The sequence below is a fragment of the Parasteatoda tepidariorum genome, chromosome 4 (genome assembly GCF_982258835.1).
Source record: "Parasteatoda tepidariorum strain Cologne lab strain chromosome 4, Ptep-v5.0, whole genome shotgun sequence".
In the NCBI taxonomy this organism is placed as follows: Eukaryota; Metazoa; Arthropoda; class Arachnida; order Araneae; family Theridiidae; genus Parasteatoda; species Parasteatoda tepidariorum.
In genome coordinates, this window is record NC_141758.1 from 25,383,430 (window position 1) to 25,628,459 (window position 245,030).

The 245,030-nt window shown below is 28.0% G+C and overlaps 1 protein-coding gene and 1 non-coding gene across 2 annotated transcripts; one reads left to right on the top strand and one right to left on the bottom strand.

Annotated features, from left to right (window-relative positions):
- The first annotated feature begins 15,036 nt into the window (after positions 1 to 15,036).
- On the top strand, positions 15,037 to 241,554 carry LOC107449653 (uncharacterized). Its single transcript, XM_043047945.2, has 4 exons — positions 15,037 to 15,228; positions 171,992 to 172,105; positions 176,586 to 176,795; positions 241,270 to 241,554. The coding sequence occupies exons 1-4, from the start codon at positions 15,161 to 15,163 to the stop codon at positions 241,271 to 241,273; spliced, it is 396 nt and encodes a 131-aa protein (XP_042903879.1). The 5' UTR covers positions 15,037 to 15,160; the 3' UTR covers positions 241,274 to 241,554.
- TRNASTOP-UCA (transfer RNA opal suppressor (anticodon UCA)) lies at positions 155,526 to 155,612 on the bottom strand. The gene has a single exon. It is a non-coding gene; the product is annotated as a tRNA-Sec (tRNA).
- Positions 241,555 to 245,030: the final 3,476 nt, after the last annotated feature.

The window sequence follows — 245,030 nt, forward strand, 5'->3', positions numbered from 1 at the left end:
ATGATAATTATCAATGAGTTTGACTACCACTACATATAAATAATTAGAATAGATATATAAAAGCATAATAATCCGTGCGCAAGCGATTAACCAACTCGTGATATTAATAGCTCAAGATTTCAACTCATATGGTAAGGTAAAAGGCCCCTTCGGGGCCCAAACGCCTTGACAAAATAGAGACGACGACGTGCGCAAGCGAATTTCAACGGGATCAAAATATAAATACAGTTTTGAGTCAGATTGTTTTTCGCTTATTGTTTTACAACCACTCTGAAAATCCATTCTCGGAAAGAGTGAAAGTCGGCAAGTATGCTTATAGCATACGGATAATTACACCCACTCTTTCAAAATTGTGTAACCATGAGAAAACTGCCTTAAAGTTACAATTCATACGATACTTTGAATTTTTCATATGTAGAGGTTGAAAAATAACTTTAAACGTAAAATATTAAACTAAAAATGACTCAAATTGCGCTTCCACTCGAAAATATTTCGTTACAAAGAAGAGTAAGTTGGCATGTCTGCTTCTGTTATCGATTACATCGCTTCTTACACAAATAAAATCACGATTTACCTTTATTTTCAAAAATCTGTGGATCATGTAAAAAAGACAAAAACACATAGTTCGGCTTGTTGCCAACTATAAATGTAATAAATGCATCTAATTGGGTGAAACTTTTATCTATTATTGGCTTTTAGATTTAACAACCCGCTTTAAAGTTTATATGAACTTAAAAGGTCATTTATTTCTAGCGCGGGAGAAATGAAATAACTTTGGAATATTAAATATGCGAGAAAAATTCAGTTAACTTCTTAGATACATTTAATTTCAAGTTTTAACCCTTACAAATCAAATTAGATGTCTTCGAGATTGACAGATGTAAAAAATACACCAGAGGTAGAAAACGAGATTATGTTCTTCACCAAAGATAACCACATAAATCTCAATTTCAGCCTCATTTACACCTCACAAACCAAACTCATATATAACTCAAAAAATAATTCTAGTTCAGATCGGGTGAAATTATTCACACCACAAATATACGTATTTGCAATTGTAGAAAAATAATCCGTACACCTCTAATACTGCCTCTCCAAGCTCTGCAGTAGATTTCTATCAACCTCAAGTGTTAATAAAAGAGCTTCACCTAGATTTTACACCTTGAAATCAACTTCAAATAAATCTCATATCAACCTTAACACTTCAAAACAATCACAAATAAAGCTCAAAAATACCGTAAATTTCTGCAAGGGAACACATATTTTTTGGTGGTAGGTATATTTGCTATCCCTCATCAAGTCTTTTAAAAAAATAAAGAACTGAAGGACATTTATTTCTTTTTATTTATAAAATAAATTTTATAAATGCTTCAAAATGATTAAGTAGGGTAAACAAACCAGTGAAGGAACACTACCCAGTGAAGGAACATTTCATATATATTGATTAAAAATAAGAATTTGAAAGTTTTTCTTTAGATTGATAGGTAACAATAGCTTACAGCCAAACAATAGGAAGTCATCTAGCAATGTTTTGGATCACCTGGTCAAATAGACTTCTCTGGAAAAATTTTTGAATTTGTTATTATCTCCTCAACACCTTGTTTCTTTGAAAAAATTATAACGTGAGTGTTTATATTTATATGTTTGAAGTGGAATTAATCGCATGTAATAGTTTTATTTTTCTCACTGTGAAAAGGAGAATTCAAAATATAGTTATTGAAGTTACGCTTTATTTTTTTTAAGCATCATAGCATAATAAAGTATTGAGATAAGGGGGTGTTTATTCGCTGGATCACCAATCGATGAAAAACCAGTGAAGGAACAAGTGTTCCTTTACTGGGTTTTTTTCTAAGTTAATGAGAATAATAGATAAACTTTAATTTTCTTGTACCTTTAGTGATGTTCCGTATCAAAAGTATGTTAAAAATACGAAAAACAACTTCTAACCAGTGACGGAACAGGCATGTTCCTTTACTGGGCATAGATTTCCCAGTGAATGAACAGTATGTGTTAATATGTTGACACTTTAATTTTCAATTCATGATTACAAAAAAAAGTTAACATTTTTCAAGTATTTATATGTAATAATTTCAAGAATAGGCTTGTTTTTAAATATTTGTATGGCTTATAAATTCATAAAGAGCATTAAAAAATAACCAAAATTAAGTGCTCCTTTACTGGGTGTTCATTCACTGGTAAGACCTGTTCCTTCACTTGGTCTTCTTACTACTTGTTATGTGAACCTCCAAAACTTTAAAACAATATTATGTAAGTTGTGTACAATTTTTTTACATAATTTGCAATTAGTAACAAATATGTTGGCACTGTCATTCAACTAAAATTACGAATTTTGAAATTAATATGATTTTTTAAAAGGCAAGCGAAACTTAAGTGTTCCTTTACTGGTTAGTTTACCCTATCAAGGAATTATGCATTTTAACATTTTATGCAATTTCTAAAACTCATATGGTCACCAAATTTATTCAAACGTACTTTGAAGTGATAAAAAAGTTTACCAATCAGAGATGCCAACTTGCTCCGGACTGAAAATATATATTTTAAAGTGGTAGTTTATCAATTGTGATTCTTGGTTTAATAAATTCAATTTAGCAGATTTTTATCCACCACTATTTCTAAATAATTCGTAGGCTTATATAATTCACCACTTTATAGTACTTATGTCATGCTATACCTTTTAAAAAGCAAACAACAATAATGAAATATGTTCAAAATTTACTTTGTAGTTATTTACCGTTTTCTTAATTATTTTGGCGTGTCCGGAGCAGTTGACATCTCTGTACCATGGATTTTTAAAATTGGTGTTAAGTATACTAACTATTTTATATATTAAATATTTTTGTCCAAAATGAGTGGTTTCAAAAAGTTAAATCGGAGAATTTCTTCGAGAAAATTTTTGATACGCAAATGCTAAATTATATTCACAAAATACAAAAAAAAAAAGAAATGAAATAAAAAAAGAGCAACATACACGATAATTTTTGTATTTGAATAAATATTTTCTTGGATGCAAAACTTGAAAAATAAATTTCTTTGCACCGTTGGTATGTTAAATTTCACAGAAACGAAGAAATTAGGTTTTTATTAACGAGAAAAGTATTTTAAACCCATATAGAATTTTTACGAAAATTGTCCGCAAAAGAATGACAACTAATATATTTTAGTTCGCGGGCCACAAGAAAAGGCTTCGCGGGCCGGATGCGGCCCCCGGGCCGCCAGTTGGAAACCCCTGATCTATACCAACACGGAAAAGATCAAAACTGGTATAAAAGGCATCTCATTCTAGCTTTTTTTCGAGAAACATTAAATTTCTGCAACTTCCGAGATTTTTTTACAGTTATAGCATAGATATAAAGTTGAATATTATAGATGAATAATTTGAAAAAGAGAATAGATTTACTCCTCCCGAAAACAAGTTAAAACTGAAATGTATTTACTACCAGCTTTTCCGTCTCGCTTTCACCCATGTACGGTAATAGGTCAATAACTATGCAAGTAGTGCCGGGCGGATATGTTTCAAGAATAATTGAATCAGGAGATAGTTGCTATCACTGAACCAGCTTTCATATTTGGAGACTTCCATTATTTTGTAGTTATTGACATTACATTAAGTAAACTTCATGAAGTTTGGACATCGCTATTACAACCGTGAATTAATTTTCATTTAAATAAAGTTCACGAAGAAGAAGTTAATATTCTGTGCTTATCTTCTAATTTTCTTCAATTTAAAATAAATTTTGTACATTAGTGTGGTATAAACTGTGTAAAATTAGTCTTATTTAGCTATTTCTAGCAATATTTATATACTTTGTTATAACTGAATCTATTAACAAATCGACTACTGGTTGCTTTTGAAAAGCTAAACTGAGTTTCTGTAAATAGATTTCTCACCCATCCATAACGATAACATTGAAGCAAAGCAATTATTTTCGAGCGCAAAACAATAACAGACCACATTGAATAACTTTTGATCTAATGATCCGATTTTCGCAATTTGCAATTCAATCGTAATGGTTTGTGGGGGTGACCTCAAAATGCTAATTAATTAGTAGAGACAATTTTTTTAATTACGGAATCAAGCAAATAAACGTATTTTCCCTGATTAAACTTACCTTTCTGACCCTCAAAATATAGGGAGCAGCCGCAATCTGGGATGTATGGTCCCAATAGTTAAGTCAGGAGAGCGGTTATAAGTTTGGATCCCTTACTGTTAATTTTACTTTTTGCGTATTTTGCCATATGTTGATAAAGTTTTAAGAGAACTGAAAATTTTTTGCACACAATAATAAAATTTGTTTAGTCAAAGATAATTCCATGCAAAAAATAAATTATAGTAAGTATTTATTATTTTTCATTATTTGTACGAGTATAAAAATTTTGAATTGTAAGGTATACAGTTTCTTACATAATTTTCAAGAATGTATTTTTACATGGCAAAGTACAAAATTTGAGTGAAATCGGTCAATTTGTTACTGAGAAATCAAATTTTGAAAAAGCCGTTTTTTTTAAATTTGATTCGGTCGATTTCGCTCAAATTTTATATTTCACTATGTAAAATTAAATACTTTAAAATGATTTAAACAATTCAATTTTTTTGTCTATTTTTAAATAAAGCAATAAAAATAATAAATACTTACTAAAATTTATTTTTATAAACAATTTTTGGCTAAATGAATTTTATAAATGTTAGCAATAATTTTTTCTAACTTAAAAGTGGAACTTACATTAAGGGCTCCAAACTTTGGAGCCCTCTCTTGACCAAACTATTGGGGCCATATTTCCTTGCTGCTACCCCCTTTATTTTGGGGCTCAGAAATCCGAATCTGTTGAAAGAAAGGTACGTTTAATAAGAAAGTTCTTTTATTTGGCTGCTTTCGTATTTTAAAATATCGTCTGCATCCGATCATTAGATCAAAAGTTATTTAGGGTGGTTTGTTTTTTTCTATTTTGCTCACTGTACATATAACTAAATGTCAATATATCTTATTTATTGAAAGCAATTTGAGGGAGATAAAATAATAAATTTGAAAAACATTTTATTTTAAATTTCATATTTCACTTATTGGGTAAATATTTCAATGGACAGGTTTCCTTCATTATGAAATAGATATTTATGTTTGCTTCGTCAATTTTCATAACTGTTACGTTATTGTATAGATTTATGTAGTATTAATGGCAATAATTACATTAAGATGTACAAATCAACTATAAAACGATCGAATTTTAAGCTCAAATTAATATTTCTACCAATAGGAAGCTTCCACCAATAGATTGATTACATTTAATGCATAATTTTACCAGAATTTGTTTCTCTGTGTTTTAAATAGTTTTAAGAAGACAAAACTGTTTAACAATTTATTATAACACATTTTCTAACCATTCGATTAAATCGAAATGTTTCCTTAAATCCGTTAGTGATTTTAAAACACTGTATAAATAAATGAAAACTTTAACACGCCGTTTTCTAAAAATGGCAGTTTGAAAATGGCAACACAATCAAAAATTGTGCTTAACAACGACTTCAAATCAAATCTCACTATTTATCATAGACAAACATTTAAAACTTAATTAAATTTTTTGTTTCAAAATGATCAATAAAAAAGACTTAATATAAAGTAATCAAGCAATCAAAGTTATTTTTGTAATTTAAAAAGTATGAAAAATACTAATTAAACTTTAGTTTCCTGTTTTTAAAGACACTTTAAAAAGGGATTTTTTTTAAATAATTTTAAAATTAAATATTCTATCTTTAAAGAACTTTCTTGTGCATTTTCAATATATATCACTTCAAAAAGTTACTTTCGCCTTTAAGCACTTTGATCTCCAATAAATATTTAATTCTTTCAGACATTTCATCCAAATACCTTTTAAATTAATAAATAATATTAAATATTTGTTCTTAAATACGTATTTTACCGCAAAATTTAATAATAGTTTTAAATGGTGATTTTTATAAGTATCATTGAGGGATTTAATTATTTTATATTTGCTACTAATTTATCAGCTTACATTCAATTATATGAAAAGTAATTATGACAAAGAAAAACATTCTTTTTATCTAGTGTAAAATAAACTTAATTAACATTAGTGTCAGACATTTTAAGTTGAGTGCATTACCTATATTTATTCTTTTCTTGCCTCTTAATTTAGTTACTATTAATAGAGCTATAATAAACACTCATTTGGTCAAGTTGAATTATTATGAAAACTTTTATAGTTCTATTGCTCTAATTGATTAATAACCAAAGGAATAGTTTTGATAATTACATTTTAATCAACTTTATCCTTATCCATTTGAGTAACAATGGTTTCAAAACACTGGTCTAAACTTCTAATTTATCAAAAATCAAATTATCAATATTTTTTTAGCCAAAAATTAAATTAGTGGATCCAGCAATTCTTTTAATGAAAAAAAGGCACTATTGGTTAATATATTATGGTGGAAATAAAATTCCTTTCAGACATAAAATCTTAGTATTGTCTTAATGGTTTTTATTACCTGCAACAATTAAATTAAATAAATTACAACTGTTTTTAATTAGATAAAATTCTGACTCATGGTCCAAGTATTTTTAAATACATTGGTAAAAGTTTACGTTTTAAGAGAAAAAGATTGATTATTTATGAAAAATTTAAATTGCAAAATTAGCAACTAATAATTTGATTTCCATTAAAGGGTGATCCATACTTTTAAAATACATTTAATAAAAACTAATGCATCAATAATGTTTGGTTTTTATCATTTTGTACCCTGTAAAGTAGTTTTATTTGAACAAAACTGATCTGTTAAAGAAATGGTAAAAAAAAAACTAAAACTGGTAAAATAATCAGCAACTTCCTAATTTAACTGTTATTAATTAAGGATCTAATGTATTAAATATATAAAAAGGTACCTATTTTATTTTCTACTATTTTAGTTACCAATTATTAATATACTTATAAGTTTAGTTACAATAAACGGTTACGAACTTTAAATATAAAGTTTCACTGTTATTTTTTTTATGTTTTAACAACTTATTTATTTCGTTACTGTTATGTATTTTATGGTAGATTTATCTAATTTTATAAACCCTGGTTGTTATAAACAGTGCTAATGGTGTGTGCAATTTCTATTAATATAAGGCTTTTAATTTCACATCAGACATTTTGGGCTTCATTGAATAAATATTCAACATTGAAAATTCGTATGAAAATGTAATAAGTTTTTAGATTTTAAGCAATAATTGCGTCTTAATTAATTTAAAGATTCAAATATTTTAAAGATTCCCTTTTTTAGGCACAAGATCCAAAAATCCCATGTGTCTTAACGAAAAGTAACCTAATATCATCACAAATTAGATTAAATTAGATTTCAAGCCGAAAATTTGATATGATTAACTTTTTTTTCACTTTGGATTACACCATTATAAATTTTAATAGCACCGTTAGAATATATTGAGAGTTCCATAAAATTTGTCTTAAAGAATTTTTTTTAGAGTTCTTTGCAAAAAGGAATTTGAAATAATGCATGTGATTAGAATTGCTAATTAATATTTAACAAAGAGTAAATGAGAAATCTAATAAATCATTAACGACAAAGATAGTATTAAAATAATCTAAACCAGTTCTATTGTCTGAGGAAACAAGAGAGGAAATGCAATGCATATCTTAGAAAATCTTTTAAATTTGACCTTATGATCAAACTGGATTTGATGTCTTTAACATTGCTTCGAACTCACATTGGTTTGAATAATTTAGAGGAGAAAAAGTGACACGCTTTATACTCAGCCTTCTTCGTAATTAATTCGTCAGATTTTGATAGCGTTTTTGATTTGTTTGAATAATAAGAATTCGCCTAACAAGAAAATTAACGAAAAAAAATCTCTCTCTCTTTCTATATGTATTTCACTCCATCTTTTATAGGAACCTGAACGAAAATATCTTTGAATCTTCGAATTATCTACCCCTTTCTGATTTATACATAGCATGCAATTGCTTGGTGTTTTTAAGAAATTAATAAGTCTGCTATTATACAGAAATAATAAGCTTGCCGATACACGCGTGCAAGATTTTCTTTTTGGAAATCTAGCTCCCACGCCTCATTTCTCCTTAAAAGAACTTATAAACGAAATTTTACATGGAAGTTGTGTTTATTTTCATTTTGTACACGTGTACTGCAGAAAATATATAAAATAACATTTCTTCTTCATTCTCTATTATCTTATAAAAAGTAGAGAAACGGAAAATTCATTCTCCGCTATTATAAGCAGGAAAAACAAATCGATCCCTTTTGCAACGCATTCTAATTTTCTCCGCCACAATCCTGTATTTGTAAGAAAAACACTTTTACAGAATTTTCCTCCTCAATAAACTATTGTGTTTTCGACTCCAACAAGCGAAATGAATTAAATTGTCAACCAATTGTTATTCATTCAATTTCTTTACTCTTTGTTTTATTTTGAAATTTATAGACATGTAACTGAAGAATAAACTTTACATAAGAATGCAATTAATTTCAATAAAATAGAAGCTTATTCTTAAACAGATAAATAATTAAGATATTAGAAATACAACAAACACGTTGCATTCAAACGTTCATTTATTGACATATTTGGAACTTGGAACTTATTTAAATGTTCTTTGATTTTTTCCCCAGCTAAACAAAACCTGTTTTTTGTTTGTTTATACTATCTAGTAAAGTATTATTTCGAATGTAACTAAGTTGTCTGAAATATACTCGGTACAAATACTAAAAATAAGCAAAGATGACAGCAAAACAATTGGGTACTTGAACTTTAAGAAGAAGATCACAGATACCCTCACATGTAAGTACCAGCTGATCATTTATATGCAAAATGGCGTGTTAAAGTTGTGCTTATTTTCCCCACTTAAGTTAAAATGTCCTCGTCGGACATCGGATTTGTTGAAATATAATTCTTTTTCATCAACGTCTTTTACTTAACTTATTTATTATTTGTTTATGTATTTTATCGTAACCTTTATATATATTTGCTTTATGAACCTGGCAATTTTGATGCATAATTGGTTTATATATGTTCTACGTGGCTTCATGCCTGTCTTTGTGTTAAGTCTCTGCGTAAATACGTAGATGAAGAATTTAAACCTTTGAGAAAGAATATATGCGAAAGTGCTTCGCTTAAGAGAATTCATACTTGATGGGCTTGACTTACTCGAAATAGAATGGAGAGAACAGTTTCTAACGTAAACAAATGCCATGTTTCAACAACCAATAAGAATCAAGGTACCACTCTATTTGCAGCTAAAAACGTCCTACTCTGCCAATGATTCTGATAGAACCAAATGAAAACTTAATAAATAAAAAGCCTGAAACTACTTAAGTTAAAATTTCTTGATTTTTAAAGAATACTAATTGTTTTTTTTTTCAAGATAAATGTCACTTTTTTTCCTTAATTAAAATCAATTATCTTGTACTAGTAATAATATTCTGCACCTGTAATTATTAATAAATATTATCTTTCTCTATATTTTTGACGAAGATGTTTTAAATTAATTAACGAATATTATAGTAATAAATATAAAGGACAGTAAACTACTGTAGCTGCAGTAAATGTTGGTAAACTACTGAGCTACAGTAGTTTATATAACAGGTATAACGACTATAACAGGTAAGAACAACTATATTTTAATCGTGAAAATTTCGAAAACTTGTTCGTAACGTTTCCTTATTGAAAAAAAAATTCCTAATGTAGAAACAAGTCTTTAAACAGTTACTATAACATTAATTTTTAAAAAAAAGCATTTTTAACATAGCGCAGGAAAAAGTTTTGTATTTGCATTTATAATAAATGCTAACATACCAGATCTGTTCTTGAAAGAAGCGCAAATGTTTATGTATGCAAATTTTTCTAAGCAACCTTCAAGATGCTGAGAGCCATTTCTTATATTCTTTGAACAGTTCAAGTTGTCAGATAATCCATTGTTCAGAAATTATCTTTAAGAAACTTTGTCTTTCAAGGAACCTCTTAAAGCGAAGAAGAGAATTTGTTTCCTCCGTGCTAACCTATACTGAACTTTATATAATAATTTAATTTTCTTATACATTAATTATCTATATTCTTTTATTTATTTTTGTCTCTCTTTATTTGTTGAAATGTGATCAACTGAGCTTATCAACCAAAATGATTGTTTCCTTTCTACTAACCAACAGAGAACTAACTGTAATAGTTTAATTTTCTTATGCATTAAATATCTAGGCTCTTCTATTTCACTTTTGTCTCTTTTTATTTATTGAAATGTGTTCTACTGAGCTTAGCAACTAAATAAATTGTTTTCTCCATGTTAATCTACAGCGAACTAACTATAACAATTTAATTTTCTTATACATTGAATATCTAGGCTCTTTTGTTTCACTTCTGTCTTTTTTTATTTATTGAAATGTGTTCTACTGAGCTTAGCAACTAAATAAATTGTTTTCTCCATGTTAATCTACAGCAAACTAACTATAACAATTTAATTTTCTTATACATTGAATATCTAGGCTCTTTTGTTTCACTTCTGTCTCTTTTTATTTATTAAAATGTGTTCTACTGAGCTTAGCAACTAAATAAATTGTTTTCTCCATGTTAATCTACAGCGAACTAACTATAACAATTTAATTTTCTCATACATTGAATATCTAGGCTCTTTTGTTTCACTTTTGTCTCTTTTTATTTATTGAAATGTGTTCTACTGAGCTTAGCAACTAAATAAATTGTTTTCTCCATGTTAATCTACAGCGAACTAACTATAACAATTTAATTTTCTCATACATTGAATATCTAGGCTCTTTTGTTTCACTTCTGTCTTTTTTTATTTATTGAAATGTGTTCTACTGAGCTTAGCAACTAAATAAATTGTTTTCTCCATGTTAATCTACAGCAAACTAACTATAACAATTTAATTTTCTTATACATTGAATATCTAGGCTCTTTTGTTTCACTTCTGTCTCTTTTTATTTATTAAAATGTGTTCTACTGAGCTTAGCAACTAAATAAATTGTTTTCTCCATGTTAATCTACAGCGAACTAACTATAACAATTTAATTTTCTCATACATTGAATATCTAGGCTCTTTTGTTTCACTTTTGTCTCTTTTTATTTATTGAAATGTGTTCTACTGAGCTTAGCAACTAAATAAATTGTTTTCTCCATGTTAATCTACAGCGAACTAACTATAACAATTTAATTTTCTTATACATTGAATATCTAGGCTCTTTTGTTTCACTTCTGTCTTTTTTTATTTATTGAAATGTGTTCTACTGAGCTTAGCAACTAAATAAATTGTTTTCTCCATGTTAATCTACAGCAAACTAACTATAACAATTTAATTTTCTTATACATTGAATATCTAGGCTCTTTTGTTTCACTTCTGTCTCTTTTTATTTATTAAAATGTGTTCTACTGAGCTTAGCAACTAAATAAATTGTTTTCTCCATGTTAATCTACAGCGAACTAACTATAACAATTTAATTTTCTTATACATTGAATATCTAGGCTCTTTTGTTTCACTTCTGTCTTTTTTTATTTATTGAAATGTGTTCTACTGAGCTTAGCAACTAAATAAATTGTTTTCTCCATGTTAATCTACAGCAAACTAACTATAACAATTTAATTTTCTTATACATTGAATATCTAGGCTCTTTTGTTTCACTTCTGTCTCTTTTTATTTATTAAAATGTGTTCTACTGAGCTTAGCAACTAAATAAATTGTTTTCTCCATGTTAATCTACAGCGAACTAACTATAACAATTTAATTTTCTCATACATTGAATATCTAGGCTCTTTTGTTTCACTTTTGTCTCTTTTTATTTATTGAAATGTGTTCTACTGAGCTTAGCAACTAAATAAATTGTTTTCTCCATGTTAATCTACAGCGAACTAACTATAACAATTTAATTTTCTCATACATTGAATATCTAGGCTCTTTTGTTTCACTTCTGTCTCTTTTTATTTATTGAAATGTGTTCTACTGAGCTTAGCAACTAAATAAATTGTTTTCTCCATGTTAATCTACAGCAAACTAACTATAACAATTTAATTACCTTATCATTTTATCTACCCAGAATCTTTCTTATCATTTTATATGACCATATAACCAGAATTTTCAGTAAATCTTGACCATGTACTTGGGAAAATTATCAAATGAATAGCTTAAACACCGTGTATTTTGATATATTACCAGAATAATTGTGTTCTTTACCAGAAATGCCTTTACAGTTACGGTAATTTTATTAGAATTTTTTCTCCGTAGAACAAGAAATTATAATAAGTATCTTTGGAGTGACTAGGTAAGTACGATATACAAAGTTATTAATAAATGTTTGTTAAATTTTTCGCAGTTACTATAATAATTAGGAAATAGTTTCAGAAATATTTACGCGATCTTCATCGAAAGATTTGTTATGTTTTAAGCACATTTTTAAACTTCTTTGGCTAAAATATTTCTCGAAATTCGGTAACTACATTCAATAAAACATGTTTAAATGAACAAAATAATACAAACTTTTTTTTAAATATTCCTGAAATTATTCTTTTAAAAATAATATTGGATTCCCGATAGTGTTTGTAGGTTAACAGGGATCTTTATTGCCCGAAGAGAACCTTTAAGAAGCAGTTTCACTTTCAATCTTTAGGTTAATTTTTAACTTATTAGATTCAATTTTTTAGTTGTGTTTTCTCAGTGTTTGTATTTAACAAATTTTTGATGATAAAGTGTCATTTCGTAGTACTATACCTTTAAAAAAAAGAATAAGAATTTTATTAGATTAAGGAAAAAGGAGCATAATCATGATAATTTTTAAATTTTCCATAAAATAATAAAATTATTGGATTTGCAGTTTTGAGCAAGTAACTTCACAAAGGAGAAAAACTCTTATAAAATTACCACACTGTGTGGCAAAGGCATTTTTTGGGAATAAACCATAATTCCTGTTATAAAACAAAAATATAAAGTATTTAAACCAATCATTTGGTATTTTCTTTCGTTTATCAGAAATTCTGGATTTTAAAATTATCTATCTTATTACTACACAAATGGTAAAAATACCAAACTTAAAAGTCAATTGAACAAAGTACATAGTTTCTTATGCCACGTTTTAAGGCATCATGATAAATCCAAAATTACCCAATGTTTTCCGATTTAATAAATTTTAACGCACATTATAAAATAATATTTTACTGTTAATTTTACCATAATCATTACAAAATCTCTTCAGTAAAAATTACTAAGCCTTTTGGTATTCCCACAGAGTCAGATGCACGAAAAATTTTATCATATCATATTTTTGGTATTCTCATCAACCTAGAAACATGGTAAATATGGCCATATTCTGGTAGTTAAATCTCAAACAACCATTTTTGCAAAAAAAGAAACTTATAATTTTAATGAAACGATTTTAAGAAATACAACAATTCAAGAAACGTTTGCTATTTCAAATGAAATGCTTCTCTTAACTTCCAGATCAAATCGTTTCCTATCTATCTGATATCTATGATATTAGGGGTGGTAATTTGTACTTACAGTTTAGATTGCTGCATACATTTAAAGGGCTTTGGAAATATAGTGACTGTCCCACATTTTCCCACTTTTTTTAATCAAGCAGTCTTTTAATATTGTTTTCAAATATACAGTTCAGAGATTTCCAGAATTTCCTATAGTTAAGTTAATGCAATTCACTAAAATATTTTATTACTTTTGGGAAAAACTAGGTGTTTTTCTTTAAAAATGCTTTACTGAACAATTTTATTATTATACTTATCATTATTATAGTTAATACAGTTATAGTTAATACAATTCACAGAATTTTATTGATTATGAGTGAAACTGGGTGTTTTTCATTAAAAATGCTTTACTGAATAATTTTGTTAATATACTCATTATTATTATTTTCTAATTTACACAGTAATAGTTAGTACAACTCAAGGAAGTATTTTATTTCTTATGTGTAAAACTCGTTGTTTTTCATTAAAAATGCTTTAGTGAACAATTTTATTATTACACTTATTATTATCATGCATAGTTCATACAGTTATAGTTAATACAATTCACGGAAGTATTTTATTACTTTTATGTGAAACAGGGTCTTTTTCATTAAAAATAAATGCTTTACTGATTAATTTTATATTCATACTTATTATTATTATTATACTTATTATTATTATGCATAGTTAATACAGTTATAGTTAATACAATTCACGGAAGTATTTTATTACTTATGTGTAAAATTGTTCGTTTTTCTTTAAAAATGCTTTGCTGAACAATTTTATTCTTGTACTTATTATTACACTGTCTAAATATAGAGCTTAAAACAGTAGTCTTTAGCTCTATATTTTTCACTCTTATTTTAATATTTTTAAATTAATAAAAAATGTAAAACAAGTAAATATAAAGTTTGTCTGTATTTAACATATGGGAATTATGCATTTATAAAATAATTAAGCCTTTTAATTGTAAAGAAATTATTTATAATCTTAACTATTACCACAGAATAGTTTTAAGCAAGGCATAAACATCACAACAGGAATTTCTATTCATAAACTTTGTTTATGAGTACAAAAAATTAAAAATTAAAAACAAAACGGTGCAGATTTGTTTTCGTTTTAAAGCCAAAAACAAATTTTAAGAAATAAACAGAAAGCTTATCTATATTACATACAGCCAATTTTGTATTTATAAATTCATACTAATACACTCACAGGAAAATTGTAAACTTTCAAAAATTAAGTATTCATTTTTTTCCGAAACTCGATATTAGGCGTAGTTTTTACTTTATTTTGAAAAAAAGCTGATAAATTATTAATACTCTACTATGAACTTAAACAAGATCTAAACATTATAAATCTCTACTCCCACGCTTTATGCATGAAAAAGAAGAGAACTGCCCTCAAACTCCGCAAGCTAAAACACTTTTATTACTAAAACCAAATATACTCTGAGCGAGCGGGAATAGTTCATCACGCATCGGGGGCGGTGCACGAGAAGCTTTCTGAAACATTTGATTGGATGGTAGATGATGTGACGTCAGAATATCCCAAGAAAACTCCACTTAAATGAAGGATCTGCCTGTTTTAATCCTTCTACACTGAGAACCAAGAGCAGAAGTTCGGAAACAAGGCTGTGTTTTAAACTAAAATTATTTGCAACAATGTGGAAGACTTCACTTGCAATTGCAACTTTTTGCTTCCTTACCACACTTGCATCCTGCCATTATAGGTAAGGTATTTCTTTTTTTTTTCAACTGAAAACACTATGAAAATTTGCTTATTACTCTTAGAATTTGATTTTGTTCATATATTGGTGTTATTTTCTGTTCAATTTATGTTTTTCATAATAATTCATATTTTGATGCAGTTATAAGATAAGTAGGAAAGCTTATAACATTGTTATTTTCTTCTTTTTCTTTTCAATGAAATGAAGAGTCGAAAAGTCTTTCGATATTTGTAAAAAATTAATATTTTTGTGAATAATAAAATAGAATGAAGTGAAAATCCGTTGATTTGCTAGTGGAAAAAGTAGAATAAAAAAACATAAAAACCAGTTTGATTGTCTGATAAAATTCAGAGATGTATCTAATAATCGCTTTTTAACTCCTCTCTGTGGTCAAAACAGGCTTCGATGTTTCAAGTCTCACTTTCCTCAGTAAGTGATTCCATCGATATTCATGGGTTTTTTTGTTAGACTTGTTTTTAGACTTTTTTTAGACTAATTTAAAAGCAGTGATTAATTACTGTGTGCTCTTCGTACAAAAATCGAAAAATGGTTAAAAAAAATTTATTATAGATTTTGCAGCAAAATAATATCGGTATATAAATTTCGGTATATATAAATATTTTCATGCTAATAAGCATAAAAAATCAACTTTTTACAAAATTTCACTAAAAATGTTTTTGCTCTAAGTTCGAGAACTTAAAGCATCAACATTTCAGAAAAAAAGTAATTCCTACTAATATAAAATAAATAAAGTATTAAAATCGATTCAATAATATAATTTTTCTTTTTAAAGTAAACATTGTATAATGTTCATTCTACATTTTTAATAAATAAATATTATTTATAAACGTAAATTTGCAATCGTAATAAATTTTTATCTACTTATGAGAATAAATAATACTTTAATCAACATTATGTAGAATGTTTAAAAACGTAATGTATAATGTAAAAAAACCGTAATGAAATTGTTTGAAAGCGCAATGTATAATGATTAAAAACATAACGTATAACGTTAAAAAACGTAGTGTATAATGATTCAAAACGTAATGTATAATGCTTAAAAACGTAACGTATAATGTTGAAAAATTGAATGTATAATGTTTAAAAACGTAATATCTACTTCGTCTATCAGGGTATACGTACTTTGTCTACTAGAGGTGAAATCAACCCCACTTAGACGCTAACACAATTCCTAGCGAGTAAGAATTTAATTTGAAAGACTGACTAGTAATATAAAGAGCCTTTACCTAAACTAAAATTAATACATTGTAATATATTCCATATATGGCGAAATTTTTGATTTTTTTAATAAACTATTTGGATAGTTCCAACAATTTTTTTAATATCTTCTTTATACTTATAAAAATAAAACACTGTTAGGATGTATGTTCACTAATAACTAGAGAGCGGGAGCACATATTTAGAACTGATTTTTTTACCGCAGTTTGCGAATTTTTAAGGGGGGGGGGGATGTTTTGTAAACAATCACCTCTTTCATTTTGTGGTTCGGACACAATATTGAAAACAGTATCTCTGTCACCGAATTAGCATTTTTAAAAATTATTTAAGAACAAGAAGTTGGCAAATCTAATGAATATTAGATTTGTTTTCTAATGAATATTAGAAAAATTTAAAAATCCTTAAAGCTCGTTAAATTCATAGAAAAAGGTGCTTGAAACAAATATGCAAGATAAAATAATTTATCGAAAATTTAAGAAATATTTCAACGGTCAAAATAAACATATATTTGATTATTTTTATTCGTCCAAATTTCATTTCAATTTCAAGGCTTTTAAGTTTATTAAATTATAATATTAAACCATTTTTTTCAGGAAACTATTGATAATTATAATTAATTGCTCACATGTTTTTTGATCATGAATTTTAAATTCTTAAACTTTATAGTTATTTTTAAAATGAAAACATCATAAACTTTATTAAAAAAATTCACTGCTTATTGGCTGTTGGTATCAAGACAAGCTAATAGAACAAAGCTAGAGTCTGATTTACATAGACTACCGGTCAATTGATACCGATAATACAGATATGTGCATCCAAAAAGACGATATCGTGAATATTTTACAAAGCGATAATTATAGAATACGATATTTTGTGAATATTGCTGAATTTATTTCATAACAAAAATAATGAAACAAAACTATTGATACCAATATGGAAATTAGATTAATTGGAAAAATATCGCGATACATTTTTGACTAAGCATCGCGATATTAAAATGTATACTTATTGATCATGGGGGTAAATGTTTCTTTGTGTGACAATTCGAAAAGCAGTCGTCAACGCATGGTCTTTATAGCCGAGAAGGAGATGAAAGGTAACTTATCAACAGCGGATAGATGTTAAAAACATACGTAAGCTACATATTTAAGTATACACATTTAAAACCTAGATCTGTTAATGCTCAACTCACTGGTTCTATTATTAAGAAAAATATAGCTTTCAGTAGAAAAAAAATCTTTCTTCTAGGCTTGAAAAAGTTAAATAAATCTGGTTAGCAAGGTAAAGTTCATTTTAATTAACAATTAGATCTATCAAATAAATGTAAAGACTGATCTGCACTTTTTAACGTTGTGGTTATGCTGGCTTTTAGTTCTAGAACAGGATCGGAAAGCTAAATTATTTTCTTTAAATTTATGTTTTTCCTTAAAATGTATTATTTACTGCTTGTGATCAGCGAAATTTTTTAACTTGAAGAAATTTGTAACAGTTAAAGTTCGTGTCGTTTTGGCGAGAATAACCTTACAAATTAAATTTATCAGCTCACATGCTTAATAGTAGCAAAGACTAAATTGATAATTTAAATTTATTTGACTGAATTAAATTATTTGACTAAATTGCTAATTTATCCACCATTATCCACCATAGAGATAATTAGCATATTTTTTATATTTATTTTATATTCATTTTATATTGTATTTATTTTATATTATTATTTATTTTATATTCATTTTATATCATATTTATTTTATATCATATTCATTTTATATTATTATTTATTTTATATTCATTTTTTATTTATTATTAATTTTATTAGAAAATTTTAACTAATTGCTATTTTGAACCACCAAATCACCATTGAGATAATTAGCATATTTGTTTTTTTTTATATATTTATTTTGCATTCATTTCATATTATATTTATGTTATATTCATTTTTTATTTATTATTTATTTTTTTTTTAAATTTTAACTAAATTACTAATTTGAATTATTATCCAACAAATCACCATTGAAATATATAGCATATTTGTCTTTTTGTATTTATTTTATATTCATTTTACATTATATTTATTTTATATTCATTTTACATTATATTTATTTTATATTCATTTTACATTATATTTATTTTATATTCATTTTACATTATATTTATTTTATATTCATTTTACATTATATTTATTTTATATTATTGTTTATTTTACATTCTTTTTTTTATTTATTGTTATGTTAGAATATATTTTACTAATCATTTTAGCAACACATTTGCCACAGCACCCATACAGCGCGAACATGGTTGACTTGGATTGACATGGTTGAACATGGATGAGACAATAATTAAATCTTCCCTCGCTTAAGCAGTATGAGTTTATTATAGTTAGATATTGTCTTGAATTTTGACTGTGCGATTTTAAATCTCGAAATGTTTGAAATTCTACTAATTTAAAAAGGAAGACCAGTTGGTTGTCGGAGGCGCATTGCAATTTATAAAGATATTTCAGCCAAAAAATGGATTTTAACAAAAATTGTGTAAAACCTATATACGGTGGTCGTAGTAAAAAATAACTAATTAATATAAAATTTTCTGATACCTAAATTCAAGCCTTTAAACTTAAAATAAATGCATTTAAAAATTTTCACGATTGACAAAAAGTTTAACGTCTTCAATAGAGTATCCGGATATTTGTTTTAAAGAAGACCTTAAGAGTATAATTTTTAAAAATAACAAGCTAAATATTACGAACAGAAACAACAGTTGAATAAAATACGAAACGAATTGACGATGTAGTAAAACAATTTATCTAAAAAAAGAAACCAATCAACATAAAGTGCCTTGTATCCAGAATTCAGAACGTTCTATCGAAATTATCTGTAATTGGTAAAAAAAGGTTTGTTTTATTGTTTGAAGTAACCTGATTTGTTCACTAGAATGATTGAATATTTTTTAAAGATAATAACAAAGTTCTATTATACTAAAATACTTAGCTTAAAATTATGAATATGAAGAAAAATAATAGAGCTTGGTATAATAACTATTTGGTAGTGCAGCCCCCCTGAGTTTTTCAATTTCAGTTAAGAGCATAGAAGTGACATTGTGCATGCTTCGACGAAAATTGATGGTTGCATTGGGGATAAACAGAGGTCGCATTATCAGGAATAATGTGCTACAAATGAGCTTCACCGTTTTTCGGATTAGAATTTTTCTTTTCTTATTCGCTAATGACACTTGCCATAGTTGGTTATCCTTTGCAAATGTATGTTCGACAACGAAATAACGTTACATCTGATTTTTGTGAGATGAAATAATTTTCTAATTACAATGCATGGAGTTAATATATTTGAGTGTGACTCTCTGATCCTGCTTTTACATTAAAAGTTGCTTTATTTCACTGTCAGAATTCTCCCTCTAGAATTATGGTAAAATTATGGTAATTATGGCAGCAGTCTGTCCATTCAATTAACCGTAAACTTTACGGTAAAGAACATTTTTTATCCTTGCGGTCTTAAAACCGTTTACAACTTGTATGGTTAAAAAACAATAAATACAAAATTATATGGTTTCTTAACCATTTGCAACTTGTATGGTTTCAAACGTGTAAAAAGGGCTGGACATGGCTGCATATAGTTTAGCAACTTTATGGTGCTGCATCTTTCCGTAAATGAGAGTATCGTATTTTAATATCCCAAAGTCACAAATTAGGGAGCGCAGGATACTGATGACTTTTTATGTGTTTAAGGGATTGGATGGAATTTTGTGGTGTCAGCGCTGTGACTCTGTTGTGTGTCAGACAAGAGATTGACAGATTAGTCCTCTCAGCTATAATGTACAGCCAACTGGAAGGAACTAAGTGACTTCATTAGGTGGGAACTAGTTGGTGCGACAAAATTCTGGTTGTTTTACTGTATGGATGGTGTTTTCAGTAGAAATGTAAACAATAGCAATCTCGAGCTGTATGCCTGCTCTAGTTCCGGTTAAAAAGTTTGCAGCTGCTTACTACATGTTATTCTGCGAGGCGATATTTTCAAACGGATAATTTTGTTTTAAATAAAAGAAATAAATTAGATAATTTCTGAGCTCAAATCTGAAGTATTTCATAAGATATTAATGTTATTATGTAATTCTAATGAATTTGAAGTAAAAATTTGTTTTAGTTATTTAGAGATATATTGTTAAAAAAGGTGACATGGTTCCTAGATTTTGAATAACTTGCTTTTTTGGCAGTCTTGATTTAACCTCTTTCCATTAGTTTATTACTGTTTGTTCGTGTTGCAAGCTGTGCACCATCTTACGTTGGAGTTAGCATACTGTTCGAGGAGCAAGATTAAGTTTAGTAATAAGTAATCAAATACCACGTTTGCAAGAATCTCAAAACACAATGATCACGTTGTGAGCCAAATGGTTTTAAAATACGCCGGAAACAGCAACTCGGATGTATAAGCGGCATACAGCTTGCAGTACTCCCTAGTGTCGAAAACACCATTCATTAGGTGAAAGTAGTAAATAACCGGTTTTTCTCACAATTTACAGTCAAATAACCATATTCTTTACTGTTATTTGACTGTTTTGTTTGAATATGGTAAAATAACTAATATATAAATTGTTATTTAACCATTTTTTCCAATAAATTTCTAACAGTGCTTAGGAGTAGGAAAATTACTTTATAATTCCTAAAATGCTTCTTACATGGTTCTTATGGTTTATTCTGGTTCTCATGAAGAAAAAAACCCAGCCAGTCGGCTGTTTTTTTTACCCAACTAAATCTAATACGCTTTGACGATATCTGTTGTATTTCGTTTCATGAGTACTTTTGTGCTTTATCGAGTATTGCTGCTTTTGATTCACGATAGATTAAATTCCATATTCGACCAAGATTCGAATCAGTTCTCGATTCGTGAATCTTAAAGTTTTTTGACTATTTAGTATTTCAATTGTTTGTTATTCAAGGTTCAAGTGTGCCTTAAACTAGACTAACGGATATATGGAATAAGGTAAAAAAAGAAAAAAGAAACAACTCTTGCCGCTGATTTATTGGTTATATTTCATCCTCTTAAGATCGGTCAAAAACTTTCCGTCTCAGAGTTAGCGGATTTAATAACAACTATTTTGACATGTTTTTTTGTCTGCTTTGCTTCGTATGTTGAAACTGTAAATCATAGAAAAAATAGTGGAAAAATCTCAGCAAAAGCTTAAAAAATCTCTTAAAGAAGAAAAATTACAATATTTATTGAAAGTCAACTATTAGTCGCTATCACATTTCAGAATTATTACGTTGAAAACTAGGAGGGCGTTACAGTGCCAGCTATTTCAAAAAATTTGATTAAAACCGAGAACTGAAGGAGAAAAAAAGTATGTTTTATCGCATAAATTTGTGTCAAGAATTGCTTTCTTTTTTCCTTTTCCAAACTTTACCGTTTTTCTGTAACAAATGTTTAAAAATAATAAATATAGCTTAAAACGCACTGTAATTTAATATAGTAAACACTCCACGAGAATTTTTCTTTGATATTATTTCTTGTTATAACTTTGAAGAGTTTCTGAACTTAAAACATTAATATAAAGTAACCAATCAATTGCACAAGGGGGATGAAAAATCTGAAATTAGATTTACTCCTAAAGCTTTATTTTCTTAAATGAATTTTTTAATCTATTTTTGTCGGTATGTGTATATCTAACAGGGATTGCGTTATATGTAACGCATTACGTTATATTTATATGTTGCGCTATGTGTTATGTAACAGGGGATTGCGGTAACGTTGCGACTAACTTCAAGGGAGTTAGGGCACATCATCAGAATTAAATCTGCATCAGAACCCATCTTCGAAAACGTCGTCTTGCTCGACCAAGGTCACTTCCCTATTATGATCTATACTCACAAAGAAGCAATTCGCAATACAAAAGCGACCCTAGCTGCGTATGACGACATTTCAGAACAAGGTTTCCTATGCAACTTTAATTCTGATGATGTGCCTCAACTTCCCTAAAAGTTTGTCGCAACATTAACGCGACCCTCTCTTATGTATGACGTTCATAAACTTTCACATTTTTACAAAATTAGACAAAAAATGTCGTTTAAAAAACTGTAGCTTGTAGAGAGAAGGCGATTGCATAGTTCAAATCAGGTATGTGAAAGTATTTAAAATATGTGGAAAAAAAATCTCATCCGAAAGAAAATAACTAAAAAACTATTAATTTTATCATTTGATGATTGCAAATGCAAATATGGTTATGCTATTGTATAATAAGATAAGATTAGTATAATAACAAGAATTTACAATGATGAAAATTATAGGATTGAAACAAGACACTTCTAGAGCCCCTGAATTAGACAGGCCGACTTATCATTTATTGTTGGAGCAAAGAGCTAACATAAGCACATCGAAGAAATATTTTCAAGTGGTAGTTTATTAATTGTAATTCTTGGTTTCTTAAGTTCGGTTTAGTAAATTTTAATCCACCACTATTTCTAAACAATGCGTAGGCTTATATAATTCACCACTTTAAAGTACTTATAACATGCTTTACATTTTTAAAAGCAATCAAATATTGTCAAATATTTGCAAAATTTACTTTGTAGTTATTTACCGTTTTTTAAATTAATTTGGCGAGTCCGCAGCAGTTGGCATCTCTGTAATAACATAACGAATACTAAAATAACGTTAACTTGCGAACTTGTTTGCTCCAATATTGCTTGATAGGTCAGCTCTGATATTATAGGAGCCTTAGACACTTCCAAAACAAAATAATACGTATAGAGTACAATTATTTAAAAAAATAACTAAAATTTAACGTAATATTGAATTAGGCATATACTGTAAAATTTCCGGATCAAATTACGATATAAAATACCGGCACTTTTTGTGCATCATCCGTAAAATGAATATTAAGGTAAAATCCGATATTACTGTAAATTATTGTACCGTAATTTTTACTACAGTAATATTTATTTAATTAGAGTTATTCCACTATTTTACGATAATTAGTGCTGTAAAAATTACCTATATCAGACTTTTAGTACTTTGACATGTTTCTTCAAAAATGAATTTTACGGTAAAAAGTATCGACACCTTTAGTGCTAATACTTTATACCGTAATTTGATCCGAAATTTCTTACAGTGTAGATAAATGTCAATATTAAAGCAGCTAGGAGACACTTTTTTTATCTTAACTTATCCTAATTTAAATTAAATTTCTTTGCTGTTATTTAGAATGGTTGTTATTCCAAAAACAGTCTCAATAAAAACGCAATTTTTCGTTTATTCTTTTACCTGTAAAAAAAATTGTAAATGGTATCAATAGTAAAACAATTTTTAGGTAAGAAGAATTCTGTAACAAAACAAAGGCAAAAAAATGTAAATTTTGCGAAATTTTAAAGTGTTTATATATTTTGCTACATAAATGCATACAATACAAATCGGCATTATGCAGACTTATGAGTGAAATATATATATCCTGAAAATGACTTAATTTGATTTGCTTCCAAGAATTTCTTTATTCTAATATGTTAGACGATACTTTATGACATTATACCAAAATCATCCATACAATTGTAAATAATAAATGAAATTCGCAAATAATATATAAAAATTTATAACTACTATGCAATGCTATGGGGTTTGAAGCTGAAGTGAAACTTTTGAATTATTTTTACTCTTTTACTTTGTGAAATAATTTAAAAAGATCTTTTTCACAAGTTTATTGAGATTAAGCGACTATATGTTTAATAAAATATGATCGAAAATGTTCTTTGTTTATATTTTTTCAAAACTAAAGACATTGAAAGTGGTACTTTAAAATGAAAAACAGCTCCGAAACTAAAATGTTTCGTATAAACACGATGGAAAATATATGAATGTCAACAAAAATTGTGGATAATTTAAGCCTCATTTCCATATAATTACGAAAGTTATGAAGTAAACACTTTATTTTATTATAGCTGAGCTTTTCTTTAAAATATTTGAAATTGCATAATAAAACGGGCAGATTTATTACTAATTTATGAAAATTTCAAAATAAATTTCAAAAATTGAATCTGTAAGTTATTTATCAAAGACTTTTTGAGCGGTTATTAAAGTTTAATTCATGAAATTATAATATTTCAAGTCAAAAGTGTTAAAGTAGTGACGAATATCCTTTCCATATTTATTTATTTGCAATTTGGATAAGCAAATTGATAAAATATAATTTTTTTTACTTGGCGAGGATTTGTGAATTTGTAAAGTTTAAATAAAATATGCATTCCTCAAAAATTTTATATAACGACACTTTTGAGATAAATAAAATTCTATTAAAAATGGAAGGAGTTATAACGTTTATTTTAAACCCTAAGTTTGATTTATTTATGTATTTGATTGTTCCTTGATATCCAAATTTAAATTTTCTTTGTTAAAAAATACGAAAAGATTATGAGAAAAATACGAAAATATGCTTTTATTTACTGTTGTTCAACTTCTCTTTGATATAATATTGACTTCTCTTTGAAATAACTTGCAAAATTGAACAATATCACGTTTTATTACTAAAACTATGTAGATATCAATATAAATGTAAGAAATTGAATACATATCGCACAAGAATTTATCACACAAGGTAAAAAGCGTTTAGTGTATAGTTGTCACCACTTTTAACATTACTTAAATTAGATACATTAAGGAGTACGGAATTTGTAGTTATTGTGCAAAAGATTATATAAAATAGAGAAAAAAAATTCCTTGAAAAATTAGTGGAAATATATTACTGAAAATATGCTGGAATTTTTAAGCCATTTGTTTTTGTAATTAAGCCATTCAATTCACTATGGTATTTAAGTAATTGTGTGATATTTTCTAAAACTTTATTTATAATTTTAAATTTCCATAACATTGGTAAAATGCTAGATTTTCCACCTTTCAGAGAAGGATGTGTGAATATAAAATTTTTAACTGTTATTTGTCGAAGGCTTCTTTTTGAGTTGTTGTGTTTTTTTTTATAAAAACAAAATCTAAATACTTTATTGTCACAAATAAAAGCAATTAAGTAATTATATAACATTTTCTAACTTTATTTGCAATGTTTCAAAAAGGATTTGTGAATATAAAAATTTAACTATTATTTGTCGTATATTGATTTATTTTACAAAAAATAAATATGTAAAATTCTATTCTCCCTAACAAAAAGGATCTAAACAGTGATCAAATTTGAAGTTTGAATAAGCTTTGTGATAAAATATTTATTCTACTTTTCAGGGAAAGAACTTTTAATATAAGAACTTAACTATTATTTGTGTAAAAGGTTTTTAATAATGTTTGTTTTTATAATATCTAAATTTATTAAAAATTATTTTTGCGTACAAAAAGCATTGAAGCAAATATTTAATATTTTCTAACCTTATTTACAATTTTTTGTGAAAAAATATATTTTTTACTTTTCAAAGAGTGATCTGAGAGTATAAATATATATATATATATATATATATATATATATATATATATATATATATATATATATATATATATATATATATATATATATATATATATATATATATATATATATATATATATATATATATATATATATATATATATATATATATATATATATATATATATATATATATATATATATATATATATATATATATATATATATATATATATATATATATATATATATTTATATATATATATATATATTATATATATATACTGAAAGAAAACACAAATAATTAAGATCAAAAGGAAAAAACTTCTTTGAAAAAAACGCGCTAAAAAGCAGCAGAAATTTCAGAAAAAAGTATCAATACAAAACAAATGAAATAAAACAAAAATACGACCACCGAAGCCGACGTCTTCAGGGGGTACCGGCCCCGGTAGCCATTAAAAACAAAACCATTTCTATTTGAGGGAGAAGCAAAAGCTTAAAATATCTCCCTCAGTACCCCGATGGTTTTGTATAGAGGTCCAGGAAAAACAAGATACATTCAAAAGAATAAACAAATTACAAAAAGAAAATCAATAAAAATCATCAGAAAATTAAAAACTCACAGTCACAGGTCAAGAATCAACTTCAAAAGCGGAGTCATATATATATATATATATTGAAAACATCAATATATATATATATATATGCACGGTGCGCCTTAACCAAAGTTAAATAAAAGGCTCTTACACCTAGAAAATTAGAAGAGATTCTGAATTTACAATGTTCTTAGATAATAAAAATCGAAAAATTAAAATAATCTGTGGAGAGATTTTAAAAAAAATCCACTTTGAACATTTTTGCTCACGAAGTACGATATTTCAAAAATGTTAGCATCATTTTTTACTTATAAATAGAAGAAAAAAATAATACATTTGTATTAAATATTTATAATAACAGTTCATAATAAATTTTATAATTATTAGAAGTTTTTTAATTGTTAATTATAGTCGATGAAGCACTATTTAAAAAACAAAAATAATAAAAACTTAAATCGACTTCAGTGACACAAGCACTGTATATTTAAAAATGGCAGCTTCCATTCGTGTGTGTACACGAAGTGGAAAAGCAATTGAACCTGGATAAAAAACAAAAATTGATATCACAGCTCATTCTGTCGACGATTATTTTGATTTTAAGGAATTTCCTTTCGTTTGTATAAAAGGCGATGAAGTCTCGGATGCTCCTGCGCTTGGAGTTAACTGCAAAGATGTTCCTGCTTTTGTTCAGTATGTAAAAAATAAACGAGATGTACTGGATGTTCACTTAAAAATGGGTATTGCCAGAGGAGGTGGATTTTTAAAAATATGTCTTTCTGTACAATCAAATGAGTTGGATTTCGAGGGCAGCGGTAAGCGTGCTAAGTATGATGAGGGGATAGCTGCAAGAAAATTTAAGGATTCTGGAGTTAAACGACTATTCAATCTAGCAGCCGTTCCGAATGCACAAGAAAATTATAAGAATGTAGATCAACTCATTTCAACGTTGAATATAAGTCCTTTCTACGGCACAATTGCAACCGGTTTGAAGTAAGCGAATATCTTAGCAGGTATAATGTCGCACAGCAGCGCATACCCATGCACTTATTGTTATGCCAAGAAAGATGAGCTAAGCAGCTGTGGCGAATTGAGATCTCCCGAAAATGTTTCATCGTATTATACAAGTTGGCTGACTGAAGGAAAAGGATCAAAAATCAAAGTGAAAGATTATTTCAATTGCATTCATCCACCGCTAATTGCAACTGTTGGAGGCAAAACATTCCTAGACATTATTCCACCTCCAGAATTAGTGGTTTTCACGCATATGTTGAAAGAGTGTGAAAATGAATCTCTGACATGGACAAAAGCTTGTCACGTTCAGCGTGAAATCAGACGAGCATGTTCTGGGTTTAAGGGAAATGCATGCAAAACACTTTTGGATAAAGAAGAACTTCTGCGCCAGTTTAAAAATCTAGAAATACTGAAGTATGTTAAAGTATTTGACGACTTCAAAAAAGTGGTCTCTGCATGCTTCGGAAATAATCTTGACCAAAATTACAAAGCATGTACAGAAGCTTTCAAAAAGAGCTACATGGACTTAGGTGTCAGCGTTACACCGAAGGTTCATGCAGTTTTTTTTCTCACATTGAACAGTTCTATGACAAAAACGGTGAAGGATTAGCATCTTTTAGGGAGCAGGCGATGGAGTCCGTACATTTTGATTTCTTGCAGCAACCTTATTCATTTCCCAGGAAGTCTTCCTGGGAAATGAATAAGGTTGCTGCAAATCACCCGGATTATCCTAAACACCTTTCGAGCGCTGTTTGTAGATATAATGCTTCCTATGTTAAAATTGATGTAATTATAATTAAATTATGTTACATTTTCATATTTTATCAGCAGTAAAATGTTTAAATAATAAAAGTTTAATAGAATTACAACTGAAAAATCATTATTATATCATTTTTTCCTTTCTATTGATATAAAACAACGCCAGATTTTCCAAAACTTGGTACGCAAAAATGCTCAAAGTGGATTTTTTTTAAAAAATCTCTCCACAGATTATTTTGATCTTTTGATTTTTATTATCTGTTAACAATGTAAATTCAAAATCTCTTCTAATTTTCTAGGTGTAAGAGCATCTTATTTAACTTTGGTTAAGGCGCACCGTGTATGTTAAGTCTTAACAAAATGCAATTTTTGCAAAATTATATAGGAAGAAAGTTTCTAAAAATCAATTTCTAGTGAAAACTGAAGGAAGTTAAGAGTTTTTACTTTGTCACCTACATTTTATGCTTTTTGATGTCCAAATTGTAGCTTTACTTTATCAGATAGAAACTGCGCTGAAAAGAAATTCAGAGAAGAACAAAACTTTTGAAGCATCAAGTATATTATTTTCATGAACTACAAACTGCATTAAAAGAAACATTTCGAGTACCTCTTACTTGACGAGAAATTTCCTTTTTACTATAAAACAAAATAACACTGGAAAATATGAATGTTTTTCTTTAATCGAATTATGCCCTTCACGAATTTCACCTCTTAAAGAAAGTTTGAAATATTTTCCCAACTGTTAAGAAAAACCTATATTTTAACTTTATTTTTTTATTATTGTTAAAATTTTAATTATCTATATTTTTGTTTCGTTACTTTATTGTTAAATATTATTAAAATGCAACCAGAAAAGTTCGATTTCCTTTTAGTTATGCCAACAAAATTATTTAAAAACATTACATATTATTGGGTGTACAAATCAGTTCGGTCCGTTTTTTTTGTGGTCAAAAATACATTTATTTCAGAACAAAATGAATGAACAGATTAATCAAAGTATTGTCCATCACTGGCTACTACTTTTTCCCACCTCTCAGGCAATTTTTGAATTCCATCTCGAAAAAATGTCTCATCTTTTGAGGCGATCCAAGTTGGGAGCCAATTTTCGATTTCTGCGAAAGAAATTAACCAGTGACCGGCTAAATAGAGCTGCATCCATCAGAGCAACCAGTAATCAAAAGGAGCAATGTCCGGTGAATGCGGCGGGTGCGGTAAAATATCCCACTTGAGCTTTTCCAAATACTTTTTCACGACTTTTGCGATAAGAGGCCGACCGTTATCATGCAGAAGAATAACTTTGTCATGTCTTTGCTCGAATTCCGGCTGTTATTTTTTCACAAAGCAAGGCTCAAACAAATCAATTGTAGCATGTACCGATCGCCAGTAATGGAATCGCCAGGTAGTAGCAGCTCGTAGTATACAACATCATTCACCATTCCTAAAACGTCGGAACTATTCCCTACACGATTTATCAGTTGGAGCATTGTCACCAATAACTTTTACGAGCATTCGATGCTTTTCAGCTGCACTTTTCTTCCAATTAAAGCAGAAACATAAAACCTAACTCAAATGCTGCTTGATTACCACAAAATATTCAACAAAGTAAAAAAGAGGGTTTTTGTATGAAACTCAAAGTGGTATAAACTGAATATTATAGACAGATGTCTAACCTGTTTGAAACCACCGAAACCAGATGTCATTATGAAACATTTATAACAGCCAGAGTCATCTTTTGAAAACAGACCGAACTAATTTGCATTCCCAATATATATCATCATTATTGGCGTGACTGCCCATCTCCCATGGTTGACCCTGGCTTTCTCGAAGGCCTTTTCTCAACAACGATTTTCCATTTTCACTGTTCAGTACGAGTTCAGTTCATTTTTGCAGTTTAGTACGAGTTCAGTTCAATTTTACAGTTTAGTTCATTTTTGAGGTCCTTATCTACAGAATCGCACCGTCTGAGTTTAGGTCTTCCAATTGGTCTATTCCCAAATGGCCTAGTCAGGAAAATATTTTCAAAATGAAATTTTATTTAATAATTTAAAAAAGGGTATATATATATATATATATATATATATATATATATATATATATATATATATATATATATATATATATATATATATATATATATATATATATATATATAAGCATTGCAAGTAATTTTGTTTATTAAATACTCCTAGCTAGATTTAAATTTTCTAAAAACAATCACGTTAGGGATAAGCTTAAAAAAAACTTCGAAATCACGCCCTGTGATTTGTTTTTTAAACAAAATTAGAAAAATAATTTAATTCTCTAAGATTAATTTATATTTATTAAAAAAACAAAAAATCTGAACTTTTTTTTAATGAAAAACACTTTTTTGAAAAAGAAAACTATTATGATTCCGATACGAAATATTTAATATGATTAACAAACTATGTAATTATCTGGCTTTTTTTTATCAATATAGTCCTACGTAAACTATCATATTATCGCTTACAGTTATTTTTGTTAGTAATAAATTAACTTATAAAAAATTTTTATAAAATAATTTACTTAATTGCATATAAATAAAATGTATACAAAAGTTTTAAAGTAATTTTTTTGAAAGAAAAATCACTTCTTTTTTTATTTGTATATTTTCCTTACAAAATCAATTTAGAAAACAATTCAAATTAAAAAAAAGAAGATATTTAAATTCTCTTCATATACTTGAATACAAATTTATTTTATCAACGTTTTTTATCTATATTGCAGTGATAAAAAAATAATATAGAAAGCAAATAATTTTTATTATTATTTAATAGTTTTTTCTAACACTATCTTAATCTGCATCATTATATTTTGAGTAGAAATAAAAAAAATTCTAAGTAGACTACACTAGCTTTTAAATGCTTTTTAATGTTGTTTCTGAAGAGCTTACCGATATTTTGTGTATCTGTATTAAAAAAAATATATATATATTCTTATATTGGTTTTATGAAAAAAGGAGGTTTTTCACATTTAAGAAATATTTAAAATATTTTTATCATTTACGTCTTTGATTCAGTTAATGGAGAGATTCTATGGAAAATGTTAGAGTTATATAGCATTCTCAAGAAATTTAGAAATATCATTAATGAACCCTACAGAAATTCAGTGTCGTGTTGAGATGATTGAAAGCATGGCGGAGTCCTATACTATTGAGACTGGGTTTTTGTTCATAATTATAAATTGATTAGATAATGAAAAGTACTATCCAAGATAATATAAAAGAGGTTGTTGTTCATTTACGTCACACTAGAGCTGCACAATGGGCCATTGGCGACGGTCAGGGAAACATCTCTGAGGATAAACCTAAGACATGCCATCAACATGCCAAGCACGGAAAGTAACAATACTTAAGAGTACAAAGCTAAATAGTTGGCAAAATCGATCTTTGAGATATATTCTAAAAATATTCTGGCCTCTGACCATATCCAATTCAGAACTCTACGGTAAAACGAGGCAAGAACCAAACACCATCAGTATAAAAAGAAAAGATGGAATGGATAGTACACATATTGAGAATGCCTCCTACAAGAATACCAACAGTAGCCTTAACGTTGGCACCAGAAGGCAGATGAAAAAGAGGCAGACCGGTGCTAACATGGATAAAAAAGTTGTGAAGAGGAAAGAAAACAAGTAAGATGGATGAGCTGCGCTGAGGCGAGATCTTGTGCAGAAGACTGAGTGAGCTGGAGCTAGAAAATGAGGACCTTATGACCCACTGGATGCGAAGTAGGATAAGTAAGTAAATAAGAATCGTTTGAAAAGGTCAAGCTATTAATTTTCCTTTAAATTGTGTAAAAGTTATGGTTTTATTTTAATTATGCATAAAATTTAAATTCAATTATGCATAAATTCAATTATGCATAAAATTTAAAAAATATTATAAGAACAGACTAATTTTAATTTTTTTAATACATCAACAGTGAAGAAAACAAGGCAAATTAAAGTATTATTATTTTTACCAAAAATTAATAAGAAAATTAATAATATTGAAACATAATATTTTAGCTACATTAAACATATAAAAACAGCATTTCAAACATTCCATTTTTTAACTGTTAACCGTGTTGAAGTCAAACAATTTACATTAACGGTTCATTCAATTAGTTTATTTAATTGGATTCGTGAATTATAAGGTAAATTAGGTCCCCGACCCCCCCAAATGTGGGTATGCGGGAAAAATTTTCATCTTGTCGCCGTGACAGTTTCCCGCACAGCCGGAGGTGGACAAAGAATTATAAAATAATTATTTGCTGCTACTTTAATCAATATTTTCGTACACTTTTAAATGAGCTTTTAAGTGTATCTCTTACTTATTCACTTGTTGTAATTGAAATTAAATCAAATGTTTGAGGTTGTGGCATTCTCGCCTTCGTAATCGTGATGTTTGTTCATTATTACTAGTAATTCTTATTAGCCTAAGACTTTTATCTTTGGAATTTATCTTGGTCCTAATATGAATGTTAATATGGAACTTAAATTGTGTACTCGAATAACGTAATAGGGGTAAATATCGTAGATAATTTCCTTTTTTGCATTACTCAAATCATTTACTTAAATTCCTCGAATTAAACTTTTAAAACTTGTTCATGCATATCTATCACCCTCAGATTAAAAACAGAAAAAAAGTGGATGATAATTAAATCTAAATAAATACGACTTATCTATATCGATGATACGACGATATCTTACAAATATAAATGAATTAGATTTTAAAAAAATGAATAAAAATTTTGCATGCGTTAAATGAATTACGGAATTTTCTACATTTTCTAAACTAATGAGGAATTATGTTGCATAATTGAACTTTTAATCACTTTCGAACTTAGTTACGACACTAAAGTATTTACTTGAGTTCCACATCTTATGACAATTTAAGTTTCAAACGTTTCTAGACCACTAAAATCCGTCATTCTTGTCACCAATACGTATTTATCATCAATCAAACTTTTGACCATTTTTTCAACTGAATAGTGTTCTTAAATCTCTCATGAATCTCTGCGTATTATGACAATCCAAGTATCATGATAATCCATAGCTAGATGCTACAAGCAGCATTTGTAGCCAAAATATATATTTAAAAAATTATCCACGTTTCAACTAGTGTGTTTAAATTGAATCTGAGCTCTGTGTTAGATGGCAATACAATTTTTAAGCTTCCACTATATGCAGAACTTATATCACACAATAGAATATTTAACATTCGAAGTTTAATCCACTTTCTGACCAGCAAGAGTACTCAAAATTCATATAGAGCGGTGTTTCTAAATCCAATATGAGTTAAAACAGTTTTTTAATAGTTCAAGTAAATCTTGTTCTTCAATTTTATCAACAATCAAAGTTTCACGACGTCAGTAAACTGGTAGATACAAAACTAAAATGAAGTAAATTATAAAGCTAAATAACTTTAAAAAAGTTTGTTTGCCAAACTGAGTAATTTATAATTAGAAATGGGAGATTCAGAGAAAATCAAATAGAAATTCTTTTAAAAAATTTATTTTCAGTCAAAAAAAAGTAATATTTTTTTATCTCCTAAAAAAAAAACCCCTCCCCCATATTTTTTGAAAATAAGGTCTCGTTTATTTTTCTTTTATTTCTGACGAATTAAAAGAAATTCGCCCCTTTCACCTGCTTAAAAATAGCTTTCAAATTTTTTAGTTTTGTATTACATATATTTTTATAGCATTTTCGAACGCAAATAAAATAGTCAGTTTCAATTATAACACTCTTTCATATATTTATTTTCATTTTTAGAATTAATCAAAAATCAAACTAGATCATAAAAATATAGCTTATGTTTTGTCAATTAAATTTTAAAGCACTCCTCTTGATATCTCGGCTACGAGCATTACATTTATTTAAACTTCATAACTAAACAAAATCATGAAATATTTTTGTAATGGATTTACTCCAAGTAAATAAATGTAAACACCATATTCATGATCCAAAGTCTCATATGCCATCTCCTGTTTATCTTGCGTTATTTTCCTTCAAGGAAATTGACATATAGTGGATATTTATTTCAAATCCCGATTCAATGGAGTTGAAATAGTATGTAAATGAGGACATAGAATCTGAAGAATAATTTCAGCTATTTTATGCCTTTCAAGGACTCAGATTTAAATGGCAAAATAAAAGTTCGGTTTATGTGAAATGATCAAATGTAATTCATGTCAGTAGTTTAGTTTATTGTACTGACATTTCCGGTTTTATTCCTTATTGAAATATTTATTTCGAAACGTAAATAATTTTTAGTCTTATGTTAGATTTATCAGTCAAATATATCCCATGTATTTTCTAAACAAAACGTGCAACATTTTTCTTCTAACAGCCCTTCGTAAACTAGGGGGAACATGCACTGTAAAAAATTACGGCAACCTGAGAGAGAAGCATCCATAAAATTCAATTTACCATAAAGTTCAAATTTCCTACCATAATTTTTATAGTAGTTATTTACTTAATTACTGCGATTCAGTGTTTTTACAGTAAATACTGATCTAAAAGTACGGTGCATCAGATTGTTGGTTCAGTAAAATTATGCATTTAAAATGAATATTACGGTAAAAAGTACTAGCACTCAGGATGCCAGTACTACATATCGTAAAGTTAACGCATTTCACGATGTGGAGATGAAAATGCTATCAACATCGCACTGTTTCCCAGAAAAGCTAGTACCCATATAACTGAAGCCTGGTAAGCTTCAAACCGTCACTGAGAATCGAACCACAATTCTTCAGTAACAGTCCAGTGCCTTTAATCATCTACCCATCACTACTTGGATTTTATAAATATGTTTCTGTAAACTGTAATTTTATGAAGAAAAAAATTAAGTTATCTTTTAATGAGTTAAGTTAATCTCATTATTGAGTTCTTTTTATCACTAATGTATACACAAATTTACAATTGCTTTTTTTATTTAACATCTTAATCTTTGTATTATTTGTTGTATTTTATTCATAATTTAATTTCAGCTCACACATTTTTATATTGTCTGAAATCGGTCTGAATTCATTTTAAAATTTTGAGTTGGCTTTATTTAAAAGGAAAGAAAATACTATAATTTAAACCAGGTGCTAATATTTCTTTCATGGCAGCTATATCAGCGCTAAAGGTGAACAAATACGTTTAAAAGCTAATAGAACATACGTCTGACAACGAAACAATGCATCCATCAAGGCATCGCTCAAAAATTTATTTGACTCTAATAGTCTTTTTTATTTTCATTTCATTTAACTCACACAAATAATATGCGGTATGTAAGATAAAATACGATAATAAAAAATCAATTTACACAGAGGCATGAAATAGTTAAAAAAATTAATTAAGTTTGGGAATTTAGATGCAACTAACTCTACACTGAAAGAATTGTGGTCTAAACTGACAGTATACCGTAAAATGTATTGCATTTCTGGCTCTATGGGAACATCAAAAAGTTCGATATAAAATATGGTTTCATAACATGTGATAAAATTTGGTAATTTTATCATGATTTTATCATTCCTTGATACCTTATACCTCAGAGATACCATGGCATAAAAATCATTTATTAGTTTGAATTTACTTTTACGTTTGGTATTTGTTTTATTAAATTTTTGATAATAAGAATAAGAAAATTTTGAAAACCGGAATTTCTAGTAAACCGTTACCATATCAATACCAAATGAATAGTTTAAACATCATGTATTTTTGGTTTATTAACCAGAATTATGTATTTTTTAATTAGAAATGCCTTTATCATACAATAAAGAGATTTTATAAATTTTCTTTCTTCGTGTGGACACTAAAAATTCCTATAATCGGCTAACGGATAAGTACCCACATGTAGTGTGCAGTATATGCATGTATATGTATGTACAATATGTGTATGCACCATTTTGAGCTATGTAATTTTGAATGACAAAAAAAGTTGAACGAAATACGTCTCATAATTACTGATTAACAACATTCAAAAGAAGGTAGTATTTCTAAACTTTAATTTCTCAAGAGTTACTCTACTCAAATAAGTCTCATCGTCAAGAGCAATGGTCGGAAAAGCACTACAAGTAGTGAAACTACTGTAAACACTACATTTTTGTAGTTTGTAGTGCAGTGTGCTAATTTTTTAAAAATAAAAAGTGTAGTGAATAGCGCGACACAAAAAATCAGTAGTTTGTAGCGATTCCAAGCAATTACTTTTAACGTTTAACTTTTACTCTAGGAAAGAAACGCGGTTCTAACGCAACTAATATTTTGAGGGGTATAAATCTTCACGGGTCTGTCAACGGATGCAATGAAAATGACCCTGAGGCTGCAGCTGAGCGTTAACAGAAATAACGTATTTAAAATCATGCATAACTAATATTTAAGGCGACTGCCTGGGTTCGATGAAATTTTTTTTAAAATTAAATTGTTTTTAAACATATGTGTTATTGGTTCAAGCGTGATATAAAATTATATAAACAAGAAGAAATATTTTTGAATATCTCATAGTTTTTAAAATATTTGAAAAATTAATCCAAAAATGAGCGAAATTTAGGGCTTACGCCAGACACCATACACTTAATTTAAATGAATAAAATACAATTTCTTTTTCTGTACAGATTTTGACCCTTATCTGTTTTCTGAACTAAAGGTTTATGAAAATTTTAAAAATTACCCAAGTTAAGTGCTAAAATATAGAAAAGCAGCAATTTTTTAATTTTTTTATAGTTTTTTATGTTTATATACAAGTAACATGACCAAATATTTAAATTGAAGCCTAGTTTTAGTTCAAAACACAGTATATATAGTTTATAACATTGTTACTAAATTTCATAAGAAAACTCCCATTAGTTTAGGTATATGAGTGTCTGGCGTGAATCAACATATTGAAAAATACAGTTTTTCAGAAAACGCTTTTGAAGATTTACTTAAACAAAAATAGTTACTTAGACTTATTCAACAAGCTTAAATTTAATAATATTTGTAGTGCAGCCCTTTATGTAGCTCTTGCTTTTTACAGTTTGCATTTTAGTTCATTATCTTTTTTTTATGACCAATTTTCTATTAAGCGACAAACAGCAACTCAAGCACGCGATTTTCTTTTTTTCAAAATGTTAGTTATGTATGCAGTAATTCACAGCAAATTACCACCAAACTCCTTTTGAAACAGTTTTAAGTTGTTAGAATCAATTGGTAAACAATACCTAAGTCATTTTAGAATGTAGTATAGTTAAATATTTATATTTTTTCATAAAACAGGCAAAAATGACGCGTTAATTTTCACTGTATTTTGTATACACAACTACATGCTTAAAAATACTAACTTCATACTACACACTATTATTATTTTTAACTTCATTTAAAAAAAGCTGTATTATTTTAAAATAAAGATTATAAGATATGCCTTTCTTATGAAAACACAAAATTTTACAGTACATAATTTTGTAAAAAGATTTACTATGCTAGCATATTTGTTTACTATAACTAAACAATGAAATAAAAGAACTTAAATAACAATAAAAAGTACTTAAATAACAACTAAAACTACCATCAATTTAATATTAAACTAGCTATTAAGAAAAATAAATAATTAATCACTTTGGTTATACTTTCACATAAAAATGCAAATACTCGTAAAATATGGATATTATTTCAAAAGAAGTTAACGTATTTTAGATGTACTTAATTTCTTATACGATATAAAAGCACATTAAACAATTAAAAAATTGAAAGTATTTGATAATTTAACATTTCTTATATTAAATATTCGCTTTAGAAAAAGGCATAGGAAGTTGTAGGTAAAATAAGAAAATTCCAAAAAAGTGTTAACTAGTCAAAAAAGTGTTAAAAAGTCTAAAAAAAAAGTGCAAAAAAATTCATAAAAGTCGGATAACAAAATGGCTTGTGCAAACATGAATAAATATTTCTTTATTATACCCTTATATTTAACGTAAGTGAATTTCTTATTCAAAACCATTTTGAATATAGGTGTAAAATAAGTTCTCCAGCAAAGTTCGTTTCCATAAAGTAGTTACTAAATTCCAAAGTAGTTTGTAGTCACTAAATTTTTTTAAAATAAATATAGTTAACTACATTTGTATCAAAGTAGTTGTAGTAAACTACAAAAATAATGTAGTTTTTCCGAACCCTGGTCAAGAGTTATCGAAAAATGTATGCTTTATAGATTCAAGGCATGCAAATAATTTATGGTTTTCTTTTAAATTTTTAAAAATATCTGCATTTCCATGTTAATAATTAACTAATTTCTACTTAAAACAATTTTATGATCATTTTTTTCCATGATTTGCACAATGAACATAATTTATTTGTTGTTTAATTGGCCATTTGTAAATCCAATGTTTAAAGAAAAGTAGTCTTGTAACGCTAAATTTTTCTTACAAGTAATCAATTTCTTTTTTGACAAAAAAAAATTCCACTTAAGTATCATATTTACTTCGATAAAAGTTATGCTTTGCTAGAGTTTTTCCGAAGCGTGACCTGAATAAATATATAGGTTGAAGAAAAAATACTTTTTTTTTTCTTACTCGTACTAAGAAGTTCTTCGCTTTAAACATTTTCCTTAAACGGCTGAATAATTGTTTACTAGTACAATTTTTGAAATGTCTTTAAAAGCTAAATTAGTTGACTCTGTGTGTGTATTACGGCGTAAATAATGAAAAGTTTTAATTACAAAATTATCTCGATGAAGTCGATTCTAATAAATTAGTTAATGCGCTTCATTATATCGAATGTTTTATATTAAATGTAAAGTTTTTTTTATTGATTAATATTATATAGCCGACAGGAACGAGTAAGGGTTAGGGAACTGATCTTGCATCATAAAGGTTCTGAGTTTGAATTCCGGACAAGGCATGGATTTTCTTTCATTCTCTATACTGCCTGTCTTTACTGAGTGAGCAACATTGGCCCACCTAATATGGCACCCCTGAAAGAGTTGCCAAGAAATCTGCCCTATTACGCCTGAATTGTTGAAATGTCAACCCAAGTGGGTATTAGAAAAAATAATTAGATATCCACTTTTTAAAAAAAGGTAATTTTAAATAGCTTGTTTTGAATTCCTATTAAATACATTACCATTTACAATACATAAAAGAAAGAAATGACATATTTCATTGTTAGGTTTCAAATAATAACATACACAAATGACATTATGAATAAAACAAAAAATTCCTTATTAGTTTTACTGACTTTTATACTAATATTGTTCTATTTACAATAACACATTCTGCAAGTATAAATAAATTCTGGTAAAAATACCGTAATGTGTGGAAATAACATTTTTAGTAAAACAACTGTAATTCTGGTTAAAAAAATTCAAACTATACGGTATTTAAACCACTCATTTGGAAATTTTTTCGATTCATATAGTAACAGTTTATCAGAAATTTTAGATTTCAATTTCATCTAAAAAATGGTTTTTATACCATGCTATAAAGTAACATGATAAAGTTACCAAATTTTATCACATTTACCCAATTTTATTCGGTAAAAATTATTCATATATTATTCACTATATTATTTTATTTCGGTAAAGCTTACCGAGATTTTTTGGTGATCCCATGGAGCTAGATATACTGTAAATTTTACCAAATTCTGATAGTTTTGACCATACTTTTTTCTCATCAGTGCGTAAATATAACAAAATAGGGATATAGGTTGATATTATAGAAATTGAAATCATAAAATTGATTAATATCACAGAATAAAATATGTTAATAGTTTAATACAACGCACTGTAACACATTGCCCAGAAGTTGCCAAAACTTGGCTGTCATTCTGGCACAAATCACGATACGGAAATCTATTATTTTTATTTCTCTCTCTGGCCAAAGGAAGCGGTTATTATTAATTTTAACTGGTTAGTATTAATAATAACCACTTCTTTCGGTCAAAGTAAGAAATAAACACGCGAAAGAATGGCATTGACCTAACTTTATATTGATCAAAACCGGTTAATATGATAAATTTGCTTTAATTATTTACTTTAACCGGTTTATATGGTTATTACTAATATTAACCGGTTAGTATTAATAATAATCGACTATTCACATTAACCGTAACATATGTATGCAACCTAAATTATTACTTCTTACTTTTTATTGTCTCGTACTGATTCGTATGTACTGTAATTATTGTATACTGTAATTATAAATTTTAGTGTTACAAAATAACAAGCATGGTGGTTGGTGACACCACTAAGCAACGTAAAAAATCCTTCCAGGTATTTCATAGCGCCAGGACCTATTCTTGGATTTTGGTGCAGGAGAATTAAAATTTAGTGAAGTACCATTTTTGGAGTTCAGAAAAATTTCTAACAAATAGTAAACACGATGTTAAAAACATACACTGTCAAAAAATTCCGGATCAAATTACGATATAAAGCACCGTCACTTTAGATGCATTATCCGTAAAATCCGCATTACCGTAAAACACGGTACCGTGAGTTTTGCTGTAATATCTACTTAATCGAGTGATTCAGTGGTTTCGTGGTAAATATTACTGTTTAAATTACGGTGTATCAGATTTTTGTCCCGTCCAAAAAAATGAATTTTACGGTAAAAAGCACAGACACCTTGAGTGCTTGTAATTTTTACCATATTTATGTCCGGATTTTTTTGCAGGGTAAATAGCAACACATAAATTAATTCGATAATTGGAATATCTGAATTTTGTTTGGTTACGTCAACGATTTATTTGATATGTATTAATAAAAATTCTACAGGAAATCTTTCGTCATACATTTGTTTCAGAGTCAATTAAGTATTCAGGAATTAAATTCAAAAGTAATGACGAATTCGAGTGCAACTTTTGCATTTGACATCTTTTCATAAAAATGCATTGACTAATTGTTAGAAAAAATCTTCTATTTAAATCAGACACTACTTAATAAACGTAAAAACTATTTTTATTTCTATTAGAGTAAAACTTCGATAATTGGTCCCAGGTTGTTTCTCCCAATAAAATTTCTAAAAGAATAAAATATGTGGAAGAAAAATAAGCTTAACAAAAGTTCCCACGGGTTTTGGAAATTTTTTATAAATGTAGAAAACTAATACGAGTATTACCAAAAGCTTACGCTATTGCTTGTAAAAAATTTACTTTTCAAAGATAGCACTTCGATGTGTAAAAATCTACCAGTTTAAAATTCTCTTAAAGATTTATTGTCTTTTAAATAGTATAATATTTTCACAAACTTATTAAAATATCGATATCTGCTCTTTTTTCCACATTTTAAAATTTTTGTGACTTGTAGGAACTTAATTGAATTTGTTTATATTTTCTGCGGTTGATAATTTTTTTGGACTATCTGATACATAATTAAAAGACATTGTAACATCGAAATAAGACTAGCTGGAATACCCCAAAAATATTCATTTTTAAACTGTCGGTGTTATTAAAGCTAATTATTACAGTTACATTGCACACGGAGAAAAAAAAATTCTGGTAAAATTTCCTACAGTACTACATGGTAATGACATTTCTGGTAAAAAGAAGCCCTAATTATGGTAAAAAAGTAACATTAAAAACATTCATTTAGTAGTTTTTCATATGGTAACCCTAAATTTAGTTTTCAAAATTATAGTTCTTATTACCAAACATTTAGTAAAAAATACAATACTGAAAAGTAAATTTAATCGAATAATTGGTTTTTATGCCATATTCTAAGATATCATGATAAAATTACCAAGTTTTGTCATATTTACTACATTTTTTCACATTCTAACTCTATTTTTTTAATTAAATTAAACCAAAATCATTACTAAAGCACTTCGGTTAAATAACCGTGGAAACAGAATAACGGTAAATTTAGTCATAGTCTCATAGTTTTTAGCCATACTTTTTTTTCTCAATATAGGACAAAAATTATTGATTATGCTGTACTGACTAATATGAAACTAGGAAAAATTTGTTTTCTTCTAAAAGAAAAAGAAAGAGAAAACTTTTTTAAATTAATTTTTCTCGATAGTTGAATATTTAACTCAAATTTCGTCTCGTCCAAACTGTCTAGCCCTTAAGGAACGTGTTAAATACTTTTACTGAATTTATTATATTTTCATTATTTTCTTAGAGCCTCAAACGCCATTTGCCAATATATTTATTCTAAATTGAAATTAGATGTCATTTGAAATTGGATGTCATTTCCGTAGGTGAAAAAGGTGATTGGCTATTCAGAAAAAGTTCTCAACTAAACAAAATAAAGATACGAATAAAAAAAAAACATTTAATTACGTTTCTATAGATTTAATAATTGCATCTGATCTTTTATATTTTAAAAAAAATAGTTATAGTTTATTAATAGCTTTATATTTAGACTGTAAATTAAAGATAAAGTGCTATTTAATTTGCTATAAATGTTAAATAGTTATATAGCATGAAATAGTGTGCTTGTTAAATTACAACAAATTGTATTAAATGTAATGTTTAGCATCCTTTATTTCAGTCTATATTTGATGCAATAATGCGAAACTGTACTACATTTAAGCAGTTTTTAACATGTTTTCCAGTTTTTTCCTTCCTTTTTTTTATACAAAATTTAGACTTTTTGTGAATTTTGATTACTGACTCTAAGATCAATAAAGCGAAAAATCTTGCTTAACCTGGTTTTAACCTATTCTAATATAGCTAACTTTTATGTTAACATTTTTCTAATAGATAATACTAGTGACTATTTTTTATTTTAATGCAACAAGACATGTGAGTTCACAAATTTTTGATCTGAAATATTTTAATCTGAGTCTGTATTTATATTTTCATCTGAAATTAAGTAAATAAGATTTTTTTCTATCTCAAATGGAAGTTAGCAATTAAAATTATTAAATTTGTCAAAGCGTTACTGCTCTACCACTTTTTCTTGAAGGTATATTTTCTACATCCTTGCAAAATATTTTGTTTTCACAACACTCTGAAATAGGTTGTAATAAAAAGATCTATAATTTTTTTTAAAAAATATATACATTAACCTTCTAGTATAATGTGTATTTCCACACAGCTTAAGACCAAAGTTCATTAATTTCTACTGTCAACCATTGCATCAATAAGGTTCAATTTCATTCTAAGTTGAAAATGTCAATTGATTTCACTAGAGAACAAATTCTCTTTGATTTTTGTTGCATGGTATTTCTTTTTACATATTTTATATACTTTTTTCATCGCTGATTTCAAATCTGTAAGTGGTTTCTCGTCATAAGTTACATTTTGTATACAATTTCATATTAAATTCCTAACCGGGATATTTTAAAATTCACTCGAGTGATTACTAAGTGTCCCCAATTTTTCTTGTACGTCGGGCGGGGTAAGAAGAAGGTGGTGAAACAATTTTATTTATAATGCAAAACTAAGACTTTTTTTTTTTTTTTTTTTTTTTTTTTTTATTTTTTTTTTTTTAAAGATCTAAAGGAGTAGAGAAGTGTAGATATTTATGTACTTTACTTAAAAATAGACGTTCGTTGTAAACTTGTAAATTTAGACCAAAAAATTAAACTAATTTAAAAACGTCATTTCGAAATATATCTTCGGAATAAAACTAATTTCAATTTCTCACATCCGAATTAGATAAGATCAAGTACATATACGATATGCAACAAATGTTTGATCCCCAATCCAATCAATGATCATGAATCAAAAATTTTATGACACCCTATGTGATTGTATGCGTTGTTTTTCTACATATGTTTCTCATTCTAAATTCTCCTTTATGCGAATTCTTTTTCTGTTCTTTGGGCAACTGTAATTTAAATATCTTTTAAAAATGGAAAATGTGATGCCTCAAGGCGAAAGTATTTCTTCTTTGCTTGATTTCTCGCATATAAATATAAAGTAATAACTACAAATATTTAGTATATTTTCTTGACTTCTCCAAAATAAATTTATGCGAATGGTTAGACATTAAATTAAAAAAAATTATTTTCATATATAATGCAAAGTACATAATGGTATTTTTCGGACATGTTTTTATAAAAACTAAAACCTGTTACAAAATTAATGCATTCAGAAAAAGTATCAAATCGTAAATTTATTTTTCTTTTCATCTTTGTTTCGTTTTCGCATCTAGTTAGACTTAATTCTCAATTTTTAGCAAACTTGTGAAACTATTTATTCATGCCCTAAATTGTGCACAGGAAAATGAGTTTCAGAATAGCATTTTATAGGCTTATATTTATATAAGCTAGTTTTTTAACAATAAAATATAAAAATTTGTTGTCTTGATGATGGAACAAACCAAGTTAGATGCCGTAAGCATAACAGATTTACATAGGTAATGATCGCCGTGGTATTTATTTCCAAAATAATAATAATAATAATAATGCAAAAGTTTGAAATTAGTTGCTGGCTGTACCGTGAGTAAGAATGAAACGAAACTATTTATAATGACGATAAATTACAAAAGGAAGAAAATTGCGATCGTATTATTATGTACATTGGTTACCTATTGGTTCAATGTTTTTTCTTCTGTATAAACTTTTATAAACTTCACGACATTACTCGTCATGAAATGCAGAAATTGCATCAATTGGATATTTGTACTTCAAGAAGAAGATAAAAGACACCCACACACGTCACCTGTGATGTCAGTACCAGCTGATCGTTTGTAAGCAAATTGGCGGGTTAAAGTTGAAAAAAGTTTCTCCACATAGGTTAGAACAATAATTAACGTGAAGCATCGCGTATCGTAATTTTTGAAACATAATTCTTTCTCTTCTACGTCTTTTACTTAACATAGATTTGTTAATACATTCTATATTATTTGTTTATTTATTTTATATTATTACATATCCTATTATTTGTTTATATATTTTACTGTGACAGTGATACATTTTTGTTTTGTGTACCTGGCAACTTCGATGCATAATTAGTTTGTTTAAGTTCTACATGGCTTTGTGCCTGTCTTTGTGTTAAGTAAGAAATATATAGTGAAAGAATTGAAATATTTGAGAAAGATTCAATGCGAAAGAATATAGAATGTGTCACTTAAGAGAATTGTTAATTAAAGACCTTGGTTTACTCGAAATGGAAAAGAAAAACAGTTGCTAACATAAAAAAACGCAACGCTTTAACAAAAAATTAGGATCAAGATGCCCACAATGAGTCACTTGCAGGTATTCCATTGATATTTGTTCATTTGTCGTCCAAATGAAGCGAATTGGTTTTCAATTCCACCCAATAAATGCTAAGATGTCATAAAATACATTCCTTCTTCACCAATAATAATTATACTATAATCACAGCAAAGACAATAATCATGAATAACTTAATCATATATAAAGAACATAAATGTACTTTTGATTAATATTATGGAAAAGTATTAAAAATGCACATTGGTGAAAATAAAAATAGCCTCAGACTAGAAAACAATTAAATCTAATAAGCTCCAAAATTATCATCTACTTTTGTTTTATTTGATCTTGTTGTGCTTTTTCTTAATGCTTATGTTAGCCTAAAATTTTAAGACTCTCTCAACCTTTTATTTGTAATTATGGTGTTGAAATTGATCTAGCTGAAAAGTGTGAGAGCATGAAAAATCTAGAACATCATCCATTTCCTCGATGAGTAATAAAATAAACAAAATTATGTATCTCATTTTACACTGATTTTTTTCTTGGGTTTTTATATGAATTGGTGCTCCTAAAATTTTAATGCATTTAAGCAAAAATGACCATTAAAATTTTGCATTTAGCTGCATAGAAACAAGTCTATTAATTCCACTTTCCCACCTTTTATCTAAATTTCTTTATTGAGTATCATCTGTTTCTCTTGTTTTGTTTTTTTTAATCTAGAATATACTTTTACTGTATTATTTTGTTATGTAACCAAATTTAATTCAAATTACTTGCAAAAATTTTTGAATTTATAAATGAAAACAATTAATATATAATAATCATAAACAATATATACTTATGCTAAAAACAGTTTGCACTGTAAAAATAATAATTTCCTACGTAATTAATCTCTTTAAAAGTACTGAGACGGCATTCTGTCTCTAAGTAAAACGGAAGCAAAAATAGGAAAATTGATTTTTCCCGAACCAAATATCAAAAAATCATCTCAACCAACAAAATCTGGTTTAAACAGATAAATTTTCTAATATTTTAAGATTAAAAAACATCTAAAATATTCCTCAAATATCTTCAAATGTATGAAAAAATAAAAAAATAATATCACTCTTATGTATTAATCATATCTTATTATTATATCAATCTTTAAATACTATTCCTTAAACTAAAAAGAAAAAAATTATTTTCCTAACGAAAAGAAAATTGTTAAAAACGGATTTTATACTTCTTAAATCAAATTGTTTTTCAATAGAATGATATGAATAAATAAACAAAAAAATTATGAAAAAAGGTGCATTTATGAAATTCTGAACACATATCCATAAACAATAAAAACTTTCCTCTTACTGATGAAATACAAGCCTCTAAAGCTGCGCTGCCATTTCATAAAAATATAAAATTGTAAAGCACCCTTAATCGATACACGCACGCAAAATAACTTAAATGTAAAGTTACTTAAAGCAACATAATTTGAGATATACTTGTTGACAGTCAATATTGGCTTTACGGGAGAGTTTATCCACTATTTATGATGAGTTTTGGAAACGATGAAAGCATATTGGGCTTTTGACACTCTTCCTTTTAGTTCGTTTCTGAATATAAAGAAGCTAAATGACAGCGAATAAAACTCTCAGATAATAGGAGCTCGAGAAGGAGGATTACACACTAAATGTTTCTATAATGAGATGGTAGAACAACTACGCATTGCGGGAAACTTGACTATGTATTCTGTTCTTTTAACCGCAGAAATGCTGAATGAAAAAGAATGCTTTGGTATATGATTATAACGCGTTGTTTTAGTTAGTGTCAGACGTGCACTGTAAGAAATTCGGGATCAAGTTAAGGTGAAAAGTATTGACACTACTTATTACCTTAAAATAGTTTTCCTTAAAGTAAAATTCGACAGTACAAAAAATCTGTAATTTTTTTTAAAAAAATCACTGATTCACTGTAATAAAATATAATTGTAAAAATTGAGTATAAATTTTCATGTTGAAATTCGATTTTATGGCAAAATTGATTTCATGGATGATGCTGCAGTCAAGATGTCAATACTTCCAATTTACCATGAAATTCACTATTACAGTAAAATTCTACGTCACAAAAAATCTGATTTACCGTAATTTTTGCACAAAAAAATGACTGAATCACTACAATAAAATATTGCTGCAAAAATTACGGTATAAAATTTTACATTAAAAAGGAATTTTACGGTTGAAAATGAAGGAGTTATGACCACAATTTTTAATTTTAACAATTACAACTATCAGCAATTTAACAATTTTTTATTGAGTGATAGCCATTTTTTACTCAAAGAAAACGAAACAAATTTTCCCTTTAGAGATAACACGAAGTGCATTTGCATGTCTATTCAAGAAAACTCAAAATTATTACAGGTATATATCCTCTCTGCTTGTTTTTAAAAATAATCTCAAGCAATCAGCAAAATGTATAATTAGCTCAAAACTAGTGTTGAATCTATAAATAGTTTGTTAAATGATTAGCTGTTAAAAACCATGATAAACTTACACTTATTTTCAAGTATTTATGTTGATATATGTCGAATAAAAACCAGTTCTTCTTTCATTCGTTTTCTTACTAAGAAGTTATTTACCGAAGAAAATTTAGGAAAAATAAAAAGAATTATGTTTCCATATTAAAAAAAAATAAGATTTCATATTAAAAAGTATAAATTTAAAATTAAAAAAGCTAATTTAGTTCATCAATAAGTAAAGTAGTTTTTGCCTGTACCCTGGCTATTAAAAAAATTTCAGCTTACATAATTTTGGCTCAAAATAAGAAAGCGAAGCATGTGATAAACTTTGCGAAAGAAGTGATATCTGATATTGCTATTATCCTCTTTCACAACTTTAAATTACCTTCAATTATATGAAGTCTATATCATCAAGATCAATTATAGAGTTTCAATTATAGAGTTCAAGATCAATTATAGAGTTTTATTTTCCCCTGTTTTATTTTCTATAAGGAATGGGTAAAACTAGCTCTCGCGAATTTTACGAAACAAGCAATCTGTCTTTGCTTCGCTTAGAATTAATTTGAACAGCTTTATTTTATTATTATTATTTTATTATTATTATTATTTTATTATTATTATTGTAAATTAAAAACTAGAAAGTGTTTGCTTAACTTTTAGTTGCATTTTGAGTCACTCTTAAGCCGCCACTTTAAAAAAGGGAAAGAAAAACAAAAAGTAAATACATATTTTATTCACTTCAGAGTCTAATAAATTAATCTATATTTAAGAGGAAATATTAAGTACGGTATTAAACTTTATTTAAACTTTATTTAAACTATATTTAAACTACATTTAAACTACTTTATACTATATTGCACTATATTTAAAAGCAAATATATCATAAAAAGAACTATAAATGCATTTTTTTTTTGCATTTTAAACCATAGAAAAAACTATAATTTTCTACTTTAAATAATTACAATTAAGTTAAATTTAATAATTTTGAATAAGTGTGAAATTACAAAAAAAATGCCAGCACTAAATTATCATAAATGTACTGATTTTGAAAACAAATAAAGCTCTCGTTTTCAAAAGGATTAAACTGCATAATTGCTTAATTAAAATAATTAGGAATGCGATGAAGTTAAAAAACTGTATAAATCTATTCACCATTTAAATCGTTTTAAGTCATTTTAGCTGATTGCTTTGGCAACATTGATAAGGTTTTCTTTTTCAGTGCTTAAATAAAAGCGCCTGATAAGAACAAACTCTCCGAAGTGCTTAAAAGATTATCTTCCGTCAACATAACCATATCAATTGAAGTGATCCTTTATAATACAAATTGAATTGGAACTTACAAGAGATTGTTTGACAAGTTAAATCGCTAAAAGCGTAATAAGAATTCGAAAAATGGAGACCCTTACAAAACTTTTCTATTTAGTTTTTAATAAAATCAAATTATGGTTAATGCTTAGTTAATATTCCATTTCAATTTTCTTTTAGAATTCACAATAAATTATTAAGAATGACTTTAAATAATTAAAGAAAATATAAGCAATCTAGTACAAATATTTATTTAACAAGAGGTAAAATATGTAATTTAATATGAATCTATATATTAAAGATACTATAAATAATTTAGCACGAAAGTTAATAAGTATATTGTAAGTATATTGTATACAGAAGTACAATATACAATTGAATGAAAGTGTTTTTATGAATAGAGTAGTGATAGGTAATTAAAAAAGTAATTAAATAAGTGAAATAAAAATTTAGTATGGGTGTATGTATGATTTAGTAAAATTGTTAATGTAATTAAAGATAAACGGAGAAAAACATTCTGGTTAAATTACCGTTATGTATGGGGATGAAATTTCTGGTAAAAACATTCATAATTCTGGTTAAATAACTAAACTGCATGGTATTTAAACAATTCATTTGATAATTTTTCCATTCATGTGTACAGTTTACTATAAATTATGCTTTTCAAAAGTATAGTTCTTATTATTACACATTCGGTGAAAAATGCAAAACTGAAAAGTACGGTGCAGAAGCTTTATGTACGTCACACTAGAGCTGCATATTAGGCTATTAGTGATTACCTGGGAAACATTCCTGATGATTATCCGGAGAAAACATACATACGTCACATCCCGTTTTACAGGGAGAACGCATTCACACACCATCCATCCATCCACAGACCGTAATTTTTATCTGAACCAGAGCACAATCGATTTCCAATCCAGTACCCCCAGAGATATTTATTTCATATGGGAACTTAGAGGACTTTGTGACCCCGAGAGACTTACCATACACCGGTCCTCATTTTATTCATGGGGTCTTTGACCTGCGGGGATCGAACTTACGACCCCTCGGACGTGAGTCCAACTCCTTACCAGCCAGGTTACCCCAGCCATAACTGTCAAGTCATAACTGAAAAGTATCTTAACTCAATAAATCGTTTTTATGCACTGCTCAAAACCATCATAAAACAATAACCAGATTTTGCCATATTTATCAAATTTTATCCCATATTATAAAGCAATATTTCATTTTTAATTTTACCAAAATCAATGCTAAAGCCTTTCGATAAAAGTTACCGAGGTATTCGGTGTTCTTATATGCTTTTTGGTTATTTATAAACACGGTAAATTTTACTATATTCTGGTAGTTTTGACCATATTTTTTTTCCTCAGAGCAAATTATATCATGCATATCATTGTATGACTTAAACATTTTATTCAATCTCTAATCGTTCAACAAGAAAATGTTCTAATAAATGATACAGAAAATTTTTTGTTCTTTCTCAATTAAGAATCAATTTAGCCTTAAGTGCAATTTTTGTTTTAAAAAGAAAATGCAACTAACGACGAGATTTTTCTTTGTCAATTTTAACAATGGCTTCAAGCAATACTGAATCTTTAATAGCTACACTTGTTCCCAAAATCTATTGAACTTAAGAAATTAAAAATATAGAATTCAAGTTAAAATACGTTATTATCTAAGCATTTAAAGCAATTGAGGATTATAACTGAAGATTTTTGCACAAATATTGTAATTATGTTGTTTTACACAAATTAATTACTTTCCATTTGCACACGTAAATTAATTAATGCCAACTAATTTTTTAATAAAACTTGAAATTACAAAATATCAAACTCAGCCTTATCAATATACTGAATAAGAGAATTGAACAATTTAATGCAATTAAATCACCTTTTAATAGTTTAAAAACAAAAATCGAAGTTATATTGATTGAAAGTAGTGATTTATCTATTAATTATATTGAATTACGTTGTAGATTTTGAAACTGCTCTAGATTACTTTATTGCCTTTCATTAATTAATCTTAATTTAATTAGATGAATAATGAAGCCATTTTATATTCATTAAGGAGAAACTATCCAAACTATTCACAAGTAGATAAAGAAACATTAAAATTTAAATTATGTTGCTTAAAGTGGACGAATATTTTAATTATTGAATATATACTTTTGAGTTTATGTTGAGTTATGTGAGTTGGATGTAGATAAAAATTGGGTGATATGACAAACTTAGAATTCAAATATCTTCCCTGAATTCAGTAGTAAATAGTTTGAAAAATTAAGATTTACAATAGTTACCTTTAAGTTCATTTCGCATTTCTTTTAATTGAAACGATTTTATTTCCCTTTAGAAGATGACAAAATCTTCCCAATTCTTAAGAAAGTATTCTTTATTTTACCCTTTAACAGTAAGTAAGATGACTAAACATGATGAGTAAAATAACGAATAGAAAATTATATAAGGTTATTATCTTCTATTCACTTTTTTACTCAAGATATGAAATTAAAAATGGTACACATAACACTGAAAATTCAAAGATTCATTACCCATAAGAAAGTAATAATCATGCAAATTAGATACAAAAACTAAGAAAAACAATATGTATAATTTACACACAAATCTCATTTCCAACATTTGCCTGTTATATCATTACAATTCTAGCTGGAAAATGAAGTACGATCAAGATTCTCGCTTGAAGCACTGATATCGAATTACAAAGGTTTTTTTACCAATTCCAGGAACTTTTAGTCAGCTGACATAAGATTTTCACTTTGAATTTAAGCTTATTTATCAGTATTTAAGCCTATCGTAATCTATGACACACATGACTTTTAATGTAATGAACTGTATTTTGAAACTATGTGTTATGAAGAAAAAGAAAACTTATCGTAGATCTTCATTTTGGATTTAAGCTTTTTTATCAGTATTCAAGCCTATCGTAAGCTATGACACACATGACTTTTAATGTAATGAACTGTATTTTGAGACTATGTGTTATGAAGAAAAAGAAAACTCATCGTAGATCTTAATTTTGGATTTAAGCTTTTTTATCAGTATTCAAGTTTATCGTAAGCTATGACACACATGACTTTTATTGTAATGAACTGTATTTTGAGACTATGTGTTATGGAGAAAAAGAAAACTTATCGTAGATCTTCATTTCGAATTTAAGCTTATTTATCAGTATTCAAACTTATCGTAAGCTGTGACAAACATGACTTTTAATGTTATGAATTGTATTTTGAGACTATGTTTAGAAGAAAAGGAAAACCTACCGTAGATTTTCATTTTGGATTCAAACTTATTTATCAACTTTGAAGATTATCGTAAGCTATGGCACACATGACTTTCAATATTATGAACTGTATTTTGAGACTAAGTTATGGAGAAAAAGAAAACTTACCGTAGTCGGGTAATTCCTTCATATTTAGCTCATATTTTACAAACGCAAATAAAGTAAAACATTTAAGTCACCACTACTTGCAAAATTACCTCATTTAATACTACCGTCTTCATAACCCAAAACTTGAGCATTAAGATTTGCTGAGGAGATGCTGCTGACTATGATTGTGTCGGAGAAATACCGTGTTCGATATTAAAAAAATAATCCCAAGAAACTGAAGCGGTAAGATATTACCTGATTAAAAACTTCATTCGCTTCAAAAATATGTGAATCAGAAATAGCAGTCGATATGTTTCAAGCACTCGAAAACAGGCACCCTTCTTCAAGACTTGGCAGACTTGAATGAGAAGAAACAAAAGTGACTTGCAATATTAAAAAAAATTGCCATCGAAAAATGGAAAAATAAAGGGGAGAAACAAAACTAGAAAAAACTCCATAGCCGAGAGAGTAAACAAATGAAAAACAAAACAAGTAAAACCTCAATGGCTATATCGCTACTCTCCATAGCTCTTGGATATGCATTTTACCCTAATTTGCCCTTCTCGGCCAATGTGGTTTCTCTTATTCTTTTCCCATATTTTTCTTTATCGGCTACTGTGGTTTATTTAGTTTCATTTCTGACCTTTGCTTTTCCATTTTCCGTTGTCAACTTCTTGTTTTATATTTCAAATCACTTTTGTTTCTTCTCATTAGCGTCTGGCAAGTCTTGAAAATGGTTGCCTGTTTAACAGGGTTTGAAACATGTTCAGTGTTATTTCCCATTTATATATTTTTTAAGCAAATGAAGTTTTTAATAAGGTAATGATAAAAGGCCGAGTTCGGTAATTTGTTTTTGACCAGTAAACTTTAATATGAATACAAAATGCGTAATAAAACAGAATTCTGCCAAAAACAAAAACATACTTTCAGTGTTATAAGTAACTTTCATGCAATTTGTATAGAAATCTACCTAACGCTGAAATAGAAAACCAAGCAATATAATTAAGAAAATTTAAAAAGCGTCTAAGGTGGAAAAATTCCCCTGATTTGTGCAATCATGAAAATAAATTCAGACCATTGTATTTCTTTTGAAATAAATTTTGCAATAATATTTTGAAATTATACTTTTCTTTGTTAAATGCTAAAATAAATTTGATTAATTTAAGTATGTAAACCTAATAACGGAAATAATTTAAAGTCAAAGTTAATGAGTTGAGTTCAAAGTAAAATCAAATAAAAAAAAAGCAACATTTTAGATAATGAGATAAATGACAGCTTTTATCAATGTCGAAACAAATTTTATGCCTTCAACTTTAATGTTCTTATACCTATATGATGTGTATTATTCTATTTTGTTTCAGCACCTAGCTTCTATACATTTCACTTTTGATAATAAGCTAAAATTAAATTTTAAAAAATTAATTTGCTTTCTTTCCGACCACGCTTTTAATATCCACGGAGAAGAATCCAATTAAAATAAACAATTTAACTCGTTTAAAAGTAATATAGTGTAAGCTTTCTCCGTCTGGGGGATTGAAATTAATTTTTAATTCATTAGATTTAATTATTTTTCATTCAAATTTGGTTTCTAATTATTTTAGTTATTTAAAAATTTTATTAAGCAACATACCTTACACTGGGGTCGCTCAGGCGCTATTTGTTTCGTTTTATTTTGCAGATTATATTTGTAAATTACAAATCGATTATGAATAACTTTGCTCCATCTGGAGAGTATACCGTTTGTTTAAAAGGACTTAAATTTGTACATAATTATTATGATACATGATATATAAAAAATATTCACTTTAATTAAAACGATATTTTAATAAAATAAATTTTAATTAAAAAAACTTTTATATAAAAACAAATCGCATCTAAAATTTAAAACAAAAAACTTTGCTCCTAGAAAGATAATAATGATATTTTGATCCAATAATTACTATTTGCCTCTAAAAATTTATTTTTTCTATTAAATTCTACATTTATGGAAGTATATTGCCCCATGATATCTGTAGATTTTAAGATAGGAATTTAATGGAATTATAAATCCTATAATTCCATATGGAATTTGGAATTTTAGAGAAATATTATTTGGAACGGTAAAACGTGATCAATTGATTATTTGATTTTTTTTATATCTATCTGAACTATTTATTTGTAGAAGTGGTCAAATTGTTTTCAGTGTTAACGTATAAATATCTTAATTCATTAGCTTTTCAAGATTTAAGATAATGTTTTCTAAGCCCAGGTAATTCGATATTTGTTAGAGGGTATGATTTTTCCCTTTAAGACTTTTTTTAGTGGTTAGATAAGTTGTTTGAAGGTATGATTTTTACCTTTAAGACTTTTTTTAGTGGTTAGATAAATTGTTTGAAGATATTTTCCCCTTTAAGACTTCTTTTAGTGGTTAGATAAGTTGTTTGAAAGTACGATTTTTCCCTTTAAGATTTCTTTTAGTAGTTAGATAAGTTATTAGAGGGTATGATTTTTCCCTTTAAGACTTTTTTTTAGTGGTTAGATAAGTTGTTAGAGGGTATGATTTTTCCCTTTAAGATTTTTTTTAGTGGTTAGATAAGTTATTTGAAGGTATGAGTTTTCCCTTTGAAAACAAATTGCACACTCTTTTTGATGAAATACGTTAGCCATAAAACTAATGCTGGAGGAAAAAATCCAAAAAAATTTCTGATGTTTCATTAATACGTAGGTTATCTTAAATTATTTTTAATAATTCTTTTATAAATTTTGTGTTGCTGAACATACGTTGCCAGAAAAATATTTTATTTAGCATAAAAACATCATTTAAAACCGTTTTGTATCTTAGTTGAATCATTTTAAATAGACAAAAAAAATCATATGTTTTACTTCTAACTTATTCATGAAAAATTATATGATTCTGTATAAAATGTATAAAATTTATAGCGATATTTGCCTGCAAATTGTTTGTTTATATCTATATTTAATGTTTTAATTACAAAGATATTTCAAATACTAGTTAAATAAATTTAAATAGTATTTCAAATTGTTAAATATTATTTAAAATATTACTAACTATTTCTTTAATTAAATAAGCAATTTTAACTAAATCAATTTTTTAAAAAATCTCACAAATTATATTTAATTTATTTTGTCGTTTTAACTATTGTTATGTTTTTATTAAAATAGAAATTTGAAATCATAGTAATCGTATCTAAAATTAAAGGCTTTAAACTAAAATTATGTTCCTTCATTATATTAGAAGATCATTTAATACTGCCTTAAGCAACATTTTATGATAACATAATGACTTATTGTTTTGAAATGATTAAAGTTTCATTTACTCTTTATAATCATTGTTATTTACATTTGCGTTTTGCAATCATCGTTAATTGCATTTTATGATAATTTATATTTATTTTCATAATGTACATGTATATATGTCAGACTATGTACATCCAAAGGAAGCAATTAATTAAAAATATTATAAAATAATTTTTAAATTCGCAAAGGCATAGGAAAAGTAAACATTCTTCTCGAATACTATATAATCTAATACTATACTATATAATAGGAAATAGAAGACTTGTATTGTTAAAAGAACTCATTGAAAGTACAATGCAAAGAGTACTCATGAAATTATTCTTTTAGCTTTCACTTAGTCTTCGGAAATTTGTCTATTTTAAGAATCTTGATAATTTTCAATAAAGATCAAGAGCTGATCAAATCATTATTTTTTTTCTTTTAAAAATTAAGTAATAACAAAAAATTCCAGTTTTTTCAAAAATCTTACTAAGCATCTATTTGAAAATTTAGTTTTTACATCTTGTAATATTGAGTACAGTCATTTCATGTTTTATTCACGCATAAAGTAAATTAAAATATCATAAAATATTATATTTTTGTGTTGTTTTATACAAAATTTACAAACTAAATTCCATAAAAATTAGCTCGTTCTTAACCTTTTACATCAGAAAGCCTCCACACTGTTTTTTATGAATAGTCAGTGCAGACAACATAAAAAGTGAACCTGTTGTGCGCTTAAACCTAAATTCTATTTTAAAAGTAATTGAGAGAAATTTATCATAAATATTTAAGAATTGAATCTGTAGTGGTTAATAAGTAACCAATCATATTCCTAAATTTAAAAAAAAAAATTAGATGTATATTTGCTACCACTTTCTTATATTTACTAGATTTTGTATTAAATGGCTCTTTCGTAAACTTGTTTACCTTCACGATGGTTTGATTGGACTACCTATGCGAAACCGTGTAACTAATGCCTTAATTTAATTTTGGTGCATTTTGAGAGCATTATGAGATGTTTGAATCTTCCGTAGATAGAAATCTATAATAATATTAAAATAAATGAAATGAAGAAAAATGTAGGAAAGCCACGCATAAAAGCTTAACTTACATAAAAAGAAACTATTTGAGGAAATTCTTTCGTGAAAAATGAGGTAAGTCATTTACCGTATTTTTTTAGACAAATTATCTCACTGAACTTTTTTTAGGGTCAACCACCCATTTTTAAAATTCTATGGTAAACTAAATTCAATAGGGGTCTGATAAGCCTTGAGTTCCATTCAAAAAAATACTTATTCTGTTTGATTTAATTTTACTCAATTACAAAAAATCAATTTTGACAAATTCTATAATATTTCTGTAAATTTAAACTCAATTACATTTATTTTCTTCTATCTTATCTATATAAGAAGAAAGTAATTTTAAAAAAAAACATTTATTAGAACAAATAACTTGTTCATCGACTCAATGAGTTTACTTCTAAGAATATTTCAAAATTTGATATTATTTATACATTTGCTTATAAAAATACATTTTTTTTTGCTTTTAAAATAATGACTGCTTTGAAAAATTTTATTTTTCAAATTTTCTGAAATTTAAGAAAGTTTCAAACTGAAGCATGTTCCTATTAAGTTTTAGTTCTTAGTATCTTGCAACCATGTTTAAGATGCACAAACCCTGAACAAATTATTAGACTTACTATAAGATTTTATGTAAAATCTTAATTATCAGTCGATACTATATAGCTTTATTGTTTTTACGATCCTGAAACCGGTTTGGACTTGTTTATTTTCGAGCATCAGTTGGTTACATTATAATGCAATACGTTAAAAATAAATACAAATAAGAAGTACATAAAAAATCTCCTGCATAAAAACCAATTACATGCATGCTTAAACATAAAAGTATTGCATATAAACTCGTGCAAAACATGTAATTATTAAAAAGCTCAATACGCCCAATAATTTAATCTAATTATTACAATATAATAATATAAAACCTGATATAATAAATATTCTATATTTATATAATATATCGTCTAATTTATCCAATCGTCGAATTTATATTATATATCGTCTGATTTAACCAAATGATGCACGAACGTAAACAAGTGCAAACCGGTTTCAGTCGCGTAGAAACAATAAAGCTGTATAGTATCAACTGAGTAATTAAGATTTTGCACAGAATCTTAGAGTGCTTCGAATAATTTGGCCAAGTACTGTATTAGCTTGTATAATAATTAGTAATGATGATAATTCGTTTCATATTAATGTTAACGCTAAGGCTCTAAGACCTCAAGCTGGTTTCTCGCTTAACCAACGCCTCCTATAACTGAAAGCCTCCACACGCTTTTTTGTAGGTAGTCCGATCAGACCACTATGAAGGTAAACCAATTATTGAAAGAACCGTTTAATATGAAATCTATTAAAAATTGGAAAGTGGTTGCAAATATATGTCTAACAATTTGTTTAATTTATGAATATAAGTGGGTTGTTTTATTTACTTGTCAACCACTACAGATTCAATTCTCAAATATATATGATAATTTTCTCTCAAGTACTTTTAAAATAGAATTTGGGTTCATGCGCACAAGTGATTCGCTTTTTAAATAATCTGCGCAGACTACTTACAAGAAACCGCGTGGAGGCTTAACTGTTAACATAAACTCAACCAGAGGGATGTGAAAAAATATTGAATTTGCACTCAACTTCTGTGAAAGAAATTCGTCTGCTTACTCTATTTCAGTACTTCTTCTATTTTCTGTACTTCTTCTGTGAATTCTTATAAGTATGTACGCGAGATAATCAGATCGATGAATATCTCCGTGTTTTGTTTTTGCAGTGACTTTAATAAAAATACCTCGTAGACTGAGTAGCTATTTTAAAGGAAGTTATTGTAAGGTCCTTTTTAACAAAATTTATCCTATACCTTGCTTTACTGGTAGACAGTGTCGATTTCTTAGTTCTTCCCTTTAGTTTTCTCTGGACTATGGCATGCAATTTTAAAATCGTTTTATTTTGTGGGTCTTCTTCATCCTCCTATCACTTCTTTGAAGATACGTCTTCGATACCTTTCTTTGAAGATACATAACTGCAGAAAATGTTTTTGATTGTTTTTTCTGTTTCTGACAGCTGCTTTTAAAGTTCATGGACAAGTTACTTTTTAAAAGTGTTGCTCAGTTTTTTCTTAGTTTTGCATAGTTTTTTCTTTCAAAAAAATATTAAAGAGCGATAGAGCAAGTGCTTCATTTAAATATTGCTTTCAAAAAACAAAATAGGTTTCTACACTATATTTATAATAAAGAGATTTATATTTATGTCTGAATTTTCAACATTGTGCGGGGGACCTTCATGCTATTTGTTCTTTTATGTGCAGTGGGCTTAAAGGGTGTCATATTGTTCAGTCAACACCAGTGTTTCCCAAAGTGTGGTACGCGTACCCCCAGGAGTACGGGAACAGTTTAGCGGGGGTACGCGTTCTTATGAGAATTTTCTTGCAACAAACAAAAATTTCAAAAAATTTTACTTAAAAACAAAGTTAGTCATGAGAATTTACGATTAAGTATTTTTCTATTGGCTATTTTTTTGCAGAGTTAACAGTTAATAATTAGTGATGTCAACAGGCAGTTGCGTTGTTTAACTTTTGTGCAATTTTTTATAGTGAGAAATACATTCATTTTTTTATTATTAGTGGTACACAGAGTTACAAAAAATTTAGAAAGGGTACACGAAAGTCATAAGTTTGGGAAACACTGGTATACACTAACCATCTGTGCATGCATATTAATAAGTAAAACAATTGAGTGCTTTATTTTAAAATTTAAATATTAAGCAATGGATAAAAAATCGATTGTTCCAATTATGTATGTGGGCCGTGGTGGCTCAGGGGATAGTGTGCTCACCTCCCAATAGGGTGATCAAAATTCGAATCCCAACTATAACTGGTCGAAATGAATTCTGCAATCAAATCGCACAGACCACAATGCTGACTTAAAAATATTCTCAGTGGTGAATGAATCGTGAGATAGACTCTACTTACTACAGTACGGGGATTATATGCCATGCAAACCGTTGTAGGATTTCGTGGTTTTCTACCCCACATAACTCAAATGCGCTGTAGTTTCATCAAAAAGTACTTCCTCAAAAGGCTAGTTTGTTCCAATGCTTAATCCAGAAAATCTATAGTCACCTGTGTTAGACTCAAATTCACAAGGCTACGGAGTTGAACATTGATAGTTGCAAATTCGGAATTGGGTCTGCTGTTCAACACCAATTAGGGGAAAAATTATGAATGTGCAACCACTTTTTTCACAAAGGCCTTTTTTGTAATTGTATAAATTAAGGTTGGACAATAAAGGTTAAAGTAAATATTTAAATGGCCATTATCTTCTACACGAGGCCTTCTCTTTTGGGTCTTTATATTTAGTGTAATTAATATTGCTTTTCCAAAAAGATAAATTTTTTTATTTTATACAAATTAATGAATTTTAAAAGATTTTTTTTATATTTTAAATGTTCTAGATAAAGCATTCTTCTTTCTGTTTTTTTTAAATAGTTAGCAAAAATCAAATCTTACAGTACACAAAATTTTATTATAATTTATTAATTTTATAATTTTACTTAGCAGGTTATATTTTATTTTCTTATTATTTATAGAACTAATTTTTATATTTCGTTGAATACCCTTTTATTAATCCTTTTATCATGAAAATAGTATCAAAAAATAAGTTTTAAACAATTATTAAACAAATTATATTAATGAATTCTCTTTCAAGAACAATGCTTTAAACAACTTAATTTACCATTTGGTATTAAAGCTATTTCTGTTCACAAATATTTTTAAAGAGTCAAACTACAAGATGTTGCCTTCTCATAATTGTTCCGATTAATTAGTGAAATTCCTTTCAGTTGTATTCCTTTTTAGGCTTTAATCCCTTCTCAAATAATTGTAAATGATTGTTTTCGAATAATTCGAATGAAAGCCATGTTATTCAGTGAAAGTAATGAAGTAAATTCATTTATATTTATTTAGAAACGTTTCAGGGAAAGCAATTAATCATTTCAAAACTATTTCATTTTGCTTTTTTAAAGGAATTGACTATGAGGACTATTGAAAGCCAGTATATGTTATAAAATAGCAAAACGTGTATCTATGAATTTGAAGGGGAACTATTATGAAATAAAAATGATTAAACTTTTATATCCCATATAAAGTCACTTAATCAGTATTTTGGTCACTAACCAATGGTCAAGTGACCTTCAATCAAGTAACTTTATAACATTTATTAGTGTTATAATGTTCATTCAGTAATTTTGCACTTCTGGTTACCATGGAGACTCTAAATTGAAATTTTCTACAATTTAACTCTGTATGTACCCTTAAGCAAATGCCTTTAGGCGATTTGTTTAATAATGCATAAATATTAATTGAAGATATAAAATTGAAGCTTTTTTATTTTTTAGCGTAATTAAATTTCTTGAAATATGATTGCATCGAATAAAGATGTAAGAAATTTTAAAAAAAATTATAAAATTTTGCTTATAAAATTTTTATTTTTTAAAATTCTATTTACTCTAATTCCACTTTTTCACAAAATATACTGTACTTATAAATTACTTGAGAACCAGACCGAAAGCCTTTGCGCTAACATGATCGCAAAGATTTAAAATATTAAGGCCAATTATAGTTACGATTACAGTTTGTTAATCACGTAGAAAATAATTAAACTCACTTTAATGAGAATTAAGTCGAATTATAATAAAAATAAATCCATCAAAGTTAATTATATAGTTGGTTGATGTATTAACAACATATTTCTGATGTATTGCTGGAAGACGATTGGCTATCATCGCCAAGCTTCGTTTGGTTCATAAAGCATAAAATTATAACCTTTGAACTTTTTAACTAAATAAATCCATCAAAGTTAATTATATAGTTGGTTGATGTACTGACAACATATTTCTGATGTATTGCTGGAAGACGATCATCGCCAAGCCTCGTCTGGTTCATAAAGTACAAAATTATAACCTATGAACTTTTTAACTACGCAGTATCACAAGATAAAAATAAATAGAAACTTAAAATATATTAAACTTATTTCTTTTATCATGCCAACTTTCAAAAATTTATATTAGCTCGCTGTGTAAATATTTAGCATTCAAAGTTGCATAAGAACTTTGCTAACTAATGAAGTTTCACATATATAACAAATTTTACAAAAAGTAGCATGCTCAATACCCGTTTTGATTATCTTTAGTGATTTAATACTAATTCACACAAAAAAAGAGAAGTTGAGTCTACATAATAACATCAACAGTGAGAAAAAAAGTACGATCAAAGCTACCAGAATAGGTTAAAATTCACCGTGCTTCTGGCTCTATGGGAACACCAAAAAGTTTGTTAATTCTTACCGAAATGCTTTGGTAAGGATTTTGAAAAAACTAACAATAAAATATAGTTTTATAATATTTAATAAAGTTTGGAAAATGTGGTGAAATTTGATGATTCTATCACGATAAGGTTAAGGCATAAAAACCACTATTCAGCTAAATTTATTTTGCTGTTTAGTATTTTTTACTAAATGAGGGTAATGAGGACTATAATTTTTGAAACCCGAATTTCTGATCAACCGTTACCTTATGAACAAAAGACTTACCAAAATAGTTAAAATACCATCTTTTTCATTTTATTACTCAGAATTATAGAGAATCATAATTTTTACTATACAGTATTTCATTAGAATGCAGTATGGTCATTTTACTAGAATTTATTTCTCCGTGAAGGGATAGTTACAATAAGCTACAATTAGATGCATTTTTTCGCTAAAAATAATTTTGTAACATACAGAAACTTACGTTTCGTTTTTTGGGAGAAAAATGTAAAATTCTTAGTTATCGTATCGTATTTCTGAAAAATAAAGATGACGAAAAATAATGCGCCGCAAAATTAGTTTCTTCTTGAAGTGAACGCGAAATCGATGATGTTATTTTCGTTAAAGCATTTGTAATATTTATTTTATACATTATTTCTCAGTTTAAAGCTTAACATTAAAACTAGCAACTGAGCATTATAATGTTGTTTTAAACAGCTAGTTAGTTTTAATTATTATAATTTTTTTCAGTCTAACATGCGAAATAATAGAAATGCAATTAATGAAAATAACTTTTAACTAATAACTTTTAATGATAAAAGAAAAATAGCATCTATTTAGAACAGTTTTAGAGAAATTTGCAAAAACTTTATTCCTTCATCAAGTATCCTTATTAAAAATAATGAAAACTTATACTATTATCAATAAATTTGCAAAGAATTTTAAATGTTAAATTGAAAAGGAAAATTCCAACTCCTGTTGCGTTTATTCCTTTAATGTTAGCAAGAATGGTTTACCTTTTTACCTCATAATTATCTAATAATTTTATTATAATTAATTTTAATATAATTTTAATATATAATTTTATTGTAATTAATTATTAATTTAAATATAGTTTTATTATAATTAATATTATAATAAATGTCATTATTAATATTAATTATGTAATATTAAATAAATTTATAGGCTAGTGGTTTTATGAGGACAACAGTGGCTTTCTAGTATCTAAAAAATGAAATCTAAGTAACAATATTTGAAATTCGATTACGTTAAAACTTAACTATTACTGCTGATGTTACTGAATAAGAGCTCATGAGGTAATCAGCATAGCAACGTTCTTTAATCACATGTCTAATCTTTTATACTAGACTCATTGGTAGAACTGAATCATTTTGCTTAAAAAGGTCTTTTTAATGAAATGAAAAGTTCATATTTTTCAGAAATTTTTATTACATTAAATTTAGTAAATGCATATCATATATTCTTTGCCGTTGAAAGTTGATTAAAATAGCTAGTAAGAACTAATAATACAAATAAGAAGGACATTGTGATGATCAGCACTATGTTTTCCAACGTTGAAATTTTTACAAACTGTTCCTCAGTATTTTTTCCAGATATGTAATTTACGTATTTGCGGAATCTCTGCAAGATCACAACATAATACATGGTAATATCTTATCGCCTATTGCTTAAAAATAACTTCTAAATAACTTCTAATAACCAACAAATAACTTACAAATAACTTCTAATTATAATTTCTAAATTTTTCAAAATTATGATTGAATCATTATTGCATTTCCCTCAAACCTTGGAATATAAAAAATAAAGTTTATAACTCTGTTTGCTGTAAAATATAATTTTCAAATCAATGTGCAATTACATAGAATTTATAAGTTAAGTTTTATTAAAATATAATTAAAGAATCTATATATTTATAATTGAAGTCAGCGATGTTTCTTTGTGCTCATAAAATATCTGCTGCTGTTTTCATGAATAAGAAAACAAAATTACTCAGATATTGAATTATATTTATCTGACACTTTTTCAAAAATCCATTTTGTTTGAAATATTTATTTTAATTGTGCTTTGTGAGCTCTGAGCATTAAAATTGTGCTCATAAATCATTCGCAATTGATGCATTAAATGGTTTTTATGAAATGAGAACTTGAATATTTAATTAGATAATTATCTATTATCTAAGCTTTTGATGATTATCTAATAACCCATGAATTATAAAAACCAAAAATAAATTAAGAGTTGACCCACTTCATTTTAGATACCTAATTTGCATCTTAAAATCATACTTTCTCCTATTATAAATTTGGGTAATTTATTTCAAATAATTAAAAAAATACATTTTATTCGAATATGGGACGTTAAAGGAGTTGTTTGTGAAGAAAAATTTAAAAATAAATCTTTCGAAACCAAATTAAACCTAAGGAAAAGTATAAATTTGATTACGTTGTATATATTTTAAGTATAATTTAACGTCCTTTTGTTTCATTAGAGTTCTTATCTATTGGCTATATCAATTTTACTCGAAATATTTCAGATCCTGCTTTTTGTTCCGTACTTTATTATTATGACAGTAAATGCTTTAATTCGACCTGAAAGCTTTCGTTTTAATGATTGCGTTGATCATAAAATTTATTTTTTTTTTGTTTCCCCTAAACTTTAAGAACATAAATAATTGAAATCGATGTATCTTATTTTCGAAAAAAAATTTAAATCAGTCTAGTATGTATTTTAAAACGTTTTGACTCAATAAATATAGCATTGAGCAAATTATTATTACGTTCATTGTATGTAATATCTGATTTTAATGCTTGAATAAGATTAAATCAAAATTTTAAAAATTACCTCTTATAAAATTAAAACTTTCATTTTTTTTGTTGTTCAACAATTTTTGAGATGTTTTTCATTATTTTTTATAATTATTTTATCACGAATTCACTTACTTTTCACAATTCACATAAACTCTCGACTATTCGAAAACATTCTTTCCTTATTTGTTTGTCCTTTTAATGCACTTTAAGCTATTTGTTTGATTTTAAATTTGTTTGCATTGTATGACAGGATGGTACAGAGGTTAGTTGCTCTCCCTTAGAAAGCTGGTTTCTCGGGTTCTGTATGACAGGATGGTACAGAGGTTAGTTGCTCTCTCTTAGAAAGCTGGTTTCTCGGGTTCTGTCTAGGTTTTAAATTTGTTTTTGGAAACTTAAATTTAAAAATCCCTCCAAAATTATCAGAATGTTTGTTTTTACTTTTTGTTCTTAAATGTTTTATTCACATGTTCGAAATTTTAATTTAGCCACCCATTTATTAGCAAAATGAGAAGCATAAAATTTGAATCATTAAATAGCAAAAATTTAAAAAAATTTAAAAAAAAAAAAAAAAAAAAAAAAAAAAAAAAAAAAAAAACATTTTTTAATGAAAATATTATTCTTTTTTTAAACAAAAATCTAAATGAAGTTTATTTGTAAAACAGTGTAATATATTTTAAGATTATTGTTTTAAGAATATCTAAACAGTTGCGCTTAAAATGGGTTAGAATATTTAAATGACACAAAAATTTTGTGATTATTCTTAAAATGATATGAAATGCTTTGGGGGGGGGGGAGAATGAGAATTAAATTGGATTTTTTGAGAGATTATTTGAAAAGGTTTTGCTTCGTAAATAATAGACAGATTTTTAGCTATTATTTTAGGGTATTTAATAGCGTGATTTGTTAAAAAAAAGAGGTAGTAAAATGCAAATATTACTTAATGAAAATAGTTCCAAAACTCATTATCATATCAGCAAGTTTTGTTATAATAACCTTCTCTCCAATTTTATCACCACAAATGAAATTTCTAGCTTAAGTATGCTTAGAAAATATTGATAATTCTTTAACCTATATAAATTGGTATATTTTTAAAAAAAATATTGCTTCCATCACATACAAGCTTTATCTATAATTAAATGGAAATGTGTCATTTTTTCATAATGTCTTACGCAACACATAGAAGGGCAATAATTACAAAAATTTCAATATTCTATAAGATTTCCTTTTTAATAAAACAAAATTGAAAACTATTTAACTTAACATTCTTAACCATGACTGAGCATAATTGCTTATTTTCTTTAATTGGAATAAGTTGAGATTTCGTTATTATTACTGAATGCAAAATTTTACACTTCAATTTGACATTCGTTTGAAATAAAGTTTCCTTTTTAATTCAAATTTTAAACACGTCTAAGTGAGTTTTGTATTAAAATGATAAAAAAAATTGTGTTGTAAAACGGTGATATTACTTTATATTTTAAATTAAGTTACATGTTGTGATACAATAAAATATACATTATTAAATTGTTTACATTTTAAAATATCTGTAAATTTAGATACATTTATAAATTTACCTAACTTGTTTCAAAAACTTACAAGAGCAGTATAATACAAAACGATAAGTTTACTGGATTCAACAAAGCGGATAGAGCAAAATGCGCAATGTGATTAAAAACAGGTGATGCTTTTCATAATTTAAATAAAGCTATTCCTTCGAATACAATAGAAATCTGAAATACAGTGATACCAACTGCTTCGCTTTCTGAAAAAGTTTTAATAAATTAGTGGCGAATTAAGTAGTAAAACTTTCAGAATAAGGATAACCACGCCCACTCTTCAAAAATGTAACCACGAGGTACCTGCAATAAAGTTACATTTCATATCATACTTTGAACTTTTGATATGTTGTCCTGGAAAAATGATTTAAAATGAAAAATACTAAACTAAAAGTTAGCTAAAATTTAGTTACCACTAGAAAATATTTTTTAGCAAAGCAGAGAAATTTGGTGATAAAAAGTACTTAAAAGGACAAATGTTACACTAGCAGTAACTTAAATTTTGTTACCACTAGAAAATAATTTTCTACGATGCGGAGCAAGTTGACGCCTCTGTATATACTTGAGGAGTCTCACTCATGAAATGATGCCATAGGATTAAGGTATTTTTTACTTGGACATTTAACTGGGTACCACCCTCTGCCAATTCATTACGAATGTAAGCAGTGGTAATTGTGACATTGATAAATATGCTATATAGCAAATGGTGTCAGTAACAAAATATCCTATAGACAAAACAACAACAAAAGCTATCTTGAGCAAAATATCAAATATTTCTCAAATTTGCATAAATGAGAGGTAACGTTTGAAGTAGTCAGGGCCCACGCTAAGTACTTCAGCTTATTAGACAGTAAATTAACAAAATATCAAAAGTATTCGCCAAATTTTGAAAATCTTAACCAAAAGCAAATCTTAACAATCTCTTACGATTGTTTTTTTAAACGCAGCAAGCTTTACAAATTTATTATAAATTTATTTATTTAATGAAATGAAAATTCAAAAAAGGGTTATTTTACAGTTGGGGAGGAATAAGTGAGCAATGAACGGGAGAAGAGAAAAATGTTGGTGTTGTTTCATCGTCTTTGAGGGAAAGAAATAGGAATAGGTGGAGTTTATTTTTGATAACTTCTTAGACTAGAGCAATAATATAAGGATAAACCTTAAGCAACATTATGTTATCGTCATGAGGAAACATATTATCTGCAAAAATAGTTGGATAATAATACGTATCTGACTACCACGTAATTTGTTTTAATGACACAAACTGTAAGAAAAATTTGTCACATGAAATTGCGTGATCTGGCAACGAACGGAATGGTCTGTACTTTACGGTAGTTCGTCTCATGCTTACATAATCTCCTTTGTTACTTATGTTATTTGTACTTAATATAATTCTAATTGGTTTTGTGACGTATCTAACGGAAATTGCTTAAAACGAATAAAAAATACAGAATTTGTTTTTAAAGAAATACCCTTTGAGCATTTTTATTTAGGATATTAAAGGAATTATATATTTTTCTTTTCGGTAGAAAAAAATCAATCTCCACTACTTTAGCTTAAACAGAATTATTTTCGCTGAATTTATGATTTTAAAGAATTTGGCGAGGTAGAGAATGCTTATCGCTGGCCCTGGGTAGTAATAATAAAAAAGTTGGAAAAAAACTTATGCAAATTTACAGTGAGTGAAAATATAGTCGTATTCATTAATTATAAATTATCTGGAATAGGAATGCTTTTTTATTTCAAGAATTAAATATTTGAGTTACCAGTATTTAATATTTAAAATAGCAGACGAGAGAATTGTGTATTTAAAAGGTATTTTTCTCTAAGCAACATTATTGATTGAAAATTCTTTTTGCTGTAAATTGTGTGGCAGACTATGCATTAATAGATAGGTTAATTTCGAAACTTTTGGACATGTTTCCCTTCAGCTGCAATGAGTAATTCGTGTATGAGTACCTTATTTGTGGTAACTGATGCACGTTGAATCCGTCGGGTTACAAAGTCCTCCATGTTCCCATAAAAATCAATACTTCTGGGGGTACTAAATTGGTGATTGATTGTGCTCTGGTTCAGGTCAAAATTACCATTCATTCTGTGCATGAGTAAATGGGACCGCCCTATAAACGGGCTATGACGTATGCATATATGGCAGTACTTTTACTTTCGTTACTTGTACCGCCGGTACAAGTAAAAAGTACGTACTTTTACTTGTACTTCGTTACTTTTTAAATTTAGTACTTTTACTTGCACTTTCGTTACTTTTTTAGGGAAAAAGTACAAGTATTTGTAACGGAAATATCGAATAAAACCGTTACTTTTTTCTAAAACTCGGTAGGCTTTCAAAAAAAAATTAAATAAAAAAAAATGCTTATGTTTTTTAATTTATAAAATTAATGTGCAATATATATGCATTCACAGCCAACTTCGTGTTTAAATACCTTCTGCTTCAACTTATACTGCACATTCAATTATTTTTTACTAGCTCAAAGATCACAAAGCTATCTGAAACCCCGTGTTTGCTTTGTTTATGTTTGTGTTTTTAAAACGCGTTTTTAAAGAGTAAAACAATTTTAAATCAATGGTAATTTAAATAAATAAAAATAATAAATTAAAAAATAAAATTAATAGATAAAATTTCTTTTTCGTGCAAATCCATAAAAAATTTTTTATTAAAATTATATTTGATTTTAAAATTATATTATACGATTATATTATAAAATTATATTATAATATTCCTCCGAATTTAAAAATAAATTAATATCCATAACTTTCAAAATTAAAAATGATTAAATAAATAACAACAATTTTGAAAAAACATTAAAGAACATAAGAATATTATTCAATAAAATTTTAGGTTACTTTGAATTTTCGATTTCCTAGAAATGTACTTTTAAATCGTTACTTTTTTTGTTCAGTACTTGTACTTTTACTTGTACTTTTTACTCGTTACTTTTTAAAATAAGAACTTTTTACTTTTTACTCGTTACCTTTTTTAAAAATACTTGTACTTTTACTCGTTACTTTTAAAAAGTAACGTTGCCATATATGGACGTATGTAAGACTGAAATCGTATTCCCATAGATGGTGCCACTGAAAAACAAGAAAATGATCCTCTGCCTTAAATTCGCTTTGTCTTACCAAGCATTGGCAAGTGGCATGAGAAAAAACAAGAACATTCCTTATTTTTATAGCGGACTAAGTTCCTCTCTTAAACATTTTGAAATGCAAAATGAGTGTGTTAAAGAGTGTATGAATGTTTCCTACCTTGGCAGATTTGTATTGCTCTGTGTTTGCCAGCATGAAATAGCTGGATGTGCATTAATTTTAAAATATGATAGTAATAACTTTGTGTTTATAAAAGTGAGACTAATCTTCTTAATCATGGAGAAATTTGATTATTCCATAAATCAGCTGGTGTCATACCAGTTTTAAAATACGATAAGAATATTTTTATTGAATATGAAATTGACGCTAACTTAGTTCTTCAGCAGAAATTTTCAGGCATACTAATTTTAAAATACGATAGGAATATCTTTTATAAACATAAAAGCAACGTTAACCTAATTTTTTTTATGAAAAATAGCGGTGCTTTCTGACTATAAAGCTTTAATGGGATTGCAATGATTTATAAAGAAGTACATTTCCGAATTTCTAAAAATTTTCCTTATACATTTTTATTTTGGAACAAAAGAAACTACTTTTGTATTCATTTTAACCTATTTAAATAACGTTCATTCCAGAAGGAATTTATAAGATTTTGAAATAGGATTGAGTGCAGACATTTGAAAACATAATCCCTATCGATATCAACAAAGCTTTTAAGTATTGTTCTAAATGTTATATGTTCTTTGAAATTTAAAAGTTGCAGACATATGTCATAATGGAAGAATTATTTTTCAATCAGAGAAAAATCAAACTTGAAAGTCATGTATACGAGAAATATTCGCAAGTATTTCAAACTTCATTTAATACACTTTAATTTCCTATATTTTTTTCTTATGCTATAAGTATGAAGATAATAGAGATAATAAATATTGTTTTACCAAGATAATTGTTTTCTATACAATTGTATAAATAAAGTTAAGAAACAAAAGTTTGATATTGGAGCTCAAAACATTATCTCTATACTTTTAACTCTAAATTATTATTTTAAATATAATTATTTTTTTAAACAGCCAAACTATATTTAGAATCTGGATAATATTTTGCGATATTCGTATTCCTATCAACATGACTGACAATTGATAGTTTTTCGAATGTTTATCAATAATTTTTTTTTTAAAAATTTTTAAAGTATTTGGTAGAATACAATTGGGTAATAGTTGCATCATAATGTAATTATAAATGTAAGTATTAACTTAGTCGACTAAGAAAATGAGTTTTCTAAAATTTCCTATAAATAAAATTGAAGATCAAAGTTATGATATTCATGCTCAAAACCTGTCCTTTATACTTCATTAACATTAAATTATTTGTTTAAATATAGTTATTTTTCATAAAGTGCCACATTAATTTTAACATTTAGACAATATTTTGCTATATTTAACGTAACTGCTAGTTGATATTTTTTTCCGAATGTTAATCAATTTTAAAAAAAAATATTTCAAAGTATTTATTAGAATTTTATTTTTGTCATAGTGTGCACATAAATTTATGCCTTTGCTTTTTTTTCTTCTTTCGTTAATACTCAAAAAACCACTGATGCGCATTGCAAATTTTTTCAACGACAAAATTTTTTTTAAAAGCGTCGGTATAGTTATAAGCATTCGATAGTTAAATGCATCATAGTTTTTTTAGTTGCTTTAATGTTTTGACGAATACAATTTTTTTATCAGAGAAAAATGTCTCTAAATCTCCCATTCTCTTTTTCCCTTTTCGTGAGAATGCATTGCCTCCACAATTTCTTTTTTCTCTTAGTTTCTTCTAACTTTAAATGTATCTATCGAAAGCAACGCATATTTTCTTATTATTTTCTATATTTTTATGTTCAATCTTTATGCTATTTCATTGAGAGTTATAAACAAACATTAGTCAAATTATTTACACATAAGTCATATTATTTAATTAACTTAAAAGCTATAAAATAATAAATGAAAAAGCATGAAATGTGATTTAAAAAAATTCAAGTAATTTTCGAGATACCTAAAGCTTTAAAATACTTAACCTCAACTAATATGATCTATCCTAGAAACATCTAGCGGAATCTATACTGACATATTTTCAAGACGGATATCATTTTTCACTAAATTCTAGTTTTGTGATTCGTCATTTTTTTTTTTTCCATTTTATAATTTTTTCCCACAATAATGTTTTAACAACACTGTTAGTTATTTATGGGGAAAAATGGTTGACTAACAATTTATATCATTGTTATTTTACCATATTCAACCGAAACAGTTAAATAACCATAAAAGATGTCATTCAAACTGTCAACTGTGAGAAAGTAGGATATTGATCGTTTTCACCAATTACGGTTGAACAACCAGAATATTATTAGCACCAACTAGACCCACCTTATTACGCCCCTTCCACTCTACTTAGTTACGTAGTTTCTTAGCTCCTAACTCTAATGTCCAGTATCTAATAAAAGGTCTAAAATAACATAACGCCAATGTCCAATAAATTTCATGGTTCCGTAAAGGCAAAGAAATGTTTCTAACCGTTATTTTACGGGCAATCTAATGGGCAGACTGATGCCTGTTTTTTCACTGAATAAAAAATTTAACATTAAAAAATGAAAATCCTTCACTTTTATTCGAATTTCTTCATTTATTTTTTGTATGAAAATTCTAATATTGAAGTAAGAAATTTTTAATTAATTTTATTGTTCTTTTAAAACTCTTTTTCTATGTAAGTAATGGTATTTGCTACAAAAAAGTTGATTTTCTAATATTTCCATCATCTGGAAATGATTTTAGTGCTTTCCCTTTCAAGCACGGATGACGGAATGGAAGGCAACGGGAGATCAGAGTGACTTCCAAAAATTTCACTTTTTAACAAACTTTATCTGTTCCTTCTGCATACTTGCAAAAATTCATTCTCTATCTCTCTTCTTTTTGAAAATACAAACAGAATTAGTCAATATTACAACTTTAATTAACTATTTTTAAATACAAATGAAAAACATATGCACAAGTATTATTTCCGGGATCCATTTCACAATTTCTATACCTTACTCAGCAAATCTAATCCTTACCTTTCCATTTTTCAATCACTAAACATGGAGAACTTATTTCATCAAAAATTGAGAGATAAGATGTGACAATTAGCTCATCTGCAAAAACACGCCTTTTTTATCAACAAGAAAAATGTAAAAAGTATACCTCTGAATAGGTAACTACAGTTTTGCTAGTAAATTAAGCGAATGTTCCACGAAGTTAAAATTATTAATTATTATCAATTTAATTACAAACTTCAGAAATTACTCTTGATTTTTAAATGCATAAAAATTTCTGATTTAAAAGGCTGTGAAACAGCGCAAAGTTGAATGCTTAACTTGCAGAAATATTTAATGATGTACGTCACCACTGTTTCATATAAAATTATGATTTTCATTGCTTTTAATTTGAAAACTAATAGATTATGCGATATGAGATTTTGCGCATTTAAAACTAATGAATCTTAAGTGAGTGTAATTGAAGCACTCATTTTACATCCAAGTTAAAATTTTCTTTTCTGCGCAGCGTTATTCTGTTTACTGAAAACTGTTAGTAAGAAAATTATGTTTTTTTTGTGTAGCTACATATTCTTATGCATGTAAATATGTTGTTGTTGCTGTTACTTATGCCCCGCGAAAATTAACAAACCTGCCATAGGAACCCTAGGGAATTTTTAAGGCAGAGAGTGCATTTCATTTCTTTTCAGTGGCGCCATCTATGGCCAAGAATACGACTTCAGCCACACTCACGTCACAGCCTGTTTTACAGAGAGGACCTATTCATACTTCATTCATTCTTCCATCGATCGTTATTTCGATCTAAACCAAGGAATGATAAATATACAATTCAATATCCCTAGAGGAATTGATTTGTTATACAAACTTGGAGGACTTTGTGACCCCTTCTGATTTAACGCGCACCGGTCACCATTTAATACATGGGAATTTTGCAGCCGGTCGGATTCGAAATCAGAATTCGACTACCACAAGCTCAAGATAATTTCCAAAGAGGTTATCCCTGCTCTACGTAAATGGGTAACTCATCTTACTTTGATTAAATTTCGAAATAGCTTTGAAATAATTAAATATTTTATGTTGACAGTCATTCTTAATTTTAGTTAAATTATATTTTTTTTGAAGTTTTGTATGACTAAAGAAAAAAAAAAGTGTTGACCCACTTTTGAAATTTCTAATTAGTTTTGGAGCAATTAAATAAAGGAAATTCTGTTTTATACATTTCTGAAAAATTAGCAAAAAATTCGTAATTGTTTGACATTGCTGGAATGTAGCGAATGTCAAATGGTTTCCTTTTATTTGAAAAAAAATGGGAGTATTTTATTGAAAGGGCTCGATTTCCAGAAAATTCTATTTCTGCGTGGTATTCGAAAATATTTGTCTATCTTCAAATAATTTGTTATTCCCTTCGCAGGATTATGAAAAATTATATCTTCAACTTATCATGTTCGAATTAACTTACTTTTGTTTATAAATATTCATTTATTAAATAGTTTAATTATTTTATTTATTGACTTAAATAATATATTATTGAAACGCTAAATCAGTAACTTATTGGTGGAAAAATTACGATGTTGAGAGAATTTTAAGTACAAAATGTTTTACTTTTTTTCATTGAAGAAAATGAATTATATCCGTGTGCATACTTTATTCTGCGAAGATTACGACATTTTCCCCAACTTAATAATGTATTTTAAACGATCTCAATAATCTTATATATATTCAATATTTGATTATGTTTGCAGAAGTAAAGATCACATTGTTTGTTTTTTGAATATTAAATAAATGATATATCGTTAAAAGTTCGATGATTTTTCTATATAAATATTATTTCTCTTTGGATAAAGCAAATCTATTTCTTCAGCTGTTAAACAACTTGGTTTCATTGTAGATTAGACTTTTAAAAATATGCTTATTTGTCGATATTATATTACACAAACCATACTTATTTCTCAGCTGCTAACACTTACGCTTAAGAAGTTTTTTTCTTCCAGTGCACGTGAAAAAAATAATAACAATAAGTATAAGCAAAAATTTCTAAACTTCATCAAAACCTAAAACCACATCAATGATTAGCAGATAGTTCATATAAGTTTAAATTAATTAGGTATGATTATGAACAAAAACATTTTAAATCAAATTTACCATATCAAAAATAATATATCAAAGAATAAATATTACTACAATTTTAAATATAAAATTGAAATCTTCTGGGTGAAATAGGAAAAATTGGCTGCTATGATATTTATTACTCATACTTCTTTAGAGCTGCTCTTGGCGCTTTCTTATTATATTTGTAAGAATAATTGCTGATGCTTTTTTATAATTTGTTCTATTTAAGAATTTGGTTCAGCAAAATAGAAGTAGAAGTATATCCCCTTATAAGTCCAATCAAAGTCCGATAAGCCCTCATCTTCAAGTAGCGCAAATCCGGGTTAGGTCCACTAAAAATTTCTCCCGCGTGGACACGTTTGCCTGAGTTTTTGAACCAAGAATTCTTTTGTCCTTAAAATTAAGGGAAAACTGGGCATTAAAATAACCATAAATGTAATATGGATCAGCTTCGCAACGCTAGTTATTTACTAATAAAATTTACGATTACTTCAGATCAAGGTAATGGAATTTGGGGTCGATGAAAATTTCACAGGAATCTGAGCTAAATAACTTTGCTCGTGTTTAGTTCGTTTGAAGCAATTTCGTCTCTGCTTAAAATAAGAAAGAGGTTTTTGATCTTGCGAAAATTATGCAAACAAATATTTATAAAAATGTGAACAAAAATATTATCTAAAGGACTTTAATAGCGTTATTAGTATAACAACAGTAATAGTATTATGGCATTAGTATTATTCACAATTTAAGACAATAATTTAAATTAAAACTTTTTATCTTAAAAAACTTCCCTTTTTCTATTTGAATGTTTTTAAGCTTATTATGGATTATGATTAGATTTGATTAATATATTAATAAATAAATTATATTAGTAAGTATTTTTTATTTATGAGTTCCAAAACCAAATATGCTTAGCTGTGACAAAACAATTAATTAAATGTATGAATAAATTAATACAATGTATCATTTGTAATAGTTTTCCAATTCATGAATATTCATTAAACAATCTTGTGTGTGTGTGTTGTAATAAAATGTTTCCATATGTACGATTTTGTGTGTGAGACCTTGATATCCAATTCTAACTTCAATATGGTTTTGCACTTCATCAATATTTTGTACAAAAAAATTTTTTTTAATTTAATTCGCTCTTTATAAAAAATTTTAAACGAACAAAAGTTGAAATTGTAGTCGGGACGCGTTCTCAGGAAAGTCTAGATTTGGGAGTCGAGTTCTCAGAGAAGACTAGAGCTGGAGTCGAGTTCTCAGAAAATTCTTAGTTGAACATTTCAACTCCACAGCTCTTCTTCATATATTGTTGTACCATAATAAAACTCTGGAAAAACTTTCTTCAGAGTATAAATCTTCCATGTAGATAAGTAAACAAATAAAAAAAGGTTTGGAGAAAATGTCACAAAACAGATTAGTTAAGGCCCAGCCAATAAGTATCGTTTACAATGAATTACTATTTGATACCCTTCTCAAGAGGGATTAATCAATCAACTCGTAAATACTAGATCTTGATATTATCTAAGACATTGATTTATTTCTAAATCTGTTTCCAAAAATTTCCTTATTTCGTTTTCTTATGTTATATAAAACATACGTGCAAAGGTTTTTAAATTTAATTTTAAAGATTTAACAATTTTAACATCATTATAATAAGCAAACTGTTATTAATTTTATTTATAAATCATTGATTCATCAGGCATATGTAACCATGAACAAATATTTCAAACTGAAGAAAAATAAAGTGTCGTTACAGAAATATATTATTATATTTTTTTGGTTACAAGAAAGAAAAGGAAAAGAATTAAAGAATTAATGAATCGGTGAATCTCCGTGCCGCAAAAATAGTAAATTGACAAATTATTAATTAAAAAATTATAATTGATATATTGAGTAAATTGATATATTATTAACCGAATAATTATAATTGATATATTTAGTAAATTTAGAAATTATTAACCGACTAATTATAATTGGTATATTGAATAAATTCACAAACTATTAACCGAATGATTATAATTGATGTATTGAATAAATTAACGAATTATTAACCGAATAATTATAATTGATATATTGAGTAAATTGACACATTATTAACCGACGAATTACAATTGATATATTGAGTAAATTCACAAATTATTAACCGAATAATTATAATTGATATAGTGAGTAAATTGACAAATTATTAATCGACTAATTATAATTGATATATTGAGTAAATTCACAAATTATACTGAATAATCATAAGCATATAATTGAATCGGCTAATTAATGTATCAGTAAATCATTAATAGACGAATTCATGAATCGATAAATTAATAAGCCGACAATTAATGCATTCGTGATTCAGTAAACCGAATATTTAGTCGTTTTATTGAATCACGGGCCTATAGATATCAGTTTTCGACTTGACTGTCGGAATTAAATTGATTAATAAATTTAACTGAATAGTACTTGGGCAAATAGTCTTTTAGGCAAATAAATAAATGAAATATTTATGAAAACCTACAATTTAAGGTACAACAGTAGATAAACACATTTTATCATTAACTTTTTATTGGTATTTTTACATTTATTATACATTTTTTCTCTTACTATTCTTTTATCTGAAATAAAGTAAATTCAACCATTTATTTTACTTATTTTAATTTATTTAATTATTTTTACAAATAAACAAAAAGAAAAGCTATTATCTAAAAAACTGTAATTTAAAAAATATATATTTTAAAAATAAAATTTAAAAAGATAGTAAAATTTATTTGCGACCAGCTAATATAAAGAATCTTTCTTTCTTTCCTTTTATTTTAAATTTTGAATATTCAATGCTCAATATAAGGAACACAATATAAAGTATGCAAAAACTGATTTTCAATACACAACTTTCTAATAACTAGACTTGAAAGAAAAATCCAATATATTTGATTTTTAAATTCTTCTCTGAATATTAATTTCTCAATATTTGTATTGCATATGAGGGCAAACCAGTTCCTGTTATTTTAAAGAAAGATGATTCCATTTAAATTATTTTCCTGGAATAAAAAAGTTCACATTTTCTTCTTAATTTCTGATCTGAAATAATTTTGGGACAAATTTTCCGTCTATCTCTGCTTACAAAGAAATTTAAAATTAGCATTTATTCATATATCCTTGTTAGCATCAAAAGAATAAACTTAAATGTTTGAATATCTCAAACATTTTAAATTTTTCCGATACAGATAAAAACGACAACATGTTTTCTTCTTTGCTTAAATTATAATATTTTACAAACACTATACATACTTAAAAGTTTTCTTTAAAATTCTAAACATATTTATGTACATGTAATAAAATGTAAATATTTAAATATGATTATACGAAATTCTTTTATCCTTTGAAGTTATTTGAATAATAAAGAAAACTTTTTCGGAGTACATTTTTTAAGTACTTTAAATAATCTCCAAAAATAATATCATTAGAATGCTCATTGGGAACAAATAATTATTATTTGTTTAAAACTAATCTTATCGTGAAATAATTGGTGAGCTTTCTTTTTTTAACGAAAATGACACAAATTGGACACTGCAAAAAATTTACCATTTTTACTGTAAAATATTACATCATAATTTTTGAAGTAATGTTTGTTTAATTAGAGAGATTCAATGATTTTAACTGTAATTATTACTGTAAAAATTACGGTGCATGGGGTTTTTTGTTCCGGAAAAAATGGATTTTACAGTAAAACGTACCCTCACCCTCAATGCTGGTACTTTTTACCGTAATTTAATTCAGAATTTTTTAAAGTGCTCATAATTACATAATTCTCTGAACCCAGCGCTAGTTTGAATGATATCTTAAAATCTAAGCTAAACGTATCTTTAGATTGACATTTACCGTTTAAAGATATACCTTACAAACTATGCTACTCTTAAACTATGCATTCTTGGCTCAAAAAATTATGATATCGAAATATTAAATATAATTTTGAACTTAAAAAAAATTTTGTTCTGCACAGTAAAATACTTGCGTTTTGTTCTGCACAGTCTGCACAGTAAACTTTGGATCGAATTCCGACATAAAGTACCGGCAATTTGGATGCATCATCCGAAAAATCTATTTTACAGTAAAATATTTTACTGTAAATTTTACAACGATATTTATTTCGTTAGAGTGATTCGGAGATTTTACAGTAATTATCATTTCAAAATTTACAGTATATCAGATCTTTTTGTTCCATAACATGTTCCAGAAAAAATAGATTTCTCGGTAAAAAGTACCAATACATTTTGCTGTAATTTGAGACGGGTTTTTTTTTTTACTTTGATCAAACTTACATAATTTTCACAACTAATATTTATCGAATTATAATGACATCTTAAAATCTAAGCCAGATTTATATTTAGCTTGATATTTACCCTTTAAAGATAAAGAAAACCAAACCTAATTGGCTTGAAAAATTATGAAATCGAAACTTATGAAAAATAATATTTTACGAAAAATAAAGAAATTTCTGTATCATTTGCTTAGAAATACTTAATATATTTTATGCTATTGCAGTAAACTCTTTTCACATGTTAACGAACAGTTATATAGCCACAATTTATAAAGTTTATTTTTAAATATAAATTCTTCTACACTGTGATTTGATTTTAAATATTTTATTTAAAAGCTATATGTTTAATATTTGACTTTGCATTTAAGGAAAAAGTTGCCTTTAATGTAAGTCTTAAAAATGTATAAGAAAACTTCTATAATTCTTTAAATAAACATTTCTCCCGTAGGGAATATTTTAAAAGCTTAAACTACACTGACTTTTCTTGGTTCATGCTTGATACATCCTTGAGATAGTTTACAAAATTCTTATTTTTGAACATGTTATAAATCATTATAATTCGTTTGTCTGAATATCTTAAACATGTTATTTCCACCAATTTTTAAAAATTACGAAATAAATTAGATGCTTTGCAAAGAATTGAGTATTTAAATATTTGAACAGAATCAATATATATGAACCTGATTTCAAGTTTTATATAAGTAGACTCAGCGTGGAATTTTAATATTTTCTAAGAACATTTATTTGCATACTATTTTTAATCAAAGAAGTACTTTATAATTAGAAATATTTTATTAATTTTTATCTACCTATTTGACTGAGCAAAAACTTATAACGAAAGAAATTTTTAAAAATAAATGTTTTGTGGTGAAAGGAAATTAAGAAACAATTATTTTTTAACTATAAATGAATTTCTCAAATTTATCTGTTTAAATGTACTCAAAGTAAATTAATTTAACAAATACATCACCAATCAAAATTATGAGCATCAAAAATATTATTAAAAAAACATTTTTATGCAGAATTTTGTTGAGCAAGCAAAACGATTCTTATCTTGCAAACCTGTTTATGATCAAATAAAGGAAGGCAAAAGCGTCTTCAACAGCTCATTCAAACTTAATAAATTCATTTTGTGAAGCTGCGCAAAGTGTAGCATAATTGGATAATTACATTCTCTAATGTGTTCCGCTCTTTTCCTACACACTTTATCTGCACTAGGGAGCTAACTGATTCATTTTCTTAACGCTAACTCTGATCTCATTTCTTTAATTTAAACGAAGTTATATCTTCGTGCGTCGTTATATTAACTTCTTATTCAATTTCATCCTATCTTCTCTCTATATAGTAATTAGGTTTTAAATAGAATAGGGTATAACTCCAACTTTTGTCTGAGATAAGACAAATATTCATCTTTATGATGATTGTGTTCCATCATATAATATTAACAAGTATATATGCATAATATAGACAAGTTTATTTTACAGTAAACTCTCTATTAAAGTCAATGTCGAACGAAATGTCTGTTTAAAAGAGTTACGCAGATGCCTATTTTTATTAAATGAAAAGTTTAAGTTTCAATTTTCAATTGATGCAAAACAATTGAATTACCTTACCAAACTTTAAGTCCTCTATGAAAATTAACCTTTTTATTACTAAAAGGAATGTTAAATTAAGATTTATATTATATGAATTACACTTTTATAGTGTGTCTGTTAACTTCTGGTTTGCAGTAAATAGTATTTTTAGTAATCCTCAATAGATGTTTGCTTTTATATATTGTTTCAACATTTCCTTAATGAAGACACTACATTTCATCAATAGATGCTTGCTTTTATATACTGTTCATACATTTTCTTAATCTAGAAACTACATTTCCTCAATAGATGCTTTTATTTATATTTTTTGTATTTCTTTTATGTAGAAACTATATTTCCTCAATAGATGTTTGGTTTTATATAATGTTTCTACATTTCCTTAATGAGAACACTGCATTTCATCAATGATAATTTCCTTTTTATATTGTTGCTGCATTTTTTCAATGTAGAAGCTCCATTTCTTAAATAGATGTTTTCTTTTATATACGGTTTCTACATTTACTTGATGTAGAAACTACATTTGCTCAATAGATATTTGGTTTTATATATAGTTTCTATATTTCCATATAGTAGAAACTACATTCCTCAGTAGATATTTGCTTTATTTATTTTTGTAAAGGAAATGTTTGCATTTTCCTTTGACAATATTTCAAGCCACTCAATATCTTTTAAAGTTTCCGTCACCCGTCATCCGTAAAATTACTTTTAATGTAAACTTTATTTTTACTATAAAATATTAAACCGTAATTTTTACAGTAATATATATTACCTACAAGCTTACATATATTTTTGTAAGTAACATTAAACAAATTTAAATGACATCTTAAAATCTTAGTAGAAAGATTTATATTTAGCTTGGCTTTTCCCATTTAAAAATATACCTTATATTTTTAAACTATGCCGTATCAGTTCGAAAAATAACATCAAAACATAACATTCTACTAAAATATTTTTTGCTCTGCACTGTAAAAAATTCCCAATAAAATTACGGTACTAAGTACAATCACATCGGCTGTACAGTATCCTTCTTGGCCAGAGTTTACAGTATTTTTTCATCAAGTAAGCAACCTACATCCTAAATATTCATGAAATGGCAAGATGAAGGAATGACGTGCACTGTTAGAAATTTTTCGGAAAAAATGGTTAAATAACATTTTATTGAATGGTTATTTTACCATATTTAATCGAAAAAGTCAAATGGCCATAAATAAAATGGTAATCAAACTGTTGAGTTTGAGAAAAACTTTAGTAACTGCTTTCACCTAATACGGTTAAGCAATCAGAATTTTATCGTACCTACTAGAACCACCAAATGAAGCTACTTAGTTCTTTGCAACTGCGTACATATTAAAGCCTAGCCGGCTTATCAGTCAATCTTGTAGCGTATCTACCACTACAAAATTACAACTACAATTCACTAGTATATAAGACATGTTAACTCGACTCTATGTCGGGGTACCTTTTCATAGATGAAGGTTGGCATGGTCGAATACTCCTCTCCCCACATTGGTGACCCGGACGTGATGTGAACACGCCTACCTTGGCAGCAACGCCCACTTCGATATGAACACGCCCACCTAGACAGTAACGCCTACTTCGATGGATGGTTCACATGTAACAGTTGACTTGCTACTTGTGACTGCGATATTATCCACCCCCTCGCACTGTTGCTACTCAGTCTCGTCTCGATCACGCACAACGTCAACCTGCATTCACCCAAATGCTAAGGGCAACACAGGATCGACTACGACCATGACCTTAATCCAGCTCTCCCGGTCTGTCACAAATACAGCAACTAGTGGTATCCAGAGTTGGCCGTTGATTACAGTAATCGATTACAACTGTAATTGATTACAGATAATTACAGCTATGTAATCAATTACTTGTAATCACGATTACAAGTAATCAATTACTTGTAATCATGATTACAACTTTCAAAAAATTTTGATTACATCTGTAATCATGATTACAATTTTGATTACAGTAATCAATTACTTGTAATCACGATTACAAGTAATCAATTACTTGTAATCGTGATTACATCTTTCAAAAAATTTTGATTACAGCTGTAATCATGATTACAATTTTGATTACAGTAATCAATTACTTGTAATCATGATTACAAGTAATTGCGATTACAAGTAATCACAACAAAAACGATTACAAGTAATTATGATTACAAGTAATCAAAATATATGATTACATGTAATCATGATTACATGTAATTTGATTACATGTAATTGTGATTACTTGTAATCAAATTATACGATTACAAGTTATTACGATTGTATACTATAGTCAAATTTTTTATGTAAGTATTCATGTGTTTACATATTTTTATGTACATAGAATGTACGCACGCATGAACGCACAATTTGCGATTCCTATACATACAATGTATGCACAAACGTTGTTTGTACGTACAATATTCATAATTATATTGTAATATACTTAATGCAATGCGCATATGCTTAGTACATATAATTATGCATTTATGATACATGTACGCATGCATGTTAGTTTGTACAAAAAGGCAATGTTTTGTATCTTTGTATACATAGACAATGTATGTATGAACGTATATGAAAATAATGTTTATGCGTTTGCATGCTTTTATGCACTTAAGTGCATATATTGTATAAATTTACAATAATAGCACGTATATACAATGTACGTTTGTATATAAAATTGTACGTATTTGCATACAATATGTAAAAATGTTATTTAAAGGTACAATATATGCACATAGTTGCGTAAATAAAATGCGTACATGTATACATGCATATTTATATGTACATCGATATATGTGCACGCAAAGTATGTACTTATGTACAACTTACGTATGTACTTGTATAACTACATACTTTGTTAATACTTATGCGCATGTAATGCATGGATGTACAAAAAAATAGTTATATGCACAATGTATGCATGTGCATACAACGTATACATGTACATAATTACAAGTTATGTACAAATACGTGCGTACATTTAAATATATGTAATTACAATATGCACATACATTGTGCATACATTAAAAAAATTTATATGAGTAAAGTTATTAAAATTTTTTTTAAAATTATTCTAAGGTATATGAAACTCGACCTCATATTTTTTAGAAAGCAAACGATAATTTTATTTGGAATTTCTAAATATTAATTCCACACATAAAATTTACCGTTTTTCTTACCATTTAAAAAATTTCTATGAATCATGCATTATGTTATAAAAAAATAAATCTGTATTGTCAAACATTTCATGAAAATACCTGAAAATAATTTTTTATTTAGAGAATTTCAAAATGATATAGAACAATTAAAGCTGAAAACTAAATTTAAATATCGTTTGATTTTGTCATTTAACTTGCTTGAGTCATTAAAAGTTAACTTACATGCATTTTATTTATTGCATTGTACACATATTTAGACATAAATGTAATGTACATATGTATACGTGTAATGTATGTACGCATGTACAATGTATGTACATACATTCATGTATTGTACGTGCATATATAGTACATATGGATATGCATACATGGAACATACGTGTATTGTACATGTGTGGATACATTCATTGTACATATATACATTGCACCATATGCATAGATAGGGATAGCATGCATGTACAGTCCGCAAAAAAAAAAACGAATCACCCTGAATAACTTTCGTTCTAATGATCGGATTTTCACGAACTAAGTGTCAATCTTAATGGTTCCTGGGGGTGATCTCAAATATGCTAATTAATTAGTGCTAACTATTAATTAAGTTACGAAATCAGACACAAAAACGTACTTTCTCTGAATAAACATGCATTTTTTTTTACATATTTGGATTTCTTATCTTCAAAATATAGGGGGTAGCCGCAAACTGGGAAATGTGGTCCCCATAGTTTGGTCAGGAGAGCGATTCAAAGTTCGTACCCCTTAATGTTAATTTCGCTTTTTGCGTTTTCAGTCATATTTTCAAAACTAATGAAGCAATTCAAAAAAAATTTCACCCACTCATAAAACTCATTTACCCAAAGATAATTTCATGCAAAAAATAATTTTTAATAATTATTTATTATTTTTTATTATTTAATTAAAGTGATGATGAAAAAATATTGAATTATAAGGTATGAATTTTTTTATACCATATTAATCTACATATTTTTCAATTGAAAAATCTAAAGTTTCAACTGTTTTTATTTATTAGAAGCTGAGAAAAATTCAAATTAATTATTTTTAAAAAAATAATTTGGCGACAATAAAGAAATAACCAATTGGGGCGATTAATATTAAAATGTGATAAACTTGGGAGGAACTTGACTTCGCGCGCGTAGCGTAAAATTTCATTCATATTTTTTTTGCTAATAATCGTTTGCTAATCTTTTTATTTTTATTTCTTTCACACTATAAAATACGATGTTTCTTTTTTAGTCATTTAATAATTTATTTGAAATTTAGTAAAGAATTTTGAATAAAAAAACACTTTTCAACAAATGTCTAGTTTTAAAAAAGCGTGCTTCTGATAGAATACACCAGATTGTGCTTATTTAATGTGATTATTTTTTATTTTTTTTATTTTGTTTTTCAATAACTGATACAATTTCAATAATATACATACGTATGCATAGATTTGGAATAATATATTTATCAATTTCTTGAATATATATTTTATAAATATTAATAAAAATACGTAGTCAACATTTTTAAACATCTCTCACAACATCGCAAATTTCTCAACATCTTATAGGGTAAACTAAACAATGAAGGAACACTTAAGCTTAGCTTGCCTTTAAAAAAAATTCATAAAAATTTCAAAATTTGTAATTTTAGCTAAATGATGGTTTCGACATATTTGTTATTAAATGCAAATTATGTAAAAAAAAGTTAGATAACTTACATAATATTGTTTTAAGCTTTTGGTGGTTTAAATAATAAGTAGTAAGATGACCAAGTGAAGGAACAGTTCTTACCAATGAATAAACACTAAATTTTCCAGAGAATGAACACTTAATTTTGATAATGTTTGATGCTCGTTAGGAATCCATAGGCCACACAAATGTCTAAAAACAAGATTTTTCTTGGAATTACGACATATAACCATAGTTAATGTGGAAAATTGTACTTTTTTTTCAGTCATGGAATGGAAAGTAAAATATGTTTGAATACATAATTTTAAAAAAATGTTTTTAATTTTTTTTCTCACAGTTTAATAGTCCGTTCTAAATTATGAATGTTTATCATTGTGTAATCTGATGATGTTTTTATTATTATTATAATTCGATCATTTTTTTGTTTAATCTTTTCCTCATATTTTTTAAGCTTTTTTTTAAATCTTTTTAAGTATTTTTTTTCTCTTCGTCATGAGTAATTTATATCTTTTTCTTTTGATTTAACCTTCCTCTTTTTTCCAAATTTTTGGCCAATGTAAATGTATCTTCGAAATTTCTTTTGATTTTCCAGTTCCATTTCCAGAATTCCTCACTGGATAATAAATGAGAAAAAGGAGTTTCGAAGTTTGAGTAAAACCCATCTCTCATTGACTTATATCTAGTAGTTACTTATGAAACCAATCGTTTTTGCAACTAACAATGCCTCAAGAGGACTTATCTCAAAATCGGTTTTCAAGATACTTTCATTATTAATGTTAGTTGTCTCAGCTTCAGAGCCAAAATTTGATTATACAATTGTTCTTTTTGAAATAAATTCCTCAATATTGAGAAAAGCGCAGGCTATTGGATATTTGGGAGATTAAACTTTTCTGTCAATGTTCCTTCAAAAATTTGCAACATAACTTGTGAGATTTCTTTCTCAAGCTTCTGAAAAAATAGCGCATCGTTATTCTCGAAGCATGTGTTTTGTTGATAAGTTGTCTTGCTCATTAACTCTTGGTGTCTGTTTTGCATGCATTTGTTACAGTCAACGTTTTCTACATCGAATGAAAAAATATCGCATTTCATAAAAGCATTTTAACTTCATCAGTTGATGCCTCAAATCTTATTTAAAAATGGATGTAAAATTTTCTAGACATATTGTTTTACAATTCTTTTGTTTTCAAGATCTAACGAGATTTCCAAGAACTACGTAGAAACTAAACCAGAAAATTTGTTTTGAGGAACAAAACTTGCTCAGTTTCAAATTGATATGAGATTTATACCTATCCAGAAGAAGCAAAATTAGGAATTTGATTGCATTTTTAATTAGCCATGGGTAGAAACATTTGCAATATATTTGTAAAATGTTGCTGCGGTCATCGTTTCATTTCATGAATAGCTTTTTCCAATGAAATATGTAGCAGGGACTGATTCTGTAATATCTCTACGAATTCTTCTGTAAGGAAAAACTACCAATGGAGGTACTTTTTCTTTCCTAGGTACTTTAGAATATAAATCCTTATAATTTTTAAGGCCGCAGATTTTTCCCGTTTAAGGGCAGTATTCAACTCTTGTTTCATTCGCATTGTAAATGCAATCACTTTATAAAAGGATGCCAGGGCTACTTCCCTCCTAAATATTCTCTGAAGTTCTTAAAACCAGTATTTCGAATATTATTCTCTAAGGGAAGTTTTGCCTTTTGAAATTATCTTCGCATTGCACTGAGTTATCGGTGGATGTCACCTTAAAAAAACTTCACCCATTTTTCACCTAGATAATTGTCTTTAAATGGATTTTTCCTACCAGTTCCCGTTAGGACATTAAAGACGACAATAGGATAATAATTTAGCTAATTATTGGCACAAAATCCTGCAAAGATTCCATTCAAGCTTTTATTATTATATTTAGTTGTTATATTTAGTTAATAAACATAGTTTATTAAGGAGTCTAAGGTATGATGTAATAACTAATCACTACATTTATAAAGATAAATAATAAATTAATTATTATTATAATTCTTTAAATAAATTTAGCAATTAAATTTGCATATTTAAATGAAATAGTTATAGGAACTATTCATACAACATTTAACTGAATTTTAGGAGTCCTCTATGTCGCTGAACTACTAATTATCCAAGTAAAATCATATTTCACACATACTATTCATTCACTGGGAAATCTATTCTCAGTGAAGGAACATGCCTGTTCCTTCATTGGTTAGAAGTTGTTTTTTTTTTATTTTTAACATAATTTTGATTTATAATATGACAAAAGGTACAAGAAAATTAAAATTTTTCTTTTATTTTCATTAACTTGAAAAAATCCCAGTAAAGGAACACTAGTTTATACATTGGTTTTTCATTGTTCTGTAATCCAGTTAATAAACACCCCCTAATCTCAGTACTTGCTTATGTTATGATGCTTAAAATAAATAAAACGTAACTTCAATTACCATATTTTGAATTCTTTTTTTCACAATGAAAAGAAAAAGCATTATTATATGCAATTAATTGTAGTTTAAACGGATAACAACAAACACTGACCTTATAATTTTGTCAAAGAAACAAGGCGTTGAACAGATACTAACAAATTTAAAACTTTTTCCAGAGAAGACTCAAAGACCAGATAACTAAATGCATTGTTAAAGGACTCCCTATTGTTAGGTAGTAAGCTACTCTTGCCAATCAATCTAAATTAAAACGTTTAAAATCTTATTTCTAAGAAATATCTATGAAATGCTCCTTCATTTGTTGGTTTACCCTATATCATCCTAATCTTCAAAGAAATTTCCGGAAGTGTATCGCAGAACTATTTTACCAACTATTTAATAAAATTTTAACATTTTAAAATTCTTATTCTTTTCCATTTTACGTTTATTATTTCTTCATTAATATACTAATAATTTTTTTAGAACTTTAATTTAGATTTTCTTTAATTTAGGTTTCCTTTTCAAATTATAGTCAAGTTTTTTTTAAAGAATTATTGTCTGCTAGCTAAGAATAAAACCTTGTTAAGAAATTAAAAACATTCAGCTGTTTAAAATTATTTAATGCAAAACAGCTGATTATTTACTTAGCATACTATTTTTTTGAAAAAAGAATATAAATTATTGATTGTCTTCTTTTTTTTGTTTCTTGTGACTTCAACTTAGATTATCTAAAATAGTGTTGATGTTTTATAAGTCACTACAAAGTGGATAAAGATACCGAACAAAAAAAGCTGTGGAATACGTAACCAATTTTTTTAGTGTCTTAAAATATCTCAGTATCTTAAATGTCGTCCTACTATCTTAGTTGTGAAATTAAATTTTTAATTATCTGACCACGTGTGATTCGCTAATTATTTCATTATATCTTTTACTCTTTATGATACCAAGTAGATTTTTTTTCTGATAATATACTAAACTATTTTGTTTAATTTTTTACTTTAGCATGATTTCCAAGATATTATTGTAGTATAATTTGTTATCAGGAAAATGCCTTATTTTGTTAATCAGGAAATACTAAAAATTGAAATTTGTAAGGATTCCGAAGCTGTGCACACAATACACAATTTCCGACCTTATTTTAATAAAAAAAAATTTTAAAAAAAACGTGGCAAGTAGGCTAACATACTTTTTACAGAAACTGTGAAAACTAATTTTTCCTATATTTCGTCAAAAGAGGATAAGAATGATATTGCTCCAAGGGACCTACTCAATAATTTCGCTATTTCCAGAATGAAATCTGATCGAAACATATTATTCCTTGAAAATTACACGAGGGAAAAATTAACTTTTATTATTTATCTAAGCTTATTCCATTTATTTAATGATAGCGGTATTAAGGTTAAGGATATGCGTCGGAAGCTCCGTTTATTATTATACTATAAATGCATTAAATCATGTAGCTTGAATAATTTATTTTAAGTAAATTATTTAATAATTTTAAGCAAATAAGGGTGTAGAAATAAACTCGATCGAAATACTCCGAAAGTATACCCTGAAATATATGTAGAATAAACTTTGGAATCAATATATAAAAAATACCTTTTCAAACAACCTCGAGTAGGACGGAAACGCTAACTTGTTTAAAAAAGTTGTCCTTGTTACTATTTAATTTCGATTCCTGGTACTAGGGGACATTCCATTTTCACATTCGACTTTTGGAATTTCAATTGTAAACGGAATTTTTTTATGACCTTAAACTAAAATGTTAAGGCTTGCAGCAAAAAAAAAAAAATTTTTTTTTTGCTGCAAGTAATTTTTTTACAAAGTAGTGAATTATTATTTTTTCAATCTAAGAGCCTGTGCCTATAACATATGTAAAACTTATTTTAATATCGAGTGAAATAATTTAATATGTTGTGTAACTAAATGGATAATCCCAAGAAACTGAATCGAAAATATAAAAACTTCATTGATTTAAAAAAATAATAGATGATAATAAAAATAGACATGTTTTGAGCGTCCAATAATAAAAGTCACAAGTTATCCAAGCCTGACAAGTCTTGAGAATGGGCGATTATATTTGAAAACTCGAAACATGTCGACTTTTACCTCCCTCTTCATATGTTTTGAAGCCAGTTGAGTTTTTATCGTCAATTATACTGTTTTACATTTGGGTCTTGATCATTATTTTGATAAGGATTTTACACTCGTTAAAGTAAACATATTCATTTTAATATTTTATCAGGATTCATATGGTCTTTAAAAACGTAAGAACATCAATATTGAAAAAGTTATATTTAACTTAAAAATTAACATTTTGACACCAAATATTTTGAGTTAATGAATTTAAATATTTTATCTCTTAAGTTTTTGTGCCCCCATTTCAGTATCTTAAGCATCTTTCAAGCTCTGTTTAAAAAGAGAGCATCAGATATATATAAGAAAGCAAAAATAACCATAGTAGCAGTATTTGGTGGTAAATGTAGCTTATCGTAATTGAAGAATATGCTGTGCGACATTTTATGGTGAATTTGCGAACGTATAAGTTTCAGAATGTATCGAAACATGAGGATGCTATTTGCTAATCATCTTTTTCCGAAGGAAACGATGTAACCTAAATATCTAGTAGAATGAAGCGATTTTTTAAACAATGAATCCTGCAATATGCAACGTATTATTTCAATATCTTATTCTTAAACATAACATATTTCAATCTTTTTAAAATGCCACTAAACTTTCAGCAATTCCTTGAGTTATAGAAAAAAGAAATATCGTAAATCATAGAAAACCTTGTGAATGTGCATTAGAATTATTATACAATCTACATTTTATTTTTCAAGCACTTTTTTTTTCTTCAAATTTTCTTGCCTAGAAGACTCGATTAAAACTGTAAAAATGATTATCCCTAAAATTTTGTATATAGCTATAATAAGTTATGCTCATTTTATTTTAGTATAAAATCCTCGAATAAATATAGTAAAAACAGTGTAATCTAAACAATATCAGATAAAAAGTTCATGTATTTAAATTCTAAAAACTATCATTTATAAATAATTATAAAATAATTATAAATAATTATTTATAAAAACGATAATTTATAAATCGATTCAAATTTACTTTTCAAAGGAGATTAAAATAATATTTTTTTTTCTTTTTGGACAGAAATCCCCTAAAAAAATTGTTTATGGCCTGAAAACTTCGAGATATTTTCTATTAACAATAAATTAAGCCCCTCCGAGCAATCACTGAACATTATTTCAATTTTTTTACTATCAGAGTTTGGTTGCGTAGCAACCTAGTAAAATTAAGCACTCCTTTTTTGAATTAGTCAATGGGTTATCTTAAAATATTTATTTGCGCAGGCGACTTTTTTTGGCGGTTTTCTGGACTATCGCCAAATATATAAACATTTATTGCGGCCCAATTTACCACCCAATTTTTTTAAAATTTTGTCTACCCCCACTAATTCAAGGGTCTAGATTCCAAATATGTAAAAAAAATTATATGTTTATTCAGAGAAAGTACGTTTTTGTGTCTGATTTCGTAACTTAATTAATAGTTAGCACTAATTAATTAACATATTTGAGGTCACCCCCAGGAACCATTAAGATTGACACTTAGTTCGTGAAAATCCGATCATTAGAACGAAAGTTATTCAGGGTGATTCGTTTTTTTTTTTGCGGACTGTACACATGTAAAATTTGTACGAAAGAATTATGCCCAATATATTTATGCACATACGCACTGTATATGTACACACATATGTACATTATATGAACATTATATGTTCATTTCATCATATGTACATTATATGAATATACATCTGTACGCTATATGTATGTACATCTGTACGCTATATGTATATACATCTGTACAATATATGCTTCTCAAATGTGTGTACGTACGTTATGCATGTCGAATGCATGTATGAATATATGTGAAATATAAATACGCCCAATGTACGTACAATAGTTCACAAATGTATTATGCATATTTGGATACTTACATTGAGCATGAACATATTATGTACATGTACATAAATACACTGGACATGCATATCATGTACATGTATACATACATATATTGTACATCCTACAGATATACCTATATTGTACATGCATACATATATTGTACTGTTCATAAATAAATTGCACATACATGCATGGGACATGCATTGTACAGACAATGTATGTATGTTCGTACAAACACAAGTACTTGTATATACATGCGTACATGAACATAGATATACATTTTACATACACAAATATTTGCATAAAATGCATATATTCATTGTGTATAAATGTACATGTATACATGTACAGTGTATGTACATGTGTGTGATACTAAAATGTCTGAACATATGCACTAGATAAAATCATATGTCATACATTTCAGTTACATTCATTTGTACGTATACAAATACGCACAAAATGCAGTACATATTAATACGTGCAAAATGTATCTTTATAAAATACATTCTACTATCTACTGTAAAATATAATCATTTATAAGAATACAATAGTCTTGTAATCGTGTAATTAGAATACATGTAATCATGATTACATGTAATCAAATTACATGTAATCATATATTTTGATTACTTGTAATCATAATTACTTGTAATCATTTTTGTTGTGATTACTTGTAATCGCAATTACTTGGAATCATGATTACAAGTAATTGATTACTGTAATCAAAACTGTAATCATGATTACAGCTGTAATCAAAATTTTTTGAAAATTGTAATCATGATTACAAGTAATTGATTACTGTAATCGACTATGTAATCATGATTACAGCTGTAATCAAACTTTGTAATCACGATTACAAGTAATTGATTACTGTAATCAATATTGTAATCATGATTACAGCTGTAATCAAAATTTTTGAAAATTGTAATCATGATTACAAGTAATTGATTACTGTAATCAAAAAATGTAATCGATTACATTTTTGGCCAACTCTGGTGGTATCCATGCATCGAATTCTATCACAGAAATAATTCTAGTGGGGGAGTACTGTAGCGTATCTGCCACTACAAAATTACAACTACAATTCACTAGTATGTAAGACATGTTAACTCGACTCTATGTCGGGGTACCTTTTCATAGATGAAGGTTGACATGGTCGAATACTCCTCTCCCCACAATCTCATGACCGGCAGAACTGGAGCTAGAGTCCTACTGTTGACACCAGAATATTTCCTCCATCACATGAAGAATTTCCAGTGTCCGGCACTCTCCAATGCCCATTACCGGCGTGCGTAAATTCGAGCTCTTATGTCTAGTAAAATAAAAATAAAAAATTTCGTTTTTGAAGAATGCTTGTTGCAAATGGTTAAAAAACCGTAAGTTTTGTACTTATGGTGTTTATAACCATACTTTTTGTAAATGGTTTCAAAACCATAAAGGAAAAAAAAATGTTCTTTACTGTAAACTCTGCAGTTTATCGGATGAACAGACAGCTGCCAGTTATTTTACCATAATTTCAGAGTGAAACTTTTAACAGTGTGTGTTACATTTATATATTACCTTGAATGATCGAAATCAAGAGAATGTCGACTTTCACCGTTGAAAGTCAACATTCACATACTCGCTTTGGTGAATGTCCAAAATATTTGTTATATCCAATTTGATGTTAATTCACTCGTTTTTATTATTATATTTATTCGATATTTTAATATCTGCTGAGGATAGATTAGGAGAAACATCAGTGATCGGAATACCGGGCAGTGGAACTTAACTTTACAAAAATATCAGTGTAGGGTATACCGGGCAGTGGCACTTAACTAGATGGAGTATAGATTTTGGACATTTATCAAAGCTACTATGTGATTTTCAGCATTCAGCGATGGAAGTCAACAATCACCAATTTCGGTCATGTACAGTAACATAAACACTATCTTTATTATTAAACTCCTATACATTTTCCTCAGAAACCAAATCTGAACAAAACGGCAATTTGTACAGAATTTTATCATCTCTAAAAGTATAAATGCTAGAACAAATTCTCAAATTGATCGTCTGTGAATAAAGTAAAACAATCTTCATATTCTAAAAACTTGTTGTTAAAAAAATAATCAATTTGAAAAAATGAAATAAATTACCCTTAGGAAAATTTGCCATAGGTTTGCCATAAAAAATTCCATAGGATATTTCTATGGGGTTTTGCCTATGGCAAAATTTTGCCATGCATGTATGGCAAAATTTTGCCATAGGCAAAACTCCATAGGAATATCCTATGGCCTTTTTTTATATGGCAAAATTTTGCCATAGACAAAACCCCATAGGAATATCCTATGGCATTTTCTTATATGGCAAATTTTTGCCATAAAACTAAGATGTGCTACAGCTTATGACGAAATATTTTTCCATAGGCTATGGTACACCTTTGCCATACAGCTATTGCAACATTTCTCGTTGATATTTAACCATACATCAAAAAATAGTTTCTTACAGGAATCTTTCGCAATGGATAATAAAAATGCAAAACTTAATAATTGTAGAATAAATAGAAATAGTTTTATAATATTCTCGTTAAATTATTTTATTAAGAAGAATAACCTTTGTATTAAGAAGGGAAATTCTCATTATGTTCAGAGGAAAAATATTATTGAATAAAATGCTTATATAGTTAAGTTAAATTTTGTATAATCATTTATTTATGAATTAAAACTTTATGTTCTGTTATGAAATGTAAAATATAAAAGAAATAATTATAAAAGCATTTGTCTTCATTATATGATAAGATTTTCCCTTTATTATGTAGTAAAACTTTTTTAATGCAGAGGTAAGGCTCTTTTGTAGTGGAGTAATTTTGAATTCAGAATTTCTTTTATACTTCTATTGTAAAAAATGCTAAAATATTTTTAAATTTTTGAAAATCAAAATCTATTGGTTTTTTAAGGAATGAGTTTTAAAAAATATGAATATTTTTTCATAAAAAAAGTTTAGTGTTTTTGAACTTTTTTTAACAGTGAAGAAAATTTTAGATCATAATGACAATTATATTGACATCGCAAAGTTGTATGCAGCTGAAAATAATAGTACGGATAAGTTTCGAATAAAAAAAAATAATAAAAAGGTCCAATAAAAATGAAATTCGCATTTTTTTAACCATTTGAAAAAATAAGTGCACTCTAAAAAACAATAAAAAATATATATATTTATACTGTCAAAAAAATATACCTTTATATTTTATCTACTGATTTGAATGCAAGATAATCTTTTCTTCCAAAATCTAAGAATTTCTTTTTTAAGCAAATTAGAGGGACTAAATTTTCTTTAATTAGTATTTTTTTATTTTAACTCTAATATTTAATTTATGTTTCGTTATTATTTTAAAGAATGGATTTTAAACTATAGTTTTTCCCATTTACGGTAGCAAAATCAATTAATTTTAAAAAATCTGAAATTAGTTCACTTTTTAAAGGTATTATTTTAAATATATTAATTCAAATCTTTCAAGTTATTTAATTCAAACGCATAATTAAACCTTTCAATTTATTTCTTCCCAGCTAATTTTTTTTTAACATTTTTTAAAGCTGAAAAGAAAGACAGAATATTTTTTGATCTCCTTATTTTCTCAAAGAATATTTTTTTGAAAAATATTCATTGATTATTTCTTTTGTTCTCTTATTTTTTTTTATCAAAAGGAAATTCAAAAAAATACTTATGAAATTTAATGAATATGTTTTATCATAATTGTTTGCTGAATGTTTCTTTTTTCATGTACGATAAAGCATTTGAAGTATAATAAAAAGCATACGATTCATTTAAAGTCATTTTATATTTTTAATGGGAATTATTTTCTTGAAAGGAGTTATTCCTAATATTCAATTTTTAAAAATATTTAGTCTCTAAATCTACATTACATGAAGTAATATTGTCTTCTGTTACAGCTGCCTTTGTAAAGACTATATACAAAACCATATACTATTGTAAAGAATTCATAAAACCATATCCTTACCATATAGTATTTTGACATAGAGTTTTATTACAGCATAAAACTCATACAAGACATTGTAAAAAAATGATATACAAAACATATATAATCGTCAGCATAACTTCTTACCAAATGCCAAAGTGAAAATTGATATTGAACATAAAGAATAAAAATTACGTACATTCTGGTAATTTTTTTTTATTGCTCACGTTTATAAAATGTTTATTAATTATCTTTAAAAACATATGCAGTCATTGTAAAACAAAACACAAAAATTGAGTAGCAAAAATACACCTACAAATGATATAATTAAATTAAAATATGGCATAATTATTATATTCTTATGCATAATTTCCAGTTAAAACAAGTAAACCTTTTTTAAGAAAATTGATACAAAAAAATCTTTAATAGAAATAGTTATATTATGTTTTAAGTTATGTTATTCATTAAGAATAAAAATTGCGCACATTCCGGTAATTTTTTTTATTGTTCATGTTTCTAAAATGTTTGTTGATTATCTTTAAAAACATATGCAGTCATTGTAAAATAAAACACAAAAAGTGAGTAGCAAAAATACACCTACAAATGATATAATTAAATTAAGAAATAACTTATAATTATTATTTTCTTATACATAATTTCCAGTTTAAACAAGTAAAATTATTTTAAGAAAATTGATGCAAAAAATTCTTTAATTCTTTAATTATTCTCAAATAGTTATATTATGTTTTATTCGAAAGAATTACTTAGTTAAAAACGAAACATGATTGAAAAATTTCAATGAAATAAAATTACCAGAAAAAGAAAGTATTACCTTAAAGCAACAATACCTAAAAAAGTAATTTGAATACGCAACCTTATCATTAAAGGAATGTTGAGAAAATATCTAATCTGCAATATCAAGTATTTTAAAGTTTAGAGACGAGTTCTTGATAAAGCTCTAAGGAAACAATTACCAGTGTTTTTTGACACATGTCAAAGTTATGAAAATTATGGTCTCAAACTTTGCCTCGAAGCAGAAGATAATAATTTGTTTGTTCACTCCAATAGTTTTTTTTATATTTTTTGAATATCGGTTGTAATTTAGAAGAGAAAATAATGAAAAAAGGTGTCTCGCAAAGTTATGCAAAGGTGGAATGAATTTGTTTTTATATTGAACAAATTACTGCTATTAACCGTAATTGGGTTTAGTTTTCTAACAAGAGTTTTGTACTAAAAAACTAATATCTTATAATACTATTTTTTAAAACGAAACAGCTAATTGATTTAAAAGTAGGTCAATTAATACATCCAATAAAAAAGCGAAAGAATTTGAAAAAAATTTTGTTCTCAAACTACAGTTGAAGAGTCTTTATTATAATTGCTTTAAAGTATGTAGATAAAAAAAATTTTTTAAGCTTTAAATGTTAAAAATAGTTGAATTTATTAATGTCAGTGTACTTGTGTAATATCAGTACAAATTATTAAACTGTATATATGTATATATATATATATATATATATATATATATATATATATATATATATATATATATATATATATATATATATATATATATACATATATATACATATATATATATATATATATATATATATATATATATATATATATATATATATATATATATATATATATATATATATATATATATATATATATATATATATATATATATATATATATATATATATATATATATATATATACTTGAAGATAAAACAAAGGAAAATTATAGACATATGAAAAAAGGGGGGAAAATAATAATGAAAACAACTGATTAAAAAAAATTAAAAAAAGGATGAAATTTTTTAAAAAAACCGAGAAAAAAAAGATATAATCTTTTCATCAGTCCACACGATTATATCCGCAAAAAAGAGTGCTTTCTGATATCGTATCAATCTAGCCAAAGCAATATACATTAATACAATAGTGTAAGGAGTACTCAAAAAAAATGTTTACAAAAATTACAACAAATAAAATAGAACACAATAAATAAAAATAACACGTAAAAACAGAAAATAAAAGTAAAGAAAAAGTATGAATTAAAACTATTAAGCAAGTAGCGAAATCAGATGAACTTACACGGACGGGAAATTTTTCAAGAATATATATATATATATATTCTTGAAAAATTTCCCGTCCGTGTAAGTTCATCTGATTCTTCTATTATATATATATATATATATATGTATATATATATATATATATATATATATATATATTCTTGAAAAATTTCCCGTCCATGTAAGTATATATATATATATATAACTCGTGTTTTTTCATTTTTTCTGTGGTTATAATAATAAAATATTAGAATGCACTCCTTTTTGTGTATATAGTCGTGTGAGCTGATGAAGAGATTATGTCTTTTCATTATTTTGCTCCCCGGATTTTCAATATTTTTTAAATAAATTTTATTTTAAATATTTTAAAAAATATTTTATTTTAACAATTTTTCTACTTTTCTTTTCATTAATCTTTATTATATTATTTTCCATGTTTTCTCTATATCTTTAACTTATTTTATGAATTCTACATACCTTCAGCTCATGAGCAGTAAATAAAACTTATTATTGTTTTTCTTAATTTTCTACGCTTTTCTCTCTTTTCTTAAGAAATAATCAATATTAAATAATTATTTTCTTCTTTGCGCGTGATTGAGTATATATAGTTTCAAAGTTGTGTTTTTTCCTTGCTTCATTACAATAACAATCATTAAATGAAAAAATAGGAAATTGACATCCTTAATAATATACGGATTATGGGTTACGATTTCCTTACTGTAACGCTGGGGAGAATTTCGTGGTTTTCCTCTTCATGAAACTCAAATGCGGGTTGGCTCAGTAAAAAAGTCCTCCACGAAGGCTAGATTATCCCTATGAACAATCCAGGAGTTTCTTTGTCGTCTGGGTTTGCTTGAAAATTAAAAGGGTAATGAGTTGAGCATTGATAGTCAGAGACGAATCAGAATTTTAACACCGATTATAAAATGAAATATAAAAAACAAAGCATTTTAATTTTTTGTTTATAAAATGAAATATTACAAACAAAGCATTTAAAAAACAAAGCATTTTACTAGTCGCAAATGAATTAACGTTTATAAGCTGACATAATAGCTATGTTACTCTATAAAATATATTTAAGTCTATAGCACTATATTTCTTATAAATTATGCTGATATATATTGAAGTATTCATGAATAACAGAAATGAATTCTATTTCGTGTCACTTAGATATATTTTTGAAATCACTTATACTAAAAAAAATGAGTCTAATAATAAAACTAATAAATCACCATTACTAAAATCCACGTGATTACATTCGTCATTACGAAATCGAAAATATACACAGAGATCCATTACATTTCATATGTTTTCTCGTCTGAAAATCATTCATATCGTTTGCAAATAGGAGGCGCTTTGACAAGAAAATACCATGTTGCCAGATACTCTAACCACAAAATTGGATTTTCAATTTCCTCTCGCACACATTCATAAAGTAAATCTGAGTGTTTGACTTAAATAAAAGTGATAAATACCTCGCTAGGTTCGTGAGTTTTCTTTTTAAGTTTAAGGATATGGCAACGAAATATTTTATGAGATGGAGTCTGAACGCTGGTCTAATTTAGTTTTATTGTCAATAAAAATAGTACGGCAATGTTTCAAATTTCAAAATACATGCAGCAAATATTTATTTCAAAATAATCCTGGTTTCTTTTTTTCTTTTTTTTTAAAATAAGCAAATTTACGAGGCTATTTCGGTTTAACCTGTCAATAAGAATTATTTCTTAATCTCGTAATGAAATGAATAATGGCTCTTCTTTCTTTTAAATTCGTTTTCGCGATCATCTTCGTTCTAAAATTTTTATATGTAGAGTGATTATATTTGTAATTGTTACTTACTTACAATGCATCTGTAATTTATAACTGTTCAGAATTCCTTATCAACTTTAAACCTAATCCTTTCATAATAATACAATATTTCTTAGCAACATTAAACCTAATGAATTGCATGTAACAGAATATTCCTTATCAAGATTTAACCTAGTGTATTTATGAGAGTATAATATTTTTTGACAACATTAAACCGATTGTAGCTAAAAACAAAGAATATGCTCATCAACTTTAAAATAACTGTTTTTAAAATATTAGTGTATTTTCTCTTAGCATGAAGTCAACATTAAGTTAAGTAATCGTATTATCGTAAAAGTATTATTATAATAGTATTATTATAATAGTATTAAGCCAACGTAATAGTAATATCAATCATCAATCCTTATTATCATTAAAACTACTGTATTTATGGTAATAGTAGTTTTTTTTATTTCCTTAAATAATAGGGTAATAAAGTAATAGAATATTTTTAAATTATTGCTTCTTAATCTTTCTACTGCAAACTTTTTTTAAAACAGTCTTATTTTTTATGTGTTTACTCATTTATTCTTATCCACATTCCAGAAAATCTCTTTAAAAGCACCAGCTGATATTGTTAAAAATAAAACACAGCTATTTGAATTAACGTTCAAATAATTGCATTACATAATTGCATTCACTAATTTCAATTATTAAGTTAGTGCATTCACTCTTAAAACCGGATAAATTTCTTATAATGTTGAAAAAACCTAAACCCTGACTTAGCTTGCTGAGAAATTCTCACAAAAATATCCAATAGATGCTCCTCATGGGGTATAGGTGCCATGTTATATGCTGAAAAACTATACAATTAAATGGTTCAACATGCCTCGATTTGCATACGTATATGATGTGGTTTATTAATAGGGTGTATATGATGTTAGCATGATAGATAATTCAGATAAAAATTAAGGGAAAAATCGAGCCTGACTTTTTCAGACTTTTAACACTTTGAAGCAGATAGAACACCGGTATTCTTCTTATATTTTTTTTTCTGGTTCTCTAACTACAAGCAAAAATGTTTTTAATTATAAAAACAGTCTAATAGTTACTTAAAAATCTGTTATAATATTGGAAGTACAATTGTACTAAAATGTAAAATACAAGAAAAATTAGTTTGGAGTATTTTTTTTTCATTCATATTCCAAAAATAATCAATAATTGATTTTGAAATTTAAAGAAATTTCATCGATGAATAACTGTTTCTTTTAGCTCTAAATAATTGCAGATAAGAATAAATCAGAAAAATTATTTTTTTAAAATAAACCATGGTTGATTTTACCTTTAACTCAGTAAAACACAGCGGTTTTTCATATTGCATTTCATAACCATCAATTATTAAAATACTAAATATAAAACTGTTCGCTTACTTTGTTTTAAATTAATGCAAAATAAAGAAAAAGTATGAAAAATACATTTCCTAAAATTCAAAGGATTAAGAGAAATACGTTGCTGAGATCAATGACCACCCTGAAGAAATTAAATTATAATAATTATCATATGTTTAAATTAACAATTAACAAAAATATTTAAGTTTCAGATTTTACGTTAATTTAAAAATAACTAATTCGTCAGTTTTAGAACTAAATATATAGAATTTGTCAATATATTCTTATAACCAAATTATCCAGTTATAGCTAAAACTAGACAAAAAAAAAATTATGTCATAATTCAACGACTAGTATTTAATAGGACACTAAATATGCACGTAAAGTTTCATACAAGGTCGTGAGAACGTCAGTTTGAATACCAGCGGACGAAAAATCCCTCTTTATTAAATGGTAACTAGTGCATGTTAAATCTATTGGGATCAAAAGCCCTTCAAGTTCCCATAGCAAACCAATATTGCTGAGAGAGTCGTGATGGCTCAGGGGATAGAACGTTCACCTACCAATGCGGCGAAAGGGGTTCGAATCCCAGTCGTTACAAATTCCACATCCGGCTTACACTGACCAGAGTGGTGACTTGAAATATTCTCAGTGGTAGACGGATCACGGGTTAGAGTCCCCTTGCCGTCAGGCTAACCGTGGGAGGTTCTCGTGATCTTCCTCTCCATGCAACGCAAATGCGGGTTAGCTCTATCAAAAAGTCCTCCACGAAGGCAAATTTCTCCCAATGATCAATCCAGGAGTTCCCCTGTCTTCTGGATTGGATTCAAAATCACAAGGTCACGGAGTTGAACATTAGTAGTCGTAAACCCATATAATTGGGTCGGCTGTTCAACGACGGTTATAAAATAAAATAAAATACTGCTGAGAGCACTGAATTGGAGATGGATCGTTCTCTGGTTCAGGTCAAAATTGCGATCTGTGGAAGAATGAATGGAGTATGATTGGGTCCTACCTGTAAAAAGAGGTGTGACGTGTGTGCGACTGAACTCGTATCCTTGATCATAGTTATCGCCATTGAAAAAACAAGAAACGCATCTTCTGCCATAACAATTCGCTTGATTTCAAGATGGCTTCCTGGTATTGGCAAAGTTGCATAAATAACAACAACAAGTTTCATATTCTCAACAAAAAGTTTCTTGTTTTATGTACTATTTTTAAAAACAAATTTGTTCAAACATGTAAATATACATAAACTACGTGTGTTTTTATTCACTGTGTGACCGATAAAATCAGTTGCAGTAACAGATCTAATTAACACAGTTCTTTTAAGAAAACTATAAATTCTGAAATATGAAACTAAATTCACAAATTGTGAAACAAGAGATAAAAAAATAATAACTCAAAACGTGAATAAAAAAGTTTTAAAATTAGAGAAAATGAAATTAAGGCACAAGCAGATTTGATATTGCAGAATCAATTTACAACAACGTAATGCTAGGTATTAAATCGATTTCTTTACAGAAAAATAAACTAATCTCTTCTTTTATATCTAATAAAAAAGTTCTCATAAATGTCTCTAAAAAAAGAGCATTATTTCTCTATCGTAAAGTATTTTTTTGAACTAAAATGTTAGTTCTACACCATTGATTTAGAGTATTGCTTACTAACCTCTTTGTGATTTTATTTAGTAAAAACAAACCTTCAACCATTTTCAATTCTACATATTTTGTACACAAAGAATATTGTACTCAAATTTTGAATTAAATGCTTATTAAATTATTCTACTCTAAAAAGAATCCATTCTTTGAAATTGTTTATTGTACCTTTAAAACGTTTCTTTAAAAGATTATACTTTGAAGAACAATCATTATTTAGGACACAATGAACTGTTAATCTCAATTTTATAATTATTTATAAATTAAAAACTTTTTTGGTAAAAAAATAGGGAAGGGAAATTATGGGAAACTCCAACGTCAATTTTTGGAAGGAGTAAAAATTTGTTTTATATTTTGATAATATGAAAATTTCGAACATTATCTTAAAATTTTTAGTTAAAATTCCTGTAAATTCGAAATATGAAGTTATTTCTCAAGTATGCGAGATACTACAGATAATGCTTTAAATTGACACTATTACCATTTTAAAGTATCATATTAAATGTTTCGCTTAAATATCGTAGAAATATACAGCGTTTCTAACATTTGCGTAAGCAGGAAAGATGTAAGCTATATCATAATTAAGTAAAAGTGTTTCCTAATTAGAATTTTATCAAACTCGCCGACATGATGACATCTTTAAAGTTTCAATTTACTTACGAAATGAATGTGCATGCATTATAGCTTTTATAAAATTATTTTGATTACCATCATAATGTTTGTTTTCCCATATGATAAACCTAGATCTTCTTACAACTTAAATTTAGGTCAAACTCAATATGTTTAAAAAAAACTTCATTGAAAATATTGAATTCATATTCAACAAACTACAGGTGAAACTACTTATACAAACTACATAAGAAACTAAAACATTTATACTAACACAATTCGTAATTATACAATTCACAGTTATACCACTCACAATTATACAATTCACAATTATACTATTCTCAATTATACCACTCACAATTTTACAATTCACAACTATACCATTCACAAATATACCATTCACAATTATACCATTCACAATTGTACAATTCACCATCATACCTTTCACAATTATACCATTCACAATTACACCATTCACAATTATACAATTCACAATTATACCATTCACAATTATACAATTCACAATTATACCATTCACAATTATACAATTCACAATTATACTATTCTCAATTATACCACTCACAATTTTACAATTCACAACTATACCATTCACAAATATACCATTCACAATTATACCATTCACAATTGTACAATTCACAATCATACCTTTCACAATTATACCATTCACAATTACACCATTCACAATTATACAATTCACAATTATACCATTCACAATTATACAATTCTCAATTATACCATTCACAATTATACTATTCTCAATTATACCACTCACAATTTTACAATTCACAACTATACCATTCTCAATTATACCATTCACAATTATACCATTCACAATTATACCATTCACAATTATACAATTCACAATCATACCTGTCACAATAATACCATTCACAATTATACCATTCACAATTATACAATTCACAATTATACCATTCACAATTATGCCATTCACAATTATACAATTTACAATTATACAGTGTTATGTAAACGCAAACAGTTAGGAAGGTTGCATCTTATGTAATTTTCAAACATTACATAAGATACACGTTTGCCTGAGGAGAATATATTATAAATTAAAAAAATTATTCGATTTCGTTATAAATATTTTAAATGTTAATTTTAGTACTTATTGATTATAATGTATTAAGATCATAATTTTCTATAAAGCTCTATATAGATCTGATCATTTTGGTACTAGATATATAAATTATCCTGACCCGGAGAAACATATTCCGGGAAATCCCATACTTGTATAATAAATACATATTTGGTAAAAGAATCCACTATTCAACTAATTAAACCAAAATATACGGTATTTAAACCATTCATATGGAAAATTTACCTTTCGCTGTTGTTGCAGTTGATCGAATTTACGGATTTGAAAACGCTACCACTACGCTTCCATTCCAGGGTGTTGGTACAGCCCTGATATGGTTATTTTATTTACTCTTATATAGTAAGAGTAAATATCTCTTACTACATAATAGTAGTAGCAAGGAGGCTTTAGAACCCTTGTTTTATATTTTACCTTATACGTTTTAAATCTCTTTATACACATTAGTACATAGTTTTAATTTAGTATAAATTAAATAGTATAAATTTCAACTTCTCTTTCAGTTGTTCGATTGTTCCAGCTTTTTGTGCATTTAACAGCCTCTATCATTTTTTATATATTTTTTCTTTAAATTTACTCGATTATTTTGTATTTTAACTATTAACTATGCTATTTAGTTTATTCTACTCTGATAACCTCATAATATGTGCACCGATTTGTATCATTATAACCTAAACTGTTGTCATTGCCCTTCCAAATTATTAGGGACACTTAAAATTTCTAAAAAATTGTCATTTTTTAAAATGTCATAACTTTTTCAAAAATAAATCAATTTTCATAAAAATTTCAGGATATCATTTTTAGGTCTTCTACTTTCACCTAAAAATTACTAGTTTAATTTATCTCAATTTTTTGCAAAAAATTGCACATTTGAACAAAGCAATTTCTTTTTTTTAAAAAATTTCAAATCTGACAAGTTGCTACTTTGTAAAAAAAAGTTTTTGCATAAAAATTATTATTTACACATTAAAGTACAAGTCATTAACTTTAAAACGGGCTAAAGTAAATGACTTTAAGATTTTTTTTTTACCGAGATATGAGATTTTGAAAATTTTTGGCATTTATAGTGAAAACAAAATTATTGTGAATTCGAAAATTATTTAGTATTATTTTTTTGCAATTTTCTTATTCGGATTAATTAAGTTATTTATTCAAAACATTATTACAAACAAGAACATTATTTGTAAATTTGCAATAACAATTTTAAAAAACGACTCAAGAAATTTAACTTTATTTTGCCACTTAATTTTTATACAAAAGTTAAACTCTTCTCAACTGTGATAAATATGAACTTATGCGAACCTTACGTTACAAATAAATAATTAATAGTTAGCAAATTTTCAGCAGAAAATAGTCAATAGGTTGATGTCTTTAAGCTGAAGAATAAATACTAAATAATTTTCGAATTCACAATAATTTCGTTTTCACTATAAATGACCAAAAAAATTTCACAATCTCATATCTCGGCCGAAAGAAATCTTAAAGTCATTTACTTTAGCCCGTTTTAAAGTTAATGACTTGTACTTTAATGTGTAAATAATAATTTTTATGCAAAAATTTTTGTTACAAGGTAGCAACTTGTCAGACTTGACATTTTTTTTCTAAAAATAATTGCTTTGTTCAAATGTGCAAATTTTTGTAAAAAAATTGAGATAAATTAAATTAGTAATTTTTTGGTGAAAGTAGAAGACCTGAACATGGTATTCTGAAATTTTAATGAAAATTGATTCATTTTTGATAAAGTTATGACACTTTGAGAAATGACAATTTTTTAGAAATTTTAAGTGTCCCTAATAATTTGGAAGGGTACTGTACTTTTCACTTTTATTAATTTTGTAAATTATGAAACTTTAAATAATTGTCACGGCGGGGCTTCGCCAAGCCTCTCGACCGCCTTGCCGGTGACGAACCTACGTCTCTTCTCCTGAGGGGCAGATCTGTGGCTGTGACGTGTCGGAAAATTTTCACATATACCCTTATTATAGGATGTTATATCGAGTTAACAAAACTCCTTACTCTTACGTTGTATTTATTTATTGAAAGTTAAGCTTGGTTCAGCCTTGTCCAGGCATTTGTACATTTAAAAATGCATATTTTTTAATAATTTTAAATGTTGGTACATGTTAACTTATAGCTTACAAAGGAAAAAAGAACAAATAACCAACTAGAAACAAAGTTATTAACAGAATTTATCAAAATGAACATTTTTGCGTGATCTCAAACTATGCTAACATTATAAAAATTACCGACTTTTGCTTAAAATTTCCTGATAATGCAGCATTTACTGGAAAACAATACTGGTTATGAAAACCATATTTTATTGTTAATTTTAACTAAGAGTGATTATCATTGGTAAAAATTTAATTTTTTTGGTGTTCCCATACAGCCAGAAAGACGGGAAATATGACCATATTCTGGTAGTTTTTACCATGTTTTTCTCAGAGTATATTTCAATTTTATGCGTATTAAAATAATATTTTTATTCGCATTTTGAAGATGCAACTTTCAAATTAAAATAAATTTGAATGTTATTTTTAGAAATTTATTTCTTAAAATGAAATAAAACCTATATTTTAAAAGCTGTAAATAAATCTCTAACTTATAAAAAGAACGTGAATTGACAGAACGAAAAATGACAAAAACTTTGCCTGTTTTGGAATATAAATGAAGAGGAATTCTGGAATGGGTATTAAGAGATAAAAGAGAATAAAAAGAACATAAATATTAAATGCCTTCTCTTTCCACGAGTCAGAATTGAATAATGTCGAATATAATACAAGCACCACTATCATTCTTTAAGATACTATTTCCAGTATCTTGTAGAAAACTCACATTTAATAATAGAAGCTTTGAAAAGGGAAACGAAACTTCATTTCTTTTTTATGTTGTGTTGTACAAACAGTGGATCTACAAATATACATGGAGGATTTACTATTTAAATTATATGCGTGCTTTTCTAGCTCAGGTGAATAGAAGCGCTGTTATTTCAGGTTATAATGTTGAAATGCATCAATGTGAAACCCTACGAGTGATACTTAATGTAATTATAATAAGAAAATATAAAGATAAAAGCATTAAAGAAATTACAAAAAAATTACTTTTTAAATATTTCAATCAATTTAATTACAATATTTTCGACAAAATGCTTTTATAAGAAGTGTTTGCGTGTGTTCTATAAACTAAACTATTCTTTGTCGAAATATTAAATTAAATATATGAAAAATGCGCAATTAGGAAGAACATATCAATATAATTGAAAGAAAAATTATTTTAAATGAATAAAGTGAAAATTAGACAAAGAGGACGCTATTTTTAAAATAGCAGAAATTAGTTATTTCATTCACTTACTTTCATGAAATGTATAACTTTATTTTAACTAATAAATACAAAAACTATTTTAAGTCAATAAGTTACACCCACACACACACAAATATGTATATTTATATATACAGCTATACTTCACAATTCAAAATTTTTTCGACTATTTTTAAATAAAATAGTGAAAATGAGGAATATTTATTAAAAGCTGTTTTTTGCATAGGATTATTTTTTAGCAAACGAATTGTGCAAATACTTTTCAATTCGGTTTAAAAGTTCTCGAGTTGTGGCGAAATACGCAAAAAATAAAATTAGCATTAAGGCCTTCAAACTTTGAACCGCTATCCTAATCAGACAATAGTGACCACATTTCCCAGATGGCGATTACCCGTCACAATTTGGAGGAAAAAATTCCGAATCCTCAAAAAAAGGCATGTTTATTCAGCATAAGTATGTTTTTGCGTCTGATAGCGTGACTTAATATAAATATCGTCTGCACTAACTAATTATCATATTTGAGCTCAAGTGAGCTGGCCATTAAGATTGAGATTGTGTCTCTCAAACCATTAAGATTGAGAAACACAAAATTTTCTAGACAGTTCAAAATATTTCGTTTCATATTGCATTTATGCTATTTGAAAAATTATTACGATCATAATTTTCTTTACTCTAGTTTATTTATTTCTGCCTTATAATAAATTTTGCTAAACAAAAAAAAAAATAAAACATCGACAATAATAAAATGAGTTATTTATTCGTCTGTAAGTATAAAAGGAATCATGCCCACAAATCGTCCATATAAATAAATATTTTACTCAATATTGAAATAAAGTTTGGAACAAGAAAAATTTGGAGAAATAATAATGGCGATTTACTTAACAAAATGTTCTTGTACTATATTTTCGACCAAATATATTTTTTAATTTTATTTTATTTGATTTAAGCTATAAGCACAACTTTAAAGATTTTAACTTTTCACTGATTTTGTTAACTGTTTAATTATTTTACTTTTAAACCTAAACCGCATTTTGCTACGCGCCGGTAAGTTTGGTTACTGCTTTCTTTCATTTCATGCTCTTTTTCAACAAATTTTCTTGCGATATCGATACATATAAAGAATAATTTTTATCTTAGGATAATTTTTCTTTTCTCAGAAATATTGCATTAAATTAAACCAATAGATGCGTCTTGAAGAAGACTATTGATTTTTTTTCCACTTAAAGCTTTCTCTTTATATTATTTTATATTATTTTATTTTATTTTATTATTTGTGTTTATGTATATATATATAATATATGTATATATGTATTTATATATAATATATGTATATAAGTATTTATATATATATATATATATATATATATATATATATATATATATATATATATATATATATATATATATATATATATATATATATATATATATATATATATATATATATATATATATATATATATATATATATATATATATATATATATATATATATATATATATATATATATATATATATATATATATATACATACAAATGCATTATTAATTTTTTAACACTGCTTACATTCTTACTTAAGACAACCTAGCAAAATGCATGATAACTAGAATGCTGCCAATAGATAGAAAAATACTCAAAATTATGGTGCCTCATAAGGGAAACATGTGTGCTACGGTTAGTGTGAATAGTCGGTTATTATTAATGTTTACCGGTGAATATTAATAATAACTAAGGAAGCCGGTTAAAGTGAATAATTTAAGTGAAGTTACCACATTAATCGGTTATTATTAATAATAACCGATGAAGTTTGGTCAATGTCATTCTTTCGCGTTTTTATTAAGTATATTTCCGTATTGTGATCTGTCACGCCAACTACAATCGCCAAGGCGCCAAATTGATTTCTAATTGGAAAAAATTTTTACAAAATTATGTAGATGTTTGTCCGGGGGTGGCCTTCGAGTTGGTCCCCTTCTGCAAAAAAATTTTTATTTATTTATTTATTTTTATTTTTTTTAAGTTTCTCGTGGGCCTTTACCCGAAAGTTGCCAAGACTTGGCGATTATTTTGCCAATGATCACGATACAGAAATCTCCCCTTTTTATTTCTCACTGTAGCCAAAACAAATGGTTATTATTAAATTTGACTGGTTAGTTTTAATAATAACAGCTGGTTTATCACTTTAACCGTAACACATATACATAGAGGCACACCCATGTCCCAATGCTGTAAAAACCATTTAATCACATTGTCTAATACTTCATTGGTTATTATTAATAATAACTGGTTAAAGTGAATAATTTTCGACATTTCAGACTTTGACCAGTAGAATCGGTTATTATTAATTTTGACCGTTTAGTATTATTAATAGAGTGATTTATCCCTTTAACCGTAACATATGCATGTAATATTTAATAATATTGTTTAAAATTTAATTCCTATAACAGTTGATAAAAAAGATGCGTGTAAGTTTTCACAAACTTTATTTTGCAGAGATAAAGACACAAAACGAAATTCATTTCTAAGGTGTGTTTCTCAAACACGCTTGTCTGCTTGAAAATGACTATGATAAAATTTAAATATATGAAATTATATGTAAAATTGAATAAATATATTTTAACCTCATTGATATACATTTAAATGCATATACATGCAGTTTCAAATACATTAACTGAGAAAAAATTGAATCCTGCTTTTAACGATTTAATCGTTTGTTTATAAATCTAAATAATTCGTTTTTTTCTGATGATGTGAACTAATCGATAAGTTACAAGGAACGGTAGAACAAAGAATAACAAAAAAGTCTGGATAGGTATTAAGAAATAAAAGAGAATGAAAAGAGCATAAATATTAAATGCTTTTCTCTCAAATACTAAGCAAAATTGAATAATGTCGAACATAATACAAATAACACTGTCATTCTTTAAGATTACATATACGAGTATTTCCAGACCTTTGTAGAAAATTCACATTTAATAATAGAAGCTTTAACGAAGGAAGTGAAACTGCTTTTCTTTACAGAATGCGCATTTTCTTTTCAGATTTGTGCATGGAGGATTTGCTCTTCAAAATTGTATCGATATGTTTCATGATGTTTCGATATGTTTCTCAATATATTAGGTTAAAACCTATCAACTTAAGACACTAGTATTTGATAGAGCGAAAGTTAATTTATTTATCCAAGGAAAATGCAAAAGATCAAAGGAGTCTGTAAATTATAAAGAATTGCTTTTAAACATTTATCTTAGTTTCATTACATTAATGTTTTCGACAAATTATTTTTATAAAAATATTTGCTGTTTTCTAACAAAAATTTTTCACTAAATATTAATTTCGATATATTTTTTGTGGAACTTGATTTAAAATACCTGATTTAAAGGATAACATAAAAAAGTTAATTAATTTATTAAAGAATTTAATTATATAAAGCAAAAGTAAAGCAAAGAGGAAACTTTCTTGCAAATTTACTGTGCAAAATTCCGGATCAAATTCCGTTGAAACGTACCAAAACTCAGTTTTTACCTCAAAATATTACTGACAAAAAATCAAACATACTGTAATATTTATTGTAAAATCACTGAATCAACACTGTCGTTAAATTACTAATACTGTAAAATATACGGTATTAAGTTTTACGGTAAACTTAATTTTTCGGATGATGCATCTAGGGAGAAAAGTTTCACGTCTTTCTCTTCTTCCATTTACATTTTTAAAAACTTTCTATAATTGGCTTCAATCTCAGAAATAAAATTTTCAAATTTGACGATTCAGCAATTCGTAAGTTAAATTCGCTGATTTTGAGAATTATTTCGACACAAAATCAAATGATTTGTGTCTAAACGGAAATTCTTAAATATATGACGAAAATTCTTCCTCAACTCGAAACGTCATTGCAGTGTATTATAAAAGGTTGTTAAATGGAATGACGAAACTAGGATGAAGACTAGACAATCGAAAATAATGGCACGAAATAAACCGACCAGCCTATATGGGGGTCAAGGAGTTGGTCTCATCCCAGTAGAGTCCCGAGTTCGAATCTTGCTTCAGTCAAGGGTTTAATTTAGCTCTTTGTTCCAATTGTCTTTCCTGTGTTATTAAGGAAACATTGACCCAGCTAAATGGTGCCCAATATAAAGTGATTTTTAAAACAGTTATGTACACTAAGCACTACGAGGATCGGTTTTTTTTGTTCATTTATTTATTTATTAAAAAAAATAGAATTATGAAATATTTCTTTACCACTGACGAAAGTCTTTTAATCGAAAAAGTGACGATAGTTATTTCGTCACTTTTTGACGAAATGTTCGCTCAGAGCATATACCAGGAAACAGTTTCGTCAAAAACGAAGAGTATATTAAGATTTGAGTATCCGATTTAACAGTGTTTTAGTTAGTTAAATTAAATTAATAGTATTTATTAAAATGCAAATTATTAAAAACAGAGAAATTTCCTATTACAAATTCCTGATATTTACTTATCTATAAATAGTTTATTCTCTAATATTATTCCTAAAAATCTTAAGAACCACTATTTGCTCAGTGTTTCTAATAGCTTCAGTTTGAATGAGAATTATGCATGAGTTTTATTTTATGTCACTTTTTTTTCGTAGAAGAAATGTGAAAGTTGACAACACAAAATTACATAAATACTTAAACGTGTAGAGTTATTTATAATACATTTAACACTAGAAAGACTGAAACTTAGTATATACCTATATTGCCCAAAAGCAGTCAAAATTACTGCATTGTGAAAAAATAACTAATGTGTACAGAAATTTGATTAATTAATTTTTAATATTTTCTCTATTATTTACAGCTATATAACAAGTTATTACTAAATATTGATAATAAAAAAATTACTTCTCTTGGAGAGAAAATATTAATTTATGCATTATTATTTGTACATTTCTTGCAAATGAAAAGGCAGTTAAAAAGCAATCAAAATTATTTCCTTTAGGCAACCTAGCGTTAATAAAATATAATGATAAAAAAGTTTGTTTCCTAACTTTTGTAAAACTACGGCCTTTAAATATAAAAAAGTAATTAAAAAAATAATAGTTTAAAAAGCTACCACATTGTTTAAAAAATTGAGTTTCATTTCATTATTTTTAATGGTCAAATCCAGTCACACTTTATCTCTTAAAAATCTTTTCAATGAAAGTGTGTCATATAGTTTGTCATTTTAAAAATTACACAGTAAAATAAAATGAAAAAATATTTATCTAGAAATTGTAATTTACTGAAAAATACGAACGTTATGGCAAAGTTCAAATGAAATATTTTCAAAATTTTAACTAGAAGCTTAACTTTAACTAAACTTGAATAAAACGAAATCATAACTTATTCATAAAAATAAATTATTTGTAATATTGTGAAGGCAAATTTGAAAGAATAGTCTATTCCAAAATATACGCATCAAAAATATAAATACCTTCTTGAAATTCTAAAAGCAAATAGTCAGAAAGTATGAATAATTAAAAAAATTCTTTAAAATTGTTCAGAAGAATGATAACTGTACAACGCTTAAAACCCATTTTAGATGCCTTTATAACAGATAATAATCATTGTTATTGATGATTTCCATAAATACGGCTAAAATCTCCTAGAATTGAAAATTTTACCTTTTTTAGTAATAGGTGAGACGTAAGCCTTATGAACTCCATCAAAGTATTTTCTCAGTTGAGGCACTAAAGAAATTGCTTTTTCTCGTTCTATGGATATAGCAAAACGATTTCAGATCTTTTTCTCTAAATTGTATTTTTTAAGAGTCATTACATTTTATTTTCAAAAAGGAAATTTTTTTTTCAATGTTCTTTATAACATTCGGAGTATACTTTTTAGTAAGAAAGTTCGAAATCGGAGCAATTTTATTTTTAGTATTTATTTCACTTTTCTTCTAAAGGTGTTTATTCTTTGTTAGGCGCAAATCAAAATTAACATCAATCCTCAGTTTTGCAACATATAAAGATCATTTTTCAATGGCAAAAATTTCATTTAGCAATAGTATATTTCGCGTGAGAATTTATTTATATTTGATGTGTTGTTTCAAGAGTATTGTGAACAAAAGCTTTCCCATGTGTTTTAAAACTGATCCATTTCATTTTATCTGCCATTTTCATTTTTAGAAATAAAAATTTTGAACTATCGAGTATTAAAGAGGATCGTAATCTATAAATGGTATGAGATATTTATAATTTAAATTACTCTGCTTTGAAAAAGCAGTAAGAGTTCTTGAATATATTTTTATGTGTTTAGCAATAAAGAAAACTTAATAACAGAAACGTGGCTATATTAAACTTTTCGAATCTTTTGGAGAGAAAAAATTTATGTGATAGAACAAATTTCTGTGGCCAAAGTTTAAAAAATTAAAGTGTAGAAAATTTCTGACAGATGGCACTGTAATTTTATGAAAAATAATTGAAAACAACTCCAATGTTTATAAATTTTTAACAAATAGAAACAACAATTCAATATTTTTGAAATTTTAACCATCACAATCACAAACATCAGTCGAAATCGGAGGACAGAACAAAAAGAGAAAAACGGTGAAAATTGTATAAAAATTTTTGAACTTAAACAGATAGAAAAAATTATACCTTATCGCACGAATTTGATATACGAGTTACGTGTGTGTTCTTAGCCTTCTTATCAATATCCCCAAAACTTTTTTTTTCAGCCAATTAGACCAATAAAGAATATGCTGTAGCATAATTCATTAAGACAGTTTTTAGTCAAGTGGGAATTTTAATTCATATCTTACAATTCAAAAATGTTTCAACATACATTAAATAAAATAATAAAAATTAATAAATATTTGCTAAAATTAATTTTTTAAATGGTATTAATTTTGAATAAACGAATGGTTTTTATCACGTGCAACAAATTTTCAATTCGCATAACAATACGTGGATTTACGTAAGACATAAAAGCGACAAAATAAAATTAACATTTAGGGATCCAAAGTTTGGACAGCTCTCCTAGCCAAGCTATTGTGGCGATATTTTCCACATTACTGCTAGCCCTCCTTAGAGGTCATAAATTCGAATCCGTCAAAAACAGGTTATGTTTATTCAGAGAAAGTGCATTTTTGCGTTTGATAGTTGTGGTCACCTGCAATCCATTAAGAGAGAGTAGTGAATGCGAAGATCCAATCATTCGATCAAAAGTTATTCTGCGTGATCTATTTATTTTTTGCGCACGGTATCGGATCAGATCAGAATAAAGAAATCTTCTAAAGTACATAATCACATATAAACATTCTACTGTATTTGCGTGGATTCTGTTTTATTTATATAGATAGTTATCACCAAATATTGTTTGCGTGCAATTTTTTAATGTCTATTTGATTGATTTGGCCATTGAAATCAAACCGAAATAGTTTTACATGATATTTACCTTTTTAAATAATTTGTTAATAATTTTTTTTTTTAAAAATTGAAACTGAATACTTTTGTGACTTGAAGCAATTTATAGCTAAATTTTTAGCTTGTTTTTTCATTCCAAATAATCTATTGCAGATTTTCCATACTGTCTTAACAGCCCTTGTTTTAAACCTGATATTTATAAATATTTGAATAAATGTTTTTGTGAAAAAATACTTTTTGAAACAGGTTTTTGCAAGCTATTTAATTTTTTTTAAAAACTTTTCACTGCAAAATAAAAAATATTATTATGTATTATAATAAAATACAAACATTTTAATACAACCTACACATGTGGCTGCCACCAGCCAGTTAATTGACCTATAAGAAACAATTTCTTGACAGTTTCCGATGAAATAAACAATTTTAAACGTATTCATGTTACTTTTCTTTTATTAATCGCAATTATGTTTTATTACAAATTCATCTTTTCTGAATTAAAATAATTATAAATACTGAAAAAAAACTATTTTTTATTAAAAAAAATTATTAATTTTCTCATTATGAAATAACTCATTTCACAGAGAATAAATCTTTTTTTTGATACGGAAAATAATTAATTTTTTATGAACAATATTTTTATTTCATCTTAAAAAATTACCTTGCAAAAATATTAATTATTTAGCCTGATTTTAGTTCTATTCTAATCTACAAAATTAGACATGTGTTGTTTACAAAATATATAAGACACACTTTTTAATATTAACATTAAATTAGAAACCTTGCTGTTGTTATGCGCATGTGTGTAATTCATATAAAGCTAATCTTAATTCAAAAAGGAATTTTCATTTTTGTATAAGCAATGAAATATCTTTTACTCTGAAAAGTATTTAAGTTTTTGCTGAAAAATTACAAAAACGTTCATAAAATTTTTAATACGCAGTTAAAAAACATATTTTTAACTTGCTCATAAGCCAAATGCTTAAAATGCTCGAAATATTTTTTAATCAATTTTGTTTCGAAATGTAGAACATTTTTTAAACATTTAGATATTTATATTCCCGTTTTCAGAACCACAAAATTATCTCATCATTTAAGTAAACATGAATCTATGCTTTAGTTTTAAAGGCATTCAACAAGAATGTATTCTTATTTTGTTTCTGCATTTACATAAAATGGAAAAAAGATTAAAATATAAAGTTTTCGGTATTTATAAAATGTCGAACTAAAAATATATTTACATATTTAAACGAAACCACTTTTATTGCACACTAAAAGCTTTCGCACTTTAAATTAAAGGCTTTTCTAGAGCATTTTAAATTGCTTCAGATTAAGAATTTTTAAACCTTTTTACAAATGCCTCTTAGTTGTATTTCTTCTAGTTTTACTTAAAAACATTTCCTAATAATTCTTTGAAGCCACGTTTTTGAAACATATAAAGTATTTAAATAAAACGTGAAAATACGGATTTACCTTTAATTTTTAGAAATTCAAGCACGTACAAATTTGAATCCTCTAGATTAACAAGTTCTGAAGCATATATTTTTTAAAAACTTCTATTTTTCCTTATTTTAGCAATGTAAGTATATTCTTAAGACGTTTGCATACGAAAATCATACATAAGTGTTTTGCCCCCCATGTAGGGAATTTTTGCCTTCGAAGTTACATAAAAAAAGTGAATGAAAAACGTCTTAAATTGCTTTTTTCCTCAATATGTCGTTATGCTCAAATGATTTCGAATGTTCTCTTTCCTCGAAATGAGTTTTGGTTTATGATCCCTAGTTTTAAAATTTTGATGTTACTGCTCGACTTTTTATGAATATTGTATACTTTTTCGTTTGATACTATGATTCTTTTTATACGGTAAAATATATGTTTCACTTTGGTACAATTCGCTTCAATATCAATTTTAAATGAGCAATTATTTTAGATTAATATTAACAAAATAAAATAGCATAGCAATCAATAATGTAATTGCATCATTCTGTATTAAAATTTTCAGGAATCGTGATTTTTATAAACATGATATTGTTCAGTTTATAAAAGGTAATATTCTTTGGTTTATCAGTTTTTTTAAAGAGACGCTTAATGTAAGTAAAAATTCAACATTTCTTTTTCAACAACAAAATAATTCAACATTTGTTAAAATTAAATTAATTTAAACATTAATTTAAGAATTCAACAACATTGTTTTATCAAAAATGTAATTGAAGTATTTTATCTTTAAATAATCTAAATCTTCGTGATTTCCATGATCATGGTATTGTTTATCTATTTATGAATAATAATATTCTTAAATTTTAAACAATCGATAATTAGATAAACTATGAAAAAATCGTAATGCAAATATTTTCTTAAAACATATACATACGAAAATCATATATAAGTGTTTTACACCCATGTAGAGAATATTTGCTTTCAAAGTTACATATAAATTATTACACATATACATTACATTGTCATGATTTTTATAAATATGATATTTTTCAATTTATAAAAAGGTAATATTCTTTTGTTTAGCATCAGTTTTTTAAACAGACACTCTGCATTCTGTATGTAAAAATTCAGCCTTTTTCTCGAATTATCAAAAATGTAATTGAATTATTTGATCTTGAAATAAAATAAATCTACGTGATTTTAATGATCATGGTAGCGCTTAATTTAAAAATAATAATATTCATAAATTTAATACTAATTTTAAACAATCGATAATTAGATAATCCATGAAAAAATCAACATTACTTATCAATGATTAAAAAAACGTAATTAAATCGTTTAGTATGAAAATGGAGGAACGATGTTAGATAGTTATAAGTGATAATTTTGTCATATATTTATGGATATGGATGATCGAACTACTTTAATAATATTTAATTTCAATTTAGAACAAGAATAATATTAATTTCAATTCAATTCAACTGCAAAAAGAATATTTTATTAACTCATGATTGAAAAATATATTACCTTTTAATAATAATAATTAGTGTTCGACAACAATAATTGGTGCTTTTGAGTATCTCTAAGTTAATTATTGCTATTTAAAATGTAAATGTTTTTTTTTGTATAAAATATAAAAATTATTTTACAATTAATTGCTTTTTATTGAAACCGATTGCTGTTTCGCTGATTGCTATTAAAAAGTCTATAAAATCATATTTAGTTGTAAAGCGTTTTTTATTTTTATTATTTTTTTTTTTGTATATAAGAGCGAAAAAAATTTGAATCTAAATTTAAATTAAATTCATCACAAATATTAAAAAACTGATAGAACTACAAAAAATATTTACTGAATATTACCGATGCAATAAAATTAATCAATTAAAAATCTTAAACATTCTTCCGATACCTCAACACTTTTATAACTTACACTTAAAATCAAATCAATATTTAAAAAAAAAACGTGAAAATATTAATCAAATACCCATACCTTACAAAAGTTAATTATGCAGGAATTATAGTTATTTATCTTCCATATACTCCAGGAAAAAAATGCGCATTGCTTTCTATGACACTTTAAACAAAAGTTCGAACGAAATTCAAAATATTTTTATTTTCACTTAAAGATATCGAATGAATCCTTTAATCATATTTCTCACTTTGTACAGTTGTTTCTTTTTAAAGAGAATTTCGTAAGATTTTCTTTCCTATTCTGTATTATGTGATGATTCGCTCTTTAACGAGATATGAATTAAAGCCAACTTGAAAATACAGCTTCAAGGAAAGTGTCTTTAAAGTTTTCTGAGCACATAAAGTGAATTATGAAAAGCTGTGCAAAAACTCAGAACTCACAAATTCAGCATCTAGGAAATTTTTCTTGCTCATAAGCCTTTGGGCTTACTAGTTTTAATTATTAACTTAACTTACAAGCGAAAAAGAACGTTTTTACAAATTTCCAGAATAGCTTAACTCCTTGAGATATTTCTGATGTTAACTTATAATTAAGATTATGTCAACAAGTTTCATATTTTAAATGCATCCGTATGATATTTTTAAGGAAAAATTGGGTTATTATTTAAAATTTTATTTTAGTATGAATGTTCTTTATTCTTGTTATTAAGTCAAGCAGAATATGTTCATCGAGTTTTCTAAAAGTTTCAAAAGTAATTAACAATTTAAAGTAAGTTTACGCTTCATAGGGTCACTTGCTAAACTGATACTTCAAGTTTTTATTTTCAGTACCGTCAAAATCAGTTGGTTAACTGTTCGAAAATAAGTATTCCAGTAAACTTTGGTGCGTAAGATATTCTACATTTTTTTCTGAAGTAACTATTATTGAAATATTTTAATATTGTTTAAAAATTATCGATTACGTAGTTAAAGTTTTTTTAAAAATTTTGTCACTTTTAAACAAAAATGACTCGCTATTTGTTTGAGGAATTTTACAGATTGCTAAAGCGGTGGCTGCAATATTAAGCAGTTTTAAAGAGACGTGTATAGTAGAGAAGAATTAGTGCCTTCAGGATGCACTCGCTGGCAGTATACGCGTTATTTTTATTTCTAAATATGACCTTTACTAATAGTGACAGTTTACTGTAGTGAGTTAATGACTTCACTGCAAAAGTCAAGATCTGAAGCATTGAAAAAAGCGGGAGAAATTTTCCTCATTCAAACTAGTTTTTTTTTCTTCATTTTTTTTGTCCCGCAGTGGACTGATCGTTAAGACACGGTTCCCAGCAGATCACCGAAGTCAAGCATCACTGGCTACGGTCAGTGTGCGGGTGGGTGACCACTTGGATCAGTCTGCGTAGGGACCGAGGGTGTGCGGTATTGGTCCTCGTTAAACTGTGCTACCGTAAAGTGCTCGACTTCGCGTGCAGGTCGTTGGGCTACCGAAGCGGAGGTGCCATCCCCTCTGCAGAGGATCAAAATTGTGATGGCATGTCTTCGGATCATCCTCAGGGATGTTTTCCAGACCGTCACCAATAGCCCATTGCGCAGCTCTAGTGCGACGTAAATGAACTACCACCACCACCAACTACTACCTTCATTTTTTTAATGAATTTTCAAAACTAACAAACTGAATTTTATTTAATTGAAAAAAATTTAATTTATTTTTTTACAGTGAGAAAATAATGTTAGTTCATTTGGGGCAATCGCAATTTCTATTCAAATTTGAATTTTGGACAATAGAGTTTGTCGTGCTTTGAGACATATCTCAAAGTACAAAAATAGCATAATTTTTAAATATACGAAAATTTTTTGTTGCAATAGTTTGTGTTCTTTCCTGCTGTACCTTCAGACATATCTCAATGTGCAACATATGCCTACTTTTTGATAATTTCCATATTTTGCTCTGAAATGGGCTATGTTCTAATCTGTTTCTCCCAGTCTGTTCTTTCTGCTGTGTTCTAATCTGTGCTCTAATCTGGTTGTGCTCTAATCTGGTTGTGCTCTAATCTGGTTGTGCTCTAATCTAATCTACTTCAAATACAGGAAGAGTAATATACTGTAAGTATCATCATCATAGTTGGCCAGATAGCCCAATGTGGGATAATGCCTTCCTCTGAAGATTTCTCCATAGCAACTTCCGATTTTTCTTCGATCTCCAATTCTTTTCATTAATTGCATGAAAATCAGACTCCACAAAGTCAGCCTATCTCAACCTCGGCCTTCCCCGCTTTCTTGTTCCAGTGGGTCTAGAAAGCAGTATCTATTTAATTGTAATGTCATCACTCATTCGAATCACGTGGGCCAACCAATTCATTTTATTTATTTTTATGTATTTAATATATTGTTAGTGTAATAAAAAGTAAGTACAATAAAAATATACTGTAACAAGTCATTAAAGTAAAATATACTTACATCATATTTTACTTTAATGACTTTTTACAATATATTTATTACTTACTTAAATATACTTAGTATGAACTTGAAAGAAAGGAACAAGTTCTGTGACATGCAGATTTTATGTATTCATTTTATTTTAAGGACTTTCCAAACTATTATTTCTATCGCTTCCATCTTAAACTTTATTTTATTTGATTGAACATAAAAAAGATATCAAAATAATGTCATGTTTGATTAAAAAGAGATATTTAAATTAATCACTTTCTCTTTCCACTAAAACTCAACATATGATGTAGTACGATTGTATCACTAACTAAAAGAATGGTAATTAGCAGTTTTTTTTTTCTTTTTTTTTTTTTTTGGTATGAAAATTTTTCACATTGAGGGTTTAAGCCCTGTTTTTAATGTACTATACGTCATCACCTCTTTTTATATTTCTATTGTTCACCAACTCGGAGCACACCTCTGATATTTTAACAAGCTATTTTTAATAACTTTTTACTCTTTAGCACTTATGTTGATTATTTTTACCGTAAGCCAGTTCTCTGACGAGGTAAAAAGGAATTTCTATGATAAGTGATATCGCACGTTTTTCATTTTTTAGCACTTACGTTAAATACTACTTTCCTAGGCAAATTCTCTTAACGAGTGATTATAAATTTTGATATGTGCCCTCAAGCGCTTTACGTTTTTTAGCACTTGCGTCGATTGTTAGTTTCATAGTCTAATTCTTAGATCTAATTCTTAGAAATGTTCAAAGAATTCCATACGTTTTTTAGCACTTACGTCCATTGTTAGTTTCATAGGGTAATTATTAGATCAAATGTTGAAAGAATTCCATACTTTTTTTAGCACTTGCGTCAATTGTTAGTTTCATAGTCTAATTCTTAGATCAAATGTTCAAAGAATTCCATTCGTTTTTTAGCACTTACGTCCATTGTTAGTTTCATAGGCAAATTATTAGATCAAATGTTCAAAGAATTCCATACTTTTTTTAGCACTTGCGTCAATTGTTAGTTTCATAGTCTAATTCTTAGATCAAATGTTCAAAGAATTCCATACGTTTTTTAGCACTTACGTCCATTGTTAGTTTCATAGGCTAATTATTAGATCAAATGTTAAAAAATTTCATAATATCTAATAATAAAGTTCATCAAAGAATCATGAAAAATATTAAAAACATTATTTCAACTTATGTTTCGTCTTTTTGAAGCCTTTTATTTCTGAGGGTTTTTTTATCACATAGTACGAAAATAGTATATTAGTCATCATTTCTCTATTCTAAAAATTGCGCTGTGCATTAAAACTGCAAAATATTTGTTCTAAAATAAACGAATCCTGTATCTAAAATAGACCAATTTAAAAGCATCTGGTTATTTTAAAGTAAAACTTATTCTTTCTAAACACGTATTCTTTTTTTCTTTAAGCACAAGATTTTAGAGAGAAAAAATAACTTTCCCGATATTGAAAATTTTATCTCAAAACAACTAAAAAATAAATGTTCATCATATCCTGAAATAACTAATCTCTTTAAAAAACAAAACATTTTTACTGTTTAGTGTACTTTTTTATATTTATTCTCCTTTTTTTCAAATAAGCATGCATTTTAAGTATTAACTTGAATAAACAAATTCTCATTTTATGTAAACATAAATTTTGTTTTTGGTTTTGGAGTTCTTGAAAAAGAATTTTATCTTTCCCCAATTTAAATTTAAATATAAAGGTTATTCAATTTTTTCCTACACAGCTTTTTAGTATCATCCTCCAAACAAGAATTCACTAAATTGTTCTTTAATCTTCCACGTATTCTTAATAAAATTTGTTTTGGGTATCCTGCATTTTGTCATCTTAATCCTTTGTGGTAGGTTTTAAAGAAAAAGTTTTTCTTCATTGTTGTAAATAAGTATTGGAGTTAAATCTCACGTTATAGTTATTCTCTATATCGTCATGTATGGTAAAAATATGGAGACAAGCACGTCAATAACATTGGATATTTTTTCCACTCATGTATAATTTGCCTGCCATAATTTTCGACTTTCTTTTACTATTGATTTAGACTTTTCATTTCTAATGCATAGAACAATAAAATAATTCAAATTAACAATACCAACTGTCTGTTAAATGTCAATTTCAGATAAATTGAAAGTTCATTTGATAAAAACTACCAATAAAGTTTTAATATTTTTTTTAATATAATATTGTGTTTGAGGCCAATTAATGATTGCTCAGCTTTAAAAAGTTGCTTTCAATATGACGTAATGCTACACTGTCAAAAATCTCTTGGAAAAATGGTCAAATAAAAAAAATTTTAATTATTATATTACCATATATTTTTTAATTATTATATTACCATACAAGACGGTATTCAAATTGTTAACTGTGAGAATAATCGTTTGTTACCAGCTTTCACCTCATACGGTAAAACAACCAGAATTTTATCGCACTCACTTCACGAAGCCACTTAGTTACGTGTAGCTAAGTTGTTATTATTACAGCCGAGAGGTCTAATCTGGGGTTCTAGCCCAGTGCTGACACCACAATATTTCCTCCACTCCCTTCAACACATAAAGTTTCCCGCATTTCACTATTTGTGACCCTGGACTATTAGAATACGATACTCTCATTCTTTCATAGATCTCAGTTTTTCATTTTTTTACGATAGGTGAAACAAGAATATAAATTAATTAAATATTCATTCGCTGTTCTTTTGATAAAACACAACTCATCCACAACCAAGCTCATTACCTGAAAAAGTGCCAAACTCCAATATCCTGTTTGCTAAATTTCTATTTTACGGTTTTGAAACCATGTTAGCTGTAAATCGAAAAAAAAGTAAAGTTTTACATTCCTGATTTTTTTTACCATACTAGTTGTAAACAATTTCAAAATCGTATAGCTAAAAATATTATTTTCTGTGAATTTTATAGTTTATTGGATAGACAGACTGCTGTCGATTATTTTATCGTAATTTCAGAATGAGAATTCTAAAAGTGTATTGTGTCGCAAAATGATTAATAAGGAGTTATGTAAGATACAGCCCCTTTCTATGCCTTACAGAAACTAGATTTCTGTGAAATCAGGTGTAAATGTAGTATTTGTAATTTTAATCATGATTACATTGACTAAATCAAGACCATCGTGATTCAAAGTTTTAAAGATAAAATCACCAAAAATTAAAATATTTCACGATATTTAATTATGAACAATTGTGTTGTGCTAGAAAAAAATAAGCAGCAATATATTGTGCTGAATTATGTACAAAGCAACATCTTGATATTTAAATAACTATCTATACTAAACAGTGTAGATTTCTGAGCCTATTTGCAAAAAGATATTTTTAATGAGACGTTGGCAACGCTTTTTGGTCAATAATTTAATAATCTTTCTCAATAAACAAAGTTTTCGGCAAATAATTTTTTTTCCAAAAAAATATATTAATAACAATATAAACGCTTTAAATATTTTTTCATTTAGAATAAAACAATAAAAATAAAAATATACTGATACAAAAAAGTTCTTTCTTAAAAAACTGATAAATTGATTTATTTTTATAGAAGAGAACCTCTGTTTTTGTCACTCATCCATATTCTAAAAAAGATTTGAAAAATGTTAGTTGGTTATACTTTTTAGTTTCGCAAATTGTTCAACCTTACAAATAATGCTCAAGTTAGTTCAAACGAAACTGAAGTCTCAAATAAGTAAATCTCTTTGAAATAGAACCCATTTCCGTTTTCACAAATTTGCTTTCTTTAAAACTGATTAAAATAATGCCACTCGAAAAAAAAGTTTTATTTTGAATTTGTAATTCAAATTCAACCTCTCAGGTGAGTGTACGATTCTGAAGATTCAAACGGAAAAAAATGAAATTGGAGTTCGTAAATTCAAAGCGATCGAGAGAGCGATGGATTATGGTCCTTACCGAAGTGATGCCATAACCTGAAAAGAAAAGTTTCATAAAGCTTGGATTAAAGGATATTCGTCGAATTTTTCTTCTGAAAGTCTTTCATTGAATCCAAAGTTTTTCTGAAAAATAGTTTTTCGATAGAATTTCTTTTTAATTTTTTATTGTGCATGAATGCAAGCAGATTGACTAGTTTTTATAAATTATTAAGTGCATAAATGAAAAACTAGCTTTTCCTAAATTAGTATGTGAAATGAAAATTGAAAATTTTTTTTTTACTGAAATCAATTTTCCTTAAAAAAGTCCAGTTTAAATTTTTTATAATAATAATAGTACATACATACACACATACATATATATATATATATATATATATATATATATATATTAAAAAATAGTTTTTTGTATTATACAATTTATATTAATAACGTAAAAGCTTTTATTTCAATCTAAGTCAATTTAATGCATTAACCTTTTAAAGTAAATTTAAAAGAACCTGCCTCGCCACACTTTTGCGTCTATTAGTCAAAATGCATCTATTTAGTACCTCCTTCATATAACATATTAATAAATAATTTTACAAATATTCTATTTTGCAACATTCATACATAAATATTTACTTTCTAAAATAATTATTTTAAGATAAAATTTCCCAAAAGTAAAATTTTTTAATTAGCTCACATCCTTCTGATGTCAAAATTTAATCTCACATATTTACTGTAAATTTCGTAAAATTATCTAGATATTTTATTTTACATTAATATTTATTTATTAGTTGCATCTCAAGGCCAGACTTATCTCGAAATATTAATATTTTATATTCGCTTGTAAAGTTGAATCTTTGAACATTGCAGATTTTAATTCTATCACACTAATCTCTGTTTTTTGTTTTATTTATATTTAATATAAAAACGTAATAAATCAACAATATGGGACTAATTTCGAATTATTATTTCATATCTATGATGAGCTTTTTCTCAGTGTTCCTAAATCACTGTACTTAATTCAGATTTTTAAAATCTCTTTTAGAAATTATTAATATCTAAATTTATTGGTGAACTATAATATTAGTATCTTGAACCATAATCTTTGAGAAATTGCCGTAAATTTTAGACAGTTAACCGTTAATTTATATGGCGAGCTCCCTCTTTTGCTAAAACCTGTAATTGTGTAAACTTAATAATAACAATTTCCAGAAAAATTCATTGAGGTGAGTACTAATTGACACGGTTATTATACAAAGCTCTTTAACTCAATTCGGGGATGTATACCTATTTCCACAGTGATTACAACATTAGGCTACGGACACAAAGATCCTGGGCTTGGGTGTGGAAAATAACTTCGAACAAAATTTTCAAAAAGAGGAATAATGCATTAAAACATAAATTTAGCAACCACTAGAAGAAACTTTCCCATAAAGCGTACAAAGTTGGCAACCCTGGTTATAATGTACGCTAATATCGTGCAAATTAGCATATTAAGATTTCAGCGAATTTGAACACTATTTTGATTTAAAATACTTCAAAATTTCTAACATTGCTTAACTAGTTGCAATCAAAATGTCAAAAGAAACTAAATGCCTTTTCCTAACAGACAAAGAATTACACTTATTTCGATTTAATAAGCAAACTGGCTTTTGATGATTTCTTATCCCATTTTTAATCTCATTAACGATGTAATGATTAATTAGATTCTGTTATGGTGTTTCTGTTGCTTCGTTATCTATTTTTATCTGAGTAAGTTTCTTTCTTTCTTGTCCTTTAGCCAGGATTCTAAACATTTATTCTAGTGGTTGTAGAATTGATGATTTTTGAGTTGCTAAGCATTTGAGTCAGTAAGTTTCTTCTTTTTGTAAACTACCCAGCTTATGATACAGTTCTAGTTGTTCTATAATGGATACCTCAGAAATAACAGACGATTTTTAAAATCTACTAAAAAAAAAGCAGAGATAAAATGCACGTTTTACTGTCTTCTTAGAAAACCAGCTGATTTATTTTCACAAATTTACGAAATTAATTACAAACTGCATCAACTGTCGGCGCTACACACAGTAATCGAACTATGTTCTCTGCTGCATGCATGACTATACATCTTATAGATTTTCACAGGTAGCTGTTATTTTTGCCCTTAAACTATACCACGATGTTGATGGAAATTTTAGTTATTTTGGAAAACATAGATTATAGTTTTCCTCAGTTAGCATCACCATCTATGGACAAATTTTGCAATTAAATTTGAAACATGGTGAGAAGAAGTACCTGGTTACCAGAGAAGCATGCAAAGAAAAACGTCTCTTTCTATTACTTTTTTTTTTTAATTGAACTTTTACATTTTCATTATTTTGGGACATCAAGTAAGTTTTATTATCGAAATCTTAATCGTTAACATTATAATTATTTTTTAACTGTCATAACTATATCCTAATTCACTTAACACACAAATGACTATAAAATAGAGCATTTGTTTCGCTGTTTTCAATATTCAATGATGAGTTCCTTGAACTTGTAGTTTATTGATCGAAAGTAAACAAAATTAATCATCCTTTATTTCCACCAAATGACAACTGTTGCATTTACTCAACCTATTGAATACATTCAATCAAATCAATGTAGTAACTTCTACCATAATAAATCAATTGGTAATAATAAAAGATAGAGAGATGAATGTAGATTATCTGTTTCCGCTATTTGTAAAATAGGAGATCTGCTGTAAAGGATACTTTAGGCGTTTCCTTAAGTAGTTATTGGACTAAAGATGGATACAATTCATGGTGGAACACCATACTTTTCTATTATCAGTTTTTGGAAATAAATATTAAGATGTGCAGTAAAATGTTCACTATTACAATAACACAGAAATGATGGATATGGTAAAGAAAAACTGATACCAACATTTCTGTTTTTTTTTTCATTCGAGCTTTAAAGTGAAATAACGTGACATTCTGAACTTAGTCCTCATTTTTTATTTATCAAAATTTCTAGACAACTTTGTTCTTTGTCAACTTCATACAGAGTTAACTCTTTACTAGAATAAGGTTTAACTTTATATACAAAATAAAATGAATTAAAAAATATTTTCTTAATTAGTTTTTATCTGCTGTACGCGAATACCTCTTATTATAAGTCATCAATGTTACTTTCTGTGCTCTCTTTCAACTTTACACTAACTCTTTACTGAAGCATATACGGTTAATTTATAAAAAGCTGCGAAAATGACTTAAATTTAACTTTAATGCACAAATTAAATTACGATTTTGGTCGTAAAACAAAGTATATCCCTGCTTGGATAACATTAGGCCTAATTTTATTACTTAAAAATAACATTTAAAGACACTTTTTTTCTATTTTCATGCCATGGATCAATGTGTTTAATTGCAATTAAAATTCATAAAAAAGGTACGAAGGTCGATTCTTGTAACTTTTAAGAACTTTTATTGCATTTAAATATCTTATTATTTGAGTCCAGTGGATTTTGAAGGATTGAAAGGATACACTATAAAAATATCCTACAAATATGTAAAAAAATAACGATGTATCTGATAACAATAGGTACGCAGAGAAAAAACAATCTGACCATATTACCATGCTCGTATGATAAAGCCTCCTCCTCCAGGGACATATAAAAAAGCCTTGCACCCTACAGTGGATCCCTGCCCATCGAGGGAAATAAGTTTACAGGCGTTCTTGTTAAAGAGGTTTGAAACTTGGATCAGACCCTAACGTCACTTTGATGACGCAAATTACCAAGAGCAACTTTGCAATTGTTATTTCTTATTTCTTCTAATTCCAATTGTTAACCTCCCATACTCCATAGTAAGGCTCCGTACCGGCTATTTCATGGAAATGAAGATTTCTTCAGATAAGACCAGATTATACCTCATATGCAGGCCTTACAACCAAACCCAATAAACTCCAGAACTCATTTTTAATTGTCAGGCTATTCTAGTTGCACTTTTGGTTCACCACCAGAAAACATCCTATATAGTTGTCAGGCGCGAGAACTTGCAAAACTCTTTATCCAAAATTTTAAAAAAGATACCGTAGACAAGACAACAACAAAAACAATTCTGGTAAAAGAAGTTATAAATCTGATAACTAAACAAAAATATACGGTATTCAAAACATTTATTAGGCAATTTTACCTTCCGCTATGGTGAGATTTTCAAATTAGATATTTTTTAGTCTCCTCAAACTATACTGGTATTGTTAAAATTACAGATTTTTAGTTAAAATTACCAAATTTTACTATATTTACTACCTAGCAGTATGGTAATAAAAACCATACTTTAATGTTAACTCTACCGAAAAGTTATTACCGAAGCTCATCGGTAAATTTTACTTTCTTTTTTGATGTTCCCATAGAGTCAGAAATACGGTAAATTTCACCATGTCTTAGTAGTTTTGATCGTACTTTTTTTTTCCTCAGTGAACAACTTTATCACTTTAAAAATAATATATTAAAATCATGTTTCTGTTGGCATCCATTTGTTAATTTTTGTTTACAAGGGAAATTCATAAGAAAGGTAAGAAATTCGATTCCAGTAATCTTTAGGAAACTTTCATAGAATATAAATATCTTAGTCTAGTAATATTATAAATATCTCAGTATTAAAGTCCAGTATATTTTGCTACATGGAATCAATATCTAAAAAAATACTATATAAAAATATCCTACAATATGTATAAAATGTAAAAATTAAGGCTAATTTTATTAGGGTAATTTTTAAACAGAACTGAAGCAGTTAATTAAGTTAAAGTTGTTAAATTTTCTTTCTTCAAAAAAAAATTTTTTTTTATTTATACGTTTACGATCTTCTAATTTATTAATTTTATTTTATAACCGCCGTTGAACAGCTGGCTCAATTTTGAGTTTACGACTAAGAATATCCAACTTCGTAACCTTGTAATTTTTAACCTAATCCAGAAGACAAGAGGACCCTTCGTGGAAGAACTTTTCATGAAATTAACCTGCGTTTGCATTACATGGAGAGGAAAACCACGAAAGCCTCTCATAATAAGCCTGACTGCAGGGGGACTCTAACCCATGATCCGTCAACCACTGAGGATATTTTACGTCAACACTGTGGTCAGTGCAAGCTGGGTGCAGAATTTGTATCCACCAGCCGTCGCTGGGATTCGAACTCGGTTCACCTCATTGAAAAGCGAACTCTCCATTCCCTGCGTCGCCTCGGCTTATGATCTTCCACGTATCATATTTCGAATGAAAAAAAATCGCATTTCCTGCCATTATTTAAAGCTCGCATTTTAGATGATTAAAAACTACTGTCCAACTCCTCACTCATTTGTGCTTCATCTAAATAAAAATCACTCAAAAAGGTCAATGTGAAACTAGTGCCAAAGATTGACGACGATAGGTAATGTATGTTATAGTTTAAAACTTGAATACTAAATTAAACTGCAGTACAGACTACAATTATAAAATTATTTGTCGCAAATTCATTTTTAAAGAAATCATTAAAAAAATATTTAAACACCATTTCAATAAACAGTTAACTTGTTTAGTATAGCCACGTGTGTACATCCTTGCCATTTTAAGTCAATAATTTTAAACCAAAATAGCAACGTGACATTGTTTTGACAACATGAAATAATGATTGGATATATCTTAAATGCTTTTTGACGTTAATGTATTTATTGATTGCATAATAAATCACCTACACGTGTCTTACTTCGGTCACTAAATTATAACTTATTTACTTTTACTACTTTGTAAGTCTTGAATAAATTCCTTCAACTATAGGTAGTACCTGTTACATTGGTAGTTTATCGGCAGAAATAACTTTTGAAACAGTTTCGAATAAAAAAAAAACTATTAATTGAATGTTGAATCATTGAAGATGTTGGCAATGTTTGGACATATTTCATCGTTTATCTCTTTTTTCAACTGACTTAAGAAATTATGAAGAAAAAAAAAATTTTAAATTTAAATAGGTAATTTTATAAAAGTGTTAAAGTTTATATAACTCATGATAAGTTCTCATTTATACTGTAATAATTTAAATGAATAATGACATTGAAAAAGTATTATTACTCAGTATCGAATCCTTTTTTCCAGCTGTATAAAAAAATATTTCTTTTATATATAATAATATAATCGTACCATACTTTCATTGTCTTGAGTTTAAACAAAAATTTAACAAAATTAATTTTGAAACAAAATCATAGTTATTATCGGAACAATGTTATAATTGAATGATTCTGCATTGCCTTTTTTCACACTGTTAGATTTTTTTTCTGAAATTACGGTAAAATAACCTTCAGTAGTCTGTCCATCCAATAAACCGTAAAGCTAACGGTAAAGAACATTTTTTGCCTTTACGTTTTTGAAATCATTTACCACTAAAATTACATACTAGTTGCCACTAGTTACTACTTCATATGTTTATAATACCATGAATACAAAAATATACGGTTTTTTTAAACATTTACTACTAGCATGGTTTCAAAACCTTAAAAAAGAAGTGTTTATGGTGCTGCCATCTATACTTGAATATCGTATCTAATAATACAGCGTCTCAAATTGGGGAGTGTAGGAAATTGGAAACTCTTTATGTCTTGAAGGGAATGGAGAAAATATTCTGATGTCAACGCGGGGACTCGAGCCCCCGTTATGTCAGTTATGAATAAGAAAAATAAGCCCTCTCGTCTATAATATGTATCAATCTGCAAGAAACTAAGTTGCTTCATTAGGTGGGTGTAGCTGATGCTATAAAATTCTGGTTGTTTAACCGTATTAGCTGAAACGAAGAACGATTTTTCACACAATTGACAGTTTGAATAACAATTGACTTTTTTTGTTCGAATACAGTAAAATAAAAAAAATGGTGCGTGGAGTCCCTCCGCGCTGAAGAAGTTAAACTTCGTAACCTGCGACGTTAGTTGTAGAAGAATCAGCAGTCGTAGAAGGATCGCTAGTTCTATTTAACGACTCTTTTTCCTGCTCCGCTCGCTTCCGTGCTCTGTAATCACGGTAATATTGTGCATTTTTCCCTCGTGGACCTCTTCAACCAGTGCTTGTGGTTGCCTCATCGTCTCGCCCTGGAAAATGTATTTGTATTAATAATGTATGTGAATGCGTCATAATGTAATTTCAAAAGAGAAAACCTAACAATCAATTGATATTCGCAAGAGACGTACCTTTACAGAACCTTAAATCCGTCGCATTGTCCGTGCGATTGTTTTCACTTATTTTTTACAATTGTTATCCACTAAATTTGAAAATAAAAAATACTATCTTATTAAATTATATGTGTATCAAATCAAACTAAAAAAATATTTTTGGAAAAACAATACTTTTACGACTTTTATTATTTTTATGCTAGTGAGAACCAAAACAATATGGAAATGAATGGGGGAAAACTGGATCCTACCACGTGATTTCCCGGCAGATAAAAATGTAGCGTTAAACGTTTAACGCAACCTTGTTGGAAGTCGCATAAGAAGTATAACTTCAAAAATTAAATAAATTATTATTTAAACACTTTTCGAGAAATTTCTAACAGTGTAAAGTTAACAGTAACGCTAACCTTATTTTCTGCCCTCAGCGGTACTGAGATTTGTAAGAAATTTCCACGCATGCGCTGTGAAAACTTAAATAGCAGTAACGAGAAAACCCTTAACATTACGCAAGATCTCTAGAACATTTCTATTTTTAATCTGCTACTTATTACAGAAAAAATATAGAAGTTATTTTTACCAATAGTTGCTAAAAATAAAACATTCGAATGAGTAAAAGTCTTTGTATTTCACGTGATTTTGTGCCATATCTTGTACCTATCTTGTACAAATTTTTGTACCAAAGATAATTTGAGAATCATGTTAAGTACATAACATAAACTGCTGAAAAATTCACTTTCACTTAAACAAAAATAAGTCAAATTCGTAATTATTCATATGTTTTCATCAAAAAACAATCAAACATTTTATGCTGCTTTCAATTGAAAGTATAGCTGATCATAATTATTATTGAGATTTCTGATTAAACTAAAAATTATACATTTGTAAGCATTTTCCAAACGAATTCTTCTAACCAAAATGTTATACTTCCATAATGCATTAAGATATTCACATCCCTTTGAAAAAACAATTAGTCAAATTTGCAATTAATTATATTTTTGCATCAAAAACCTATCAAATATTTTATGCTGCCTTCAATAAAAATATACTTCCATCATAATTATTAGTGATCTTTTCGTTAATTGTTTTACTTTCATTTCATGGATACTTTTTTAAGAATTTTCCAAACTAACTCTTTAAACCAAATAGGTTATATTTCCATAATGCGTTAAGATATTCACATCCCTTTAAAAAAGCAGTTAGTTAAATTCGTAATTAAATATATTTTTGCATCAAAAATCAATTAAACATTTTATGCTGCTTTCAATAAAAATATAATTATTACTGAGCTTTTTCATTAAATTACATTATTATTAATTTTTAAGAATTTTCCAAACTAATTCGTTAAGCCAAATAGGTTATATTTCCATAATGAGTTAAGATATTCACATCCCTTCAAAAAAAAGTTAGTTAAATTCGTAATTAAATATATTTTAGCATCAAAAATAAATCAAATTTTATGCTGCTTTCAATAAAAATATAGGTCATCATAATTATTATTGAGCTTTTTCATTAAACTACAAAATTATTCATTTTTAAGAATTTTCTAAACTAATTCTTCAAACCAAATAGGTTATATTTCCATAATGCGTTAAGATATTCACATCACTTTAAGAACATTATATTTTGAAACTTAGGAAAATTTCCCAACTAAACTATAAAAGGGTTATGAAGTGTCTTTCAAATATTTGAATGAGGTTTTCAGCTACCGACTTTCCCCCTTTTCCAAAATTGCCATGAAACTGGAGAAAATTATTCCGGATAATTTCCGGTGAACTGGACAACCAATTATGTGGTTATCAAAGAACTTAATCATGCATGCTTGTTTCTGTGCATATGTGTATTTAGATGCACAATTTGGAATATTCCAGATTTTTTTAAAAACAATTTGTTCTAACAGTTAATTTCTATAAATTCGTTTTGCATTGCAGCACTATTAAAACAGTTTTTAATAGAGCTGCGTGATAATTCGCAAAATATCGACATTTTTAATAAATTTCAAAAACAATATTTTAAAATAGTTTTTGGTGCTAAAACAAAAATATTTCATCGCACGATAAATTTCTGATTTTCGGTACTAATCTTCAACGATAATATCTTGAGCATTATATTAACGAGAAATATTGATTGTACATGGGGAAAAAATTCTGGTAAAATTAACGTACTGTATGGTAATAACATTTTTTGGTAAAAAGACCATAATTAGGATTACTGAAACTAAAATATATGGTGTTTAAGCCATTCATTTGGTACTTTTTCAGTTCATATGGGAACGGTTTACCGAAAATTCTGGTTATAGTTTTTATTTTCACACATTTAGTAAAAAATATAAAACTGAAAAGTATATTTAACCTAATGAATGATTTTTTCCGTGCTCTAAGTTATACTAAAATTACCAAATGTACCAAATTTTATAACGTATTATCAAAATCTGTTTTATTGTTAATTTTACCAAAATCATTACGAAACGCTTCAGTAAAAGGTAACTGGCTTTTAAGTGTTCCCATAGAGCTAGAAATAAGGTAAAATATACAATATTCTGGGGGTTTTTTTACCATACTTTTTTTCTCTGTGTAAGGAGTATTATTCACTGCGTTAATTATTTTCTGCGTATTATTTACTGCGTCGAATGCGAGGTGCTAATTATCGAATATCTTTATTGTTGATAGATTTCATTCAGGTAGCAAAAATATTAATTAATGTAAATTGTATTTAAAAAATTAGTAAATTACTAAAATGTATCGGTATATCGTGAAATGAAAAAAATACATAATGATATAACACATTATTAAGAATTCCAATATATAAATTATCACACTAGTATTGACTTATTTTAAATGTGATACAGTTATATCGTAAAATTGCAAAAAAATCATTTTTAACATACCTTTAAAGGATAAATGCATACCCTCCAACTGCTACGGAATTTCCGTAGTTTCAGAAATCTTCTTTTCCAAAGCAAAATTAATGTCTTAATATTTAAAAAAAATTAATTTTAGCGTAACTTGTCCACTATTACTTATAAAAGTGCAGGCCATATGGCCAGATTCTTAAGTTCTGATAAAAGTTTTATGAGAGATCCATTTGCTTTAAAAATTTCTACTTTGGTTCGCTACCACTAGAAAGAATTATTTTCAAAATCCTCATAAGTTGGAGGGTATGTAAATGTCTATATATTAAGAATATTCTCACAGCATATCGTAAAATCATATCTGGCGATAAATAACGAAAATTGAAAACACGATTATTATCAACAATGATATCACGAATATTATTACGAATAACATCACGAATGGTATCAATATCAATATTTATGAAAAATATTATCGTGAGTAGTAGAAGCAATACATTATTTACGTCACACTAGGGCTGCGCAATGGTCTATTGGTGGCGGTCTGGGAAAAGTTTCAATGAAAATTAATTACATGCTCATTCAGTAGTCTGGATTTGGCACTCAGTAACCCTAGTTTGTAAGAAACTTTGTCCTTAACGTGATTCAACTCTTTGACGAGATCAAACATGTTGGGACAGTAGAGAGAACTGGTATGATATGAGCATACAAAATATTCCTGGCCTTCAACACATATACTTAGACAGAATTTTCAATATTTTTCAACTTAGAATATAACTTTCAATCTTTAAAATAATGAAAAAATTCTAGAATAATAATAATAAATAATCTGCTAAAAAAAATTCGTAAAAAAATAAGAGACTTCATTTTTGGGATTGTCCTTGTAGTATGTTGTGCTTTTTAATATAAGTTATGTGGTAAATGCATTAAAATAATAAAAATTGCATTGAATGTATTGTAATTTTTTTCTCGGTTTGTTATTTTTATTCAAAACGCTAGCTTACTATACCAATATGTTATTTTTAAAGACTGTTAAATCTTTTGAAGTAAACTGTTCTTTAGAGCATAAATAAATCTTTATAAAAAGCCTAAAATATAACATTTTATATTTTATTTTATAACCTCTGTTGAACAACTGACCCAATTTTTTGGTTTACGACCACTAATGTTCAACTTCGTAGACTCGTAATTTTGAACTCATACCAGAAGACAAGGGAACTCCTGGATCAAGTATTTGAAGAAATTTGTCTTCGTGGAGGACTTTTTTGATAGACCCCCATTTGCGTTACATGGAGAGGAAAGCCACTAAAACCTTCCACGGTTAGCCTAACAGCAAGGGGACTCGAATCCATGATCCGTTTACGACTCAGGATATTTTATTTGAGCACTGTGTTCGGTGCGAGTCAGGTGCGGAATCCGGATCGATTAACCCGAAGGGATTCGAACCTGGTTCACCCTATCTGACGCTCTATCCTCTGAGCCATCATGGCTTAAAATATAACATTAAAGAAATCTTATCAAATTATTATATTAGCTTTTAAACATTCAGTTTTACAAATATTACTTTCAGTTTTCCTAAAAAAAAATTAAGACTACCAACATACCGCATTTTCAAATATACCTAAATTAAGTTGATGTTTTTTTTAATTAAATTAGATAGCAATTAGCTAAAGAGCTGCGAAATTTTGACGATAATAGAATATTCTCAATTCTTAATCCGTTATTGACTTTTTTTATTTCGCAAGCAGTTAATAGAATATATACCTCCGAGATACATCATATAAAATAATTAAATAGATACGCTCATTAAATTCAGAAGAAATTATGTTTAATTTTTTTTTATAACAATCTAGTTAAAATTGCTTTAGTGATGCATCTTCCCTAAAGAATCATTTTTTTTTACTGTCATGTAGGAAACCAACGCTTTAAGTATCATTTGACATACAAATCGAATTATCCTTAATAGTTTCGATTTCAGAACTAAAGTAGTTTATGTGATGATAAATGAAATCACAATTTAATTCTTAATATGCATCTGCTTACTTGCTTACGTGCAAGCGTCGTAGGCTTAATGTTGGAGGATTATTTATTGATTCAATGAATAAATCAAATCCCTTTAAAGTTTAACATTTAAGCTAGTATAAAATACGTTTTAGATGCACTCGAAATTCTTTCCAAGAGATAGAATTGAATTTGAAAGCTTTGAAATAAAAATCGTATGCATAAAATTAAATTTGTTTAGTTTTTCATTTTAACTGTTCTTAAATGAAAATAAGTTAGAAATCTTTCCTTAAAAACAGTGAGTTTAAATCAATCAGTAAATTTACGCGAATAATAAGAAATACACTTAGCATATTTGATCATCTGCAAATTTTTCAAATCATCAAAAATTTTTTTCAATATGTTGATTTGTAAAAGATTTTATTAATTAAATTCGTTTTAGATTCGAGAAACTTAAACTATAACATTAATATTAAAGTTTTAATACTAATAAGTAAAAAAAATATATATAAAAGTATAAGGATAATATTATAGTTAATTTGCTTAAAAGAATACTAAGCATTTAGCGCATTTGATTACCTTAATACTAAAAAAATTTTTTACTATTTTGCTCCTTAAAATGTTAAATGAAATAAATATATAAAATTCATTTTATAGTTGGAAAATTTAGACTATAACAGTAATAAAGTAGTATTATTAAAGTATTAATAGTATTAAGTGTACATAAATATATCAAAATATAAGGGCGATATTATAAATTTACTTTAATAGTGGGGATAGATTTAGCGTATTTGAGTACTTTCAAATTACAAACCAATTTTTACTATGCTGTGCTATAAAAAAGCTTTTAATAAAATTCGTTTTAGATTAGCAAAATTAAAACTATAACAGTAGTATTAAAGTTGTAATAGTAAATGAATTAAAATATAAGGGTTATATTATCGCAAATGTTCTCAAAATAGAAAGGATACATTTAGCTTATTTGCCTTTAAATTAAAAAGCTTTTTTACTACGTTGTCTTATAAAAAATTTCTTAATATTCGTTCCAGATTAGGAAAATTTAAACTATATAGCAATATTATAGTTGTAATTATAAGTAAAGAAAGTAGCAATCGTAAATAGTACACAATGTAAAGGCAATGCATGGATGTTCTTTCATTCTCTGTGCTGTCTGTCCTTACTTTTCGAGCAACGTCGGCCCATCTAATATGGTGCCGCTGAAAGAGTGACCAACAAACCTGCCCTTCAGATGCCTGTATTGACGAAAGGTCATTCCCCAGGTTGACGTTGGAAAAAAGAAGGCACATTTCGTCCATACTTTATAGTATAAAAATACTTCAGTATCGATTTGAAATCATTCGAATGCGGTCCTTTTTAAACTTAGGGTGATAGCTAAAATTAAAAAATATCCACTTTGTATGCGCCATATTTTTAAAACCTTTCTATATTTATTTTTATAAAGCACTTTGTATGCAGGCCATTTCTTTTTGCGGTAGCTAAGTCTATATTATAATGTATTATTTCATAATTTGTAAATTTAGTTTAAAATTATTTTACCATATCTAGATGATTCAAAAGTTTATAAAATATGCCACTTTGACGCAGATCTCATAAACTTTTAAATAGAGTCTAGTTGTTGGGCAGGCCTTTTATTTGCTAGCTAAGTTACCAAGAATTCTGAAAGATTTAGTTGTCATTTGTCCTTAAATTCTTTATTCATTATTTTAAGTGATTTGCAAGAAGCGCAATAGTTTGCACTACGAGTACTTTTAAAAGCTGTTTGATCTAACATCAGCACTCAAGCAATTAAAATACATATAGTATTATTATACAATTTTAAAATTCTTAAAGTAATACTAACTAACTAATCAACTTTTTTCAGAGTACCTATCCATGTATGGATATCTGCTCTTTCATCTAAATTGGATAATATGTGGTGGAAGGGAAGGGAGGTGCTGCGTTAACATTAAGTTAAATCTCAGAATGAACAATAATTGATAAAATCAAGTCTGAGTCATACATAAAATCTTAAAGTAATGTGGTTACTAATTATTAAGCTATAAAATGCTTTAATTTTAAAGTGGTGACTGTTAATGGCGCCTCCGTCGGGACATCGTAGTGCAAAGGGCTAAATGCTAATGCGCCATTTTTGAAACATGTCACTTTTCGAAATGCTAAAGACAGGTACAGGTACTAGTTTTATTCTTAGCATTTACAATTAGAAAAACTAAATATATTCTTACTATCCAAGATGTATTAACTATATTTTGTGGTATATAACTGTATATCATATATTTTGTGGCATATAACTGTATATCCTATATTTGGTGGTATGTAAATGTTTTTGAAATAAAACAGTTATATTTTTTTAACAAAAATAATAGTTAGCAGAGAAAAATTCCCATTTAATTTATATGCAAACCTGCTTCCGCAGTTTTCATAAAGGCACTTTTTCCATTAGCGCAAAATAAGAGTCCGGCAGGTAAACGGTCAACAAAATGTTGCGTTTACGCCCCCTCGGCAGGGTATGAGTTAATCAATGTTCTGATCAAGAACTCTGTTTATACTATTTCTGTTATTTTCTTCTTAGCTTCAAAACTAGCTCTGCTTCTGTTATATTATTTCCCTTTCAAACGTTAAGTATTTTTACATTCAAGGCATACACAGAGTTAGTTCTATAGCCTCAATCTCTCTTCTTTACTTTTTCATTAAATTACTTTTGTTCCAGGAATAGCTTTTTTCTCGTACATATAAGATAAGATAGAGCGAATCGAAAAAAATCTGAGTTTGAGAAAAAAGGAAGAAAAAATTCTTGACACGAAATTTAACAAGAATAAAAGAGATTGTTCTTAAACAAATTATTCTATTTAATGTAAGTGAAGCGGATTAATATTCAGTTTTGAGTTTGAAATTAGTATAACCATGAAAATTTATTTAACAGTTACTTCAATTAACAATTAAATCTATAACAAAAATTTCCTTATAACAAAAAAAAACATATTTACAATATTTGAAATTAAATTATATACATGATTACTTTCTTGACATAAAGATATCAAAACATTTTCTGTTTTTAAGTTTATGTCTATAAAACGACTGCAAAATTATTAAATAATTTTAAAATCTTCAGCAGACAGAGGGTTGCCACGGGCGACTAAAATTGGAAAAAGTGGTGAAGAATTAAATTCTCACTTAATGAAATTTTCAACTTTCTCTGACATGTTGTTTTTAGTTTTTTTTTGGAGGGAGGGGGGAATGATATATTTAAATATTATTATATATTTTTAATTATGAATAAATTAAAACGTAAATCATACTGGTAGTTACAATTGAGTAATAAATAAATAATTAAAAATGAATTGAGTTTCTGCCAAATTTTATTTTTTTAGTTGCCGGTGGCATCCCTTCTAGCATCTTAACTTACATCTAGAGCTCCCTTTCCAATTAAATTTATAATTTAATGAACTTTAAAATATTAATGAACTCTTCTCAAAAGAACACACTGATTACACTGAGTTAAAAGAACAGATATTAAAAAAAAACTTTAAAAAAAAATGATGTTGTGTTACATCAAAGCTGTATATAAGCAACTTTACTTCTTAAATTATTAATGAAACATAAAATGCTTTTAAAGCATTGAAGCAAAAATAATAATGTTATTTTGTTAGGCAATGCATCTATCATTAAGAAAATTGCTTTTAAATTTACAATTTTTTCAATTGAACTCCTTTTTCTCAAGATAAAAAACAAGAATTTCTAAAAAGTAAACTTTTTCAAAATGCTTTAGGTATAAAAGCGGTATAAGGTTGATATTTTCCAGGCTAAACTATAAGCTTTCTTTTCAGTCTTATTTCATTAAATATCCAATAAAAAGCTTGATATTTCTTACACAGAGAAAAAATGAAAGGAAATATAAACTGTCGTGTAAACAATTTTCGTCGTGTTTCTTTCTAGATACAAATGAAAAAGTATACTTCTTAATAATTTTTCACAAAGAATTTTATTCAATCAAAGGAATGATCAGGTATTTTTTACCCCAGGCATCGTAATTAAAAACCATTTTTGCATAGTGTTAAAACTTATATTTTGCTTAACGTTAAATCTAAGCATTAAAGTAATTTTTTATGATACCTTTTCAATCAGCAAAATTATAAGTCTCTGAGTCCACAGCCGGAAAAAATTTAAAAAGTGGAGAAAAATGTGCCGATATACTATTGGAAATTTTAAAGGTTTTTTGTTCAACTTTAAAAATTAATTTCGTCAATACACTGTGGCGTAGCTACCACTATAAATATTAAATACCAAATAAATAGTATATAAGACATGTTATTAAACTTAATCATACTCAAGAGGAACTGTATCACTCTGCACCAATGAAGCCCTTCGGGGGGGAGGCGAGGGAGTGATGCAGGGAATCAAGAGGAACCACGGACCTTCAGCTTCTTCGCGTAGCTCGCTGTAATATTTTTTGGCCCTAAAAAGGGCCTTTCGATTTTCCACGTTCAAACGCTCTTCGATGTACATATGTAATTATTTCGTTATTTGTATATATTCTCTTATTATTATTAAGTTTTAATTTCATCATATGCGTATTTATTGTTCAATGTAATCACTTTATTATGTGTATATATTTAACCCAGACTGCGCCCGTGTTGGCGCCAATTAATTCTAAACTGTTTATCTCATTTATATGCAGAATGCCTGCACGCCCCCTGACCCCCTTTCCTCCCTTATTGTTTTCTCACTATTCGATGAAAGTGTAGATAACCCTGCGGGCTAGGAGCACTGAAAATTAAATTTTAAATCGGTAAATCGGTAGTTGATGAATCGTAAAGTATCTATTGATAGATAAAAGTTGATGTAGTCGATTTATAGATCTACACAACACTATCTTGATCTAGGTATCTAAAAGATATATTTCTACTAGATATATATTTGTAGAGAAGTGCTGACAAAAAGTAAATTTTTAATCTTTCTCTACCATTAATTAGTCATCGTATAAAATAGAAACATATTACATAGCAAACTTTGCTGTACTGTTTCATAGTCCAAACGTTTATTTATTTTTTAACGCTACAAAATTGCCCCTTACCAATTTATCGACCACCCATTAAATGAGGGTGTTTATGTGGAGAAGAGTGCCACTGACCAATAAAAAACAGATATCCAAGCTACAAAATTCAAAATGGTGTGAAAATGTCATTTACTGACTAATTAACGGATTCTTTCACAAAAACCACATTTTTTTTATTAAGATTAATGCAATGAAACATTTAAAACAAAAGTAAAAACGCTTGTTATTTGTTTAAAAAAAGCACTTTTAAAGGTTAAATTAGTTAATTATGAATAAAATAGAACAAAATAGCTTAAAACTTTTTGTTCTAAATAATTGTATAAACAGTGATTAATTGATTTATGTAGCTTTAGAACTTTTTTTTACCTAGCCATCTAAATTAAATTAGCTCTTAAAAACGCAAACAAAATTTATTGTTATTTTAGGCGCGTTTCAGTCTATTTATTATGTTTATAATTGATCAGAAACAAATTTTGATTCAGAACTACAACATTGTCTTTCAGACAATTCGGTAAATTTCAAAAATTCTATACAGTATAAATTTTAGGTCTTTTACGGGAGACAAATTGAAAGCGACATTATAATTTACATTTTATTATTATTACAGTAACCTCTATTGAGAATTAAAAATAAGTTACAACGCATTCGTAACTAGATTTGTTAGATTGTAACTAGACAGAGAACTCCGGCTGTGATGTTTCTTTTTGTAGATTTTTTGTTTTTGCTGGTGGCTTGAAATGTTCTATTAGAAAAATAATAGGATAAAATTTTAATTATGCCTTGTGGAAACTTTAGCTGAATGAGTTTACATATTGTACCAGTGTGCCCTATACTTTATCAAATGCTTTGAAAATGTCGATCATCAGGTAGGCTATTGTTTCTTTATTTATGATTGCTCTGCCAGTATAGTCTATTATTCGGAGTAACTGTTTGGTGGTATCTAGTTTTTGTCGGAATCCATACTGTTCGTCGGGAAGGGCTGCAAGTAGGGGTTTTATTCTGTTGTAGATGATTTTTTCGAAAATTTTTCTAAGTATGTTAAGTAGACTGATTGGGCGATAACTCTCACGGCAGTTTGGGTTCAGATGGCTAGAAGGAGGTCTGTCAACTTTCTACCCTATGTGTAAACATTTATTTGAGTGGTAGCTATGTTTATGTTTAAAAGTATTATTCTTTATTCATTTAAGCTTTTTTTCCACACCACAACATACAAATTCTTTAAAAGTTCATAACGCCACTTCGCCTTAGCTCTATCGTGGTAAGGTTTTTAAAATGTTGGAAAAATTACCTAAAATTCTAAAAGTTTTGGATTTTAAATGCCTACCACTCTATAAAATGTATTACGAATATCGTAGAAGTTGGCAGGCCGTAAGAGTTTTTGAATTGGGTAATGGATGAAATCTCGTAGCAATCCGATTGGGAAAGGGGGGCTCATTATTACAGTTGTAAACTTAATAAAATACGGGTTTTTGGCTCCAAATGGACTTATTCCAATTCAAAAAATAACGACTTATATTTTGATAAACAAAACTATCGTGTTTCTGCAAAACGAATGAAACACTGGGATACCACTTTTTTTCTATTTTAAGAAAAAGTAACAGTTTTCTTTTTTTAAGTAACTACTGAAATGCCAACTTGTTCCGGACAGCAAATATATACTTTATATATACTCCGGACAGTATATATAAAGTGGTAATATATCAATTGTGATTCTTGGTGTAAAAAATTCAACTTAGTTGAGTTTTATCCACCACTATTTCTAAATAATTCGTTAACTTATGTAATTCACCACTTAATAGTTCTTATGTCACTGGGGTAAGCAACGCCTCCTATAACCGAAAGCCTCCACACGGTTTTTTATAGGTAGTCCGATCAGACCACTGTGAAGGATATCCACTTTCCGAAGGAGTCAATTTATACAAAATCTAGTTAAAATAAGAAAGTGGTAGCAAATATATGACTAAAAATTTGTTTTATTTATGAATATTATTGATTTGCTTATTCACTTGTCAACCGCTACAAATTCAATTCTCAAATATATATGATGAATTTCTCTCAATTACTTTTATAAAAGGTTTTGGGTTCATGCGCACAACTGGTTCATTTTTTAAATAGTCTGCGCGGACTACTTATAAAAGACCGTGTGGAGGTTTTTTGATGTAGGAGGTGATGCCTAGGCACCCAGTTTTGTTTAAATAAAGAAAGAAAGTACTTATGTCATGCTATATCTTTTAAAAAGTAAGCAAAAATAGTCAAATATTTGCAAAATTTACTTTGTAGTTGGTTACTTTTTTTTAAATTATTTTGGCGTGTCCGGAGCAGTTGGCATCTCTGTTGCTAGGCAAGTCAGAGTAAATTGACTATTCAATCAGCTGCCATTTTCGGAGCATGCGGTAAATAAAGCTATAGAATTTCAATTTATTAACGCCTAATTAAAATAGGGAAGATTTGTTTTGAAATTATAGATTGGCAATTAAATAAAAAAATCTTCATTTGGGGCAAAGACATTTAAAGTGATGTTTTAATACTAAAATATAAACTAAATATAAATACACCTATTCCACTAACTTTAACTTAACAACTAATTACAATAGTCTTATGAGAGGTTTGCTTCTGTTTATATGCTTGTAAACTCATTCACACGTAAAGAAGTGATAACATAAAAAAAGAAATTTACATAAATTAATTTGAATATCTTAGTTAAAAAGAAAATTGAGTCATAGCTATGAAAATATGATAGATTTATTGAATTATAAATTGGATATTAAATTTTAAAAAAATTCAAGTGTAAGAACATTACTGAAAGTGATATTTTAATAAAATATAAAGTAAAAAATTTATATATTCCACTAACACACATTAAAACTACAACTAATTATATTAGCCTTGTGAAAAACTTGCTTTCAATTTTAATTTTTTTAATGGAAATCTAAATTCCATATGACAAAGTTATAAAGTCAAGCTTCAGGGTTAGACACACGAATAAACTATTTGCACCGACTTATAAATGTTTAAGAATGAGCTGAAAGTAATTTACAAAGTTTTATTTAACTATTTCTGAAAAATAACGGAATCTTTAAGTGAATATTTTACTGTATTTTTGAAGAAACTTTCCGTTTTTAATTCTCTGTAATATCGCTTGAAACTCCAGAAAATATAGTTAAATATCTAGTAGATTCCCATGGGGAAAAAATATACTGCTCTTTCATTTATATGATCTAAATGATTGATTAGTGAATAAATAATTCCTTAAGAAACAGATTTCCTTTTCGTGAGAAAAAAAAAGTAATTTGAGAAAATAAATCCATCTATCTTCATTTTTAATACTATTTAGAAAATTTTGGTTTCTCTCATTCAAGAATAATTAGAGTGAATGAAGGGATTTTTCGGAAAAAATACATTAAACATTTCAGAAAATATTATTCATCTGATTTGCTAACACATTCACAGTAATATTTGACTTTTAGAACAATCTACATTACCCACAATTCAATAGGAAAGAAATAACAATTTTTAATCAGTCGATATCATTTGTTTAATCAGTCGTCGCTTCTATATTCCTCCAAAAGAAAACGATCGCTAAATTAGAATCATGATTAGATATTTAATAATTGCAATAGTATATAGATTTTGATACGCAATATATACTTTTACTAATTAAACAAAGATTCTGACAATCAATATTTAAAGTTACACTGTCTTTGTTATAAAAAAAGCCAAATGCATTTAATAAGTTTAATGTTTTATACATTTTTAATATTTAAAACGCAATTCTGCATTAAAATATCTGCATAATTATCTAGAATGCCATTCGTAAAGTTTTCTATATTTGCCCAAGGAAATAAAAGGACTGTCACTATCGCATTTTAAATAACATGAAATATTAGATAAATATTTGTTGCATGAATATCCAAGACAAAATCTTTTGATAGATAAATTAAATTTGTAATTTAATTAGCTTAGAAAGCTATAAAGCTTATAAATCTCTTTTATCTTCAAATTACAAGTCATTTTCGGCTTCAAATGAAAGTTTATTCAAATAAATATTGTTGTTATTAAATTTGCCGCTTAGAGTTTTAAGATTTCTTTTCTAAAAATATATATCGAATTGCTATATATATTTGAGATTAAAATACAGTAGAAGCATTTAAACGTGCCGAATTCTGCTGAAATGTTTATTTGCATATTTTATTTAATTAGAACCACAATTCAAACCTTTCATAGTTACGTATCCAATAAACTTAATTTCAAAACTAGGATGATTGTTAAATATTTGAATAAATAGAATCGTTATAATTCTATTAACTATGGCAGTTGTTCTCTAATTTTAATCTAAAGGTAAACAATATATGTTTATCTATTTTTCGAAAGAAAAAAAATTCTATCACACACATACACCCACAAAATATAAAATTAATTTCAAGAAAAAATGTTTTTATATTAAAATAATTTTATAGTACAAAACTAATGCGTTTTGTAAGAGTTGTTTAGATTATTTGTATCCGAAGGACTGTTAAGAACTTTATTAACTTTTAAAAAAAATTATATAAAAATGTAGATGTTATATATTATTTAGACATAGAAGTCTAACATATATATTATCTATGTCATTAAAAAACGTTTATTTTATATACTATTTTAATTATATAATATAATTTGCAATTTATCCAGCTTAGAAATCTATAGAGTTCTTTGAACTTTGTATTACGACACATTTTTAGTAGCAAATTAAAATTAAAACATATTTTATTATTAGATTTGCCACACATTAAATCATAGGTTCTCAACTTTTTTAACGTTGCCGCCCCCTTAAGGAGCAAAAAAAATTTTAACGCCCCCCTTTGTTATTTAGACTAGAGCATGGGGACGGAGGGACGTGTGCTGAGTTATAAGAGACAAACTTTTTAAACAATATTTTTATGCTATAAATTTGTTTGGTTTTTTAAAAAAGAATAAATTAACTCGATAATTTTCTCACGACAGGTAATCACAGTCTATTTGTTATGATCAAAATAAATACGTTTAATGAAAAAAAAAATACAACAAAGAAACCTATACTTAAGAATTATAATTTATTCTTAATAGATAATTAAAAAAACATACAAAATAATTTTTTACACTAAAAAGTAATATCAACGAAACATTGTTAGTGGGAAGTAACTATGTTAGTGGGATGATTGTACTTAACGGTTCAGTCAATAATTCCTTCTCGGTTTAATACTTTTAGTGAGATGAAGACGCAAATACCCGCGTTGCACAATTTCGAGTCAATTTCTCCTTTTTGTGACAAGATCCGTAACAGCACTGAATCCCCTTTCGACAAATTAGGAGGCAGGGAAGACAATTTAAAAAAATTTAACGATTGTCTACAGTCCAGGATAGAGACGACTCATGTTACCTTTTAGCAAAAATTCTATGAGACGATCACCATTTTGAAGGTTCATTAGTTAAAAATTCGACCTATTCCTCGTAAACCTCTGTTGTTTCAATATTTACAAAAGGGTTCAAAACCCACAAAACCATTGAGGGACTTCAAGAGAACAAAACGTCTTTAAAAGGGTCAGAAAAGTCCATGTGCCAAGAGTCAAGGTGTTGACAATATTCCTATGCGTCATCAGAGAAAATTTCGCCTGTTTGGCTAAACTCTTTCCAACCAAAATTCTGCTTCCACAAAATGAAAAGGCTGAAATAACTGATTTTGTAGGGATCAAATTAACCGCCATTACATTTTACAGATAAATCAACCTTTCATAAATTCTAGCAATCTGTCTCTCAGTGCTGCATTTCTGTTTCCGAGGCACAGAGTCGAAAAGATTCCAATACCTATTGAGACAGAAGCTTTTGGAAAGCCAGTGAATCTCGGTGTATAGTAGCAAGCGTCTGAATAATCAATCGTAGACAGCAGATATGGCATATTGCAATGATTGATGCAAGCGGTCACTGAGAGTTTTTCCTACTGAATGCTGTCTGTCGCAGTGAACAGTTAAAATATCTGGTACCACCCTTTTCAAAAGGACGATAAACTCACGATGTCGACCCACCATTGCATTAACCTATCAGTGGAAATGGACATAATATTCGCAAGAGGAATGTTTTTCTCTTTAAAATAATCTTCGACAGTATTAAAAATAGATTTACCTTTGATATCTGTATAATCAAACTTCTTGCAAAAAACATATCTTGAATAATGTTTCCTACCTTTACAAACCGGACCTATGCCTACAGTAAAGCCTACATTACCTGGCAAGGTTGATTCATCAACTTGAAGGAAAATTCGATGGATATCAAAAATTTGCATAAAGAAATTTGAACGTCTTCGGCCATCTCATCATTTCGTCACCGTACTGAATCGTTGCTTATGGGATGTTTTTTTATTGCATTGGATGCGACTGGCTGGTGTAAAACAGTTTCTAAAACTTCCTTGACAAGCGACAGTATCAAGTCTACTTCGATGGTATGAGCTTTCCCAGATTTAGAAATAAATTTTGATGTATTATAAGAAGCTATCAAACCATCGTCGCATTTTTGTGATGAGGTTGCTAGTAACCCTGAGACCGAAGACGCCTTCAGAAACGTGAAACAAGATGTGTTTGAGAAAAATGACAAATCTATATTTTGTTTGTCAGGATAAGTTTTTTGCAAATGCTGCTGCTAACGATATGATTTCATTACCTCATTAGATAAAACTTTAAACACATGGGTAATTGAGAGTTCAACAGTGATTGTACAAATCCCAACTTCAAGCACGTATTGATGACACTTCTTTTTGTCAACCAACATTGTTAGTGTAAGCAAAATACAGACGATGAAAGACAATCAACTATTTCTCAAAATTAATAAATAATTTATGATAAAGAATTAATTCGCGCACGTACCTGGTCAAATAAACTATGAGATCTAATCGAAACTGGGCAAAAAACTGCAAGAAAGCTTAACAAACACGGGTCCAGTCAAACATTCATACTGAAAGCGCATGCACTTCAATTTCCACCAAATGGCTTGAATGAATCAGAGGCTACTACTACATCACTACTGACTCATGCGCTGAGCTGTGTTGGTTCGGATCGAAGAATAGGTGTCTTTTAAGTTCGTTTTATAGCTGGTACGACGGTGTATCGGATAATCCTTATTTATTATATTAATTTCATATTTTTTTCTTTAATATTAATTTTAGATTAGTTTTATTTATTAAATAAATCTTAATTCAATAATTTTATTTGTAAGTTTTAAAATTAAATTTGAATGACAAACCATGCTCATCGCCCCCTTACCGCCCAAAACATATTCAACGCCCCCTACCGCCCAAAACAAATTCACCGCCCCTTATCATACTCCCACCGCCCCCAGGGGGCGGTATCGCCCCCGTTGAGAACCAATGCATTAAATGGTAAATTTTAATTATTAAAATTGTGTTGGATCAAACTTGAATTTTTTGAATAAAATGCGGAAGAAACTCTTAAAATGCATCGACTGGGGAGAAAATCGAAAATCTTGATATATTTTTTACTCGTGTGCAAAAAGAAGAAACAAAATATAATAATTTTAACTTTAGTTTTTACTTTAATATTTTTAAATAGAAATTTTTTACCACTAGAAATTTTCAATGAACTTTATATATATTATTATTAACTTAATTATTAATTTGAAACCGTTTAATATTCCACCTTGAGTTTCTTTTCGAGAAACTGTACGGGGTTAGAAAACCTCTACACGGTTTTTTAAAAGTAGTCTGCGCTGACTATTTAAAAAGTGAACCTGTTGTTCCTCATGCAACCAAATTGTCTGAGAGGAATTTGTCAAATATATTTGAGAATGTAATCTGTAGTGGTATGCAAGTAAATAAAACAAATCAATCATATTCATAAATTAAACACATTTTTAGACGAAAATTTGCTACCACTTTCTTATTTCTACTAGATTTTGTATTAAAGGGCTCTTTCGAAAACTGGTTTACCATCATAGTGGTCTGATCAGACTACCTTATAAAAAACCGTGTGGAGGCTTTCAGTTGTAGGAGGCGTTGGCTGAACGCAGATTGCTCCGGATTCGTCAAAATATTTAAGAAAACTACTAACTTCATTAGACTTTTTGAATTAGTTTCAAATGGCTTTTACTTAAAAGAGACGTCAGTTGCATTACTACCAGATGTTTTCTTTTGATAGCGTTTGGCATCAAAGCCATATAATAAAATTACATAGCTTCAATTTGCCTTATGCATACGTGCCAACTCTCCCGGATTTTGCCGGAGATTTTATTTTCATATTTAAAGTGGTAGTAAATATATACTATTTTTTCTTTTATAAATTTAATTTTTAAATGATTTTGATCACCACTATTCTTACAAAAATTAAGCCTATATATTAATATGCGTTACTATCATGGTTGTCAACTTAATCTTTTTCAAATACAACGTATTTGTTTGCTTAAAATGGAAGTTTTAATACCACTGGGAAAAATGATAATGGAAGGGATTAAAAGTTGGCAGGTATGCATATATGACTTACTTCACAGCTTCTACACTCCTCCTTAACAAATGGATCTTCCCATAAAGCTCGCTCTACTGTTAAAAACATACATGCCAGGCTACCCCTGTAAAATATTCTTGGGCCTTCCTTGTATATTTTGTTTACATCAGATTTCCCAAAGGAGAATGGGGATTCCAATGATCTAATTGCCTTCTACGCCGATGACACAGCAGTTGTCCGAAAACTCTTTAAACCCTGAGTTTTCCATTTCAAGACTTTGGCTACGAAGTTGAGAAGTAGTGCACAAATTGGCGGGTATACTGATAAAAGCAATTTATTATTAATTGAAAAACTCACGATGATTTCTAAACTGTTCCAGTGGTGCAGAAAATTTTACCTTGACCTAATATTAAATAATAGACTTAAATCGAATGACCATATAAAGAAGATATCATTTAAAATTCTCTCAATATATTGCTCATTAAATGCAATTTTTTTAGTAAAGCTAAAAAAATGCGACAAATATTCCACTTAATATTTCACCAGCATAGTGTACAGCGCCAGATCACTTGTTAAATAAACTTGATATTTTACGGAATAAAATATTACAAATGCTCCATACTACGTTATGAATCAAATCAAACTTCAGGAGATGACCTACATCATTTAAAACTCTCTCAATATATCGATTCCTTGACTGCAATTTTTTTAGTAAAGCTGAAAATGTGACAAAGCAAAATTCAATATCTTAAGCTAAGAATTTTTACGTAAAACTATAACACACAACCTATAGGCAGCCTTTTTCTTATCGGGTGGTATACTGTCCAAGAAGGTATTGTAAATAGTGCAGCCTTTTTTTAACTTTATTACCATTCATATATATCAGACTGATGTAAACGTGGATCAACACACCAAAAGCTACCACAGTCGCGGGGGAATCGTATTTCTTTGCTATATAAATTTTTGTTATCCATATACTAGACTATTTGACTAGCCATATCTTAATCTTATCTCTTTGAATCATATCAGATACGATGAATAATAGAGAGCCCACTAGGGCTGGTACTGGGTAACCAGAGTGCTAATATGAAACGGCGCTGCAGTCTAAAGGTCTAGAGAGTGACTCCTCCTGCATCACCAGACTTTCCAGTTAGAAGATGAGCTTCAGCACAGCTTTTCCTTTTACTACATAAACTTTTTAACACACGATTTCTTATATGTAATAACTTACTTTGACAAATTAGATAATGCAGATTTCTGTTATTTCTGAGGAAGTGTGCTAAACATTTTAATGCAACAAACCAACTAAACATCACCAGAGATGCCAACTGCTTCGGATACGCCAAAACAATTTGCAAAACGGTTAATAACGTTAAACACAAATTTGCAAATATTTGTTCAGTTTTGCGTAGTTTATAAAAGATACAACATTTCTAAGTGGCGAATTATAAAAGCTTTTGAATTAATTAAAAATAGTGATGGATAAAAACCTAATAAATTGAATCTATTAAACCAAGAATCACAATTAATAAACTACCACTCGAAAATATTTACTCGCTGTCCGGAGCAAGCTGGCTTCTCTGCATCACCCAATTAGCTACAAAAATGTGAAACAGAGCTGCAGTATAAAGTGGTTCTATAAAGTGGCTCCTCCTGTTACACCAGACTTTCCAGTTAGAAGATGAGCTTTGCTACAGTTTTTTTTCTTTACTACATAAACTATTTAACACACGATTTCCTATATATAACAACTTATTTCCGACAAACAGATAATGCAAATTTTTTTATACAACAAACCAACTGAACATCACCCAATTAGCTACAAAAATGATTGAAAGTATCCTCCAAATGTTTTGAAAAATGCGAACTGCGTCGAAAAATGAAGAAAAATGGTAGCTAATTTTTTGTAAATTTTTTAGATGACTGTCTTTAACAAAGACCATGCATGAAAAATTATAATTTATATTTCAGTATATTTGTGGTTACCACTACACGTTATTTTGGTTATTATAGTGGTTATCACTACATATACAGCTTATTCTATACAATCGTCATAAGGTTGTAAAAGAAACTTAATAAATTATTTTTTCTCCTAAATTTGACTAATCAAAATCGAATTGTATTAGAACCTGAGGGATTCTTTCCAAAAATAGATAAAGAATAATGACTTCATTACCTCAATTTGCGATATTGGGTGCAATACCCTTTCCTCAATGTTTTACATCTTTTTCATATTTGAATAGAAATCATAGGTTGAATAAACTTACTTAGCTGGGATAAAACACCAAATCGATTTGCTTATTCTATTGATAAAAGACGCGATTCTTGGAAATAAGCTTCTATTTGGGTCATTGATGTTGCCATTAATGATGTGCATCACAATACAATGACAGATACGTCATCAAAAGAGACGTTAGCTCGACACTTAATCTACTTCCAATCAGTGAATAGAAGAGGAATCTCACTGTTGCATCGACTATTCGAATCTTTGCAAGAAATTTTATTTCATGATTTGAAGTCTTAATAATTATGAACAGATTTAGTTAACTCTTGTTTGAACTAAATAAAAATAGCAATTGTCTTTTTTTTTTCTTTTTTTTTTGCCAATGGACATTTAAAACTAAATTCGAGTTTGCATTTTTTACAGAAAAGATAAAGATAAATATTAAAAATGAAACTAAAAATTTAGTTTTTTTAATGTTTTACACATTTGTGCCAGAAGCTTCTATTTAAAAGGATGATTACTTTTTTTCAAAAAAAGGAAGAGAAAAAATACAAGAGTTTTATTATAAGGACTTTTTTAGATGCAAGTTAGTTCAATATACCATAATCAGGGCCTGTGCTAAAGATTCCAAATTATCAGTCAATTAATTAGCCTAATATCAAAAGTATTCTCCAATTTTCGAAAGTCTTCGCCAAGTGCAAATCTTAACGATTTTTAATGATTAATTTTTTTCCCATAGAAAAATATTTTACGGTAGTTTGTTTCAGGCTTATGTCAATTGCATTCAATTCTCATTGGTTATGCGGCTCATCTGCTTCTTATATAAAAAAAAAAATACTGATTTGTTTAGAAAAATTCATTTTAACGCAATTTTGAAGATCGGGTGAAATGTATATTTTTCTTTTCATGGGAAAAAATCATTCGCCAAAACTCGATTTCATTCCACAAATTTATAATTCTTACGCATTTGGTGAGGTGGGGAATGCTTAGCGCGAACCCTGCATAATGTGTTAATAATATGAATATTTGTATTCCGATCTTCAGTCAAAGGACAATGTTTTTTCAATAGAAAAAAGTAACTATTTGACTTACACAAATATGAACTTTTTAATCACTTCAGACTTTTGCAAAGCACAACCCGGAAATAGTTTAGCGGTAGCTAAATTTTGAAAAAATATGCCTACTTTGCAGCATTTGTATCTGCTAAAGATATTTTCAGTTCCTTTATCTCGGTATAACCTCTTAACCTCTTTGAAACTGAAAACATCCACACTGTTTTTTTATAGGTAGTCCGATCAGACCATTATGAAGGTAAACAAGTTTACAAAAGAGCCCTTTAATAGAAAATCTAGTAAAAATAAGAAAGTGGTAGCAAATATATGTCTAAAAATTTGTTTAATTTATGAATATGATTAGTTTGTCTTATTTGCCTGTCTACCACTACAGATTCAATTCTCAAATATATAAGCTAAATTCCTCTCAGTCACTTTTAAAATAGAATTTGGTTTCATGCTCTCAAACTGTTCACTTTTAAATAGTCTGCGCAGACTACTTATATAAAACCGTGTGGAGGCTTTCTGATGTAGGAGGTGATGTATATGCATTCTCATGTTATTATTATAGTCGGATATTAGTTATCATCAAAAAACTTTTTGTTGCCTATGTAATCAAATATTTTCTATAAATGAATGGTGTCCTCAAATCGTGCATTTTTTCTATGTAGCTATTCTGATTTGCTCTCAAATCATGGTTTACCAATCTGATCTCATGTATGACAGAAATAGTTGCATACCTGCCAACTTCTAATCCTTTCAAGAATGATTTTCTTCAGTGGTATTAAAACGTAATTTGAATTACAATTTTAAACAGAAACATACGTTGCATTTTGAACAAGTATATGCTGACTTTCACAACAGTATTATATATCAATATATGTGCGTAATTTTTTTAAAAATAATGGTGGATGAAAAAAATTATAACTTAAGTTTATAAATGCCATTAACATTTAGAAAGCATACATTTTACTACCTCTTTAAATACAGAAATAAAATTTTCGCCAAATGCGTAAAAGTTGGCAGGTATGTAGTTGGCTGCGTATTAAAAAATGCCGTAAATGAAGGTTTCTTTCGATAGCTTAACAAGTAATTTCTAAAATAGATCGGTCATTAAGTTAAACCATCAGTGTTTCCCAAACTTATGACTTTTGTGTACCCTTTCTAAATTTTTCGTAACGCTGCGTACCACTAGTAAAAAAAATGATTGTATTTTTTAAAAAATATGTTTATTTTTCTTTTTTGGTACAAAGTATTGTTAATAAGTTTATTTGCATCAAGGAGAAGGATGGTACTGTTTTTGCTGTGATAAAAAAAAATTGCACAAAATTAAAAATCACAACTGGCTGTTGACACCACTAATTTTCACCACACCACACAAAGTTGACTTTCGTTCAACTTTGCAAAAAATAGCCAATAGAAAAATACGTAATAGTAAATTTTCATGGCTAGCTTTGTTATTAAATAAAATTTTTTGAAATTTTCGTTTGTTGCAAGATATTTCGCATAAGAACGAGTACCCCCACTAAACTGTTCCCGTACCCCTGGGGGTAAGCGTACCACACTTTGGGAAACATTGTGTTAAACTATATTGCACGATGATGACGTGTAAAATTATCTTTTTTTTAATATATATTCGATAAACTCGAGTTATGATTCCGCCAAAAGGATGTCGATATCAGTCAGGGTTTCGTTCTCGAAACAAATCGGGAACCGCTGACCTAGAAAATAGAAGAAAGCGTTTATACCGTATTTTTCGAACTTCATGTTTTATGTAACTTGTATTACAGTAAAAGAACGCCCAGAAGGTGGAATTGAACCACTCTGACTCTCGCCAGCTACGGGTTTGAAGCCCGCACATCGAACCATCGATGGTCATCTGGGCAGAATAAGTAGTTAGAACTTTCACTTTATGTAGTATAACATGAGTGTATTTTGGATAAACTGGTAGTTATAATAAGTGTTTATATTTTTTTTTCCTTTCATATTCCTTATCTTAAGTGAGGTGCATACTTTCAAAGTGCAAAACATTTTTGTTTCCACTAATTCCGACAATATAGAATATTGTATTTGAAATATAAGTAATCTAGCTATTAGCAATTTCCGCATTAAAAATTGAAAACATTAACAAAAAGAAAAAAAATTATATTAGATTATATTCCTTGATTTTAAATTACTTTGAATAATTTTTTCAATCATTCTCTCATACGCTCATTAAAAAACTCTAGGAACCTCTTTAACCCTTCTACGGAACGCTGGGGTTCCGCGGACCACCAATTGGGAACCACTGATGTAGACATTAAAAACCTTCTATACCTTTCAATTGAAACAGTTTTTTATTTCCGTCATTACAGAAAGAATTTTGATTGTTACAGTCGTCCGTCAAAGAATTATATACAGAATGTTTAAAAAGTAATTATAAATCATCCATAAAAAAATAACAGTTTTTAATAATTATTTATTATATTATGTTATTATATTTTATTATTATATGTCATTTTTTATTAAAAAATAGTCAAAACAATTTAAAATTGTAAGGTATGCAAATTATTTCATAATTTTAAAAAAATTTAATTTCTAATGGCAAAAAAAAAATGCAAAATTTCAATAAAATTCGATTTTTTACGAACTACACAACCAATTTCGTTCGAATGTTTTATTTCGCTACTTAAAATAACAATCATTTAAATGATGTAAAAATTTGTGTGGCTTTCGATACAAAATATTTTTGACTATTATTAAATAGACTATTAATATAAAATTAATAATTACTAAAATATTTTTTTTCCTTTAATTATCTTGGAATAAGTGGAATTCAATTCTCTTAATAATATCTCGAGATATGGCAAAATACGCAAAAAGTAAATTTGACATTAAGTTCAAACTTTGAACCACTCTTTTGACCAAACTATTTGAACCATATTTCTCAGTTTACCATATTGGCCAATTGGACCATATTGAGAAATTTGCCTTCGCGGAGGTCTGTTTGATGGAACTAACCCGCATTGCGTTACATGGAGAGGTTATCGACCACGAGAACTTCCCTCGGTTAGCCTGATGGCAAAGGAACTCTAACCCATGATCCGTCTACCACTGATGATATTTTACGTCAGCACTGTGGTCGGTGCAAGACAGACATCGTTAGGATTTGTATCGCTGAGATCCGAACCTAGTTCACTTATTGGAAGGTGAATGGCTCTATCCCCTGAGCCACCAAGGTTCTGCTCTAACTAACTAGCATATCTAATGTCACTCCCTTGATGCATTAAGATGGAATTCTAGTACATGAAAATCTGATGATTAGGTTAAAAGTTATTCAGGGAATTTCGTTTATTTATTTATTTTTTTAGCACTGCACAGAAAATATCTCAAATGTCAACATTTACAACCACTTAGTTCTTTCTGTAATACTAAGAGCTTCACTCTCTGCTTGCTACCACTTGAGGACCCAACCACTCATCTATAATAATTTTTGATTCTTCGTAATAAAGATTTGTAAATAAAAACTAAACATTTAACGAACCCAAATTGTATTATTCTATAGCTTCAGGTTTGGTTCTGCAGATCTTGTTTGCATTTAATTTGGGATAATAATACTTTTTTGTTGTTGTTAATTTACGTCGCACTAGAGCTGCACAATGGGCTATTGGCGACGGTCTGGGAAACATCCCGAAGGATGATCCGGAGACATGCCATCACAATTTTGATCCTCTGCGGAGGGGATAGCACCCCCGCTTCGGTAGCCCAATGACCTGCGCGCGAAGTCGAGCACTTTACGTTAGCACAGTTTAACGAGGACCAATATCGCACACCCTTGGTCCCTGCGCAGACTGATCCAAGTGGTCACCCACCCGCGCACTGACCGTAGCCAGTGATGCTTGACTTCGGTTATCTGATGGGAACCGTGTCTTAACGATCAGTCCACTGCGAGACTGGATACTACTACTAATAATAATAATAAAAACTTCATTTTCTTCGCTTAACATTGCAATCAAATCCCTAAACTTTTTTTTCTTAATTTCTTTTAACTTTTGGTTGCTATAAACACTCGTTAACTATTTTAGCAAAGAGCAAACTAGCAAGGATATAATTTTACAATCACACCGGAACTATTTTACTATTTTTATTATTTGTTAGGAATTTTAAATGTTCCGTAATAATACATTATAGTTTTGTTACTTTATAATATAAATAATCAAATATAGTTTGTTAAATATCCCCATTATTAGTCTAAAGTTCTAAATTTCGATATGATTGTTATTTTTAATTTTACTTTATCCATTTTAATAAAAATATATGTACTTGAAAGGGCAGAATAGTTCAATATAAACAGTAAAATATTTAAGAAAAATAATTGAAAATAACTCTAAAAATATTTATTAAATATCTCGAAATTTAAATACTGTTATAGATTTTTAAAAAAAGTAAATTTGGTTTATAAAATTAAGCTTCATAATAATATCATTTTTCATGTTAGCTAAATTTTTAATAAATTTAAAATATTTTCACTAGTTAGGAATTCAACTTCAATTCTTTGACAAATCTAAACAATTAAGTTAATTAAGGTGAGATTATTTTTATTTCGATGTAAAAATGTGTTTGATAACTAGAAACTATGAAGCAATCGTCTAGATTTCGTGATCTTACTGATTCATATGAGTAGGAGACTGAAACATATAATCATATTATTTTAATCCCGATTTCGGCCAAAGTTGCGTAAACGCACCATGTCAATAAAAAAAATTTTATTACCACGGTGACGTATATTTTTCACTAACTTTATTTATCTGCTATTATCAAAGCTTTTGAAGACATCTTCAAAATATCAGTGATTCAATTACAGTAAACACTTTCGTTTGAAAAATTATTAAATAACGCTAGTTTTCAATTTGGTTGATTTTTATTCACCACTACATCTAAGCAATTCGTAAGCTTATAAGATCCACCACTAAATTCATTAAAGTCATGCTAAACCTTTTATAAAACTAGCGAAATATGTCTAATATTTTCAAATTTAGTTTGAAGTTATTTACCGATTGGCCATACGAGCAAGTCGTGTAAAATTAGCGTGGCATTCAACGTGTTAATCATTGCATCACCTCGTTCATCAAAAAGCCTCCACACGGTCTATTATAAGTAGTGAACCAGTTGTGCGCATGAACCCAAAACCTTTTATAAAAGTAATTGAGAGAAATTCATCATATATATTTGAGAATTGAATCTGTAGTGGTTGACAAGTGAATAAGGAAAACCAATAATATTCGTAAATTTTTAGTGATATATATGCTACCACTTTCTTATTTTAACTAGATTTTGTATTAAGTGACTCGTTCGGCAAGTGGAAATCCTTCACAGTGGTCTGATCGGACTACCTATAAAAAACCGAGTGGAGGCTTTCAGTTATAGTAGGCGTTGATCATAGTCTTGTAGACTTTCTGTATTCTTGACTGAATATTTCAGCTCGTGAGAACCATGAATAAAACGCTTTGAATTTGAAAACGAGTTATATAGTTATTATTTTTGTTTATATATGGAGCCAGTAGCCGAGCGAAGATGTTGTTGAAAACGAGTGGCATTTATAATTCGGGGTCTCCGAACCGTCAGCGTTAAATAACAGTCTTCATTGGGCGTTGTTGCATGTTCTACACCCTTGCCCTGATCTTCGGTCTGCATTTCCAGTCTCCAAAAAATCGGTTCCAGTTCCTGGAAATCACCTTTTGTGAAAATCCAATGACTTCTGCACTTGTGCCCCGTCTAACCGGCCAACAACTCTCCAAACTTCTGATTCGATTCTCAGAGAATCTCAAATCAAAGTCACTGCCGCTGAAGCGTCATCTTTGACGTCAAACTCAATATTTGTATACTGCGAAGTTTAAAAATAAGAAAGAAGGCATTTATGACTCTCTTCTTCCATTTTATGCACACAAAAAATTGCGTACACCGTTATTTTATAACAAGACTTACAATATCCTTTAATTGTTTTGAGCAGTGTATATATTTAATTAATATATCTAAATATATGCTATTAATGTATATTATTAAATAATATATTAAGCTAGGTTATTACAGGACAACCTGCGTATTTCAAGCCCATTTTAAAGAAAATTAAGTGTGATGAATGTCCATAAAACAAACTCATTAACCCAACAAATAACAATTTTATTAATTACTCATTGACTTAATGAACTCATTAACTCGTATCATAGCTTTTCAAATTTAAGATGCTGTTAATAAATATTACGATGTTAACAGGAAAGAAATACTAAACAGTAAGTGTCTACAAACTTCAACTAAAAACTATAAATAAAATACTACTGTAAGTATTTGAATTTTATGAAATCTAGGAAATTTTTAAAAATATGCTTATTTTCGACAACAAAAAAGGAAAAAGGAATGTGAGTAATGCTATAGTAAGATACTAAACACCTTTTATCTGAAAAAAAAAATCTTAAAAATTACAAAGATATTTAAATTTTCGGTTAAAAAAGCATTTACGTAAACATAAGTTTAGAATTATCATTTTGCTTACATTTGTGAGCAAGAAAAGCGAGAGGGAAGATCCAATTCTACAAAATATACTTAGGTAATCTTTAAACGACGCCGAAACCATTATCGAAAAGTTAAAAATGGAATGGATACGTTTCAATGCTTTTTGCTTTACAGAATGAATTTTTAACAAACTCGCACCATTTTATTTTCTTTATTTTAATTTTATTAAATTCCCTCGATTATATATATATTAGAAAAATGACAAGTGTTAATATAAAAAATATCAAAGTTTAATTTTTACGCACTCCCAGTTTATTAACTGAAATGCTTTTTATAAATGATTCAAAATATCACTGCTGAAACTTATGAAATTTACTTAATGCGTCACTAGCGTCACTTATTTCTAAGTATTCACTAGCTGAAAATTATGCTGGTGAATGTTATGAATGAAAAGAAGTATGATCCAAATACAGTCGAACCCCGCTATAGTGAACGAAATCATACCTGCCAACTCTTCCGGATTTTCCGGAAGATTTTATTTTCATATTTAAAGTGGTAGTAAATATATACTATTTTTTCTTTTATAAATTTAATTTTTAAATGATTTTGATCACCACTATTCTTACAAAAATTAAGCACATATATTAATATGCGTTACCATCATGGTTGTCAACTTAAGTTTTCTCAAATACAACGTATTTGTTTGCTTAAAATTGAAGTTTTAATTCCATTTTAATACCACTGGGAAAAAATACAATGGAAAGGATTAAAAGTTGGCAGGTAAGCGAAATGTTCGGTCCCGTGCCTTGCTATACACGGATAATGTTATTTTCTGTGGATATAGTGAACCAAAAAAAGTGAGGAAGTTGGATATAATGAACTATTTCTGCCTTCGACTAATTTTTTTTTTGAAATTTCTACTTCAAAATAAATACATATACCGATTTTCAAAACCTTCTATAGAGGGTAATGTAGCGATAAGCATTTTTTCTTGTTTGCTTCTTTTACCTCACTTTCCTATCCCTAAGCAAATCAAGCAGACGATGCACCTGTAAGGTGTCAGTGGGATCAATATGCATTTTCTGTCAGAGGGAATGAGTAATTATTCATTATTGGTCAAAGGGTTGGACACTAATATGTGTTGATAAGGCCCTCATTTCAGCTCCTTTTTGCTCTCAGTTCAGTTAAAAAAATCCTGCAAACAAGTGTCTCAAATTTAACTATGGCGAGCAGTAAGCCATATCTGCCAACTTTTAATCCCCTCCTTACGATTTTTTCCAGTGGTATTAAAATAGAACTAATAGTTAAATTTTAACAAAAAAATACGTTGTATTTGAATAAACTTAAGCTGACAGCCATGTTCTAGACTAGATATATACTTGTTCAAAGTGCCTGCCCGCGAAGCGCGCATCTGACTTTTTCATCGCTTAATGTGTGCCCTTGGGCGACTAAGACTTTTGGCTTTGGTGATGACAGCCATGTTAGTAACACGTATCAATATACATGCTTAATTTTTTTAAGAATAGTGGTGATCAAGATCATTTAAAATTGAGTTTATAAAAGAAAAAATTAGTATATATTTACTACCACCCTAAATATAAAAATTAAATTTTACGCTAAATGCGTAAAAGTTGGCAATTATGAGTAAGCGTAAAACGTTCTCCATTGATGATAAAATGGGCATAATCTGAAAAATTGAAAATGGATGCAATCAAGCTGTTATTTGCAGGGTATAAACTATCCAAATCTGCAGTTTGGCAAAAAAAAAGTTGAGAAAAACAGATCACAAGGATGTTAAAGAAGCATTACTGAAGTGGTTCACCAATCGAAGAAGCCGCAATCTTCCAGTACCTGGACAAATGTTGCTAAACGATTTTATGAGCCTACTTTTTTGTGCTCGAATGGCAAGTTAGACAGGTTTAAAAAGCGGAATAACAGAAATTTAGGAAAAATTATCTGAGAGTCGGGAAGTGTTTCCATGTCTGATGTTGAGGATTGCTCATCAGCTAAAGATTACTAATTTTATTTTGTACGCAAGATGAAGAGTAAAGAAAAATAATACATTTTTTGCTACTACATAATATTTTTCAGTCATTTATTTGAATGATGTGTAATAAAAAGGAGGAGTTTGGGAACCATTAGTTAAATTGCCTGCGTAACGGATGTAGTGAACTCCCGGATATAGTGAACCGAAATTTCGGTCCCTTGAAGGTTCACTATAGCGGGGTTTGACTGTAGTAAGTTGTTGGTTCTCGGGGTAATTTTTTTTTTAATCACTAAAATAAATATGAGAAACCCTAATGTCTCATTAAAAATTTTTAATCTTGTGTAAACTGATCAGCACTCTAATAGCTGAAGCATAGTATCTGAAAGAGCTTTCGAAAACCCGACTCTTTACTTTTCCAATTATTTAAAAAATATATTTCTATTGGGGGATTTCTGTTCTCAGAACAATAAATTGGAAATGGAATGATAGAGCACTTGTTTTGAAATATTATTTCAGCATAGTAATTTACAATTTGTTTTTTCTTCTCAGGGCGTTAGTCACCTTTATCACGACGGGGGAGAACTGGTTGCTTAATTTTTTTTTCTATATATTTTTCTTTATGATGTGAAGACATTTCTCATTATATATATATATATATATATATATATATATATATATATATATATATATATATATATATATATATATATATATATAAATTTCTCTTACACGGTGATAAAAAAAAGCCTCATTACAACTCCCCGAATGGCAACGCTAGAAAATCGACCAATGATTGCCACTAAAAATGTCACATGCCGAATCTAGCTAAGATGGCTCAACATATAGCGCTTTTAAAAACGGAAACTGAAATAACCAGGGAGAGCATAAGCTAGGCAGAAGTCTTTGTCGATCGATCTCTATTTTAGTATTTTGTCGAAAGCGCTTTTTTTCACGAATTTATATATTACGAATTTGTTTGACAGTTTTTGATTTATATCACCAATTTATTTATTTTACTAGAATTTATTTGCTTATGCAGGTTTTTCCATTGCAATTCACTTATTTCAATTCTTAATAGACTTAATTATAGCCAAAATTTTAACCTTTTTAAAGAGATATCAATTTTAGAAATTTCATCTTAAGATTTTATACTATAGCACATTTCTAATAGATTTAACGAATTACATGTCATTTATTTGAATTCAAATTTATTTTAAGGACTCAGTATTTACTGAAAAGATGTATTTTTTTTTAAAAAAAAAGTTGTTATATGGATTTGAATGATTGTTTTGAATTCTTATAATTTTCTGCATTTTCAATGTACCTAAGTTAGTAGCGAGCGAAGTGAGCTTGGTTTGCGAAGCAAACCACATAAGATTGCGTAGCAATTTTTGGGGGTTGGCGAGCGTTAGTGAGCAGGGGGCGTAGCCCACTAGTATATATATATTAGACCTTATATTTTGATTTTTCAGAGGTTATCAACCTAGTTTAATCCTCTCCGATGCAGTGTAACTAGTCCGGTAATATTAATTAATTCAACGAATGTTGTAAACCAATATATAAACTTATTTGCTTTTTAATGCTTATCAACCACTATTCTTGAACATCTATCGACTTAAGAACGTTACCTTTAATGTACTGCTAAGTTGCCAAAAGGTACAGCCGTTATAATTTTCTAGTTCATCTTATAAGATCGAATAATAGATATATATACTCTTAACCTCTCCGAAATAAGCGAGTCATATATCATACCTGCCAACTTTTAATCCCTTCCATTATTATTTTTCCCAGTGGTATTAAAATAGAATGAAAACTTCAGTTTTAAGCAAACAAATACGTTGTATTTGAAAAAACTTAAGTTGACAACCATGATCTAGATCATGTAATTTGGCAAGGTACTTGCCCGCGCAAGCGGGCACTAGACCTCTGATCTGTGTTATGCCCTAGGGCGACTGAAACTAATGGCATTGGAAGACAACCATGACAGTAACGCATATTAATATATGTGCTTAATTTTTGTAAGAATAGTGGTGATCAAAATCATTTAAAAATTAAGATTATGAAAGAAAAAATAGTATATAATTACTACCACTTTAAATATGAAAATAAAATCTTCCGGAAAATCCGGAAGAGTTGGCAGGTATGATATACGCATTCTCAGGGTAAAAAAGATAAAACTGGTAGCCAAACTATTTTTATAATAGTTTATTTCATTAATTCACCACCGATTAGTTCGAATTAAAATTTTTATAATTGCACTTTTGACACACTCGGATTGGATGACATTTAAAGTGAGAGCAAAAATAAATCTGTCAAATTAGCTATGCCCATACTTAAGCTACCGCTTCTTAATTTTTTACTGTCCTGATTCTGATTCCGCACGACTACATTTATGACTCGTCCGTCCCAAAAAGGTTCATATTGCGAAGTTTAAAAATGAGAAAAAAGGCATTTGTGTCTCTCTTCTTCTATTTTATGCAAAAAAAATTGCTTATACTGTTAGTTTATACTGTTAAGACTTACAGAATCCTTTAATTGTTTTGCTCAGTGTATATATTTAATTAATATATATAAATATATGCTATTAATATATATTATTAAATAATATATTAAGCTAGGTCATTATAGGACAACCTGCATATTTCAAGCCCATTTTAAAGAAAATTAAGTGCGATGAATGTCCATAAAACAAACTCATTAACCCAACAAATTACAATTTCATTAATTACTAATTGACTTAATGAACTCATTAACTCTTATCATAGCTTTTCAAATATAGGATGCTGTTAATAAATATTACGATGTTAACAGGGAAGAATTGCTAAACAGTAAGTGTCTACAAACTTGAACTGAAAACTAAAAACTTAAAAAGCAATGAAAATACATTTGAATTTTATGAAATCTAGGAAATTTTCAAAAATATGTCCATTTTCGACAACAAAGCAGGAAAAATGAATGTGAGTAATGCTTTTGTGAGATACTAAACTTCTTTTATCTAAACTTTTTTTTTAAATTTTGGTTTAAAAAAACATTTACGTAAGAATTATCATTTTGCTTACGTTTGTGACCAAGAAGCGCGATAGGGAAGATCCAATTCTACAAAATATACTTAGGTAATCTTAAAACGACGCCGAAACCATTATCGAAAAGTTAAAAATGGAATAGTTACGTTTCAATGCTTTTTGCTTTACAGAATGAATTTTTAAGAAACTCGTACTATTTTATTTTCTTTATTTTAATTTTATTAAATTTCCTCGATTATATATATATATACATATATGATCTTTATTAATCTAAACTTTTAAAAGAATTCATCAAGTACATCTTAAATTAGAAAAATGACAAGTGTTAATATAAGAAATATCAAAGTTTAATTTTTACACGCTACCAGTTTATGAACTAAAATGTTTTTTATAAGTAATTCAAATTTTCAGTAATTGAACACAATAGTAAATATTTCATATTATATTTCTACAAATTCACTAGCTGAAAATTATGTTGGTGAATGAGATGAATGAAAATAAGTATTATTTAACTGTAAAGTTGTTTGCTGTCGGGCTAATTTTTTACTATTAAAATAAATATAGAAACCCCTGATGTCTCATTTAAAACTTATAATCTTGAATAAGCTGACTCTTATAACTGAGGCAAAGTATCTGAAAGAGCTTTTGAAAACACACCTCTTTACTTTTCCAATTATTTTTAAAAAAATATTTCTGTTCCCGGAACAATAAATTGGAAATGGAAAGATAGAGAACAAGTTTTGAAATATTATATCAGTATAGAAATTTACTACTTCTTTTTTCTCAGGATGTTAGTCACCCTTATCCTGAAGAGAGGAAAACTGGTAGCTTAATTATTTGATTTTATTTTTAATATTTTTTCTTTATGATATAAAGACATTTGTATTTAGAGATATATCTTAGACTTTATATTTTGATTTTAAATTATGCATTCGCAATATTTTTTCAAAACTAAAGCATTAATCACATCAGAGGTTATCAACTTAGTTTTATCCTCCCCGATGCAGTGTAGCTAGTCCGGTAATACTAATTCAACGAATGTTATAAACCATTAGATATGGAAACTTAATTGCTTTTAAATGTTAAGCAACCACTATTCTTTGGACATCTGGAAGCTTAAGAATGTTATCTCACTTTTAATATACGGCTAAGTTGCCAAAAGGAAAAGCCGTTGAAAAATAATTTTCTTAATAGTAGCATGTAATTTCTTTTGAATTTAAAAGTTTCAAAACAAACTTTTTAACGTACCAGGACAAACTTTTAGTTAAAAAATATTTATATAAGATCGAAGTCATATATGTATTCTAAGGGTAAAAAGAATAAAACTGGTAGGCAAACTATTTTTATAGTAGATTGCAATAGTAGATTCATTTAATTCAGTGGTTTCCAACTGGCTGCCAGCGAAGCCTTTTTTGTTACCTGTGAACCAAAATATATTAGTTGTCAAATTTTGGTGGACCATTTTCGTAAATAATCTATCTGGGTTTTAAATACTTTTAAGTGTTATATCTTAATTTGATATATGTTGCACATTAATTGTTTAATACATAGGTGCACACATTAAAGTTATTGTAGCCAGAATTTTTTAATATGCTTTTAAAAATCTACTTCTTATTTTAATTTATAATTCAATACTACTATTTTGTATAACTTGACAAAAATCTGACAGTAATATTTAATGTTCCTTAAAACATAAAAGAGTCCTATATAAAATTTTGACAAAGTTGCGGCCCACAAATTTGACTGGTGTTTTTAATTGCGGCCCCCGGCCTCATGTAAGTTGGAAACCCCTGATTTAATTAATACTACTTCATTCGAATTAAAATTTGTATAGCTACATTTTTGATACATTGATCTTTCAAATTCATTTATCACTTTGTAAAATCTTTTTCAACTACCGCACAAATTGGCAGGTATGGTATTGTCTACACTTCCGTGCAATTGAAAAAACAGCGTAAGGGCTACACGATTGATTCTGAGAAAAGTGGCGTAACAACTATTTTCCTTCTATTGCTAATGCTGAAATAGAATTTTAAAAAACTGATCAAAAAAATTTATTTTTGAAAAAAAAAAACACTTTTTTCAGTATGTTGCTTACCATATAAAGGTGTCAAATGTATAAAAGTCTCAGTTTTGAATTTTTTGTCGCTTACGTTGATTTTTCAATTGCACTGCAGTACAGGGCCACCAACTCTGTGCGCTTTTTGCAAAATGTATTCTAGTGGTACCAGAGTATTTTTAATGATTTATTTTTAATTCATGTATTGTATTATTTTTAATTTAATGATTCATTAGAACTCATCATCCACACCATTATATATAAATGATTTCACCTTTTCGAGACGGATGAGTCATATATGCATTCTTAGGGTGACGATAATCAGGGTAAAAAAAAGGATAAAACTGGTAGCCAAACTATTTTTATAGCAGTTTATTTCTAGTCGGGATAATAATAGTTTGCTTTATTTAATTTCCCAAGACTTAGTTCAAATTAAAAATTATGGGAATTCTTTATTTTAATTTTATTAAATTTCTTAGATTATATATATATATATATATATATATATATATATATATATATATATATATATATATATATATATATATATATATATATATATATATATATATATATATATATATATATATATGATCTTTATTAATCTAAACTTTTAAAAGAATTCATCAAGTATATCCTAAATTAGAAAAATGACAAGTGTTAATATAAGAAATATCAGAGTTTAATTTTTATACACTACCAATATATTAATTAAAATGTTTCTTTTAAAATAATTCAAATTTTCTTAATTGTAAAATTGAAATCGATCATTCAAATCCATATTTTGTAAGTATTTACTAGCTGAAAATTATGCTGGTGAATGTGATGAATGAAAGGAAATATTCTTACTAATAAGTTGTTAGCTGTCAGGCTAATTTTTTACCATTAAAAAAAATATTTAAACCCCTGATGTCTCAATAAAAACTTTTAATCTTGAATAAGCTGATCAGCACTCATAACTGAGGCAAAGTATCTGATAGACCTTTCGAAAACTTACCTCTTTACTTTTCCAATTATTTTTTAAAAAATATTTCTGTTCTCTGAACAATAAAGTGGAAACGGAAAGATAGAGCACATGTTTTGAAATATTATATCTGTATAGAAATTTACTACTTTTTTTTTCTCAGGGCGTTAGTCACCTTTATCCGGAAGGGAGGAAAACTTGTAGCTTAATTATTTATTTATTTTTATATATTTTTCTTTATGATGTAAAGGCATTTGTATTTACAGATATATCTTAGACCTTATATTTTGATTTCAAATTATGCATTCGCAATATTTTTTCAAAAGTAAAGCATTACTCACATTAGAGGTTATCAACTTAATTTAATCCTCTCCGATGCAGTGTAACTAGTTCGGTAATACTAACTATACATACCTGCCAACTTTTAATCCCTTCCATTATCATTTTTCCCAGTGGTATTAAAATGGAATTAAAACTTCAATTTTAAGCAAACAAATACGTTGTATTTGAGAAAACTTAAAATGACAACCATGATAGTAACGCATATTAATATATGTGCTTAATTTTTGTAAGAATAGTGGTGATCAAAATCATTTAAAAATTAAGTTTATAAAAGAAAAAATGGTATATATTTACTACCACTTTAAATATGAAAATAAAATCTTCCGGAAAATCCGGAAGAGTTGGCAGGTATGACTATAAACCATTAAATATGTAAACTTAATTGCTCTTAAATGTTAAGCGACCACTATTCTATGGACATCTAAAAGCTTAAGTATGTTACCTCACTTTCAGTTAATGCTAATTTGCCAAAAGGAAAAGCCGTTAAAACCTAATTTTCTTAGTAGTAGCATGTAATTTCTTTTGCATTTATAAATTTCAGAACCAACTTTTAAACCTACCACGACAAACCTTTAGTTAAAAAATATTTATGTAAGATCGAAGTCATATACAAACCTGCCAACTTTTACGCATTTGGCGTAAAATTTTATTTCTATATTTAAAGTGGTAGTAAAATGAATGCTTTTTATATATTCCTCGCATTTATAAACTTAATTTATTATCTTTTTGACCACCACTATTTTTTTAAAAATTATACACATATATATTAATAAGTAAGATTATCGTGGTAGTTCACACAAGCTTTTCAAAATACAGCATTTGTTTCTGCCTAAAAGTGTAGAACAAATTCTATTTTACCACCACTGGGGAAAATCATCCTCAGAAGGATTAAAAGTTTGCAGGTATGCATATATGCCTTCTTATTCCAGCATATTTTTATCAGTCTATTATTGTAGATGCATACCCTCCAACTTATGAGGATTTTGAAAATAATTCTTTCTAGTGGTAGCGAACCAAAATAGAGATTTTTAAAGCAAATGGATCTCTCATAAAACTTTTATCAGAACTTAAGAATCTAGCCATATGGCCTGCACTTTTATAAGTAATAGTGGACAAGTTACGCTAAAATTAATTTTTTTTAAATATTAAGGCATTAATTTTGCTACCGTCTGAAAAGAAGATTTCTGAAACTACGGAAATTCCGTAGCAGTTGGAGGGTATGTAAGATGTTAGCAATGAATAATTTCGTTTTAAATATGAATAATTTACATTATATGTCAGGATGGTAGTTGCGATTGAGTAATTAAATAAATGAAGTAGGTTTTTACCAGTCCTTATATTTTAAGTCGTCTGAGGCACATCACTGTATGTGGAACACTTTTTGTAGCTGCTCATTAATGGTTTAAATTTTTACTGTTCAAAGAATTATTATAGCCGTAAATACCAAGACTAATACAAACTTGAGTAAACAGAGTACTTAGAAAGTCCACCGCTTCTATTAAATAAGAAAATTCGAATATGAGTTGAAAATTGAGTAAAAAAAAATATATACTTTTCGACTACTTGATACACTTTTTATTTCGAAAACACTGGATTAATGAATGCATACCTGCCAACTTTTAATCCCTTCCGTTATCTTTTTTCCCAGTAAAGAAGAGTGTCATAAAAATTCTTTGACCACTGAAAAAAGTAATTTTCAAAATTTTAAAATGTTTAAATGTACGCTTAAATAATCGATATAGTACTACGTTCGATTGATATAGCAGTACAAATGGAACTCTGATCCAGTCGAAACCACAATGAGTGCTGTGTTGGTTAAATAAATTGTTATTTCTTTAGTTTTAAAGAAATTGCAATCAAAAGACTTCTCCTACAGATGATGTCAAATCTGACTGTTACCCTATATATCTCTATGATGTTTTTATCTAACTTATACAACTGCTCTTCAACTTGACAAAAGTTTAAAAGCCGTACTTCGTGATAAACTCGTAAACATGCCTACAAGTGTAACATTAAATAAAACATACAATAATTTTAATTTAAGTTATTCAAAGCAAATATGAAAAAGGATATTATTCCCTGAGATAAGCCTCCACACGGTTGTTTGTTGGTAGTCCGATCATACCACTTTGAAGGTAAACAAGTTTACGAACGAAGCATTTAATACAAAATCTAGTAAAATTACGATACTGGTAGCAAATAAATGTTTAAAATTTCGTTTAATTTTTTAATATAATTGGTTTGTCTTATTTACTTATCTACCACTACAGATTCAATTCTCAAATATATATAATAATTTTCTCTAAACCTTCTCAGCCTAAGCTTTCTTTTGAAATAGAGTAAGAATTCTTGCGCACAATTAATTGGTTCACTCTTTAAATAGTCTGCGCAGACTAATAAGAAACCGTGTGGAGGCTGTCTAGAAGGTAATGGATAATCTCGGCTATAATTCCCTAACTTAATCCTCGGAATGATAAATTTATTTTACAAGTGTACGGATTTATCTAGAGAAATGAACTAAGTTTTCTTCTAACAACTTCAATTTCAAAAAATTATCATCAATGTAAAAACCATAAATATATATTCTTTCGTGGATCATTTTTTTTAAAATTTAGTCAATTTATTCGCCATAGAACCTCTAAAAGCCCTCGTACAAATCTTATGGAAATTATTTCTCAGTCACACCGGCTGAAAATTTAATATGTTGTAACATTTAATACTCAATACATTCTGAATAAAAATTGTCATTGATACCATGCCAAAAACGAATAGTTTCCGAGATACGGAGCCTCAAACATCAAGGATACAGACACCGGTCACTGTGATAAAACGCGTTTGGAGCATGCAGCATTGGCTTAGGTAAATAGGAAGATGTAGCTCATTTAGAGATGGACTTGTAATTAACTTGCTCATTACTTAATCTAACTTCAGTGCTTATGTAAAAGTTCATTTAGAACTACTTTTTTTACAAGTTCCATGATTAATACTAATGTCATGACGGAATTAGAAAATTGAGAATTAATATTTATGGTTTTAGGCATCGTATCACGGAAACTATCAATATTTGGACGTAGTGTCAATTAGAATTTTTGATCAAAATGCTTTGAACTACAACATATTAATTTTTCAGCCAATCTAACAGAGAATTAATTTCCATAAAAATCATACAGGCTCCTTTCAACAAAAACCAAATCTTCATTTACTTATTTTTATAGCAAGGCGCATAAACCATAATATATCGTCACGGGAAAATAAAAACCCTTAAATTAATAAAATAATTCATGAATCATTCATAATGTATGAACATTTCAAACCATTTACATGTTCATTACATGATTTATCTTGTTATATTGAAGCGCAGTTTAGTTTGAGTTAAAAGAAATATTTTGTATCTTTTCAGAGAAAAACGCAGTGGCATTTCGGATCAGAGATTGGCCGAAATAGAAACACTACTGGCACTAGCGAGGCAAGGAAACAGAGATGTAGCATATGGAGTGATCGATCCCCTTAGTCTGTAAGTAGAATAAATAAAGATAAAACTGATACGTACTGTAATATATAATATGTTGTAAGAACACACGTGCATGCCTGCATATATATATATATATATATATATATATATATATATATATATATATATATATATATATATATATATATATATATTATATATATATATATATATATATATATATATATATATATATATATATATATATATATATATATATATATATATATATATATATATATAGATAGATAGATAGATGCCAACTGCTCCTGACACGCTAAAATAATTTAAAAAAAACGGTAAATAACTACCAAGTAAATTTTGCAATTTTTGACGACTTTTGTTTGCTTTTTAAAAGGTATAGCAGGACGTAGGTACAATTAAGTGGTAAATTATATAAGGCTACGAATTATTTAGAAATAGTGTTGGATAAAAATCTACTAAATTGAATTTATTAAACCAAGAATCACAATTGATAAGCTACCACTTTAAAATATATATCTGCTGTACGGAGCAAGTTGGCATCTCTGTGTATATATATATATATATATATATATGCATACCTGCCAACTTTTAATCCTTTTGAGGATGATTTTCCCCAGTGGTAGTAAAATGTTATTTAAATAACAATTTTAGGCAGAAATATAAACTGTATTTTGGAAAAGCTTATACAAACTTCCAATACAGTATTACATATTGATATATATGCTTAATTATATTAAAAATAGTGGTGGTCAAAAAGATTAAAAATTAAGTTTATAAATCTAATAAAAGCATATATTTTACTACCACTTTAAAGATAGAAATAAAATTTTACGCCAAATACGTAAAAGTTGGCAGGTATGTATATATATATATAGATAGATAGATAGATAGATAGATAGGCCAACTGCTCCAGGCACACTAAAATAATTTAAAAAAACGGTAAATAACTACCAAGTAAATTTTGCAATTTTTGACAACTTTTGTTTGCTTTTAAATAGTACAGCAGGACATAAGTCCAATTAACCCGTTTTGTCCCGAATTTATATATTGAAATGATACAAAAAAAAGTTTTCTTGAAAAAGTGGTATGATATGTTATCGAAATTAATTGGTTTTTCTACTGTTAGGGCATTCAAAAAACCTTTGATAGATTAAAAAGTACTAGCTCCTTATAATTCTAGATCTAATCAGAAATAACTAAATCATTGTGGTATCTGAGAATCTTTTAATTCACCCAGATAAATAAAAATGCTGAATAAAGTTTCCCACCACAATGAATGTCTTTGAAAATAGGGACTGTTCTAAAAACATGACGCTAGGCGTTATCCGGTTTCGTGGTGAATTATCTAAGGCTGCAAATTATTTAGAAATAGTGGTGGATAAAAATCTACTAAATTGAATTTATTAAACCAAGAATCACAATTGATAAACTACCACTTTAAAATATATATTTGCTGTCCAGAGCAAGTAGGCATCTCTGTGTGTATATATATATATATATATATATATATATATATATATATATATATATATATATATATATATATATATATATATATATATATATAACATCTATATATATATAACATATATATATATATATAACATATTAAACATCTATCTTCTAAAACTATTTATGATCAATTTTTAAAATTATCCAGTATAATATTACCTTGTGCACATCCATTTCGGGCCCATCCTTGGTAACTAACAAATCAAAACTCAGAATAACAAATCACTTCAGCAGTGCAGTAAGAACGACACTTTAGAACCCTTTGGTTACACTCAATTTGCGCTTTTGTTTTCATCTTTTGTTTTCATATTTTGTAATCTGGCAATCTTTCTGCGAAAACATTTTTAAATCATTCTTGAAAAATAACTGTCCAAGTAAGTTGTTATGATTTTGCTACTCGCTTTATAGTCCCCCCTTTTTAATGTTTTTTATTTTATTTTTTCTTTTTATTTTATTTTATTATCTGTTTTTACATGTTATATTTATTTTTACGTAGTTATTTAATAAAAATTTTTTTGAGTGCTCCTCACACTATTGTATTAATATATTTTGCTTTGGCTTTATTGATACAATATCAGAAAGCACTCTGTTTTGCGGATATAATTGTGTGGGCTGAAGAAAAGATTATATCTTTTTTTTCCGGCTTTTTAATTAACACTTCACTTTTTTTTTTTTTTTTTTTTTTAAATAAAATATTGTTTGTTGTTTTTTTTTTTTTTTTTTACTTATTATTTCCCACCCCCTTTTTTTCATATGTCTATAATTTTTCTTTGTTTTATTCTTCATTTTGAACTTATATATATATATATATATATATATATATATATATTTCGGTTTTCATATACTCAGTAAAAAATAACTCTTTTTACGGCATAAGAATATCACTTAATATTGAAAATTAGTCATCATCTGTAATTTGAATGTTAAATACATCGAGGAACACGATACACACCATCCTATATCATACTAGTTTTTCTCAGTAAATCACGGATAGGGCTTCGACCATCTTATCATAATTTTAATTCTTTTCAAAACAATGGACTTTAATGAACTCATTTTAAATATTTTCATCCTTTTTCGTAGCTGTTTACGAGTTGTTTAATGCTTTCGTTTGATTAAAGCAATAAAAACATTGGATTTTATAATTTTTTTTTAAAATTTCATCACTTGTTTTTTAATAAGAAATCCACCCTTTTTCATAGTTGTTCAATATTTGTAATTTGCTGTTAATTCACCGTCTAATATTTTTGTGCTTATTACTGGAACCAGATTGTTTATCCTCAGCCATTTGTCTCCGAACAATATTTTTATTAATGACTAATAAATAATAATAGCACTTTTTATGAATGAAGATTAATAAATATTTATTGAAAACTATTATTATATTTATTAAAACTATTAACCCTTTGACGCAAATGGTACACCTGCGTCCCTTTTATGTAGTTTTTTCTGTCGTTTTAATTGCAAGCAAAAATATTTTTGGTATTTTTTAATGATAAAAAAACAGTTTAATAATTAAACAAAAACTGTGAGATTAATGGAATTATATTTGTACTAAAATATAAAATCCAAAAAAAGCAGTTTTGAGTTTTTTTCATTGATGTTTAAAAATTTATCACGAATTGATTTTGTAAATTAAAGCAATTTCAACGATGAATAACTGTTTCTCATTAATTTAAATAGCTTCAAAAACGTGCAAATTTAAAAAATTATTGTCTGTTGCCGATAAGCAATAATAGAAAGAACAAACGCAGAATGTCAATTGATGTCAGAGTGTCAGATTTTGAAGGTTTCAGTTGCTTAGTTCGAGTATTGAAACATAAAATACTAGAATATTTCATAAATATATATCTCATATCTTTATTTTTTTCTTATAGTATACATATACATTGGTTTCTAAGTGCCAACTGCTCCGGACACGCGAAAATAATTAAAAAGATGGTAAATAACAACAAAGTAAATTTCGAAAAGTGAAGTGGTGAATTATATAGGCCTACGTATTATTTAGAAATAGTGGTTGATAAAAATCTACTAATTTGAATTTATTAAATTAAGAATCACAATTCTTTCATACGTCAAATTGACGTTTGTCCGTAGAGTTAGGTATATAAGAAACTTCCGTAAACCTAGTGTTAAACTAAAAACTGAAGTATTTACAATTTAAATTAAGTTAAGAAAACACACAGTTAAGTTAAGTTTAAATTTAATTTTTAAGCAAATACGTATATAAATATTTCATGATAAATAGTAATTTTGAATAATATTTCTAATAGGATATATTAATTATACGTTTTTGAAACAAAAGCTTTAAATTAGAAGGACATAGTGGTCTGCTATTAAATATTCTTTTTGAAGTTATCTCAGTGCTACCAGTCACTTTCTTGGTCCTAGGACGGAGGTAAGCCTTTGCATAATATAGGGATCCAATAATTGTATCTAAGACCCTGGTCATGGCAGCTAAATTTATTAAAAAACAATTTCATAAAAAAAAACATTCTAAAATCAGAGGATGCAATTTTGCATGCTTATTGTTTGTAAATTCTTTTTTTTTAATAATAAAACATCCCTCGATCTCCATTTAAAAATACTATTCGCCTTAAAAAGACAGCAAAAAAACAACAAAAATGGTGTGTATCTACCACTACAAAAATACAATTCCAATTCACTAGTATTTAAAACACTTTGATTTGAGCCTCACTATGTTTAACAAAGATATATGCTTGAATTTAAATTCTTATCTATTAGACACATAGTTTTTAAAATATGTTTTCAAACCCCATAAATATTAATGAATCCCATCGTTACAATTTGTAGAATAGTATTAAGCCTTATTTTCGAATTGTAGAAAGTATATTCTGCTAAGCCTTACTTTAGAACTATAGTACTACAATAATAAGGTTACTATTAGCATAAAATTTACATTTTCGGAAGGAACATGTGTAGTAATGCATTCAGATTTTCTATTATTGCATATTTCTCTCTGCAGAGGCAAAAGGAAGCGGAGTTACGATATGGACAGCTCAAACCAACTGGAAGATGATTTCCCCTTGGATGTACTCCGTGAAGCAAGACCCAAATATCCATCGAACAAATACGAATCCCTAATGTTCTCTCACAGGTTACCAGAAAGACTGTTCCGGTTTAGAACGAATGAGTTTGAAAACAGAGATTTACAGAGCAACGACGATGCTGCCAAGTAAATATATCTTTATTTTATAACGCAAACGATAATTAGAGTTTAATTTTACCAAATTATATCTTATATTAAATTAAAAAGTGTTGATGCGCTAGCAGAACTCCAATTCCAAAAATAGTATTTGGTAAAAGTAGTTCTATTTTGAGTTTTTCTTTTTGATTGCTGTTCTATTTTACAATGCTAACGATAATTAAATTTTAATTTTGTTCTATATATAATGAGAAAAGTGTTCATGCATAAACTCAACTGCAAATTAAGAAACAGTCTATTGTCCTTATATACGTGTGGGATTATTTCATTTTTTCTTTTTGATTTTTTATTCTATTTTGTAACGCTAACAGAGCAACCATTTTGCAGCGCTAACGCTACTTAACAACGCTACTTAAAATAGTTTTTAGAATTATCGATACGTCTCGGATCGATAATTCTAAAAACAAGTTGCAGGTTCTCAATTGAATTCTTTAGAGGAAATCAAAAACTACTTTTTTGTGTTCCTTTTGTGATAAAAAGAGTTGCTTCTTTTTTAGAGAATTAAAATATCTAAAACGATAGCTAATTAGCAGAGCTAAATAATAATTTAAGGCAAACTTAATGTGTTTAATTGTGCTAACATTTAAAAACTAATCTATACAATTAATAGGTTTTATATGCATGTTTAAGTTCTTTGTATGTAGCGGTGGCAAATCTTTCCAAAATTATATTTAATAATTCAATATAATATATAAAAATACTCGGATATTCGGAACACGCACACACACACATGTTCTTATCTACCCGTAACGATTAACGATTCAAAAAGATTGCCGAAGGTAGCACATACCGATTCGTCGGATAATTAAAAGCGATATAAATATGCAAATTAATAGAATAATGGAAAAAAAAGAAAAGGGAGACGTACACAAGTACAATCCTAGAGGTCAGGAAGACCACAATAGTGCCATGTGAATAAGCATTCAAGAGAAGTAATTACGGTGTATGGCACATGAAATAAAAAATTTAAATAAACCCGGCTATATACAACAGAGTGTGAAAAACATCGTGAAAATTTAATCAAGATCAAAACTTTTGTTAAATTTTATGACAAGACTGATGCATGATATCGATATCCTACGTATGTCAGGTGATTATTTCGGCCCCGTCAGGGGCCCTAACTCATTCATCTGAGAGGAGAAGTAATAAAACGTAGCGGAAGCTCATATCATTGGGGTAAAATAAAAATGGGCAATACAAGATTAATATAAGCAATAAGAAAAGGTATGTACAGGAATATTTACAGAGAAATATAATCTCAACTCCTGCCTGCCTCGTCAACCCCCTTGCGGGCTTCAATTGTGCACAGGCAGGAACCTTGATTAAAAATGTGATGAAAATATTTACAAATTAAAAGGAGAAACTTTTTGAAAATTTCTATTAGATATAATGCTCGATTTAAAATTAATCTGAATATTATTTTTTAATAAAATTTATAAATTTATTTTAGTGGTAGCTAAAGTTTTTTGTTTTGTAAATATATTTAAAACATATTTTCTGCATTGCTGCATGCAAATTATTCAAAACTTCATATGATTCCAACATTTTATCAATTATTCCGAATTGAGCCTTTATATATGTATATATGATGAAGAAAAAATAATCATTATTATGTCTTTTTTTAACAAAATTCCTATAATTCATAAAATATTCTGATACATTTTTTTTCAATTTTTCACTGCGTATTCTTGCTACATATTCTCGTACACATCACATTAAGATAATCGTAAAATTATCCAACCATTTAAACGTAGCCAAAAGTGCTTGGCATGATTTTTCACCTTTAATGACATACTACCTACATTTCAATGATTATCAATGATATTATTTTTAGCTCTGGAATCTATTTTCGGCATTCATTTCTTCGAAACTCAATTCTAGTGAACAAAAAATAACGATATTCTGATCAATCGTAAAAACAAAATAAAAATTGAATTTTATTATTATTAGAGAGGATTTTATTATATCTTTTTCACTTATTCATGCTTTTTGCTTTATAATGATACAAACTTTTATTCAATATTTCCAGCTTTATGTGTGACGTATTCCAAATTGAAACTGCGATTAATTAATGTTTAACTTCAAAAAACGCCTTTCTTCCTATTTTGGTTAGGACTATATCAAAACTAATTTTCTAAGCTTCTCAACATAAGTTAGAATGTTAATTAACGTGAAGTTAATTAAATATAGAGCCGTGTCGAACATCAAATTTGTTGAAATATAATTCTTTATCGTCTGCGTCTTTTACTCCATTCAGATTTATTATTTGTTTATGTCTTTTATTGTAACCGTGATATATTTTTTGCTTTAAAATATTTTGATTTGATGTATTTTACCACCTGGCAACTTCGATACATAATTAGTTTGTTTATGTACTACAGGGCTTCATGCCTGTCTTTGTGTTAAGAAATATACAGTGTAGGACTAGAAATCCTTGCGAAAGAATATAAAATGAGTCACTTAAAAGAATTGATACTTGATTGGTTTGGCTTACTCGAAATAGAATGGAAAGAACAGTTACTAACGTAAACAAATGCCGCCTTTCAACAACCAATCAGGATGGCGATACCTACAGTACGTCACTTGCAGGTATCCCATTACATAGCTTCCGAAGCCAACTTCACCCAAATACACAGAGAATTTCTCTTTAATGTTGTGAATGGTAGTGAGAAAGCATTGCGAGTTAAAATTATTGTTCAAATTTGTCTAGTACTTAAATACCTTGAAAATGCTTTTAATACAGTACAGAACCCGTTATCCGGAAATCAGAAAACCGGAAAACCAAAAAACCGGAACGAAATTCGATAAATTTTCCCGCCATTTTAAAAAGAAAAATTTTTTTCTTCCTCATAAGATCTTAGGATTTTTCTTTCTTTTTGGAAAGATGTTTACCTTACTATCATTTTGGAAATAATCATTAGTGTATTACTTCGTTTTTTCTTCTTTTTAAGATTATTTCCAAATATTATTTTTTTTAGTTGGGTTTAACAATTAAAAAAACGGCTTTTTGTAGCGATTCAGAAAACCGGAAATATCAGTTATCCGGAATAGCGATGGTCCCGATCGTTCCGGATAATCGGTTCCCTACTATATATTTAAATACTAGAATTTTAAGTCAACGCACTACCGCTTGACTATTAAGTATTTATTCATTTGGTTGAGTTATTTATAAGCGGGGCTGATAGTCGGAATCTTTTCGAATCACGTATATTAAACTAAAATAATAACCGCTAAAACACACATTTTGGAATCGAAGCAAAAGAATCTTTCGGACAAAGAGAAAACGGTTGCAGCCTTGATATGCCTAATTTTGTTTTAAAGAAATAATTCCTTAAATTCCATTTATAGATTGATTAAAGCTATCATTTAGCAAAACTCAATCTGATTAATATATGATCACTTTAGATTCGTTGAGACGAGTCTTCATGAAATTTTACTTAATTTCGCCTTTGTAGCGGAATTTAAAAGCTAATGGAACTTGAATCGGTTTCTGTCCTTTTGGAAATTTATTTGAAATTAACACTACGTTAGATAATGCTCCGTTAGTGATCCAGATATATCCTATCAAAAGATGCTGTTTTAAAATTGATTATGAATAATAAGGTATATTCCGATTAAATAACTAGATTGGAATGTTTGTACTCATGCTTGCTTACTTCTTGTTCGAGTTATGTAAGCAATTTAATTTTTTTTTCATTATTTATTTTTTCGATTCTGTCGAATCGATTTCTGTCCTTTTGGAAATTTATTTGAAATTAACACTGCGTTAGATAATGCTCCGTTAGTGATCCAGATATATCCTATCAAAAATTGCTGTTTTAAAATTGATTATGAATAACAAGGTAAATTCCGATTAAATAACTAGATTGGAATGTTTGTACTCATGCTTGCTTACTTCTTGTTCGAGTTATGTGAGCAATTAAAAAAAATTTTCATCATTTATTTTTTTAAAAAATCATAACTCGAGAGCTATTAGGAAAAATTGAGCAAAATTTTCAGATATTATGCGAAATGTACGTGGAATTTTTCAAAAGAAAAAAAATACTACATATTACAAAAAAAAAATAATAATACAGAAAAAGAAATTGAACATTATAGTGGTGATGCATGTGCCTAAAAATTGTAAAAAGTAGTAGCCACTTAATTTTTGGCGATTTTAGAAAACCAAAAATAGGGATCACGCTATTTTCAGTTTCAAAATATGCTGTCTGCTTTAAATTGTAAGGATGCCATCTGCGTCTTACGCTTTAGTGATAAGGCTTTTAAAGTATTTTCAAAATTAACCAAAATAGAGCTAATTCTCCACGATAGTCTAAAATCTTTCACAGAAAGCTAAGCAGTTATGTTAGGGGAGAAAATACATTATGAGTTAGCGTCGTACTTAACATAACTTTCCAAACAGCGCCTAAACAACTCATTCCAAGTATATTTGTTTGGCACTTTTGATACAGCTTAATAAAGCATCATCCTTATTCAATGCGTTTTAACAAGATGTATAATAAATTAATTTTTAATTTTCTAGTGGTATTAAATGTTTGTATTAAATGTAATTATTAATTTATAGGGATGCCACCTGTTTCACATTCCAGAAAGGTTTTAAAATATTGGTAGCAAATTAAATAGTAAAACTTGTTGAATAAGGATAATTACGCACCCTCTTTAAAAGAGTCACCACGACATAACTGCCATAAAGTTACATTTCATAGAATACTTTGAATTTTTAATATGCAATGATGAAAACATTACATAAAATGAAAAGTACTAAACTAAAAATAACTTAAATTTCGCTACCACTAGAAAATATTTTTTTACAAAGCGTAGCACGCTAGCATCTCTGTATTTCTATTTTACCTGCGAAGTCCGACTACCGGGGGGGGAGTCATCAAATGATCGGATTTTCATAATTTAGGATTCGAGGGGATGTCTTCAAATATATTAATTAGCGCAGGCAATATTTTAAGCTTCGAAATCAAACGCAAAAACATACTTTCTCTGAATGAAAATATGCCTTTTTTTTCTCAAGTGAATCGGATTTCTGATCCCCAAGATTATGGGTAGCCACTATCTGGGATATATGGTCCCTATAGTTCGGTCAGGAGAGCGATACAAAGTTTAGACAAGTTAATATGTTAATCTTTTTACGTATTTCGCCATGTCTCGAGAACTTTTTAAGTGAATCAAAAAAAAATTTGCACACAATTATAAAATTCATTTATCCAATGATAATTCCATGCAAAAAAATTTATTTCAGTAAATATTTATTATTTTTCATTACATTATTAAATAATTGCCGAAAAAGTTTGAATTGTAAAATGTAAATTTTTTTGTCACATTAAGGTAGGCAATTTTGCATGGCAAAATACAAAATTTGATCAAAATTGGTTGATTAGTTCCTGAGAAATGAAATTTTAATGTAGTTGAATATTTGAAATTCGATTTCTCAGGAACTATTCCACCGATTTCGTTCCAATTTTCTGTTTCGATATGTAAAATAACATACATTTAAATGAAGTAAAAACATTTTATACCTAACAATTAAAAAAAATTTCGACCATTATTAAATAAAATAATAAGAAACAAATACTTATTATAAATTATTTAAAATTAAAATTAAGGAGTATTAACTTTGGATCACTTTCCTGGCCAAACTATGGGAGCCATATTTCATTGATTGCGGCCACCTTCTATATCATCAGAAATCTGATTCCGTTTGAGAAAAAAAAAGTTTTGTTTATTCAGCGAGAGTACGTTTTACTGTCTGATTTCGTAACTTAAAATATCGCTTGCACTAATCAATTAGTATATTTGAGATTACCGTCTCAAATCATTAAGAATGAGTCCTATAACGTAAAGATCCGATCATTAGATCAAAAGTTATTCAGTGTGTTCCTTTTTTTTTATGGCGTACGGTACATTTTCTGCTGTATTTCAGAAATACAGCAGCAAGTCTACATTTATCATTAAATTTACAGAAATTATTGCGTCTGGATCTCTGTTTTCGAAACCAGAACTTCTTAAAACGGTAATTAACTACTAGGTGAATTTTTGCAGGTAAAAGTGGTGAATTATATAAACCTACGAATTGTTAATAAGTATGTTTGGTTTAATAAATTCAATTTAGTGGATTTTTATCCACCATGGATAAAAATCTACTAAATTGAATTTATTAAACCAAGAATCACAATTTATAAACTACCACTTTAAAATATATATTTGCTGTCTGGAGCAAGTTGGCATCTCTGTAAGTGCTGTTATATGTTTCTAGAGATAGGTATGTCAGAAACGTCCGTAAACCTAGTGTTAACATAACTTTCCGAAAAGCGCTAAACCCTTTCGCGCCGACTGTCACAAATACGTGCCAGCATAAAACCGTATCAACCAGGGTAAAAAGATAATACTGGTAATCAAAGTAATTCCTTAGCAGTTTATTTGTGGGCGGAGTTATAATTGTTTGATTTATTTAACTCATCATTACTTTGTTCAAAATAAAAGTATTTAGTTATACTTTGAACTAACATTGATTATATATGATTAAACTAACAGTAATCAAAGTAAAAGCAAAGTAAGTCTGTCAAATTAGTAACGACTACATTTAAGTTACCGTTTTTTCTTTAATTACATCCTGATCCTGATTTTGTACGACTGCTTTTCTGAATCACCCGTCCACAAGGCGTTAAACAACTCATTCAAAGGATAACTGTTCGGTATTTTTGTTTTAAGTTTAATCATGCCAATTGCTATTGGCATTTTCAACATAGTTAATGAGCTACGAAATAAGAAGTCCTATCATCTTTCTCTTTATTTAACTAAAACTGGGTGCCTGGGCCGCGCAGCGGCCCCTAACCCATTCATCATGAAGTATTTACAAGTTGAATTAAAAAACATTTTGAATTATGCAGCATTTAGGTAGCATTACAGAAGATCAAGCATATTTGCTTGATAAATTAAACATGATTTGATATTTAATATAAGTCATGATTTATGCAATAATCAGAAATTTTCGTGAATATAAAAAGCACAATTGATATTTAAGCATTGATTGGTATTAAATTTGATGCAATCATAGGTTGTGATTAAAATATGAATTAAATTAATGTGTAAACAATTACAATTGATATTTTAGCATTGAATGGAATTTAAATTTGATGCATTCATAAGTTATGATAAATTATGAGTAAAATTAGAATATATGCAAATGCGATTGACAATTTAGCATTGAATAAAGTTAGAAGTGTGTAATTTTAAGTTGTAAAACAAATATAACATGATATATGATAAATTTACAGAAGTTTTGTTTAATATTGGTGTCGCCATCTATCGGACACAATTCGCTATTTAATTGAGCTGTTTTACTTTTTTCTTTGAAGAAGAGTTTGATAATCTACATATTACACTAATGCAAGAGTTCCGAATGAATAGTCCGGAATTGGGCATGACTATGACATTATGGAGCATTATCTCTAATGATTCTTTGCAGTAATTGGAGTACCTCTTCATTCTTTATGAGTTCTTGCAGTTCTTTTATTATTATGACAAGTCTGCGAGCCATACCGGCTGTTGTTGTGGGAATCGGGCGAGAGCCCTTCCTAGTGGGACGGGCTATGCACCCAGTGTAGTTTGCGGTATGGGATTCACTACAGTTGCAACATTTTGGTGGAGTGTGTCTGTCCTTTCTGCATTCATGGGAGCGATGATTGCCAGCGCATTTCACACATCTTGAGGCAGCGTTGCATGATCTTTGAGTGTGGTGGAATGCTTGACAATTAAAACATTGAATTGGTCCACGACCCCCCCCCCCCTAAATCTCTCTATTCTGACTGGAATACTTTGAATAGTGGTGATGGAGTTAATTTGATGATTTTGCACTGTATTTTTAAGAATTATGAGAAAAAGTGGGAGGAGCCTATAGGCCTCGCCCACTTTTCTCTTAAACTGTATGACTTTATGAGTTGTAATGCCTGTTTTTGCCAGTTGATGGGAGATCTCATCTGTTTTGTATTCTGTTGATAGTCCACGGAGTAATACTTTAATATGTATGGTTGGATGCGCTTGTGCAGAGGTAATGGGTGTGTCTGTTTCTTCATTGGGAACTTCCATGGGTGGAGCTATGTCAGAGTTGACTATTGTTTCAGATAGTAGCAAGGAGGTGGCGGCATCTATTGGTGAAGAAGAGGTGCTTTCTGTAATCATGATTTGTGCATACTCAATATTTTTGGCTTTGTTTTGCTTTTTCTTCTTCCTTTTTCGCTTTTTTGTAGGAGGCTCTGCACTATTTTTAGCTATATTTTCTGTATCGGTTGTCATTTCGCTTTTCTGTTCTAAATTTTGGCCTGCATTTTGAGTTTCCATAAGTTGAGTTTTGAGTTGCGAGCAATCCTGGAGCTCTTTCGCTGCTGTTTCAATTTCTTCGTTGGTCATCCTTATCATTTCCATCCATTCTTCATATAACTTCCGTTCACCTGGACTCATGCTTTCCACATTGACCGTTGGTTCTCGTGAAGTCTTTTCGGTTTGCCATTTTCCGCCACGTGGATGATTTTGATACGTAGCCATATTGCGTGATTTGATTTTGTTGTCGAATTCTGTGGATTCCTCATCCGTCGTAGAGTCACTGAGGTTTTGACGCCCGGTAGGCGTGCTTGTCTTTCCACCACGTCCGCAACGTCGAAGACTCATTTTGCAGTACTTTAAAAATTGAATTGAATAAACTTAAACTTAATTTTTGCACTTTACATTAAACTACGATCTTCAAACTTTGCCACGTCCAGACATAATTTCGAGAGAATTATTAAGAACTACTCACCAAAAGAATTAAACATCAATAACTCAAAACATCAAAATTTTTTCCTCGTCAGGAACATCAAATGGGCTGACCGGAGCTCAGAATCTGACACCTTGTGTAACACTCGACATCTGGTCAGGTATATCCCTCAATGAATCGAAGAGTTGAGGTCAATCAGGATCGTAACATCAAGACTTAGCATCAAAAGTTCAGAAGTCCTATCATGGTATTTCAGGAAATGTTTTTATAATTAATTTTAAATTTTGTATTGGTAGAAAATGTTTGTATTAAATTTAATTATTATTTATTTATACGGATGCCAACTGTTCCGCATACTGGAAAAGTTTTAAAATACTGGTAGCAAATTAAATAGTCACACTTGTTGAATAAGGATAATTATGCACCCTCTTTCACACCAAGGACGTCATTTTGACTAGTTTTTAATTTCAATTAGAAAAACAGTGATAAATATAATGACATAATTTCTTAGAATTTTGTGGCTTTTATAATTATTTTTAATATTGATATTTATTAATAAATTGTTATATAACTTAAAATAATATCAAAAATATTAAACATTAATTTTAAACAAATTTCTATTTACATTATTTATTCTTTCACAATGCAGTCATTTTGATTGCTTTGTGAAACAATATTCTGCATTTTTAATGTTAAAAGAGTCACCAAGAGATAACTGCCTTTACCTACTTTGATTACAAAAATTGGGCTCCTGAGCTGCGCAGAAGGCCCATATCCCATACATCATGCAATGTAACAGAAAAATTATACTATAAAACAGTTTGAGTTCAGCAATCTATGAAGTGGCTGGTACGCGATGACTGCCATAAAGTTACATTTCATATGATACTTTGAGTTTTTAATATGTAGTGATGAAACATTTACATAAAATAAAAATTACTAAACTAAAAATAACTTACATTTTGTTACCACTAGAAAATATTATTTTACAAAACGTAGCACACAAGCATCTCTGTATTTCTAATTCACCTGTGAATTCCAACTACCGCGGGTAGTCATCGAATCGTCAATTTTATCGAATGATCGGATTTTCACATTTTAGAACTCAATCTTAATGGTTCCAGGAGGGGACTTCAAATATGTTAATTAGTGCAGACGATATTTTAAGTTACGAAATCAAACACAAAGACGTACTTTCTCTGAATGAACATACCTTTTTTTTTCATGGGATTCTGATTTCTGACCCCCAAAATTGTGGGTAGCCGCAATCTGGGATATATGGTCCGTATAGTTCGGTCAAGAGCGAGATACAAAGTTTGGACAAGTTAAAATGCTAATCTTACTTTTTGCGTCTTTCGCCATGTCACGAGAACTTTTTAAGTGAATTAAAAAAAATTTGCACACAATTATAAAATTCATTTATCCAAAGATAATTCCATGCAAAAAATTAATTTCAGTATATATTTATTAGTTTTTACTATATTATTGAATAATTTCCGAAAAAGTTTGAATTGTAAAGTATACAATTTTTTATGTCACATTAAGGAATGCAATTTTACATGGCAAAATTGGTTGATTAGTTCTTGAGAAATGAAATTTTAATGAAGTCGTGTATTTAACACGTTGAGCGCCGCGTCAGCCATCGGTGGCTGACACTGGACTTTCCATTCAGGCCACGTCAACCACCGGTGGCTGACACTGGACTTTCCATTCAGGCCGCTTCAACCACCGGTGGCTGACACTGAAATTACATTTAGGCTGCGTCAACCACCGCTTGCTGACACTGACCTTTCACATAGGCCATGAAAAACAGCTGGCTGACAGCGTATAACATGATATAGAACAATAAAATTCACACTCTTTTATGGAATTGCAGAAAATTTATTCAAAATTTACTTAATTATTGTGATTCTTGGTTTAATAAATTCAATTTAGAAGATTTTTATCCATCATTATTTTTAAACAATTCGTAGGCATGTATAATTCACCACTTTTCTCTGATATATTATGTTAAATCTTTTACAAACTTTACAAACATTTAAAAAATCTGTCTATATTTGCAAATTTAGTTTGTAGTTATTTACTGTGTCGCCAGACGAGAAAACCATGTAAAATTAGCGTGACATTCAGCGTGTTAAAGTTTGATTTCTCAGGAACTATTTTACCGATTTCGCTAACATTTTCTATTCCGCCATGTAAAATAACATACATTTAAATTTTGTAAAAAATTCAAAATTTTTTCGACTATTATAAAATAAAATAATAAAAGAAACAAATATTTACTTCAATTTATTTAATATTAAGGAGTACTACCTATGGATAACTTTACTGGCCCAAACTATGGAAGCCATATTTCACTGATTGCCGCCACCTACTATATCATCAGAATTCTAAATCCGTTTGAGAAAAAAAAGTTGTGTTTATTCAAAGAGAGTACGTTTTTCTGTCTGATTTCGTAACTTAAAATATCGCTTGCACTAATTAATTAGCATATTTGAGATCACCCTCTCGAATCATTAAGAATGAGTCCTAAAACGTAAGATCCGATCATTAAATCAAAAGTTATTCAAGGTGTGCCTATTTTTTTCCCGCTGCGAACATTTTCTGTCATATTTCAGAAATATAGCAGCAAGTCTACATTTAACATAAAATTTACAGAAATTTATGTTACATTAAATTTGCGGAAATCTTTTCTAACCTGATAAATTTTATCTAAAATCAAAGATCAAAAAACATTTTTAAATGACATGAAATTAAATATTTAATATTGTTTGCAAAGATAAAGTAATTAGAATAAATTGATTTTGAACCTCAAGCATTTATTTGCTAAAAAACACAAATATTCTCAAGAAATATTATAAGAAATGAAGATAAGCGATTGCATATGAATTATGAAAAGTAACGTAATTAACAGAGAAGAAAGGAAAAGCATTTCATTTATATTATAAATTGTTAATGGCTCTAAATTGTTTGGTGAAATTATACTATCAAAAAATCATTCTTCTTTAAACAATATCTCTTTCACGGTGCTGATTCCTAAGAGTACCTTCAAAGAAAATTCAAAATATTACTATTAAAAACTTTATACTCTTCAAAAAAAATACAAATTAAAATAAAAATCGACATCTTTCAAGCTCTCAAAGACAAGCGCCCATTTTCTTAAGACTTCTTAGAAGATGTAAACTTCTTTCCAAGAAGTCTTTCTTTAAGAACTCTTAAGCGTGATGAAATTTCCAGACTTGCCATTCATTTCCGTCTAACAAGTCTTGAAAATGGGGGCCTGTTTTGAGAGCTTAAAACATGTCGACTGTTATTTGTACATTTTTGTAGCGAACGAAATTTTCAATCAGTTATATCTTATAGCTTCCGTTTCTTGGGGTTATTTATTTAATTAAAATATAGTTAAATATTTCAAAAACGAAGTTTGATTATAATTTTTTTTTTTAAATATTACTGCTAAAATGACAACCCAACGGCACCATTTCACAGTTAAAAATTTCCAGAAATTATTTAAAAAATACTTTTTTCGTGATTTATAATTGTAAAAATAATTCGTAAAATGTCCCCTTAGTGATTTATTAGTAAAGCTATAACATATTATAAACAAAATAATAATACAGAAAAAGAAATTGAACATTTTAGTGATGATGCATGAGCCTAAAAATGTAAAAAGGAGGAGCCACATAATTGTTGAAGATTTGCAGAATAAGAAGCAAAATTAGGGATCACGCTATTTTAAATTTCATAATATCTTGTTTGCTTGAAATTGCATTTCAAGCAAATCTGCATTTGACATTTTCATGGTAAGGCTTTTGAAGTATTTTCAAAATTAACCAAAATAGCGTTTTAACCCTTTGCTCTCGGAGTTCTTTCAGCTGTTAAAAAAAAATGAACGCAACCACTAACATTTTGAAAGAATTTTTACTGACTTACTTTATAATAACCAGAGATCACTGAATGAAGTGGTAACTAAACATTAAGGTGAGAAAAAAAAAATTTAGAGCGGTGAGAAATTTACAGGTAACTCACAATCACCTGTCGAGTGCAAATGGTTAATTCTCCATGATAATCTAAATCTTTCACAGAAAGCGATGCAGTTATGTTAGGGGAGAAAAGACATTATAAGTTAGAATCTTATTTAACTTAACTTTCCGAACAGCGCTGAAACAACTCATTCACAGGATATTTGATCAGAATCTTGCTCTAAGTTTTACAATGCTAGTCGCTATTGGCACTTTTATTACAGTCAAAAAACCATTTTTGAACTAAGTCAATCAATACCTTTTAACAGGAAATATTATAAAATTAATTTTAAATTTTGTAGTGGTATTCAATGCTTGTATTAAATTTAATTATTATTTATTTATAGAGATGCCAACTGTCCCGCATTCTGGAAAAGTTTTCAAACATTGGTAGCAAATAAAATAATAAAACTTGTTGAATAAGGATAATTACTCACCCTCTTTAAAGGACTCACCACGAGATGACTGCTATAAAGTTACATTTCATATGATACTTTGAATTTTTATTATGCAGTAATGAAAAAATTACATAAAATAAAAAGTACTTAACTAAAAATAACTTAAATTCCGTTACCACTAGAAAATATTTCTTTACAAAGCGAAGCATCTCTGTATTTCTATTTTACCTACGAAGTCCGACTACCGAGGTTAGTCATCGAATGATCGGAATTTCACATTTTAGGATTCGAGGGGGTATCTTCAAATATGTTAATTAGTGCAAGCGATATTTTAAGTTACGAAATTAAACACACAAACGTACTTTCTCTGAATGAAAATATGCCTTTTTTTTCTCAAGTGATTCGGATTTCTGATCCCCAAGATTATGGGTAGCCACAATCTGAGATATATGGTCCCTATAGTTCGGTCAGGAGAGCCATGCAAAGTTTAGACAAGTTAATATGTTAATCTTTTTACGTATTCCGACATGTCTCGAGAATTTTTTAAGTGAATCAAAAAAAATTTTGCACTCAATTATAAAATTCATTTATAATTAAAAATTAGATAATTCCATGAAAAAAAATTAATTTCTGTAAATATTTATTATGTTTCACTATATTATTAAATAATTATCGAAAGAGTTTGAATTGTAAAATATAAATTTTTTTGTCATATTAAGGTGGGCAACTTTCCATGGCAAAATACAAAATTTGATCAAAATTGGTTGATTAGTTCCTGAGAAATGAAATTTTAATGTAGTTGTATATTTAAATATCGATTTCTCAGAAACTATTCCACCGATTTCGCACAAATTTTCTATTTCGCCATGTAAAATAACATACATTGAAATGAAGTAAAAACATTTTATACCTAACAATTCAAAATTTTTTCGACCATTATTAAATAAAATAATAAGAAGCAAATACTTATTATAATTTATTTAAAATTAAAATTAAGGGGTGCTAACTTTGGATGATTTTCCTGGCCCAAACTATGGGAGCCATATTTCATTGATTGCGGCCACCTTCTATATAATCAGAAATCTGATTCCGTTTCAGAAAAAAAAATTGTGTTTATTCAGAGAGAGAGAGTACGTTTTACTGTCTGATTTCGTAACTTAAAACATCGCTCGCACTAATTAATTAGCATATTTGAGATTACCTTCTCGAATCATTAAGAATGAGTCCTAAAACGTAAAGATCCCATCATTAGATCAAAAGTTATTCAGTGTGTTCCTTTTTTTATGGCGTACTGTACATTTTCTGCTATATTTTAGAAATACAGCAGCAAATCTACATTTAACAGTAAATTTACAGAAATTTATGTTACATTAAAATTGCGGAAATTTTTCTCGCGTGTAAAGATGCTCCAATCTAATGAAAATAATTCAGTGTAAAATGAGATAAGTATATAAATAAAAAAGGCATGCATCAGCAAAATGTTTCTATAGAAATAAATTCATCTCAAGTTCCTGCAGTATCAGCATAGAAATAAAATGGTAGCGCAACAAAAGCAAAGACTTTAGCTTCCAAATTTATTATTCATGTTTAAGTAATGAATTGGTTTTAGCTCCAGAAACCATAATCTTAATTTACTTCCCTTCTAAAAATATTAATTAAATTCCTTTTTTTTTTTTTTTTTTTTGGTTTATGTAAGTGGTAAAATGCTTTTTACTTACATTACCGCAAACAAGGTACCTTTAATTAAATAAGCAAAGAAGTTGAAATAATGCATATGCTTTGTTCTTTCTTTATAAAAACTAGTTCGCATAGTATGTTTCTAGATAAACCTGATAAATTTTATCGAAAATCAAAGTGCAAAAAGCAATATTAAATGACATGAAATTAAATATTTATTATTGTTAGCAAACATAATGTAATTAGAATAAATTGATTTTGAATCTCAAGCATTTATTTGCTAAAAAAACACAAATATTCATAAGAACTCTTATAAGAAATGAGGTTAAGCGATTGTATATGAATTATAAAAAGTAACGTAGTTAACAGAATAGAATGGAAAAGCAATTCATTTATATTATAATTTGTTAATGGTTCTAATGAAATTTTTTTAATTGTTTGGTGAAATTATACTATCTTAGAAATCATTCTTCATTAAGCAATATCTTTTTCACAGTACTGATTCCTAAGAGTATCTACCTTCAACGAAACTTAATACTATTCAAAAATATACAAATTGCAAATAATAATCGATTCATACATGTAAAATTGATTCGTAAAATGTCCCCTTAGTCATTTATTAGTATCATTAGTCGTCAAATTAGTATCATCTTAATAAAAATTTTAATCTTTTTTAGAAAACTATCGGAACTCCATAGCTTTATATTAGAGTGTAAATCTCGTAGATGTTATTTATGTCCGAAAAATAATAGTTTGCGTTTATGACCCTTATTCTTAAAAGAGCCTAAAAATAAATGTTATCAAAATTATTACCATTTTTTAATCTGATTTTTCTTAAATGTAAAAAAGAAAAAAATCATCAAATGATATAATACATTTTCCACATTTCATACATCATGACACAATGAAGTGAGAATCGCTAAAATGACGTGAAAAAACATGCAGGCTCAAAAGCTTTTTTTTTCCATAATAAGACTGAACAAATCATTAGGTTGACTTCAAAAAACATTGTAAAGGGACCAGCAAAATTTAGTGAGACAGCGGGCTAATATTGGTCTTCTTGATTATGCAGATTTATCGAGACCAAAGATATATAACATATAAAAACTATATACAGTTCCTAGCCAAAATAATAGTCGTACAGTAAGATTTTATGTAAAATCTTAATCATCAGGTGATACTATACAGCTTTATAGTTTTTACGCGACTAAAACTCACTCTTGCTTTAAAAATCTTTTTTTTTTGTCGAATTGTTCCTAGAATTAATATTACTTTCTTAGAGTTCGAATTTCTCAAAAGTTACAAATAAAAGTTAATACACAGTTTTATTTATTTATTTAGTTACTAGAGTAAATAATTTTTCATAAACTCCAATTTTTAGTTGCACACAATTATACAAATATTACATAACTGCAAAAGCAATTTTCAAAAAAAAAAAAGCAATTCGAGTTATGTAAGCAATTGAATTTTTTTTCATTATTTATTTTAAAAAATCATAGCTCTAGAGCTATTAGTAAAATTTGAGCAAAATTTTCAGATATTATGCGAAATAAAAGTAAAATTTTTCAAAGAAAAATAAAAATTATTACATATTATAAACAAAATAATAATACAGAAAAGGAAATTGATCATTATAGTGATGATGCATGTACCTAAAAATGTAAAAAGTAGTAACCACTTAATTTTCGGCGATTTCGGAAAAGCAAAAATAGGGATCACGCTATTTTCAATTTCATAATATCTTGTTTGCTTGAAATTGTAAAGACCATCTGCATTTGACATTTTCATGATAAGGCTTTTAAAGTATTTTCAAAATTAACCAAAATAGCGTTTTAACCCTTTGCTCTCGGAGTTCTTTCAGCTGTTAAAAAAAATGGACGCAACCACTAACATTTTGAAAGAAATTTTACTAACTTACTTTATAATACCCGGAAATCACTGAAAGAAGTGGTAACTAAATATTAAAGAGAAAAAAAAGTTTCACATTTAGAGTGGTGGGTAATTTACACGTGACTCACAATCACCTCTCGAGTGCAAAGGGTTAATTCTCCATGATAATCTAAAATCTTTCACAGAAAGCGAAGCAGTTATGTTATGGGAGAAAATACATAGTCTTACATAAATTTCCGAAGAGCGCTTAACACGTTCACGCCGGGAAAAGTGAAAATACTGGTACGGGAAAAGAGAAGATACTGGTAGAAGAACTATTTCAATATTAGATAATATTCCGGAGGAGTTAATCTATTCTCAACAATAACAATTCACTGTAGGGAAATTTATCACGGGGAAGAAGCAATTCAATATAAAAATTGCATCCGTTAAAAACAATTGGTAGGTATGAATTTTTATTATTCCCGGAAAAAAATTAAAAAATTTAATTTATTGTTACGAGCTTTTATTCCAGTGCGCTGCCAAGATGAGACAATCTAGCGTGACCCACCGATGGGTCACCTCGGCGTGAACGTGTTAAACAACTCATTCAAAGGATGTTTGTTCAGTATCTTGCTTTAAGTTTAACAATGCCAATCGCTATTGGCACTTTTAATACAGTCTAAACTAGTTTTTTGAACAAAACTGTTCAATGCCTTTTAACAGGAAATATTATAAAATTAATTTTTAATTCTCTAGTGAAACTAAATGCTTGTATTAAATTTAATTATTATTTATTTATAGAGATGCCAACTGTTCCGCATTCTGGAAAAGTTTTGAAATATTGCTAGCAAATTAAATAGTAAAACTTGCTGAATAAGGATAATTACGCACCCTCTTTAAAAGAGTCACCACGAGATTACTGCTATAGAGTTACATTTCATATGATACTTTGAATTTTTATTTGTAGTAATGAAAAAATTACATAAAATAAAAAGTATTAAACTATAAATAACTTAAATTCCGATACTACTAGAAAATATTTTTTTACAAAGCGTAGCACGCTAGCATCTCTGTATTTCTATTTTACCTGCGAAGTCCGGCTACAGAGGTTAGTCATCGAATGATCGGATTTTCCCATTTTAGGATTCGAGGGGGTGTCTTCAAATATGTTAATTAGTGCAGACGATATTTTAAGTTACGAAATCAAACACAAAACCGTACTTCCACTGAATGAACATATACCTTTTTATTCAAAGGATTCAGATTTCCGACTCCAAAGATAGTGGGTAGCCACTATCTGGGATATATGGTTCCTATAGTTCGGTCAGGAGAGCGATGCAAAGTTTAGACAAGTTAATATGTTAATCTTTTTACGTATTTCGCCATGTCTCGAGAACTTTTTAAGTAAATCAAAAAAAAATTTTGCACACAATTATAAAATTCATTTATCCAAAGGTAATTCCATACGAAGAAATTAATTTCAGTACATATTCATTATTTATTATTATATTTTTAAATAATTGTCGAAAAAGTTTGAATTGTAAAATGTAAATTTTTTCGTCATATTAAGGTAGGCAATTTTGCATGGCAAAATACAAAATTTGATCAAAATTGGTTGATTAGTTCCTGAGAAATGAAATTTTAATTAAGTTGTGTATTTAAAATTTGATTTCTCAGAAACTATTCCACCGATTTCGCTCAAATTTTCTATTTCGATATGTAAAATAACATACATTTAAATGAAGTAAAAACATTTTATGCCTAACAATTCAAAAATTTTTCGACCATTATGAAATAAAATAATAAGAAACAAATACTTATTATAAAATATTTAAAATTAAAATTAAGGAGTATTAACTTTGGATCACTTTCCTGGCCCAAACTATGGGAGCCATATTTCATTGATTGCGGCCACCTTCTATATAAACAGAAATCTGAATCCGTTTCAGAAAAAAAAATTGTGTTTATTCAGAGAGAGAGAGAGAGAGTACGTTTTATTGTCTGATTTCGTAACTTAAAACATCGCTCGCACTAATTAATTAGCATATTTGAGATTACCGTCTCGAATCATTAAGAATGAGTCCTAAAACGTAAAGATCCTATCATTAGATCAAAAGTTATTCAGTGTGTTCTTTTTTTATGGCGTACTGTATATTTTCTGCTATATTTTAGAAATACAGCAGCAAATCTACATTTAACATAAAATTTACAGAAATTTATGTTACATTATATTTGTGGAAATTTTTCTCATGTATAAAGATGCTCCAATCTAATGAAAATAATTCAACGTAGAATGAGATAAAGTATATAAACTAAAAAAGTATGCATCAGCAAAACGTTTCTATAGAAATAAATTCATCTTAAGTTCTTACAGGAGCATTAGAAATAAAATGGCAGCGCAAGAAAAGCAAAGACTTTAGCTACCGGATAAATTTATTATTTTTGTTCAAGTAATGAATTGGTTTTAGCTATAGAAACCATAATCTTAATTTACTTCCCTTCTGAAAATATTATTTAAATTCCTACTTTTGGTTTATATTAGTGGTAAAATGCTTTTTACGTACATTAACGCAAACAAGGTACCTTTAATTAAATAAGCAAAGAAGTTGAAATAATGCATACGCTTTGTTCGTATAGTATGTTTTATATAACTTGTTCGTATAGTATGTTTTTATATAAGCCTGATAAATTTTATTGAATATCAAAGAGCAAAAAACAATATTAAATGAAATTAAATTAAATATTTAATATTGTTTGCAAGGATAAAGTAATTAGAATAAATTGATTTTGACTCTCAAGCATTTATTTGCTAAAAAACACAAATATTCTTAAGAAATATTATAAGAATTGGGGATAAGCAATTGCATATGAATTATGAAAAGTAACGTAATTAACAGAGAAGAAAGGAAAAGCAATTCATTTATATTATAAATTGTTAATGGTTCTAAATTGTTTGCTGCAATTATACTATCAAAAAATCATTCTTCTTTAAACAATATCTCTTTCACGGTGCTGATTCCTAAGAGTACCTTCAAAGAAAATTCAAAATATTGCTATTAAAAACTTCATACTCTTCAAAAAAATACAAATTAAAATAAAAATCGACATCTTTCAAGTTCTCAAAGACAAGCGCCCATTTTCTTAAGACTTCTTAGAAGAAGTAGACTTCTTTCTAAGAAGTCTTTCATTAAGAACTCTTAAGCGTGATGAAATTTCCAGACTTGCCATTCATTTCCGTCTAACAAGTTTTGAAAATGGGGGCCTGTTTTGAGAGCTTAAAACATGTCGACTGTTATTTGTACATTTTTGTAGCGAACGAAATTTTCAATCAGTTATATCTTATAGCTTCCGTTTCTTGGGGTTATTTATTTAATTAAAATATAGTTAAATATTTCAAAAACGAAGTTTGATTATAATTTTTTTTTTTAAATATTACTGCTAAAATGACAACCCAACGGCACCATTTCACAGTTAAAAATTTCCAGAAATTATTTAAAAAATACTTTTTTCGTGATTTATAATTGTAAAAATAATTCGTAAAATGTCCCCTTAGTGATTTATTAGTATCATTAGACCCCTTAGTCGTCAAATTAGTATCATCTTAAGAAAAATGCTAGTTTTTTTAGAAAACTATCGGAACTCCATAGCTTCATTTTGCAGTGTAAATTTCGTAGATATTATTTATGTCCAAAAAATAATAGCTTGCGTTTATGGCCACTAATCTTTAAAGAGCGTCAAACATCATCAAAAAAAATATCAAAATTGTTACTGATTTTTAATTTGATTTTTTTTTTAAATCTAAAAAATTAACACAGTGAATTTCGCGTGAGAATCGCAAAAATGATTTGAAAAAGCATTGCAGGTCCTTAAGCGTTTTTTTTTTTTCTCCCATAATAATACTGTACAAATCAGTTGGTTGATTTCAAAAATTTAGTAAAAGCTATAACATATTATAAACAAAATGATAATACAGAAAAAGAAATTGAACATTTCAGTGATGATGCATGAGCCTAAAAGTGTAAAAAGGAGGAGCCACATAATTTTTGAAGATTTCAGAAAAGCAAAAATAGGGATCACGCTATTTTCAATTTCATAATATCTTGTTTGCTTGAAATTGAATTTCAAGCAAATCTGCATTTGACATTTTCATGGTAAGGCTTTTGAAGTATTTTCAAAATTAACCAAAATAGCGTTTTAACCCTTTGCTCTCGGAGTTCTTTCAGCTGTTAAAAAAAATGAACGCAACCACTAACATTTTGAAAGAAATTTTACTGACTTACTTTATAATAACCGGAGATCACTGAATGAAGTGGTAACAAAACATTAAGGTGAGAAAAAAAATTTAGAGCGGTGAGTAATTTACAGGTGACTCACAATCACCTGTCGAGTGCAAAGGGTTAATTCTCCATGATGATCTAAAATCTTTCACAGAAAGCGAAGCAGTTATGTTAGGGGAGAAAATACATTATAAGTTAGAATCTTATTTAACTTAACTTTCCGAACAGCGCTGAAACAACTAATTCACAGGATATTGTTCAAAATCTTGCTTTAAGTTTAACAATGCCAGTCGCTATTGGCACTTTTATTACAGTCTAAAAAACTCTTTTTGAACTACACCAAACAATACCTTTTAACAGGAAATATTATAAAATTAATTTTAACTTTTGTAGTGGTATTCAATGCTTGTATTAAATTTAATTATTATTTATTTATAGAGATGCCAATTGCTCCGCATTCTGGAAAAGTTTTAAAACATTGGTAGCAAATAAAATAATAAAACTTGTTGAATAAGGATAATTACACACCCTCTTTAAAGGACTCACCACGAGATGACTGCTATAAAGTTACATTTCATATGATACTTTGAATTTTTATTATGTAGTAATGAAAAAATTACATCAAATAAAAAGTACTAAACTAAAATTAACTTTAATTCCGTTACCACTAGAAAATATTTCTTTACAAAGTGAAGCATCTCTGTATTTCTATTTTACCTACGAAGTCCGACTACCGCGGTTAGTCATCGAATGATCGGAATTTCACATTTTAGGATTCGAGGGGGTGTCTTCAAATATGTTAATTAGTGCAAACGATATTTTAAGTTACGAAATCAAACACACAAACATACTTTCTCTGAATGAAAATATGCCTTTTTTTTTCTCAAGTGATTCGGATTTCTGATCCCCAAGATTGAGGGTATCCACAATCTGAGATATATGGTCCCTATGGTTCGGTATTAAATAATTATCGAAAGAGTTTGAATTGTAAAATATAAATTTTTTTGTCATATTAAGGTGGGCAACTTTGCATGGCAAAATACAAAATTTGATCAAAATTGGTTGATTAGTTCCTGAGAAATGAAATTTTAATGTAGTTGTATATTTAAAATTCGATTTCTCAGAAACTATTCCACCAATTTCGCACAAATTTTCTATTTCGCCATGTAAAATAACATACATTGAAATGAAGTAAAAACATTTTATACCTAACAATTCAAAATTTTTTCTACCATTATTAAATAAAATAATAAGAAACAAATACTTATTATAAATTATTTAAAATTAAAATTAAGGAGTTTTAACTTTGGATCACTTTCCTGGCCAAACTATGGGAGCCATATTTCATTGATTGCGGCCACCTTCTATATAATCAGAAATCTGATTCCGTTTCAGAAAAAAAAAATTGTGTTTATTCAGAGAGAGAGAGAGTACGTTTTACTGTCTGATTTCGTAACTTAAAACATCGCTCGCACTAATTAATCAGCATATTTGAGATTACCTTCTCGAATCATTAAGAATGAGTCCTAAAACGTAAAGATCCTATCATTACATCAAAAGTTATTCAGTGTGTTCCTTTTTTTATGGCGTACTGTACATTTTCTGCTATATTTTAGAAATACGGCAGCAAATCTACATTTAACAGTAAATTTACAGAAATTTATGTTACATTAAATTTGCGGAAATTTTTCTCGCGTGTAAAGATGCTCCAATCTAATGAAAATAATTCAGTGTAAAATGAGATAAGTATATAAATAAAAAAGGCATGCATCAGCAAAATGTTTCTATAGAAATAAATTCATCTCAAGTTCCTGCAGTATCAGCATAGAAATAAAATGGTAGCGCAACAAAAGCAAAGACTTTAGCTTCCAAATTTATTATTCATGTTTAAGTAATGAATTGGTTTTAGCTCCAGAAACCATAATCTTAATTTACTTCCCTTCTAAAAATATTAATTAAGTTCCTTTTTTTTTTTTTTTTTGGTTTATATAAGTGGTAAAATGCTTTTTACTTACATTACCGCAAACAAGGTACCTTTAATTAAATAAGCAAAGAAGTTGAAATAATGCATATGCTTTGTTCTTTCTTTATAAAAACTAGTTCGCATAGTATGTTTCTATATAAACCTGATAAATTTTATCGAAAATCAAAGTGCAAAAAGCAATATTAAATGACATGAAATTAAATATTTATTATTGTTAGCAAACATAAAGTAATTAGAATAAATTGATTTTGAATCTCAAGCATTTATTTGAAAACACAAATATTCATAAGAAATCTTATAAGAAATGAGGTTAAGCGATTGTATATGAATTATAAAAAGTAACGTAGTTAACAGAACAGAATGGAAAAGCAATTCATTTGTATTATAATTTGTTAATGGTTCTAATGAAATTTTTTTAATTGTTTGGTGAAATTATACTATCTTAGAAATCATTCTTCATTAAGCAATATCTTTTTCACAGTACTGATTCCTAAGAGTATCTACCTTCAACGAAACTTAATACTATTCAAAAATATACAAATTGCAAATAATAATCGATTCATACATGTAAAATTGATTCGTAAAATGTCCCCTTAGTCATTTATTAGTATCATTAGACCCCATAGTCATTTATTAGTATCATTAGTCCCCTTAGTCGTCAAATTAGTATCATCTTAATAAAAATTTTAATCTTTTTTAGAAAACTATCGGAACTCCATAGCTTTATATTAGAGTGTAAATCTCGTAGATGTTATTTATGTCCGAAAAATAATAGTTTGCGTTTATGACCCTTATTCTTAAAAGAGCCTAAAAATAAATGTTATCAAAATGATTACCATTTTTTAATCTGATTTTTCTTAAATGTAAAAAAGAAAAAAATCATCAAATGATATAATACATTTTCCACATTTCATACATCATGACACAATGAAGTGAGAATCGCTAAAATGACGTGAAAAACCATGCAGGCCCAAAAGCTTTTATTTTCCATAATAAGACTGAACAAATCAGTAGGTTGACTTCAAAAAACATTGTAAAGGGACCAGCAAAATTTAGTGGGACAGCGGGCTAATATTGGTCTTCTTGATTATGCAGATTTATCGAGACAACTGCGAACCAAAGATATATAACATATAAAAACTATATACAGTTCCTAGCCAAAATAATAGTCGTACAGTAAGATTTTATGCAAAATCTAAATCATCAGGTGATACTATACAGCTTGATAGTTTTTACGCGACTAAAACTCACTCTCGCTTTAAAAATCATTTTTTTTGTCGAATTGTTCCTAGAACTAATATTACTTTCTTAGAGTCCGAATTTCTCAAAAGTTACAAATAAAAGTTAATACACAGTTTTATTTATTTATTTAGTTACTAGAGTAAATAATTTTTCATAAACTCCAATTTTTAGTTGCACACAATTATATAAATATAACATAACTGCAAAAGCAATTTAAAAAAAAAAAGCAATTCGAGTTATGTAAGCAATTGAATTTTTTTTTCATTATTTATTTTAAAAAATCATAGCTCTAGAGCTAGTAGGAAAATTTGAGCAAAATTTTCAGATATTATGCGAAATATAAGTAGAATTTTTCAAAGAAAAATAAAAATTATTACATATTATAAACAAAATAATAATACTGAAAAGAACATTGATCATTATAGTGATGATGCATGTACCTAAAAATGTAGGAAGTAGTAGCCGCTTAATTTTTGGTGACTTCGGAAAAGCAGAAATAGGGATCACGCTATTTTCAATTTCATAATATGCTGTTTGCTTGAAAATGTAAGAACCATCTGCATCTTTCACTTTCGTGGTAAGGATTTTAAAGCATTTTTAAAATTAACCAAAATAGAGTTTTAACCCTTTGCACTCGAAGCTCTTTCAGCTGTTAAAAAAATGGACGCAACCACTAACATTTTGTAGGAAATTTTACTAACTTACTTTATAATACCCGGAGATCACTGAATGAAGTGGTAACTAAACATTAAGGTGAAAAAAATTTCACATTTAGAGTGGTGGTTAATTTACAGGTGACAGAGGTGACTGACAGTCACCTCTCGAGTGCAAAGGGTTAATTCTCCACGATGATCTAAAATCTTTCACAGAAAGCGAAGCAGTTATGTTACAGGAAAAAATACATTATAAGTTAGCGTCTTACTTAACATAACTATCCGAACAGCGCTGAAACGACTCATTCTAAGGATATTTGTTCGGTATTTTTCTTTAAGTTCAACCATGCCAATCGCTATTGGCACTTTCAAAACATTCCAGAACTTTTCTTACCCAGTTATTCAATGCATTTTAACAAGAAATTTAAGAAATTAATATTTTATTTTCTAGTGGTATTAAATGTTTGTATTAAATTTAATTATTATTTATTTATAGGGATGCCAACTGTTCCGCATTCCGGAAAAATTTTAAAATATTGCTAGCAAATTAAATATTAAAAATTGTTGAATAAGGATAATTACATACCCTCTTTAAAAGAGTCACCACGAGGTAACTGCCATAAAGTTTAATTTATAGGATACTTTGAATTTTTAATATGCAGTGATGAAAAAATTACATAAAATAAAAAGTACTAAACTGAAATTAACTTAAATTTCGCTACTACTAGAAAATATTTTTTTACAAAGCGTAGCACGCTAGCATCTCTGTATTTCTATTTTACCTGCGAAGTCCGACTACCGAGGGGAGTCATCGAATGATCGGATTTTCACATTTTAGGATTCGAGGGGGTGTCTTCAAATATGTTAATTAGCGCAGGCGATATTTTAAGTTTCGAAATCAAACACACAAATGTACTTTCTCTGAATAAACGTATACCTTTTTATTCAAGGGATTCAGATTTCCGACCCCCAAGATTGTGGTTAGCCACAATCTGGGATATATGGTCCCTATAGTTCGGTCAGGAGAGCGATGCAAAGTTTAGACAAGTTAATATGTTAATCTTTTTACGTATTTCATCATGTCTCAAGAACTTTTTAAGTGAATCAAAAAAAAATTTGCACACAATTATAAAATTCACTTATCCAAATATAATTCCATGCAAAAATTAATTTCAGTAAATATTTATTACTTTTCATTATATTATTAAATAATTGTCGAAAAAGTTTGAATTGTAAAATGTAAATGTTTTGTCATATTAAGGTACGTAATTTTGCATGGCAAAATACAAAATTTGATCAAAATTGGTTGATTAGTTCCAGAGAAATGAAATTTTAATGAAGTTGTATATTTAAAATTTGATTTCTCAGAAACTATTCCACCGATTTCGCTCAAATTTTCTATTTCGCCATGTAAATTAACATGCATTTAAATGACGTAAAAAAGTTTTTATACCTAACAATTCAAATTTTTTTCGACTATTATTAAATGAAATAATAAAAACAAAAACAAATACTTACTTAAACAAATACTGTATAACTTACTTAAAATTAAAATTAAGTTGTACTAACTTTGGCTAACTTTCCTGGCCAAATTTTGGGAGCCATATTTCACTGATTGCGGCCACCTTCTATATCATCAGAAATCTGAATCCGTTTGAGAAGAAAAAAATTGTGTTTATTCACAGAGAGAGAGTACGTTTTACTGTCTGATTTCGCAGTTTAAAACATCGCTCGCACTAATTAATTAGCATATTTGAGATTACCGTCTCGAATCATTAAGAATGAGTCCTAAAACGTAAAGATCCGATCATTAGATCAAAAGTTATTCAGAGTGCTCCTTTTTTTTTATGGCGTACTGTACATTTTCTGCTATATTTTAGAAATACAGCAGCAAGTCTACATTTAACATTAAATTTACAGAAATTTATGCTACATTAAATTTGCGGAAATTTTTCTCGTGTGTAAAGATGCTCCAATCTAATGAAAATAATTCAATGTAAAATGAGATAAAGTATATAAATAAAAAAGACATGCATCAGCAAAATGTTTCGATAGAAATAAATTCATCTCAAGTTCTTGCAGTATCAGCATAGAAATAAAATGGTAGCGCAACAAAAGCAAAGACTTTAGCTACCAAATTTATTATTCATGTTCAAGTAACGAATTGGTTTTAGCTCCAGAAACCATAATCTTAATTTACTTCCCTTCTAAAAATATTAATTAAATTCCTTTTTTTTTTTTGGTTTATATTAGTGGTAAAATGCTTTTTACTTACATTAACGCAAACAAGGTACCTTTAATTAAATAAGCAAAGAAGTTGAAATAATGCATATGCTTTGTTCTTTCTTTATAAATACTAGTTCGCATAGTATGTTTCTATATAAACCTGATAAATTTTATCGAAAATCAAAGAGAGCAAAACACATTATTAAATGACATGAAATTAAATATTTAATATTGTTAGCAAACATAAAGTAATTAGAATAAATTGATTTTGAATCTCAAGCATTTATTTGCTAAAAAAACACAAATATTCATAAGAAATCTTATAAGAAATTATGTTAAGCGATTGCATATGAATTATGAAAAGTAACGTAATTAACAGAAAAGAAAGGAAAAGCAATTCATTTATATTATAATTCGTTAATGGTTCTGATGCAATTTTTTAAATTGTTTGGTGAAATTATACTAGCTCAGAAATCATTCTTCTTTAAGCAATATCTTTTTCTCAGTACTGATTCCTAAGAGTACCTTCAAAGAAACTAATTACTCTTCAAAAATATACAAATTGCAAATAATAATCGATTCATACATGTAAAATTGATTCGAAAAATTTCCCCTTAGTCATTTATTAGTATCATTAGTCCCCTTATTAGTCAAATTAGTATCATCTTAATAAAAATTTTAATCTTTTTTAGAAAACTATCGGTACTCCATAGCTTTATATTAGAGTGTAAATTTCGTAGATGTTATTTATGTCCGAAAAATAATAGTTTGCGTTTATGGCCCATATTCTTAAAAGAGCCTAAAAATAAATGTTATCAAAATTATTACCATTTTTTAATCTGATTTTTCTTAAATGTAAAAAAGAAAAAATTCACCAAATGATATAATACATTTTCCACATTTCATACATCATGACACAATGAAGTGAGAATCGCTAAAGTGACGTGAAAAACCATGCAGGCTCAAAAGCTTTTTTTTTCCATAATAAGACTGAACAAATCAGTAGGTTGACTTCAAAAAACATTGTAAAGGGACCAGCAAAATTTAGTGAGACAGCGGGCTAATATTGGTCTTCCTGATACAGATTTATCGAGACAACTGCGAACCAAAGATATATAACATAAAGAAACTATATGCAGTTCCTGGCCAAAATAATAGTCGTACAGTAAGATTTTATGTAAAATCTTAATCATCAGGGGATACTATACAGCTTTACAGTTTTTACGCGACTAAAACTCACTCTCGCTTTAAAAATCATTTTTTTTTTGTCGAATTGTTCCTAGAATGAATATTACTTTCTTAGAGTCCGAATATCTCAACAGTTACAAATAAAAATTAATATATACAGTTTTATTTATTTATTTAGTATTTAGTTACTAGAGTAAATAATTTTTCATAAACTCCAATTTTTAGTTGCACACAATTATACAAATATAACATAACTGCAAAAGCAATTTTCAAAAAAAAAAAAAGGCAATTGCAGTTATGTAAGCAATTGAATTTTTTTTCATTATTTATTTAAAAAAATCATAACTCAGAGCTATTAAGAAAATTTGAGCAAAATTTTCAGATATTATGCGAAATATAAGTAGAATTTTTCAAAAAAAAAATACAAATTATTACATATTATAAACGAAATAATAATACAGAAAAGGAAATTGATCATTATAGTGATGATGCATGTACAGTCAGCAAAAAAAAAAAAGATATCACCCTGAATAACTTTCGTTCTAATGATCGGATTTTCACGAACTAAGTGTTAATCTTAATGGTTCCTGGGGGTGACCTCAAATATGCTAATTAATTAGTGCTAACTATTAATTAAGTTACGAAATCAGACACAAAAACGTACTTTCTCTGAATAAACATGTATTTTTTCTTACATATTTGGATTCTTAACCTTCAAAATATAGGGGGTAGCCGCAATCTGGGAAATATGGTCCCCATAGTTTGGTCAGGAGAGAGATCCAAAGTTCGTACCCCTTAATGTTAATTTCACTTTTTACGTTTTTAGTCATATTTTAAAAACTAATAAAGCAATTCGAAGAAAATTTCACCCAGTCATAAAACTTATTTACCCAAAGATAATTTCACGAAAAAAATAATTTTTAATAATTGTTAATTATTTTTTATTATTTAATTAAATTAAGAATGAAAAATTTTTGAATTATAAGGTATGAATTTTTTTATACCATATTAATCTACATATTTTTCAATTGAAAAATCTAAAGTTTCAACTGTTTTTATTTATTAGAAGCTGAGAAAAATTAAAATTAATTATTTTTTAAAAAATAATTTGGCGACAATGAAGAAATGATTAAATGGGGCGATTAATATTAAAATGTGATAAACTTGCGAGGAACTTGACTTCGCGCCCTTAGCAAAAAATTTCATTCATATTTTTTTCGCTAATAATCGTTTGCTTATCTTTTCATTTTTATTTTTTTAAGTTAGAAAATACGATGTTTCTTTTTTAGTCGTCTAAAATTTTATTTGCAATTTAGTAAAGAAATTTGAATAAAACATTTTATTGAATAAAATACATTTTATTCAGAGAATGTGGAGTTTTATAAAAGCATGCTTCTGATAGAATATGATTATACAACAGATTGTGCTTCTTTAATGTGATTATATTTTATTTTTTAGTTTTTTTTTCTCAATAACTGATAAAATTTCAATAATATACATACGAATGAATAATTTGGAATAAAATATTCATCATTTTCTTCAATATATATTTTATGAATATTAATAAAAATACGTAGTCAACATTTTTAAGCATCTCTCACGACATCGCAAATTTCATAAAATCTTATAGGGTAAGCTAACCAGTGAAGGAATACTTAAGCTTAGCTTGTCTTTAAAAAAAATCATAAAAATTTCAAAATTTGCAATTTTAGCTAAATGACGTATTTGTTATTAAATGCATGTCGACATATTTGTTATTAAATGCAAATTATGTAAAAAAAATTTAGATAACTTACATAATATTGTTTTAAGCTTTTGGTGGTTTAAATAATAAGTAGTAAGATAACCAAGTGAAGGAACAGTTCTTAAATTGAATAAACACTAAATTTTCCAGTGAATGAACACTTAATTTTGAGAATGTTTGATGCTCGTTAGGAATCCTTAGGTCACACAGATATCTGTCGCCCTGTAGATGCCTGAATTGACGGCTGTTAACACAGGCGGGCATTAGGAAAAAAAATTCTTTTAAGTTTTCGTGCCCCCATTTCAGTATCTTAAGGGCCTTACGAGCTCTGTTTAAAAAGAGAGTATCATATTATATATATATATATATATATATATATATATATATATATATATATATATATATATATATATATATATACATATACATATATATATATATATATATATATATATATATATATATATATATATATATATATATATATATATATATATATATATAAGAAAACAAAAATAATCATAGTAGCAGTATTTGGTGGTAAATGTAGCTTATCGTAATTGAAGAATATGCTGTGCGACATTTTATGGTGAATTTGCGAACGTAAGTTTCAGAATGTATCGAAACATGTGGATGCTATTTGCTAATCATCTTTATCCAAAGAAAACCATGTAACGTAAATATCTAGCAAAATGAAGCAATTTTTTAAACAATGAATCATACAATATGTAACATATTATTTTAATATCTTATTCTTAAGCATAACATATTTCAATGTTTTTAAAATGCCACTAAACATTCAGCAATTCATTGAGTTATAGAAAAAAGAAATATCGTAAATTATGGAAAACCTTGTGAATGTGCATTAGAATTACTATACAATCTACATTTTATTTTTCAAGCACTTTTTTTTTCCTTCAAACTTTCATGCCTAGAAGACTCGATTAAAGCTGTAAAAATCTCTATCCCTAAAATTTTGTATATAGCTATTATAAGTTACGTTAATTTGATTTTAGTATGAAATCCTCGAATAAACATAGCAAAAATAGCATAATCTAAATAATATCAGATAAAAAGTTCATGTATTTAAATTCTAAAAACTTATAAATCGATTCAAATTTTCTTTTCAAAGGAGATTAAAATAATTTTTTTTTTTTTTTTTTTTTTTTTTTGCTTTTTGGACATAAATAAACTTAAAAATTGTCTATTGACTCGAAACTTCGAGATGTTTTCTATTAACTATTAACTAAACCTCTCAGAGCAATCACAAAACATTATTTCAATTTTTTTACAGTTAGAAATTGGTTGCCTAGCAACCTAGTAAAATTAAGCGTTTTTCTTTTGAATCAGTCAATGGGTTATCTTAAAATATTTATTTGCGCAGGCGACTTTTTTTGGCGGTTTTCTGGACTATCGCCAAATATATAAACCTTTATTGCAACCCAATTTACGACCCAATTGTTTTAAAATTTTGTCTACCCCCCCCTAATTCAAGTGTCTAGATTCCAAATATGTAAAAAAAAAATATATGTTTATTCAGAGAAAGTACGTTTTTGTGTCTGATTTCGTAACATAATTAATAGTTAGCACTAATTAATTAGCATATTTGAGGTCACCCCCAGGAACCATTAAGATTGACACTTAGTTCGTGAAAATCGGATCATTAGAACGAAAGTTATTCAGGGTGATATCTTTTTTTTTTTGCGGACTGTACCTAAAAATGTAAAAAGTAGTAACCACTTAATTTTCGGCGATTTCGGAAAAGCAAAAATAGGGATCACGCTATTTTCAATTTCATAATATCTTGTTTGCTTGAAATTGTAAAGACCATCTGCATTTGACATTTTCATGATAAGGCTTTTAAAGTATTTTCAAAATTAACCAAAATAGCGTTTTAACCCTTTGCTCTCGGAGTTCTTTCAGCTGTTAAAAAAAATGGACGCAACCACTAACATTTTGAAAGAAATTTTACTAACTTACTTTATAATACCCGGAAATCACTGAAAGAAGTGGTAACTAAATATTAAAGAGAAAAAAAAGTTTCACATTTAGAGTGGTGGGTAATTTACACGTGACTCACAATCACCTCTCGAGTGCAAAGGGTTAATTCAACATAATAATCTAAAATCTTTCACAGAAAGCGAAGCAGTTATGTTATGGGAGAAAATACATAGAGAACTAGCGTCTTACATAAATTTCCGAAGAGCGCTTAACACGTTCACGCCGGGAAAAGTGAAAATACTGGTACGGAAAAAGAGAAGATACTGGTAGAAGAACTATTTCAATATTAGATAATATTCCGGAGGAGTTAATCTATTCTCAACAATAACAATTCACTGTAGGGAAATTTATCACGGGGAAGAAGCAATTCAATATAAAAATTGCATCCGTTAAAAACAATTGGTAGGTATGAATTTTTATTATTCCCGGAAAAAAACTAAAAAATTTAATTTATTGTTACGAGCTTTTATTCCAGTGCGCTGCCAAGATGAGACAATCTAGCGTGACCCACCGATGGGTCACCCCGGCGTGAACGTGTTAAACAACTCATTCAAAGGATGTTTGTTCAGTATCTTGCTTTAAGTTTAACAATGCCAATCGCTATTGGCACTTTTAATACAGTCTAAACTAGTTTTTTGAACAAAATTGTTCAATGCCTTTTAACAGGAAATATTATAAAATTAATTTTTAATTCTCTAGTGAAACTAAATGCTTGTATTAAATTTAATTATTATTTATTTATAGAGATGACAACTGTTCCGCATTCTGGAAAAGTTTTGAAATACTGGTAGCAAATTAAATAGTAAAACTTGTTGAATAAGGATAATTACGCACCCTCTTTAAAAGAGTCACCACGAGATGACTGCTATACAGTTACATTTTATATGATACTTTGAATTTTTATTATGTAGTAATGAAAAAATTACATAAAATAAAAAGTATTAAACTAAAAATAACTTAAATTCCGATACTACTAGAAAATATCTTTTTACAAAGCGTAGCACGCTAGCATCTCTGTATTTCTATTTTACCTACGAAGTCCGACTACCGGGGGGAGTCATCGAATGATCGGATTTTCACATTTTAGGATTCGAGGGAGTAACTTCTAATATGTTAATTAGTGCAGACGATATTTTAAGTTACGAAATCAAACACAAAACCGTACTTCCTCTGAATGAACATATACCTTTTTATTCAAAGGATTCAGATTTCCGACTCCAAAGATAGTGGGTAGCCACTATCTGGGATATATGGTTCCTATAGTTCGGTCAGGAGAGAGATCCAAAGTTTGGACAAGTTAAAATGTTAATCTTTTTACGTATTTCGCCATGTCTCGAGAGCTTTTTAAGTGAATCAAAAAAAATTTTGCACACAATTATAAAATTCATTTGTACAAAGATAATTCCATGCAAAAAATTTATTTCAGTAAATATTTATTATTTTTTATTATATTTTTAAATAATTGTCGAAAAAGTTTGAATTGTAAAATATTAATTTTTTTGTCACATTAAGGTAGGTAATTTTGCATGGCAAAATACAAAATTTGATCAAAATTGGTTGATTAGTTCCTGAGAAATGAAATTTTAATGTAGTTGTATATTTAAAATTCGATTTCTCAGGAACTATTGCACCGATTTCGCCCAAATTTTCTATTTCGCCATGTAAAATAACATACATTTAAATGAAGTAAAAACATTTTATACCTAACAATTCAAAATTTTTTCGACCATTATTAAATTAAATAATAAGAAACAAATACTTATTATAATTTATTTAAAATTAAAATTAAGGGGTGCTAACTTTGGATGACTTTCCTGGCCCAAACTATGGGAGCCATATTTCATTGATTGCGGCCACCTTCTATATAATCAGAAATCTGAATCAGTTTGAGAAAAAAAAAGTTGTGTTTTATTCAAAGAGAGTACGTTTTTCTGTCTGATTTCGTAAGATCCGATCATTAAATCAAAAGTTATTCAGTGTGTTCCTCTTTTTTATGGCGTACTGTACATTTTCTGCCATATTTTAGAAATACAGCAGCAAGTCTACATTTAACATGAAATTTATAGAAATTTATGTTACATTAAATTTGCGGAAATTTTTTCTCGTGTATAAAGATGCTCCAATCTAATGAAAATAATTAAGTAATGAATTGGTTTTAGCTACAGAAACCATAATCTTAATTTACTTCCCTTCTAAAAATATTAATTAAATTCCTTTTTTTTTTTTGGTTTATATAAGTGGTAAAATGCTTTCTACTTACATTAACGCAAACAAGGTACCATTAATTAAATTAGCAAAGAAGTTGAAATAACGCACACGCTTTGTTCTTTCTTTATAAATACTAGTTCGCATAGTATGTTTTCATATAAACCTGATAAATTTTATCGAAAATCAAAGAGCAAAAAACATTATTAAATGACACGAAATTAAATATTTAATATTGTTAGCAAACATAAAGTAATTAGAATAAATTTATTTTGAATCTCAAGCATTTATTTGCTAAAAAAACACAAATATTCTTAAGAAATCTTCTAAGAAATGGGGTTAAGCGATTGCGTATGAATTATGAAAAGAAACGTAGTTAACAGAAAAGAATGGAAAAGAAATTCATTTATATTATAATTTGTTAATGGTTCTAATGAAATTAAAAAATTGTTTGGTGAAATTATACTATCTCAGAAATCATTCTTCATTAAGCAATATCTTTTTCACAGTACTGATTCCTAAAAGTACCTTCAAAGAAACTTAATACTATTCTAAAATATACAAATTGCAAATAATAAACGATTCATACATGTAAAGTTGATTCGTAAAATGTCCCCTTAGTCATTTATTAGTATCATTAGACCCCTTAGTCATTTATTAGTATCATTAGTCCCCTTAGTCGTCAAATTAGTATCATCTTAATAAAAATTTTAATCTTTTTTAGAAAACTATCGGAACTCCATAGCTTTATATTAGAGTGTAAATCTCGTAGATGTTATTTATGTCCGAAAAATAATAGTTTGCGTTTATGACCCATATTCGTAAAAGAGCCTAAAAATAAATGTTATCAAAATTATTACCATTTTTTAATCTGGTTTTTCTTAAATGTAAAAAAGAAAAAATTCACCAAATGATATAATACATTTTCCACATTTCATACATCATGACACAATGAAGTGAGAATCGCTAAAGTGACGTGAAAAACCATGCAGGCCCAAAAGCTTTTTTTTTCCATAATAAGACTGAACAAATCAGTAGGTTGACTTCAAAAAACATTGTAAAGGGACCAGCAAAATTTAGTGAGACAGCGGGCTAATATTGGTCTTCCTGATTATACAGATTTATCGAGACAACTGCGAACCAAAGAAATATAACATAAGGAAACTATATGCAGTTCCTAGCCAAAATAATAGTCGTAGAGTAAGATTCTATGTAAAATCTTAATCATCAGGTGATACTATACAGCTTTATAGTTTTTACACGACTAAAACTCACTCTCGCTTTAAAAATCATTTTTTTTTGTCGAATTGTTCCTAGAATTAATATTACTTTCTTAGAGTCCGAATTTCTCAAAAGTTACAAATAAAAGTTAATACACAGTTTTATTTATTTATTTAGTTACTAGAGTAAATAATTTTTCATAAACTCCAATTTTTAGTTGCACACAATTATACAAATATTACATAACGGCAAAAGCAATTTTCAAAAAAAAAAAAAAAAAAAGCAATTCGAGTTATGTAAGCAGTTGAATTTTTTTTCATTATTTATTTTAAAAAATCATAACTCAGAGCTATTAAGAAAATTTGAGCAAAATTTTCAGATATTATGCGAAATATAAGTAGAATTTTTCACAAAAAAAATAAAAATTATTACATATTATAAACGAAATAATAATACAGAAAAGGAAATTGATCATTATAGTGATGATGCATGTACCTAAAAATGTAAAAAGTAGTAACCACTTAATTTTCGGCGATTTCGGAAAAGCAAAAATAGGGATCACGCTATTTTCAATTTCATAATATCTTGTTTGCTTGAAATTGTAAAGACCATCTGCATTTGACATTTTCATGATAAGGCTTTTAAAGTATTTTCAAAATTAACCAAAATAGCGTTTTAACCCTTTGCTCTCGGAGTTCTTTCAGCTGTTAAAAAAAATGGACGCAACCACTAACATTTTGAAAGAAATTTTACTAACTTACTTTATAATACCCGGAAATCACTGAAAGAAGTGGTAACTAAATATTAAAGAGAAAAAAAAGTTTCACATTTAGAGTGGTGGGTAATTTACACGTGACTCACAATCACCTCTCGAGTGCAAAGGGTTAATTCTCCATGATAATCTAAAATCTTTCACAGAAAGCGAAGCAGTTATGTTATGGGAGAAAATACATAGTCTTACTTAAATTTCCGAAGAGCGCTTAACACGTTCACGCCGGGAAAAGTGAAAATACTGGTACGGGAAAAGAGAAGATACTGGTAGAAGAACTATTTCAATATTAGATAATATTCCGGAGGAGTTAATCTATTCTCAACAATAACAATTCACTGTAGGGAAATTTATCACGCGGAAGAAGCAATTCAATATAAAAATTGCATCCGTTAAAAACAATTGGTAGGTATGAATTTTTATTATTCCCGGAAAAAAATTAAAAAATTTAATTTATTGTTACGAGCTTTTATTCCAGTGCGCTGCCAAGATGAGACAATCTAGCGTGACCCACCGATGGGTCACCTCGGCGTGAACGTGTTAAACAACTCATTCAAAGGATGTTTGTTCAGTATCTTGCTTTAAGTTTAACAATGCCAATCGCTATTGGCACTTTTAATACAGTCTAAACTAGTTTTTTGAACAAAACTGTTCAATGCCTTTTAACAGGAAATATTATAAAATTAATTTTTAATTCTCTAGTGAAACTAAATGCTTGTATTAAATTTAATTATTATTTATTTATAGAGATGCCAACTGTTCCGCATTCTGGAAAAGTTTTGAAATATTGCTAGCAAATTAAATAGTAAAACTTGTTGAATAAGGATAATTACGCACCCTCTTTAAAAGAGTCACCACGAGATTACTGCTATAGAGTTACATTTCATATGATACTTTGAATTTTTATTTGTAGTAATGAAAAAATTACATAAAATAAAAAGTATTAAACTATAAATAACTTAAATTCCGATACTACTAGAAAATATTTTTTTACAAAGCGTAGCACGCTAGCATCTCTGTATTTCTATTTTACCTGCGAAGTCCGGCTACAGAGGTTAGTCATCGAATGATCGGATTTTCCCATTTTAGGATTCGAGGGGGTGTCTTCAAATATGTTAATTAGTGCAGACGATATTTTAAGTTACGAAATCAAACACAAAACCGTACTTCCACTGAATGAACATATACCTTTTTATTCAAAGGATTCAGATTTCCGACTCCAAAGATAGTGGGTAGCCACTATCTGGGATATATGGTCCCTATAGTTCGGTCAGGAGAGCGATGCAAAGTTTAGACAAGTTAATATGTTAATCTTTTTACGTATTTCGCCATGTCTCGAGAACTTTTTAAGTAAATCAAAAAAAAATTTTGCACACAATTATAAAATTCATTTATCCAAAGGTAATTCCATACGAAGAAATTAATTTCAGTACATATTCATTATTTATTATTATATTTTTAAATAATTGTCGAAAAAGTTTGAATTGTAAAATGTAAATTTTTTCGTCATATTAAGGTAGGCAATTTTGCATGGCAAAATACAAAATTTGATCAAAATTGGTTGATTAGTTCCTGAGAAATGAAATTTTAATTAAGTTGTGTATTTAAAATTTGATTTCTCAGAAACTATTCCACCGATTTCGCTCAAATTTTCTATTTCGATATGTAAAATAACATACATTTAAATGAAGTAAAAACATTTTATGCCTAACAATTCAAAAATTTTTCGACCATTATGAAATAAAATAATAAGAAACAAATACTTATTATAAAATATTTAAAATTAAAATTAAGGAGTATTAACTTTGGATCACTTTCCTGGCCCAAACTATGGGAGCCATATTTCATTGATTGCGGCCACCTTCTATATAAACAGAAATCTGAATCCGTTTCAGAAAAAAAAATTGTGTTTATTCAGAGAGAGAGAGAGAGTACGTTTTATTGTCTGATTTCGTAACTTAAAACATCGCTCGCACTAATTAATTAGCATATTTGAGATTACCGTCTCGAATCATTAAGAATGAGTCCTAAAACGTAAAGATCCTATCATTAGATCAAAAGTTATTCAGTGTGTTCTTTTTTTTATGGCGTACTGTATATTTTCTGCTATATTTTAGAAATACAGCAGCAAATCTACATTTAACATAAAATTTACAGAAATTTATGTTACATTATATTTGTGGAAATTTTTCTCATGTATAAAGATGCTCCAATCTAATGAAAATAATTCAACGTAGAATGAGATAAAGTATATAAACTAAAAAAGTATGCATCAGCAAAACGTTTCTATAGAAATAAATTCATCTTAAGTTCTTACAGGAGCATTAGAAATAAAATGGCAGCGCAAGAAAAGCAAAGACTTTAGCTACCGGATAAATTTATTATTTTTGTTCAAGTAATGAATTGGTTTTAGCTATAGAAACCATAATCTTAATTTACTTCCCTTCTGAAAATATTATTTAAATTCCTACTTTTGGTTTATATTAGTGGTAAAATGCTTTTTACGTACATTAACGCAAACAAGGTACCTTTAATTAAATAAGCAAAGAAGTTGAAATAATGCATACGCTTTGTTCGTATAGTATGTTTTATATAACTTGTTCGTATAGTATGTTTTTATATAAGCCTGATAAATTTTATTGAATATCAAAGAGCAAAAAACAATATTAAATGAAATTAAATTAAATATTTAATATTGTTTGCAAGGATAAAGTAATTAGAATAAATTGATTTTGACTCTCAAGCATTTATTTGCTAAAAAACACAAATATTCTTAAGAAATATTATAAGAATTGAGGATAAGCAATTGCATATGAATTATGAAAAGTAACGTAATTAACAGAGAAGAAAGGAAAAGCAATTCATTTATATTATAAATTGTTAATGGTTCTAAATTGTTTGCTGAAATTATACTATCAAAAAATCATTCTTCTTTAAACAATATCTCTTTCACGGTGCTGATTCCTAAGAGTACCTTCAAAGAAAATTCAAAATATTGCTATTAAAAACTTCATACTCTTCAAAAAAATACAAATTAAAATAAAAATCGACATCTTTCAAGTTCTCAAAGACAAGCGCCCATTTTCTTAAGACTTCTTAGAAGAAGTAGACTTCTTTCTAAGAAGTCTTTCATTAAGAACTCTTAAGCGTGATGAAATTTCCAGACTTGCCATTCATTTCCGTCTAACAAGTTTTGAAAATGGGGGCCTGTTTTGAGAGCTTAAAACATGTCGACTGTTATTTGTACATTTTTGTAGCGAACGAAATTTTCAATCAGTTATATCTTATAGCTTCCGTTTCTTGGGGTTATTTATTTAATTAAAATATAGTTAAATATTTCAAAAACGAAGTTCGATTATAATTTTTTTTTTTTAAATATTACTGCTAAAATGACAACCCAACGGCACCATTTCACAGTTAAAAATTTCCAGAAATTATTTAAAAAATACTTTTTTCGTGATTTATAATTGTAAAAATAATTCGTAAAATGTCCCCTTAGTGATTTATTAGTATCATTAGACCCCTTAGTCTTCAAATTAGTATCATCTTAAGAAAAATGCTAGTTTTTTTAGAAAACTATCGGAACTCCATAGCTTCATTTTGCAGTGTAAATTTCGTAGATATTATTTATGTCCAAAAAATAATAGCTTGCGTTTATGGCCACTAATCTTTAAAGAGCGTCAAAAATCATCAACAAAAAAATATCAAAATTGTTACTGTTTTTTAATTTGATTTTTTTTTTAAATCTAAAAAATTAACACAGTGAATTTCGCGTGAGAATCGCAAAAATGATTTGAAAAAGCATTGCAGGTCCTTAAGCGTTTTTTTTTTCTCCCATAATAATACTGTACAAATCAGTTGGTTGATTTCAAAAATTTAGTAAAAGCTATAACATATTATAAACAAAATGATAATACAGAAAAAGAAATTGAACATTTCAGTGATGATGCATGAGCCTAAAAGTGTAAAAAGGAGGAGCCCCATAATTTTTGAAGATTTCAGAAAAGCAAAAATAGGGATCACGCTATTTTCAATTTCATAATATCTTGTTTGCTTGAAATTGCATTTCAAGCAAATCTGCATTTGACATTTTCATGGTAAGGCTTTTAAAGTATTTTCAAAATTAACCAAAATAGCGTTTTAACCCTTTGCTCTCGGAGTTCTTTCAGCTGTTAAAAAAAATGAACGCAACCACTAACATTTTGAAAGAAATTTTACTGACTTACTTTATAATAACCGGAGATCACTGAATGAAGTGGTAACTAAACATAAAGGTGAGAAAAAAAATTTAGAGCGGTGAGTAATTTACAGGTGACTCACAATCACCTGTCGAGTGCAAAGGGTTAATTCTCCATGATAATCTAAAATCTTTCACAGAAAGCGAAGCAGTTATGTTAAGGGAGAAAATACATTATAAGTTAGAATCTTATTTAACTTAACTTTCCGAACAGCGCTAAAACAACTAATTCACAGGATATTTGTTCAAAATCTTGCTTTAAGTTTAACAATGTCAGTCGCTATTGGCACTTTTATTAGAGTCTAAAGAACCTTTTTTGAACTACATCAATCAAAATCTTTTAACAGGAAATATTATAAAATTAATTTTAAATTTTGTAGTGGTATTCAATGCTTGTATTAGATTTAATTATTATTTATTTATAGAGATGCCAATTGCTCCGCATTCTGGAAAAGTTTCAAAACATTGGTAGCAAATAAAATAATAAAACTTGTTGAATAAGGATAATTACACACCCTCTTTAAAGGACTCACCACGAGATGACTGCTATAAAGTTAAATTTCATACGATACTTTGAATTTTTATTATGTAGTAATGAAAAAATTACATAAAATAAAAAGTACTAAACTAAAATTAACTTAAATTCCGTTACCACTAGGAAATATTTCTTTACAAAGTGAAGCATCTCTGTATTTCTATTTTACCTACGACGTTCGACTACCGCGGTTAGTCATCGAATGATCGGAATTTCACATTTTAGGATTCGAGGGGGTGTCTTCAAATATGTTAATTAGTGCAAACGATATTTTAAGTTACGAAATCAAACACACAAACGTACTTTCTCTGAATGAAAATATGCCTTTTTTTTCTCAAGTGATTCGGATTTCTGATCCCCAAGATTGAGGGTATCCACAATCTGAGATATATGGTCCCTATAGTTCGGTCAGGAGAGCGATGCAAAGTTTAGACAAGTTAATATGTTAATCTTTTTATGTATTTCGCCATGTCTCGAGAACTTTTTAAGTGAATCAAAAATAAAATTGGCACACACTTATAAAATTCATTTATCCAAAGATAATTCCATGAAAAAAAATTAATTTCTGTAAATATTTATTATTTTTCATTATATTATTAAATAATGATCGAAAGAGTTTGAATTGTAAAATATAAATTTTTTTGTCATATTAAGGTGGGCAACTTTGCATGGCAAAATACAAAATTTGATCAAAATTGGTTGATTAGTTCCTGAGAAATGAAATTTTAATGTAGTTGAATATTTAAAATTCGATTTCTCAGAAACTATTCCACCAATTTCGCACAAATTTTCTATTTCGCCATGTAAAATAACATACATTGAAATGAAGTAAAAACATTTTATACCTAACAATTCAAAATTTTTTCTACCATTATTAAATAAAATAATAAGAAACAAATACTTATTATAAATTATTTAAAATTAAGGAGTTTTAACTTTGGATAACTTTCCTGGCCAAACTATGGGAGCCATATTTCATTGATTGCGGCCACCTTCTATATAATCAGAAATCTGATTCCGTTTCAGAAAAAAAAAATTGTGTTTATTCAGAGAGAGAGAGTACGTTTTACTGTCTGATTTCGTAACTTAAAACAACGCTCGCACTAATTAATTAGCATATTTGAGATTACCTTCTCGAATCATTAAGAATGAGTCCTAAAACGTAAAGATCCTATCATTAGATCAAAAGTTATTCAGTGTGTTCCTTTTTTTATGGCGTACTGTACATTTTCTGCTATATTTTAGAAATACAGCAGCAAATCTACATTTAACAGTAAATTTACAGAAATTTATGTTACATTAAATTTTCGGAAATTTTTCTCGCGTGTAAAGATGCTCCAATCTAATGAAAATAATTCAGTGTAAAATGATATAAGTATATAAATAAAAAAGGCATGCATCAGCAAAATGTTTCTATAGAAATAAATTCATCTCAAGTTCCTGCAGTATCAGTATAGAAATAAAATGGTAGCGGAACAAAAGCAAAGACTTTAGCTTCCAAATTTATTATTCATGTTTAAGTAATGAATTGGTTTTAGCTCCAGAAACCATAATCTTAATTTACTTCCCTTCTAAAAATATTAATTAAATTCCTTTTTTTTGTTTTTGTTTATATAAGTGGTAAAATGCTTTTTACTTACATTACCGCAAACAAGGTACCTTTAATTAAATAAGCAAAGAAGTTGAAATAATGCATATGCTTTGTTCTTTCTTTATAAAAACTAGTTCGCATAGTATGTTTCTATATAAACCTGATAAATTTTATCGAAAATCAAAGTGCAAAAAGCAATATTAAATGACATGAAATTAAATATTTATTATTGTTAGCAAACATAATGTAATTAGAATAAATTGATTTTGAATCTCAAGCATTTATTTGCTAAAAAAACACAAATATTCATAAGAACTCTTATAAGAAATGAGGTTAAGCGATTGTATATGAATTATAAAAAGTAACGTAGTTAACAGAATAGAATGGAAAAGCAATTCATTTATATTATAATTTGTTAATGGTTCTAATGAAATTTTTTTAATTGTTTGGTGAAATTATACTATCTTAGAAATCATTCTTCATTAAGCAATATCTTTTTCACAGTACTGATTCCTAAGAGTATCTACCTTCAACGAAACTTAATACTATTCAAAAATATACAAATTGCAAATAATAATCGATTCATACATGTAAAATTGATTCGTAAAATGTCCCCTTAGTCATTTATTAGTATCATTAGTCGTCAAATTAGTATCATCTTAATTAAAATTTTAATCTTTTTTAGAAAACTATCGGAACTCCATAGCTTTATATTAGAGTGTAAATCTCGTAGATGTTATTTATGTCCGAAAAATAATAGTTTGCGTTTATGACCCTTATTCTTAAAAGAGCCTAAAAATAAATGTTATCAAAATGATTACCATTTTTTAATCTGATTTTTCTTAAATGTAAAAAAGAAAAAAATCATCAAATGATATAATACATTTTCCACATTTCATACATCATGACACAATGAAGTGAGAATCGCTAAAATGACGTGAAAAAACATGCAGGCTCAAAAGCTTTTTTTTTCCATAATAAGACTAAACACATCAGTAGGTTGACTTAAAAAAAACATTGTAAAGGGACCAGCAAAATTTAGTGAGACAGCGGGCTAATATTGGTCTTCCTGATTATACAGATTTATCGAGACAACTGCGAACCAAAGATATATAACATATAAAAACTATATACAGTTCCTAGCCAAAATAATAGTCGTACAGTAAGATTTTATGTAAAATCTTAATCATCAGGGGATACTATACAGCTTTACAGTTTTTACGCGACTAAAACTCACTCTCGCTTTAAAAATCATTTTTTTTTGTCGAATTGTTCCTAGAATTAATATTACTTTCTTAGAGTCCGAATATCTCAATAGTTACAAATAAAAATTAATATACAGTTTTATTTATTTATTTAGTATTTAGTTACTAGAGTAAATAATTTTTCATAAACTCCAATTTTTAGTTGCACACAATTATACAAATATAACATAACTGCAAAAGCAATTTTCAAAAAAAAAAAAGCAATTTGAGTTATGTAAGCAATTGAATTTTTTTTCATTATTTATTTTAAAAAATCATAGCTCTAGAGCTATTAGGAAAATTTGAGCAAAATTTTCAGATATTATGCGAAATAAAAGTAAAATTTTTCAAATAAAAATAAAAATTATTACATATTATAAACGAAATAATAATACAGAAAAGGAAATTGATCATTATAGTGATGATGCATGTACCTAAAAATGTAAAAAGTAGTAACCACTTAATTTTCGGCGATTTCGGAAAAGCAAAAATAGGGATCACGCTATTTTCAATTTCATAATATCTTGTTTGCTTGAAATTGTAAAGACCATCTGCATTTGACATTTTCATGATAAGGCTTTTAAAGTATTTTCAAAATTAACCAAAATAGCGTTTTAACCCTTTGCTCTCGGAGTTCTTTCAGCTGTTAAAAAAAATTGACGCAACCACTAACATTTTGAAAGAAATTTTACTAACTTACTTTATAATACCCGGAAATCACTGAAAGAAGTGGTAACTAAATATTAAAGAGAAAAAAAAGTTTCACATTTAGAGTGGTGGGTAATTTACACGTGACTCACAATCACCTCTCGAGTGCAAAGGGTTAATTCTCCATGATAATCTATAATCTTTCACAGAAAGCGAAGCAGTTATGTTATGGGAGAAAATACATAGAGAACTAGCGTCTTACATAAATTTCCGAAGAGCGCTTAACACGTTCACGCCGGGAAAAGTGAAAATACTGGTACGGGAAAAAAGAAAATACTGGTAGAAGAACTATTTCAATATTAGATAATATTCGGAAGGAGTTAATCTATTAGCAACATTAACAATTCACTGTAAGGAAATTTATAACGGCAAAGAAGCAATTCAATATAAAAATTGCATCCGTTAAAAACAATTGGTAGTTATGAATTTTTATTATTCCCGGAAAAAAGCTAAAAAATTAAATTTATTGTTACGAGTTTTTACTCCGGTGCGCTGCCAAGATGAGACAATTTAGCGTGAACCACCGGTGGGTCATCCCGGCGTGAACGTGTTAAACAACTCATTCAAAGGATATTTGTTCAGTATCTTGCTTTAAGTTTAACAATGCCAATCGCTATTGGCTCTTTTAATACAGTCTAAACTAGTTTTTTGAACAAAATTGTTCAATGCCTTTTAACAGGAAATATTATAAAATTAATTTTTAATTCTCTAGTGAAACTAAATGCTTGTATTAAATTTAATTATTATTTATTTATAGAGATGACAACTGTTCCGCATTCTGGAAAAGTTTTGAAATACTGGTAGCAAATTAAATAGTAAAACTTGTTGAATAAGGATAATTACGCACCCTCTTTAAAAGAGTCACCACGAGATGACTGCTATAGAGTTACATTTCATAGGATACTTTGAATTTTTATATGTAGTAATGAAAAAATTACATAAAATAAAAAGTATTAAACTAAAAATAACTTAAATTCCGATACTACTAGAAAATATCTTTTTATAAAGCGTAGCACGCTAGCATCTCTGTATTTCTATTTTACCTGCGAAGTCCGACTACCGGGGGGGGAGTCATTGAATGATCGGATTTTCACATTTTAGGATTTGAGGGAGTAACTTCTAATATGTTAATTAGTGCAGACGATATTTTAAGTCACGAAATCAAACACAAAACCCTACTTCCTCTGAATGAACATATACCTTTTTATTCAAAGGATTCAGATTTCCGACTCCAAAGATAGTGGGTAGCCACTATCTGGGATATATGGTTCCTATAGTTCGGTCAGGAGAGAGATCCAAAGTTTGGACAAGTTAAAATGTTAAGTTTTTTACGAATTTCGCCATGTCTCGAGAACTTTTTAAGTGAATCAAAAAAAATTTTGCACACAATTATAAAATTCATTTGTACAAAGATAATTCCATGCAAAAAATTTATTTCAGTAAATATTTATTATATTTTATTATATTTTTAAATAATTGTCGAAAAAGTTTGAATTGTAAAATATTAATTTTTTTGTCACATTAAGGTAGGTAATTTTGCATGGCAAAATACAAAATTTGATCAAAATTGGTTGATTAGTTCCTGAGAAATGAAATTTTAATGTAGTTGTATATTTAAAATTCGATTTCTCAGGAACTATTGCACCGATTTCGCCCAAATTTTCTATTTCGCCATGTAAAATAACATACATTTAAATGAAGTAAAAACATTTTATACCTAACAATTCAAAATTTTTTCGACCATTATTAAATAAAATAATAAGAAACAAATACTTATTATAATTTATTTAAAATTAAAATTAAGGGGTGCTAACTTTGGATGATTTTCCTGGCCCAAACTATGGGAGCCATATTTCATTGATTGCGGCAACCTTCTATATAATCAGAAATCTGAATCAGTTTGAGAAAAAAAAATTGTGTTTTATTCAAAGAGAGTACGTTTTTCTGTCTGATTTCGTAAGATCCGATCATTAAATCAAAAGTTATTCAGTGTGTTCCTCTTTTTTATGGCGTACTGTACATTTTCTGCCATATTTTAGAAATACAGCAGCGAGTCTACATTTAACTTGAAATTTATAGAAATTTATATTACATTAAATTTGCGGAAATTTTTTCTCGTGTATAAAGATGCTCCAATCTAATGAAAATAATTAAGTAATGAATTGGTTTTAGCTACAGAAACCATAATCTTAATTTACTTCCCTTCTAAAAATATTAATTAAATTCAATATAAGTGGTTTATATAAGTGGTAAAATGCTTTCTACTTACATTAACGCAAACAAGGTACCATATTAATTAAATTAGCAAAGAAGTTGAAATAACGCAAACGCTTTGTTCTTTCTTTATAAATACTAGTTCGCATAGTATGTTTTCATATAAACCTGATAAATTTTATCGAAAATCAAAGAGCAAAAAACTTTATTAAATGACACGAAATTAAATATTTAATATTGTTAGCAAACATAAAGTAATTAGAATAAATTTATTTTGAATCTCAAGCATTTATTTGCTAAAAAAACACAAATATTCTTAAGAAATCTTCTAAGAAATGGGGTTAAGCGATTGCGTATGAATTATGAAAAGAAACGTAGTTAACAGAAAAGAATGGAAAAGAAATTCCTTTATATTATAATTTGTTAATGGTTCTAATGAAATTAAAAAAAATTTTGGTGAAATTATACTATCTCAGAAATCATTCTTCTTTAAGCAATATCTTTTTCACAGTACTGATTCCTAAGAGTACCTTCAAAGAAACTAATTACTCTTCAAAAATATACAAATTGCAAATAATAATCGATTCATACATGTAAAATTGATTCGAAAAATTTCCCCTTAGTCATTTATTAGTATCATTAGTCCCCTTATTAGTCAAATTAGTATCATCTTAATAAAAATTTTAATCTTTTTTAGAAAACTATCGGTACTCCATAGCTTTATATTAGAGTGCAAATCTCGTAGATGTTATTTATGTCCGAAAAATAATAGTTTGCGTTTATGACCCATATTCGTAAAAGAGCCTAAAAATAAATGTTATCAAAATTATTACCATTTTTTAATCTGGTTTTTCTTAAATGTAAAAAAGAAAAAATTCACCAAATGATATAATACATTTTCCACATTTCATACATCATGACACAATGAAGTGAGAATCGCTAAAATGATGTGAAAAATGCGTTTTTTTTTCCATAATAAGACTGAACAAATCAGTAGGTTGATTTCAAAAAACATTGTAAGGGGACAGCAAAAATTAGTGGGACAGCGGGCAAATATTTGTCTTCCTGATTATACAGATTTATCGAGACAACTGTGAACCCAAGATATATAACATATCGAAACTATATACACTCCCTGGCCAAATTATTAGACGCACTATAAGATTTTATGTCAAATCTTAATTATCAGGTGAAACTATGCAGCTTTATTGCTTTCACGCGACTGAAACTCACTCTTGCTTTGAAAAACTTTTTTTTTTGTCAAATTGTTCCTAGAATCAATATTACTTTCTTAGAGTCGAAATTTCTCAACAGTTACAAAAAAAAAAAAAAAAAAAAAAAAAAAAAAAAAAAAAAAAATTTATACAGTTTTATTTATTTATTTAATACATATTTAGTTACTAGAGTAAATAATTTTTCAGGAACAATACAAATATAAAATAACTGCAAAAGCAATTCGAGTTCTGAAAGCAATTGAATTTTTTTTCATTATTTATTTAAAAAATCTTAACTCGAGAGTTATTAATAAAAAATAAACAAACTTTTCAGATATTATGCGAAATATACGTGGAATTTTTCAAAGAAAGATAAAAACTATAACAAATTATGAACAAAATAATAATACAGAAAAAGAAATTGAACATTCTAGTGATGATACACGAGCCTAAAAATGCAAAAAGTAGTAGCCACTTAATTTTTGGCGATTTCGGAAAAGCAAAAATAGGGATCGCGCTATGTTCAATACATAATATCTTGCTTGCTTGAAAATGTAAGAACCATCTGCATCTTTCACTTTCGTCTTAAGGCTTTGGTAGTATTTTCTAAATTAACCAAAATAGCGCTTTTACCCTTTCCACAAGAGAGGTGACTGTTAGTCACCACTGTCACCTGTAAATTACCCACCACTCTAATAGTGAAAAAAATTTTCATCTTTAAATTTAGTTACCACTTCATTCAGTGATCCTCGGATTTTATGATGTAAGATTGCAAGAATTCTTTCCAAAATGTTAATGGTTGCGCCCATTTTTTTAACAGTTGAAAGGACTTCCAGTGCAAATGGTTAATTCTTCACGATAATCTAAAATCTTTTACAGAAAGCGAGGCAGTTAGGATAGGGGAGAAGATACACTGTGAGCTAGCGTCTCACTTAACTTTCCGATGAGCTCTTAAACAAATCATTCTAAGGATATTTTGTTTTAAGCTCAATCATGCCATTCGCTATTAGCACTTTTAAAAGATCATTTTGAATGACAAAAAATTTTATCGATCCTTGTTTAATAGGAAATATAATAAATATAAATTTTAAATTTTGTAGTGGTATTAAATGTTTGTATTAAGTTTAGGATACCAATTGCTCAGCATTCTGGAAAAGTTTTAATTTATTGGTAACAAATTAATAAGGATAATTACGCACCCTCTTTAACCCCTTGAGGACGGGTGATTCAGAAAAGCATTCCTACAAAATCAGAATCAAGTTGTAATTAAATAAAAAACGGTAACGTAAATGCAGTCGTTGCTAATTTGACAGACTTACTTTGCTTTTACTTTAATTATTGTTAGTTTAATCATATATATAATCAATGTTTATTCAAAGTATAACCAAATAGTTTTATTTTGAACAAAGTAATGGTGAATTAAATAAATCAAACAATTATAACTCCTCCCACAAATAAACCGCTAAAGAATTACTTTGATTACCAGTTTTATCTTTTTACCCTGATTGATACGGTTTTATGCTGGCACGTATTTGTGACAGTCGGCCCGAAAGGGTTAACGTAGTCCAATGTGAAATATCCGGTTATGCAAAGATTGCTTTACCCTGTATACCATGTAAAAAAAAAGTTCATATAATAAATTTTTCCGGAATGATAGATAAGCTTGTAGTGAGTCGATCACTACAGGTGGGACATATGTATCCCACCATTAAGTACGGCCGGGACATATATGCCCCAGCCTCTAAATTGAAAACCACTTGTCAGAAAAATCCCAAATACTAAATTTGCCTTATTTGTGACCTATTTTGTCCGTTTGAATAATAAACGGGACAAAAAAAATCATTTTTAACCGAATCATAATTAACAGAAAAGAAAGGAAAAGCAATTCATTTATATTATAATTTGTTAATGGTTCTAAATTGTTTGGTGAAATTATACTATCTCAGAAATCATCCTTCTTTAAGTAATATCTGTGTCACGGTACTGATTCGTAAGAGTACCTTTAAAGAAACTTCAAAATATTACTTTTAAAAACCTCATACTTTTCAAAAATATACAAAATGCAAATAATAATCGACATGTTTCAAGCGCTCAAAAACAAGCACCCATTTTAATAAGTTTTATCTTATCGCTTCCGTTTCTTCGGGTTATTTATTTAATTAAAATATAGTTAAATGTTAAACAAAAAATGAGGCTTGATTATAATTTTTTTTAGAAATTTTTACTGCTAAAATGAAAACCCAACGGCACCATTTTACAATATGAAATTTCTAGAAATTACTTTAAAAATACTTTTTCGTGATTCATACATGTAAAATTGATTCGTAAAATGTCCCCTTAGTCATTTATTATTATTGTGGGGAAAGTAGTTGCAGACCATGTCAACCGTCATCTATGAAAAGGTACCCCGACATAGATTCGAGTTAACATGTCTTATATACTAGTGAATTGTAGTTGTACTTTTGTAGTGGTAGATACGCTACAGTACTCCCCCACCAGAATTATATCTGTGATAGAATTCGATGAATGGATGCCACTAGTTGATTCATTGCTGTTTTTGTGCGAAGCCGGGAGAGCTGTATTAAGATCACCGTATTTTTTTGAGTGCTGAATGTGAGAGGTGTATTAACTTCACGGTTGTAGTCGCTCCTGTGTTGCCGTTAGCAGTCGAGTGTATGCAAGCCGACGTTGTGCGTGATCGAGACGAGACTGAGTAGCAACAGTGCGAGGAGGTGGATAATGTCGCAGTCACAAGGAGCAAGTCAACTGTTCAATGTGGACCATCCATCGAAGTAGGCGTTACTGTGGATGTAGGCGTATTCATATCGAAGTGGGCGTTACTGCTAAGGTAGGCGTGTGTTTACATCACGTCCGGGTCACCAATGTGGGGAAAGTAGTTGCAGACCATGTCAACCGTCATCTATGAAAAGGTACCCCGACATAGATTCGAGTTAACATGTCTTATATACTAGTGAATTGTAGTTGTACTTTTGTAGTGGTAGATACGCTACAGTATCATTAGTCCCCTTAGTCGTCAAATTAGCATCATCTTAATAAAAATGTTAACTTTTTTGGAAAACTATCGGAACCCGATAGTGTTATTTTACAGTGTAAATTTTGTAGATATAATTTATGACCAAAAAATAATAGTTTGGGTTTATGGCCCATAATCTTTAAAGAGCCTAAAAAATCATCAAAAAGAAGTCATCAAAATTATTGCTGATTTTTAATCTGATTTTTTTTTTTAAAAAAAATCTAAAAAAAATTCACCAAAAGATATAATACATATTCCACATTTCATACATCATGACATGGTGAAGTTCTCGTGAGAAACTCTAAAAAAATGATTTGAAAAAACATACAGGCCCTTAAGCGTTTCTTTTTTCCATAATAAGACTGTACAAATCAGTAGGTTGATTTCAAAAATATAGTAGGCGGGGGGCAGCAAATTTACTGATTTATCGAGATGAGAACTGTACTGATTTATTGAGACAACTGAGAGAGCCTAAGATAAATAATACATAGAAACTATGTAGATATTCAGGTGCCATTCCAAGAAAACTTCTCAAATTGAACTGCGCCATTTGACCAAAGATAATTTAGTAAAAGCTTTTTAGGTCCATTCTTAAGTTAAATTCGCAAAGTGAACATGCGCCTAAAACATTCAGTTGTTATAATTTCATTAAAATTTTCAAAAAAATTTTAAAAATCACCACTTTTTTCCAATAATTTTTTAGCAAAGTTATTGGAAATTATCAAATTTTTTAAAAATCATCACTTTTTTCCAATAACTCTTTTCGCAAAAATTCCTGAAGTCTAACTCGCTGTAAGGAATGTTTGTAAAATTCAATGCCTATAATTTTTCCACAGTCATTACAAATTTTTTAAAATTTTCATAAATATTAAGATTTGACTGCCTTTTCAAAAAAAACTTATGGTTTTAATCCAAAATGTAGGTGGCACCATTTTTCAGAAAGACTTGTAGACGCAGATAAGGTTTGAAAAATGAATGTCGACTATTAAATATTATTCAATTATTAAAAATTAAATTTATTCTAAAATTACGTCTATTAATTATCTTAAAATTTTTAAGTTGAAAAAATTGTAGTTTCGAGATTCAAATTTTTGAAATTAATTTTTAAAATGTTCTTGTAATATTAGTACCTTGAGACAAGTTTAGGTTCATAACCGTATTATCATTTTCTAGTGGTATATAATTATTTTCTGGGGATTCGGTTGTTTCCTTAACACTATCTTATATTTCTTAAGACTATTTACTCTGTATTCTCATTCAAATATTTCGCTCACATCTACTAAAAATAACATTTTTTCCCCGCCACATTCCAGATGGGGATTATTTGTTTGTTCGGTTATTCTAAGCACGTCGAATCATTGCAATTTAATTTGCCTCTTTGTTGGAAATCGTTTTCCTTTTGCAGCAGCAACCTACATTAATATTTCCTTCTTATATATTTTAAAAATCTATTCCTTCTTAATAAATCTTTTCTATCTTATATAGTCTCTTTTCATTGCCTTTAAAGAAAAGCGTTCTTGTTAATTTATTATGAACTGCTCATGTTTTAGAGTTGATCAAACTAAACAGCTCGCAAAATAAAAAAATTAAGCATTTTAATAACTTTTTATCTATTTATCTGAATGTTACGTACTAATGGGAAGTTAGAAAGGCTAGCTTCATTTGTGCTAGTTAATTTGAGCCCTAGAGCCTACGATAACATAAAGCAAACTATTTGCCCAATATTTGATTCAGAAATACCCTTGTCTTATGGATTGGGTTCGAAATTACAAGGTTACGGAATTGAACATTAGTAGTCGTAAACCCAAAAATCGGATCTGCTGTGTAACGACATATATAAAATAAAATAATATATTTTGCTAAAAACTGAAATAGTACTACTATACTGAATCAATTTCTTTTCATCTATTTCCGTAGTTGTCTTAAACGGAAAAAACATGATACTTCTCAACTTATCTAGAGCACTATAAAGCGGGGGAAATGCATTACCTAAGGGATGAACACCATTTCAGACTAAATTTGAAGTTGGACACTGTTTTCGTTTAACTCCTAGGTTTACGGGACGCGTCATTTTGACGCATTTCCAATTTTATAAGGAAAATTGCAAAACCCGTGTGCATTTTTATTTTATCTCTTGTAATGACTTTTATCCATTGATCGAAGTAAATATATATTGATGTCTATTTTCTTCAAGAGCGTTGAAATTTTGAAATTCTCTTTGTGGTATACCTATTTCTACGAATATGCGTCAATTTGATGCGATCGTAATTTAGACAAAATTTTGAGTAAGCATGCAAGCATCACATCAATAATAAATAGGAATGCGCCGACAATATTTCGATCCGTTATCCGATATCGTTATCTCAAATGACACAAGCGATAAACAACTGTTACCGATAAGCATACCCTCCAACTTATGAAGATTTTGAAAATAATTCTTTCTAGTGGTAGCGAACCAAAGTAGAAATTTTTAAAGCAAATGGATCTCTCATAAAACTTTTATCAGAACTTAAGAATCTAGCCATATGGCCTGCACTTTTATAAGTAATAGTGGACAAGTTACGCTAAAATTAATTTTTTTTAAATATTAAGGCATTAATTTTGCTTCCGTCTGAAAAGAAGATTTCTGACACTACGGAAATTCCGTAGCAGTTGGAGGGTATGCCAATAGGCAATAATAGAAAGAACAGACGCAGAATGTCAATTGACGTCAGAGTGTCAGATTTTGTAGTTTTCAGTTGCTTAGATCGAGTATTGAAAAGTAAAATACTAGAATATTTCATAAATCTATATCTCATATTTTCATTTTTTTTTTTTCATATAGTAAATAATTACATTGCTAAGTGCAGAAATGCCAATTGCTCCGGATACGCCAAAATAATTTTAAAAAAACGATGGTGAAATATATAAGCCTACAAATTATTTAGAAATAATGGTGGATAAAAATCTACTAAATTGAATTTATTAAACTAAGAATCAGAATTGATAAACTACCACTTTAAAATATATACTTGTTGTCCGGAGCAAGTTGGCATCTCTGTAAGTGCTGTTATATGTATTCGTTCATGCGTCAAATTGACACGCGTTCGTAGAGATAGGTATATAAGAAACGTTCGTAAACCTAGTGTTAACTAAAGCATCAGTAGCACACGAAATATTTGTCGCTGAAAACTCTCAAAGTATCCTCCAAATGATATTGTCAAATATGTTCCTGTTTTCAAGTTAGAGTTTTTGGCCGAAATAATATGCTAAGTGTTTTATGCTGTTCTTAAAAGATGGGAGTATAACACAACTCTAAACTTTAAACTCTGATAACAAGTTAAATTGAATATGCAGTAAAAATTTTAAAACTTATGGTTCTGAGTAGTTACAGGAATTAAAAATGGTTCTAAAAGTTTTTAGTAGATACTTTTAGAAAAGATTATTTTTTTTATCTAAAACTACAATTTTGTGCATTCATAATAATAACCGATCGAACCAATGAAACTCGACAAAAATTTCCTTTTAAAAAAAAATATCTGTAGGTTTACTAGTATCAAAAAGTGTTATATGAAACTAAGAGAGTATTTAAGTATTTTAAGCTTTTATGAAATATTTCTGTAACAAAATATCATTTCTCTTTACGTGAAATGTAGTATTACCCTAAAAATGCGACGCGAAACATAAATAGCTCTTCTTTTTTCTTAAATGTATTGTTTAAGATAATGTGGTGACCAAAAATTCGTTGGACAAAGATTAATAATTTTATTTAGATGAGAGTAATAATGCAAATTTAGGGAATATTTAGAGCGTAGAATACAAATATAAACATAATTCAGAATCAGCAACTGTTTAAGGCTGTTTTCCGATTATTTCTTCGTAATATGACGTGTTTTTTTTTTTGTTGTTGTTGTTTTTTGTGTGAATAACATGCTATTTTAATAACTTCTGTGAGTTTACAACTGTTACTTAAGACTGTTAGGTCAAATTAAACCTATATAAAGCCAGAGCTGTCTACGCTCAGTTTGAAAATTGCACAAAACGTCAATATAAAGTAAAGCCACAGTTTCGTGAAACTGTAAAGCGTTTGTTGTTTAATTTTTTAATATTTAAAAACTTACTCCAATGCTGCATTATTTGGGCTCATGAAAATTTTCAAAAATTGGGAATAAGGCAGTAATTTTGATAATTTTCATCTAGGTGGGAAAATATCACCAAGCTGGCGATTTTTAAAAAAAGTATAATAACTTTTAAAATATTTAAATTATTTTTTCTAAAGCCCGGACAATTCTTCAATGCAAGATTATATATATAGTTCAAAAACATTGCTTCAAGGCACTTAAACTATGGCTGTTTTATTTTCCTTGGTGACATACCTTCGAAAAACCGTCGTATCTTTTATTATTAAATCTCAATAAAACATATTACTGACTATTTCGTCAATACTTTTAAGAGCATCAACCACGAATTTTCCATTGCTAGCTGTTGTCTGAAATAATTGCAATTCATCGACAATAAGACTTTTTTTACATTCTTTTGTCGAACTATTGTTTTAAGCTGAATGAGAGAATTGAATAACTGCACAAAAAAAAAAAAAAAAAAAAATGCGCGTATGTATTGAATCTGATTGGTGTCCGAATTGTGGTATTTCTTTAAGTCACGATTTATCAGCCAATTGAGTTCGACATCCACGCGTGACGTCGTCCGCAGGTATCCAAATACTAAATCTAATCTGAAAATTCATTCGGCGTGATAATAAACCAAGCCTGATAGCTGTAACGTTAACGCAACCATCTGATTTCAGCAGTTTTCTTCTTGAGTTGCAGGTATCCAATTGAGTGGGCTACGTGTTGAAAATCCCTACTTTACAAGTTATCGATTGTTGTAAGACAAAAAAAAAAAAAATGGCGAAGTCAAGAAGCATATTCACATACAAAAGGAAGTGGAAATACATAAAATATTCAACTTCTTAAGAAATCTTTGTTTCATTCTTTGACGCACTGGCAATTAATCTACCTGATATCATATATCATATTTCTTGTTATTAATGACAGAACATCGCAAAAAAAATGTTCTACGACTATTCAGAGCAACATTCCATACACACTTTATCACCTGTAAGCCTAAATCTACTTCTCACTGACGAAAGAGAGATATTAACAGGAAACTTACATGTAAGTGACAGGTATCGTTATTCCCTGTTACGTCAACTAGACGTATCCTGCTGCATTTTCTGATGCATTTCCGATGTCACAGAAAGAAATTTATTCCTTTATTTTTGTTCCACAGTGCTAGATTTATAACATTTAGATTCTTTAAACATCCATTTTTTAAATATTTTTACGATATATTGATGGACATATGATTCTGAATACAAACATTAGGATAACATTGATTTAACAACGGATAATATGGAATGATACAAAATATTAATGAATGGAAATATTTTTTTCTAGAATATACATATAAGTTTTAAAATAATTTAATCGAAAATGCGTTTAATAAGTAATAATTAGTTGGTGAATAGCAGTCAGGATAATACATAAAGGTTCTTTTTTAAGAACATATTAAACTTTTCAAAGGCTTGAAATAAATTAAATAATAATTTACAAAAATTTAATTATTAAAAAGTTTTATTTCTTTATTGTTACTTGATTAGTTCTACAAACGTCATTGAGCCTTTAGCTAACGATTTCTGTTCCAAACCGTATTTTATTCCGTTTAGAAGCGTATTCTGTCCTAACTTGCTGTCTATGGTCACCGTCATTCCCCGGGACTACGACGATTTTACTTGCTTTCTTTTTCTTTTATCAAATCTGTTTCGTTTTTATGATTCACGTCTGGTGGGTCTTGAGAATGAGCTCCATATTAAGAGCACTGGAAAAGTGACAACTTTGTCCACCTTAAGTACTTTTGAAGAAAAGGAAATTTCCCTGTCGACTAGTCATGGACTCTATTTGATGGTTCATTGTAGAGCCCAAACTTCAGCTGTCAAGATAAGGATAATTGCTTTCAGGTGCGTTAAAAAGCCCCCCTAGAACGGACTTGGCTTAATACTCTCTTGGCATGATATAGTTATTTCCTCTTGGCGCTTTTCATATAACAAGGTTACTATTTTTCCTGGTATGAAGAAGGATTTTTCCTCTCCGCAAGAGTGAGATGGAAGTCTTAGTCATGAGAGGGAAAAGTCTTAGCAATCAGAGGGAAAATTTTCTAAGAATGAAAGAAGCGAAAGATCTGTACCTTGACTTACCGCCATTTCATGAATAGCTTATCTTGTCTAGCGAATTGAAATAGATTTATGTAGTGTTTCTGCAATTTTAAATAAACTATAAAATTAAATAAAATTTCAATTATCAGAACATTTTCTTCTAAACATTGGAAATCGTTATTAACAATCGCATTAAAGAAATATTTGAAGTCTTTAAGAATTTTTTTAATTGTAGTTCAAATCTAATTTTTCATTGAGTACAATTATTACGTCAATTAAATTTAATGAAATCGATCATAATGTTATTATTATGATTAATAATTTTAAACCATAAAATTTATCGTCCATATGAATGAGGTTTGAAAATGCAACACATATAAGAATTTAACATAATATAGTAACTGCACCGTAAAAACATAATTAGAAACAATAATTATTTTTCTCAAGATTTTATGGGATAATGATTGAAACTATTTCTATGTATTGATATTCAAGCCGTGATACAGACTTGCGAACTAAATTAAATTCATGTTCAGTACAGAAGTGAGAAATTATTCAATAGTCTTTAATGGTATTAACAAAATATTTTCACGTCAATTTTATTTATTATTATTAAGCACAACATTGTTAAATGCGGTTTTATAATTAACTCTCTTTTTTTCCCAAATCCAAAGTTTTTTTCTTACTTTTTCAAAAATCTTGATCCTGAAGCCTTTCTTTTTAAAACTTAGTTGTTCTTTTTCGCAAATAAATTTTTCGACAATTTATTAGCTTTCAGAAAGATCACCTTTTACTAAAATAAATTAAATATAGTTAGTTGGTTTTTGTCATACGAAATGAAGAAATGTAAATCAATTTGCTCAATCCAAAAATTTTTTTAAATTTAAATAAAATTATATTTTATACAGAAAGAAAAAAAAATGTACAGAAAACTTTTTTTACACATAGAATATCTCAATAAACAACGCCTGTAAACTATATTTTTAAAAATCTTTTAAAAGTAAAGTTGAACTTTTAGTTTTTATTAGATGTCACAAAATAACATTGAATCATAGAAAAATCTAATAAAAACTGGACCAACAATTTATGAGGTAGGAGACATTGAAAAAAGTTTGAATAGCAGAATTAAAAGAAAGTAGTTTAAATCCAATTAGAATTATTTCTCAAGAAATACTTTAGTCGTGTTTATGTCATGAAATTTCTCATACTTAAAAAAAATGTTTCAAAGAACAGCAATGAATTACAAACGAAAACAAGTATTTTTGAACACCTTATGCCAAAAAATAAAGCAATTAATTTGAATGAAAGATTAAAAAAAAATTGATGATGGATAGATGAAATAAAAGATTTTAATCTGCATTGATAACTTTGGTTGTTTGCAAACCCCTCCATACTTAAAATTTTAATAAAATAGTAATTTTTTTCTTGCATCTTTTTGTGCTATAACTCCGCAGATAATCAACGAAATTTTCGGAACTATTTTCAATTACTATTGAAATTGCTATTTTTAAGTTTATATAAAAAATTGTTAAAAATTTCTCGAGATATGAGCTTTAAAAGTAGTTTTTTCACTCTATGCATGCGCGGAATAATTTTAGAAATGTTTTTATATATTTAACATTTTCAAGCATTTAACATTTTTATATATTTATTATATATTAAACAGGTGATTAAGAATTTAATGCACTCTTTAAAAAGTAATGAAAATCACGTCTCCACTCCAAACTAATCATCATGTAGATTAGGGAAAAGATATACCATGTGATTGCTATTTTATCATGGAAGCCAACTTAGAAGACAAGGAAACCCTTAATTTCAGAACTAATTTTCTTGTGAAAGGTCTTTAAGAACTGAGTTTGCGTTACTTGAGTGATAATTCTATTGATATACTACTAATTCTATTAATATTATTTTGTTAATTTTTCATGTGTACTATAAAAAAATATACAATTGTAAAGTTCAATTTTTTTTAAATTTGTCTACCATATTAAATTTAATGACAATTAAATAAATACCAAGGTGGCCCTTGAACGACTAAATTTTTATTGCTAAATTAAACCCTACGAATGACCTAAGTATTTCTAAAGTTATAAAATAATCTTAGTATTTCTTGAGAAATTAATAAAAATGTCAAAATCTGAAAGTGTCTCGCCCATAATTGTAGGGCAGTATGTATTATTGTTACTCAATAGTTGTATTCTCTGTTGAATAATTACTCGCACAAACATGTGGAAGTAGAGCGTCTATCAATAATCTACAGTAAATCATTCCTATCTCTAAGAATATTTTAAAGTCACATTAAATTAATTTTGATAGACTATAATCAAATGATCACTGACAAAGTGTCCATCTTAAGGGTTTAAAAGACCTCAAAAATTAATAATTTCTGTTTTTTTTTTTTTTTTTTTCTTTAAATTTAATTTTTACCTATTGAGAGATATTTAGAGATTATTCTAATGCACAAAATATATATAAAAGGTTTGTAAGCATTAAAAATAGTCTTGAACGCATGCACAAACTGTAATTTGTTTCAATTTTTGAATTTTTATTTGATTGACTTGTATAATCAATAATCTGAAGAATATGTAAACTACTATTAATTCCATTTCACATAGGATCAATATTTTTTTTCTCCCTTTAAGTTTAGAATATTTGGTAAATTTGACTTGACGACTTTTATTAAACGATTAAAAAAATAACGGCCTATCGGAGAATATTCACGGGCGGGTATTCAGAACATCTGAAAGAACTTTTTAATTTAATGAATCCAAAAAAACTGGTATTTATAAGGAAGTAATTACTGCAGACAAAGTTTAACTGCGTGGAACAATCAGAACTATTAAAAGAGGGTAAAGTATCTGGACGAGCATCAAAGAAAACAAAATGGCGATACAAAAGAACATTAGCAAAATGTAATAAAAAATGAAAAAACAAAGATGTTGACATTGTTTGAAATAGGTATTTTTTTTTAAAATAATTATATGCTATACAACTTTTGATAAACCACTACATTTGTAAAGCTCAGCATACCCATGCGCCCAACCTTAAAAAGTGATAAAGATAGTGGTGTTATCTCTCCCCTCTTTTACAAACAAAACTGGAAATTCAACTCCTTATCAACCCATATCCAATATAACAGGTGCTCATAAAGGAATTTTTTTTTTTGTTTTGTTAATTTTTAATACTTTTTATTCCTGCGTACTGTACTCATTCACTCTTACTCTTTCACTTATTTTGCACTACTATATTTTAAATCGTTAATTTTTTAACTGGAATTTTTATATTTTTCTCATTATTTTAGAATAATTTAAGTCAAAATAAGTGAAAATATTATATTCAGCATTTTAATAATTTTTGATTACGAAATACAACATGGAACACCATTGTTTTTCCTGCGTTAAAATTAAAATTTTCTAAACATGACACTTCCAAACAATCTTCAAATGTGCACTTATTTAGATTTAAATTAAGAAAAACAATTATTCATTATTGAAATTACAAAATTAATTATTGATATACTTTTGAGTAAGAATTATTGATACAATTTTATTAAAATAAAAAAAAAACTTTCGAATAACGCTTTTAAAAAAAATACACAAGTTATTTCCTGATAATCTGAACGAATTTTTAGTAACTATTCGAGTGTTTTTTATAATTAAAAAATACCTAAATATATTTTTGCTTATAACTAGTGCATCAAAAAAAAAATTTTTAAAATGGACACCAGTCTCCAATCTACGTCAAAAAATTATTAATATGCTACCTTTGTAATTTTTCGCCTACATTTTACGACGACGTCAAATGAATCAATAGCAACGAAAGCATTCTTTTAAAAAAAAAAAGAAAAAAAAATTGAAAGCATTGCTTTATGAAACTGAAGTGCCACGAATATCTTTTTTTTTATTATTTTGTAAAAAAAATTTTTAATCTAGTCTTTTAATGTTTATGAGTTTTTTGAATATAACAAGAAAATTTTAATCATAAAGCATCTTTAATGGTAATATGTTACTATTCATAAAGCACCTTTTATGAACGGTAGCATCTTCACTTGAATTCCATAAATAACTAACTATCATTGCGGTACACTGATTTTTTTTTACTATCATTTTGAGGCTTCAAAAAAAAAAAAAAAAAAAAAAGCAAATGGTACAGTTTGATTATTCCCAGCATTTTCAATCGGATAATGCAGTGTAGTATGCCCTTTAAATTTAAGTATAAAAATATACGAAGACACACGATATGTATAGATAATCTTCAAAAAGTTAGTATCGGAGTTCCCCCCCCCTCGTCATTTGAACGGTACCCATGACAGAAACACTCGGAAATGTCGTGTAATGTTTTAACTCAAATCCCTAAAAATCCCTTGTGCATCCGAAAAATTCCGCAAGTTTTACTCTCCCACTAAAGGAAGAATTAATCAACTATGTCTCTCAAAACCAAGGTAAATCAGTTTTCCATTTGAGACCCTTTATCGTCGTTGGCATCATAAAGATTTGGCGAGTAATGATCTTCGGGAACAGGTGCGGTTTTTCAATAGAGTTCCTCCGCCCACTCCATCAATCATTTAGGTAGGGGAGAAACTTTTAGGCGAGACCTATAAGACAGCCTATTGGTTAGATTAAACTATTATGGTTTACTTAAAGGCTGAACCAGCTCTAGCACCGGAATAAATTATACCGGAATAATATTTTTGAGATTAAAAATGGAGATTTGGAATAATATTTCGGTGAGTTACATTATTTCAGCAAGTCAATGGAATAAATCGAAATTCTGTTATATAATTTGTGAACTGTAAAAAACTGTTTTCTAAAAAGCAATGTCCAACAAAATATGGCTGTACAGTTTTTCTTCGATGCACTGAAAAAATAATCTCTAAAGTATAACAAAAAAAATGACTCTCATTGGGCAGTAAGCTCTCTGGTTTCATCAATGTTCCAAATTGAATATACTCTCTTAGATCCAAAATAAGGAGAAAAAAGCGATATCCAACAATAATTTTTATCCATTTTGAATACACTGAGAACTAGTGTAGGTTTGTTACAGATACAAATTTTGAATTATATCCATTTAAGGTGCACAAAAATTCCAAATTGGATTGTGTAACAAACTCATATCAGCGCGATTTCTTCATAACCTAAGTATCCGAAATGGATCAAAATTTTACCTATTTTGTAGTTTATTTTTTAACCATTTTGGGTCTAAAAAAAGTATTTTCAATTTAAAACAGAAATCAGAAATCTTTCTGCCCCATTCGGATAATTTTTTTTTTTGTATTTTGGATTTGATTTTTTTTTTCTTTTACTGTGTGGGTTATTTCTCTTTGGGAAGTGCGCGATTTCTTTATGACAACTTGCACTGGAAAGACATATGCCACGCAAATCGAGATGTTTTTTGTTACAGAATCACCTGTACACGCTAGCGGGCAATTCTATTAGAAATAAATAAGAAATTTGTGGTTTAGCTCGTATCACTAAAGTAATAAAGTTTTTTCCGATTTCAATGTATGGCAACGTTACTGTTTTTGTAAGCTTAAATGGTTAACACTATAAAAAAAAAGCTAAAAATATATTTTATGAAAAAAAAAAATTCTTATGTTCTTCTATAAAGAATGTAATTGAAATTAAAATATACATACAATTCAAATCCAATCGATGAAGCTCTATTTCAGTTACAAGCCCAGCCGACTTTGTAGATTTGAGGAAAACTCTTTTGAAGTTTTCTAGCAGTAGACAACGAAAGGTTGCGGAAAAATTCAAAATTTAAATCTAGATATTTCAGTCTGTTATAAACCTTTTCTCAAATATTCAATCAGATTTCTCAACGATTAAATAAAACCCTCCTCTTAGAAATGAAAACTTTACTATTTATCAGTATGCAGTAATATTTGTATATGTAAAAAATTTATATATATCTGCGTGTCCCTTATAGACACCTAAACCATTCACTCAAAAGCTATGAAATTTGGCATACTAATAGTTCGAAGCACGAAAAATGTCAGCATTAGAACATTCTATTGTTCGAACGGGATAAGGAAAAAATGAAATGGAATTTTCTTATTGGTTAAGCGTTAAAAATTGCTTTAAAATAAACTATTAACGATTATATTTTGCAAATATTTTGAAGATTACATCAGTGATATTTAATAGCTTCTAGCTCTATTTGATCAGAAAAGAGTTTATTGCGTGTGTTTTAAATCTTATACAAAAAAATTTAATTAAGGCTCCTATACTATCAATTCAGGGGCTCTAAATTTAATGAACAACGAATGTAAAAAAAATTATGAACAACGTTAACTGTTAACCTTTGAGTAAAATACGTGGCCAAATTAGCATTTTAAAGTCATATGGAAAGCACATGTTTATTTTGATTAAAATTTTAATGTAACTGAATTATTTAAAATAAAACTTGAGATTATGAAGAAACATGCAATTACGAAGGTTTTATTTTATTTTATAATTGTCGTTGAACAGCCGACCCAATTTTATCGGTGTGCGACTACTAAGGTTCAACTCCGCAGCCTTGTAATTTTGAATCCAATCCAGAAGACAAGGGAATTACTGGATCGAGTATTGGGAGAAATTTGCCATGGTTCGTAGAAAATGGCACTAAGAGTATGATGAAATAAAAAAAAATAACATTCGAATATTAGTTCGAGAATACTTAACTTGCAATAAAAAATTACGAATGGGAGTCTTGGTCGGCTGCAGGAATGCAACTATAGAGCTGGCTATTCTTAGTTATTAACTAAACACATTTTTTTAACTCTAATTTGCTAGAAAGTTATTGCAATTTTGAAAGCTTTTTGAGATTTTTTTAAATACTTTTTTGCTTTGTTTTACAGCGCAAAAATTAAGACTTAGGAATTTGAAATTGCGAAAGTGTATATAAAAAAATATACAAAAAGTACGAAGAAATACATAATTTAATCTTCGAAAATATTGTTAAACTTGTAGTTAAAAATACTATGTGGGTCGATCTGCATACCACTGAAATCCAACTATACAGTTGACATTTCTCGTACTGAACGGGCCATATTTATTTGATTAAAATGTTCCTATCAGTCTTTGAGCATGAAGAATTTTTTTTCTTCTTCGAAATGCTAATTTATTCGAAAGTTATTGCAAATTTAAGAACTTTTTTCACTTTAAATTCTATTTATTCATTATTGTAGAAAAGTTTACTTCTCTCAAGATATTAGTTTATAAATAAAATTTATTTTCTAATTTTCTTTTTATAGGTAGAGAAAATCTGAAGTAGAATACCTGTCTACATTTTGAATCAATTTTTTTATTCTATTTGTTTATCTTTCCTATAAACATGTTGTGTCGTTGCTCTCATCATTTACATTTGTAATTATATAACTGTATTTAACAAAAAATTATAAAAATCATTATCTCTTTATTATTCTATTATGTAGCATTGTTATGTAGATAATTGTATTTAGACAACTATTAATCTTCATAATCTGCCTGTTTGTATAATTTCATTTTTGCATTATAATTAAATTTCCTTTCTTCTGTTTTGTCTAGCCTTTTCTATTGTTCTGAAAAACGATTTTATTTACATAAAAAAATGTTCACTATGTTTATTTGAATAAATTATTAGCAATGTTTCCCTCAAAACAAATTTTATTTTCAAATATAATTGTACTAACTTGTAATTGGAGGTGCGACGAGCTTTATACTATAAGCTTTTATGGTTTCAAAACGAGACTTTAACCTTTATCAATTCCACTGTATATTTTTTTAATAATTTTGTGAGAAAATTGACAGTACAATTTACATCAAATACCTTTTACATTGCCTACTTGAATAAATTAACAAAGTATTCAAAAGCCAAAGTTTCATTCGCTTAATATGACAATATAAATGTAGATAAATTTGTATTCACACACATAAATAAAATGATTGTCGGCTTTTCCAAATTTGAAATTTATTGAGTAACTTGAGCTTTATTTTTAATATGTTGTTGAGAAAATAATTATCATAACAAGGCAAAAGTATAGTCAAATATTACGTCAACAAAGAAATACATAACACACTCACAAAAGTAGTAATAAGAAAATATTAATAGTTTCTTCAGTTAGTTCTTGGAAACCGAGAAATTTTTTTTTCTTTTGTAACATTAGGTGCATTTAACTTCGAAACCAACTCAATTTCAGTTTTACACCAGAAAGGTAAAATAGCACCGTTTTGTGCACATTTCTTTATATATATCAGGGTGCGCAGCCAAATAATTGAACAAAAACTTAAGCTCCTTTTAAGCACTTTTGAAAGACTCAAAAAATATTTTTAAACACTTTAAAGAAATATCATAATCAGACGGAGTTGGAATGCTTTGATAATTGACGCTTTTTACCTTGTTTTAACCGTCATGTCAAAAAGAAAAAACTTTTGGCATTGTTTTTGACAATTGTCAAAAAATCATGAAATTTTGAATCATGTAAAACGAATGTCGTTTTCATACGCTACGAACTGACGACAATACACTGAAATAGAGTGGGGTTGAATTAATTATGAAAACGTTGAATAGAACAATGTGAACGGTGACTTTTTGCATAATCTGAAGAGAAAATCAACATAGTAAAGAAAATCTCAGTTTGAAAAGGGGAAAATTAAGCACTTTTTAAAAGCACCCAATAAAAAAAAGCACCTTTAAACACTTTTTAAAGAAGCTACACACACTGTATATATAATGGTAGCAAAATTTAAGTTTTAATGTATTATTCTTAGTTTAATAATTTTGATTTAAAATGGTACTACCAATCGCAACAAATAAATAATTAAATTCTTTTTATAGAATATCAGTTTCTTACAGCCATATTACCCTCAGTAAACTACAAGGCATAGAAAAGTGGTGCCTAGAGAAGAAATTTCAAGTAAACGGCTAAAAATCACAACTCCTAATCATCCTAAATAAAAAGAAGAAAAAAATACCACCACAGAGCAAGTTAATTCTATTCAATGAAACAATGCAAATAGTTGATACAGCCAAATACCTTGGACTCAACCTTAATGACAAATTCAACTGGAATGATCACATCAAAAGCATAATCGGTAAAGCACAAGCAGCATGCAGTTAAACTCTCTAGGTACTACTCTATCAATCAAACATGGCACTAAAACATTATTCTATTTATACGTTATACGCCCCCATCCTTACATCAGGGCTGTCCTTACATATGCCTCACTAGTCTTGACAAATATAACACAAACTAAGCTGAACAAATTAATAAAATACCAAGAAGTATAGCAAAAGCCAGATGACTCGTAAGAAACGACACAATACAACACGGCCTGAAAATAGATGCAATAAACACACATATAGCTAAATTAAATATCAAATTCTATGCAAAAGCCACCTCTTGCTCTGCAACAAATTTCAATGAAATATTCCTATATGAAACTTTAACTGATGACAAGAACATCAGACCGTTACAGACATCAGACAAGAACCGTTACAAATACTTGTACTTTTTCCCTAAAAAAGTAACGAAAGTACTAGTAAAAGTACTAAATTTAAAAAGTAACGAAGTACAAGTAAAAGTACGTACTTTTTACTTGTACCGGCGGTACAAGTAACGAAAGTAAAAGTACTGCCATATATGATTATAATTTGTTAATAAATTTTGTTTCACAGTACAAAATGAAATTTGTGGAAAATCCCTTATAATTTTGGCTTTCTCTTAAAAGAGTAAGAAAACTACTGAGAAAATTGCTCGAAACTCTTAAGAAATTTTAAGATATTCAAATCGGTCTTTACTTATTGGTTTTTTATAAAAATTTTCATATCTCTCCATAAATATTAAAGCAAGGTTTACGAAGTTTTGCGCAATTATTGCACATAATAATAGTTATAAGTTACAAATTTATTGCTGCATTTTTTGGCATAGGTGTTCAAAAAAAAATTTTTTTTTCCGTTTGTAGTTTATTGTCGGTACCTCAAAAAGCTTTAAACTTCATTGATATGTATGAGAAATCGCACGATCTAATTACTTCTAAATGTATGAACTGATTCTCAAAGTATTTATATTATTTTTTAAATATGAAAAAATGTGTTAGTATCGAAGAGTTTTGATATATATATATATATATATATATATATATATATATATATATATATATATATATATATATATATATAGAGAGAGAGAGAGAGAGAGAGAGAGAGAGAGAGATTTTTTATTTATTATTAATGTAGATTATTCCAATGTTTTTTCCATTTTTATTTAATAAAATCTCCTCTCTTAGACATTACATGATTACACTATTCTTTTCAGATGCTTCTTGTCGAGGAGTTTGCTCCGGCAGCACAAACAAACGTCATAACATTTTTTGCTACATCATAACAAACAAATTACTTAACTAATTTGTTTACACCTAAACGAATAATTTTTACATACTTCTGATGAAATTTTTTAATTGTCTTCTTGAGAAATATGTTGCTAGATGTAAGGAAATAAAATATTTGGGAAATATTTATAATTGAAATAACAAAATCAGAAATCTATAATGGGTAAATAGGATATATCATTTTTTTCCCTTTCTTAAAGCATTTTAAAACAGGTAGTGAATTTATTATACTTAAAATTTATTATACTTAAAATTTTGTTACACAAATTTATTTAATTTTAATTACACATAAAATGTTAGTGAAAAATAATTTATTTAAATGAATCCTTTTGTTTCTGTGAATAACGAAATAAAGTTATTGAATTAAAAGAAATTATAGACAGGAAGATTTGGTACTAAGTCACAGAAGCCAGCATCCACTCAGGATTAATAAAAAAAAAATAGTAATAATAATTATAAAACAATTGGTCTTGCAATCTACGCATAAAATATAGATAGGTCGTAGTACAGCAAACTTAGATTTGCCAATTTTTATGTTTGGATGCTGTGCGTTTCTATTACTTCTGAATCGAGTTAGTGTGTTTGAAATATTCCAAAATACGAACAGAGGACCGTGACAATAAACTTAATATTTAATTTATATCAA

Bases quoted from the DNA above. Each gene is read 5' to 3' on its own strand.
- LOC107449653 (XM_043047945.2), top strand. From the start codon at position 15,161: ATGTGGAAGACTTCACTTGCAATTGCAACTTTTTGCTTCCTTACCACA. The intron at 15,229-171,991 runs GTAAGGTATTTC...GTATCTTTTCAG, and splicing joins CTTGCATCCTGCCATTATAG to AGAAAAACGCAGTGGCATTT. The intron at 172,106-176,585 runs GTAAGTAGAATA...TTCTCTCTGCAG, and splicing joins GTGATCGATCCCCTTAGTCT to AGGCAAAAGGAAGCGGAGTT.